Genomic DNA, 288,358 nt, shown 5'->3' with positions numbered 1-288,358 from the left:
TGGTAACATCAGCACTCTGCAGCATATGCAAAGGAACGTTCATTTGGTTGGGGCGTCCATCCACGTCCTACATTTAGGTATGTAAATAAGCATCCCACCTGCTGTACCCTACAAATAGACAGCATCGTACCACAATGGGCGGCGCACATGTGGCGCACTATTAGTCCGTAGAAAATTGGCAACGGTGTGCATAGTACACACACGCGCATGCGCACAATGCAGTTCGGCCAAAAAGCGCCCAGCGGACAGTCATCCAAAAGCATACATGCCAACTCTCTGTACCCAAAAATGTGTAGGGATGTTAACGTTTCAACAATCGTACCTACCATACTGATGACATAACTGGAAATGATGCCACATCAACTTCACTCGATCAAATGACTGGACATAACAACATAGGAAATGATTGCACGTCAACTTTGACCTTATGAAATCACAGCAAATGGCCTCAGTTGGCATATGGCCTTTAAGAGATCACAGTAGCAGAGTGCCTGGGGTACTCCATCCCATACCCTGCGACCCATCATGATAAAGAAAAGAACCAAATGAGTGACGTGTACATACTGTCACCAGTTTCTTCCTCAGAAGAACACAATTTCCTCTTCAAACATATAAATAACAACAATGTAATACACCATTCACTTTGGATTGTTAGAAATGTATGAAACCTAGTGACCAATGTATGAGGGCACGACACATGTACTACTTCTGTACGAATAAACCATTTCAATAGTTCTTGGTAAAACAAACAACATGTCAGTCGGTAAAGACAAGCAAGTCAAGAACGTGATAATACTGTACTCAGTAGGTAAATGCAGTAACTTTTTAAATAGCAAAGTGTACCTTCAAATCACACAGATTTTGTTCTGTAAAGGCCTAAGAAAGCGTACATTTTTAACAAAAAACACATGTACGTGGTGTTACAAACCATAATTTTTCATTTAAATAAGTAAGCATCAAATAATTGGGGCCACAATATGACCAAACATACAATAGAGGTTTCCAAAATCAGAGGAGGTGGAAGCTATGTAGATGCTACTTGTAGCCTAGAAGAGCCTGGCTAGCTTCGCACCCAACAAGTAGCAGGAGCTACATTTGACTCCCACACCCAGTACTGCCAAACAAGCACACCTAGCTCAATGTGGGACAGACTGTAATTAAGCATTATGACACATCTATATCACATTTAAAGATGAGAGTTCTTCTATAACTGATAAAATTAGGTGCTCCCTTCTTTTGTGGAAGCTATATTTGCAGAACCACATTCACTACCTCTTTGTTGGCCACTGTTACCTCCTACTCACTGGTGAATGCTGGGTAACAAGGAGCTGGTTTCAGCTCTTGCTTCTCCAATCTTTCTTTCAAGGCCTGTCATACTTATTGCGTATTACAGTACAGCCCATAGTGGACGTACTAATTGCAAAATTTGCACATTTTGCTACGTATGAATCTGAGGAGGGGACATGAACAGTGAGACAAAGTATAGGCATGAAACAGTGCCAATTGACCACAGGGTCCACTCTGTGAAAGGTGTATTAGAGGTGAACATAATATATCATTCAGTTTCCTACACAGGCGGTGTGATCTAACAAGGAACAGATACACTATTGGGGGTTTGCTAAAGGTGCATAGAGGCTCAAAGAACACATCACTAACTTTCCTACACAGTCACTCAGATTTCACAAGATACACATACACTGGTGGGGGTCTGTACAAAGGGCATTAGCGACTTCAGTAAGATATCACTCACTTTCCTACACAATCGGTCAGACTGCACACAGTACACAAACACTGCAGGGGCGTGTGAATGTTTTTGAGCAGTGTGTCACAAAGCCATGTGGCAGGCCTTGATAGGCTGGGGTAAAAGAGTATGTTTTGAAACCATTTGTTTAAGAAAATGGGTGTATTTCACTTTTAGCAATGGTGAAATGTCCAAATGTGCTCTGCTACAGTGCGTCTGCCACTACCAGTAACCATTTCACTCTGCTGAGTACGCACAGTAGTGGAAAAAATTATGAACGTCCCTTCCTGTCACCCAGACCCACAGCAGCAACAGTCCCCATTGTCCCAATATCATAGGTAGCGTGCAGAAAAAGGGAGTATATGCATGTGCGTTTACACAAGGATGGAGACGGCCTTGCGCGGATGAAGGTGAAATTTTACTTCTTACCTTTGCAGTGTCTTCTTTGTAGCAGAGCGACATTGCCTACTCATAAAAAGTTACACACGCTTCCACCAATAACATTGAAGAGCTCTCCATATCACAGTATTCCTTGTTTACAACAGGCCTCTGCATACACACCGCGGCCACAAACGTATTTGCGCAATCCCTGTGGCTGTACAGTCCCATTTCCATAGACACCCTCCTGAAAGTCCGCCGATGTGGCTTTCAAGCTGCGCGATGACAGCAGTACCAACGTGACCAGCAGATCACACTGACGGTGCGCGTGGGCCCTCATTTCGAGGACAGGTGCCAGACTCTCCGACAGCAGCAAAGCATAGGGTTGAGCAATGTATGCAGTATTCTTTGGAAAGGGCTGGCTTACAAACACATTGTTATGTCCCATTGCACATGCATGCATGTTTATGAACAATGTACAGCCACTTTCCAGGTGAAAAATGTCCACAACAATCTGCCCAAGGCACACCGTAGAAGTGCTGTGTAATGTGTTTGCGCCTTTTCTGAGCAGCGGAGTATGACACATAGGGCCTCATTACGACCTTCGCGGAACGGGTTAATGGGCTCCGCTAATGGAGGCGGACCCGTTAAAACCGTTCCGCGAAATTACGAGGTCCCCTCGCGGGACCCGGTAAGGACGCCTGGTAAAACCAGGCATCGTTACCGGGTCCCGCGAGGGGAAGAGGGAGCTAACAACGGGCCGGTCGTAATCGGCCCATTGTTAGCTCCCTCTCCCATTCCCATTGAGCCTTATGGGGGCTCAAATTGGAATGGTAAGGTCAAGTCCCGGGTTCCCTGAGGGAGGAATTACCGAGCCCTCTGAACTCAGAATGGCCCGCTAATTCCCCATTCAGGGAACCCAGTAAAGGAGCCCGGTTTGGTGGATGCCATGGAGCTAATAGCTCCATGGCTGCCGCCAAACTCGTAATGAGGCCCATAGGTTTGCCCTGCAGGTAATTGTGCACCACTTCTGCTCACCCTAAGTGCATCTGCAACTAATACCGGTAGATTCCCACAACTAATGAGGTCATTGTTGCAGAAGAACATTCCAAAACCGGACTCAAAAGTCTACATGCTTCTGTTAATGAGACACCTTCCTGCCTCGGGCTCCGAACAACATCCAGGAGCAATCTCCCATACTCTACGAAGAGTTATGGATGGGGAAAGCAGCTTTGCAGTGGGAAAAAGCGACTTCACTAGATGTACCAACCTCCTCAGGCGACAAAACGAGCCTTCACAATGCACATAACCCATATGCATGCCACTGTAGTGGATGATGACTACATCTGCTCTACCAAAAGTGGCCACATCTTTGCAAAGTGCATGCACATCGACGAAACTGTGCTCGTACGCAGTGTTTCACAATGCATCCAATCCTTCCAAGCCGAAATTGTCAGCACGGTTTCTTTCCAGGACATACTTGTGCAGATCTATCCTGAAGGCATCTCTGAAAGTCCACACAATGGCCCTCATTACGACCCTGGCGTAAATCGAAAAACGATGGCGGAAATGCAATACCGCCATCGAATAGCGCTCGGTGCAACTATGACCCGTCACCGCAAAGTACGATGCCATTAGCGACACCGTAGTGAACGCCAACGCTAACTGCACCAAGTACGCGCGCGCGCGCCATGCCAAACCGTAAATACCACCATGGCGCAAGGGTACGCGAATTCCGACCCTAGCGGACATGTACCTAACGCCATCAAGCACGGCGGAAAGTACCATTCCGCCATGGCGAGAAGTACGGCATCGCGAATCAACCGTAAACGGCCCAACTGAGTGCCTGTACACCGCTCCCTGCCCACATAGTACAACTCCCCGTAGGTGCAATGAAGTCACAATGCAACCAGTGAAATGTACAAGTCACCCATGCATGCCAACGAACAAAAGAATCACAAGAGGGGCCAATGGGAGCTGCAGGGCACAGATGGCACGAATACAGAAGCCATTCCAATGGACATGACCACAGTCCCCCACCAAGAAACGCACGCAAACACAGGCACCTGTGACCAGCAATATTTCGAAAATCACATCATTCCACCAGTCCACCTGGCTGACCGGCATCTGTTACACAAAACCTAATCCCCGCCCCTGAGCATGACATCATTCAAACAGTCATATTGGCAGCCCTCATCCCTGACCTCACTGGGCTTCGTAGGCAAACGCGCCCAGCACAGTACCACGCAACTATACTCCGAAGCTGGAACCCAATGCAGATCTCCTCACAATACATCGCTCCCCAAATAGGAATATGCCACATCACTTGCAAAGAAGAACGCTACACGGCCCATATCAGAATAGAAATTTAATGCACAACAAAATCACCAAGCCCATACAGCCATTAGGCCATGAACTCCAAAACACATTCCACCATTGTGGGCTGCATCCGCAAGAAATGACCAGCTACTTCTTGTGTGACGCCCTGTTCCATCATGGTACACAGAGCCACATTCACGTACGAAAAGGCAACATGGAAGCGCACAGAACCGCAGGGCCGTCCCAATGGGGAGGCACTAGTCCAGCTGAAAGGCCGAAATGTTGCTCCGAGCCACTAGTACTGCGTAAGGGCATGTGGCCCATAGGCGATCGTCCCATAAGATCGTAATGCTGCTCCACTGATTAACACGAAGCAGCAGGTGTCGGGAGTAAAAGCCATCTGCAGGAGTGGCATACAGATGGCAGTGGCAAAAGGGGAGGAGATACCTGTCAACCAAAAGAAAAGAAAAAGAACAGAATGGCCATCAGAACTACATTCGAACAACTCACTTCAATGATCACACTAAATCCACAGCCATATGCATGCTAGCCCACTCCAAAGGATCATCACCACCCCAAAACCACTTGCGACTCATAACTATCTATATCGAGGTGTAAAAACCATCACACACGAGTGTACATGTGCATGCGTCTGTGAAAACAGAATCCATCAGATGGGATTGGTAACGTGCATGGACACAAGTGTCTGAGGGCGCGTCGAGACAGGGAGGGCTCAACAAGGCCAGATAGACGATGGTCCCACTATGGCAGCCCTGCATCACATAGCGCAGGGGAGGCGGACAGATTCCAAGAAGCCCTGTACATGGCAAACTCTGTATCAAATCATCTGTCCATGCATCCATTCATCATTCCCTCATCCCGGGATAAAAACGCCTGAATATTTACTCACATAACATTAGAAATATCCATTGAGTCTGTGCGTTATGCAGCCTGCAAAATCCACAGTGCCCCAGCCCGTAATTCCAGTGTAGTGAAGTAACATGTATTTGGGAACGTCCGGCCTCATCGCCCACGTCGCTATTGCGCATCCCAAACTATTCATATCAATCATTGCATCCTCGCCATGGCCCCTGTCTCAAGGACATTGAACAATAGAACGTTATATTTGCAGTCAGACCTGTGGGCATCTCCTCGCTGCTAGCTGATAACCGAAAGCGCCGCCCTTCGAATTCCTCATTTGCAACATCACGTCGAAAAGGCATCTGTGGCCGCTTGAAATCACAAATTAATCCATCTAGTGCGGCTGTGTGTGAAAATGGCAACTGCCTTCACTCACAAATGGGACGCCCCGCCCGTCGTTGCAACTCGGTACAGTGATGCATGAGGGCCCACCGTTACTCGAGTACTATGTTCCACTGACCCCTCACAAGTCTGTTCGCGACTGCAAAGATTGCATGTGAAACAATGGGACCATAGCCGAATGAACATATCAACCAATGTTACACGGCCATCGGGTACAAATACATGATTGCAATAGCAAGATGCCATGCGTCGAAGTGCAGCGTTGTGTGCGGGACGTGCTCGGCCAAAGGGGAGAGCAGCTTGCACAGGTGGAATGAATCACCACAGGTGGAGGCCATACAGCCTGAAAACACATAAATTGCACACCCAGTCTCCTCCCACAACCACACCCACTCCGAAATGCTACCGGCAGGACTCGCGATGTTGGCCCTGGGGGACCTGATAGCACTGCAAGTACTCCAACTCCAAGAAGAAGACGAACACCAACTACAACCGGCCGCACGGAGGAGACGCAGGAGGAGGAGGAGGGCAAGGCAGGGCCAGCAAGGGCCGCCAGCACAGCCACTACCACCACGCAGGCAGCCCGCAATCCCACGCCTCCGAGCACATCCGTTCAACCTCACTGATGAGCAGATCCACACCCTCTACCCTTTGGACCGGGACACCATAGCCGCCATCGTGGACATGACACAGGCTGACCTTGTCAGCATGATAGATAGCCCAACCGCCATCCCACCCCTACTGAAGGTGGTGTCTGTACTCCACTTCCTGGCCACAGGCACCTACCAGCACACAGTCGGACAGTTGCATGGCATTTCTCAGCCACTGTTCTCATGGACACTATTGCAAGTGCTCGATGCCCTCCTGCAGCACGCAGACGACTACATCTCTCTACCACGCTCGGAGCAGGAAATTACGAACACAAAAGTGAGATTCCATGCACTTGCCGGCATACCGGGTTGCCTTGGTGCCATCGACTGCACCCATGTGGAATTGGTCGTCCCACATGCCATGGAGGCCCAGTACCGCAACCGAAAACAATATCATTCTCTGAATGTACAAATGGTGTGTGACTCCAACAGGATCATTACACATTGTTGTGCCCGATTCCCTGGATCAACCCATGATTCTATGGTCTTGAGGAACTCTACAATACCACGCTACATGGAGCGACACGCAGGGAACAGATCCTGGCTACTCGGTGAGTCTCATTTCATGCATGATGATGTGGGGTATGTGATTCGGCAATGACCTGGCAGGAAGGGGGGGGTGTGTGTGTGCGTACGTAGCAATGGCATTCCACATTATACGTTTATCGTCCACATACAGGTGATGCTGGATATCCACTGAAGAGATGGCTCCTCACACCAGTCCGGAACCCACGGGACCAGCATGAGGAGGACTACAACCATGCCCACTCACGTACCCGTGTAGTCATAGAACAGGCATTCGGCCTACTGAAGACTCGTTTCCGCTGCCTCAGCAGGTCTGGCGGGGCACTCCTGTACCGCCATGAGAAGGTTGCAAAGATGGTGATGGCATGTGTCATGCTCCACAACATGTGCGTACGTAGAAATGTGCCCATGCCCCCTGACGCAGAACTGCAAGCACCTGAGGATGGTCATGATGAGGGTGGGGATGTGGCAGCACCTCAAGGAGTCTGCGAGGCACAGGAGGGCCGTGACATTCGTCAGCATCTCATTGATGCATGCTTCTAGCACTCACGCCTGGTGGCTGATACATGGACACGGTACTCGTGGCACTGTGTGTGTCTGGTACATGCACAATATGGACTGTACGCCTATGATGGCCTAGTACACAAAGATCATTGTCCACACATCTCATTGGTTGATCGTGCATTGTTTATGGCATATGTGATATCATGTTAAACACCCTATTGACCCGCCACCCAAGTGAGCCCAACACACCCCCTCCACCCTCCTACCTCCCCTCCGAACACCAGTGTCCAAAGATGCTCATTGTCAGTGGGCAGTCGCTATTGCAAGCCCCCTCTGCGGGTATCAGGGGCACCCCTGCCTGTGGAGCGCAGGTTCCTCCCAGATCTACGTTGGGGGCTGCCCTGGACGGAACTTGCAACGGATGATGTCTCTGCCTGCTCACGTCCATGCATGTCCCTAAGGGTTTGTGAGAGCTCAGTGAGCACACGGCGCACTGCGGCAAGTTCGGCACATACGTCTTTGGACGTCGCATGCAGTTCCCCCCTCAGGCTCTCGGTGCTTCTCTCCATTTGGACTCTCAGGCTCTCGGTGCTACTCTCCATTTGTACTCTCAGGCACTCGGTGCTACTCTCCATTTGTGCCCTTAGTGTCTCTGTACTTCTCTCCATTTCTGCCCTAAGTGTCTCAGTTGATGTTTCTATGTCTGCCTTAGTGCCCCCACATTCATCGGCATGGTCCTTGAGGAGCGTGGCCAGTTGCTGCTGTTGCACGATTAACTGGTCGAGGGACTGTTGCCTCTGCTGGGCCATGGCCATTTGCGGTGGTGTCACAGAGGGGCTGTTCGCCTCATGTTGCCCTGCCACAGGGCTTGTGGGGGATGGCCAGTCGTCGTCTTGTGGGTGCCCCTGCGTGGTATCCTCATGTTGTACGGGATGGGACAGACAGGGGGATTGGGACAGGTCATGGATGGATCTGACTTCGACATCCCCGTCTTCTGTGTCGGAGCATGCTGCCATCAATGGGGTGTCACCTATGGTGCTGCTGCCACCAGAGGCAGTGCCTTCTGTGGCATCCATTGGGGGGACCTGTGGTGCTGCTGTTGTGGGCATGCTGGCTGCTGGGGTGCCTGTTGATGTTCCCTCCTCTGTGCTGCCACCTGATTTGTGCTGCTGCCGTGTCTTGATGCGTGCAGCTGAGGTGGAGGGTCTTTGGCCGTTGGTCTTGGCCCTCTTTGCAGGTGTGCTGGTAGGGGTGTCCTGAAGCTCGTCGTTTGCATCGGACCCTGTGGTGGAGTAAAGGAGGGCGAGGCTTATTAATGGGTCTGTGGGAATTGGAATAGCATTGTATCACATGCATTGGGGTGGTACCTGAGGGTGATTTGGGTCGTGGCCTTGGAGGTGGTTTCATTTGTGTGTGGAGTGAGGGTGCAGTTGTTTGGCAGCCTGCAGTTAGGGTGTGCCTGCTGCACGTGTAGTGGGTGTTTTTGGGGTTTTTAATTATTTATGTATTTATTGTGTGTTTTAAAGTGCGCTATCAGGCCAATGTGTGTGGACGTCCTCCTGGCCATGTGTTTCTGTTGCACTATGTGGACACATGGTACTTCACATGATTGGACATTGTGGATTTGGCATTGTTTTATTTGGGCCACCTACCTGATTCTTCGGATGTCTGCACTCCTTTCTCCATCCCTCCGACTCCCTCTATACTCTCCATTCCAATGGTGGAGGCACAGATTTCTTCCCAGGGGGTCAACTTGATGGGTGATTCCGATCCTCCCCCGGTGGCTGTGGCAATGTTGCGGTTGGCAGAAAGTATGCTACGGACGCGTATCCGCAGGTCGTCCCATCGCTTTCTGCATTGCTGTGGGTTGCGGGGTGCGGTCCCCACCGCACTTACCCGCTGTGCCACCAGAGCCCATATGGCCTTCTTGTTCGCAAGTGCTGTCCTGGTCATTTGCGTGGAGAAGACGGCGGCGGCATTCTCCTGGAGGGTCTCTGTTAGCACGGTGAGTTCCTCACGGGAGAAGTGGACCTGCCGCTTGCGGTCGCACGCTTTCTTCGCTACTTTTCCCATTTTTCTTGGTTTCGCTAGGGTGGATGACGGGTTGGGGTGTGTCTCAGGGTAGTGTTTTTAGTGGTTGTGTGGATTTTGTGGTTTTATAGGTGTACGGCGGGATGTTTCCCGTTCCGGGCCCATGTTTTTACTTCCGTTTCCGTATATTTACGGTCACCGTACTTTCCGGTTGGCGCTCACTGCGGTGTCCGCTAAGATGGGTGGCGGTATTGCACCTAGGGCGCCGTACGGCGGCGGTGTGGGCCGTTTTGGGGTCATTTCCGCCATCGCGGACTTTGCACTTCCGCCATGCCGTGGTGCTCGTGCCCGATGGGTCGGAATGGGCCGCACTTTGCTCCATCGTGCAATGGCGGAAACGCTATTTACGCTGTGGCGGTCCGGTCAGTCACTTTCCGCCAGGGTCGTAATGAGGGCCAATGCGTTTTGCCATGTCAGCCATCCTCACTACGCACTGTAAAATGTACCACATTTTCACCGCTCGTTCCTGTGAGCCACACCCACAGTACCTCATTGGGTAATCCCGACAGTCCCATGGCTATTGGCCAGCATGGTGAGAAGGACAGATTGTGGCACGTGCAGTGCGCAAAAGACCGCAAGGGCCACACCCCAGTAAAGTAGGAGCAATACATCTTCCCTTTTCACTAGCTTTTCTCTGCTGCTACCTCATTGGATACAAGTAAATAGGCACATACGATTCCGCCAATGCCATGGAAGAAGTTAGCATCTAACACTGTTTGTTGTACACAACACTTCGTTGGTATCGTTACAAAATGAGCCTGCTACTGTGCTGTTAGTGCACAGCATATGCAGTACAAAAGTTAGTGAAAAATTGCAAGATTAGTGCATCTACATTCACCCACATAAGCTCCCAGCACCACAAAATGAATGTACGGAAACTTTTGCTGCATTACATTCACTAGTGTACTACAAGTGCCTCGGCGCACAGTATGTGCCGCACATCCACCATTACATCATTTACAAGCATTCTGCTTTCTTTTCCATCCCCTACCATCAAATGGCACTTCAGAGACATGTGCGTGCAACCTTCTCATTATCCCATATCATACCTTGTAATACCGAAACAGAATATCTCTGTGTTCCTGTCCAGAATTGCACAAAATGTTTTCCCCACTAACCCATCGCCTACAGATATCGTCCAAATGTGCCACCTACAGCAGCATGGAATGTATGGTTCCAAGAAATAACAACTGTACAAAAGATCATTATCTACACATCTGTACTTATTTGTAGGTTGCACTAATGCAACACTCTCTTTTGAAATCTGCCACCTTGACTCTCCGCCCTCTACAACGCATGCAGAACAGTAGTGCCTGAGTTCGAATGCTATCTCTCCTACACTCAAATATCGCTAATACCTCCCAGTGCCTACAAGGCATAAAGTTAAAAGATTCTGCATTATGCACAAGGCCTTTTGGTCCCTGGGAACTTAATACCTTGAACTTTAACTTTCTATACATGTCCGTGTGCGAGCTCTTTCCGCATCCGCCTCCAACTCCCTCAGGGTCAGTCGCTTTTGCAAGAACGCAGTTGGTGGTACATGTTTATATTTGCCCGAGACCTCCCTCTGCAACAGCCTTCCTTCCTCCCTCAAACTGGAGGATAAGCATTGCCGGTTCCGAAAGCATCGCCAAGGCTTGCTCTTACTGTCTGCTGTTTGTGCTCCTCGCCCCAGCTGCCTGCCTACCATACACTGATTGTGCACTGGTCACTTGCCCACTCTGACATGTTGGCCCATGTGACCTCCCCCCGCCAGGTGAACCCCTGCACTGCCTTTGTAGCAAACCCTGCACTTGGCGAGTGTTCTCTGTATCCCTAACAGCTCCTCCACCACCTCATGTGTCCACTTATCTGGGGACTTGGCGCAAGCGGCCTGTATTTTCACTTACTATTCATTCTTGTTCATCCCATGTACTGTACCTTCCTCTCCCTCGACCCATACACTTGGGCGATGTACGTCACACCTGCCATTTTAGGGTCATACTCTCTGTCTGTCCTCTGTTTCCCCCACTTTGCTTTGTGCTTTCGTTAACATCTACAAATGCCATACCATACAATTCCACATCATACCATAGCATACACACAATTAATGTACAATAGTACGATGGCTGCCACTTACCATGTAGTCTGCAAAGTTCTTCCATGTTTTCCGCAGTACCCCATTAAGTGCATACTTTCCAAAAACATTGCTAAAAGCAACAGTGCTTCCATGTTACGCCCTACAAACAAATGCATACCGTGCATGCATACCCCCCGATATCTACCCCTTAGTTTCCACCCTTCCACCATACCCTTCTGCACTTCTTTGTACAAACAAACATGCTGCCACAGTGTTTCAGTACACACCAGACCCACTAACCTTTACAGCACTGTCTGTTCTTCCAAACTTCCATTTCCATGCCTCCCATCCAAAAAATTGCTGCATATGGCACGTGCAATCATTAAAGTACAAGCACAATCCACTCAGTGTTCGTACTAGCGAAGGGGTAAGGGGGGTGGGAAAGAATGTGAAACAGGGTAGGGGTTTGGGTCTGCAGTACTGTCTCAGAAAGCACTTGTTTTTTTCATTTTTTTTCCTCTTGTCCTATTTTTGTTATGTACGCACTTGCATACATTTTTTTGTTCTTTTGCCTTTTCCAATGAGTGTCCGTTTCCTTCTCCTCCTGACATTTGTAAGTACTGAACGTGAACACTTACCTTACACTCATACAGGATTGTCTGCAAGGCTTCCTGCAGAGTACCAAACAAATCAGCCTTCCCAATGGAGGTCAAAAACATGGCATTTCCTTGAAACCACTGCAAATCTTGCTCGTTGATGATGTCATAGTCGGTGCAGAACATCGCAGAACTACACATAAACTCACACATCCTTCTGTTTATAAAACACCTCTCAATCTCTGGCTGTGGCCAAATAACACTGGCATGGTCCCATGCATCTTTTGGTGGGATGCAGGAGAAAATAACCTTGGCTGTGGGAAAATTGTGCATCACTGCTCTCATCTACTTCTTCAGGTGCCGGAGCAAACATGAGAAGAATATTTACCCCAAATGTAGTCATCCATAATGCATGACCACAACATGCACAGTACCGATGGAGGCCACACATGTACAAAGGAAAACCATGGCACTGAAACCCCACTCATAGACTGTGCCCCAAAAAGCCTCTGCACCTTGCAAGTAAAAGTTACAATCAGAGCCTCTTTCCACAGCATACCTGTGTAAATCTTGCACAAAGGTGTCTCCCACGATGAACAGTCTGCTCTGTCCATATCTGTGAACGTGACTGCATTGACCTTTGGTGAAATATATCACTGGCCCTTCCTCTGAACCACACCGTGCACACCTGATTGCACAATCCCCACTTTTCCACATGCAAAAGCTCCAAGCAGAAAAGGGCACATTGCAGCACGTGCTCCTTCCAAGTTACAGCAATGCCCACACCCCACTCACGTACACCCACTCCTTCTTCCATTTCCACTACTGTATATGCTACACTCTCGCATTATGGCTGTATGCAAAGCTCACCCACGGATGTACCATTCACATCAAAGCCTTCCCCACCGAACACTATAATTTCTGCACTGCACACATACCTTTGCGCACTCACAGTACATGTTGTCTGTCATGAGAAAGCACCTCCAGATTACAGATCACCAAACCCATCCACCCTTTCAGCATCCACATTCACCCAGAGTGGCACCCACCACCACCAACTGCAGGTACCAATACTTTTTCTCCTCCCAGCACTCCACCCACTCCAGATATATAATACTGTAAAGTGCACTACACTAGTTAGTAATCTGCGCAATGCACACCACTCAAGTACATACACTATGCGGTTGAACCCTATGCAATACTACACACACACTTTCTCATCGCAACACTCAGTGGACACACTATATAACTGTGCACTCCATAAGCTTCCGCCATACACTGCAACATGTACCATGTGCGAACACTCATCATACCCATGGACCTAACAATACATGCACAACTCACAAACCACACATGAAACGCAACCATTTAAGCAGCAGTTACACACAACCCGAAAAGCTATTGTTTTACTCCTCCTGTCATGTTTTATGCACTCCCCATGTACAATTAGGCCTGCAAACCTTTTACCCTGGCCCCATCTGCACATGCATGGCTGCATGACGTTGTGCTGCCTGTGTGAAACAGTATATGAGTGCCTGTGTACATTGTGTATATTGCACTTCCTGCTGCTCATCCCTTCCACATTCCAACTCTGTCATGCTGGTGACTTCCTTTCAAGGGCCAATCTGTTTAAACACTTTGGAAGCAAGGCTCTTACAGTAGCCTACCCATTGGAAACAGAATTACTGAGATGTGGCTCCCTATTGTTCAACGGGGGCAATGATCAACACCATATGGTAATGTACGCATAGCAGCTCACTTCTGCTGTTCATCCAAGTGTACAATGTCCTCCACAACCATTCTGGGCACCTCACGTACTTCTAATGCATACAGACTGACAGCTGCATGGCTACATTATGTTGTGCTGGCTGTGCTGAAGGCCTAGGCTGCTGGGTACATGGCCTATGGCCTAAGCCCTTCGGCCATGCACCCAACAGTGCAGTCCTTGGCCACGCCCATCAGAACTAAACAGAGCCATGCAGGTCACCATGTACGCATGTGCCAGAAATATCAAAGGCAACATAGCCACTAGCACTTCCACCCAACCGCTGCACCATAAGGCAGCCATACAACAACACCTGTTCCACTTTCCATAACGCACAAACATATCACAGTCTTTGGCACCCCTACCCACTTGCAATCACAAAGCATTGTAAGCATGGCAACCGAGGAGCACATTCTACACAACATTGGGCCTGCTCTCAACACATGACTACATGCCTAGAAGCAATGCTCTGTTCTGAACTGCAGCGCTTACTAATCTCCACAATGAACACTACACAAGCACATATAAGAAGTACTCGCACCATTATCTCATCCATATGTACAGTATTCCATTACTACCCACAGTGGACACACTGCAGAACTGGTCACTGGAACATCTCCACCCACACACCTACAACTGTAGGTTGTTGTTCCAATGTGCACAATGCAGCCCAACCACACATACAAACCAACAATGTGCCACCTGCTTTGAACCAGTACACATAACTTTGCATGCATGGCTCCATGACGTTCCGTTGCCTACACTAAACGGTATGTGCATGGCTCTGTACATTGTCCATATAGCAACTTTCCAGTCCCGATAACTTCCTTTCATGCTGCTATATGTTACAAGAGTTCCTCTAGCAAGAGTCTTCTAAAGGGCATCCCATAGAAAATGGAAATGCTAACTTATAGCTCCCTACTGTGCCACACATACAATAACCTACTGCATGTGCTCCTTAACGTATACCAGTTCCTCTAGCAAGAGTCTTCTGAAGGGCATCCTATAGGAAATGGAAATGCTAACTTATAGCTCCCTACTGTGCCACACGTACAATAACCTATCACATGTGCTCCTTAACGCATACCACCTCACTTTGGTAGTTCCACCAATTCTAAAATGCTATCTGCACCCATTATTCTAAAGTCACCATCTGCAGAGAGATGCAGTGGCTAATGTGCATGGCCGCATTGTGGTGCACTGGGTGTTGGCAAAGGATGTGGTCTTGGATGAAGGGCCAACAGCCTCTGGCCTTTGCCCATGCACTCAATAGTGTTTGTCTTCCCCACACCCAGCACAACACTACAGACGCATACAGGTTAACAAATGGCCAGCTGCACGCCAGTCACTCCTACCAACTTCTAAGCGTCCACTACTTCACCACTACATTGGCAGGACACACTACAGAAGTACTGACTCCATGAGGTAGCCATGCACTGCACAGTGTACACATTTCAACCAATCCCCACAACTATGAAACCAACATGTTATACAATCATCACAAACCACACACCCAAGCCAACAATGTGAAGCTACTTCACCTGGGTGCACAGATTTCACGGTGCACGGTGGGCACCCATTCATCGAAGGGCCTACAGCCTTAGAGCAGGCATCACAGTCTACTGCACTGTGCATTTCAACTTCATCTGCTCTTTATACTACTCCCCTTCTACCATTGCTCTGCCCTCACTGAAAACTAGCCCATCACCACACATAGCACACCCTAGCGCACCCCATGTTTCACTCCTCCTATCATGTCTAATGGACTGCACATCTGCAATGGGCCCTGCCAACTTTCATCCTGGCCCCATCAGCACATGCATGGCTCCATAATGAACACCATATGGCCATGAAGGCATACTACCTCACTTCAGCTGTTCACCCAAGAGTACAATATCCTCTGCAACCATTCTGTCCACCTCAACTACTGCAAATGCATGCCGAGTGACAATTACATGGCTACTTTATGTTTTGCTGGCTGTGAGGAAGTCCTAGACTGCTGGGTACATAGCCGAAGGCCTATGCCACACCCACCACAACTTAACCGACCCATTCAGGCCACCATGTACGCATGTGTCAGAAATGAGAAAGCCAACATAGCCTCCAACACTTCCATCCAACGCTGCACCACAATGCAGAGATACAAGTACACATGTACCACTTACCGTAACGTACAAACATATTGCTGTAGTTTGCACTGCCAACCACTTGCTATCACAATGCATTGTAAGTATGGCACCTTTGGAACACATTCTGCTCGATATTGGGCCTGCTCTCAAACCCTGTACTACGTGCATACAAGCAATGCTGCGTTGCGAACTGCAGCACCTACTAATCTGCGCTAAGCCCACTACGGAACCACATATAAAAAGCAGTAGCACCATAACATCATCCATAGCACACCATAGTGTACGCTATGTTCAAATGGTATTGTCTTGCGCAATCCACTCCCCTTTTCCATATGTGTCTGCCACCACTCATCACATTGAACCATTGCCCCTGCAGCTGCCATGCCATACCTAAGGCTCCCTGCAATCACCACACAAGTTTGTTGCCTCTACAGGTATCCAACAAAACACTGCTGTACTGTGCGCCGACACAGCTGGCAAACCACCCTCTCATAACATTTCTCACATGAAGCGCTTCTCACTCAGGCCCCCTTTCCATACCTTCTTCCCACCACCTGCTGCCTTGCACTATGTTCTTCAGGCCCTTTCACCACCGCATTGTCCTCCCATACAACATGGCGCTGACATAGCAAACCTTTCTAACACATCCTGCCAGCGCCCACTGCAGTACACTCAAAATGTCGACCGCGCAGTTACCAGCAGAAATGGGATGCCGGAGCAGAGCCATATAGTACTACAATTGTAGTGGGCACAATGCTACATACAAGAGGCCCAGCTGCGCACGCTATCTCTTCTGACCTTGCCACGCACACCACAACACTAACCTCTGATACACAATGGTGGCCTCTCCCTACAACTTTGACGCACAGCACGCTTCACTCCAGCAAACCACGGGCCGCGTCCACTGTTCACCGACATCACACCACACCTTGCGCCAATCACACTGCGGTCCGCGGAGCGAACAGGGAAAACTTTTTGAGCCATACATTTCAGTTATTTGCAACAAAACTACTGCTCGGATTTACACCAAACACACAAAAGCACGTTTTATGACCCAATCCCCTGCTCTTGCCGCAAATTTGGTGAAAATCCGTCTAGCCGATTGGCCTGTAGCCGCGCGCAAAGTTTTTGCCCATTCAGTCAATGGCAAAAAAGAAAATGTTGGGACCCCCCTATAACTTTGCCCCCCCTGCATGAAACCTCACCCGACTTGGCAAAAAAGTTCAGAGACACTCATATACTTTTTTTTGCAAAGTTTGGTGAAGATTCGTCCAGGGGGAGCCAAGTTATAAGCTGCTGAAAAAGTGCTCTTCCTATGAGTATAGCAACTTAACCATAACTACATGGCCGCTACTGGGGGCCGTGTAATTTATATATATATATATATATCAGTTAAAAAAAACGTTGTTAAAGGGACGTTATGGTTAAGTTGCTCTACTAAAAACCTATGAAATTCACTAAAAAAAACTTTGTTAACGGGATGTAATGGTTCGAAGTAAAACCGAAAAACCCTTGAAATTCACCAGTTATGGTAAGCTAAGCAACCATAACTCGCGCCACCACTGGGCACTGCTAACACTAACACCCAGGATATCAAATATGACATCAGAAATGTCATTGACGACATCACTGATGACATCACATGTACATTTACCCCTGGACCAAACATCACCAAAATTTGCAAAAAGATTTATAGTTGCCCATACACTTTTTTTTTGCAAAATTTGGTGTGGATTCGTCCGGGGGAGGGGGCAGAGTTATAAGCCGCCCAAAAAGTGCTCTTCCTATGGAAACAGCAACTTAACCATAACTACACGTGGCCGAGTTTTGACCGGCCCATAAAAGCAAGAACGGAACAACAGAATCCCCAAATGGCACAAAACAAAGCATCTGTAGAGGATCCTAGCAGTTCAGAGGTTGACCTTTCAGATTCAGAAGGAGCACAATCAACAAAAAAGTTGAATTTTTTAGACGAGTTCAAGCTGCTCCAGATGGACAGCAGAATGGACAAGAGAGGACGAGGCCAATCAGCCGGTCGAGGAAGAGGATTCAGAGGAAAGACGGGAAGACGGCAACTAGGTGGGGCAGCCGAGCTAAGCGAGGAAGATCAAATTGGAAGGGCAACAAGATCTGGAAACAACAAAAGGCAAGTCCACGAACAGTTAAAAATATTTAACATTTCAGCGAGAAGCCTCACCCAGATGGAAACATCAGTGCTATCATTAGGACCATAGTATAGCCCAATCTATGCTTATGATTACAAGTCTGCCAGAATAGATCTCTTTAAATTTACGCTAAAACTGAAGCTCACCAAATTTTTCTCAACTCAAGTTGGGCATAAAACAAAGAAGAAAGATTCAGACAAAGAAATTGCCTCCATTCTATCAGAAAAAGATCTAGCTGCCTTATTCTGTATAGATGAATTGTACTCTAATCCCAATTCTGTGAATACACACACAGAGGCTATAGATGACAATATGTTGGCAGAACGATATGGTATTAACACCAACATGAGCTGTTTCAGCAAATTCAAGCCCAAATTAACCTTCTGCCCCAACATTGAATGCAGCCCCATCGACATTTTTGAAAAACTGGTGATGAGAGATCTTAAAGGCCTATCAAGTTCCATCAACATGGGATCTAAAAACCTCAATTCCACACAAATATGCGCGCTGGACACATTGAAAAAAGACCATAACATAGTCATTTGACCCTCAGATAAGGGAGGGAGTATAGTCGTCTTGGACAGTACCAGCTATCTTAAAGAAGCCAAAAGACAACTTGATGACACATCATGTTATGAACCAGCAGACAAATCGATCTTAGGAATCACCAACAACGAATATTATGAACTATTGTTCCATTGGTGTGAAGAAGATTTGTTAAATGAGGATGAATATCACTTTTTAAAGAATGCTCACCCCATTACTCCGTTGATCTACTTCAATCCAAAGATTCACAAGACTCTAATAGACCCTCCAAAACGTCCTATTGTATCTTCATAGGTAGTCTCTTGGTAAATACTTCTACATTTTTGGATCATTTCCTCCTGCCATTTGTGTTAAGCCTAAACTCATACATTCGAGATACATCAGATCTCCTACTGAAACTGAATGAAGCCAACTGAGAGCCTAATTATTTTATCGCCTCCCTAGACGTGGTGTCCCTGTACACGTCCATACAGCACCAACATGGATTGAATGCATGCCGTCACTTTCTAGACAGCAGATCAGTGAGCTATCGTCAGCATAATAAGATGTTGCTAGAAATTCTAAAATTCTGCCTGGAACACAATTTTTTTCTGTACAATGATGTAATATACAGACAAACCCAGGGCACAGCAATGGAGTCGTGCATGGCGCCCACCTACGCTAACCTCTATATGGGATGGTGGGAAACGACAGTGGCATGGAGTGAGGAGCTGGAAGCATTTACTAAACATATAGTAATGTGACATCGATTTATTGATGACCTGCTTCTAATGGGATGGAACTGAGAAAGAATTAGAGAATTACATTACCATTTTAAATTCTAATGCATTGAATCTAAAGTTAACTAGTACCATTAGCAAAAAAGCATTGGTATTCTTGGATATTTCGCTATGCATCAATCAGAATGAATTAACAACTACCTTGTATAGAAAAGAAACCAGCTCGAACTCCACGCTCCATGCTCGCAGCCACCATCCTACGGCTCTCAAAAAATCTATACCCAATGGAGAATTCCTTAGGGCAAAAAGAGTGCGTATCAAAGAGGCAGACTTTCAAAAAGAAGCAAAAAATATTGCAAACAGATTTGTTGACAGAGGATATTTGAAAAGCACAGTGACAGAAATGCTTCAATAAGGCTGATAAATGATCTAGGAGGTATCTGTTTAAATCGAATCCTAAACCAAAAAATGAAACGATAAGATTCATAACAGGCTATAACCAGCAAGCCAAACATATCAGAGCAATTATACATAGACTCTGGAATATATTAACAACCGACAGAGATTTATGCAAAGTATTGGAGTTGAAACATAGTGTGACTTTTCGCAAAGCTCCAACGTTGAAAAATATTTTGGCACCAAGCACTGTGATAACCAACGTGACATCACCTAGTTGGTTTCCAGACAATCGTGAACTTGTGGGTTTCAAGAAATGTGGCAAATGTAAGATGTGCAAACATGTCTCCAAAGACTCTCCAATTAGTGCCAATGGTATACATTGGAAATATAAGCAGAAAATAACATGTCTTACGAAGTTTGTAGTTTATGCAATTAAATGCAGTTGTGGGTTATACTACATAGGATCCACCATAGGTCCACTCAAAACGCGTATTCTGCAACACTACAGAGCTATTAAGAATGGAGATCCGACATACCCATTGGCGGTACACTTTGGTGAGAAGCACAACAAGAATGTAGCATAAATGAGTTTTGTGGGTTTAGCACATATACCACTACACAAAAGGCTGGGTAACAGAGAACTTAAGTTACGCCAACTAGAAGCAAAGCTTATTTGTAAATTTGATGCTCTAAAACCCAATGGCCTGAATGTGGATTCAGAGTTATATGTCTTTTTATATGACTAACTATGTACCATTAGCCAACCACATCAGTCATTTTTCTTCTCTTTCTGATTTTTTGACTCTTAACCTTTGCCATTGAAGTCATATGTGCCATTTACATACTTTAAATCTAAGAAACAAATGTCTGTTATCATTATGCACTAGATGTCAAGCGTCTTTAAGACAATTCTGGATGTATATGCTAAATTTATATACCTTTTAGAGCAACTTTATGCTAGCCTAAATGCACTGATTTTGTATACATACATTTTATAATCTCTTTTTTATGTATTTTTTTATACATTATATACATGTATCATCTTGCACTTTAAGAATGAACTAACCAATTGTGACACTTCACATGTTAGGTTAGACGTTCATTGGAACCTATTGCCTATAGAATTGATGATCCAGGATCATGCTGCTTAGTTTTAGTGAGCCTGTCGCACAGTGTTGGGAGATATTCAGGACACTTGTCCAAAGAGGCCATTCAGGCCATTTTAATGTTGCATTAGCACTTTATATATGCACTGAGATTGTGATGATCATTAGTACTGTATTATCCCACAAGGGACGATATGCATTTGCACTTTATCTCCATTTCTTTCCTCCCTTTCTACACATTGTGCAGGCGGACATTACGGACATTGCTGAAATTGAGCTGTGGCAGCTGCAGCCGTTTTTGTGCACTCACTACATCATGCGGATTGTTTGCCTCACCGTGGAGAATGTTTCTCTCAATGTGAGGTAACAAATATAATTGCGCACTGGCTTGAAATCTCATTATGATGTTGGTATACTTTATCGTCGCACTGGCTTGTGGTTGGACTCCTTTCATACCTACTGCATGCGTAATAGCTAATTATCCAGTTGGCTTTTGAGTATTTGAATTCCACAACAAATACACCCATGCTCCATTCAATAATGGACACTTCAAGATGGTGGATTTACCACCACACTGAACCATAGAGTTTGTTTCCAGTTAATTCAATCTGGTGATCATGTGATGCGTGAATGGCAGCTGGGAGGAGCCCACCACACAGCCTGCGAGGCTATTTATAAACGAGAAAACATTAGTTGGGAACAACTACAAGCCTGAGGAAGCTCGCGAGTCGAGCGGAACACGTGGCATCTTTTCCACCCGTTGGGGTGAGTGCTGCTTCATGCCTGGTCTGACCAGGTACTGTCATGTATGCTTTTTACTGAATATTTGCACTACTTGTGATTAATAAAGGAACAATATAATTTTTTTAAAACTCAGTAATTAGTCGTGAGTGCTTGGGCAAAGTTTTGGCTAAAGTTGGAGGTACTGTGTATCTGCCATCCTGCATCTTTCCTTGACATTCTTTTGAATATATATATATACACATATATATATATATATATATATATATATACATACATTTTTTTTATTTATTACAGGGCCTGCGGTAGCGGCACTGTAGTTATGGTTAAGTTGCTCAAACCATAGGAAGAGCACCTTTTGGGTGGCTTATAACTTTGCCCCCGCTGCACGAAACCTCACCCGACTTGGCAAAAGTTCAAAAGTTCAGAGCCGCTCATATACTTTTTTTTACAAAGTTTGGTGAAGATTCGTCCAGGGGGAGCCAAGTTATAAGCTGCCGAAAAAGAGCTCTTCCTATGAGTTTAGCAACTTAACCATAACTACATGGCCACTACTGCGGGCCGTGTAATATATATATATATATATATATATATATATATATATATATATATATATTTTTTATTATTTCTTTTATTTATTTTTATTTATTTCAGGGCCTCCGGTAGCAGCCCTGTAGTTATGGTTAAGTTGCTCAAACCATAGGAAGAGCACCTTTTGGGTGGCTTATAACTCCGCACCCTCTGAACGAATCCTCACAAACCTTTGCATATAAAGTATATGGCCCTATCGTATCGATCCTGCGAAGTTTGGTGAGGTTTTGTTAAGGGGGCGGGCAAAGTTATAGGGGGTCCCACAATGTGTGGTTTTTCCCATAGATGCAATGGAAAAGAACAATATGCTCACGCCAACAGCCCAAAGGACTGGATGGATTTTTACCACATTTGGGGCAGGAGCTGTGGCTTGGTCCCAAAAGCATGGTTTTGTAAATTTGGTGTAAACCCGCCCAGTAGTTTTTTATTTTAAAAGACTAAAAGTAGGTAAAAAAAAAGAATTAGTGATATCTGTGTTCGGTCCGCGGACTCACTTCCCTTTTCGGTATGCGGACGGGTCTCCGATTGGTCCAGAGGGCAGCGTGAGGTCCGTGGACATTGGACGTGTCTTCTGATTGAATGGTGAAAAGCGTGAGGTGCGTCAGATTTTTTTAAACACCTGCCATGTTGGATTCTCGGACAGTCGCCAGTGTCCACGAACATCGCGGTAAACGCATATAGAAAAGCACAACATTGCACTTGTCAAATTTATTAAACAATCTTTGGGGAGCTGAGGGGTGATGAGGGTGGGATGGCGTATGGCTTTACAAAAAGCCAAAAACCTGGCGTTTTTCTTCTCCAATGTCCGCAAACGGTTCGGGGACAGCTCTGTAATGTTTGTGAACATCTCAGATGATGGGGGCATCTATGATTATTACTTCATTGCAGGGTTGGTGAAAAGCAGTTTTTGGATGGCTCAAAACTTAATGAAACTGCATGACATTTGGGAATTTCATTCTAGACATGATTCTGAATGGTTTTGGAAAGTGTGGTGCAGTTTTGTCAAGAGGGAACAAAATTAGAGGAGGGTGCCAAAATATTGTAAATGCTTATAAATGTGGTGCCATTTGACGAATCTGCACAAATGTTTCAAAAAGATATTAGATGTAGATATACATTATTTTGCAAAGTTTGGTGGGTTTTTGTCAAGAGGGGCAAAATTAGAGAGAGGGTCTCAAAATATTGCAAATACTTATACATGTGGTGCCATTTGATGAATTTGCACACAAGTTTGCAAAAGGTTTTAGATCTAGATATGAATGTTGCAAAGTTTGGTGGGATTTTGTCAAGAGCAGGTGAAATTAGAGGGGAGGTCTCACCATATTTGGATGATTTATACTTTGTTGCCATTTTATGAATGTGGAAAAACGTTTTCCACATTCATAAAAACCAACCTTGAATGTTTGTGTAAAGTCTGAATGGATTTTGTTGAGTCGGGCTAAGTTATATGACTGTTGTATGTACATAGATTTTGACACTTTTGAAAAAATAAAACAAGGGGGATATCCAACAAACTCGTGTAAGGAGTATTGGCAAGGACCCGAATACATGATTTTGCAAATGTGTCTGTGTTTTATTTTTGACAAGTGTCATAATGTAGGTACAAAAAATAGTGATGTACCTTTGGTGACTGAGGTGTAGCCTGTGGCCATGGGCAGTGGCCAGATTGTCCGGGTCATGGCATAAGGTCATGACCTGACAATCTGACTACTGGCCATGACCACGTGGAACGACCAATGAGCCATGTCCAACAGGGACCGGCTATGTGGTAAATATTTCAACATAGGGATAGGTTTAAGAATGGGAAAAGAAATGAGCTTGTGGTAATATGGTCATAGGGTTCTCTTTTCGCCTTTGGCAGGCTGCCACGGAAAGGGAAGAGGGGCTCTGTACGGGGTCTCACCTTCCCTTTCCATGTTGGCCATCTTAGAAAAGGATTTTCCTCCATACAGTGGGATGCCACGCTCATCCCAGTGTAGGAAGAAAAATCCTTTTTTTTAGCACCCTGAGTTACCGCTTTGGCGACCCGGGGGGCTAATGCCCATCACCCCCATTCCAGGTGTCGGACTGGGTGATAATGACCCAGAGCCCTCGTTATACGCCCTTGCTTCGCTTGGGCCGATACCTTGGGCTGGTGGGCCGTTATCCCCTGTTCCAGTCCCTGGAATGGGGGGTGAACGCCACATTATTTCCATTAGCATAACACAAAATGCTAATGGAAATGTTGGAAAATGTTATTGAGTCTCTGTACTTTACTGAGGAATGTAAAGTAGATGGAGTCTATATGTTTTTTTGTTCTATTTTTTAACTGTGAAAGGTTCTTCCTAAAGGAACCTTTTTTTGTTGTTTTTTGATTTTTTGTTTTTGTTTTGCAGGAGAGGCTACAACGTAAGGTGGGGAGGGAAATGAGGGAAGATGCCCCAAGCACTAATATGGAGGGGCAGGTGGACAGGGAAGATGTTGCATGTGCAAGGTAGGGGCCAGTGTTTCTCATGTTCCTTGATTACAGCTTCAAAAGCACTTTGAAAATGCTACACCTGCAGAGTGGTGTGTTGCAGTATATACAGAGGACTGTTGTCTTCGAAAGATATGAATCAACAGCCTATTTTATTGCTTGCAAGGTAGCTGGTGGGATTCTGTGTGCCACAGAGGTAGGCTGTGTGGTTACAGTATTGGTTGAGGAAGATGAGGTGGAGGAAGACAGCCTACTATTTGCTAAGAAAGGAACAGCCTATCTGAGAGCATTGCAGGGCTTGGATTGGGTGTGGTGGCGCATGGAGGTGGTCCTGTAGGAGTAATGTCCTGGTAGTCCGTGACTGAGTACAAAGTTGCACTCAGTGCATTTCACTTTGGTAGCTTTAGCCTTTGGTATATTCCCAACAGTGGTAAAGAACTGCCACACCCATGATTCTTTTTGGGTACAAGAGATTGGCACTTCCTCTACCTCTCCTTCTTGGTCCTCTTCATTGTCTTTGGAAGTACTGGGATTTTTTTGTTTTGTAGGTCCTCTTGCTGGTGCTGGGGGTGGCTCTTGGGGAGGAGGGATGGCAATAACTCATGCCATTTTTAAGATAAATAGCAGTTTTGCTAATATTCTTCCAAGTATGTGCTCTGTACTAGATTTTTAATGGATAATGAGTAAGAATAGGTGTAGGAGCTGTGCAAGGGGAGAATTATGAGCTTGAAAGTTCATAGATCAGTAGAAAGTGCAGTTCCGAACTGTTTGCGAAGCACAGCCCCATTCTTGAAGTGTGGACACGTTCGCGAACACGTCATAATGTCGTACGCGCATGCATGCGGGCAGTCATATGACAATGTCCAAAAAGTCTGCGATGACGTCAGATGTTCGCGAATGTCGACGGACACAAAAATATTGGAAAAAGTTGCAAAAAGTGTATAGAAGTGTTAAAAATTATGCTAGAAGGTGTGAAATGGCACAGTTTTAAGGTGAAACTTTGTAAACTGGACAAAAATGTTGCTATATTGGGGTATGTATGATATTAGTAAGTTGTAGGAAATTAGCATGCACTGGTAAAAACCCATCAAATTCACTGAAAAACTTTGTTAAAGGGATGTTAGGGTTAAGTTGCACTAATAAAAACCTATGAAATTTACTGAAAATACTTTTTTAAAGGGACGTTATGGTTACAAGTAATAGTGAAAAACCTCAGAAATTCGCCAGTTATGGTCAGCTAAGCAACCATAACTCGTGCAACCACCATGCACTGCTAAGACTAAGACATAGGACATCAAAGATGACATCACACAGAACATACAAAATACTCAACGCAATCATCCAACACAGAGTAAAGATGATGTAGCAAAGAATGGATAAATATGCGTACAGAAATATTCTTAACAACCGTGGAAAAAATCACAGCACAAAATTGAAAAACAGACATGGTGTTCATTGTCCACATTGTGTCCATGGGGCTGCAATGTATCAAAAAGGATAATGAGTTGGCATTCTAGCTGGCGTAACTTCAGCTCTCTATTGCCGTTTCTCTTAACCTCTGATACATGAGTCAGTCCTAAGAATGTCAGCTTTTCTGGATCACTATTGTGTTTCTCAAAAAAATGTTTGGCATTATCCCAGTTCTTTATAGCCTGGTAGTGTTATAGTATCTTAATTTTCAAACTACAAATATTTGAACCAATATATGCTTGTTTACAAGGACAAAATATTAGATGTACAGCAAACTTGGTCAAGCACGTAATTTCATGCTTGATTTTCCATTTCAATTTTTCATTATATTTGAATTTAGTAGTGCAAATAGACAGTTTGCAAAGTTTATATTTACCACACCTATAAAAGCCAGGCGATCTGTATTGTCGTGTGAGCCAATTAGGTTTATTCAAAGGGAGAATCTTGATCATAATGGGAGCCACTATATTCTTAATGTTCATTCCTTTAGAAAAGGTCACCGGAGGATGGGACCCCACCACATTAGTAATGTCTTTATCAGATTGTAATATCGCCCAATGCTTACGAAGTATCTTTTTAACATTGGCTGCTTGTGTGGTATATTTCATTATGAACCTGATATGCTCATCATTTACCTTTCTCAGTGGTTTGTTGCGCTTCTTATTCTTAAGCAAATCAGTTCAACTAAGTTTTTGTGCTTTGTCAAAAGCCTGAGTAACAGCTAATTTGGAGTATCCTCTGCTATTAAAATGAGTACTCAATTTTCTGGCTTCTTGCAGAAAATCTATTTCCCTTCAGCACCTACCTCTTCCTCTAATGAACTCTCCAAATGGTACACTGTTGATGAGAGATTTGGGATGGAAGCTATTACCATGGAGTATGCTGTTTACATGGTGGGCTTTCTAAATAGTCGACTTTCTAATTGTCCCTCTATAATTTCAAAGCAAACATCAAGAAATTCTAGCTTGTTCGAGCTCATGCTACTGTTAGTTCCGAATTCAGGTCATTATGGTTCAGGATAGATACATATTCCAAAATGTTTGCTGACTCTCCTCCCCAAATTAAAAACAGGCCATCAACATATCTGACCCACACAACACAAAACCACATCTTCGATGTATTTGGCACATTCCAATGACCAATCTATACATTCCTCCTACCAACCTAAATACAGATTTGCATAGATCGTGTCTACACATGAGCCCATTGCGGTACCTCTTTTCCGTCAGTACAACTTGTCTTCAAAGAGGAACATATTTAAGCAATATGCCCCACGTGGCAGGGGTATTACCGATTTAGGTAATGCCCCGGGGCCTTACCGGACTAGGTTATTCCCCCGCCGCAAGGGGCATATTGCTATTGTACCCCGGCACGCAAGACTGAATTACTAAAAGCATGTTTTTCTGCCCAAAACGCTGCAGCGTTTCGAGACAGAAAAAAAAAATTATAACGAAAATGGCTGACGGGAAGGGAAAACAGAGTCAGTTTTCCCTTTCCTTCGGGAGCGGATGCGCTGGGAAAAGAAGTGTTCCCAGCGCATTCGCTCCTGGAAAAGGAGAAATCAGAAGGCAAGTGGGGTTGGGAGAGTGGGGAGGGAGGAGAGGGGGGAGGAAAGGGAAAAAAAAACATACCTGAGTCCCCGGCAGGGGGTGATGGCAGCTTCTCAGCTGTGTGGAGGCTCAGAGCGGGGATAGCCCCGCTTCGATCCTCCTCATTGGTTGAGGATCTGCCACGCCCCACACTGGGAACAATGGCCGTGGAATCCCAGCCGAGGGATAACCGGCCGGGTAACGACCCGGCGAGAGCCAATCAGAATGTGTTTTAAATTCTGGCTGACTCTCGCCGGGCACTAATATTGTTTAAACAAAAAGTGAGAAGTTCAATAATTACTTTGTTCTGTTGTTTATAGCTTATGGACCTCTGTTTTAAAAAAGATTCACAGGCCTGTATCCCCACTGCGTGGTTAATACTGGTATACAGTAAAACCACGCCCAGGGACACAAGACTTAAAGAGATTCCCATTGAAAACTACCCAATTTGTTTAAAAGATCAGAAGTGTCCTGAAGATATGATTTTAAATCAAGAACAAACGGAAATAGTATCTGATCCAGATACTTGTATGCTGATTCTAACAGGGAACCCATGGAAGAAACAATAGGACATCCTGGTGATTCTATAAGACTCTTATGCATTTTGGGGAGCAGATATAAAATAGCTGTCACTGGAAACTCACATTTCAAAAAGGAAATGTCATTATCATCAAACAACTTCTGTTCAGACCACTGTGTCAATTTGAGATTAAACTGATTGTAAGCATGTGATGGTGTTTCCAAAGTAATCACCTCTAAACATTCAGTGTCTCCTAATTGTCTCAATGCTTCTTTTAAATAAGAAGACTTTTTTCACCCCACAATCCCCCCCTTGTCAGCAGGTCTGATAACTATGTTGTTGCCATTTTGTAAACTGACCAGGGCCAGAGACTGAGAATTGCTCAAATTAGACTTCCAATTTTTCTGTCCAGAAAAAAGTCTTGAGATCTTTCAAGACCAAATCTTCAAAATTGTCTATAGCACTTGGTTCCATAGCTGGATAGAATTTTGATTTGGCATGTAGAATCATAGTGGTAGTACGTTCAGTAGGAATATCAAAGTGGGCAGATATTTCAACATCAGTGAGCTGATGCCCCAAATTAATACCACTTTGCAAGGGAGGAAACATCATTCACACTAAATTTCTCTTTCATCCCTATTGTCATTATTTGCCCTTGTTGTCACTTTGGTATTGTAGAATTTGGTGAGTTTCAATATATGTATACATTTGAACATTTCTATATGTGTGTCCACATAGTTGAAGGTACTCACTGGACAAAAAGAGAGGCTCAATTTTAATACTGATTCCTCATCAGCTGTGAGGACTCTATCTGGGATATTATAAATTGTTAGATTCTCTTGCTCAGTCATCCTCTCCCTCTCCCTCTTCGTCCTCTTGCAGAGCGCGTGGCTCAAAAGGTCAACATACGTGTTCCTTGATCTCCGACCCCTCCTTGTGCATCTTCTTCTCTTATTCTTCCTCAACTTAGATGTTGTTGTTTTCCCCTTCTTTCCTGTTTGTTTTCTAAATGTAAAAGTCTGAACTCCTCTAAAAAAATCATTCTAGAGGTGGTGCTCGCTTCTTGATCTGAAGAATGGACTTCCGAACTCGTGGTCTCCACCAGTACTGTTGGTTTGTTGGAAATTGTCTTGGATTTGAAGACTTTGATGAATTGGTCGGATTTCCTCAGAAAGGTATAGATACGTCCAGACTCATAGTCTAATTTGTCTTATTCAAATGTTGTTTGTTTCTTTAGGCGTATTTCACCCTCATATCTTTCGAAAAATTCTCCTCCCTGCAAGATATTCTTATTTAACACTCGTCAACATCTGGAGGATTAAAGAGCTCTTCTTCGAGAGCTTCAATATCCTTAATGAGTTTAAGGCAATCCAATTTGGCAAATTTAATCAGAGTCTCCATCATTTTAAAAGAGAACATGTTTGTGTGTTCCGTCCATTCAGTAATCAGCAGTGGATCAATTATTTCGTAGGTCGGTATGGTAAGAATATGCAGACCCCTCATGATTTGTTTCACTTCTAAATACATTTGTAGGGTCATGACTTCCCACCACTTAATTTTTTCCTTCCTTTTTAGTTTCTCCACATTATCCATCCTCTGCTGAATTAAATATGTATTACTGGCTGTGTAGTTATGGTTAAGTTGCTCAACCCATAGGAAGAGCTCTTTTTGAATGGCTTATAACTTTGCCCCACGCTAGATGAATCCTCACCAAACTTTGCAGAAACAGCATATGACCACCTCGGAATGATTCTGCGAGGTTTGGTGAGGTTTCGTCCAGGCGGGGCAGAGTTATAGGGGGGTCCCTAAATTAGTGGTTTTCCTCATAGATGCAATGCAAAAGAATTATTGCTCACACCTACAGCCCAACCCGTTGGACAGATTTTCACCAGATTTGCGCAAGGAGTGGCGGCATGCTCCCAAAAGTGTGCTTTTGTGAATTTCATGTAAATCCATTCAGTAATCTTTTAATAAACAGCCAAAAAAGTGGGTCACAACAAATTAGTGATATCTGGGTTTGGTCCACAGACTCACTTCCCTATTTGCTCCGTGGACAGGCCTCTGAGCCAATCAGTGGGCGTTGTGATGTCTGCAGACAATAGACATGCCCACTGATTGGATGGTGGAAAGTGTGAGGTGCGTCATATTTTTTTAAACGCCCACCATGTTGGATCTGCGGACAGCTGCCAGTATGCACTAATAGTGCAGAGGGGGAAACGTCTAGAAAACACATTTTGCGTTATTTGGTGTCCGAAAGAGGGCCTGGAAAGGGTGGTGTAGTGGAATAAAGATGATATGGGGCTGTTATCAATGGCAGGGGGCTCAGGGCGAGTTTTGTTATTTGAAGGTGTATTGTATGTACTTGTTATATGGTTTAATTATATTGTGGTGGTTGTGGCCAGTGGCCAGATTCTTGGGGGCATGGGCGTAGTCCACAACCATTATAGTAATAGGTGTATAGTAATTATAGATACTGTGGGGGAGTAGAAAATATGTAGTATTTATTATTGTAGTACAATTGCAGATAGTGCTTATTGAATATGCATTTTTATTTATCACCTGGTACGGTTACTTAGTTGTATACAATAGTAAAGCTGGCATCTCTGATTTGTTTTCTGTTTGAAAAAAAACCAGTATAATTTGTTAAACAGGATAGTTGAAAAGCTTTAATTGCATACGATTTTACATATACATTTACTTTTTTTGACCCTCATAAAAAGTACATTCTACGTACTATGTTTGGTACAACATAAGTGCATGCTACAATGTTGTACTGACTTGAATCTTGACTTGTGTCTGTGTAAGTGTGATAGTATATTTGTTTGAGGTGTGTTGTTATTAGGGGAATGTTTAAAGTGTTTAGATACCTGTTGGCGTATTCTGACTACATTAGACTTTATAAGAAGTTTTGTAGTAACATGAATATTTGAAGTGTATTGCAATGAAGGATATTTTTAAGTAGTTAGATACCTGTTGGTGCATTCTAACTATCTTGACTTTTAAAAGTAGTATTGTAGTATTATGGATGTAGTTGGATACCTGATGGCATATTGTGCTACAGTTTAGTGAGTAAATTTGGGTTGAAGGAATATTAAGTAGGTATTTGTTAGATTTGCTGGTAACCTATGTTTTGGAGTAACAGAGGTGTGGTTACAATCATACCAACCACTTATTTTTTGACATATGCAGTATAGTGCCCTGAAGTGGCTGTGGCGCCAGTGTGGTATATTATCCCGACTGTTGTGAAGGGATTTTTTCCCCAAGAGATACTTGGCTGTTTGTAATGTTCTACATTTGTTTAGAAAAATGTTAACAGTGCTGCTATAAATGCACATATACATTTTTTAACTTTCATGAAAGTGTTCCTAAAAAGACATATTTCTAAATGCACAGCATTGTAAATATTTACTACTTGATGTGAGGAGGTGCTAAATGCTGCAATGAATGTCAATTGCTAGATTGGTTAAAAAGAGGATATGCTTATTGAGAAGCTTATTACAGGATCAGTAGCAGGAACCCTGTGTAATACATATTTGTAAAAGAGCAAAAGAGTTGAAGAAAATATTTTTCAAATTATAAGCATACCTCTACTATTTCTTGTTAGATGCAAATGTTGAATCTGCAAATAGACATATTTATGAGTTTTATAGTAGTTTTTGGTGCAGATGGCTGTGGTTAACAGGAGATATGCACTCTCAGAGTTCAAGTGTACATCTGAAGTGTTGAACTGAGTTGACACGGTTACATGTAGAGTTGTTGGATTTGATTGGTGGGTGGATGTGTGACTGTTTGAAAGCACGCAATGCGGGAGTGTTACAAACATAAAAGTAAAAAGGGTAAAAGGGCTGCCTGTGCTAATTGAGTGTTAACCTCCTCACCCCCTTCAATTGGACGTGCTGTCCAGGGAAACTGCAGTAGTCTCCGGGTAACACATGCCACATTCGGGTCTTTTGAGGATGCCTGCCATGGAAAGGGGACTGTAGACACAGCGGGCAATCGGAGATGTCTGCCGACATCGGGGATCAGACAATCTGGTTTTCTGGGTGTGGTGTACAGGAAGAGAGGGTAGCAGGAGTTTTGTTTAGTGAGAGCACTGAAGATGTGTATGGCTATCTCTTTGAGGAGGCAGAGTGTATGGATTTTGGGAGATCCTTCAATACAGTCATTGTAGGTGTATGCTGATAATCAATGCATCTGTGAAAGTATTGGATTGCAAAAAGTGGAGATTTTGTGACATGCAGACATTATAATTGTGCATTTTGGAGGGAATGGTTTGGGGTATGTGACTGCAATGTATTTGCAATTTGCCCTGAAGGATTTTTTCAAAAGTCTAATGGAACTCTTTTCTGCTACAAAGATTATTTTTTCTCAAATAAATAAGAGGCAAACATGGAGATGTTTAAACTTTTTCAGTGTACAAATGGAGGAATTGTGGCACCTGGTGAATAAAGCTGAATCTGCTTTTTTATATGCTGTAGGAATTTTATTTTTTAAGAATGTCAAAATAAGGTCTGATGGTGTGAATCTTTTTCGTGAAGATTGAGTTCATTTCACAGATGTCGGAAATGCAATTATCCTTTACAATGTTTAGAATGCATTGAAACAGTTCCTGTAAGAAAATTGTAAGGGAGGATGTAGAGGGTACAGTACTACACTACACTGCACTAGCACGTGCCATCCGGGTCTTTTAAGGATGTCTGGCATGGAAAGGGGCCTGCAGAGACCGCTGACAGGCGTGTGTGTGCATGGACATCGGGGGATCAGCCAATCCATTTTCCTGGGTGTGGTGTACAGGAAGAGAGGGTAGCAGGAGTTTTTGTTTGGTGAGAGCACTGAAGATGGCTATGTGTTTGATGAGGAAGAGTTAATGGGTTTGGGGGGACTTTTGGATCCATTGGCTGAAGGTCTATTCTGTGCACTGTGTATTGGTTGAACATCTTGGATTCCATGTATTTGAAGTGTCATAGTATGGAGTGCAAGGAATGAAGTGGGCTGACTTGCCCCCGTTTTGTAACCGAAAAACCCCATAGATGTGCCAGTTAACACAACAAACTTGCATGACAAGCATCAGCAAGGACCTAAAGAAGGTTTTGGAAATCTGTCTTGTGTTTTATTTTTCCAAAGTGTCAGAATGTAAGTGGAAAAACTAGTGACATAAATTTGGTGTCTTGGTAGTGGGCCTGGCCCTCGGCAAATGCAAATGTGTACTCTGATTTGCTTATTGGGGAATGCGGCATGGCCGAAGGACATGCCCCATGGATTTGGAGAATGGTCATGGCTGCAAACCATGAGCACTGCTCATTGGTCACATTATTAGGGGTATTGTGGACACCAAGCTAAGATGCATGGTAGGTGCAGTGAATAATAGGGGTAGTTTGGTGGAGCTGGGGTCATGATTGAGCCTTATGCCATTGGAATTGTCGTGATAATTTGCATCCGTAGCATGCGCTGATGATACAATTGACATAAGTGTGAGTTGCTAAAAAATATGCTTGTTAAAGGAGGTGTATAGTTGTTTCATGTATATTAAATAGGAATTATTAACAACATATATACAGTGATGTAATAACATGAAACAGTTTCACTTATAAAAACCTATGAAATTGACATGAAAAAACCTTGCTGAAGAAACGTTGCAGTTAAGATGCACCCCGCCCTTGGGACTGCTCTGCCCCAGCAGTTAGCCAGTGGCCTCCCACCTTGGCATCCCTTGCCACTTCCCTCCTGGGCTCCCATGAACACTTGCCCATCTGTACTGCCCTTTCTATTCATGCACCTCTCTTACTGCACAATGCATATGTGCATTTGTTAAGTGGCAGTTGGTGTATGGAAGTTTAATATGTTGATAGGGTTATATATAGCATTTTTTGAAGGGATTGGCAGATGGATGTGTGACTGTTTGAATGTGGGCAATGAGGGAGTGTTACAAATATAAAAGTAAAAAGGTAAGAAGGGCTATGGTGTGCTGGTGCCATCCAGGTTTTTCAATGACGCATGGACTGGAAAGGGGACTGTAGATACCGTGGATAGTTATAAAGGTACATGGATTATGGTCCTCATTGTATGCTAGTGAAAAGTATTTGGGATAGAAAATTGTGGCTGTTGTTTACCATTTTTTCATAGTACACAATTGTCCATTATTCCCATTAGCATAATACAAAATACTAATGAAAATGTTTGAGAATCTTATTGAGAATAACTACTTTACTGAGAAATGTAAAGTATATGGAGTGTATAAGATTATATAATTTAGTTCTATTTTGTAATTGTGAAAGGTGGTTCCTAAATTAACATTTTTGGGTATTTCTTTTTGATTTTGCATTTAGTTGAGTGTTTTATTATTGCATTTTTTGTAGGAGAGGTCAGGAAGTAAAGTGCGGGTGGGAAGTGAGGGAAGGAGCACCAACCACAGATAAGGATAGGCAGGTACATAGGTCAATATGTTGGGTGTGCCTTAAATGTAAGGTAGGGGCAGTGTTTCTCATGCTCCTTGATTACAGTCTCAAAAGCACTTCAGAACTGTTCCCCCCTGCAGAGTGGTGGGTTGCATTATATAGAGTACTGTTGTCTTGGAAAGATAAGGATCAACAGCCTCTTTTATTGCTTGCAAGGCAGCTGGTCAGAAGTTCTACCCCACAGAAGTGGGCTGTGTATGGCAGTAGCGGTTGAGGAAGATGAGATAGAGGAAGAGAGCCTATTACTTACTGTGAAAGGAACTTCCTTTCTAAGTGTATCCCAGTGGTTGGATTTGATGTGGTGACTCATGGAGGTGGTTCCGTAGGAGTACTGCCCAGGTTGTTCGTGACTTAGTGCAATGTTGCACTCAGTGCATCAAACTTTGTAGCCTTAGCCTTCGGTACATCCCCAATGGTGGTAAAAAAACACCACACCCATGATTCTCTCTGAGTGCTACAGGTAGGCATTTCCTCTGTCTCATGTTCCTGGTCCTGTTGATTGTTTTGTGCATGATTGCGCTTTTTCCATTGTAGGGGCACTCCAGATGCTGGTGATGGTGGCACCTGGGGAGGGGGGATGGCACTGGCTGATGCCATTATTGAAGTTAAATAGTAGTTGTGCTAATATTGTTCCTAGCATATGCTTACTACTGGATTGCAGATGGAAAATCAGTAAGAATAGGTTGTGGAGCTGTGCACGGGTATATTTTCAACTGGAAACTGAACTGTTCGTGAAGCACGGACTCATTCCCAAAGTGCTGATCTGTTCGCAAACACGTCATTACACCGCGAGCATGTACGAACAGTTTGCCGTGACGTCAGACGCCTGCGAACGTAGGTGAACAGGAAACAGTGCTAAATAGTTACAAAAAGTGAATAGAAGTGTTATAAATGTTGCTCAAGGTGAGGAATTGCACAGTGTTTACTTGAAACTTTTGAGATTGGCTTAAAATGCTGATATATTGGGGTAAGTGTGATATAAGGAAGTTGTAGCACATTCGGGTGCACTGGTAACAACCTATGAAATTTACAGAAAAAGCATTGTTAAAGGGATGTTATGGTTAAGTTGCACTAATAAAAACCCATAGAATTCAGTGAAAAAACTTTGTTAAAGGGACTTTATGGTTTCAAGTGAAAACGAAAAACCCCAGAAATTCACCAGTTATAGTAAACTAAGCAACACAAACTCGTGCCACCACCTTGCACTGCTTAGACTAACACCCAGGACATCAAAGATTACATCACAAATGTCATTGATGACATCACTGATGACATCAAATATCTAGGGCACTTGTTTTTGTTCACTGACATATCTAGACTAGATGTTTTTGTTCACTAACAGTTATAACAGTCATAACAGTCATAGGTCAAAGTTTAGACATTAACCTTGTCGTAAATTCTTAAAGTACTTTCCATAGGGTTTGGTGTTAGCTCATGGTGCACATACACAGGGCAATAAGCAGACCTCAAACACACAATTCATTTGTATACATGAATTTTAATGTAATTGACATTTTCTGGTGCTCTTGTTTCTTTCTTCTTTACTTTAGTTTCCCTGCATGTCCCTTTACTTTGTAGGCATTGTGGGTCTTCATACGCATTGTTTGCACTAGCACAAATGTGTACTAATTCTTCATTTCTTAGCTATTTATTCAATGTTTAACATTACTGAAAACTCTGATAAAGCCGTATTCATTATTTTGCTATATATATATATATATATATATATATATATATAGTAAGTTTCCCAAGTAGCCCCAGCATCTTAATACCAACATTATAAACACAACCCCTTGTATGGACTTTTCATCGAAAGTACCTTCATATGTGATGTCCTCAGTAATGTCATTAATGACATTTGTGATGTCATCTTTGATGTCCTGGGTGTTAGCCTTAGCAGTGCATGGTGGTGGCACAAATTATGGTTGCTTAGCTTACGATAATTGGTGAATTTTTGTGGGTTTTTGGTTTTACTTGTAACCATACCGTCCCTTTAACAATGTTTTGTCACTGAATATATATATATATATATATATATATATATATATATATATATATATATATATATATATATATGTAAAAAAAGGACTGGAAACCAATCCGAGTTACATCGGCACTCCGGCTATGATAAAAGCGAAAGGCTGGATGTCTCCAACAAATCCACACACAGGCTTGTGTACCGTGCAGTCAAAGTGTCCTTTATTATTTGAAATACATGGACAAAGGAGGCAGCAACGGTCTTGGATGCAAGAAAGGAACGACGCGTTTCACCCTACTCGGGCTTCGTCTGGTATGTGACATAGAGAGAGGACTGTAGTATTATAGAGAAAAGTATATGAGTCCTTTTTCAATGTTTTGCACTTAAGTAAGGTAACAAGTGGTAGACAAGAATGCAGCCATGTTGGAAACTGCATGACCACCCATTTCAGTGCATTCATGAGAGACACAGTGTTTTTATAAGCACTGTAGTAATTCGAAACATTTTTGTCTAATCAAACCAATTATCCCATGTGGGTTGGGGATGGACAAAATGCCTGAAATTACTGATATAAAATGATGTATTTTCATCCTAGTGTTTGCCAATGCCAATGAAATTAGGAGAAACGATCGTGCATCGTCTTCTATTGTACTAGGTTTGTTTAATTCAGCCCTAGTGGGCCGACACAGTGTCTCAGCATGAACTGAAATGTGGTGTCAAAAAAGTTTACAAAATACATGTTGCAGACATCAAAATTGAAATATGCAGATGTTTCATAAGTAATAAAGTGCTGTGTGCTATGTAAACATTGAAGGACTATTAATTGACAAAGTGCTGAGTGCTATCAATAGAGTGCATAATATAAAGTGCATATTGCAAAATCGCAAGTGGTTGGTAATTTGATCTAGGGGCTGTATGTAACCCTTGCGGGTGCCTCTATGGTATGTTCTATCCTACTCCGATCTCATCAACTCCATAGAAATTTATTGAAAAACGCTAAAAGGCGCTAAAAACCGCTAAAAAACGCAGGAAGGGGTAAGGAAAGGGGGGGAGAGAAAGGAGGGGCATAACACTGTCATTAATATATATCATAAGTATCAAAAATATTTATATTAAAACACATAAATTGATCTAATACAGCACAAATGGGCAGTGTGTTACCCTCGCGGGCGCCCATATGCTATGACTTGAGGCTTTATGTAACCCTTGCGGGTGCCTCTATAGTGTGTCTCTGTCATATATCGGTCGATTCCTCTGTACATAACTATACTAAGATAAAACATGCGGTCCATAATATATATTGTGAATATTCATAATAAAACACACAGGTTGGTCTAATATAGACACATAGGCAGTGTGTTTCCCTTGCGGGTGCCTATATATTGTAACTGTGCCAACCTGTATATTTGGCAATGAAGTAAAAAGTAATTAATGCAATGCAAGAATAAATGTTGCCTTTTCAAATTGTTATAAGGACATATTTTGAAAGAAGTTAAGGTGCTTGATGTTGTGTGTTAAAATTACACCTTATAATTCAAGTACAAACAATTTAAAATATACTAAAATCCACAATGTATGAAAAAATGGAACCTACAACTTAAGATTAAGGTGCATAGTACTAGATGTCACATTCATGTGTCAGTGTTTTATGCCTAAAGTTTTTAGTGGATATGGGACATAATATTTTTAACATTCAAATTATTACCCTCTCCCAAACTTCAATCCCATCGGTTACATTTAAAGCAATCCTGCAGTTGATACACGTTGTTAAGAGGAGACTTGCGATGCGATTGACAACTAATTGATAAATGCACTTTACATATTGATAAAAACAGCACTCGGTAAAGCTAAAGATAAAACATCCTCTCCCTTGGCTAAATTACTAATTTAAAATGATTTGTGATGTAAAAGAACACACAATCAAAGTAAAAAGTGCTTGCAGGGAAAACCGTGTAAGGATGCATAGGCGTCCGAGTTAACCTTAATTTCCTAAAAACCTTATTTCATTGTGCATACACACCAAATAAACAAAATATACAAAAATACAAAAAATATATACAAAAATTACAAAAATGCAGAATATTTGGAAAAGTTGGGAAAGGCTCAGGTCTATCAATAATTGGAATTTTGGAGTCTTAGAATGTTTAGGATCCCAAAAATGCATATAATTCTTCGTCACGATTGTGACCTCCAGGATACTTGGTATTAAAATCTACTATATATCTAGATTCCATTTGTCTGAGTATTCGCAGTCTGTCCCCTCCTCTTGGGTGATATATAAAAAATGTGATGCTGGAGATCACCATTAAGAACTATTGAGAATGTCCTCCTTAACAATCTGTAAAGCTGACTTATGGTCAATCAATCCATACTTATACATGTGAAAGACTGTGGCATCAATATGCTGTATTTCTGTTAGTTCTAACTATAAACATGCATAATAGCAACGTTCAGTATATTAAACTTAATACCCACAAACTAAATGCTTGCAATATTCATATAGCAACAGATACAAAATTCAATCAAATCCCAAAAAACAAACGTTCCTGAGTGAAAAGCAAAATATACATTTTTAAATAATTCCCACTAATGTTCTTGCAAGTACTTGAAACACCACCTATCGCAAACAAATAATAGATTGGAAAACTGTGAAGGTGACTCACGCTCAGACTCTGATCTTCATGAGACAAAAAATGCTGTGAGTAATTATAACTTCTGACGAATCAGTCCATAATGGTGAAATTTTATTTTTGTGATAAACAGCCGACACATGTTTTGACCACCTGGTCATTCTCAAGGCTGTAAATAGTGGTGATCAAAATATCGAACATGGAAATTAACAACCAATTAGATGACAGTTTAAATCAAATCATGTACACAGAAAAAAATAGAATGTAGTATTGTCAAAATGATAAAAAAGAAAATATGTACGATACCAGACGTGCCACATTTCTTATCAGAGACGGGGATTGGAGTCAAATAGTCGAAGTTAAAAGAAAATACAAAATCAAAATACAAAGTCAAATATGAACAGTCAATACATTCAGTGGTTCCTATACATCTAATTCATGAAGATATTAATCCCTCAACCAAACTTTACAAAATTATTGATATTGATCAAATGATGTGAGGCCATGTGACTTGCCCACCTTTTGATGGCCATGGTGACTATTGGAATATGGTGAGCCCATGAGGGGTTAATGAAAGTAAATCACCCATGCACGTGAGAAGTAATTATGGTAAGTCAGTGTACTATTGATATGATGGAGAATTAGAGATTCGAGTTGTGGTATTCAGAAATAAGAGATAAAGTTATAGTTGGTCTAATGTGAAATAATATTGAAAATGAAGCTTACCCAATTGAAAAGGGAAACATTTCTGTTCGCCTGTGGTTGTAACAAGGATATTAATGGTTAATTTTGATCTGAAGAGATTGAGAAGTTATGTCAAATTCATTCAAAGTACCCCATTGGTAGGAATCAAACCTGGCAAGAACGTGCGAATGTAAGAAAGTAGGAATCTTCTTGCAGTCAGTATCAAACTGTTAAACAGGTCCCAAGGTTCCAATAGTTCCTCATCTGCAATACAACCATTGGGTGTGATCAAGATCAAGTACAATTAGTATATGTATTATGGTTTGATCTGATGAAATATGAAGAATTGTATCCTATTCCATTGCAAGAGTACCATATAAGTGGAATAACATACCTGGGAATAAATTCGGTATTCATAAATTAATGAGATTGGTCCCGGGCAATCTAAATCGAATCGCTAATGCGTTCCAAAGTTCAGATAATGTCTCATCTGCAAGACAACAAAAATTGTGTACTTAGAATTGAATATGGTGAAAAAGTGATGGATAGTCCTGACCTAATATTGTCAACTGTGTATAAAACCCCTACCTGAGGTTTGATTACAACACAGAGATGGAGCCTTTCTTAAAGTGTCCCGATGATTGAGTGCAAGGAAATAATGTCTAAACGTTCTATATGACCTGAAAAAATGAATATAATGATGCTTCAGTTGAGGGCTATCCAGGAATTATACAGGTTGAAATAACTCATCAACCCAATCAGACCCAAACATTAATACCTTTTCTCACAAATGAATTATAATGTACAACTATTCCACCATTGGTGTTGCAAATCAAATGGATAAACATTAGCATTATCTTCAATTCATAGCCCGCTATAACCACAAAAATATTTGTGAGAATTAAGTTAAGTACCAATCATACAATACATAAAAAAGGTCACTCAAATTGTTCCACAATATCCTGACCTGTAATAGGTAATGCATCCAGCATGGGATCAGTCCCTGAATCAATAATGGTGTGGCCGAGCCGTGCAAGGTCCTATAAGAAAACATAATATCTTGCGCGCGTGCAGGCCTGCAATGACGTATACACGTGATGACGTCATTGTTAGGTAGAATTCTCTCATAAGGCTAATTTCCCAAACCTAGTGAGTCCCCCAGCAGCTTTGCTGGGTTTTTGGGTTCTGTTTTTTTCTCCTGCTAAGAGTGAGACTCTTTTACTCCCACTCTTAGGCATGATTTGAGGTGTGTTTTTGACTTGTTATGTGCTTATGGGCTATGGGGTTTCTTTTTACTCCATAGGGTATCATCTGTTTTTCTGTATGTGTGGTACACAGCACCCTCAGTGCAGTACCAGAGGGGTGTCACAGTGACCCCCAAACATAGACTCCATACCCCGGAACTGACTACTGTCTCCCAGGGCATGTAAAGTCACCATTGGCTTTACTAGTCCAAAATTGTGAACAGAACCAGCACAAACCATCATATTGTGGAAGTACTGGTAAGGGGTAATTCGATTGCCCCTGGGTCTGTTTTCGAGGGGGCACTGTCCCATCCCCCCTCGTCTAGCTTCTGGCTGGTGGCAGTGGTTACCACGCGAAATATTCCACCGGAATATTCTCTATGGGATTTTCCCATTCATTTTAAACGCAACACTTTTTGGTGCAATGTTAAAGATACCGCCGGTTTATTTATTTAATATTAAATCCCCGGTTGGGTCTTTTGCCAGAACTCGATTCTAAAATGGCGTTTGTTTCCGTCTCTGTAACTATGACCAAGGTCGAGCCCTTTGTTCCACTATTTTGGTGGGCTTCTCCACAGAATCCCTCCAAATGGTGCCACTCTGTCTGGGTTCCACAGGAAGGGTGCAGGGGGAATTGGAACCCTGGACTGCGTTGCCTTAGCAACCCAAGTCACACTCTACTCCGATTGGCCCAGTGGTGAGCCGCCCGGCTCACCACTTAGCATGTGTGATTGACAGCTAGGCTGGTGAATGGGGGTTTTTCTACATAAAAGCAGGGCCTTTGGGACTGGAACTTCAGAAGTCGCCACAGGACCTAAGAATCCGAAGAGGGACGAAGCTGAGCCATCTGCAATGACGACACCACCGGCGAAGCCCTGCTGCAGCTACCTCACCACCTTCCCGACGACAAGAGAAGATCTTCTGCTGGACGAGTCTTCTTCCTCTGAGCTGGTGGGACCAACCAGATCACCTTTTACGCCTTCTAAAGACAGCCCTTGGTTGAATCACCCGTGCCAAGCACCCCGGCGGCCGGATAGCCAAGCTCACCACTTTTGACCGCGAATAAAAGGACTGCACCTTTTAATAGGGAACTCCGCGGCTGGTTTCATCGCTGTGCAGTGCAACGACTCGAAGTTTCCTCCTCAACGAGATCCTCTCTTCGCCTGGTCGGAAAGATGAACTGCAACCACTGCCAGGAACAACTGCCCCCGCTGGAGATTCCTTTCTCTTTAAGGTACTGTGTCCTGCCTGGCCTCCCCTTTCTACAGATTGCTAAAGGTGACCCTTAAATCCTTGGCTTCTATACTGGGTTGGCTCCAGACCTCTAACTATATCTTTTGAACCACCCCAACCTCTTTTGAACACTCTGCAAAGACTTTCAGTGCACTTTAAACCGTGTGATCCTGGGCACATTTCTCTTTGCTCCACTTAAAGTGGGCCTGGCCTATAAACTTTGGCTCTACAGTATAACCTGCCTTTCTCCCCTTGCTCTGAACTATTAAAAGTGTTGGGAACTGTTTTATTTTATGCTCTGCGTTTTCCCTCCCTTTTTAACCTAAACTATTAGAGTGCCATCTAGGTTAAGCGCTCACTCCTGTTTTAACAAATAGTTGCGCTTTAACCCTTACTTGTCTGATAGTTATCAAGGGAGGTGTATATACTTACCTGACTGTGTTTTAGATTACTTTACATTGAGAGTGCTAGTGTATTACATAAAGTGTGATTTAAATAAATAACTATATACTTTTTATACAAAGCTTTGGTCAGTGTTTGTTTGCTCTACTGTGTTTTGGCCCTGTTGTGTATACTCTGCATACTGCCCTACTCTTCTTGAGCGAAGTCTGACTACTCAGCCACAGCTACCAGGTAAATCTGGGTTGTGCAGACTGCTACCAATTGGGTTTACTGCTGCTCCTGTAGTCTTAATCTTTTTGCAGTGTTCCCCAAGGGGACTGCACTGGATTCTGTCTAACAGTCATGCGTAAAATAACGCATGACATCATTTGTAAACAAGCACCCGCAAAAAAATGTTGTTGAAGTGATTGCATCCGAAAAAAGAATGGTAGTGAGTTCATGATAATGACTGAAGAATTAGAAATTATTAATTATTTCATCATACAATAGAAATACAAAACATAGCATCCATTCAAATTAATTTTTGGTTTCTAACTACTACTGAATGATGTTGACAGCTTAGGCCAAATATGCCACTGCTGAAATAGATCTCATAAAACACATAGATGTACTAAATCGAATTAGTAAGAATTGTTAGGAAGTATCAATTAAGAATGTTGATGAAAATGTCCATTAGCAAAGTGATCCAAATTATAATTGAGGTGAATATCTTGAATAAATACGGAGTATTGGACTAGAATGATCCATTTAAAACACACCACAATAGTGAATTGGATTATCGTGATTAATAAAAAATATAGTACACTGATTGGTAATATCAAATGATGAAGGGCAATAATCATAGTTAATGGACTATGAAGAAATATAGGGATTGGTGGCAAGTCAGAGAGGCCTGACGTTTGCAGGCAAATTAAAGATGTTATAACAAGTGTGACAATCCTATATTATATCAAAAGATATGACATCATGAATACAAAGTATGCTCATAAGAAGACATTCATCTCATGGTCACTGTTCAGTCCATTGATGGTGCATCTAAGAAAACAAATTACTTTACATTCCAATTGCCTCAATTTGAGTCAAATATACCCACCTCTTTTTCCCCTTTTTACTTTCATCAACCCAATAAAACGTAGGTCTCCTTTATTGTCACACTGGGGTTGTTCTTTCCAGTGTATGGCTAATGGTGATTTAGGATCAGTATCCTCAGACTTGCTCGGTACTCCCTAATACGCACCCTCAACTGTCTGATGGTACTGCCAACATACAGCTTGCCGCAAAACATATTATGACATATACTACATAGCAAGTTTTACAGTTTATGAACTCATGAATCTTAATCTTATTACCAGATCCATCCTTGAAAACTTGACAATTGTCCTGAGCATATTTAAAAAGATTACAGTTGCCACATTTAAAAAAAAAAAAAAACATTAGCTGAGCTGAGCCAAGGTTTGTTAGATCCTGGTTCCGTATTATTAAGAAAAGAGGGGCTCAGTTTTTGTTTGATTGTATTTGCTTCAGTAAATGTAAATATGGGCTTGTCCGAAAGGAAAGGTGACAGATCCTTATCCAGTCTAAGAATGTGCCAGTGTTTTAAAGCCAATTGATGTAGACGAGAGGAATCCTTGGAATACTGTGTGATAATAGCAATGTGTTGTTGTTCAGTGTTTTGCTTTGATCAACTATAAGTTCTGATTGTTTGGTTTTGGCATATTTATTTGAGGCTTTGTTGATGACATTCTGTTAGTAATCCCCGTTCAAAAAACTCTGGGGAGTATATCGCATACTTTAGCATAGTCTGTGTCCCGACTACAATTCAATCAGAAATGACACATATGGCTCAGGCATTCCACTAAGAGTGCCTGTACAATAGCACAAAGATGAGAACAAGTAGTGGGCAGGTTAGGAGGGTGTACAAAATTAGTCATATATCAGGGACAAAACTAAACAAAAAGAAACAGAATGCATATAAGAAAACTTGTGACTTAAAAAGGTAAGCTTAACCTAAGGGGCAAGTGCTTGAGTAAAATATAAATGTTTTAAAATGACATTATTAAGCATCACTAGAGGGACCTTTGGGGCCAGGCATCTTTAACAAGTAAGCAAATCTTCAATGCAGCCTGTACAAATGTACTTAGTGGCCAGGCTTGTAACAGGAAATATGCCGATGGGAGAAAAAATAAACCTGGACAGCACTGCCTGAGGATTGCATCATGTATTTCTGGATTTAGAAAGGTTTTCGTTACATCTTCATGTTTGCCACAAAAAAATAATGTGCAATTTAGACTCTTCTATGCACTGGTCCCACGATGTACACAGTCGGAAGACAGATACAAAATGATCAAACAATGGGGGTCGGAGGGACACAGGTGAGCTGAGTGTGGATTCCAAAAGCGATATCACCAAGGGACAGCCAAGGAATGCACTGATGCCATTAGTCCCTGTACCTGCAGGCTGCAATTGCAACGGGGCGGGGGAATGCACTGGTGCCATTAGGCCCTGTAACTGAAGCCTACTGAAGTGTAGTTATAAAAACAGAGTTGGGCTCGAGGGAAATCCCTTCATGCTCAAAAACAGAAGAGTCCAGAAATTTGACAAATTGCTGCTTTTATTAGTCTAACAGGGATACACACACGGATTCCAGAGTTCCAAATTCACATTCAGCTCATTACAGGCGGGCATTGAGTTTTTAAGCTGCCGTGACTTCACAACCAAAAGATACATGCTTTGCTCTTAGGCAAAATGGGATTGGGTAAACAGTATAGGCATAATTACAGTCTATAGGGGACAGATAATTTCTTTGGTCTGGCTAGATCTGGTAGCTCCACCAGGCATCACCCCCAGGTCAGTGCAAGCCCTGTCAGTTTAGGATGTTTACCACCATCTGAGCAAAAATGATAGGTGGGGAAAGTGAGCTCAGAGCACCGACTGCTTCCCACTATTGTTTCATCCCTCTGACTTCCCGGACCTTGAGCAATGACACTCCATACTCCATCTTCATGTTGTGTTGCATTTTATTTTCATCTTCTCTCTTCAATTTCATGGGAACAACCTCATCTGTCTGAATGGGCTTTGTTCCCCAGCTCCAGGTCACATGTTCAGGGACCGTAAAAATGATTTTCTCTGCTGTCATTCATGAGGGATTTCAGCCTTTTTGTCCTTGCAGGTGCTGTATCTTTTCAGCTGACTCAAGCCCTCTTCCCCAGTGTCCTTGGTAGGGCTGCACATGCTGCCAGGCCTGTTTTGCATCTCTCAGACAAGTCAGTGTATCATGCCTTAGCCCTGTGTTTTGAGCTTTCCCAATTCTTATCAATGCAACTGTGGCTTCCATTTTGCTGATAATTGCTTTTTCGGTGTCAGCAAGCAGTTGATGTATGTTGTTTTGCACCTGGCTAATGTCTCTGCGGGTGTGTTCAGTCATGTCGCCTTTTCATGATTACTTTGGTGATGTCATCAGGGTATGGTCTGTGGGGCTGCTTCAGTGGGTGGAATCTGTCATCTTGGGGATATGCTGGGGGGGTTGTAGACCCCCCTCAACACTACAACAAGCTGGATGTCAGCAAGTATCAACATATGCAAACACAGAGAACACACAGCTCATGATGACACTACTCGCTGGCATCGAGGGCACTGATTGTGAGGGCTGGTGGTGAACTGAAAATGCTGATGCACACCACATACCTTCACCACATGGCATGAGAGATCAGGGGGGGGCACTACTTGGAACAATGCTGAAACACCATCAATGTCCACCCGCACCATACTAACTACTCCACTTCACACACATAATGCTGTACTGCAACATACCCACACACTGCGGACAATCCCTCTCCCTATATTTGAGCCTCCAACATCCCTCCACCCAACATGACAGGCCATGACCAACACAGCACAAGTGTGAACATCAGTGTACCATGATTACCTGACATAGAACACCACCCCAGATGACCTGTTGTAAAGCACCACGATACGTCCACCAGCAGATTTCAACAGGACACTTGCATGAACCACAAGGAATGGCACATCACCCCACAATGCCTTTTTGACCCAGCACCCCTGCATAGCCACTGAGCATGCACACGAAATAAGCTGCAAGTAATCAAATTTACCCAAGAGCACCAGCATGAGCAGCAACCACCATGTACAACATGTAGACATGTTCATGGTGCCAGGGGCGACTCGACATTTTATTGCAAATCACACAGATCACATCACAGAGGAAGAACGGGTGTGTGGGTCACCATGCATAGCACTGCATGGGGCAAATAAGACCATACATGTCACTGTGCATAATCAATAAAGAGTTGCAAAAGGTTAGGTGAATAGCAATCACCTTTTGGAAAAAATCAATTTCCTGGTACAAATATACAGCAACAGTGACAGACAGCAACAATGTATGTAGGGACAACGAGAGGGAAGGCACAGTAAGAAGTCAAAATGAGACGTGAGACCCCATCCCTCCCCCACAGCTTGCAACAAGACACATGCATGGAGCTAGGCTAGCAAAGAAATGTGCTTACATTAGAACTAGACAGGGCAGGACTGGCCCACCGGGACACCGGGACTTCCCCCAGTAGGCCTTGGGGGAATAGGGCCTCTTTTATTGCTTCCGCCCTTGGGCGGAAGGATATATAAATCATTACATGAGAACCAACACCCAGGCCAGCCTTGGTTGGGAATCTATCACCCTGGCTGGTGCATTTCTCTTTTCTCCCTGGGGCCGACAGCCGGGTTGCACCTGCGCATTTGTGAGGGGCACAGGCCGGAGAACTGCAGGTGCCCTGTAGTTCAGCGCAGCCCGGGCAACCTGAATGCTGCTGCTGTGTGCTGCAGTGTGCTAAGGCCGCTGAAACCTTAGTTACTGCGGTTTCGTGTCTTCTGGATGGATTCCCGGGGAGTTAATGCCCGCTCACAGAGGACCGTTATGACCCTGCCACTTTCGCTGATGCTTTGGGGTAAGTTTTACTTTTTCTCTGACGATTATTCGTCGATGTGTCCGTACATTTGTGATCAAGGACTCACAGCCCAGAGCAGTCCAATTTGAAAGCACCTGTTTTGGGTAGTGGCCGACCCTTATAACCCCAACTGCACAGAAAGAGTTGAAACCCGTGTTCCAGCTTATACATCCGAAATAATGCCCTTTTCAAATGAGGCGGCCATATACTTTGGCGAAAGGTCCCAATGTTCCTTCAAATCCTGGAAATGTTCTTCACCCGTTCCGCAACATTTAAAGTATGCAAGTGTCATGTTGTATTTCAAGTGTGTGTAAGAGAAAGTACAACTTGTGTATTCTCCACTGTATCATCCACTTTAAAAATGTGCTTCACTGCAGCCCTGGCTTGGATTTTGCAGAGAGATACATCAGGAGATGTTAGACGCTATACATGCAAGTAGATATACACACCTTCATGTTTTCCGTTTGGGGTGTGGGCGGGCCATTTATTCTGTGCTGCTATGAGGGGGCTTTTTTGGCTGAGTGAGTATTTCAGAACTCTCGAAGAGGTGGGTAAAGTTGATGGTCAGATGTATTTCTGCACAGGGTAAGTAATTATGTGTTGTCCCTGGAGACTTTTCTTTTTAATGCCCTCCAGAACCTGGTCAGAATGTCCCTGAAACACACCTTGGTGTAAGAAGCTCACTGCTTCCCGTCAAACCTCATTTCCTATTGGTTATTCGTTCTTTTGTGATCAAAAGAGCATTGTTCCGCCTGTAAGTAGGTAAATAAATAAATAAATATGTCACCGGAACCCGTGGGTTGTATTATAAAGAACATACAACGTGCGTGCTCCTTTATGTCAGTGTTTGAAATGGAATGAAAATGTGTTTTATCATGTGATGTCATTTATATGTGGATGTAAAATAGTGTGTATATTGTATGCTCCGGTGAATCCAAACCTGTGACCTGCAGGTTACCCAATTTTTCGACAGCAGGTAATCAACCCACTAAGCCATCTCCCATTGAGAAGCATCGCTCACCCAAATGGTCAGCAGGCTGAGGCTCTGCTCTGTCAGGAGAAAGAGTGCCGTGGTCTACGATTCCAGTGCCCTCTTAACCGTGAGAGCAGCCAGTGTACAGAGCGTGATGCACACGAAAGGTGTGCATGTTACGTGCAGTTCAGGGTCCATCAGGGCATATGCACTGTGCCACTCAGAGGGCCCCTGCCACAGAGGTCTCAAGGTGTCTCGTGTCACTTATGAAAAGTTCTTTCACTGGTGGTAGTTGTTATTTTCCTCTTTACACTCTTGAACTTGTAATTTTGCTTTTTCCATTTTACAATCTGAACTTCATTCACCAGAATGCAACGCGAGATAACTCGCATTGGCAGATGAGGGCCTGAGATCTCTGCACTCAGATTTCTCAAAGTTCTCCATCACTCAAACATGCCAGGCTCAAAAAGGAATTTATATAAATCAAGAAATAGTTCCTTAATGACAAGATGCAGGGCGTGATGTGCATCAGAAATGAGATCCAAATAGCACCTTAACCACTAACTATACATGATAGCGAGCTGCAACGGCCATCACATTGTGTCCCATTTGCCTTCCATCCGAAGGGGGTGTTTGGTGGGGGAGGTAGGATCTAAATAATCATGGGCAGCCGACCAAGCCCATCCAGTTTCCCCACTTACATTTGCATGCTTTTTGTATCGAACGGTCCTTAGCTCTGTCTTTGCTCTCCACTTTGATTGCTCCAAGACATCTACCCACGTGTTCGTGAAGCTGCCCCAGGACCAGCCCCCAAGAGGATCGCCCCATTTAGTACCTTGTATATATTTTCAAATAAAAGCATGTCAATCAAGGTTCTATAAAAAGATATACTTTCTTTAAACAAATATATCATAGAAATATTAAAAACACTGTCAAACACCCACCCCTGTAAAGGAAGACAGAACATGCAGAACAGCAATGCGTAAGCACTTTGAAACTTTGTCAGGAGGGAGGACTTGGGCAGGAAATGCAACTATGTTATTCAAAAAGATGTGTCTTGGGAAGAGCATCTTTGTGATCCTGTTCTGTCCCTCCCCCCAGCACTCCTCACACTACCCCTTGTTTGTAAGGTGCTGGTGAGCGCCAGCTCATTAGCTCATTAGAAATTTTCACCAGTTCAGCATTTTGGAATCCGTGTTCCTGGCGCTGCTACACTCACAGTTGTCTTCAAACTGTGGCGGTGGCTCCTTAAGGGGGTTTGGGGGGGCAAAGGATTTCCCGGGGCAGGGGGATGAGCCTTGAGGCAATTAAAAAAAAGAATTGTGGTGAATGCGTCTAATAGAAAATATAGGCACAAATAGAAAAGATAAGCCGTTCTAGCTGGTGGGGGCTTGAGCAGGGCTGGAATGGCCTATAGGGAACTCTGGAGATTTCCTGGTAGGCCTCTACCAGGAAATTGGGCTTGTTGAAAATGTGTAATATGGGGCCACTGTGAACATTATTTCCAGGGCCTCCTTTGGTTCCCAGTCCACCCCTGGATCATCTAGATGTCCCGAAGGATAGACTTGTATCGACATCCTTGTCCTGTACACGGGTCCCACGCTGGCCCTGTAACATATACAGCCATATGCTGATCCAAGGGCTCACAATGCACACACGTGACCATCGCGGGACACACGGGTACATGCATACTCACAAAGTACTCACCTGTGCTCCGAATGTACCCTGAAACAGAACAGCCTGATGTCAATGGAACACCCCTTCCAGAATCTCTCTGTGCCAAACACTAGCAGGATCGAACAGGGCGCCCATATTCATATTCATCCAGCGAAGGACTCATGACCACCACCAATTTCTAATAAGCCTTTGGATGTATTTCTCCCTCTTCACTAATCAGTTGAGGTAGGCTGCAATAAACAGTGTGTCCTTCACTGATGTAGAAGAATCTTTCAACCCACAACCCACAAGGTTGCCGTGAACATGTCTGCATTCACCTTATCGACATAACAGGCTCAGGAATGTATGGCACCTACAACCTTCTGTCCAAACACCCCTCACACACCCTATTGGACTACCATGCGCATGACCCTTCTATGCGGGAACCTGCCGTTGCTGCATGTACTGTCTCGCCAATGCGATAACATGACACAAGAGGATGTTGACCGATGTATGCACACATTCATGGGTAGACCACCTCTATGGCTGCAAACCCCACTCCCAGCAGATGCATGACCTGATGTTCACATCATCGCTAGAGTGGACACACTGCCTCTGTCGCAGGTCTACTCACCTGACATACATGCAGATGTACAGGCGCATCATGACACATTCCCACGGACACTGCCGTTCCACATAACACTCTTGTCTGGACCATGTGAAGGATCATGCTCCACATCCTTCCATCCACCACAGCCTACATGGTCACAAAGTACACACATGACAAAATGTACAGGAGTCATGGATGGCACACGGAAAAAAAAGTATATTCAAAAATACATCACGGTGTGGAAAGCAATGTGGAAAATGGTGCACACAAACATGGCCAGGGAATAACCAAATGGGTGAGTGCAGGAAAATGGAACATACACAGTGGAGGTGAAATCCGTAGAGGGAGCCAGTGGTACAAGTGGGCCACACAAGCACTGAACAAACAAAACACAGGGCACACTGTGCAAGTAGAGTGAAATGGGAAGGACACAATAGGGAATATGAACAGCTGACACTGGTCGCCCTCTGGCCTCTCATATTCACTGTCCCCTACGACTACCGCTTCTTCCTTCACCTCATCAGGCAGGGGCCACTGGGTTGGTGGGATGGAGGAAAAGGAGAAGGAGATGCCTGGTCTGTGTGTCCTCGCTGGCCACTGCTGGGTGTATGAGGTGTCGAAGTGGGCAATAGTGCAAAGGACATGTGAGGTGAATGGGCTGTCTGTGTCAGCGACAGATGTTGGTGGATAACACATATAGCATCTTTGGTTGCCCTTAATTCCCCTCTTTCTGCCCGCAATTCTTCTCTCAGCCCTGCTATCTCCTCTCACAATGACCTCCGTTTCTGGTACTGACGCTTCCCTGTTTCCCTCATCTCTCTTGTCACCTCTTGCAAGGTCACCCTGATGCCCTGCAGGATCCCCAGCAATTGTTCATTAAAGCCCACACTGCCACATCCATGTGTGAGGACCTGAACCATGGTGACATCCAGTTGGACCCCTGAAGCTGTAGTAGCAGCGGTCATTGGGGCGGGCACAGTTGTCTCTATAGTTGGGCGAGCTGCAGCCAGCACAGAAAGTCCAGCTAGTTTTGTGGGTGTTGTGGCACCCACTCCTGCAGGTGTTGCAGGACACGGACGTGCCTGATGCATGGTGGCTGGAGAGGTACACTCACTGCCCACTCATGCTGGCCCAAGCTCCGGAAGACGGGCAGGTGTCACGGGGAACATGGGCATGAGACAGTCTAGGAAGGAGAGTTGGCCTCAGCCAAGTGGTTGGGGGACAAATGGACATGGAGTGGGGCGATATATGGCACACGAGCCACAGCACACAGGGCTACAGTAGTACCTAGGGGCCTATGTGGCCCTGCATAACCTACCTGCTGCTGATCCTGTGACTCCTCATGCCACACCTGGGCCCCCACCTCTGACAACTTCACCTCTGCCATACTCTTCCCTGTGTGCGTCCTGTGGGTGGGTCACAGCTCTGACACATTGGCGTTGTCCTGGGTCATGTGGTTACTGGTAATGGGGGCTGCAAGAGAGGAGAAAGGGACACATGAGACAAGGCACACACCGAGGACCATACATTACATACATGTGGTGCACACATTACGCCTATGCGGGCAACAGACTCCAGACCCATTTGTACATGCCAACACCTAGCCAACGCTACCTTGCATTGGGTGTTGTGAGGACAAGCATGTTGCACACTTGCCTGGGCAATGATAGGTATGTCACAAGATTCATCGACAGGTCGTAGTGGCTGATAATGCACAGGGCACCTACTGGGCAAACGCAGGTGCGTGACGATCCGCCAGACCTGATTGTAGTCCACCTGGCAAATCTGGCATAGGACCCAGAATTCAAGCTTCCTGATACAGGCATGCAGCATGGACCAGGATGGATCATCTGGCCCTGCTGCCAGCAAATTATGTGCCTTGATCCTAGTGACATGCCCAAGGTCATCCCAGCACTTCCTCTCCTCCTTGGTGTTGCTCTGTTGTACCCCAAGCACACTGATGGGCTTTGTTATCTTTTCCCATCCCTCCTGTTGGGTGAAGTTAGGGTTTTGCAACCTAGGAGGTAGAGAGGAGTCGTCGTCCCTGGAAAGTGGAAAATCATCTGGCTGTGTTGTGGGGTGTTCAGGTGGTAGGTGCTGACTGTATGGTTGGAGAACCCATTGCTGGAAGTGAGGCAGTTGTTCCCTCTCCACTGGGCTACTCAACAGGTCCCATGTGGCTGGAGGTCCCCATCCTCCACCTCTTCTTCCTCTGAAGTTACTGGTGGTCTTGCATGGGAAATTCCATGTCCTCGGCTCGGGCATTCGGGACGTTGCGAACAACAGGGTGCAAAAGTGACGGTGGGTCGGGTGGTGTCCTGCTCTGTGGGAAAGTACATAGCAGCCTTTACAGGCTTGATCGTGACATGCAAGTTCACTGGGATGGCCAACGAGTACATAAGAGAGCTACTTGTGCTACACACAGCAGACCCCACATCCAACAGAATTTATGGCAGGCAAAAGACCTCACTTTAGAGCAAGCTATAGATATTGCAAGGATGATGGAACTTAGGAGCAAATGTATGAAAATTGTAAAGTGGGATAGTTTTGCCCAAGAAGTAAATAAGGTACAAGTAGAAACAGAAGAGGATGATAAGCATGTGTTAAAAGCACCAATTAAAAAGGGGCAGAGTTCTGCATTAAGACTCAAAACAAACTGCACTGACTAAGAGAGGGACATTAAACCGGTCAACAGCAATGCACAGGCTACACACCCACAATTTAAATGCTACGGATTCGGGCGCCCCAGACACTATAACGGAAAGAAAAAAATACCCCGCAGTAAGTGCACAGTGTTTCAAATGTGCATGATTGGACATTACAGAAGAGCAGCCTCGATATACTATTAGAGCCCTCGAAGAGATAGGGGGGCCCAGCAGCTTGCTAACTATAGTATAAGAAGGAAATGGCCCAGATGTTATTTTGACCATAAAAACTAATAGGAAGAAGGGACCCTGGAAACGGAAGGAAATCAATCACACTCCTCTAGACATGATGGTTGATACAGGGTCACCATATACAATGGTGGATGATTTCAAATTTACGGGTGAGTTAGGGGGACACATGGATGACCTGAGATCCACAGGTTATGGGAAGAGTCTTATCACAATCCAGGGATGCAAGTGGGTCCATCTGAAGTTTAAGGATGAACACACTTTTTGCAAGTTGTTTGTAACTGAAAAAGGATTGTCCATTGTTTATATTATTTATTTATTGTTAATTTATAGCATGCTTAATATCAGCGAGTGTTTTCTAAGCACGGGATCGGGATTCAAACCTATGATGGGCAGCACTCTCTTACTTCTAAGACAAACATGTTACCCCTGAGCTATCCTTCCTCCCCCATTGGCGGAACAATCAGCACTACAGATTAAAATACATAGTGGTGAAGAAAACCTGATATTGTGCATTACCACCCAAGATTTCCCATCCGGGGAGGGTCTAGTTAAAGCATTTCCAAATGTTTTCAACAACAAGATTTGAAAACTCAAGGGCTTAAAACATCATATTGTCTTAAAAAGGTGGTCCAAGGTTGTTGTGCATAAGGTGAGGAATATACCAATAGGAACTAAAGGTGCTTTCCAAGAAAAGCTGGGAAAACTGCATAAGGCAGATATTTCAGAACCCATTGAGTCCCCAATAGTGATAGTCCACAAAGCTGACAACGCCATCAGGACTTGTGTAGACCTTAGGGACTTAAATGCTAATATCTGGGTTGATAGCCAGCAACATTTTTCACTACCCTAGACTTGTCAACCTACCACCAATCACCTAGATGAATATTCAAGGCCTCTAACTTCATTTGTGGCACCAACAGGATTGTTCAGTTTTAGGTGCATGCCTTTTGGACTAGTGTCCACATCTGCAGTCTTGCAGAGGTTGATGCAACAACTGTTCGGTGGGATGGATGATGTTTACTACTTCCAAAACACCATTATCATAACTGCAATGACTGAGGTAGAGTGTTTTGCAAACAATTCATGAGAAAGGCCTCATACTCAAACTAGAAAAGTGCAAAATAAAACTTTCGGTATAGTATATTTGTGCCATGTTATCAGTTGAGAGGGGATACAACCAAAGAAGGAGCTGAAGGAGACTATTTCTGGTATACCCCCACCAAGCAACAATGACCAGTTACATTCCTTTTTGGGGATGACAAAATACTATTTGCAATTCATCCCACAATTTACTGACAAAATGCAAAACATGGGGAGTCTTATGAAGAGAAATGTGTCATTTGAATGGTTGGAACTATGCCAGTAGGAACTAGATGAAATTAAAACGGTGGTCATGACGGCACTGACCCTCAAAATGTTCTAAACCACAGAAATAGATATAATCACTGTGTGTGCCAGCAATTTGGTTCTCGGTGGGGTTCTTAATCAGATTCACGATAGTATGGAAGTCACAATTACATTTGCTTGCTCTGTTTTGCACCAATCCTTATGGAATTACTCAACCACTGAAAAAGAAGCGTTGGGGATGGGGGTGCAGTGGATCGTAAAACAATTCAGGATTCTTATTTGGGGTCCACCAATAATAGTGAAGGCAGACCACAAACTCCTAGTCCAAATCATGTGCCCACCACATACAATTTCAATGTCTCCAAGAATTCATAGTCGGTTGAATATTCTCCAACTAGCTCATGAGGACCATCTGGGAAGAAATCTCACAAAACAAGATTTTTGGGAAAGATATTAGTGGCCGGAAATGAGCAGTGATGCAGAGCAGCTAGTAAAGGAGTGTCAAGCCTGTGCGATAGTGATAAGTCCAAGAAGCCTGGTAGAACTCCTTTGCAACCAATACAAATACCAAGCTCAGTATGGAAAAAACTGGCAATGGACATTGTGGGGCCTTTTGAAATACTGGAGTCTTACAAGGTATGCATTACAGTACTCATGGGTTACACATCCTAATGGGAAGAGCGGGGCATAGTGCAAGATACGGTGACTATGAGGAAAGCAGTAACGTTTTTATAGGCAGTATTTAGCAGAGAATGCGATCATGAAGAGATCATCACAGACAACAGGGCACAATTTGTGTCTGAGGAGATAAAAGGTTTCTAAGGGACTGAGTTATTGAACACAAACACACATCTTTGTACCATCCTACGGCAAATGGCCGCTGAAGGAGACTTTGAATGCGTACAAGGTTACTCCCATTCCATCACAGATGTAAAACCTTTTTGTGACGATGAGGAGCAGAGCAGCCTGCAACCATTTAATCCCTCTTGGTCTTTGGAGAAACATGTAAAGAAAGTGGACATGGAAAAAGTGTTGAGAAGATTGAAGCACAAATAGACCAAATATAAAGAGTATTATGACAGCACCAAACAAATATCAGATACAGCACTCAGGAAGGGAGATTGGGATAAAGTGAAAAACCCTCAACGGGTTGAAAAGGGATTATACAAATATAAAGAACAAGTGGAAACTGTGGGGAAGAAGAGTGTTACCCTAGAGGGTGGAGGAAAATGGTTTTTTGATGATGTTGTACGTGTTCAAGACAATAAAAGCGCTGCCCGAGGCAGGAGATGTAGACATTCCAGATCACAGCAATAACATGAACAAGAATTGGGTGTCCAGAAGATCCAGGAGGCTCACATCTTATCTTAGAGATCATTGTGTGTATTATTAATTTACTGACAGAAGATGAGCTGTCATTTTTGTTCACAATGTCCATTGATATGCCTTTCATCTCTCCCCACTCCTTTCTTCGTTACCTTTATCTTTACTTATATTACCCATAAGGGGAGATGGTGTGATGTATATCACTCTCCTGTTCTGGAACTCACCACCTAGAGATTCAGAACAAGACAATTAAGGATTGTTACGCTTTTGTTGGAGGCCACTGGGAGGAAGCAGCAGGTGTGCTGTTTGGCTCGCGGGGATCCCAGAATAAATACACTTAGCTGAACCTCAAAGCTAGCGTGTTGTCATTGTCGTCAGCAACAACACATATCTACAAACATTATTGAGGCGCTTGAGGTGACAGCTCTGCTAATGCCATGCTTAATTTCTTTGGACAATGCCCAGCCTGGTCATGCTGCTAACACTAGTTCACTCTAGAAACGTTTGAGCACAAGATCAGGCCCATTTGTTCTTTTACATTGATGGCCTCCTGTCCTGGCCCTGCGAAATACGGGAACTCTACCTGTAAATGTTTTGAAAAAATAGGACCAGGCACACTTTGATTGACATGATTTTTACTCAAATCAGTGAAAGCACATCTGTCACTTAATTCTGAGAGAGTCAAAAGGTTTATGAGCTTTAAATCTAAATAAAACAATGTGGCCGAGGACTCCTGTGTTTAATAAATATATCAGTAAGTGCATTGAAATTTAGAGAATAGAATCTGCATACAGTAGCTCACTGTTGTGAGTTTCAAATAAAAAACTTGCCAGAGCAATGGCAATAGCAATTGAAGTAAACGATAGGCACACTAGATACAGAACAATACACTGATTCCGATGACAGCATGATGCCAAATGTTTCAGTGAGTGAGCTAGTTTAGCAACAGAGTGCTGACAGGGAGATGACTAGCTTCAGGCTTGTATCAGGATAAGTAACCCATCGCCTATTAACTGGCACACTTATCCAGCTGGTACTACTGGAGGTCTTGTAGACATCACATTTCAAAGCACATTCTCCATAGTTCAGCTGCATTGAGAACGTGTTGGTCACTATATTACAGTACATGACAGACTCCAATCTTGGTTTTGGCAGCTGTTCAAGTGGGAGAAATTCACCTTGCTGCATCTCATCTTGGAGGAAATGGTGAATAGGGAGCAATATGCAAGTTCACAGCAGGAGGAGGGGTTGGCATGGGGCATGATGATATCCCTGGCCTCAGAGGTGGCAATAGAATGTAAAGGTATGCTGGGCCTCTCAGGTGGATGCGGGGTTGGGTTGGCAAGCAATGTATTACCCCCAATGGAGGGAAAGTGTTGCTTCAAGGAATACAGCCCAGTGGCTCTTTGGATTAAATGACCTTTGACAAGAGCCAATGTCAGCTTGGAACCACTGTGAGACTTTACTTGAGCTTTGAGCTTATCCTTCCGGAGGTGAAAGGCCATTGAACACATTGACTACCAGCCGGAACGCCTTCTCGTCTAGGAGGATCAGATGATAGGACATTGAGTTGATGTACAGTCGTACCCTCCACTCCTGCCGATCCTTTTCCCTACATAGGAAAGTGCAGGCCAAGGCCCTGACATGCGTCTGTGACATCTGTTGATGCTCCCAGCAATGGCAGCGGAAAATGAACCTCCATGTCTACTCTTTGTGTGCGGTGCCAACACCACCACGAGTTCTCAGGCTTTTTTTCTTCTGCTGCTGAGAGGTTGTGGTGTCCACGCCCCCAAGAACAATGCAAAAGGTAAACTTTAATCTCCCAAATACTTTGTCATCAGTTCTGCTGCCCTGCGGGTGATGAGGCATAAATCTACTCAAGTCAAAAGACATGAGTAATCAATCCACCCAAATAAAACTACACAATAAGCTCTGTATTACCACGCGCAGCATTTGAAGAGTTTTCCCAGGCTTAGCAGTGCTGCTTCTGTAGCTGCTATTCCTACTTTAGGACCTGTGCACAGGCTTAGCATTGCAACTCTTCTCCAGGCACAATCATTTCACCCAGTTCTGCCAATCAGGAAAAAGATCCAGGGCTGGTGGGCTGTACTTGTTGGTAATGGCCTGCCAGAATGTGGGAACAGACAAGGGTAGTTGTTACCAAAAGATAAAGGCTGTTGCCAGGAAAGACATCCATCCAGCCTGGGTTTTACACCATTGGCCCCACACGCCTGCAAACTGGGTTGTAAGGAACATTTGTAAGGGTAGAAATGGGCGTCAGTGAGGCCATGACCCGTTATTACCCCAGAATAAAACACTTTCCAACATGGCCGCCATTGACATGTAAGCCGGTGCATGGGAGTGAAGAGAAACAGGCTTTGATGAGTAGGGCCAAGACGGCCAAGCAAGACCACTGGTTTGTAAAATTCAAAATGAAGATGGGTGAATGCACCTTACACCTGTCCTTCAGCACCTTCTACTTACTATTACCTCTCCACAGCTCTGCTAATGCACCTTAAAACTGTCCTGCAGCACATCCTAATTACGCATACCCCCTACATAGCTCTGGTGATGCTCCTTACAGCAGCACCACAAAACCTTCTACTTACTGGCACCCCTTGCCCAGCTCTGATCTGATAATGCACACTGGCCTTGCAGCACCTTGTACTTACAATTACCCTCCACAGCTCTTCTAATGCACCTTGCACCGGCTGTTCAACACCTTCTACTTAATACTACGCCTACACAGCTCTGCTAATGCACCTTACACTTATCCTGTGGCACATCCTAATTATGAGCACCCGTTGCACAGCTCGGGCAATGCACCTTACAGCAGCACTGCAACACCTTCTACTTACTGGCACCCCATTTTTCAGTTCTGCTATTGCACTTTACACTGCCTCTACAGCAGTTTGTACTTACAAGTACCCCTCCACAGCTCTGATAATACACCTTACACCTGTCCTTCACCACCATCTAGGTACTATTACCCCCCACCGCTCTGCTAATGCACCATACACCTGTCCTTCAGCAACTTCTAATTACTTCTACCACACCAACTCTCGGCTAATGCACATTACACCTGGCCTCCAGCACCTTCTACTTACTATTACCACGCCACAGCTCTGCTAATGCATCTTACACCTGCCCTTCAGCTACCTCTACTTACTATTACCTCTCCACAGCTCTGCTAATGCACCATACACCTGTCCTTCAGCACATCCTAATTACGAGTACCCCCTACACAGCTCTGGCAATGGACCTTACAGCAGCACAACAGCGCCTTCTACTTACTGGCACCCCTTGTCCAGCTCTGCTAATGCACTTTATACTGTCCCTACAGCAACTTGTACTTATTACCCTTTCACAATTCTACTAATGCACCGTACACCTGTCCTTCAGAACCCTCTACTATTACCCCTACACAGCTCTGGCAATGCACCTTACAGGAGCACCACTACACCTTCTACTTACTGACACTACTTGCCCAGCTCTGATCTGATAATGCACTTAATACTGTCCCTGCAGCACCTTGTATTTACTATTTCCCCCCACAGCTCTGCTAATGTTGTGTTATGTTAAAGGTTCTTATACCACACGCCGTTGCCACGTGCATAGTTTCTTGTATGCTAATGCCCATTACAGCTGCCTAACACACATTCTACTTACAGGTAATCCCTCAGCAGGACTTCTAATGCACTTTATGCCTGAGTTTAAGCACCTTCTAATTACTGGTACTACTTGCCTAAGGTCTAATAAAGCACTTAACACTGCCCCTTAGCACCTTGTACTCACTGTTACCCCTCAACAGCTGTGCTAATGCCCATTACAGCTGCCTAACACACATTCTACTTACAGGTAATCCCTCAGCAGGACTTCTAATGCACTTTATGCCTGAGTTTAAGCACCTTCTAATTACTGGTACTACTTGCCTAAGGTCTAATAAAGCACTTAACACTGCCCCTTAGCACCTTGTACTCACTGTTACCCCTCAACAGCTGTGCTAATGCCCATTACACCTGCCTACCACACATTCTACTTACAGGTAATCCCTCAGCAGGACTTCTAATGCACTTTATGCCTGAGTTTAAGCACCTTCTAATTACTGGTACTACTTGCCTAAGGTCTAATAAAGCACTTAACACTGCCCCTTAGCACCTTGTACTCACTGTTACCCCTCAACAGCTGTGCTAATGCCCATTACACCTGCCTACCACACATTCTACTTACAGGCAATCCCTCAGCAGGTCTTCTGATGCACTTCATGCCTGAGCTTAAGCACTTTCTACTTTTTAGTACCCCTCCACAGCTCTGCTAATGCACCTTCCTGATGAATAGCGGCACTTCGTACTTACTAGTGAGCTTTTTGCATCTCTTCCAAGGCACCTTACAAAAGACAGGAAGTCCTCCCACTTACTGCACAGTAGTGCCCAGTTCTTTAAGTGGGGTAAGAACTTGGAGGGGGTGGGGGCTGTAACAAGGGGAGTGGCTTAGTGGTAGGCCTGGCATGAAGAGGGCTGGGTGATACCTAAAAGGGAGGGGTGTAGGTGGCCTAGGCTCCAAAAATCCATCATGGCAGCCTGAAGCCGTGTTTTTTTGGGTCACTTGTTTTGGTTTCTGGTTGTCTTATTTGCCCCCGATCTGCATCTTGCAAATAAATCTCTGTCTGGGAGGGTTTGTAAATTAACTGCTGTCTATAAATAAATCACCCTCACTTAGTATAGAAACACTTCCCCCAGTGAGTAAAACGCCCTGATTCTGTAGATACATCTATTGAGGGGGCGGGCGATCAGCAAGTGGTCTCCTCTCTCCGTTGCATAAAATGAAAGAGCATGCCGGGAACATAAGAAAGAGCACATTTTTAGATTTGGCAAATGTGTGCGCATGAGACCATGAACAAGTCAGCAGTGCACTATTTAAAACCCAATAACATGGAAAACAGGAATGCTGGACCTGCAAGAGCACGAGGCTGTGGTCCGGCCTGGCTCCATCCTAGAAGAAATCAGAGGAACCTCTGCCCTGGGATGCTGGGGAAGGTTATCGGACCTGAACACTGCACACCACCCTAATCTCACCACACAGCTCTGAATACAGAGGCACTATCTACTACACGTGTGCACGTGGGGGCTGTGGAAAGTCTCTAAGTCCAAAGGGGTTACAACTAGCAGACAGTCCCTCTACTGAAGGACAGAGCGCACAAGACCCGGCTACATGATATGATATGTTATTTATAACGCATTTAATACCGAGAGGTTTCTAAGCGCGGACACGGGAATCGAACCTGTGTTGCTTCATGTAGTCTTTCTTCCAAGGTGATCACGTTGCCTCAGAGCTATCCTCCCGTACATGGATGTTGGTAAAATTCCCAAACCACAACATCCCTAGGGACTCCCTGTGTAGGAAGCTGCAGCCACCAGTAGCGGACCCCACATGCACGCCTCTTTTGGCTGAGCAATCCAAGCCTGCAGGGCTTCTTGGCGCTTTCTCTGGCACTAAGATGTCTATTCATGATGTTGTTAGTTATTTGCGGTAGAGAGGGCTTAAAGTAAGTTCATTTTCCCCAGAACAGTCTCTCAGCTTCACTTCGTCTGCAGCCAGGGGGCGTGTTTGGCCATGAAAGACACAAGCCAGCAGCACCCCTCCTTTTACAGGTACTGTATGCCAAGCATCTACAGGTCCCAGCTCATAGTGGTCCCTATACAGAAATAGCACTCCATACCCGAGTGGGGTTTCCAAGCACAGATCTGGGATTCAAACCTCTGTTGCTCTGCGTGGTCTTGCTTCCAAGACCGCGCGTTGCACCTGTGCTGTCCTCCGTTCACACACTACAGTTCTTCACTAGGATACCAGTCACGTCCATTCGAACCCGACAGTCAGATGATGCTAAAAGTCGCAATAGTGCAGTAAACTAATGAAGTACTCTGACGGGGGGTGAGCTCTAATGGCTTAAATACTGGAATGTGTGACCAAGAGCGCAGGTTCACATGCTGCCCACCTGCCCAAAAGCTGCCTCGCTCTCTCTGTCTCTCTCATCTCTCTTGCAATCTGGGGTCATTTGGAAACAGGTTTAACACAAGAACCTAGAGCTGTGAAGGTGTCTATATAACTTCAGTGCTCCTATTGGCTGTTTTAACAAACGGCAACAGTTCCCTATAACCCACTTAAATTACGGGGCCGTTTTTTGTTTCATGACATCAAAAGAAAGGTCGCCACGCTTTAAAGTTACTTTTTACAATGTAAAAGTACGCGGAGGTGAACATGCGAGTTATGAATGCAGCCTTAACAGGCTACAAATAATTAGGTTTCGCTTTACCCCCAGCAACAGAGTTTTGAGAAACCGGAATGGGAATTAAATAGCAAGCGACCTGTATTCAATAAAAAGCAATCGACCTGTATTCAATAAATAGCAAGCGACCTGTATTCAATGAATAGCAAGCGATCTGTATTCAATGAATAGCAAGCGACAAGCGACCTGTATTCAATAAATAGCAAGTGACCTGTATTCAATAAAAAGCAATCGACCTGTATTCAATAAATCGCAAGCGACCTGTATTCAATAAAAAGCAATCGACCTGTATTTAATAAATAGCAAGCGACAAGCGACCTGTATTCAATAAATAGCAAGTGACCTGTATTCAATAAAAAGCAATCGACCTGTAGTTAATAAATAGCAAGCGACCTGTATTCAATAAATAGCAAGCGACCTGTATTCAATAAAAAGCAATCGACCTGTAGTTAATAAATAGCAAGCGACAAGCGACCTGTATTCAATAAATAGCAAGCGATCTATATTCTTCTTCATGTATCTAACAACTGAGGGGAAAGGACACGATTGCAGCCCCGTTTTCTTCACACACTGCAAATCACTACTGGAACCATACAACACCAAAACACGTTGACACTTTTGGCCTCATTACCAGTTGGGCGGTACTCCAGTGGTAAATCCTCTGGAATACTGCCCAATGGAATTACCGATACTGCCACTTGGTCTGGCGGAATTACGGCCAGAAAACAAGTGGCAGTGGCAGACTTAATGCCCATTTTTTGAGAGTACATTGAACTCTATGGGGCATCTTTGGCAGAATTACCACTGAGGTAATTCCACTGATTCTGCTGACTTTCAGAGGAAAGTGGGAGGATTTACCTCCAGCATGATGCTGCAGCTAAATCCACCACTCCAGAGCCATACGTCTAGTATGGCAGTGCGGGAAAAGTGGCAGTGATTATGTTACCACCAATTATTTCCCACACTGCCAGTTGGTGCTAGGTCTCTTTCTTCGGCTGGGGCCTCCCTCTGGAACAGCCTCCCTGAAACTAGAGGAGACCCAACTCCGGTTCCAGAAGCACCTCAAAACCTTCCTCGTAGCTTCTGCCGCCTCCATCCTCTCCCCTGCTGAACTCCTGGCTGAAACTGAAACTGCACTGGTTACCTGGCTACCCTCTGATGTCGGGCCCAGGTCCCCTCCCCCACCAGCTGCACACCTGCACTGCAGCCCTGTCCACCCCCGCACTCGGGGACTGTTTTCTGTATCCCTACAGTCTGCTACCAGCACTTCACACCTGATGTCTGCACTTACCCTTGCACTTGCCACCAGCTGGCTGTACTTTTGACTGATTGCTTTTATTGATTCTATTTATCCCTTGAACTGTACTGTCCCTGCCCCTTTCCCCCTGCACTTTTCTCCTTCCCCATTTTCCCCTGCACTTTTCCCCTTCCCCTTCGCCCGTCCCCTGCACTTGCACGATCTGAATGACTCCTGGCCTAGTAGGATCGTTGTCTCTGTCTTCCCTCTGTTCCCCCTCCCTTACCTCGTTGCGCCTTGAAACACTTGTGTGCGTTATAAAGGCAATATCATAACATATCATATCATATCTTATCATATCATACTTGTAATGGATCCCATTCATGTGGCTGAAAAGTATTGGGGCACTACTCACAGAAAGCCCACTGGTTCTCCCTATATGAGCTTTACATTGGGAATCCTTCTTCCTGCAGGAGCAATAGTCTGTCCGCGCCGCATCGCGAGCCTTGTCGGAGCTTCTCCTAAGTGGATAGTGCTGGAGTGGCATAATAAAGGTGCAGGGCTGGCAGCCAGCAAACTAAAATAATGATAGGTGCAGAGGCGAGAAACGGGAGGTGTGGTGGGGCGGGGGGTTCTAGGACCTTCCTGAAGACAATTAAAGAATCAATGCAGCAGAAAAAACATACAGTCACCTGCGTCTTGTTCCACACAGCATGCTGCTTGCACCGCTCCTATTGTGGTCACACAGCATTCTCCGCATGAATTCAACGAAAATGGCTATTTAGAGGTGTCACAGTGGCTAAAAAATTATATTAAGAGGATGGAAGTCGAGACTGTCTCCGAAGTGAATGTTTGGATGGACAAAATGTTAAAATTGGCTTTCATGAAAAGATTGATTTATCGTCAGAAGAAGTCAATGGTCTTTTTTGAGAAGATATGGGGTAGATCCCTGGACATGTACTAGCTTTGTTTATACTTCTCTTTATGGGGGTGGGAGGAGTGGGCTTATAAAGACATGTTGACTGTATATTGTATCTGTAGAGTGTTGTAAAAATGCAAACATTACTAATCAATTCAATGCTATGTTAGCAGCCATCAAGAACTAATTGCATGTAAACAGAGCCGTAGCTTCCTTTGCCCTAGACAGGGGTCAAGTCCTAAAAAAAAAGTGGGGAACTCATTAACATACGTGAGGGAATGTGAAGGGATGTGACGTCACCAGAAATTAGCAAATCAAGGTGAAATGTGCAAATGTCTTTCAAAGAACAAATTGTCAATTGTCAATTGCCCTTAGTAAAATCAACACACACACAAAAACAGAGAGGATACTTTCTCATGATAGGCTATGGTAATGTTAAAAAGTGTGCACGTTTTAAAACGCAAACATCAATGTCAATGTTTTCCCTGCAGAGTACAGTCCCGAAATGTTACATTTCACCTTTAGTTGTTTGTTGCGTTTCACCAAGTTGTATAGTGTAGCGGTGAAGTGCCTGCTCTGTAAACCTGACGCCTGTGGTTTGAATTCGCAGGTCAATTTTGAAAAAGGCAGCCCAAGGTCTGGTTTTACACACAACCTCTAAAATACCCTGGGGCACACCGTCTACCCTCTGAGAACGGGGGGGGGGTGCTGTCCAACTGCACGTACCCTCAACTTGAGCCCTGTATGGGCTAACTCGCAATATGCAGGGCTTTCTGTGTGTGGCACCACTTCTCTCTGGACATTACATCAGGCATCTGGACTCCTAAGGCCCAGGAATTCTACTCCTCCAGAGTCCTAGGGTTTGAATAAAATGAGACTCACATGTCAGCCAATGTAGAGAGGACCTAGAGCATACTTAGGGATGCACTTAAATGGCAAAAAAGCCACACCAGTGTGGGAAAAGACGAAGGCCTGCATGACGAACAGAAGATGATAACTAGGGTGTGAAAAAGGTTTACTATTCAGCCAGAAACCCAGAGAATGAGCTGGCTAGACCAATCCTGGTGAGCTCCTACGCCTGCACAAGATTGGCAGCTGGGCTGCTAAGAAGTGCTCTATTTGCCAGAGGGGACCACAAGGCACTCGGATTTGTCTGAATTTCATTTTAGTTTAGGAGCCAGTATCCAGACCTTGATCCACCCAAGACGCCCAACTATTTATTTAAGTCTTTTTTCGCGCTTAATACCATACCTGAGTTCGGTTTCTAAGCGCAGATCCGGGAATCAAACCTATGTTGCTCTGCGTGGTCTTGCTTCCAAGAACAGCACGTTGCCCCTGTGCTCTCCTATGTTCATGCAGCAGACGTCCTGTAGAGATGACACCTGAAAGTATCATTGGCCATCATTGGTGAATTGGATGAATGCTGACACTGGCTCAGGCAGGCTGCCCCCCTATCAGTTCCATATTTACATTGAATAACACAGGGGAGATGATAGACCCTTGAGGCAGGCACATCATAATGCATGGGCAAAGTAGGGGACTGAAAATATCCTAACTGGTCTGTTGTCTGCCATGTTGGAAAGTTCCAATCCAATTCAGGACTTGTCCTTCCGGGTCTATGCATGCAGAAAGAAATGTGAGGAGTGCCTCGTGGTCAACTGCCTTGAAACACTACTAGAGGTTAAGATGCACAAGTAATCAGGAGTCATACTCATCAGTCAGCCTGAAGTGATCAGTGTTGGAGCTGTACTGAGCCCAAAATGCTGATTGTTCCATATGGCCAAACAATTTCAAGGAAACAACCTTTTTCCCATTGTTCCCAAGGAATGGAAAACTTATAATGATACAGTAATTACTTAAAATAGTTTGGTCTACAGACGCATGCATGATTACAGGTAAAGGAGCACCCATCTTCAACAGAAAAAGGAAACATGCTTGTGCAAGAGATACATTAAACATTTAAAATCAGAAATAAGAGTACACATAAATGTGTGAGGGTCTCATTCAAACAGTGATTGAAGTGTGCGGGAACGGTCAGGAGCGGTGTTCCACTACTTTTATTTATTTCTGTTTAACATTCCTCTACTTTTTATGAACATATTCACCATTCTATAAAGAGGATTTGTCCATTCATGTCCTTGTGCAAGTGTAAAGTTGTAATAGGAGCCTTAGTTACTAGTCACTTAGACTATTGCAAAGCCCCAGCCGCAACAACTTGTCACATGTTACACTTTGCTTCCACCTACCCTCTCCCCGGCCAAGACCACAGTTCCACTACTTTTTTGATACACTTCTACCACTGCATTCAAACCTAGTGGGATAACATAATATATACAAACAATGGGCTTGAAAAAAGCTTGACTACATTCAGGCTCTGGCATAGAGACTGTCTAATGTTTGCCCAAGTCAAATTACTCTAGGGCAGTGGTCGAAGTTGGCAGGAGAGGTTGGTAGTGGGGCTCCTCTACTTTTTTAAATTGTGTTTTGCAGTTCCTATACTTTTATTCAAAAAAGAAAGTGTTCTGGAATGGTTTCATTTTAAAATGAAAGTGCATGAAGAAGTCGAAACTTGCACGTAAGTGCACTGCATCCCTTAAAGTGCAGGTGGGTTTGTTTCTTTTCAGTGGTCTGCTCGGGACAAACCCCATTCCCATGCTCCATCATAGCCCTGCTCCCGCAGTAATGAGGTTTCTTTGTGTGCATTTAATACACTTAATGTGAAAATACTGCAGGCACAGCTGTGTGTGCAGGTAATGGATAGGTTGGAGGGTTATCATGCCTCTTAAGAGGTGTGAATGATGGGTGATTAGAAAGGGGAGTGTGTGTAAAGCTGCATGCTGTGGGGGGCAATGAATAAAGGTAATGGGTCATTAAAAATGCATTTTGGATTTTCTTTCACTGTGTTCTGTTACACACTGGTGGAGTGGAATCGGGGAAAGGCGGGACCCAGGTATGGGATTTTTACTGAGCATGGTGGGGTGTGGCGATTGGGGTTGTGGGTTGTGGGGATGGGCCAGCAGCAGGTAAGATAGTTCCACTACTTCTTTGCGTCCATGTCGACCACTGCTCTAGGGCTGAAATTGAGGACAGATTCGGATTGAGTTTTGACAACTAAAGTTTCTTTGGATCAGACCTGTCTTTCCAATGGAAAATAATGCAAAATATATTGGTGGTACTTATCACTTGAGGAAATAATCATTTGAGATGGAATACAATTTTGACACCCCCCAGTCATAAAAAGAGCCTTTCAGAGGATGGAGCCAGACATGCCATTTGGAAATGGCTAGCATCTAAAGTCATCCAGAACGTAGGCATATTGATAGACCAGCTTACGCTGTAAAACCAAGTCAACACAATAGTCAAAAAGAGCTGCTTTCATCTCTGCTCACTCTGATGAATTATGCCTTAGCTCTCCTTTGCAAACAGTGGACTGGCGGTCATCTCCCTGATTCTTTCAAGAATTGACTATGCATATATGACTATGACTACACAGAAAATGGACTATGCAAACAGCATTTACCTAGGTATGCTGGATCGCCTCACAAAACAATTCCAAAGGTTCAAAAACACATCAGTCTGGCTCTTACTCAGACTCAACAGGAGGGAACACATAAAACCAGTTCTCAGAGCACCCCACTGGTCACCAATCTAAAAAGCTGTTCCAATATAAGGCCCTCTGCATCGCCCAGAGAACACTTTAAGGTCAAGGAGCAGAAATCTTCTAAAACAAAATGTCACTCCACCAGCGACCTAAGATCGAGAAATAACCTACTTTTAGAAACAAGAATATTTTGCAGAGAAAGACACGGGTGCCTGGCTTTGCCACCATGTGGCCAAGCATCGATCTGCTGTCAAGCGAAATCCTGAAAGATCACCTGAAATTCAGGAAAAGTCTGACTGGCTCTGCAATGCTTAAAAGATTCACTTATGAAGCAGCACAAACGTCACTTCTCAAAGTTCGACTTTCATTCAGAGACACAAACTAAGGGAACATCATACTGGCCCGACCTTCTGACAAGAACACATTGCATGGCACTCAGGAAACTGAAACAACTAGAAAACATCACATCGTTGCACTGCCAAAGCCAAAAGATAACGCCTTCCCTGACTCCCCGAATGTCTAAACTTCAACAGAGGGCATCTTTACACATCAACCATTAAAGCAAAACACCTCGCACCATAATGCAACTGACAGCGAGCGAAACCAATAATTTGGAAGCCCTACGTAAACCCAGAGAACACTCCCACCTTTTGACTATCCCTCAATTCCTCTACAGCTTATTCACAACACACAAATGGAAACCAGCCACTTACACGCGGCTTTCAACAAAAAAAAGACCCTCCACCCACATTATTAACATCATAAACATATACCTCTAACTACAAATGAGATACTCAGCCCCTCGTCAGCGCACGTCCACACTATAGGAACAAGGCCACTCCTCTGGACAGAATGACACCAACGCCTCCTGCACTTCACACCTTGAAAGCTTACAAAGTGCTCGGGATACTTCAGATCTGCAACCTCAACACAAAAGCACAACCATCTTGCCTTGCCCTCTCCTTCCAGCTAACCAACCTCCCCTTCTCGTCCTTGTCTGCAAGAGCACCTGGAGTCCATGCAGATGGCAGCGTGGCATGGTTCAAATCCAAAGAACATAACAATAACATAGCCTGGGGTGAATGATAAATTAATGTTCCTTTGCAACTAATGCCTTACATTGTTGGCAAGCAGATTTCCGAGTAAAAAGGGCAGCTTCAGATTTTTCCATTTTGCATAATTTATTTGTCTATACTTTTAGATTTTGATTATGCTAGGAGCTATTCTACATTTTTAAATCTTGTTCACAGTATTAAGGGCAGAGTCAGAGATGCACCGTCTATACTTACCCAATACTGTATTAAAATCGTGGTCGCTTTCTCCTATCTTGGTAGCCTACAGATGCAAGACTCCACATGGATTGATATCCGTGAGGTCAAATTAGAAACAGATAATACAAATATGCATCTTCCCCTCGGATACTCTCCTCTTCACACCCTGGAGAATGTCTGCTATGCGTGTTGTCAAGGCTATTATTAATGCTTGATTAGAGGTAAGCATTAGCCTAACCATAGGTTTTTGGTCAAGACCAGGGCGGCCAAATGTAAATAACCCCCACATGACAAATTCTCTGGTCCAAAAAGAAAGGGCACTCTAATACCAGGTAGAACAATGATTCCAGTTAGACTAAGCTGCACAACTGGCACCCGCGCATTTCTCTGCATATGCCCAGTGTTGGCCCCATTGCTTCCAGGTTAGGTAAGGCATTAAGGTGAAATGTATGATGAATATTAAAAATGTGATAATATTCCACGCAAAAAAAAGAGTAGTATGAATGATCAAATCTACAAGAATGTAATGCACCTTGTACGCTTTAGAAATCTGGGATGAAAGGTCACAAAATACATCTAAATAATTTGATTTTTTGTTGTTTTTGACACAATGATAAGCTCGATGCAGGGTATACAACACATTGGCGGACAAAGAAAGAGGAAAAGAAGCATGAAAGCAGCAGATGGTAGAGCCTTGGTGGTAAAGGGAGCTCTAAAATGCATGTTAAGACCCTCTTTTCTTAGCTCATAAGATAACATGCACACACCAAATATTTTATTGGTACTATTCTCCATTATTATTATTATTATTATTATTATTATTATGTAATTCTTATAACGCGTAACTCGCCCTCAGGCCTCAGCACGCACCCAAAACAAGACAGGACAACCAGGAAAGGGGAGCTAGTGGCAGGCCAAATTTCAGAACACAAAGATCAGGAAGATGGCAGGGAGGCGTCACGAAACTCCTCTCATTTAATTTAACAGGTGTGCATTGTCCTGCACACTGTACACTTTGCTCCTTCCTAAACAATTCTACTCAATTGCAAATTCTCATTCCAGGCTCATGTAGACAAAAAAAAAAAGAAAACTACCAATTTTAAGCATTCCGTTGTCTGACACATGCTGTCATTCCGTCCTGTAGCTTCTTTCAGAACTGTTGCATAGTGCCTTGTAATATTCCATATGGATGGAGGCGCCTTGATACCGTCCTCTTTGCTCACTTAAAGCGGTCTTGCTCTCCGCAGCACAATAGTTTTTCTCTGGTAGAAAATATGATCATACAACTTCCAACCTTCAAGAACTCCATGGCCGTCTTTTCAAAAATCTGGAACAGATTCGAAATATCCTTTCTGATTTTAAAGGCCTTTCATTTTCCTAAACCTTTTTCACCTGGATGACATGTTATCCCATTTAGTAGTCATGTGTGCCAAACTTAGTATTCCATTGACACCTCTCACAATTCCTCGAGTGGAAAAAGCCCTGACATCTAAACAGACATGTACTGTTGCTGCCCAACAACTTTGGAACGCTCTGCTATTCCCCTCTGCCTGACACCATCCCCCTTAGTTTTTGGAAATAATTGAGAATGCTACCTTAGAAAACATCTTTCCAATATATGTTCTAATCTTTTACTTGCCCTACCTTGACATTTTTTATATTAATTATTTATTATTTGATGTTTTACATTATATTGGAACTCTTTACGAGTGTGGTTAATTCGGCAGTAAATCCGCCGGATTACCACCAAACTAAATTACTGTTGGTTACCACCACTTGGTCTTGCAGAGTAAGCACAGAACTACAAGCGGTGGTAGGGGGTGTAGTCCCCTATTTTGGAGTCCATTGGATGCCTTAGGGATTTTTGGTGCATTTACCGCTGTTGTAATTACTGTGTGGTAAATCCACTGATTTTTACAGGTAAAATGGAGGATTTATCTCCATCAACAAGCTGAAGGTGAATCTGCCACTAATTCCGCAGGCGGTAAATCCACCAAAACCTGTGATTTGGCTGTGCTGGAGAAATGGTGGTAAGTGCATTGCCACCAAAAGAAGTGGCATTATGGAATTGTTGCCACTTTTTTCCCACACCGCCAAACTTGTAATGAGGCCCATTTAGTTTGTTGTTCTTCTGATTTCCTCTACTGCTTTTCCACACTACTTTGTACTACACTGTGGTTGCCATTGTCAAGGTTTGCGCTATATTTAAAACTTTTAATAAAATATTTACCAAAAATGATCCGTTCTGAATAGAATTCAAATACTTAGTCCTCCTCAAAACCGGCATTGTCATTTTGTTCCAATATGGGACTTCCCATTGTCACTGCTTGCACAATGGATTGCAACTTGGACTGTCTCTTGTATTGAAAAGTTACTCATTGAAGTTGGGTTGTCGTGACAGAACCCAGAGCAATGCCAGGGCTTATGATTTCTTCAAAGCCTTCTAGCCATCCACATTCAGGTTTGGAAATATCACCCCATTTATGATGGGTATGCGGGTCCTAAGCCTGCTGTGCCCAGACACCAGAGCTGCACATCACTGGCCATGCCCATTGCAACTGGGACATGTCTGGGAGCTCGCAGCTCTAGCTGGACATCCCCTTTTAGAGTGGGACCACCTCAGATTTGCATATGGTCTTTCCCTTTTTCTAATGGCATGGCAGGTTGAGAGACAATGGTCTCGAGGTTTATCCAGAGCAATTTCAAAAGTTATTATTAATTTGAAACCTTCCAGTCTTCAATCTTTACCTGTAGGCTGGGTTACTATGCAGATGGTGTATTGGTTTCACTTCCAGCTTCGGCACTGCTATGTGGTGAAGCCTTGCTCAGTTCTACCTGGCTCGATTAAACACAGAGGTGATATCTGCTGAATTCTCTAGCCAGGAAACCATAGAGGTTCAGGAAAGTTTTAATGTAGCTTTGAGGGCCTAGCTGGGAAGCAGACTGAGGTAGTATGTGACTGCTGGTATGAGCCTATGAAGGCTCCAAATTGGTGTCCGCTGCTCCACTGAGGTACTGACTGCTATCAGCAGCCGCCCTGGATGACAATATCCCTTTCTTTAAAAAAAAAAAGAAAAAAAAAGAAAATGTGTCTGCAACAAATTCGAGAAAAAAAGAAAAAGGATGGCTGCCGCATAATAACAAAAAAGGCCCTGAGGCCCTTTTCTATGTTACTGGTTCTCATGACAGGGGAATTTAGCCAATCTACATGTAAGGATGTGTTATTGTCGTTAAGTGTCTCATTTCAGAAGTGAGAGTCTAGGTAGGGTTCATTGTTCGATTCTTGGCTGCCTGTTGTTAATTTATGTATATGTGTTTTCTTTCTTAAACACACAGGGGGGAGGGTGTCCGCCCTCTCAAAGAAGTGGGTGTACGCTATCCAGCCACATGGTCCCTTGACTTGAGCCCCACCTAGAAACACAAAGAGCAAAAACAGGTCAGCAGCATCCGCAGTAATTAATCTTACACCCAGCGCTCAAGCAGTCCTTGAGGCAGTCGCCCTACAGGCTGTTTCAGGACATCCTGGGCACCCGCGTCTGCTTACCAAGTGTCACATTTTTCTGTAAGTGGTAGGCGACAGAGTAGAGCCCCTGCAGTGCCCCGGCTCTGCAGATGGTTTTGGAGACTGCATGGGCTCTGCTCCACCTAGCCCCACCCCACTTAAAGCCCTGGTAGTACCTACCTACTGCATGCCTTGACTACAAATACTTCAACACCACCCTTCTAATGAATGTGCCTGCTGCATTACCCAGGGCTTTAAGTGGTCCAGGGATAGCCAGAGCAGAGCCCTGGCAGGATTCAAAAATTGTGTTTGAGACAGAGCCCTACTGGGGCCTCTGAAGTTCCCGGCTATCCCCAGCCCACTGGGCATAGTAAGCAAGTCTTTTTTTGTAAAGTATGAAGCTCTCATGTGTAGGCAAGAGCTTCTAGGCTTTAGAAAACAAGCTGTAGAGGATCAGCCAACTGCCCCTACAGGATGTCCCACCCCCCACCTACCCAGATGCTTGCACCCTGATATTGTGCCATGCTTAACACTAGCAGTTGTGACTATTCCGCATCGAGTCTTTAAGAAAAGGTATCCACTAAGAAAACCCTATCGGATGTATCCCAGAAGAGATGAAAATCTCTTGGAGGAGATCCCCGAAGGAATATGAAAAAGGAGAAGGAAAAGTTGGTGATGTCACAAGAAACTAGCATGACACGCAAAGAAGACTGGCTGAAGAAGAGAATGCAAGGACGTTATAGAAACTGATGATGAAGTAAAGAATTGAGTGAGCTTTCTGAAGGCAGACAAGACGGGTTATCTATTCTTGAAGGCAGAGAACGTGAGAAGCTGAATTAACCCTTGTTAAGGTGCAAGAACACCATGAGTGTCAAGTTCTATTAATTCAAGACAATTAAATGCTGCAAAATGGGCCGAATTGCTGTCTCCTGTCATGTGAGCCCAGGATGGAAATACAGTTGGGCACACAGTTCTAGAACTATGATAAGCGTATGCTCATACTCCCTTGTATTCCCAGGGAGGAGAATACATTGCAAGGCCAAGTTCAAAGACAATCTTCATGGCAGAAGGCATGGGTGATAAGAGATGATGGGCTAATTGGGTGGGGAGGTAAAGTCCAGGCTACCCCCTGGCACCTGTGTCTGAGCTTGCATACTGCTAAGTGAACCGAATGTTCCAAAAGGGCACAAGTGTGCCAACCAATTGTAGAGGGCCATATAACAAAGTACCTTTTTAAGTTTGAGAGCCAATGGAGTACTGTGTTTCTAATAACTGTTAAAGATGACTTGCACTAGGGGTGGGCATGAGTTGTCCACCTGACTGTAGAGACCTAATCGCAACCCGACCCCTTATAGAAAGTATACTTAGATGTTCCCCTTGAGCCCACCACAATCCCCCGTGGGTTTTTTCTAATTTGCCACAAATTATGACATCATGTCTGACAGGTTTTTACTATAAAAGTGTTGTTTTTTATGAAATGCTTTAAGAGAACACTGTGCAACATCCTTTGATGTCTGTTGTAACTCCCTGTATAAGATAATTGATAATAAAACAGTGAAAAGACTGCCATCTTCCTGAGTTGGTCTGATTATTGGTGTACAGAGTTATTCTGTTTCCTATCCACTTGCATGACACGCTACCTAACTAAGCGCCCTAAGCTCAATGCCTTGCCTTATAATTGTGTCACTGACTTCGCTCTATCTCTAATGAAAGGGGTGTCTAGCAGGAGGTCAGCGACAATCAAAAGGCAGGGCTTTTTTTGTAAAACCTGAAGCGGTCGCGTGCAAATCAGAACCTCAGTTTTTACACACAAAGAAAAGCCTAGCTTTTAATTGTGGCCCTGACCCCTGCCAGGCACCTCTTTCATTAGAGATGCAGGGATCATCACTCTCGTTGAGAGGGTGATGATCCCCGCATCTCCAGAGAAAGGGGTGACTGGCAGGGTGTCCTCAGCACAATTAAAAGACAAGGAAAAATTCACCTGACCTGAATGATACCGGTTAGGGTACGGCCCCTGCCCTTTTCCAAAATCGAACGGCATAATTCAGGTTGGGTAAGTGTTGCCTCCTAATTGCGGCAGCGAACCTGTGCCATGCCATGCCACGCCACCTAAGAGCCCCGCTTCGAGTGTTCACGCAACTTAAAGCACTTGCACTACCCCTATTCACTGCTTGCATCCGTCACAATACCAGAGTACCTTTGCTAATCGACCTTCTTCTTATCGCTGCTACCTCTGGCATCTAAAGTACTTACCTACAGAAGATGATAGTTTCTGGTGCCGGTAAGTACACACAGTTCACATTAGACATTTACTTATTGACCTGCACTGCCTCTACTTAAGGGTAGCCCCTCTAGGGCTCTGATTAGGCCACTTAAAATATGTCTGTATAGCATGTGTGAAGCAATGAATGCCAGCAAACCACATAGGCGCAACTGCACACACGTACACTCTCTTTAGGATTCCAAGAAACAGCTCTGAAGTGGCACTAAGGAGACAGGTCAAACTACGACTTTAACCCGGTGGTATATCTCAAACCAGCTCTATGAGTTATGCAGTTAGCAATTTCGACAGCTTCAGCATTTCCTTGTATTCTTTTTTTTTTTTTTATAAAGGGCTTGGGCGTTGTTCGGTAGGGCTTTCTAGGTGTGTCAGGGAACACAAAAGCATCAGCTGGCAGCGCCCCAGTAATGTAATTCCAGATGAGGCATGGCGGCTCTGCAGGTGTGGTCAGCTCCAGGAGGAATGCTGTCTAAACAAAAGCGCGGGCTAGCTGGCTTCTCGCAGCGCCATCTTGCGGCGAGCTCTGGGTAGTGAAGCTCATTGCAATGAGTCCTGCATGATTGTGCGTTTACGAAAACGACTTCTCTCCGGGGTAAATATATTCACCGAACTTTCCCAGATTGAGTGATCAAAGCGAGCCCCTCTCCATGTCTACGTGTCTTCAACCAGTGTTTCTTGGAAGCTGTGCCCACTAAATACCCGCCTGCCACTGTAAGAACACACTTGCATACGGCCTTGGACAAATATGTTCTAATATTGCCACCATAAAGACATAGGCATTCCTCCTTTGCCCAATGTACGCCAACAATCACATGTAAAAACACATTCTTGTGCATGCTGTGCCCACTATGCAATACTTGTTATCCACATTGCAATATCAGCTACATTATATACGCTCTTTGCCTAAAGGAAGAACAACTGCAACATGCCACACTCTTCATGGTATGGTACTGGGTAAAAACTGCACCGCCCAATGTGCAAGACGTCTGTCATTTCCAACATGTGACATTATCCACTGGGCCTCATTACGGGTCCGGTGGTGACCCTGCCGGTGCTACCGGCGGGTTGCAGCCAGACCTGTAAATATTTTTCGGTTCCTTCAGGAGTTTACAACGGTGCTAACGGTGCCGGTGCTTGCGTGACCGGTCTGCTTACCGCGGCCACTGTACCCGGCAGGGTCGGACCTATCGGGGCACAGTGGCTCCGGCAGGCAGACTTGCTGGTCCAGAAACAACGGTGCCAGTAAGCTTACCGGCACAGCTGTTTCCAGACCAGCAGGGACAGAATGAGGCCCTCTGTCTTGAAGAGTAGATATTTAGGTTCTCATTTCGGAATTGACAGTGCAGTAAAAAAAAAGTGATTTGTAATTCTGTTACTAAATTACAAGATCAGCAAATTGGTGGTAATCCCGCCGGCAAAATGAACGTCATAGAAATCGCCACTATAATAAACAGGGATAATTCCTCCAGTGCTAATTACGCCTGAGGAAATACTGTTGGCAATGGTAATTCCACGGTTCTACAAGGTAATATACAGGCAAAATGCCGCCAGAAAACAGCACAGTGCATGCAGGTGATGAAAATAAGTCACAGATGCAGCCAATTGCACCCAAAAGAGTATTTAAGGCCGATACCTTTCACAAACCCACTTTGAAGCAACAAGCAGCCCACAGCGGACATGGATTATTGGCTCCATAATTTCCTGTTGTACTTTTGCGCTGCAGAGTCATGCAGTGTGGCAGCAGCCAAGGAGACTGGCTATGCCAAGGCAGAGGAGACGTGCCCTGAGGAGGCCATCCATACCCCTGGTCAGACCCTCACCATGGGCAATGATGGATGAACAGATTCCCACACTGTACAGTCTGAACAGGGACCCCATAGCCAAGCTACTCACTCTAAAACAGTTAGACCTTCAGAGTGGGATCAGCAACAGGACTACCACCCCATTCCCCCATTCCTCCTGAAGCTGGTGGCTGTCCTGCACTTCCTAGCTACGGGCACATTTCTGCACACCATTGGGGTGCTACGTGGCATGTCGCAAACAACCTTTTCAAAATGTTTTGCACCGGTACTTGGTGCACTAATGCAATATGCACCTGCTCACATCACTATCCCCACTAACTTAAACCAGGTGCATGCGACCAAGGCATGTTTCTATGCCACAGCTAGCTTCATCAATGTGATTGGTGCATTGGACTGTATGCATGTAGCATTGGTACCGCCCCAGGCTCCGGAGCAAATCTACCGTAACGGGAAGAAGTACCATTCCATAAACGTTCAAATGACATGCAAGGCTGATCTGTCATTGAGCCACTGCTGTGCCCGATTCCCGGGTTCCAGCCATGATGCAATGGTGCTGAGGAACGGCACCCTGCCAGATCACATGAACTCCCACAGAGACCATCATACATGAATATTGGGTAAATAGCAACAGTAAGACTGCAATGCAGATGTGGACCGAAGAATATGAAGGGGTAATGGGAGAACTGGCATACACATATAAAAGACTTTTCAAAACATGATGCATGTGAGTGAAAGAATGCAACATGGGGCACAATGCTCTACACTCCAGAGTGAACAGCCCAGTACCAACATCACCCCCTGCCTCAGGCACAGTGTGACATGAGTGGCCATGGTAGTAGGTTTCTAATGATGCACTAAGCTACGTCCCACGATTCCCGACACGAACCACCTCACACCAACTAACAGAAAGGCATACAAATGACAGCACTGCCCAACAATGCCTTGCACATGTACCATTCAAAAGTGGCAGAACACCAGTAATATTGAATAGAGTAAGGGTGATGTTGCACTTGTGCCAAGGTGGACAAAAAGACGGCAAAGGCCTTCACCATGCATCTGCATTATCAGTACTCCTTCGCCATCTGTCATTTCAAGCTCCAGACACCCCTAATGTCATGAAGAGAGCCTGCATGGATACCCGACGATGTTCCTGATGAAAGAAAGCCATGCTGCAATGATGAATGAGGACTGTGTACACAATAAACACTCCCATCATTAAACACGTCTACTTTGCAGATGGCTCAGGCTATTCACTGCTGCCATGGCTGATGACCACCATCAGAAGCCCTGAAAAACCACAAGAGTTGGCATGGACGGGGCACATGCACGGAACAGGGTGTACATGGAGCACACATTTGGACTGCTCAAGGGAAGATTCAGGTGCCTCCACTGGCCCGATGGGTCCCTCATGTGCAGCCCTGGTGGGGAGGATGGTGGTGGCCTGCGCAATGCTGCAAAACCTGTGTATTCAGAGGAATGTCCCTATGCCCCCAAAGGATGCCAGGTGGCACCCTTACTCAAAGGGTGCAGGTAATCAGAGGCCTCCTCTAGGTGCACGTGAGGATGCAAGGACGGATGCATCATCCATCAAGAGCTCATTCAGAACCGTTTAAAATACATTTAAATGCACATTTCACTATAGCATAACTTCACTAAAAGCACCATCAGCATGGTCTCATTACTGGAGGATATCAACTCTGCTAACTCCTGCACCTTTTGGGCCACTCCTGTGACAGCTGCAGTGGCATCTGCCACTCTCCTGCTCTGCCTCTCAACTGCAAAGACCACCCTCCTTGATGCCCCCTGAATGGCATCACGCCTTGCCCGAGAGTGCCACAATTGTTACTGTGCCATGGCTTCCATGCGCTCCTGCCTATGCTCCATCTGGCTGAGTCTCTACCAGATCATGTCCATTGTGTGTTTCTGGACATGAGAGGAAATCCTCCCAATCTCCGATTCACAATGCCTGCCATCTGCAGTGTCATCATCATCATCAGGAGTGGAATCACTACCCTGATCATGATGCCACAGCGGAGCGTGGCTAGTGGATAAGGGTGATAACATGGTGGCAAGAGGGGAGAGGGAGGGAAGTGGGGGAGAATCCAGCTGGTGTGGCACATCCCTTGTGATGACAGGAGTGTGTGGGATGGGGTCCTGGAATTCCACAGGCACCCTTGTTCCAGGAGCTGCAGTTGTCACAGTGGTGATCGTAGCCTCAGGGACTGTAATGATGGTGGCACATGTGGCAGAGGTGGCGGTGATGGTGGTGGCCACTCATGTTACAGCTGCTGCAAGTTGCGATGGCACTGGTGATCACTGTGCTGACAGCCTCACCTGATAGAGCAGTAGGGTCTTCTGGCACAGTGATGGTTGATGCAGACTTGCATTTGCTTTTCCCCACTGCCTGCACTCTGGCCCTGGGTATGTTGGAGTAACTAGTGCACACATTTCAATTGTGTACCAATTTCAGCAACGCCACTGACTTCAATAGAGGTAGTGTGCACCATTTTAAAATGATGCTAATGTTTTGCCTTGTGTGGCAGGTGTGGTTTAGTGCCGATGTGTGGCATTGAGGGTAATGCAAAGAGGGGGTTGATCTGGAGCATAGTATAGCATAGTAGCATAGTGTAGTGTAGGGTGCTAATGATCTTAACATTACTGAATACTAGCACCACTAATAATAACTAATCATAATCCTACTGACATTAGTATCTGGACTGGGGACTGCAAGTGCATACTGCAGTTTGATATGAACATTGATATGAACATTGAAAGCTGCACAACAGTGCACTTTGCAGATGTTAGATTCAGAACAAAATGTGGCAGCAGAATGTGTTTTGCAAAAAAAACAGCTCCTTTGTGCAAACAGGAAAGCCAGAAAGGATGTCAGGATGCCATGTTGCACATATCACCTGGGCTGGAGAAGAGTGGCAGAAAAAGACCGGACGGGTGAGCGCTAACGCTAATAAAGATGGGCGTTATCCCAGCCGGGATACCGCCCAAGTAATGCTCAGGCCCACAGTCATACAAGGCACTAGCCAGGGATCCTTGGATAAAAACATAGCAGGAAGTCAGTCGCAAGTAACAAGCTTAGAAAGAAGCTTATACATGTGTTTACAGAGAAGCACATATTCCTGCACATGGTGAGAGTGGCCTAGATATATTTCCCTAAAGGTAGATGCTGAAGTGCCAGATGTTCCTTCTGCGCTGGTGCCTTCTTGTTCTTGGCTACCATGGCTCCTTGTAATGAAATGAATGCCATGCTATTGAAGGCCGCCTGCAAAAGGGATTTGTTGTGCATTGCATTACAGGATTTCTTTAGGCCAACCAATATGGTTATTATCAGAAAGGATGTGGATATTTCACACGGGACACCTGGGACTTGATAGTTTGGTTTCAGGAAACTGGGGAATGCCTCTTGGTTACAAGCATGCAGTGCAGTGGCCCCAGGGGGCGATCAGAGTGATATGGCTTGGTGTGATGTGTCATGTGGTGGACCTTCACTGATGGCTGGATCATTGACACAGGTCTTTATAGTAGTTGCTGGTGCATGGATAGGTGACATATGCCTTGCATATGTCTGTGTGGGCCATTGCATGTCATACTTGTGGATACCTCTGTGTGTGAGGGTAATGGGTGATGCTGCATGACTATGGACTGGAGAGTAGGTGGGTCATTTGGGATAAAGAGGTACCTCTAATATTACACTAATGGCACTTTATAGTGTCCTCTCACTGCACATCATGTGTTCTATGGTGTGACTTGCCAGGTTACCTGTCCATTGCTTTACACCATTGTGTATGTATTTTCCTAGAACCACAGTCAGCAGGTTGATGAGCAGAGGAGGCATTGCATTTCTGTAGTGTTTCCCATAATACACAATGCACTATCATGTGCTTACTAGGTTCAGGTTGGCTGTCAGCTCTGCACCTGGCGGATACAACCCCATCCAGCCCTGCCAGGTGGAGGATGGTGCTGACCGTCCGCTGCCAGGGGTCATGGTCAGTGGCCCCACCGTGCCTCTTCTTGTGGCAGCAGTCTTCCTGTGATGGTGTGCCAGGAGACGTGGTCACCTGTTCAGGTAGTTCCAGCTCTTTTTCATATCATCAATGTCCCTGGGTACTGTCCCCACTGTCACCATCTTTTCACGAGCCTCTGCCCAGAAGGTGGACTTGCACTGTGGTGTAGTCTTGTGAAAGATGACCCCACACAGCTGGTCTGCATGTGCCATGATCTCTATTTGAGTGCAATGAACTCTGCTTCTGTGAATTTGGCCTTCTTCAGCCTCATTTCTGGGATTTTGGATTTGACCCCCATATGTTTAGGCTTACATTTGGGACTGGATGTCTACTACAGACGGTGGCTCTTAATGGATTCAAATGTTCAAAATGGCCGCCCTTTAGCTTCCCGTTTTCAGGTTGACACTTTTTCCCCTGCAGTAATTATGCCAATTTTTGGCGCAGTTGCTGTTCCGTAATTTTCCATATCCAACTGGCTGTAACATTAATTCGACAGAAAATTGACAGAATTATCCCTTAGAAGTGGATGTTGGTGGGGTAATTCTGACAGGCGGAAATATCATTACCACCAGGTAGGTTTTTCAATGGCCATGGGCACGTAATATTATCATTGAGTTGATAACTATGAACGATTATCATTTTCTTTAGTCTTGTCGATTAACTTGCTTGGGCTGTGTAAAGTTGAATCGTCAGCAATGTATTGGTCCCTTTGTTAAATGGCTGAAAGTAATACAAATGATGAGGCTTCAACACTAGAGCCCTCATTATGAGTTTGTGGGTAAGTGGTAAAATTGGTGGTTAATCCGTTACTGCCTGTTTTTCCATTCACCGAATTACAGGACACCAAAAACGGACGTTAATTCTGCTGGTGGAATTACAACAATTGACGGAATTACCCCGAGCTGAATTACCACTAGCAGAATTACTGCCAGAAACACAAATGCTAATTTCACCAAATTTTAGGTGAAACTACCACCAAACTACCATTGACAAATGGTGATAATTCCGACAAAAATTCAGTGCAGTCACCTCCACCCAAAAGGTGGAAGTAAAAGCATCCAGTTGATGGGAACCAAGCACAGGCAGAACAGATACGGTGTATTTAAGGCCCACAATCTCCCGTAACACACTTTCAAGCAACATGGAGCCACAACCAAAAGTGAATTACGGCATCCACAACCTGCTGCTGTTTATTGAGCTCCAGCAGCATGCAGGGCAACCACATGGAAGGATACAAACTGCACAAAAACGGAGGAGACGTGTGTTGCAGAGGTCACCCATACCACATGTCTGTTCTTCTCCCTGGGCTCTGCCTTATGGCTAATTGGTCTCGCTGTATCAATTGGTCAAGAACAGCATTGGATAGCTGCTCACCCTCATAGAATCAGATCTCCAGAGTACCATACACATCAACACTAAAAACCCACCACTGCATAAGCTGTTGTCTGTCCTCAATTTATGTGACATGGGTGCATTTCAGCGGACTGTGAGGATTCTGCATGGCATGTCCCAGTCAACATTCTTAATAGTGTTGGCATAAGTGTTGGATGCGCTCATGAGGTATACCAATTGACGCATCTCAATGCCCACCACCCAGGCCCAGGCGCAGCAAAGAAAAGTTTCTATGCCATTGCCCATTTCCCAAATGCCATAGGAGCACTTGACTGCACATATTTGGCCTTGGTGCCCCCCTCAGGCAGCATAGCCTGCATACAGGAATCATAAACAGTATCATTCCTTTTACATCCAGATGACCTGTGATGCGGATGTGACCATCAGCTACTAATGCAGACGATTACCAAGTTCCACACATGATTGCATGTTCCTGAGGAACAACACCCCCACTGCATATATGTACACACACCGAGAACAGCCGAACTGGCTCTTGGGTAAGTATGATATCTGATGATGATGCACAACAGAGGCACACGTGGAAACAGGCATGACATCACATGTGAGGAAACATGTCCCATGAACCATATCCCATGTGTCACTCAGTGGGCCATGGTCCTAAATCCAACAAAAGCTTGGCACAGAGACACCTGAGAACATACTGCATACTCCCTTTTGTGTTCACACACATCCACTACACCCCTCCAACCCATGTGCAACAGAGGGAGTTATCCGTACATGCATTTCAGCACGCAAAGGCCGCCAGGACAAAAGTGAATGAAATCAGCATGCAGAAGCAAAATTGAAATGCTCTTCCCCCTACCTGCTTTAGGTGATTTAGGATATCCAATGCAACGGTGGTTATTGACACCGGTGAAGAACACCGGTACACTGCAGGAGACAGCCTACAATGAGGCACACAAAAGGACCAAAACATGCATAGAACACACGTTTGGACTACTCAAGGGAAGCTTCGGGTACCTCCACCAGGCAGGTGAGGCACAAAGGTAAACTCCTGAAAAGGTGAGTAAGATTGTTGTCACTTGCGCTATGCTATCAACATGCGCATGCAGCGGAACATACCCATGCCTCCAGATGAGGACATTGCATGCCCTGACACAGATGGTGAAGAAGGTGCAGGTGATAATAGGGCACCTCACAATAGACGTGAGGAATTAAGGGAAGGATGTGTTGTCCAGCAGGGCATCATTGATAACTATTTCTGAAAGCACATCTAGACACCTGTCACTGTACATTTAACATCAACTGTATTCACAGGCATCACTCTAATGAAATGGACACTGGATCCACTGGTTGTAATTCAAAATGATTTGTTGTAGAACTGTGCACCTTCTCTCAATAACATGACCCTCTCCACACCCTCCTCCATTACCATCCCCCTCACCACACTATCACCCCCAACACCATTCCGCTCCCCACATCCCTGTGGTCTCCAGTCTTTCCCATTAAATTGCCCACTCCACCTCTTTTCTGTGTAGGCATAGTTACATGACTTGTGCGGACCTGGGAATGCCTCGGTGGCGTGCTTGCCACTGATGCCTCATTAGGAGAGGCCAACACAGAACTTGCAGGTACGCTGTCCCATTGGTGCTGCATCGTAAGGGTTGTGGCCCTGGCCATTGTCTCATGTGAGGCAGACCTTTGCTCAGCCAACTCCTGTACCCTTTGACTCATTAGGGTGTTGCTGACAACGTATTCTGCTGCATGCCAACCCAGATGGTGCAGGGAAGTGGCCACCTGCCTGCAGACACCCAGTACTGCATCACACATTGCCTGGGAGTGTCCCAATCGCTCGTGGGCTATCTGATGCATTGCCTCCTGGCACTGCTCGATCTGGTGAACCTTTCCCTCAATTCCGGAGGGGAGGGGGAGGACTGCATGTGCAACGTGCTGCGACGGGGGCATTAATATGAGGACATCTGCCTCACAGGGGAAGCTGCCTAGGTTGAGGCAGTGATGACAGGCTCTGATGCAGCAGTGTCAGCGGGTGCAGTGGCCTGGTCCTGTGCCTGCACATTGTCAACACTTTGGTGGGTGGGTTGGTCTTCACACTCCCCAGCAGTGGTCGGAGGTGGCTCAGTGGTGAGAGGTCCTGCAGCCTCCGTCATGCCAGAGTTGGTGCCATGATTGTATCAGGTGTGTCTGTGCCACCAGAGGTGGAAGTAGCTGTGCCCTTGGACAGGAGTGTTTTTCTTGTGGGCACTCCCCCTCCTGGGTGCAGCATGTCATGTGCGCTTTTTGCCACTTCCTGGGAAAAGTGTGCCAGAGGGGCTGCTTCCTTGAATCGGGTCCTGGGTGTCTGCTGTGCCTGTTAGTAGATAGGAAATAGTGCAACAATACCTTTCTGGACTTTAGTAGGGTGTATTCTCATGTAGTGTTCTATGTACTATGGGGCCACAGGGTGCTACGGACTCATGGGTCCCTATGTCATGTGGCAGACAGTATGATGGTTTACTGGCTTGATGGTTGCTTGTGCATATGGACAGTTGAGAATGTGTGCCTTGCTTGGAATGTGCTGTTATGTGCTTCATAGTTGTGCAAGCACTCACGTTCCCATGTGAGACTACTGTCTCTACATTTGTACTCGGCATAATAGCAAGGGATGGTGGCAATGTGACATGTGATTGGGTAACTGTCCATGATACTTGCTGATCCATGGTAGTTGTATGTGTCCTACATCATGCCCTCTTCATTCTACAAGTTGAGTATTTAAGGGGGGTCACACCTTCCATGCCAACTGATATAGAGTCTTGCAGAGTCACATTTATTGATTGTGCATTGTCTGGGTTACTCTCAGCTGGATGCATGGAAGTATGTGATTATCAACATGCTATTGGTGGTCTTTTGCAATGTGCCCGTTATTCACCCATGTACTCACTGGGGTATTACTGAATGCTGGCTCTGACCTCTGCCAAACCCACACCCTCTAGGCCCGCCAGGTGGAGGATTCTGTTCACTATCTCCTACGAATCCTACACCATTGACTGCTGTCTCCCAACGGTGGGTGGAGATAAGGGTGCAGACTCAGGCTTTGAGGTCTTCCCACCTCTTCCGCATGACCTCACTTTTCCATGGGACATGTCCTACGCCACCACCTGGTCCATAATCTCAGCCCAGATGGCGTATTAGCACTACTGGGATATATTGGGGTTTTGAGACGCACACAGCTCCTATGCAGGGGCCACCACCTACTCCTCAAGAAAACTGAGCTCCTGCTCAGTGAACCTCTGCTTGCGTTGCCGCATTTGAGCTACTTTTCCAGTGCTTTTGCCTCTTGACATGTTCTTGTGCCTTCTGAAAGTTGGTTGGCACTTTCTTAATGGTGATTCAGAGTGGAATGAGTTTTAAAGATGGCTGGCGGAGTACTTCCCACTCGCATCATGACATCATGACGACTTCCCGTTCGGCGGTAATGCTGGCTGGCAGAAATTATTGTTTGTTATTTCGTCAATATATGGCCGTAATAGTAACTCCACTGTAAATTGGCGGAATTACTATTGGTGTTTTGTTTTTTGGCAGTAATTCCGATGTTGGAAATTACTGTTACCACTGATGGGTGGTGCATGCCCCTGAACACTCATGAAGCGGCGCACATTCTGTCCGGATACTTCACGGTAACAGCATTTTTGCCTGATGGAATAACCGCCATTCTTATTGCCAACCTTGTAAAGAGGTCCTATGATTTTTGTCTACACGCTTTTAACAGGGTATGTGATCCAACCTTTAGGTCAAACATGCTTTAGCTATGACGTATGTGCATCCATGCCTGAGATTGGTAAACCACTATGCATTGTGGACAGGGGACTGTCCACGATCCTACAGCTACAGGCCCATATTGAATGCTGCGACTGACAAGTAGACACTGAGTAGGGCAGTGATACACACTATATCACAGAGCTGTCTCTGCCACCTTAACAAAAATAATTTGGATGGGAGGCTTTCATGGCAATATGTTGATGAGATGGTCAATCCAAGCAATACAAAAGAACAATATTTACAAATGTTGCTCTCCCGCACAGTATGCGAATATTGTCACTTTAAAAAATATGTTCATGCTACCTCTTTTCGATATTTGAAAACATTTCAGTGTAAGAACACATTTTGAGCTTTGGTGCACCTATTATGCTAGTATTGTCAGTTCAAGATCAGATGTTCATGCTACTTGTATGCATTATATGCCAGGCCCCTCTGCAAGAGCACACTTGCATGCTGGCTATGTCCAAGATATGCCTTTACTGCCAAAGTAAATCATTTTTCTTTGGCCTTGCCCAATAAATGCCTCCATGTCACAGTTTAACACATTTACGAAAAACCTGTAATGCTGGTTGGGACCAACAAATCTCAGCACTGACTTTGTAAACACTTTCATACTAGCTGATTGAAATGCATGCCACCATTCAACAATATAAACCTAACACATGCTTGCTGTTGCCAATATATAATCAAATACCACTTTAAAAACACATGTCGTCTTGCTTGGCCCAATATATGGCATTATTGCCACTGTAGACCATATTTATTCTGGGTCTACTGTTTATATTTACCTGCATGCCACTAGAATAAAATATGTTGAAGCTTTCTGTGCCTAATAAGAGCCAGATCATCACTGTAAAAGAACATTTTATACTGGCTCTGCCAAATATTTGCTAGCACTGCCACTGTAAAATAAATGTACGGTTCCTGCCCAATACAGGTTAGCTTGCCACTATAAAACACAATGTTTAAGCTGGCTGTCCCAAGTGTGCCAGTACTGCCTGTGCCTAAAATATGTTAAATTCCCATCAAAATGACTCATGTGTTATATGTTGGCTGTGGCCACTATATGCCAGCATTGCCAGTGTATACCATGCTCATGCTGGGTGTACCAAATATAACAGATCATGCCATTGCAAAAATAAAATTCATACTGGCTGCACCTAATATATGCCAGTGATATAATAAAGAAATATTTTACTTTGGTTCTGCCACATATATATGCCAGCATACCATCATAAAAGCATATTTCATTCTTCCTGTGCCAATGTATACTAGGATACCACAGTACAATATACCTTTTCATGCTGGATGTAACCACCACATGCAAACATGCATCTCCAAAATATATTTTCATGCCCAATATTTGCCAGCATACCACAGTCGAGTCATTGGGCCCCATTACAAGGTCGGTGGTAAAACCCGCCATTTGGTGGCAGGCTACTGCCGACCCGTAACACTGTTTCTGCCACCTGACATCCCGGTGTTACCGGGATATCATGGGTGGAGGCAGAATGGTAAATGCCCATTCCTGTGGTGTCCTGTAGGACTCCATGGGAATAGGGAAATTCAAGCAATGACACCGTTGCTAACGGTGTCAGTGCTTCAGTGAAAACAATTCCGTTGAGCTACTGAACAAGGTCAAGCCAGCGGATATGAAACTAAGTTCACTTAGGAAAACATGGTTCCAACAAAGACATGAAAGCAGTAACCCTAGGTCAACTCCACCGATCACCCCATACAGACCACAGAAAAAGCTTTAAAAAAAATAAATTTGTATTATTTTAGTCAAATTTCATTTAAGAGGATATTAAATAGTTAGGAATACACACAGGAATAAACATACAGAGATATAAAGTGCAATGTGTGTTAAAAAAAGTGCTGGTCACGGAGGGAGGCAATAAACAATTCAATGCCAATAAACAATTCAGGGGAAGAATGACAGTGATCCCTCAAATAGCTTTTCAGTTGCCAAGGCCACCATCTCCATCGGAGAAAAAATGATCTCTCCAGCGAGAGGAGCCCGGTCAACTGGACACTGATGAATATAACAATTTGATTCAATTAATACGTTGATTAGTTGATAAAATCAACCTATCACATAGGCAAATGAAGAAAAAGGAACAATAAATTGATCCCAAATAGGGCAGTCCAATGGTATGTTAGCACTGCAAAGCCTCACAATTCTGAAGCCATACACTAAATATCTGACATAGGATGCTATACGTCAACTACTAAGGTGATATGCCGAAATTCACATAAATACATACACACAATGTAATAAGCATGACACCAAAAAAGAGTAGTTTCGATGGAAGAAACATCTAACTGGATTACAGATGATGTCCATCTTCATCAGGATGTGGCATTCCCATACACGTATTCTTGAGGATTCGTCTATAATTTGTTTTAGGTGACGAATGCATCAATTGGTGAATGATAAAAATAACCTTTAAGCTAAAGGTAATATCACATAGATAATGGTTCTACCTGAAATAAAAAGAGAGAGAGAAAAAAACAAGCATGTAAGCAATACAAATGGTCTGTACACATAAAGTAAGGTGATCCGGGGGTTAAACCAGGGGAACCGCTCCCATATTCATAGAGTCAGCCGTGTCAAGTAACTAAGGGGGAGAAAATCTAATTACCATAATCTCAACCACTGGAGGGGCAAAGGCTCGGGAAGCCTGTCTAGAAAGTCCAGGAAATCACAGTCCGGCCATGCCAACAATAGATCACAAATGCATTAGATCTGGAATGAAAAGATAATAATTTTGCAAAAAATTAAGAGCTAAAAGCTAAAAAATGACCACAGAAGGGTCAATAAGCTTTTCTGAATTCAAAGAATTAGTGAAAAAATAGGGGAGCACCTGAAACCAAGTCAAAACTAAACTTAAAACAAAAATACCAATCAAAATGAAGCCAAAATCAACAGAAAGGAAAACAAAAAAGAAGAATAACACTAGTTCAACACGGTGATGGAAAGAAGGAAAGAAAGACTAATAATTAAAATTAAAATTAAACAGTCCACAACAAGAGACACCCGAAAAGATGTTAAGTGTGCTGAACCTAAGGAAAGTGCCTAATCAAAGTTAATGAAGCCAATGAGGCTCACCTGGAAACTGGATGAGGTGGAATGTATCCTGGTTTGCCGAAGGCAGCACGAAAGTCTGTCCTTGGTTTAAACTGTGGACTCTGGTTGGATCAAAGTTCTAAGTCTCCAAGCGACTCCCAGTGTTATGTCCAAAATGAGTCAATAAGTCCAGAACGTGAGCTGGTAAAAACGAAATAAAAAATGCAATGTATAAGTGTGGTGTCCAGGTTGGACAAACAGACTGCCGGCAAGTGAAAAGCGTCCTGCAGCTCGCTGTTTAAAGTTCTTACGGTTAGAGAAACAACAACAGTGACTTTGGAGCAGCGTGAATCCGCCCACAAGGGCGGCTCGTGTCGGCTCGAAATTATATGTAGGCAGGGTGAATTTTTGTAGCCCGCACGAGAGAGTCTTGTGTGTTCCCCAATAAGGCGCAAACTCTCTAGCAATGCATAGAGAGCCCAAGGGCAGCATGTTAAGGCTCAAGCGGCTTACCTGAGTCGACCGTCTGGAGCCGGGCTGTGAGGCGAAACTGGTCAGACGCAACCGAACGTTCGCCATGCAAATGCGGCTCCATTTAAGTCAGCTGGGGGGCGTGACTAAGTGGAGCGTAACGTACAGTCCGAAGCCGAGAGCGTGTCTGACCTAACGTCACCTGTTTGGAGAGTCAGCTGAAAAAATAAACTAGAACGAAAAGCGCACATGAGGACGCGTGGAAAGAATGGACCAAGTAAAGGAGAAAAGATACTTCAAAGTGTGACAGAAACTCTAACCCATATTACATCCATGGGCACCGGAAATTAAATGAAGAAAAGTAAGGGGGGCTAGAGTAAGACCTACTGCACCCCTAGAAAAATGATATATGTGTGGAAAAAAGTACACACCTGTCGTTGGGGCATGAACTCCTGGGAGGTCAGGCCTGCTGGGAGTTCTGTGCCCCTACAGGGCAAACTCTCACTTTGGCTGTCTGAAAATGGCGCTGGTATTTTGCTACCGGCACCCTTATTTCCAGTCCGCCAAACTTTGTAACTAGGCCCATTGTCATACTGCCATCACAGAGTTGCCCTGTAAAAATATATTCAATGCTTGCTGTTCATCCTGCTAGCATTGGCATTATAAAAACGTGTTCATGTTGCCTACACATAATATAGGGCAATGATGACATTGTAAAAACATTTCAACACTTACTGTGCCAAATATAGGTATTGCCCAATGCAGCCTGTGCTCAAGACATTTACCCGATGAGGTCACTAGAGTTGTCCACTCTATGAAGGTCTCCTCCAAACAGGTCTATCCCTGTTCTTCCAGAACTATTAAGGACAACATCGGCTCCCTTGCCCCTGCACTTGATGATTTCTGAAACCACCCTCTTGCTACTGGGTCTTTCCCCTCTGCCCTCAAGCACTCTCTTGTGCGCCACCTCCTAAAAAGACCTTCCGCCGACCCGTCGTTTCCGGCTGACCCCTTCCTAGGGAAACTCTTGGAGAAGCTTGTCTTCCCCCAACTGACCGATCATACAGATCTTGTTGGTTGCCTACATCACCATCAATCTGGATTTCGGGCATCCAGAGGCACGGAAACTGCTCTCCTGAACAACTGTGAAGAACTGTTAGCATATTTTGATTCTAACTCTTCAGCTGTTCTCGTTCTACTTAATCTCTCCTCTGCAATTGCTAAAGTCAGCCACTCCTCATAAAACGGCTCCACAATACCCTTGGTATCTCGGAGCTGGCACTGGACTGGCACTCACTGACCATCCCTCCCAAGTTATCCTGGGCTTTTTCTCCTCTCCAACCTCTATCTCCACCTGTGGTGTTCCCCAGAGCTCCAACCTTGGCCCGGCCCTTTAACATCTATCTTACTCCACTTGCACACTTAATTTCCACTTTCTCCCCTTACTTCCAGTGCTATGCAGGTGACACATAACTGTTCTTCAGACTTCCCTCTGATCCACTCCTTACTTCCTCCATCATTCCTGACTGCCTAGCTGCCATCCAGTCCTGGTGTGCCTCCAATGATCGCCGCCTCAACAACAGCAAGACTGAGATCCTTCCTATTGGGACCCCTGCTCCCTCTTTCTTCCCTTCACTCTGGCCACCCTCCATGGGCTCTCCCCCTTCTCCTTCATCTGAAGCCAGAAACCTTGGAGTCATCTTCGGCTACTCTCTTTTCTTCCTCAGCTGAGGTTGATAAATGAGTACCAACACAGGTTGGGTGATATTGTATCTATATTTGTTCTATATGAAGCGCTTAAGTGTAAGTGCTATATAATAAAACATCATTATCGTTTGGTCTTGAACGTCTGCTTGCATTCGCAGTAATTGGGTAATATGGGCCTATACGCACTGATATTAACAATACATATGGTGATGCATTCTTGTATGAAATGTATATCACTTTACAGTAATATCGTAACCATATTATTCGTGGTGTACTTAAAAACAATGGTATGTGATGCCACTTCCTGTTTTATCAAAGGGTGAAAGGTCGTGTGCCATCACTTCTCATGATGTCAGGTCGGTGTAGGGTCAAAAGACATCACGTCCTGTGATGTCATTCGAGGTCAATGGTCATGTGATGTTACTTCCGCTACCCCTGGCATTTTGGTGAAATGGCGTCCCTCTCCTTCGTCCCTCACATCCAGGACCTTGCCAAGAAGGCCCACTTTCAACTCCACATTCTGAAAGGAATACTTTCTTTGCTTACTTTCCCCCATAAGATCAATGCCTCTAGAGCTCTGATTCTCTCTAGGTTGGACTACTGCATCGGCCTCTTCCTTGCTCTACCCCCCCCCTTCAGCTTATCCAGAATAGGGCTGCAAGTTTTATTCATGGCCTCAAGCCCAGGCTCTGCATCTCCCCAGCCCTAAAATCTCTCCACTGGCTCCATGTTAATGCAAGGATTAAATTCAAATCCCTCTGCATCATCCATAAGGCTGTCTGGAGCCGGGGATCATGCTAACTACAACTGGCCCGCACCAAATACTTTCCCTCCAGATCTTTACACTCCTCCAGTGCCAACTCTCTGCGTGTCAAACCCTTCTCTAAACAGCGAGCTGGGGGCCGATCTCTTTCCTCAGTCTTCCCCTTCCTCTTCGTCTAGACCTGGGTCTCCTCAGATTCCAGAAGCTGCACCAGACTTTCCTTTTCACCTCTTCCTGCCCCCTCTCGCTCCCTTGCTAAACCTCACTGTCGATGAGATTGGTGACGAGCCTTTTTGTGTCCTTCAGAGTCCTGGCCTTTCCCTCCCAATCGCCTTCAGCCTCCGCCCACCTCCCAGCACTTGCCTTTGAGCTCCCACTGGCCTGTGCTTCTCAAAGGCCAGCACTTATTGTATTGGCAGTTGACCATTCTTACGAAGTGATCTCTGCCAGGCACTTAATAGCGGCTTGCAACTTACCCGCTAGCACATCCCCCAGTTGAACTCCTAGCACTTACCTCCTCCTTTGTGCCTTTTCTATCTCTGCACTTGCACATTCTGACTGCTCACAAGGCCTAGTAGGACCACCTCCTTCTTTCTCTTCCTTGTTATTATATTTGTGTTTCGTTCCCATGTTCCCTCCCCATTACCCTGTGGGCGCTTTGAAACACAATTTACATGATGTATAAGCGCCTTACAAATGCACAATAAATAAATAATAAAATAACAATATTACACTGCAAAAAAAATTCTTTGCTGCAGGTGCTCCTACTAGCTCCATCTCCCTATGAAGATGTCCCTGTTACGGTCTAAAGGAAAGGGGAAATTAGAGAGTGGGGGCACCAGCAGACCCCCAACCTGCCCACCCACACACCACACACTCACACACCATGCACATTCACTCATGAATACACATAATAACACACAAACACACACACACACATAGGCAAGCATTCACACACACACACGCATGCGCACACACACACACACACACACACACACACACACACACACACACATACACACACACACACACACTCTTTATTCATCATTGTTTTATTTGTGTGTGTCTGTCACTGTGGGCGGTCTTCTAGTTACGAAGTGAAGAGCCAGGAGTTTTCTGAATAATAAGTGATTCTTGTGTTGCGTATGTTCTTTTTTAGTTCGTTCCAAGTTATCGGTGCCTGGTGAGAGAAAGAAGATCTTCCAAGTTTTCTTTTATTGAGGACCCTATTATGAGTCATGAGGGCCCTATTCTGAGTCTCTTAGGTTTCTATGTGCAAATGCCATATTATGCTGTTCAAAATTACTGTGTTAATTAATATCGCATCCAGTAATGCTTTTGTGTGGACAAAATTACCTCCACACGAAAGGCAGTTGTTAGGAAGGGTTTTAGTTTTGAAACTTACAATTTAACCGAGTGGTGAAACATCCTGTTGACCAAAATGCATTATGATTTAACTTGTAATGAGATCCATAGTATTTCTGCAGAAGTGCAAACCAGGGCTACTAATGGCTTGTATGGGACTAGCACATATCTTTTCTAGTTGTTTTGGCATAAAGGTCTGGATAGGATAGAATTTAGAATCCTCAGTTGGGTTTTAGTGCATTACATGAAAATACACACTTAATGTATCCACCTCATAATAATTAAGGCTGTTGCAGCCAGATAAGCCACGTTTCATCTGCATTACAATTTGTTTTAATGTCAGCAACTTATCCGTTGAACGACTTCACCAGATCCTGAAGGAAACACGTTTTATTTTAGAATGCACTGCACCGCCTAATGATGCAATACCACCATCTATTGAAAGTAAACCTGCCACACTCATTTCAGTCTGTTGTATAAAGAAGCCCAGCAGATTTCAACAACTTGCCTTCCTATAGTTTGCAGTTGCACAAACACACAGAAGCCAGACTGCATATGTGAACGTTGGGTTTCGTCGTTTAGCCCTTAAAACTCTGGTTAACCTGCATCTTGTAGACCCTCTGGAGTCGAAGAAATTCCATGGAACAGGATATTTGACCCATGTTTGTTCTCAGTAGAGGGACTCCCACACTCCTTTGTGACTTTGTAAAACTTGGGGTTTCAGCCTAAGTAACCCAGGGTGATCCAGACGTGGACCCCTTGCTCACTGTCGGGGTAATTCATAGAATCCGGTGCACAGGTGGTGCATGCGGCTGGCGCACAGTGTGCGCGTGCGGCCGTCTGAGAAAGCCACGTGCGCCAAAACCCATTTTAGCGCACAGCGTATTCATGGATTTTAACATCCATAACCAGCCGTGGCTCAGAGTGGCGCAGCGACGCTGCAGCTGCGGCAGTTACACACCCAACCCTGCCCCGTGTGCCAAAAACATCGCACAAATCCAGTACATGGCGCAAAGGCCAGTGGACCAGCATACAGCCCCCCAACCACGAAAACGCGTGAAAACTCCCCGCGCACCCCTCGGAATACATGTACCCCGCTCGCGCTAGCGTATACCCGTGTTAAAGTGCCCGCGCACCCCTCGGAATACACGTACCCCTCTCGCGCTAGCGAAAATGCTTTTAAAACTGCCCGCACACCTCTCGGAATACACAAACCCCGCTCCCACCAGCCAAATTGCGTGGAATATGTTCATCCTGTGGTGTGGGCTGCCTGTGGGGCATGTCCAGGGTGGATGGTCTGCCTCTGGGGCATGGGGAGGGTGGATGGGCAGCCTGCGCGAATTTCAGGGGTGCGCGGGAAGTTCCACACGTGACAGGCCCTGTGCGAGCGGGGTACGTGTATTTGGGGGTACACGTGGAGTTTTTCACACGCAACAGGCCTTGTGCGAGAGGGGTACGTGTATTCTGAGGGGTGCGCGGCCAGTTTTACATGCGTTTTCGCTAGCACGAGCGGGGTATGTGTATTCCGAGGGGTGCGCGGGGAGTTTCACACGCATTTTCACTAGCGTGAGAAGGCTACGTGTATTCGGAGGGGTGCGCGGGCATTTTCACACGCGATACTCCATGCGAGAGCAGGGTACATGTATTACTGGGGTGCGCGGGGAGTTTCACACGCATTTTTGCTAGCGCAAGAGGGGTACGTGTATTCTGAGGGGTGCGCAGGCAGTTTCACACGCGATACTCCATGAGAGAGCGGGGTACGTGTATTACTGGGGTGCGCGGGCAGTTTCACACGCGATACTCCATGCGAGAGCGGGGTACGTGTATTACTGGGGTGTGCAGGGAGTTTTACAAGAGTTTTCACTAGTGCGAGAGGGGTACGTGTATTCTGAGCGGTGCGCGGGCAGTTTCACATGCGTTTTAGCAGTGAGAGCCCTCCCTGGTGTGTCCCTACCCCCCTCCCCATGCCCTGCAGGCGACCCTCACAACAGGAAGGCACCCTACACCCCTGGGTATGCCCCGCAGACAGCCCATCACCCCAGGGCATGCCCGACAGGAAGTCCATCACCCCTGGCCATGCCCCGCAGGCTGCCCGCATGGCACCATGCACCTGGGAGCCTTGACACATGTTCCCCACCCCCAGTGACGGGTACCTGCCAGCAGGCCCCGACTCATGTCCCCCCACCCCCAGTGATGGGTACCTGCCAGAAGGCCCCTATACGTGGCCCACCAAACACCATGTTCTCTCAAAACAGACCCATGGGTCTAATGCCTACACAAATCCTCCCTGCCCCCCAGTCCAAGCACGCAAGCATCCACTGCCCCCACTCACAAATTACACATGCAAGCCTCAAAAGAACCACCATGGGCATGCATCAATGTACAACAGAGCCAGAAAGTGGCAACACATGACAGAGGCAATGCTCATTGAGCAATGCCCAAAACCAATGAGAGTACACAACACCAATAATGAAGAAATATGATGTGTATTAAAATACGGAATTAAAAAACACAAAGAAAAATCAAACTAGTAAATGAAGAAAAGACAAAATCAAAAAATGATGATGAATCCAATGTAAACCAAAAAAATACAAGAGGAAAAAAGGGAAGTGGTCCATTTCAAATGTCCAAATAAAGTACTTGACATTTAAAAAAAAAAAAACATTGATTAATGGGATGACAGAATAACCAAAGTATGTACAAGTCTTGAATTATATACACTGAAAGTTTGAAGGGTCCATTATGGCCAAACAAAAGGAAACCTACCAAAAATCCTATAAAATAAAGTGGAGCAAAGTCCATGAACTCCAAAATAAAAAAAAAACAAAGGAAACCTAACACTAATGAACTATATACAATGGCGGCGGGCAAGTCCTATGGCTCACTAGTTGATTTCCGGGGCCAGGGCATCATCGAACTCCCGTACAACGCCCTGGTGGCGGGCCTGTGCCCTGGCCCCGAGGTCTCGCAGGGATAAAGCCATGTCCACCTCCAACTCCCTGCGAATTCCCTCGAGGCAATCAGCCTGCCTCAGTGCCCTGCGCATGGAGTTCTCCACCCTGACCGTGGTGAGCCGTGCCTCCTCCGACTGCCGCCGCTCTGCATCTATCCGCTGGCCCAACCGCTGCGACACGGAAGATAATCCCATTCAAGGGTCCTCCTGCCATCCGGCCGATGCCTGCCCCTCTGATGTTGATGGCCCCGAGCCATGATGCCTCCCACGTTGAACCCGCCACTGCCTCCGATGCAACGGCCTCTGCCAGCACACCAGCATCCAGGCTGACGGAATACACCGGCACCGTCATGAACTTGCCCTGCCCGATGACGCCGGCACATCCTCCATCTGCTGGGTCCAGTTGCTGGGGTGTCCACCCCTGCTGGACCTCCGACCCCCGACTGTGGGAGGGATGGGATCTCCACCGAGCTGGCTGCGTTGGTCGGGGCAGGCCCACAGGGGGACCTGGTGGCATCTGGGCCGGAAGACCGGAAGACGGCATGGAGAATGACTGGCGCATAGTCTGCACAGAGGAGGAGAGGGCCGCCAAAGTGCCCGACACATGTAGGAAACCTCCGACCATGGACCCTCCCAACTGGGCCACGTTGGCATGCAGCTCTTCATGATGACGTGCGTGCTCCTCCCAGGAAGCACGCACGTCATCACGAATGTCACGTTTGCGCATCGGACACCAATCAGACCGGTCTCCATATGGTCACAGGTCCCCTCGTCTGCAGGTAGAGGAGTGTCAGATGACGTGGACCTCCCCCCTACCTGCGGACGGGACTGGGATAGGGCATCCCTGCTGGTGCATGTTGGTGCAGTCACAGCTTCTGGACGTGTTTCATGTCACGGGGTGCCACCCCCTCCGCGTTGATGGCACCCACTACATCCGTCCACATCCTCATTCGTCCTTCCTTGTCGGCGCGCGATGGTGTGAAGAGGGCATCATACTGCCCCAGGACTTGCTCCACCAGGATGCCAACTTCATAGGAAGTGAAGCTGGCAGCCCGCTACCTCTCTGGCTGGGTGTTGCCACTGGTGCCGGAAGGTGTTGTGTCAGACATGGCAACCCCCGAGGCAGGTGTGGGTGGGCAACTGGGTCCTGGGGCTGGGCTGTGGAGTGATGGAACACCAGTCAGGAGTCTTCTGTTCTAGCAGGGGTGGTCACTGCAACTGGACCCCTGGAGATGGCAGATGTGCAGGCACCAAATGGCAGGGCACGGTGGAAGCAGGCAGGCAGGCAGCAGCAGATGGCTCGTGGGAGGCTGCTCGGGGTTCTGGGGGGCAGGAAAATGGCCTTCTGGGCAGGAGCGTGGTCTTCCGTGTGTTGTTGCGTGACCAGCTTGATACAGAGTTATTTGGCATATGAAAAAACTGCACGTCAGCATGTAATTCGAGGAAAGGCCCTTGGCGTGTAAGCGCATCTGTGACGTTACGCACGCGGGCGTTTCCCTCGTGACGGGTGCATAGTGAATCAGCATGTGAAAAAACTGCACGTCCCTGTGTTAATGCGTGTAATCTGAGGAAAGGGCCTAAGCGCGTAAGTGACGTGGTGAATGCGGGCGTTTCCCTCAGCACGGGTTAAAGGTGAGCGGGGCCAGCAGTTCGCTGTACGTGCCTTTTGTAGAGACCGACGTGTGTGTTGCTACTTGGTGTTGTTTCGCGCACCATCTCTACTTCACAGCGGATCAAGGACGTAGCTCTTCTTTTGGTGGGGTATTGGCTACGCATGTTTTTCATTATTACGCTAGTCAGACGGTGAGTCGCGCATGCTATTTTTCCCACTGCACGCCCCCCTGTGTATTGCGTACCATTTTCGAGGTCATAGTAGCCTGCGTGTCCCACATGTACACGTTTCTCGTGTTCCTGGGTGCCACTGCGTACTGTGGGAGGTTAATTCCCCACATGTGAGCTACCGGGGGTTGCGTGCACGGTTTTACAGCAGTTTTGGGGTGCATGAGCATTGCGTGGCCCGTCACTTAATCACTGGGGTCACATACAGCCTTGTAGGTGCAGGGGTGCTGTTAACATCTTGTATCCCACCCCCTTCACCCCAATTGCCCAGGACAATTGGCATGTACACCTCCCATTGGTACTACTACATCTGTGCCGGCACTACTCCATCTGTGCCATGACTGGGAGGCCAGGAAAGGTGAGGGGCGCCTCAGCTGGGTGTACTCCCCGTGGCGGGCATGGTCAGGAACGTGGGCGGGCCGACCAGGGAGTAGGGGGACTCCAGGGTGTCCAGGGTAGCTGCAGAGGGGGAAGAGGCAGGGTTGCACCAGCTCAGCAAAATGTTGTGCCACGTGTTGGTGCAGTTCCTGCATCTGGCACTGGCACCCATGTGACCCGGCAGTCCGTTTCATCGACTGCCACAGGCCCAAGGGTAGTGGTAGCTGCAGGTGCAGCTGTGGACACCACCACCCAGGCTCAGGGTCTGCCAGCGCAGGCTGCGTTGGCACTTGAAAGTCCATGGAAGATTTCCAGGCGGTCAGGAGGCAAACCGTAGGTGCACGCAGGGCTGCCCTGATATGATATGATATGATATGGTATTTATAACGCGCCTATACACAGGTGTTTCAAGGCGCGAGCCACGTGTCCCTGGGGCAGTAATGTCATCTGCTGCCCCGACCAGCCCGGTGTTGGCAAGTGCATGGGCAGATGCAGCCGACATGAGCCCGGTTGCGAGTCTACCATCCAGGACAGTCCCGGTCAATGACCCTGGCACAGAGGATGTTGCTGCGAAGGGTCCATTCCAGGGCACCCAGCAGCCACTGACGCAAGTCAGGGCTTCCGTCCTTGTTCCACCTGCCACTCCCTTGGTTCAATCCACCAGCGCCACTGCCCATACTCATCAGGGCGGCATTTGCCAGCCAGGGTCTGCACCACTGTCCAAGAGGAGGAAAGTTGCACCTGCAGTAGAGGCTGGGACCCCAGACATAGCTCCGGTCTCCGGCACGTCGAGGAAGAAGCCTTTCTGCAAGCAGGAACTGGACTTCCTTGTGGACTACGTGCAGGACCACAACCGTGATATGCTAGTGGGGCCCAATTGTCAAACTATGGCTGCCCATCGTATGTCCCTATGGAAGCAAGTTGCGGATCATGTGAGTGCATTCGGTCATGAGGTGCGTACAACTCAAGAGTGCAAAAAGCGTTGGGATGACCTCAAACGCAGTACTAAGACGAAGCGTGCCTCTAATTACAACATGACTCTGGTGACGGGCAGTGGGCTACCACTTGAGGAGGAAGACCTCACTCCGCACGAGTCTGTCACTGCAGAGTTCATACTAGCAGGAATGGTCGGAGGAGTGGGAGAGATGCTGGACTTTGATGCCCCGTCCAGTGAGTGTTGTAGCGTCTTTGTCGAGGACATGTGTGGTTTGCTTGTGTGATGTGTTGTGCTTGACTGCCACTACATATCATGTGTACATGGTTCCCATGAGCAAGTCATGCAATGCTTCAATGATGCGTGCCTGCTGTGCAGGATGCTGGAAATGTTGAGCAGACGGGGACTGTCGTCATGTTCACACTTGCACCCTACTCACATGCTACTCACCCGGCTGCTCCTCCGGTCCATGTTCCAGCTCACTGGCCATTCTGCATGTAGCCTGCGGTCACTTTCCTCTCAGAACTGGGACTATATGATTGCATGACTGATGTGCATGTGTCTTTGGCCTGCATGTGGGTACTCCACGTAGGCATGCTCCCCTGCCCCTCTACCCCCCTGCACCACAATTTCACCATGGCACTGGTGTGCATCATGTTGGCATACTGCAATGGCCTGTTGAAGGCTCCTGTCTCCATGCAAACTTCCACCAGCCAACCTGCCAGACACATGCAGTGGGGTACATCCTTTGTCCTTGATGCAGGGTGTCTCACTTGGATTGTGCAGATGGCAGATGCTCCACAGGGACATGAGTGCCCATTCATGCTCCCTGTGCATTCCATGCATGCCCCTATGTGTCCTTGACAGGATGATCACAGTAGTAGGTGTCCAGACTGACCTACATTTCCTGGCATTTGATCATCAATTCCATGCCAACTCTGTCTCAGGCCGGCATCACACACAGTTTTAGGGTGTCACAGTTTGTGTGGGGCACGGGCCTCACCCTGTTTCTGGCCCACTGACTCTGTTCAACTGGTGTAGTGGCTTCTGCACACATGGGTGTACTACTGAGGGTTCATCATGGGTCCTGCTTACTGTCCCATTATCATCTGCTGTGTTGTCAGTTGAGTCAGATGATGCAATTGACGCTACTCAACACTGTCTGGCAATACACAGGTCTCAGATCACCCTTTTGCTGCCATGCAATGCCTCCCTGCATTTTCAGTTAGGGGGTGTGGGGGGTTTGCTTGTAGCCATGCAACACATTGCATGCACATTGCACGTGAAGCCTGAACTTGCCCTTGCACTGCCTTCACGTCTATTGGTGTACTTCATGATGTACTTGTTCATGTAGATAGTGGCTCACATACACATGTCCTGCACTGCATCAACCCAAGTCTGAGTCGGGTTTCACCCTTCCACATTAGTACTCACTGATGCATTGTCAAAGTCACCTGGCATGTATGGACTCTTTTTCATCCCTTCTCTATCATGTATGCGACGGGCACAGGTGCATCCTGTGACACATGTACACAGTATTTGGACTCCCTAGTGGTTGTTTATATGGGTGTATTGGTCAATGTGCGGCCTATACCAACTTGCGTAGGGCAGTGATTGGGTGTAGCCTGCCAATCGGGTTGTGATGACTGTGCAGCATCCTTCACGTGTGTATGTGTGCAGTTCCACATACATCAAAGCAAGCAGCTTAATGGCTGCTTGCTTTGGTGTATTGGATGCTGGTCATGTTCACAATACAGGTGTAAGGAGAAATGGGTGTATATGAACACTTTCACATGTACATATGCAGGCAGCTTCAACGTTGTGTGGTGCAACATTGCAAGTACTCACTTATGTGTTCGTGAAAGTGTCCATTTACACATGTGTCTTCTATAGCTTTCTTGTTGATTGACTAATACGTAGTTGATAGACGTTTATGCTGTAGACATTTATGCATTGCACATGTTATGTGGAAGTGGCAGTATCCGAAAAGTTCACTGTTGTGCAGTATGTGTATGGCCAGGCCCACTTAGCTACTATGGTGCCTTTTGGCCGTGAACATTCCCAGAAGAAATGATGTAATAGGCACATTCATTGACCAATGTGCACAATCAGGCCCTGAGGGGTGTTGTGGAGGCCTCATGTCCTGCAGCTCCGATGGTAAAGGGCGTTATGGTCCCTCATGCCTGGTTGCAGGCCCTTGCTTTGCTTGTGACATTCACTACTTCTACATGGCCCATGCCACCCGGTATGGGGCGAGCTGCAGGTGGATGTGGCTATATTGATGATGATGCTTCAGTGATGCATGGCTACATGCATGTTACCTGTGTCATTGTGTGTTTGTATTCACTTGCAGCAGTGGTCAATTTGCAGTCCAGGCATGGGTATGGTGTGTTGCATCTCTTAGTTGCCATCTGTCTTTTCTGCCTGTGACATGTGCCGGACAGAGGTGGTGTCTGATGGAGATCATATACTACATTTTGTTATACTGTAGGCTTTGCTATTTACACACATCCATTTCTGCTTTTGGCATGTGCATGCATATCATGGCCACTGGATGCATGCCAGGTTCTCCTTTGTGTGTGACATGTCTGCTTCATGTGTTGGCTGTGTATATGATGTCTATGTGTGTGTGTTTAATGTGTTTATGACATGTGCAGTAATGTTCATCTTTTCTTCCATTACCAGATGATGATGCAATGGAGCCAGAGGATGGTGTTGTCATTCCAGACACAGGGTTGCTATCACACCAGCAATCCAGCACAAGTGGGGGTCGTGGGGTGGTAGGCCACGAGAACCCACTTGTGTTACAGACCATCTTGTCTAGGTCTGGCAATGAGTCTAGCTCAGATGATCACTCTGATGACAATGTTGAGTTGGATGTGCATCGGGTCCATTCGTCAGGGTGAGTGATTCTGATGTGGACGCTGCTCTGTCCGTCACACCTGCACTGAGGGGCCAGACAGTGGTGGGACCTCCGCCTGTGGTGGATCAGGACGCAAGGTCACCCTCCACTCAAGTTGCTGATGTGCCTGGGGCATCAGGTCAACGGAGGAATGTAGTCCTGAAGCCGTGGGCAGTGCCAACCCAACAAGGACCTCAGCGCCTTGGGTCCCGCAGGTGTCAAGCCCAGAATTCCTGTGCGCCACTGGGATATACTGAGTGGGAGCAAGCCATGGTTGCCAATTCAGAACACCAGGGGGCAGCAATTGATAACATCACTGAGAGCATGGAACGTGTGGCCCAATCCGTGCTACCCCCTGCTAGGCAGGTGGAACTCCAGCAGCGGGTTGCACAGTCCGGGGCCCGCACTCGCTCAGGCTGGGCATGGCGGCCTCAGACAGGGCACGCCGGCTGAAATGATGTCTTTGCGTCAAGCAATTGCTGCTCACGCAATGGCACACATGGTGGCCATGCGGGTTGAGTATGAATCCCTCAGATCTACTCTGGGTGTGCTCTTGATGTCCCAGAGGCAGCAGTCAGAGGAGAGGTTGGAGCAGCTAGAGAGTACCATCTCAGCTGAGCTACGTGCTTACCGGGAGGTATACCAGTTGTCCAGCCAGGCTATGCAGGAAAAACTCTGTGTTACACGTGCTACCTTGCAAGAGGAAGCACGCGTATCACGCGAAGTTCTAGATGCTGACCTACGTGTCACCGCCGCACAGAACCAGGCTCACCCATCCCGCAGACTTGCTGCCGACAAGGGGCAGGCTACGCCTAGGTATGGTCATGGTACTGTGCCATGTCAACCTTTTCAGCCAGAGGGTGACTCGGATGACAAGATATTTCCCACACAGGTCGGGCTGTGCAGGCGTTGAGCACATGGAGTTTTTTTTTTCTCTCAACATCATTGCATGTGGGTGTTGAGGTGCACTCTGTACCTCCCCCATCCTGGCTGCCTCCCCACACCCCGGGTCATATGTGGCCATTTTTGATTTTTCATTTTAGTTTAGTTAGTTAAAATTTGTTTTTGATAGTTACTTTAATTAGGTAATGTAGGTTTTTTATAGTTAGTTTAATTAGTTAATATAGTTTAAAATTGCTTGTCTATTGTGCATTCATGTGATGGTGTGGTGCTTTGTGGCTTTTGAAAGCATCCACTGTCTGTTCCAGCTGGGCCCTTCAAGCTTGTCTCGTGTATGTGTTTGCAGCTTGGGGTCCTGACTCACATAGGCCACTCCTTCCCTTATCCATGGGCTCGCAAGGATGGTTCGGTGTTACAGTCATTTACACAAAGGCTTTGGACTGTCATATCTGTGGCCTGTCTGCTGCTGTACTACTTGTGGTAACACCCCCAGTGGGGATTGTGGGGGTATTATCCACGGCATGTCTGTATTAGATTTGGGGGGGTCATGATTGATGTGTCCATTAATTGATATACATTGTGATGTATGTTTCTTTTCTTTGCTGTACATGTGCTTGATGCACTTCATGATGTAGACAGTGGCCTGCACCCTTTGCCTGTCAAAGTCACACTGATGTTGGGAGGAATTCTGATGTAGGTCTCTAACATGGCCCAGTCACAGCCAGCATGAAGAGACACACAAAGGGAACTTTCCAGCATTAATTATATGTTTTGTGCCCTTTCTGCAGGAGAATGAGCCTCCAGAGCACCTTTGCCAGCAGACATGGGGCATAGTACTGCAGACAGCTGGCCAGGTTTGGTGGGGCAGACATGCGCATGTGTGCACAAGCAGTGGCACAGGGCTTGTGCTCAGACGTCCAACAGAAGCAGACGTGTTCCCAGGAGCTCCAAGCAAGGTGAGCAGCACAAGGGGGCCACACCGCAGCCAACCTTCCACCAGGCCACTTGCAAATGCATGCTAAGTAGCGCCACTGATGGGTTTCTTGGACAGATATTATTGTAGAAGCATACAGTACAGCTAAGATTCGTTGGGGGACAAATGGCAAGTTGCTTTCCAAGTTGTCAGGGGCACACGCAGGGGGTGTTGCACATATCCTCCGGTCCCCCCTGCTCCATAGAAGCAGAGTTATTAGCGCAGTAGCGTTCCTAGCCAGATACTTATACAGTGCACAGGGACACCCAGTGAGGCACAGACTTGTGTGCATTGCTTATCATTTGCATGTGCTAATTGCAACTTGCACTGCATATTGTAATCCACGGCTGGCAGGAAACAACTTGTACTGAAGTTGCACCTCGCTATACGCGTCTAGCAGCTCACCCAGGGACCATTCTATCATGTGTGAATCTTGAGGCATTGCTCTTCCATTTTACACTTGGCCACGTGCGCCGCCCTTACTGCATTGACAGTGTATGAACCATCACGATGGCAAGCTAACGTTTACGTACATAGCACCAGACAAGAGTGTTTGTTTGTGTAGAAGTCAGTGACTTTGGGGCATTGATGGTGTTGTGTGTGTGTGTTGTAAACACACACGGATTAGTGACTCTCGCTCTCTTTGCAGCATGGACTGATCCTGTTACCGGACCTGGGAGTGTGCAGGCAGGAGGCCAGCACTCACCCCAGAGATAAGTCTCTCTTTGTCTTGCATTTAACTCATTTAGTACAATGTGCATGTAGAACTTGGATTCTCTGATTAAGTATGTTATTGTGAATTGTGGTATTTTGTTTTTTTCCTACTTTCCCTTGCCAATCCAACTCCCCTCTCCTGCCCCTCTTTCCGGTTATCCTGAATACCAATGCCTGTCCAACCAACGGATCTCTGACCCTCTTTCCCCGCCGGGGTCTCAGCAGCCTGTGTAAGTTTTAACTTTCAGGCGCCCAGACCACGGAGGGGGTGGTTGGTTAGTGCCACTCCTGCACCAGAAGACCAGAGCTCTGACACTACCCATCAGTTGTTGCATCCTCATTGGATGTGGTTTCCAGAAAAAGGTACCCATCCTGTTGGCCCATTTTTCAACTCTGCTACCTTGGTAGTTGTATCATTGTGCTTGTACATGTGCCAGATCTTAATTTTGCACTTCAAGTTATCTACTGGACACTCTTCCAGGGTTTTCTGGTGCCTAGAGCCTCTTCCTATGTGTTTGGGCATGTGATGTGTACAGGACACTGAGGGTCACTTTATTTCACATGCATATATTGAGTGCATGTCCCTACTGACACACACAGTTGCACAATGCTCAACCACACGTGCAACCACCCTTCCATGTCCACAGGTGCACACATATTGCCTTCTTGGGCACGCTGTGTCCCTCCAGCGCATGATGAATTGCCATTTGGGGATCCTGTACATGCGTCAATAGTTTTTTTTTTACCTTAGTCCTTTTCATGTGGTGCTGAAGGTGTATCCCCAACACAATGGCTGCTCACTGTGCTGTGTGCTGAGCAGTGTGTAGCAGGAGAGGCACACAGCACATGGGTTGGGGAGTAGCGATGTTGCCTTGCCGAATGTGCATGTGAACAGGCATTCAGTGCTGTGTTGAAGCTACCACTGGTGCAAGGCATTTGTGTATGACTTGGTATGTGTGGGAGGTTGTTGGTCAGTCATTTCATTTGATTCCATGTCAGGCATCATTGTCTCGGCCCACTTTCCATTTCTCACATGTCACTCCGTAGCTTATTGGTCATGTGTTTGGCTTTTGCTGTTGCATGCCATATCATGGTGTGGCAGACAAGGGTGATGTGGTTTGGGAGGGTTTGGGTGACATACCAGAGATTGTCATGGCCTGTTTTGCGGGTGGTGTGATACAAAGCTTACATGTGTTCCTTTCGGTCACACGGGATTGGTCATGTTTAAGTAGCTAGGAATGCACACAATGTAGCATTTTTATGGCAACATCCTCAGGCTGGTAAGGTTGTGACAGTTGACTGTCTCTTTGTCATCATCAGTTGTCACCTGGTATGTGCCAGCCCTGTGTGCACTCCGCAGGGGTGGGAATTTAGGTGAAAAATGTCGCCACAAGTTGGGTCCGGGCTGCATTGCCACTTGCCCTTTCCCCTCCCATGGGCAGCACCGGTGCATGTGGTTGGGGATGTGGGGGCACCACCATGTCCATCGGTACACTCTGCCGTGTTGCAACATTGTGCAGGACACATGCTTCCCCAATGATCCTGCACATTACTGGGGGTGCATTTAATAGCTGTCCACCAGAGCGGTAAAGGGTGCGGAAGCGTGACTTGAGCACTCCGAATGTGCACTCCACTATGGCCCTGGTTGCAATATGGGCAGTGTTGTATCTTACATGGGGTGGTGTTGTCGGGTTCCGGGTTGGCGTCATCATGTGGTTGCTCAGAGGGTAGGCACTGTCCCCTGGGGAAGTGAGGATGGTTGTGATTGGCTGGGTTTGTGTATTTGTCTATGTGTGACATGCATGCATGTGCACAGGCATGTATACTCACCTAGGAACCATGTTTCGCCATGCTTCCCAGCTTCCAGGGCCCAGCTCAGGATGGACATTCTGTATATGAAACTGTCATGGGTTGAACCAGGGTAGTTTGCATAGACAGAGGTGATGATTCCCTTTGCATCACATACAACCTGCACGTTGATGGAATGCCAGTGCTTGCAGTTTCGATAGATGTTCTCAGTGGCCCTAGGTGGACGTAGGGCCACAAGGGTGCAATCTATGGCACCAAGCACTCTGGGGAAGTGTGCCACCCTTTAGAAGTCTTGGACCACGGCCTGCCTTTCTGTGGGTGTTCTGGGCATGTATATGTGCCTGCGGACTGAGGGGCGCGCAGTCATGATTGCCAACACCCGGTGTAGGCAGCATGACTGCGTGGCCTGTGAGACCCCCCCCACTATGGCAGTTTTCCGCTGAAAGACCCAGTGGCCAAAAAATGCAGGACATTGAGCGCCTTCTCCAAGGGGCTCAATGCTTGGGAGCACAGGGTGGGGGATGTAAGGTCATCTTCCCACTTCCTGACAAGGTCTAGGATGATACGAGGTGGAAACCTAATCCTGCCATAGACCTGGTCGTCAAGCATCCCAAAAAGGCTGGTCCGGGGCAAAAAAATGCAGCACCTGGCTATTCTCCTCCTCCTGCGGTGTCCCACGATCAGCGCTGCAACAAATGGGGCATTCATCATAGCTGTGTATATGTGTCTGTTGTTGCGCGCACTTTTATACTGTGCGCGGGGACGCTTCCGCCTGCCTTCCTGTGGCAGACGTGTTGACGCCTGTGTGCGTCTATTAGCGTGCGCGTGTTTCCCATATTCGATTCCATGAATACGTGTTGTTCGCGTGAGTGTGGGCGTTCCGTGTATTTCCCTGCAGTACTTCCCCAGTTACGCCTTCTTTTTCACGGGTTGGTCCCCATTCCGCATGTTATGCCCTGTGACCCGCCCCCTTTTTGGTGTGTGCGCCGACGCTGTGTGCATCGCGCACAGCGTTCAGGATGTTGGAATGATGCGTGCGCCCGTGTGCACCACGCAAGGATTTGGCGCACATCCCGCAGTAAACACGTGCAGGCCCTTCCATGAATCGCACTAGTGCGCATGCGCTTGCTTTTTCACGCTTGCGCCAAGATTTTCGGCGCGCATTTGTTCCATGAATCGGCCTCTGTGTCTTAGAGAGGGTCGGCTTCACCTCACTGATGAGCCCCGACTAGGCCGAAACACGTGTGTGCTGATGGTACTCTTGTTCGGAGGAGAATTGCCTAGCATTTCAGTGCTGGACTGCCCTTGTGGGTGGGACAAAGATTGATATGCAAATGGATATTTATCCTCTGTGAAGGGAGCAGTGAGCTAAAATGTGGTTTTAGACCCTCCTGAGTGGAAAAAATTCCATTGATCAGGGTATTTGACCCATGTTCGTTCTCATTGGAGGGGCTCCCACACTCCTTTGTAAGCCTGCATCATATCACTTCACATTTTGGCTAATAAAAGAAATGAGCAACATTCTCACCAAGCAGTAATTACAAAAGACATTGGGCCTCGTTGGAAGTTTGGCAGTGCGAAAAAAAGTGGTAGTAATTCTGTTACCGCCACTTTTTGTGCCAGTAACAGAATTACCTTTGTTCTTACCGAGTTTGGAGGACTTCACCTCCAGCAAAGCCTGCACTTTTCCTCCAAAAATCAGTGGAATTACCACGTTGCAATTATTGGGGCTGAATTACCACTCACAGTAATTCTGCCGAAATCCTCATGGATTGCTAGAACTCCAGAAATGGGGATTTATGCTACCCTTCAACCACTCGTAATCCTGTAGTAGTCCCATGGGATGGAGTGATACTAACAGTGAACAAATTCAGCAGATTGACCACTGAATCCGTCAAATTCGTAATGTGGCCCATTGTATTTGACGCAGGGCCAGGGAAAATGGAAGTAGCAACAAATGAACTCCTAACAAGCAATCCAATGTGCTGGTCCTCGTATCAGGGCTGCTGTGAAAGTATATATGGAGGGCTGTAGTTGTTATGCAAACATTTTAGCAACATCGAACATGGACAAATGTAATAATCACAGCCCTTTCGAACCTTCACCTTTCTATCTCTGACACTCTGGATATCCGCGACCCTGTTATGAGGATCTGGCTGAAACCTGCCACCAAGTGCAATACTTGGTATGATTCTGATCTGGCTGCTTTGAATTGCAAGTGCAGAGTAGCTGAACAGATGTGGGGTGCTTCGGGTGCTCCCTCTTACAAACTGGGCTGCCCCCTTCTCCAAAGGCAATAGAGACTCTCCATCTTCTCTAAGAAGAGGGTATATATTCAAGCCAGCATCTCTGCGGCCTCTAACAACACGGCCACACTTTTCAAAATCTGTAAGGAGCTGGCTAATCCTACTGCAGTATCTACCTCTTCTATACCTACCCATACCCTCTGCACGGCTCTGGCCTTTCATTTCACCACTAAAAACCAGGACATCCTGTCCGCACTCTCCTCCTCTTCTTTTCTTGCTCCCTCAACCTCTCACAGGCTCTCCTTGGCTGTCCCATCTCTCCTTCTCTCCTCCTTCTCTCCAGTAACACCTGAAGATGTTTCCAGACAAGTTCGGTCTATGAATGTCTCATCCAAACAGGTTACCCCCTGCTCCTCCAGAACCATTAAGGACAATATTGGTTTTCTTGCTCCCGCCTTGGCTGATTTCTGTAATCACTCCTTCACCACTGGATCTTTCACCTCTCTTCTTAATCTCCCTTGTGAACCCCTAAAATAAAGCCTCTTGCTGACCCCTCCATTCCGGCAAACTATTGCCCGATCTCTATCACTCTTTTGCTGGGCAAAATCCTGGAGAAGTTGGCTATCTCCCAGCTAACCCTCCACAATTAATCTGTTGGTTGTCTCCATGACCATCAGTCTGGCTTCAGAGCAGCCAGAGGCACTGAATCTTCACTCCTGAACACCCATGATGATCTGCTCTCTAATCTTTACTCTAGCTCTCTCTCTGTCCTCATTATCCTTGACATTTCCTCTGCATTTGAAACGTTTAACCACGATATCCTGAATACTAATCTCTGCAAGACACTTCGTATCCCAGATCAGGCTCTGGCATGGCTGACCTCCTTCCTCCTGGACTGACCTTTCCAGGTTCAGCTTGGTTCTTTTCTCTAACCTTCTCTCTTTCTACATGTGGTGTTTCCCAGGAATCTATCCTCTCCCCCAGGCTCTTCAATGTCTATCCAGCCCCTTTGACCCACCTCATCTCTTCCTTTTTGTCTAACTGTCAGTGTTATGCAGATGAAATGCAGCTTTCTTTCAGGCTGCCCTCATCCTCCTCCTCCTCCTGGCTCATCCCTGACTGTCTATCCGCTATTCAGGAATGGTGTGCCGCTAACGATCTCTGCCTTAGCACCAGTAAGACTGAGATCCTTCTCATAGGCACCCCTGCTCCTTCGTTTCCTCCCTCAGTCTGGCTACCCTCCTTGGGCCCTCTGCCCTCACCGTTTTATGAGGTAGAAAACCTTGGGGTCATCTTCGACTGCACTCTCTCCTTGTCTCTACACATCACAGACCTTGCCAAGAAGGGCCATTTCCAGCGGTTCCTCCTCAGATGTATTCTCTCTTTTCTCACCTTCCGCCAGAAACTCAGTGTCTCCAGATCCATGGTTCCCTTTAGGCTGGACTACTGCAACACCCTCGTTCTCAATCTGCCTATCTCTACTCTTCGCCCTCTTCAACTCATCCCAAACAGGACCACAAGACTTATCCTTGGCCTCGAGCCCAGGGACTGCATCTCTCCAGTCCTGAAATCCCCCCAATGGCTCTTAGTGGCTGCAAGGATCAGGTTTAAGACCCTCTGCATCATCCACAAGGCTTTCTGGGGCCGTGGTCCTAACTACCTTAAATTTTCTCTCCCTAAGTACCTTCCCCTAGAGCCCTTCACTCGTCTACTTCTAACTCTTTGCAGGTGAGTCGCTTCTCCAAGCAGAGAATGGGGAGTAGATCTCTCTCTTCTGCAGTTGCCTCCCTCCGGAATGGTCTCTCTACCACTCTCAGGCTTGTGTGGGATCTCCTTAAATTCTGGAAGCTCCTCAAGACTTTACTTTTCTCCTCTTCTTTCTCACTCCCTCTCCCCTGCTAACCTTCCTTTGCTCCTGCTCCGTCTGCTGACTGGCTACTTGGTGTCCTCTGAGTCTATCAGGACACCAGACCCCCACTGACCAGTCCCCCTGCACTTTCCGCCTGGCCCACTTGCACTGCCGCCTGGATAACCTTGCACTACCTGGCTGGGATTGCTCCCTGTAGTCCCCGCCTTCCTTGTACTTAACTCAGGGCCCTGATGCTCTAGATGTACTGCTCCCTGTACCCTCTCCCCTGCACTTCTTGTTGCGCACTTGTGCGATATCAATGACACAAGGACTAGTAAGATCACTTTCTTGTCCCCCCTTTGTTCCCCCTCCTTTGTCTTGTTGCGCTTTGAAACACTTGAGTATAGGCGCATAATAAATAACAAATCAATCAATCAATAAATTTAACAAGCATTTGCAAGCCGATAATTTTTGGCTGTAGGATATATGTTCCTCAATGCAAATATGGTTATCATTACACCTTCTATATAGTACAATGTTCAACAGATTTTCTCAGTCAAATTGATAACAAGGTACTACTTGTCTTTATATTTAGTCTACAAAAGAAAACAATAATAATATGTTAAATAAGGGACGACATTTCTTGGATGGATTTTCTTGGATGGCATTATTCCTCACTCTAGTATATGTAAGGGAGTTTTCTTTTTAAATAGTTGGCCATGTGTTATGTCATTTAATGATTTAGACAATTTTCAACGTTCAATAATTCTGAAAAACTCCCTTTTCTAGTTTTAAATAGAACACTCTTTTTCCCAACCCTAATGTTAAGCATCAATTAAATTAGTGAGCCTTTAAAGTATGGTAGCACAGGAGTGAGCCTACCCGTGTTTCAAGCACTTTATTTTATTACTTTATTTCAGGGCTATGTATGGGATGCTATCTTGCTCACAACTCAAATTGTGGGATGTTCACTTGCCTAACAAGTTGTATTACACCAGAAGCTGCTTGTCAGCCTCAATTAACCCATCATGTTTCCGGTGGATGCTTTTGAAAGCGGAAATGATTGTATTAAACCATGCACATCTTACAAGAATATAAATAACACAGACAATAGACTTTTGGTCATGATCTTCGAGTTTATGTATCCCTCTACACATACAAGAAAATACTGTCAACCTCACACACTATTTGTATTGCTATGTTATATTATATGGCATTTATATGGACTCAGAGTGCATAGGCTTGTCGGGGGGGGTGGCATATTGTGCCCCACCTGGAGATTCGACACTAGTAGCAATCATTTTTACACGACGGAAATGATGTAGGCAGGACATGCTTGAGCACCAAGGGAACTGCTGATTGCGCCCGTCTCCCAACATGATCTGAAAATGTTGAAACAAGAAGTCAGGAATACCGGGATCCAGAGAGCTGCCTAGTCCATGTATCGATTAGTGAACAAGGACTTGATAATCCACAGCAGGGATCAACATGGAACATAGCACTGCTGCATTGCAAGATGGTAGAGAACATGCAGAGCGGAACTTGGCAAGACTAGCCTGGGTCACGACTAGATGAGTACAGAAAGAGGGCTGTGCGACATAGGGAGTATGTATATTAGGATTAGCCAGACTGCCCCACTTGTCAAGAACATTCCCTAAAGTCAGTAGCTGCAACATAACCCTCAAATAAGAAATCAGGTAGCCTGGCAGATGGAGCTGCAGCTCAGATATGATCATTGAAGACAAGTGCAAGTCTCCTCTCATGCATCCAAGAGACACCTCAGAGAGCTAACAAGGAAGGGTGAAGAGGAATGTAACAAACGGAACAGGTGATGTACAAAACCTTCACTGTAGGCCAGGTGGACAAAATCACGAAGAACCAAAGTGCAGATGCAGGGCGAAGCGATCCAGCTCCGATGGATCAACACTTGATCTTTGGGGACCATTGCAGACTGGGGTAAGTGCGAAACGAGAATGTGAGGAGCAATATCGTTTCAGATCTTTTGGGATCATTTGGGATCCCAGGAATCTTAGTTGTGGAACACAATCCCGAAAAATCTGGCATTCTGCCAGCCTTTCAGGAAGCCTTAAAAACCACCTGTTCTTCAGTAACATCCAAAATATGTTATACTTTGCCAGAGATCTCTGCTATCGACCAACCTAGATTTCAGGTAGGTTGGTCAGTAGCAGAGAATGTTGGCAGTACGTTTGGGAAGGTCCTCAGAAACAGGTTGGTTTTCAGGGCTTCCTGAAATCCTGGTGGAATGCCAGGGGTTCTCCATAAGACACAGATGTTTCGGGATGTTGTTCCACAGTTAAGATTCCTGGATAGATCAACTTTTCCACCTTTTCAGACTTTGGGCCTCATCACAAATTGGGTGGTATTCCGGCAGTAAATCTGCCAGGATATCACCCAACGCAAATAGCATTTTCGCAACTCGGTCCGGCGCTAGTTGCGCTGTACCCCAAGTTGCGGCAAAGCTGTAAATCCCCTTTTTTTTCAGAGTCCACAGTACTCTATGGGGCTTTTTTTCGGCGCATTTACTGCAGTGCCAATTGCGATAAGGTAAATGCACCAAAAATGGGCGGAAAGTCAGCAGATTTATGTCTGCTCAAAGCTGGAGGTGAATCTCCTAACTTTCCGCCCAACTCATAGTTGGGCCGAGTGTAATGAGGTGGTAATATTACTGCTGCATTTTTACCACTTGGCCCAACTTGTGATGAGGCCCGTTGGTTATTGATATCCTGATGTTTGTTGACTTGAGTTTTTCTGAGAGTTGCAGGGTTGGATTTCATTGGCTGGATAGTTTAGACTTTGGTTCCACAAGACAAGCTGCTTGAGGCATAGCAGTTTGTACTAAACTCTGAATTTGACGAAGAGTCAATGGAAGGCTTTCATCCTAATTAGGATGTAGTCCGTTATTTTTACATCTAACACAAGTCTTACCACTCTGTTTTGGACAAGCTGAAATGCTTCAAGAAATGAATTAGGCATGGGATAACGAAGGTGCCATTAGAGGAAGCATCCACTCGTGACCTTTGACCATTATGACATCACAGGAAGTTCTTTTATATGAACGGTGGCACTTGTCATTACAAGAAGTGATATCACATATGTAAATAAAATTAATTAGTGTAACATTAATGATATACTAAATCAGACAAAAGGTTGTTTAACTGTCAACCGTATGTTAACTTCAATTCTACCTCAATATGGCAATGATATGTGAAGTCAGGATATCTCAGGGGAATGCCACGCAGAACCATCTCAGTCCAGAACACGGCCTTCATATTCCAGTGCATCATTTAAGAACAGTTATGTTAACTCCATCCTCACTACAGCCATCTTATACCAGGTAAAGGAGCAGCCTCACAAGCCCAAATACAGACAAAGTTATCCAAGTGTAGCGGCAATCACCCAATTAGTTCCTCATTATGTTATGTTATGTTAATATGCCTTTGTACTGTGCCAAATCACCAGCGTATTAGTTTCAAAGCCCAATCCTTGCTGGTGGTGTGTTTTGCGCCTGCCCGTGGAAACCAGACCTTAGTCTGAAGGGAAGGGGAGCCAGCCCAAGTAGAGGGTGGGAAGTGGGGAAGCAGTCTTCAGATGCAGAGAGGGAGTCAGGGAGGGGCAAATGTTTCATATTAGTGTAATGCAGGTCTATTTAATGTAGCCCACAGAGTTGCCATGCCAATAGGCCAGAGTTGGGACCACAGACCAGTCTGCCCAATCCCAGATATGTTGAATGTGTTGGGGTTTACAAAACCGTAAAGCGGTTGCCCATCCACAGAAAACATGAAGCCCCACCCAGTCCACCTTAAGCAGCAAGCCCACACATTCACACCACGTTTAAATTCACACCACTTTTAAAGGTCTGTGAACTCCAAACAGGGAATTTCTCCTCTAGTTTAACCCCTTCTTATCCAGACATTATCAATATGCCACACTAGGTGCAGGAATAAAACCGACATTACCTGGTAATACCCCACACCATTGGCCAAAAGCATGGTATCGGGAAAAAAAGACTCAAACAAAAAACATTTAAAGCATAGATTCCTTTCACTCAGTTCCCCTATATCAGTGTGGGGGTGTGAATGTATTGGCTATGTGCAGGTCTTTTAAATGTTATGCAATGGCCAGCTTATACTTTTAGCTCCTGCAGCTACTGGATTAAGAACATAATGCTCTCACAGATTTTTCACTCTACTCTGAACATACATCTTTGCAGTCCTCTCAAAATATGTATGTGCAGCTTTCAGAGAATATGTGCAGATAACATTCAAAGAGTGTGTGTGTGTGTGTATTGCTTCAAATACACCTGTGTGTGCAGCCTTAAATTAACATGTATGTGTGTGCACTGCTTACAATCTATCCCTATTGAGGGTTCTTTCAGGTCAGCACATTTTGGGTGGTGATGTAATCTTACCGTGTAAAATATACAATGTTAAGCCATCCTTTCCGTGCCACATTACTCATAGGACCTTCTGTGCATTCAAAATATAAGGTACTGCAAGGGTTTAACACTTTGCACTATTTTGTAAGACTACAATAGATTATAATAATAATAATTTAGCATTTATATAATGCTACGAAACCTCAGGCATCTGAGTGCTGCTTATTATTACCCACAGTGTGTGGTGCTCATTTATCGACCTCAGAAGGATGAAAGGCTGAACTTGGCGCTGCAGAGATTCAAACCTGTGTCAGCAGGTTCTGCACAGATATCAAAGCAAGCGCTCTACTCACTGTGTTATCGGACCGGCTATCATGTCTGACTAGACTGACCGAGGCATGCAAAGTTTGCATGATCTCTCTTAAAGCTATATCACATTGATCTGTGTCTGCATGAGCCATGGGTTCTATTTAGTGGTGCATTTTTTTTACAAAAACAGTCTACATTTTAGTTACACCAAAATGCATTCGTTTTCAAATCTCACCTCTCACCTCTCAATACAAAATACATTGTGCTGTAAGGAAATTACATTTCACTTTATATTCAATGTAAATAGGAGACACAGAGAATTATATCTGACAGTGACCTTAGGTATTTGTCACATTAAAATGTTGTGGACAACCAGTCAGTCTGGAATAACTCCCTCAGCAAGCTGTCATTTCTACTAGCAATATGGAAAATGGAAACCAGCTAATTTCCTAGCTGGGCTGATCATTCCTCTCTCATTGGCCTCTCTCTCTCTCTCTCTCTCTCTCTCTCTCTCTCTCTCTCTCTCTCCCTCCTCTCTCTCTCTCTCTCTCTCTTTCTCTCTCGTCATCCAGATTAATTCAGCTCTCTCTCTAACCACCCCTCTAGATGTTACCCAGATCCTTCAAGATTCATGTCCCTATATTAATCTACAATAATACACCCTTCCTGTGTGCCTGCAATTATATATATTTGACTCCTCCTCTGAGGTTGTGACATTTGTTTGACTTCCCCAGTTCCTTGATCTGCAAAGAGAGGGTGAGTCCACTCCAAATGTAAAGATGGCAATTTCATTTTTATGTCTTGCCTTCTGATGTGAATGTGTGAGATTCGTAAAATCCATATCACTGTAACATGTAGATCAGTGGGCACAATTTCAAGGACTCCCTCTCTCTGTGCAATGCATGCATCAGAAATACTCTATTTTAACATTTATCTCCACATTTTTCCATTACACCCCAGGTCAGTTTACGATAATTGTAAAGACATATTTTTTACCTATCATTTGCAATTTGTGCCACATTGGTAGGTTCTTCGATCACAGACTTAAGATTATATGAATTCATTAAATATTGGATTTAAAATTGCACAAATTACACTCTGTTCCTTTTGCAAGTGAGTAATGTATGACTTGGACCACTAGAGGTTTCTGTTGATACAGCCCCTGCATCTTCTCCTTCTCAATATTAAAACATTTTCCATGAAATGTTTATTTTGCTGTGTTCAGCATTTCAAACAAAAATCTGGTGAATTTTAGCAAATGGACTTTGTGAAGCTTAGGCTATGGTATATTTAACAGGTCACTTTGAAGTTTCTCCTTGAAGCCAGTGACCTGGCAGCATCCACAAGCTTAATGGAAAAAAACAGCTTACATGTGTGATTCAATAGTACTCTGTTCCTGCATTCCTGAACAAGGGCTAGGCCTTAGAAATGTTTATCTTCAAACAGTTTCATGTTATCTCTAAGCTACATGTTGAATAGTAATATATTCAAGCACATTTTTGACGTATATAGATCACAGCCTTATTCGAAGTGAATTAAAAACATTGAAAAGACACTGTGGTACTTCACACAAATTAGTGCATCTCTTTTGTATAAGTCAGAATCAATGTTCTTGATGCATTTCCTTTGCATTCCTCTCCTTGTCCTGGTATATTTATCAGGAAACATTTGAATAGATACAGTACTGGCACTTACGCATGAGTTCACCTTTGAAATGAAAGGAAAAGATTTTTTCATAATATACAACTGCACTCCAACGTTGTGCCCCTTTCCTTTTTATATGTGACACAGTTCGACCTTCTCTGCATTTTTGTGCATGTTCATAGCATCACAAAACCAGTCTATGAATTCAATGCAAAGGCCTTGGAAACAATTGTACATTTTTACACTGTTGACAAATGTTCTTAAGCGTGTATGCAGTCGTGTTTCTCAGAGGCATGTTTTTCAACATGACAGCAATCAAGAGGGAGAAATTTCCAACAAAAGACATAATTTGCAAATGGTGTGTCTCTCGCTATTTCAGAAAGGCCCTTGTCAGTTCAGTTTATTTTTGGCCATTATCTGTTGCTGTATTTTCCCTTACAAATGTCATTTCTGTGATTAAATGCAGTGTCTGATGCACGCCTACCTAATCACGGAAAATTCCAAATTACTTAGACATTCATCCCAAACTTAAATTCTACATGTTATTTCAAAGTTTTGAAAATGCAGTCATAATATGGTAAACGCTACTTCATGAATTTCATAACGTTTAACAAAGATCTATTTTTCTTTAAAACTGTAATACATAGATTTTGAATATTTAAAAAAAATATGTAGTGGCCACAATTTATATCTGGATTACACATCATGATAATTCAAAATTTCTATAAAGGTGTTTTTGTCTGAAATGGATTGAGATTTGTTGGCTAAAACTATGAACTTTTTCTCCCTGCATATTCATCTATTAGATCAAGCTAAGCATTAAGATCCTTAGGAAAATGTCCCCAACTTTGAAACACATTCAACTGAATGTTACTTCAAATAACTCATTTAACTTTCAAAACATTTCTGAATTGTTAAAGGGAAATGTGCAATAATGCCTTTGCCTTGCTTCTTTACAAGGTAATCCTACACACAGAAGAGAGTTTACAGGATCTTGTATTTTACTATATATTTGGAAAGATTCCTGGGTAAATGCAAGGTACTGCAACTAACGATAAATGTAGTGGAAACAAAGACTTTGGTCTTTAGACCTAAATAGTCTAAATGCCGGGAGCTAGATATTAGTGTGTGTGGCTGTGGGGGCGTGGCTAAGCGCCGATGAGAATGGCCGCCTAGTTCCCAGGCTCCCGCTCTGGTGGTGTAGCTTAGTGTAACAAACATTCATTTATAAGCCTAAGCCTGCAATATAATGAGGTGTGTACCTGTTTCGTTCCTGGTGGTCGGTAGTGCTTTCCCTGGCTGAATTTGGGTGAGGAGGCTCCTTTCAGCTGCTCCATAAGTCAGGCCCACAGCAGTGTCATCCCATAGCAAAGGTGCCAGAGTTTCCTGTCAGCTGCTCGGGTTGGAAGCAACACTCTACAATAAGGTATCACGTTTTCACCACAACACAATGCATTTTATGAACCCTACCATTATTTTATGGGCCAAAGAAGCTGAGGCCTTATATTCAGTGGTATTAGAAGACTAGTCGCCTGCAACCTGTGGAATCTTAATCAATTCTATTCTATATAACACTGCATATTTAACATAGTAGCAAGCAGCTTCTTAGACTATTTTCCTGTGAAATGATTTCTACTTAAGTAAGTCCGCAGCATAGGCACAGAGTCTTTTACCACAGACGGACAAGCCAGGCCACGGTAGCTGCATCTCATATTTCAACCTAATATGGCATCGAAAAAAGGTCAAATTAAAGATGCTCCTTGATCTCATCCCACACCCTTAAATGGCAGAAAAGTGAGTCTCCTATGCCGAAGGAAGAATCACTTGACCCAACCATGCAGGTTATCCCCACTAAAATTAGGGACTTGGGACCATTTATGGAAGCCACAAATACCAAATTGCAAATTCTTGACGACAATTGGTCTTCCTTTGAAACGAGGATAACAGAAGTTGAAAGAAGAGTTAGTGACTCAGAAGATGGTATAAGTAAAGTACAAATACTTGACAATACAGTTAAATATCTTCAAAAACAAAAGGAACATTTGGAAAACTGCAATAGAAGAAATAACCTGCACGTTGTGGGTCTTTCTCAGGGTTATGAGGGAGATAATGCAATTCTATTCCTCAACAACATGCATATCCAAAGAGCCCACTGTGTGGATCCAATCAACTTGGCTCATATTTCGAGTTATTCTTCCAGAACCCTCATATTTGCATTACTGGACTACTCTCCTGTTATGCTTATCTTGGAAAAAGCAAAACTTATTAAGGACACTTTCTGGAATGGCAAAAAGATCTTTATCACTCAAGATGTCTCTAACATCACAGCTGCAAGAAGAAAAGAACTGCTGGCACTCAGACCAGCCCTGAAGCAGATGAACGCAAGATAGGGTTTGGATCAGCCAGCAACACTTAAAGTGACCCTTCATGGTCATACCACTGCCTTTCAAAATCTAATGAACCTAAAACACTTCATTCAAAACCAAAAGAAGGAAGAAATGGATGCGTCTAGACCTCCAATCTGACACATATGAAATTTTTATGATAAATTGGCTGTATTAGATTTGTCTTGTTCTTTTATCCACTGCAGTGGGATCCGGGGTAGCCGTCTTTTTGTGGTGCTGTAACCTCAATTGTTCGTGTTGCTCAACATAGATTCATGTGGCTGTATCCTGTTAGCCACAACTATTTTTGATAGCCTTTATTTGTTGGGTTATATATCGTCCATGTTGACTTTGTTTGTCTCCCCACCTTCCTCTTGTGCTTCCTTCCTTCTGTTCTTTCCATACGCGTTTGTGTATCCAATTTCTCATGCAAGAGGGCTATCTATTAGGATATCTATATCTTTCTATTGTAAATAATGACTTTCAATGTTACTTCTTGGAATGTTAAAGGACTACATAACCCTGTTAAGAGACAGAAAACATTATCACACCTCAACAACTAAACAGGACTAAGCCATTAATTGCCTGTATCCAGGAAACACACCTCTCACAAGTAGAGGTTGCTAAGCTCACACGTCATTGGGTAGGTCATGTTTCTTCTAGAGCAGCTAATGGGAAAAAGAATGGAGTTATTACTTTGATCAACAAGAGTTTCAACTGTAAGGTAATAGCAAACGGATCTGATGACATTGGTCGATGGGTTTCAGTTACAATATTAGTTGACTCTATAGAATATACCATCTTAAATGTTTATGGTCCAACTTTGCTTGATCCCGCATTCTGGTCCAATCCTAATAACCTCTTCATATGTGGTGATTGTAATGTCATTATGGACCCGTTATGATATAACGTGCCTATACACAAGTTTTTCAAGGTGCGACGAGGCAATGAAAAAGGGGACAGGAGAGGGGCAGTGCTGTACATGGGATCAAAACAATAACAATAAGTGCAGTCAGTAGGTGGCAGGTGCAAGGGTAAGTGCAGACAGCAGGTGTCACACAGTGCAGGTAGGGGGACTATAGGGTTACAGATACAGACCCAAGTGCAAGGCTTGCCATGAGGCAGTGTGGGTGTGCAACTGGGCGGGCAGTGACCTGGGCCCGATATCAGAGGGTAGCCAGGTGACCAGTGCAATATCAGACAGGAAATCAGCAGGACAGAGGAAGAGAGAAGGCAGACACAAAGAGGAAGGTCTTGAGGTGCATCCGGAACCGGAAATGGTTCTCCTCAAGTTTCAGAGAGGCAGGGAGGGTATAGCAGAGGGAGGCCCCAGCCGAAGAAAGAGATTGTACACCAACTCGTAGCTTGGAGAAGTGATTGACCCTGAGGGAGTTGGAGGTGGAGGAGCAAAGAGCTTGAGTAGGAAGGTATTTAGGAAGAGACAGTTGGAGGTATTGAGGACCCAGCCCCTGAAGGCCTTGTGAACAGTGCAGAGGGTTGTGAACTTAATTGTTGCAGCCACTGAGAGTGGATGGAGAGATTTCAGTGCTGGAGAGATACGATCCCTGGGTTTGAGGCCAAGAACAAGTCTCATAGTCCTGTTCTGGATGAGTTGCAGATGGTGGAGAGTAGAATCAGGCAGATTTAGAAACAGGCTGTTGCAGTAGTCAAGCCTAGAGAGAACCAGAGCTCTAGAGACAGTGAGCTTCTGGGGGAAGGAGAGGAAATGAGGAATACCTCTGAGGATGTGCAGTTTGTAGTTTGGCTTCTTAGAGACGTCAGAGATGTGAGGAGAAAAGGAGAGTGTTGAGTCGAAGATGACCGTGTGGTTCTTAGCCTCACAGGTGTGAGCAGGAAGAGGGCCATGGGAGGCCGGCCAGAGAGTGACAGGAAAGGAAGGTGTAGCTGTGCTAATGAGGAGAATCTCCATTTTACTGGCATTAAGGCAGAGATTGTTGGCGGCAAACCACTCCTGTATAGCAGGCAGACAGTCAGAGATGAGAGAAGGAGAAGAGGTGGCAGAGGGGAGCCTGAAATGAGCTGAGTGTCATACTCATAGCACTGAAAGTTGGAGCAGAAAACGGCAATGCGGTGGGCGTGAGGTGCTAGGTATTGTTTGAACAGCCAGGGAGAGAGGTTGGACCCCTGGGGAACACCACAGGCAGAGAGTTAGATAGTGGAAAGGAAGGACCCAAGTTGGATCTGGGAGGGTCGATCAGAGAGGAATGAGGTCAGCAAGGCCAGGGCCTGATTGGTGATACCCAGGTTATCACAGAGACGATTGAGCAGGATGGCATGGTTGACTGTGTCAAAGGCAGAAGAGAGATCGAGTAAGATGAGGACAAAGGGGTGATTAAAAACAATGTTGAAGAGCAGGTCTTCATTCATTCTTAGATAGGGAATCCTCTGTCCAATTCAAAAACACCAAATCTAATTTTCAATTTATGAACTGCATCTCATAGTTTAGTTTAGTTGATGCCTGGTGTTTTACACACCCTTCTGATCTGGAATATGCTTTCTTTTCTAATACTCAAAGTCTCAATCAAGATTAGATTATATATTCATGCTAAAATCCTTAATTAGCTCTCTCATAGATGCCACAATTAAGTGCATATCATTATCTGATCATGCTCCAGTGCACATCCGATTAGCTATCTTGCAAGATACATGCAAGTCCAATAGATGGAGATTCTAATCAGCTCTCTTGAGAAAGATTAATTATTTACACCTTTCATTACCCAACAGCATCACAACTTCTTTCAAGTCAAGATACATCATTCACTTACAAATGGGATATGTATAAAGCGTTCCTGAGAGGTTGTATTATATCCTTTGCTGCGAATAAAAGGAAGCAACTTAAGCAAGAATCGGATAATATTCTTAAACAACTTAAGATCCTAGAGTCTCAATATACACGCACCAACTCAGAAATAACTCTGAATAATATTATGAAACTCAGACTACAAAATAATAAGCTGGTTACACAATACTCCTGTGTTAATCTCTTAAAATACAAAGCAAACATCTTATCAATTCTCCAATAGGACAAGCAAGCCTCTAGCATCATATTTGAAGTGTAAAAGGGAAAAAACAGCATTGCAGTTATCTAAGAACAAGTCGGCAAATAGAGTCTTTTCAGATAAAGAAATTATTGAGGTCTTCTGTCACTTTTACCAGGAGTTATACATGTCTGAATCTCCTCCTAATAATGCACATATTCAGAAATGTCTTCATAATATATCCCATAATTTGTACCCTTGTTTACCTTACAAACTCTTAATGCCCCTATTTCTTCTAGCGAAATCCATAAAGCAGGTTCTTTTTCTGAAGCCATGCTCATAGTTTTTCCTTACACCTCAAAGCTATAGACTTATATCCATGATGAATACAGACTGCAACGGTTTTGCTAAAAACTTAGCCAATAGACTACAGATGTACTACCCAAGTTAACAAACCAGACCAACTAGGCTATATCAAAGGCAGACTATTTTCCTCAAATATAAGACTAGTTTTGAATATGCTGGATAAGATACATGGCTTCACAGATCCTTATATCGCAGCAGCTTTAGATGCTGAAAAAGCCTTTGATCGGGTTGAATGGAACTATATGTTTGAGGCTCTGAAGTGGCATGGCTTTGAAGCCCCCTTTCGCTCCATGATTAAAATACTCTATTCAAATCCTAAAACGGGTGTCTTTATTAATGGCCAAATGTCTTCATACTTCACCCTAATTAGGGGCACTCATCAAGGATGGCCCCTATCCACACTCCTTTTCATATTAGCTTTTGAACCCCTCCTTGAAGGAATTAGACAAAATAAGTACATAAATGGTACATAGTGTGGTACCACACAGATTAACTCTGAAGCATACGCAGATGATGTGTTATTATTCCTCAAAGATCCGGACAAGTCCTTGCCACATGTTTGAAACCCCATTTCCCAATTCTCCTTAGCGCCAGGATATAAACCTAACACAGACAAATCAGAAATCCTACCTCTTAATGTACACTGCACCATACATCATATTCCGTCCTCTGGCATGACCTAGTGTCCTAATGGCATCAAATATCTTGGCAACCATATCACCACTTCTCTCATAAATATTACCAAATGTAACACTGAATATATACTATCTAAAATGAATGAACATATGAACTCCTGGTCCCCCCTTTACTTGTCCTGGTGGGATAGACACAAATCTATTAAAATGATGATCCCCCAATCATTCTATACTCTATTTCTATACTACCAATTCCCCATTTTAAATCTATAGATTCCTGTCTGACAAAATTCCTCTGGGGGAAAAAGAGATGCTGAATAGCTCTATGCAAACTCAAGAAAACGTGGGTTTCTGGGGGTATTATCATATGGCTTTTACTCTTAAACAGGTACAGATGTGGTTCTCTTATGAATGATATAATGATGTGCCCCACTGGTTGTGTCTGCGGAGAGACGTGGTTCACTCCTTAAATCTTGCTGATAGCTACCTAATCAAGACGACAAACAGATTTATCAAATGTACCACTACCATCGTATCTGCTCAATATCTTAGAAAATATTTGTTTGCAAACACCCTTAAATCCTCACAGTATATCTCATAATAAATATGGTTTAACCCGTTAATTAAAAAAAGGTCAATTTTTTGGAAACCATGCCTCTCTCTTGGCATTAAGTATGTAAATCAATTATTGGCATAAGGCATTCCTATTTCTTTTGATAATTGTTCAACCCTTTTCGTGCTCCGATTTCCTTTTTGTACCAATTTGTATCCATCATTGACACAATTATGGAAAATTATAATGTCTTAATCAGTACAGATACCATCCCTAATTCTGTTAGGTTACAATCATTGCAAAATTCTAATATATCCACTTCAATATTTTATACATTCTTTGTCAAAACTCCTGTATGGAAAATATGGCAAGTGGCTACATGGCGTGGCAGCAAGACTGCGCTCTCCTAGACAATCCCCTACAATGGCCTAAAGTATGGTATTGTTTATCCAAAGTGACCACTTCAGCAAGTCTTCTACAAAACCTATACTTCTTCCATCATAGGGTCCATGTTACTGCCTTGTTACTATTTAAATGTGGCCTTATACAAAATGATAACTGCTGGAGCTGCCTGCAACCTTCAGGATCATTTAAGCATATTGTTCTAGAATGTAAATGTGTTCACTCCTTTTGGCTTGGCATATGGAAGATTCTGAAAGATATCACTTTGGAGACTCTCACCCTAACACACAGAGACCTTATCCAGAGACATCTCATCACATCCCCAAAGAACTTGCCATGTCAACATACTACGCATCCCAGCCATCAAAAGAGCCAAAGAAGGCAGGATTGGCTTCCAACACCTAGCCCCCAAACTGTGGAACACCTTACCCAACTCACTCAGAACCGAGACTTCCCTCTCAGACTTTCGGAAAAAGCTCAAAACAACACTATTTAACTAACACTCCCCCTCCCATTTTTTTTTCTCTCTCTCTCTTCCTCCCCTACTGTGTCTGAAACTAAGTATGTACTGTACCATCTTCTGTAACTCATGTAATTGTTCACGCTCATGATTTTTGTCTATAATAGCGCCACGATGCCCATCGGCTGATGCCCGGTTTAAAAATGCTAATTAATAAATAAATAAATACATCTTCAAATTACAACATGAATTTCAACCACATGTTCTTATTTTGGGAACTGTTTCTCTTCAAGATGAAATAAACGTGAAAGACTGCTACTTGTTTGATCTATTTCTGTTAATTGCATCAAAACCATAACATCTAACTGGAAGAACTTGGATAAGTTGAATCACATAATGTGGTGGAACTCCATTTGTAACATTCATAGAGTGGAGAGATTTAACGCCACAATCCTGTCTCTATTATCCAAACATGAACTCAAATGGAAACAGTTCATTAAAATTCTTAACATATTCAACTCCTGTATGATTGCCTTCTTGCTACACCAATTTTTGCATTAGGATTTAGACAAAAGCTTGCTACAATTTGGAAAAATAAAGTGGAGCAGTCAAACGCTTTTTCCATAGACACGATAGAGGAGCTGTCACAGCAGGCCTCAAAATGTATTTTGCGCAGGCCAAAGCATCAGCTCTGTAAGGTGTAGATTTACAGGGCCACGCAACTGCTCAGGCCTTATTAATAGTTGAAAACAAACTCTTCAAAATGTACTCTCCCTACCGCAGGGCTCAATGCCTTTACTGATATGCACCTCATTAGGAATGAGGTATCTATTAGGTAGCTATGTATTGGATAAGGTTGTAGGGCACTTCGGGCCTCAAGAGGTATAGGGAAGCAGTGGTACATATTCTTGAACTAGGGGGGGAAAGTTCTTCCCTCAGTAGTGCATGTATAGAGAATTTGTGTTGCTTTGGATTTGGGCAGTTTGTGGCCTAACCCACTTTCCATTACAAATAAACTGCAGTCTGCATAAAACTGCTACCTACAAAGCAAACCTGACTTCAGCTTTGAAAGGTTTCTGGATATTATTACCCCACCATATGAATGGGCACTGTATCTTGAGTTTAGGATGAACACATTGAGTGTGGCCAAATATACTAGCTCCTGGTTTGGAAAGAACACTAGCACCTGCCCACTTTGTGGTCACTGTGAGGAAACAATTATACATTTTATTTTAATTTTGGACACATTCGTAATGCCATTGAGCCAATTAACTATTGTACATCTACAATGATATGAATGTTGCTCATTATGTGGCAGAATATATCCACTGCACTTGGGTACGTAGAATTAAGATAACAAACAAATTATTAAAATTGGCACCATGGCTAGCCCTGCTCTAGTAAGATAATGTTTTATTAGGCCAGATTTGTCTTCGTGTGAGATACGTTTTATGAATTCTACCTCGTTGTGTCATTTATTAAAGGATTTTATAACTCTTTTTCATAACCTTATTTATCACTTTTATAAGCCTTTCAAATTATTTTTCATGGCATGTTTTAATATGTATATTTACGATGTGTTTTGATTTGCCCAAAAGACCTATGTCGAATAAAGGTAATTTTGACTGACTGACTATATATATATTTACTTTATTTGGGAAGACTGAATTTACCAATTATATCCTTAATTTCAAATAGGAATAAGATCCATTTCTAATCTTCATTTTTTGCATCCTTCAATGAGAGGTTTGCCCATATATATCTCACATTTCTGATCCTCAGTATACCTTCTAGATGTTTGTTAGCAGAGAATTGGATCCACACTGTATATGCAAAATTTTTTTTGACTTTCTTCAATATACTTCTGAGTTAGAAGTTATGCAATAACTGATTTTTAATCTTACTTTTAGAAACATATGCTTTGGACATACAATGGCTTGAAACAGAAATAGTCACATTATGATAATCCTTGTTCTTAGGTTCATATGCCCCATCAACACTAAGTGCTGGGACTACAATATTTTAACCCAATTTTTCATTATTTTTCCAAATCAATTCTTGTCTTGTTATGTATATAAAGCTGCAGTTCTCTACTTTATCAAACAATTATTGTTTTAAAAGGACAAGTCTTTGCCTCCCTCTCTATGATTCACTGAATGAGACTTCTGATTTAGTCCAAGATTCTGTTATACAGTTTAGTTTTTCTTGTTTATTGATTTCAAACTTCAGCATAAAAAAAACATCATAACTAGTGAATAATCCAATTTTGGATTCTTCAAGACAAATCCTTAAACCCCTAATATTAGCATCCAATTTACTCTTATGGCTCAAATGTTTTATGATTGAATTGGTGACAAACAACAATATCTTGAAGCCTTTATCGCCCCAAACATGTCATGCATCAGAATTAAGAATAACACCTATTGTAGGTTTTGTTGATGTAAAGTAACCCAACCTAATCAAACCCAATTTAATATAATCTAATCCAATAAATCCCAAATTAATCCCATTCAACCATGTCCACTGTTACCCAATCTGATCCCAGCCAATCGACTCAATAGGTTTCATAGGAAGACCCTGTTTTATTGATGCAGCAAATATATATCCTATTTTACAAGGTTGATGGACTTTTCTGTTCATGTGGTATGTGACAGCCAATTCCATTTTTAATTGTCTTTGCCCATTAGAGCCCCTTGATTTCCTGTCTGCGTGTTTGTGCAGCCTAACTTCCATGTAGGAGTCTGTTAAAAATGTATTCAACAATTTAGACAATCATTTTAGGAAGGTTTCTACTTGTATGATGGCATAATGGGCTGAATGCATATGCAGAGCCCTATAGGTTAGAGACTTGAAGTCTGGTGGGGTTGATTTAGTTTATGATTCTTTGAGATCAGTATAAACAGTAGCATTGAGCTGGAAAACAGTCAAATATACCTTTGAAGTACAATACACCAATTAGTATGTGACATATGTTAAACAAATAGACACATGTGTTTCACAAGGAGGACTGCCTTTGTACATTTTGGTGTTTCATGTCTTCTGGAAGGTGGGCAGCTCTCTGATAAGTCTGATGTAGAGAGACTGGGTGATCCATAAGTGAGGTACGAACACTCTGAATGCCTATCCTATTGAGTCAGTTTGCCTCTACCCTTGGATTGTTGCCATCACTATTATGCAGAAAGAAGGAATGTAATCCTGGTTGGAGGTGATTAGAGTGAATGGGAGATAAGAGAGCATTGTATGTGGGGTGATTATGCTGCATAATGATATATTTATATTAGATTTAAGAGCAAATGAATAAGACACAGTGCTGATGGGTAATGGAGAGATGTAATCTCAGTTGATGAGACCGAGTACTACGCTGCTTATGACATTGTGCACTAGTTGCTGTGGGTAGTAAATAAGGGTTTCTGAGACCAAGAGTCATGGAATAACAATAGTTGAGTCTGGAAGGACTAAAGATTGACTGTAAGTATGAAATTGTTTGATGCAGTAGAGTTTTAAATGAGCAATAAGCCATGGCTAGTTACTTTTATGATGTGAGAGTGGTATGTGCTAACTTGTGGCTAATATGTACTGCAAGGGTTACTGCTTGGAGTGTAATTTCTGTTGGTTTGGGAGGCAAGCAGCTAGTCATTGGGTTGATTTTCTTAACGTACTATTACAATATTCCACGCAAATGCTTTAGCTCATCCTAGAGATCGGCATTTGAATCTATTCTAAGAACTTTTTGGGAGACTACAGCAAGAATCCAGTGAACAAATTGGGAATTCTACCTGACCTTGAGACTCTTGATTAAAGACATCATTATCTAGCTGGTTTAGAATCTACAAGGACTAAATGAAGATGTCTATTAGCACAAGTTGAAAGTGACTAACTAAATGACTAAGTGTTCAACAATTGTGTTCAGTTGTTCTTGATGAGACATGAAAGGAATGATGAAAAACGTGTAGAGGATAATTTATTGAGGACTTTTCAATAATGAACATTTATTAAACTATTTGACAATTAGATCACATTGGGTCTCTTTGGAAATGTTTTCTTTCTATTGTGAGAAACCTATCAGTGCCTCTCTGACTAGTACTCGGGGATCAGCCATCCAGTTGGCCAGAACATGGCCATCGCTATTGTATCCAGTTCCTGGGGTCGGCCAGTGGACCAATGAGGGAGTATCGCCTGGATGGGGGGGTCCGTGATGGGTGAGACGCTGTACCCCCCCCTTCTTATAACACCTTTTCCCCATCGTACCCCATAGGATATACAAACACCCCCCTCCTTTGCAACTCTAGCAATTGTGCACATCATGAAAGATGATGGACAAACACCAGAGCCATTTACCTAACGTGTCCCAACAGAAGGGTCAGGCAAAGTCAGACAATTGACCGTAATCACACACACCTGACGGCCCTTTCCCTTCCCCACGGGGATAAATGGTGGAGCATGAGAGCACCATACGAGTAAGGCAGATTGCACGACGAGGCAGCTATCCAGGCACGGCAGTTCAAGGGTAGTGAAAAGACAGGACAAACCGAGAAGGTGACAAGGAAGGTAGTGACCTTGCCCTTTCTGACCAATGCCCATGAAACCTCAGTGGAAGGAAACGTAATACTGCGAACAAGAGCCCAGGTGTGCTGCAGCAGATGTCAACGGTACATTGAGTGTGCCTACGCTGATAAGCAGGACAGAGGGAGGCGCCTGCTACCGTGGTACCGGTCCTAACTCCCGATACGGTAAGAAAAACAGATGTTCATTACAGCCAGTGAGTTGGGGGGAGAACCAATAACAAAATCGAACTGTGTTAAACAAAAGTAGCAAATGGATGATTGCTAAATATACAAAGACTGTTATTGTGAAAGGTGAAAGCCAGCTGCAGATGATGCAGACACCACATGGGTGATCACTGGAGAAACTCTTTATGATTACCCGTTTGTTGAAACTACTAGTACCAGAAGTCCTTGGGAAAGGCGAGAGGAGAGTCAAAGTGGTCATACGGGGGTCTAGTAAAATCCTCTGTGCAGTCAAAAGTCTTTAACTAGCAGATGATCGTGATAAAGGGAAGGGAATCCCATATCGCAAGAAAGTAGAAGGAACTGTGAGATTGGCAAGAGTGAACCCGAAGGAGGGATGCTGATGGAAAGGGGCAAATTCTAAAGTCCCAAAGAACAGTGTGTTGACAAGAGTGAACCCGGCAGAGGGTTGTCCACCTTGAACTGTTTAAAAAGACGTTAAGATTTGTGAATACCACAGAGGGTATCCAGGGGTGAATAAGCATCACCCAACGTGCAAGACAAAAGGAACTTTTGTTATTATTTTGAATACATCAGGTCCTCGAAGGCAAGAGACTTTTTACAGAACAAGAGACTTGTCCATCGAAGATCCTGATAGCTGAAAACGGAACTGTCATCTCATGCTGGAAAAGCTCAAGTGTGTGCTGTGCTCTAGAGTCCCGCCTTGTCCCATGCTCAAAACCTGGGGAAGGGAGACCACGACTACCACATCCTGATTTATTATTTGTGAACACTTATTTATTTCTTGTGATCCCTATCCCACACTCTTTTGTATTTAGCGTAAGGCATGGCAATAGTTTTATTTTTTAGTATAGGCCCTTTTATTTGACAAGATGCCACTGGGACTGCCTTATTTTGATTTGATGGTCGTAGCCTAACCCCATCTTAGGTTCAGTTTTAGATTAGGCATTTTTCCACCCAACCTGGTTTGAAGCTAACCCCTGAAAGACTGTCTCATGAACTATCTAACAGATTAGGTAATCTGTGCAATTTCGACAACTCAACTAATTTGTCAGAACACCTCACAAACACTCTAGACTCTATTATAGAGGAACTCGCCCCTCTGAGTACTAGATTTGTCAAACCTGAAACCCTTAATAAACACTGGCTTAGTAATGAAATCCTCTCACTCAGACATCTACGACGCTCTGCTGAACGTGCATGGAGAAAACTTCCTTCTCCGGAGTCACTTGCCTTTTATAAAAGCGCTGTTAAAACATTCAAATCTGCTGTTATTAAGGCAAAAGCCATCTATTATAACAATTGCATACAACAAGCCAAATCGAGATCCAAGGAACTTTTTTCCATCCTTCAAGAATTTAATGCAAACACTCACACAGCAGGGCAGGCTCTACAGGATGATGCCTGGTGTCAAACTATCCATGACGCCTTTAATGCCAAAATTGCCTCACATCTTGAAGCTAGTACCTCTACTTCACTTAATGCTTCTTTGAGGGCTTCTTCTCTGCTTTCTGATCCTACACCCGCTTTCTCATCCGAACAGTCTCTCTATGCTCAAACCACCCATGACTACTTACCCAGTAGTTTACCTAGTGACTCTCTCCTTCACTCCCCCCCTGAGACACATCCCACTTCCAATACCACTATACCTTCTTTTCTTTCACCCCTTGTACGGTATCCGAAGTAACCGCCATCATCCTTAAAATGAAGCCCACCTCCTGTAAAGGTGATGCCTGTCCTTCCAGGTTGCTGGTACAATGCCTTGTCAACATTAGTCCTTAGATCACTAAGCTGATCAATCAGTCTTTTGCAGAGGGTCAAGTACCAACCAATCTCAAGGAGGCCTGGATCACGCCCCTGCTCAAGAAAGCTAATCTTGATTCCCTCCTGGCTAAACATGATCATCCTAACACCTTCTGAAGGTCATGGACCGAGTCGCCTATCTTCAGTTACAGAAATTTATTGATGATAATACCATTCTTGGGCCTCGTCAGTCAGGTTATCGTGCCTTTCACGGCACTGAAACGGCTATGTTGGATTTAAAATCAAATCTTGCTTCCATCATCGATCGGGGTCATCCTGTACTCCTGATGTTGTTGGATCTCTCCGCGGCGTTCGACTTAGTTGACCACTCACTCTTGGCATATAGGCTACAATCCCTTGTGGGCTGCTCTAATCTCTCCACACAATGGCTAGTCTCTTTTCTTGGACCTCGAAATGCTTGGGTCGTCATTCAAAATGCCTCCTCTGTACCCTCTTTGCTCAAACGTGGTGTTCCCCAGGGTTCATCCCTATCCTCGACCTTGTTCAACATCTATATTCTCCCCCTGCTTCGCATGCTCGACGATCTGGGTGTCCTTTATACCAACTACGCGGACGACACCCAGGTCGTCCTTGAGTTGTCTGGTTCCTACCCTACAGATTCCAACGCCATCTCTGCTATCTACTCTGTCATCCATTCATGGATGAGTAGGAATTGTATGGCTCTCAATGCCGATAAAACTGAGCTTCTCATAGCAGGTTCAAGCCACATGTTAAAAAACCTTTCTAAGGAATACGACTCATTTGCCATTGCCAATGTATCCATTCCAGTGGCACGCAGCGTTAAGACTCTGGGCGTCACTATTGATGCCGAGCTCTCAATGCGCCAACATTTCGCTAAAACCAGGGCATCCTGTTGCTGGATTAACAAGCAACTCTTTGCATTGCAGCCATTTCTCTCTGTCAGCAATATGTCTTTTCTAGCAACGGCCCTTGTTAATTCTAGTTTAGACTATTGTAACAGTCTCCTAGCAAATACTTCTGCTGCTAATATCACTGCTCTCCAGACAACCCAAAACCGCGCAGTCTGAGCCGTGCTAGGTCTGGACAGGCACTCTTCTATTATTGATGCCAGGAAGAAATTGCACTGCTGCCCATCAAGCATAGAGTATCCTTTAAGATACTCACTCTTACCTTCAAATGTCTGATTGGTTCTGCACCCATCTACCTGACCCAGTGTATTCATCGCTACATCCCCGGCCGTTCACTTAGGTCCACTGAGCAAGCCATGCTCACTCAGCCCGGTTTTCGAACTGCCAAGTTCAACAAAACTATCTTCAGTGTCTCAGCCCCTACTCTCTGGAACACTCTTCCTCTCCATTTTAAGAGCTCCTCCTCACTGACTCAGTTCAAGAAAAATGTCAAGTCCCATCTCTTCAATGCTCCTTAAATCTTCATTTCATAGTTCCCCCTGAGATGTCCGCTTTTCAACTGTCTGTTTAGTATTGTCTTTTTTGTTTTGTGTGCGCCGTGAGGCCTTTGGGCGATTTGGCGCGTTATCAAGAATTAAAATAAATAAATAAATAAACCTATACAGTTTAATAAACACCCTTCAACTGTGATCACTTGTGTCTGTCTATTCTTGATACCATGCCTTCCTCACAGTATGCAGTAAGCCACAACTCCCACTAAACTACCCCAAGACTTAGCTAGCTGGCACAGTTATTCAATGAGGTATGGTTATTGTTATATTATGACGGAATCTAATTTCCTTGCATTTGAGGAGGACCTAGTAGAATCAATTCTAGCGGCCCCCTCCTTGAAAGGAAATGCGTCGGTACCCCAAGTGGATACTAATGGTGATTCCTGGAATGAACTCGAGGGCCTCCAAAAAAAGCTAATTAGAACGGAGCTTCACGGCCTTATCATGACCGAATATTTGCGCGCACAGACAGCACCAGATGGTCTTGTCATCCGAATTGAAGCGAGAATCTTCTTAGACCAGGTCCAATTTCGTCGGGACTGGAGTTTCATAGCTAATAAATGCACACGAGATTGGCTTATTCTAATAATCAATACAGCCAAAACGGTCTCAATTAAACTCATGGCAGAGATCGAATCAAAAATTGACCTGCTCAAATCTTCAGAGGTCCTTGAGAACTTCAAGAAAAAACTAGAAGAACTAGATAGTTTGATTAAAGACTTTAAAGAATTCAATTTGAACAAATAAAAATTGAAACTAAAGAAAGACATCTCGGTCTTCTCGCATGAAAAGATCTATCCGTATGTAGTGGATAGTTATTATGATGACCCACAGCCGACGTTGGGACAAAAACAACCTTACCAGAATAAGAAAAACTGGTACCCCAGACAAAATAACAGCAGGAATAAGAAACAGAATACACCCGCACAGTGGACCTTCTCAAGTGGTAGTTCTGATGAAGATAGCAGACCAGGCACCTCGAGAGGTGGTACCCACCAACGGAGCTCCTCCCGCAATCGCGATCAATCTAGCGATAGAAGGGTTCAGTTCCAGGGCAACCAAAATCAAAGAGGACAGAATACAAATAGAAGGGCTTTTTTATACCAAGGCCAGAGAGGAGGCAGAGGAAGAGGACAAGACCCAGGCTCCCAAATAGTGACAAGGAGCAGAGGGAGAGGCCTCCCCCAGCCCGAGAATTATTAGTAATTAACCTCTCTACTCATGTCCTAACTAATATGGAACAACAAGTCCTACAAAAAGGTCTTAGTTTTGTTCCCGCAGTAACACATGATGACTTTCAAACGTGAATCGAATTTGCTAGGCTTATGCGTAACATTAGATTGAGACAACACTTTGGCGCGATAGGCCAGGTACCAACAGATGAGAGAGAAACTGATGCCACGGGTTTACATCCTAGATCCACCTTCTATCCACCTATTGCTTCCGCAGAATCTCTAACATTTGAGAAGGCCATAATGAAAAACTTGGAGGAAATTGAGAAGCAAGAAAAGAGCTCCTTTCAGAATATTACCTTTCAAGAACGTAAGGCTTTACGTGATCTTAGTACTAACAAAACCATCATAATTAAGCAGGCGGACAAGGGTGGGGCCACGGTTGTTATGGACCTGGCTGACTATGATGCCATGGTCATAGCGCTCCTAAACAATGAAGAACATTATAAGATCCTTATTGGTGACCCTACTGAAAATCTCTGTGTAGCCATCTCCAATATTGTGGAAGAAGCCGCATGTGAAGGTCACATTAGTAACAAAGAAGCAGCTTTTCTTATGCCAAAATTTCCAGTATTCTATGCTTTGCCGAAAGTCCACAAGGGCTTAACTCCTCCCCCAGGGAGACCCATTGTTGTAGGTATCGACTCTATCTTGGAGCCCCTCTCGCAGTTCGTGGATTTCTTCCTGAGGCCACTTATTCCAAAAATGCGCTCATATACAAAAGATACTATGAGTATACTGAACACACTTCAAGGCCAGACATTTGACCCTACCACCCAATACTTAGTTTCACTCGATATAGAAGCACTATATACGAATATTCCGCAGACAGCGACACTGGAGATAGTGGAAAAGGTACTTAGAGATCTAGTAATTCCCCCTGAGGTTCCCATTGACCTCATAATGCATCTAGCAGAACTAGCACTCACTAAGAATTTCTTTCTCTACAAAGAGTCCTTCTATGAGCAACGCTCAGGGACGGCTATGGGCGCTACATTTGCGCCCTCGTTGGCAAACTTGTATGTAGCTGAATTTGAGGAGACCCACATATATCAGCCTTCCAATCCTTTTCGGACACATGTCACCCTGTGGTCACGATATATCGATGACGTCCTGGCCATCTTTACAGGAACTTTAGACCAATTTAAAGAATTCTTGTCTTGGCTAAATTCTAGAGATAGATATCTTAAGTTTACACATTGTATCTCAAAAGAGATTATACATTTTCTCGATGTAGAAATTAAACCAAGTATGGGTGCTCTAGCTACCACTATCTTTCGAAAATCCACTGATCGCAACTCGCTTCTGGACTACACCAGCTTCCATCCGAAATGCCTTTGTGAAAACGTACCCTTCGGGCAGTTTTTACGTTATAGGCGTAATTGTTCTACCACTCAGGAGTATAACCTACAGGCACAGGGACTTACAGATCACCTCTTAGAACATGGTTACCCTAAAAGAAACTGTGAGAATGGCAAGGAAACGAGCCAAAAACATCCCATGGGATCTAAATTTACAACAAAAAACACGACCGGTGGGAGATCACAGCAGTCTTCAGTTATTCCAATAAAATCAATTTGATTAAAAGGGAAATCATTAAGTTATGGCTCATACTCAATGTCGGGCAGGTTAATTTGCCATTACCCCGATTTGCCATGAAAAAAAGAAAAAATCTGAGGGACACCCTTATACATTCTTATACACCAGCCCAGGAGACGACAGGGCAAACTACCCTGTGGAACAACACCTCCCCACAAGGACATACACCATGTGCCACTGCAATGTATGTAGTCTTACAAAACGCACCAAAACACTAGACCTTGGTCTAAAGTATATTGGCATGACTACAAGGCCAATTAAAAAATGCATCCAGGAACACCTATCATGTCTTAGAACTCACCGGGAGAATGCCCCCATGGCGGACCACTTTCAGAGGCTCAAACACCTGGCCTCTGAAATTGAGTGGACCATTATAGAAAAGGTAAAATGTCCCAGAAGAGGAGGGGATATGAGTCTCCTTTTACTAAAGCGGGAACAAAAATGGGTTTTCCATTTAAAAACTGACAAAGTGGGTCTCAATGAAAATATACCCTGGCATTCCTTGGCCATGATGCCGTGAGCCATTTATGTAAACATCTGTGAGCAACGATTGATATCTAAAGTCACCCTGTAGATGCTCTGGTTGTGTGTCAAGACTCATAGGATGTTAGATTGTGTGTTCCCTGTGAATGTACATTTCGCCCAACCCGTCTCCAATGTACTTCAATATGTACCCTTTTTTCTTTCCCTCGAGGTGGTACTTTGGGGAGGAGGTTCCCTTTGGGTTGACTGTGGCTGTGTGCAGCCTGAGCACGTGAGCGGCCCAGTGCTAGGGTCTTATATGTGGTGCCTGACTGGGTCCGGGCACCCCCCTCCTACTTGTAGCGCATGCGGAGTGGTACATGCACCGGAGGGGGCATTTTCCCAGCCGTGTGTGAGATGCCTGGCTAGGCTCCGCCTGACCTTGGCGTGTGAAGATGTGCGCGCGCGTTGCTGGGGGCTTTGCCGGCCCTGAGTGGGTTAAAGAATTAAATTATATAAAAAATCTTTGGAGGCAGATGCGTTGGCGCGCGCTGGTGCGCGTCATTGGTGCTTCCGTGAGAACGGGCCGGCCATTACGGAGGCGGGCGCGTGTGCGCGTGACACGTGGATGTCACGTGACATATCAATGGAAACCAATGATGTGCTGATGCGCGTCATTGGTGCTTCCGTGAGAACGGGCCGGCCATTACGGAGGCGGCGCGTGTGCGTGTGACATGTGGATGTCACGTGACATATCAATGGACACGAGTTGGCCAATATAGAGACAGAGGCATGCACACGTGACACGCGAATGCGAGTCACGTGATGTGCAAAGGAAAGGCTGCCGCCCCCTCTTTTCCTACTTAACACATGGAGATTAGAGCCATAGGGGATAGACGCGCCTATGCAGAGCGCCTCGCCTTGACCAAAAAGGCACCCGTGTTATGCATTTTTCATGTAAGTACATGTGAAGACTCTTGACTGCAGGGATGTTTGAATGCTCTATCTTGCCCTTGGGATAATTTAGTAGTTGTATTTATCCCTTTCCCTTGACTGCAGATTTTACCAATACAAAGCAAGCTTGCCTTTGTCGGCTGGGACATTATGATTCTCTGTTCCCCCTTATATCTTTGCCCTAAAATAATTGCCCAAGTGGTATAAATTGTGGTAGCTCTAAATTGAGAGCTTCTGAAATCCAGTCTGTTTGAATATCATTATAAATCTTGTAATTATTCACAGATGTATTACACGTGGACTGGACAGTAAAAGTTGGGCACTAATCTGTGGCATACCATTTTTTAGAACAAAAGGGAGTGAACATCAAGGGTGAGTTGAGATCCCTCTGTTGTTAATACAATTTCAGGAGTTGTTTAAGAGCATTCCATACCATCGTTAGAATTATCACACATGTTGTGGTTACTTTTCTCAATAACATTGTGGCTAATAAATACAGGCGGCATTCTTTGACACCAAAGAGATGAGACCTTGATATTGAGATTGGGAAATGAGGTGGTGTTGTGCGATAGCCATGGTGCTGTGTTTGTTTTGGTTGGCAAACCAGTGTTGTGCCATCCTAAATCCAATAGGTGGAATTTAGCAGCTTCCTAGTAACTGTGGTTCATTTTGTTGATCCCACAGGTTCCTTCCCAGACTGTTCCAGTTCCATGACACCTACTGCAGGGTGGTAATGTACTATGCCATCTACTGTTTTTAACCATTTTCGTCATTAAACTGGTTGTTGTACAATAAAATGCACCAACTCGTGAGGAGCTTAGACTGTCCTGAAGAATGTGGCGTCACTAAACCTAAGCCACTGAAACCGGTCGACGGTGTTTGTATCATCTAAAAGGGCTCCAACTTGCCCCCATTTTAGTTTTGAGCACATTTTTTTACATTGTCCCACTTTCCATGAGCAAAAAGTTGATTCCACATGGGAAGTGGTGATTGTATTGTCTTTGTGTGTGTTTTTGGGATTGGGAATTTATCCTATTTCCCTAAGTTGTGTCATTTTTACATTTGAGTACCCCAGGAGCAGTGTGACAATCAATGGGCTATTAAAAATTGTCAATCCCATTAGATGCCACATGGTTCGGTTTGAAGAGAAAAATTGACTCTCTTCACTTTCCTGGGTTGACTCTCCTTTCCTTTCCCTGGTTTTATTGGTAGTCTCTTCCGATTTAAGCCAATCGGGAAGAGAGTGGGTTGGGACTCTCAAGGTTGAATGTATTACATATTATAGAAGTGGCAATTTTACTCTTATTCTGTCACTAATAGACAGGCGTTGTAACACCGCAACCTAGTCAAGAGTGCACTTCAGGCAGGGATAGCACCCTTGTTTCGCTCTATCCTTCTGTCTTCAGCCACAACCTTGTTCTATTCTCCTTATGAATAGGTTCGAGTCCACCCCACAGTAAAATAAATAAAACCTTCTCTTTGGGTTTGGTTTTACGATCTGGACCTAGCCTTGCGTTTTCAGGTGGTTGCTAGTAGCTTTTACACAGTTGTGTGTTGCCTAACATTTTGTGTGAATATTATTTATCTAAGGGCAATACCCTGTCAATTTATAGAAATTGCCCCATTGTTTGCTAATAATGGTTATTGTGCCGACACAAAAGAGGGGCCGCACTAGCGACAGCAAGACCCTTATAAAACTACGACCAGTTTATTTTTTTTTTTGCCAGATGTCTGATTTATGTCTGCAATCTTTTAGACTTATTAACTCATAAGCTAGCTAAAATGTTGCAGGAGTTCTATAATAATCATATACAATCAGAAGCCCAGACAAGGTCCTTTACATTAGGTATTGTTTCCATCTCTCAGTGTTCCCCCATTAAATTAGTTTGAGAAGGTTGCACTCCTAATGCATTCAAGTTTTTATTTACATCACATTAAGAACAATATGTCGACAAATAATTTGGGAACAAAATAACAGTGAGCAAATAGAGGAAGTACAGCATGCACAGGCTGAGGGGGCAGAATGGTGGGGAGGGATGATCAAAAAGCAGGGGGCAGCTGTTCATTCATGCTCCGGGAGCAAGAGCACACAATTTGTGCTTTGCTGTTAGGTCTTCTTGGCAGAGGTGGAATGGATCACAGGATAATGATGTGATTTCTGGGCAGGTTATTAACTCAGAAAATCATTGAAATATATTTGCTGATGTTTGAGCAGCTCAGGTCTCTTTGAAAATCTCCATAGATCCCAGATAATGTAGAGCTGCCTGGCTTGAGCCCGGTGAAGCCCTTGGCACCTCACTTCCAGCGGCCTCCAACAATGCCTTTTCCACCACGTGCAGTTTTGGAACTAGAAGACAGATAAAAAGATGGATCTGTTTGTGCAAACTGATTTTTTCATTAAGGTCATGAGAACTACAGTTTTTATCAATGATCCACAAACCTTGACACATATTTGCACACCTTCCCAAAAACACAGTTTGAGATTAACAGGGATGGGAGGGTTAAGAATGGAGCACACCCTTTTTCAAAATGTTTTCTTGAATTCCATATATAAATTAAAGACACAGTACTGCATGACCTGGGATCTAATCCAATCTTCATTACTTGATCAGAATGCTGTGATCCTGGGCAAATCTTTGTATCTCATTTGGCCTCAGTACCTTTATCTGTATGAATATAGCATGGCATAGAAAAACTCTAATGCTGCTGTCAGGGTGATATGGGACTGTTAAATTAAACAAGATTCAATGAGCTGTAAAAAAAATATTGCAAGTTGGTGGCTATGCTGGGAATGTCGCCAGGAAGAAATTTCTTAAATGTTATATTACTTCGAGTTTCCCGCCAAAAGTGTAAATGCTAGAGGTTCATGAAGAATAGCCAAAGATGGACTGCACCAAAAGTAACAGTGATTCGAGAAAACTACAAGCACATTAGCACCTGTTCAGTGGGAACAATGCAATGTGGAGGTGTAGGATGTCAGAGTGTCGGGATATTGTGGGAGCCCCATTGAGGAAAAGCAATAAAAGGAGAGCATTCTGGTCCGAGACATATAGCCAAGGATATTTACATTGCACATATTCCCTCCCCTGCCTGTGTTTAGGATCACAGTGAGCCTCATTACGAGAATGGCGGAATGGGTTAACGGGTGCCGCAAAAGGATGCGGACCCGTTAACACCATTCCACCACATTACAAGGTCCCCTCGCAGGACCTGTTTTACCAGACGTGCAGAGCGGGTCCCGTGAGGGGAAGAGGGAGTTAACAACGGGCCGGTCGTAATCCGCCCGTTGTTAGCTCCCTGCTCCATTCCCATTCAGCCCTATAGGGGCTGAAATGGGAATGGGGAAGGTCCGAGCCCGGGTTCCTGGAGGGAGGAATTACCGGGCCCTCTAAACTTGGAATGGCCCGGTATTTCCCCATTCTGGGAACCCGGACCCAATTTTGGTGGCAGCCGTGCTGCCAATAGCGGCATGGCTACCGCCAAAATCGTAAAGGGCCAGTGTCTTGTTTGAAATAGACAGAAACATGTCAAAGGATAGTTGAAGGGTTGAAGTCTCGAGCCACTCCAGAATGTGCACTATTCACGACTTACTGCATATCAGGGGTGTGACCCTGCACCTTCTTATTCTGTAGTGCCTGTTGCCGCCACAGAGTTTACCTGATGGTTCATTGAACCCTAATGAAATGTGCAATGAGTTAGCGAAGGCTGGTGTGCTCCAAGAATATGTTGTGTGTGGATACTAGGCAGCAAATAGGCAAGTGGGAGGGGAGTGGCCGCCATGTTCAATTGTTTCCGTGCCTATGACACTCTTCCGCTGGAACTGAGACAGACGGAAAATCGCTTGCATTTCCGCTGCCTTCTCAAAACTGTGCTTTTCTGCTGAGCCTTGGGATTGCTGTAGCTTTACTGTGTGTACCCTCGCTCCAATACGTCTCCGGGTGAACGTGCGCATTTTAAATTCTCATAACACATGACAAGAATGGGTCTGCATTCTCGCCTCTTTGCATGCGCAAAAACCAGCCACCACGTAACTAAGAAAGCACAGTGGCCGAAACACGGCTACAGGCAGGAGCCATTGCAGAGGCACTGAATGAAGAAGGTAAGCACAAGGAAGCAAGACCCATCACTGCTATGAAGCCCAGGGAGGAGGACACCCATCCAGTGAAAGAGCTAAAGCACCCAGAGATAGGTCCCTGCAGCCCTGACAGTCCTGCCCCCAAACCTTTGCCACTTAGGCGGCCAAATGATGAGTGACCCAGAGAATGATGGTGTTATTGCCCTCGCAGGCATTACTTGGGCACCTTTCCCTGGAGCTACCCATAATCCCAGCCTGTCCACCAGACCAGATGAATGATAGAAAGAGGTCTTTAAAGAGATCCTGAGCTCAACAGGGACAAATGGAGAGATGTGAACAGTGTGATCTAATCATGTAGATTGACATAGATGTCTGCACCAATCAGGAGGTAAATAGCCATTATTCCACAGAATCAAGTTACAATAGAGGTGCCTACACCTGCAAATTCAGGTTTTTCTTATCGGCAGCTTGTCTACTGTCTTCTATGATGCTTTAAAGAGCTAGGAATGTGTTGTTATCCTAATGAACTGGGAATATGTCAGTGTCCTGATGAGCTGGGAATAGGTCATTGGGCCTCATTACAATTCAGGCGGTCCGGAAATAACGGTGGCGGTAAACGCGCGCCACCATTGTTTACGGACCGCCTGATCCCAACTCCTGCAGGCGGGAGGTGATGTTCCCGCCAGGTCTGACCTGGCGGGTTTAACACCGCCCGCCTGCATGAGATGGTGCCGGTGTTTCCACTTCCCCATTCCCATTGAGTCCTATAGGACTCAATGGGAATGGGGATTTACCGAATTCTGCCTCCGGAATTCCCGGGACACCAGGGTCGTAATGCCCTGGTATTTCCGGGAGTCACAGAGGCGGAATGGTAATACGAGTCCAGCGGTAACCAGGCGGTTTTACCGCCTCAGTTACCGCCGGACTCGTAATGAGGCAAATTGTCCTAATGAGCTGGGAATGGGTCATGGGCCTGTTGAGCTGAGAATAGGACATTATCCCAAGGAACTAGGAATGGGTAATGTTCCTTCTTGGCTGGGAATGTATCCTTGGCCCAATTGGGGGGGGGAATGGGACATTATCCTGATGAGCAGGGAATGGGTAATAGTCCTGATGAGATGGGAATGGGTCATGGACCTGTTGAGCTGAGAATAGGACATTATCCCAAGGAACTGGGAATGGGTAATGTTCCTTCTTGGCTGGGAATGTATCATTGGTCCAATGGGGGGTGGGGGATGGGACATTATCCTGATGAGCAGGGAATGGGTAATAGTCCTGATGAGATGGGAATGGGTGATCGTCTTTGACAAATTTGTCTTATTAGTGCAAACCTCAAGTGACAGGAACTGCCAGAAAGCAGGTATCTGTGAACAGCTACCCAGCAGCACCGCCATCACTGACATGTTATTCTGACTGTCTCGCCCAGTGTCAATTTGAATGATTATCTGAGATCTGGCAGCACCTCAGAACTGTTGCAACAGCCCATGATTAATTGTGAACCCTTGACAGTTTATGCCTGTGCTCTCTGCCAGAAGAATTGAATATGCAGTAGAGGATTTGGTTTCCTGTTTTTCAATTAAATATGGAGGTGTTTCCCTGTCATGTAATTCAACAAGAGCTAATTAATCAATAGAGACTCTGCAGTATGGTTTGTGAAAATCAGAAACTGAACAGGCACCTTCCTGCAAAACAGTCAGGTCCTGAAGAAGGCGGACATCAGTTCTAACTTTGTTCCAGATGGTTTTCTGTCGAAACTAGAATAAATGAAGTTGATTATTGAATATGGAGGAGTTGTCTGCTCCTCTTAACAACCTTTAGTAGACGACTGTAAAGAATGGTGGTTTTACATTTTGAAATGTTATATTTTAATAGGTATTATTGATAGGGATGTGGGCAATAACAAAATATTGTGTTTTGAAATGTGTCTAAAAAATAATGCAGCAGTGTCCACAGCAATTAAGTGAGCGGGTTTGCACATATATGCGTATTTGCACTTTCTTTGGAGGTTTTTGCACAACATTTGATTTATGTATTATTGTTGATGAATTTTATGAAATGTTTATTGTCCATTTTTCCGATTATAAAGAATGAATAAACAAAAAATATTGAAAGATTTACCTGTGTGGATCAATTGTCACTTTTTGAGTTTTTTTATGCTCGTGAAACACCACGCATGATAGAATTTGTGAGTGATACTGGGCGAGTCCTTTTATTTCACTGTGCTGAAAGTGGCTCACCAGTCATGGATTTCTGTAGTTGGGGGTAGAAAGGTAACATGGCAGATATGATTCTTCTGTTGTGGGGTATGGGGGACTGGGGAGTCAGGTATTGTTTTTTTCCCCACTCAGCTGATATTTGGCACTTAGAGACCACCCCGACTGCCTGCCTCCCCATGCTCAGCTATTGCTTAGCTCTTGTGTATAGGCGCTATATAAATAAACTATCATATCATTTCCTATCATATCATATCATACCCATGAAATATCCGGCTCTCCCACCTCTTTTTCTGTGAACTAGTTCTGCCTGCTCCCACTCACCAATAAGCAACCACAGACCAAGCAACCACGGTATGCAGTGATAAAATTGCGGTAAAAATGTCGCCTGTGCAAAAAATCGTGGCAAAAATGCTGTGATTTGACCCGTTAAAGATGTACCCCATTACACCATTTTAGGGGAGCAGGGGTTTCCCCCGTACCCTTTAAATGGGATAATGGGCCCGGGGATGTGCAGGGGCGTCCCCCGCTTCCTTTAAATGGATTGCGGCACAAAAACCACAGCCTTTTCCTGCAATATTTTGTGTCCAAGGCCATTTTTGCCGTGATTTTAACACATGGAACTGCAACCACAAAGAGCTTTTCCACCCCTTTGAATGGAAATAGCTTGGTTTGCTATTGGCGGATGAGTGAGTGTTGAGTGTATGTATCTTGACCTTCTCAAAGAATCAACTTCTTGTACACTATTCTTCTGCATTAGTGGCCTCGTTATGAGTTCGACAGAATAAGAAAATTAGCAATAAATTGGAAGGAATCCAATGGCCAATGAGGGTGTGTTGGGTGTTGCACACCTGCTTCTAAATTTGTTAGAGAATCAACTTCTTGTATATTTTCTTTTACAGTTGGGTCCTCATTATGCGCTTGGTACTGTGTAAAAGGTGGCCGTAAAGTGCTGATAATGGATTAACTGCTACTTTACCACTTCATTCTCCGCAACGCCGAATTCCAATTGTGGTGGTGAAGTGGAGGAGAAACCTCTAGCATATGGTTCATCCCCTGCAGGTTACCACTACAAAATTAAATGAAAAGCACCATCCCTCCTGATAATTCCTCTGGGCGGGTTTACCATCGATGATAATTCCTCCGGGAGGGTTTACCACCTGTGCTAATTCCTCCAAATCCACCACAGGGCCATCGCACTCCAAGAATGGGGATCCGCACTGTCATTCGGTGACTCGTTTTCAGGCACATTGTGGGTGGCAGAATCGTTAAACGAGTTATGCAGTATATCCTTGTAGAATTCCACGACACTCATAATGAGGAGCTACATAATTGGCCAGAATTATGGGGGCTCTACTATGATCAAACACAACGTATTTTGTTTGTAGAGAGAATGCAACAAAAGCAAAGGAGTTGAGCAGTCCCGGATTGAGACTAATAGTCGATAAAGGCACAGACTGAATAGGTCAGCAACTCAGCTTTGTCCATAAGTTTGATCTGCAGCCCACATCATGGAACCAAGCACAGACAGAAATGAAAACCTCCAAGCATTGAAAAATGCTCACCTTTTCCTGCAACGGCACAGGAGATGGGGAGGGGAGAGAAAAAACAAGAGTCGTGAGCAGTCTAGAATGCGCAGAGACAATGGCTTACACGCGGCTTGATGACACCGATGCACTGACCTTTCTAACGACAGGAGTTGTATGGAGGAGCGGAATCCACCCGAGAAAAATAAGCATGCAGATTCCCCCCTCTGTATACCACCTCTAGTGTATTTACATTTCAAGGAAGAGTATTAATAGAGGATCAGAGGACACACGCTTATGCTTTATGTTGAGGGACGGTCTAAGCTACATATGAGCATCAGTTGAATTGAGCATCACAATTGACATGATTGGTCTATGCTATGTCGGGAGGAAATTGAGACCTAACCTAGGGTTAAGAGGAAAGGGTGTCCAACCCCTGCACATATCACCTTATCCAGACCACCCCATTAGACCTCGGTCAAGGGAGTTGTTAGAATATCATGGCGTATGCTGACCACATGTTAGGCAACAATTGTCCATGGGTTATAAGAAAGTGTGTCGGATTGTGGCCGAGCCAGTGCCGACCATGCACCCAAAAGCCACCCAGGCGCCCAACAATACTTACACCTTCTGATGGTCGCTGACCCGGTTTCTTAGGACATTGATCTGCAAGAGAACAATGGTGGCCATTTTAGGATTGCGATAAGGTGTCCAAATGTACACAGTGTATGCCAGGACGCATGTGCGGGCACACACAAATGCAAACACCCACATAATCCACATACAAACACTTGCACCACACACGCACATACACACACACACACAAACACACACACACAGATCTCTGATTCTCATGTGCAAAGGGTCAGTACATTTTCCATGCCCGTCCATGGCATCTGCTTGTAAATAACTCGAGGTTTGATGGATTGTGTGAGCTACTGCATGCTAACACAAACTAACAAGAGAAAAGCTGGGACTAAACAAATGCATTGCACAAACTTTAGGCCCCTCTTCCAATGCTATAAATGAGTGGACAGTGGTTGTAAATAGATTTCTACCGTTTTACATTACATGCATGCCTTTTGCATGTTCATGCTATGCTCACTGCAACATGAAAACATCCCTTAACACTCCTTCTACTCTCTCTTTAATAAGACAGTCCTAGGAAGGAAAAATGGTCTAACTGGTCTTTACAAATTAATTTTTCAGCTGGGTCCAGAGCATCCAGATCAAGGGCATGACACAGTCATTCGACAACATGCACTTCACAGGTTCCATGTCTGATAAATTGAGCATATTTGGCAGGGCCGGCATTAGGCATGGGTGACTTCGGCAGTCGCCTAGGCTCCAAAGTAATATCATTTACAACGTACGCCATATCCACCGCTATGTCAGCCTTTGAACGACATTGGGTGGGGTACCAGAATGGGGGAGGATATTTTAATTAAAATGTGACGCTGCCAGTCCAGTGCCACCACGCCAACTCGAGGAAGCTTTTGCGAAGGCTCCCCCATGCTGGCATGCTAGTGGTGCCCAGTGTAACTAAAAAGCTCCTCCCACAAAGGGAGATGTTCACTTAAGTAGGGCGCTTCTGTAGCCCCAGGATGGGGGAGCCTTTAAAAGGCTTCCCAGAGCTGGCATGGTGGGTGCCCTATTGAAGTGAAAATCTCCCCATTATTGTGCTGGAGCGGGCAGCTTTTCACTTTAGTAGGGTGTCGCTGCCACTCGAGCTCAGAGGACCCTTTGAAAAGCGATGCGGTGGTGAATGCAGACTCGAGATTAATTTTTGGGATGGAGGGGTGGCTGAATGATAAATTTAAAAGCTGCTCATTATAGGGTATATTGATATTGTATATCAATTCTTTATTTGACTATAGAGTCATCAAGGCACAACTTACATACCATAATGCAATACATAACATGTATTCATGACTCCATTGGATTACATTATTAGCCATATCTCCAGAGAATTCAAATATTAGATACATAACATTGCAAAACATTAGAATACTTGGGCAATTCACCTGCTGCAATAGGCAGTTATAAAAATAGGTTAGCATTGGGACTAAAATTACATACAAAGAAAGAAAAAGAACTGAAATCCATATGAATGAAATTCGATTTAAAACGCTACCAAAAGACGTCTTCTTAGCCGTGCTCGATATATAGAGTTAGCCACATAATAGATGATGTCCATATCAAAAGAGCTTTTAACAAATTGATTGGCCCTCTTGAAAGTGCTTTCAAAAGTGCACACTTTTTGCAATAAAAACAACGATTTAAGATATTTGATCCTTAGATCATTCAACCCGTTGCAAATAAACAAAATGCATGCTATCTCCTTTCATAGCACCACACGGTAAATAATGACTACAAGTCGAGTTTTCCACTTGCCCATTTAAGCCTGTACCCTCAAATATCTGGTTCTGTACTCGATGTAAAGACCTTAGGCATAATTCGAACAATCATGTATAGGTAAGGCTCATAACCAAATGATTGTTTGGAGAGCAAATAGTCCGTGCCCAGAGGTAAACCCAGACATGCTCTTTCCATGTTACTGGCCCTTAACTGTGCCCAGGTCTTTATTACCCCAATTGGCATAGTTTTAGAAATCAAACTTGGGGTCAGTCAATGGCAGGAGGGATCTAATGTGTATTGATGTTGTCTGTGCAGGCTTTAGTCCTCTGCCACTGTGTATGCCTGCTCCTCCCGCCATATTAACGATTGTTTAGAGGTAAATAGTCGGCTTTCCCAGGTAGGAAAGGTGACAGGCTCTTGGTTGCACCCCTTTCCCATTAGAGCCAATGCTTAACACTCAGACATCAAGGCAGATTGCTGCTTTCTGCCTGCAACCTCCTCAAAGTGGGAGGCTTAAGCCCTCGCAAGCTATGGGCTGGCGCCGCCATATTTAAGCGAACAGCTCCCAACTCCTGTGCTGGACCGGCGCCACCCGGGGCGCTGCCAGAGCTAAGGCCGGCCCTCATATTTGGATTCAATAATATCAATGGATGCACTACTAAGAAGTATGAGGAATCCTGCCTTAAGCGCGATATAAAAAACTGATATTATGCATAGCTGGTAGGGCACTACTCAGTTTGTAAAGCCTAGAATCCCAGAATTTCATGTGAGTGAATTGCACACCTCGGGCAGCAATGAACACGTGTCAACCGGAGCCTTTGGTTCTTTTTGGAATTTAATGGAGTTGAAAACCAGATGAAGCCGGAAGTGATACATTGAAAAAATGGAACACTAGGGGCAGGCAGGCTATGCTCAACAGTGATTGGTTGAGTTACTGTTCTGATCATTACTCATGAAGCCGGGAAGCAGAAATGTTTTAGATTTGGGGCACTCACATTTGAAGGCTTACACCATCAACCTGCCTTTTCAATTTCCATGTTGAGTGACCAGATGAGTTCACGTGGTAGAAAATGATGTTTCCAGTTTAAACCACTCAATAGACCAGATTGCATTTGAGTATACGCAGTCTTTCTTCACAAGAAATCGAAGAGGAGCACAAGTGCCAGATAACATGGAGCCATTCGGTATCCCTACCATTGCATGTGTTCTGTGCAGAGGGGACTAGTCCTAGCAGTTCGTGATGGTGTAGGGCTATTAGTCATAGGTCCAAGACTGATTTGCCTATAGTGGGTGTCCTTCAACAAGGGCAGAGGCTAGCTAATAAATGATGGTGACGAAGGCTATCAAGAACAGGGTCTGTGGTTATGATTTATTCAATGGTTCAAAGCCATACATTTTTGGTTTGCAAGTGCACCTGTGAAACTTTTCTCAGAAGATTGATATATTGACGAACACTACAGGGGCCAAACAAACCTTCAAACTCCTTCCGATTCCCGGCTCACATTTTCTAGTCCCAAGGAGCACATATTCGACACCATCAACATGGAATGCTTTACCAATTATGCAGTGTTATGCCAGCTGGAAACTACCAGGTGAGGCAAGTTTCATAGATTGCTTAAACATGTTTTGTGGCTATTATAAGATGTTATCCCAACATGTCTCAGGGATGCAAGCATTCAAGAACATTTTGGGGACTAGAAAACAATTTAGTGTTCCTAATAATAAGCGTTATAATGTTTAGAACTGCTTTAAATGTGATGAATTATTCCCTGAAATATTTCACTTAAATTATGTAACCCTTGAGAACAGGATGCCTTGCACTTGGCTTGTAGAAGGGGATAAATATCTGCACACTTGTTTGAGTGAGTTCAGTCGTATTTAATTAGAAGAAGACATATAGTCTTTAGTGGTCAGCCAACACGTGTTTCGACCTCTAGGGTCTTTATCAAGGCTATCATGTATTCTGTTCCAATGAAGAACAGAATACGTACAGACGAGGACACTCAGACTAACGGCAACAACCAATCCAAGACTGGAATTTAACAGACCTCATCCGTAACCTATACAGGAACCATCATCCACGGACATCGGGGCCCTATTACCTACATGATAGCCTTGAGAAAGACCCAAGAAGTCAAAACACGTGTCGGCTGACCGCTAAAGATTATATGTCTTCTTCTCGATAAATACCACCTGACCACTAAAGACTATGGGCCTCATTACGACCCTGGCGGAAATCGAAAAACGATGGCGGAAATGCAATACCGCCATCGAATAGCGCTCGGTGCGACTATGACCCGTCACCGCAAAGTACGATGCCATTAGCGACACCGTAGTGAACGCCAACGCTAACTGCACCAAGTACGCGCACGCGCGCGCCGTGCCAAACCGTAAATACCACCATGGCGCAACGGTACGCGAATTCCGACCCTAGCGGACATGTACCTAACGCCATCAAGCACGGCGGAAAGTACCATTCCGCCATGGTGAGAAGTACGGCATCGCGAATCAACCGTAAACGGCCCAACTGAGTGCCTGTTCACCGCTCCCTGCCCACATAGTACAACTCCCCGTAGGTGCAATGAAGTCACAATGCAACCAGTGAAATGTACAAGTCACCCATGCATGCCAACGAACAAAAGAATCACAAGAGGGGCCAATGGGAGCTGCAGGGCACAGATGGCACGAATACAGAAGCCATTCCAATGGACATGACCACAGTCCCCCACCAAGAAACGCACGCAAACACAGGCACCTGTGACCAGCAATATTCCGAAAATCACATCATTCCACCAGTCCACCTGGCTGACCGGCATCTGTTACACAAAACCCAATCCCCCGCCCCTGAGCATGACAACATTCAAACAGTCATATTGGCAGCCCCCATCCCTGACCTCACTGGGCTCCGTAGGCAAACGCGCCCAGCACAGTACCACGCAACTAAACTCCGAAGCTGGAACCCAATGCAGATCTCCTCACAATACATCGCTCCCCAAATAGGAATATGCCACATCACTTGCAAAGAAGAACGCTACACGGCCCATATCAGAATAGAAATTTAATGCACAACAAAATCACCAAGCCCATACAGCCTTTAGGCCATGAACTCCAAAACACATTTCACCATTGTGGGCTGCATCCGCAAGAAATGACCAGCTACTTCTTGTGTGACGCCCTGTTCCATCATGGTACACAGAGCCACATTCACGTACGAAAAGGCAACATGGAAGCGCACAGAACCGCAGGGCCGTCCCAATGGGGAGGCACTAGTCCAGCTGAAAGGCCGAAATGTTGCTCCGAGCCACTAGTACTGCGTAAGGGCATGTGGCCCATTGGCGATCGTCCCATAAGATCGTAATGCTGCTCCACTGATTAACACGAAGCAGCAGGTGTCGGGAGTAAAAGCCATCTGCAGGAGTGGCATACAGATGGCAGTGGCAAAAGGGGAGGAGATACCTGTCAACCAAAAGAAAAGAAAAAGAACAGAATGGCCATCAGAACTACATTCGAACAACTCACTTCAATGATCACACTAAATCCACAGCCATATGCATGCTAGCCCACTCCAAAGGATCATCACCACCCCAAAACCACTTGCGACTCATAACCATCTATATCGAGGTGTAAACACCATCACAAACGAGTGTACCTGTGCATGTGTCTGTGAAAACAGAATCCATCTGATGGGAATGTTAACGTGCATGGACACAAGTGTCTGAAGGCGCGTCGAGACAGGGAGGGCTCAACAAGGCCAGATAGACGATGGTCCCACTATGGCAGCCCTGCATCACATAGCGCAGGGGAGGCGGACAGATTCCAAGAAGCCCTGTACATGGCAAACTCTGTATCAAATCATCTGCCCATGCATCCATTCATCATTCCCTCATCCCGGTATAAAAACGCCTGAATATTTACTCACATAACATTAGAAATATCCATTGAGTCTGTGCGTTATGCAGCCTGCAAAATCCACAGTGCCCCAGCCCGTAATTCCAGTATTGTGAAGTAACATGTATTTGGGAACGTCCGGCCTCATCGCCCACGTCGCTATTGCGCATCCCAAACTATTCATATCAATCATTGCATCCTCGCCATGGCCCCTGTCTCAAGGACATTGAACAATAGAACGTTATATTTGCAGTCAGACCTGTGGGCATCTCCTCGCCGCTAGCTGAAAACCGAAAGCGCCGCCCTTCGAATTCCTCATTTGCAACATCACGTCGAAAAGGCATCTGTGGCCGCTTGAAATCACAAATTAATCCATCTAGTGCGGCTGTGTGTGAAAAAGGCAACTGCCTTCACCCACAAATGGGACGCCCCGCCCGTCGGTGCAACTCGGTACAGTGATGCATGAGGGCCCACCGTTACTCGAGTACTACGTTCCACTGACCCTTCACAAGTCTGTTCGCGACTGCAAAGATTGTATGTGAAACAATGGGACCATAGCCGAATGTACATATCAACCAATGTTACACGGCCATCGGGTACAAATACATGATTGCAATAGCAAGATGCCATTACTAGAATTGCAGCGTTGTGTGCGGGACGTGCTCGGCCAAAGGGGAGAGCAGCTTGCACAGGTGGAATGAATCACCACAGGTGGAGGCCATACAGCCTGAAAACACATAAATTGCACACCCAGTCTCCTCCCACAACCACACCCACTCCGAAATGCTACCGGCAGGACTCGCGATGTTGGCCCTGGGGGACCTGATAGCACTGCAAGTACTCCAACTCCAAGAAGAAGACGAACACCAACTACAACCGGCCGCACGGAGGAGATGCAGGAGGAGGAGGAGGGCAAGGCAGGGCCAGCAAGGGCCGCCAGCACAGCCACTACCACCACGCAGGCAGCCCGCAATCCCACGCCTCCGAGCACATCCGTTCAACCTCACTGATGAGCAGATCCACACCCTCTACCGTTTGGACCGGGACACCATAGCCGCCATTGTGGACATGACACAGGCTGACCTTGTCAGCATGATAGATAGCCCAACCGCCATCCCACCCTTACTGAAGGTGGTGTCTGTACTACACTTCCTGGCCACAGGCACCTACCAGCACACAGTCGGACAGTTGCATGGCATTTCTCAGCCACTGTTCTCACGGACACTATTGCAAGTGCTCGATGCCCTCCTGCAGCACGCAGACGACTACATCTCTCTACCACGCTCGGAGCAGGAAATTACCAACACAAAAGTGGGATTCCATGCACTTGCCGGCATACCGGGTTGCATTGGTGCCATCGACTGCACCCATGTGGAATTGGTCGTCCCACATGCCATGGAGGCCCAGTACCGCAACCGAAAACAATTTCATTCCCTGAATGTACAAATGGTGTGTGACTCCAACAGGATCATTACACATTGTTGTGCCCGATTCCCTGGATCAACCCATGATTCTATGGTCTTGAGGAACTCTACAATACCACGCTACATGGAGCGACACGCAGGGAACAGATCCTGGCTACTTGGTGAGTCTCATTTCATGCATGATGATGTGGGGTATGTGATTCGGCAATGACCTGGCAGGAAGGGGGGGGGTTTGCGTACGTAGCAATGGCATTCCACATCATACGTTTATCGTCCACATACAGGTGATGCTGGATATCCACTGAAGAGATGGCTCCTCACACCAGTCCGTAACCCACGGGACCAGCATGAGGAGGACTACAACCATGCCCACTCACGTACCCGTGTAGTCATTGAACAGGCATTCGGCCTACTGAAGACTCGTTTCCGCTGCCTCAGCAGGTCTGGCGGGGCACTCCTGTACCGCCATGAGAAGGTTGCAAAGATGGTCATGGCATGTGTCATGCTCCACAACATGTGCGTACGTAGAAATGTGCCCATGCCCCCTGACGCAGAACTGCAAGCACCTGAAGATGGTCATGATGAGGGTGGGGATGTGGCAGCACCTCAAGGAGTCTGCGAGGCACCGGAGGGCCGTGACATTCGTCAGCATCTCATTGATGCATGCTTCTAGCACTCACGCCTGGTGGCTGATACATGGACACGGTACTCGTGGCACTGTGTGTGTCTGGTACATGCACAATATGGACTGTACGCCTATGATGGCCTAGTACACAAAGATCATTGTCCACACATCTCATTGGTTGATCGTGCATTGTTTATGGCATATGTGATATCATGTTGAACACCCTATCGACCCGCCACCCAAGTGAGCCCAAAACACCCCCTCCACCCTCCTACCCCCCCCGTACACCAGTGTCCAAAGATGCTCATTGTCAGTGGGCAGTCGCTATTGCAAGCCCCCTCTGCGGGTATCAGGGGCACCCCTGCCTGTGGAGCGCAGGTTCCTCCCAGATCTACGTTGGGGGCTGCCCTGGACGGAACTTGCAACGGACGATGTCTCTGCCTGCTCACGTCCATGCATGTCCCTAAGGGTTTGTGAGAGCTCAGTGAGCACACGGCGCACTGCGGCAAGTTCGGCACATACGTCTTTGGACGTCGCATGCAGTTCCCCCCTCAGGCTCTCGGTGCTTCTCTCCATTTGGACTCTCAGGCTCTCGGTGCTACTCTCCATTTGTACTCTCAGGCTCTCGGTGCTACTCTCCATTTGTACTCTTAGGCTCTCGGTGCTACTCTCCATTTGTGCCCTTAGTGTCTCTGTACTTCTCTCCATTTCTGCCCTCAGTGTCTCAGTTGATGTTTCTATGTCTGCCTTAGTGCCCCCACATTCATCGGCATGGTCCTTGAGGAGCGTGGCCAGTTGCTGCTGTTGCACGATTAACTAGTCGAGGGACTGTTGCCTCTGCTGGGCCATGGCCATTTGCGGTGGTGTCACAGAGGGGCTGGTGACCTCATGTTGCCTTGCCACAGGGCTTGTGGGGGATGGCCAGTCGTCGTCTTGTGGGTGCCCCTGCGTGGTATCCTCATGTTGTACGGGATGGGACAGACAGGGGGATTGGGACAGGTCATGGATGGATCTGACTTCGACATCCCCGTCTTCTGTGTCGGAGCATGCTGCCATCAATGGGGTGTCACATATGGTGCTGCTGCCACCAGAGGCAGTGCCTTCTGTGGCATCCATTGGGGGGACCTGTGGTGGTGGTGTTGTGGGCATGCTGGCTGCTGGGGTGCCTGTTGATGTTCCCTCCTCTGTGCTGCCACCTGATTTGTGCTGCTGCCGTGTCTTGATGCGTGCAGCTGAGGTGGAGGGTCTTTGGCCGTTGGTCTTGGCCCTCTTTGCAGGTGTGCTGGTAGGGGTCCTGATGCTCGTCGTTTGGATCGGACCCTGTGGTGGAGTAAAGGAGGGCGAGGGTTATTAATGGGTCTGTGGGAATTGGAATGGCATTGTATCACATGCATTGGGGTGGTACCTGAGGGTGATTTGGGTCGGGGTCTTGGAGGTGCTTTGATTTGTGTGTGGAGTGAGGGTGCAGTTGTTTGGCAGCCTGCAGTTAGGGTGTGCCTGCTGCACGTGTAGTGCGTGTATTAGGGGTTTTTAATTATTTATGTATTTATTGTGGGTTTTGACGTGCGCTTTCAGGCCGATGTGTGTGGACGTTCTCCTGGACATGTGTTTCTGTTGCACTATGTGGACGCATGGTACTTCACATGGTTGGACTTTGTGGATTTGGCGTTGTTTTATCTGGCCCACCTACCTGAATCTTCGGATGTCTGCACTCCTTTCTCCATCCCTCCGACTCCCTCTATGCTCTCCATTCCGATGGTGGAGGCACAGATTTCTTCCCAGGGGGTCAACTTGATGGGTGATTCAGGACCTCCCCCGGTGGCTGTGGCAATGTTGCGGTTGGCAGAGAGTATGCTGCGGACGCGTATCCGCAGGTCGTCCCATCGCTTGCGGCATTGCTGTGGGTGCGGGGTGCGGTCCCCACCGCACTTACCCGCTGTGCCACCAGAGCCCATATGGCCTTCTTGTTTGCAAGTGCCGTCCTGGTCATTTGCGTGGAGAAGACGACGGCTGCATTCTCCTGGAGGGTCTCTGTTAGCACGGTGAGTTCCTCACGGGAGAAGTGGACCTGCCGCTTGCGGTCGCACGCTTTCTTCGCTACTTTTCCCATTTTTCGTGGTTTCGCTAGGGTGGTTGACGGGTTGGGGTGTGTTTCAGGGTAGTGATTTTAGTGGTTGTGTGGTTTTGGTGTTTTTATAGGTGTACGCCGGGATGTTTCCCGTTCCGGGCCCATGTTTTAACTTCCGTTTCCGTATATTTCCGGGCACCGTACTTTCCGGTAGGCGCACACTGCGGTGACCGCTAAGTGGGGTGGCGGTATTGCACCTAGGGCGCCGTACGGCGGCGGTGTGGGCCGTTTTGGGGTCATTTCCGCCATCGCGGACTTTGCACTTCCGCCGTGGCGTGGTGCTCGTGCCCGATGGGTCGGAATGGGCCGCACTTTGCTCCTTCGTACAATGGCGGAAACGCTATTTACGCTGTGGCGCTCCGGTCAGTCGCTTTCCGCAAGGGTCGTAATGAGGGCCAATGTGTGTGGACGTTCTCCTGGACATGTGTTCCTGTTGCACTATGGGGACACATGGTACTTCACATGATTGGAAATTGTGGATTTAGCATTGTTTTATTTGGGGCACCTACCTGATTCTTCGGATGTCTGCACTCCTTTCTCCATCCCTCCGACTCCCTCTATGCTCTCCATTCCAATGGTGGAGGCACAGATTTCTTCCCAGGGGGTCAACTTGATGGGTGATTCAGGACCTCCCCCGGTGGCTGTGGCAATGTTGCGGTTGGCAGAAAGTATGCTACGGACGCGTATCCGCAGGTCGTCCCATCGCTTCCTGCATTGCTGTGGGTTGTGGGGTGCGGTCCCCACCGCACTTACCCGCTGTGCCACCAGAGCCCATATGGCCTTCTTGTTCGCAAGTGCCGTCCTGGTCATTTGCGTGGAGAAGACGACGGCAGCATTCTCCTGGAGGGTCTCTGTTAGCACGGTGAGTTCCTCACGGGAGAAGTGGACCTGCCGCTTGCGGTCGCACGCTTTCTTCGCTACTTTTCCCATTTTTCTTGGTTTCGCTAGGGTGGATGACGGGTTGGGGTGTGTTTCAGGGTAGTGTTTTTAGTGGTTGTGTGGATTTTGTGGTTTTATAGGTGTACGGCGGGATGTTTCCCGTTCCGGGCCCATGTTTTTACTTCCGTTTCCGTATATTTACGGTCACCGTACTTTCCGGTTGGCGCTCACTGCGGTGTCCGCTGAGATGGGTGGCGGTATTGCACCTAGGGCGCCGTACGGCGGCGGTGTGGGCCGTTTTGGGGTCATTTCCGCCATCGCGGACTTTGCACTTCCGCCATGCCGTGGTGCTCGTGCCCGATGGGACGGAATGGGCCGCACTTTGCTCCATCGTGCAATGGCGGAAACGCTATTTACGCTGTGGCGGTCCGGTCAGTCACTTTCCGCCAGGGTCGTAATGAGGGCCTATGGGCCTGATTCATGGAACGTTTTCCTATGGGATTGTGCCATTATAAAACCCTTCCATGTCTTCTTCTAAATAAATACCACTGAACTCACTCAAACAAGTGTGCAGATATTTACCCCTTCTACAAGCCAAGTGCGAAGTATATGTTCTCAGTCGCTACTGAAGGAGGTGTGGTCACCTCCTCCGACTACCCGTGACCTTGTAGCTATTTAACCAACTAAACCTATCTCATGGCGAAGCGCCGGAAGTGTTCCAATACTAGGGCCCACCCCCATCTTCCGTTAAGTTATGTAATCACTTGTCTCCACATGCTTTGCGCTGGGCCAAAGATCCGTTCCCGCACTAGGCAAAGTGGCATAATGCCTCTACCATTCTGGAATGGCCCGGCAAGTGCGGCCATAGACAGCACTCTTGTTTTGCTTCACCAGGGATTTGCACCTTTGTAATATCCATCCCGCCTTTTAATTGTTGGGTCATTGTGAGGCGCGCCGTGTGCGGTTTTGGGTCATAGAATTGTGTGATTGTTCTCACCTCGTATTTCTGCCGCTTGAATTGTTCCTGCAGGTCAAACTTCTCCGCCTGCAGCTCCTTCATCCATTGCCACATCTCCTTGGCTTTCTCCCTGTATGGAGAGACGTAGAGTACTATTAGAGCTGTGGGGGCGGGGGGTGGTCAGGGGGAGGCAGGGTCAGGAAATTCATGGGTAAGGCCGAGCCGGATCCGAGCCAGGGGTTCTGGTCTGCCATCAAAAGGGCCAAGCACAAGCCAATATTGGACAACGGATGCTTAAATCTTTAATATTTAGAAATTTACGTGAATAATAGGACCACAAATGCCATGTAATGCCTCAAAAGAATGCTATAATCAAGTATTAAGGCACAGTCTCCCATGTCAATCATCAGAGCCCCAAATTCCAAAGGACATACATTTGAAATTAAGTAAAACACCGCAAAATCTATTATGATAAGTGCAATACAGACAAGCAAGCAGTCTGTCGGTGTGTGTCCCCTTCTACATAATTACCTTTGAGTAAAATAAGTTCCTTACATTGCTCAAAAACAATGGGAGAGGCGCACAACATTAGCTTCAAAACAGAAATCGGAGGACTCTTTACTGAAAAACTACACATGATGCCACATCACAACTGCTCACATCTCTCGCAGAAAATGTCTTGCCACGCTTGCACCAACTCCCCCCCCTGCAGCATCTCGACCTCAATATCACACCCTCAGGCAGTCCACACCCCCCCGTGATCTATGACTGCAAACACAAATGATTCCTTGACACAATTTATTGAAAGTGAGCTTCACAATTAGTCTCCCTCTGAAATGAGATGACAGAATGATAGCCAAAAAGAACCCCACACTTACTGTGATTTGACTAAGTGAATAAATGACATCTATTGACTGTGGCTGTCCCACTCAAACATGCCGCCACAACGAATAATAAGGTGCGAAAGTAATTTGGCAATTCATACACATTATACTATGTGACCAAGACCTAGAAACCTCTGTATACTGCTGCTTTTAATTTAAATTACAGACAACATTGAGAAGGCTGCTAGTAATGTGACCAGACCTTGCCACTTAACTGTCATAACCACCACCTGTTGCATCACTACTGCTGAGGCGACCTCATCAGCAACACCCTCAACAAAGGACGGACGAAGATAAGGTCCTTGTGTTGAGGTGAATCTTCCCTGTGTTATTTATTGTGCCACATTTACATTATAATACGTTTCAGCAAAAAGAGTAACATTGTGATGTCATGTAATTCTATTTAGAGTGTTTAGTTTCACTGTGTATTCTAAGGTTGGTCAGTTGGAGCCTGCCTCTTGAAGGGGTACCTGCTGTCCTTGAATTATACTTAATAAAGGACTTCAATATACATATATCCCTGCCTGGACCCAGATTTAACATTGGCGACGAGGATCGGCACTTCATGTTGCCTGGGGCCACCTGATGTCCTCTGGTCTCCGGTCTTTTCCACACCGACAGCTCTCAGGATCCCCTCCTCCGAGAGGGACAGCAGGCGAGAGGCGGGCAGGAGGTGGAGCTGAAGCCCTGCATTCAGGCAAGTTGGGGAAAGCTCCTTATGAGCGTCGGTGCAGCGGCTGCTGTTTGGGGAGTCCTGCGCGAGCCCCGAGGCAAGGAGGGGCGTTGCGCGGATCCAGAGCGAGCCGCAGCCCGGCATTCAGGAAAGCTTGGAAAGGTTTCACTTGAGCGTTGGTGCAGTGGCTGCTGCTTTGGGAGTCCCGCACGAGCCCCGAGTTGAGGAGGGGCGTTGCGCAGATCCAGCGCGACCCGAAGCTCGAGCCGCAGCGCGGACCCGGGAGCGAGCGCTCGCTGCTCGCGTGTCTTGTTTAGCCATGCCCACCTCATGACGTGTTGGCCTCCAGAAGCCCCGGTCCTCCCATTGTGACATCATGTCTCCTAGCAACGTCCTTCACAAGCCCGGCAACAGAGGATAGAACGCGGAAGTACTTTGTTACAGAGACCCTAGCAGATTGCTAATGGTGGACTGCAATTCTTGCAATTTATTTATTTAAAAAAAAAAAACAAAAAAAAAAGGATTTTTTTTCTTTTTAAGAAAGGAAAAAAAAGAGAAGTTTTTTTTGCTTACATTTATCCTCTCACTTTATGCAACAGTTTCTTTGGACCAATTGTGTGCTGTGTATGCACCATTAATAAAAAACAAAAAAAAAAAAGATCCACATTAAGAATATCGTCCTGTTTGAGTACGAACCATGGCCGCCTCCATTCCACCTCCCCTGCCCTTTCTGAGTGAACCAGGCCGAGCTCTGATTACATGGGACAGGTGGAGGGACATGTTTGAGAACTACCTGGTGGCGATGGGCGGGGAGAGATTTCCTCCTGCGCGCAAGAGGGCCTTACTCCTACACAACCTTGGTATAGAAGGACGCAGAATTTTTGATGGACTTTCCAGACACCATGCCCCAGAGGCAGGTGACATGGATGAATATATGTTTGCCCTTAACCAACTTCGGGACCACTTTGAACCGAAAAAGAATATCAGTTTTGAGAGACACAAATTTTTCCAGAGGGCCTAAGAGAAGTCGGAGTCTGTGGAGTCCTACATTGCTTGCCTCAGATCCCTGAGTTACACTTGCGAGTTTGAACATTTGACTGATTCCCTAATCAGAGACCAGCTGGTTAGATGCACTAATAATGTGAGAGTCCAGGAGAAACTTCTTGCAAAGGATATGAAATTGGATGAGGCAGTAGAATTGGCAAGAATCATCAAGTAGACTTCAGAGTATGTCAAAGAACTTAGGATTGACAAATCCAATCCTCCATCGTCTTCGGTTTGTGTCGTTAATCAAAAGAAAAAAGTTGGCTTTTCCACAGTCAAGAGAGGAGGAGGAAATGCAAGAAATGTATGTTCTTGTTGCGGCAGTTCAAGACATGGTATGAACTATCCTTCCTGCCCTGCAAAATATGCGGAATGTTTCAAGTGCAAGAATAAAGGGCATTTTGCCAATGTCTGCAAGGGTAACGCTGTCAATAGTATCGAGTTCAGGCCAGTGGACAATAATGAAGACGGCATCGGAAAGGGGTACAACATCCAAGAAGTGTCCGGCACTCAAGAATTCACCCCAAGACACATATTCGAGATTTCAGAGATGTCTGGGATGACCAAAGGTCCTGTGGACAAGTTTCAAGTGGATGGAATTGAGCTCAAAATGAAAGTTGATACTTGTTCCCCTTGGACCATTATATCCCAAGACACATTGACAAACATTCTGGGGAAGAGCAGTACTATTATACGGCCTACCAATGTCAGGGTGTGTGGATATGCAGACTCTGATATAAATATCCTGGGTGAATTTCTTGCAGAAATAATATACAAGGAAAGAATATGCCAAGCCACGTTCCTTGTGGCGGAAAAAGGGACCTCTCTGCTAGGCTGGGAGGAGCAGAGGAAGCTGGGTTTAAGGGTACAGGCCAGTGCACCGGATCCTGTCACCATTGCCGAGTTGGGGGACTCTTGGACCAAAGAATTTCCATAGGTGTTTTCTGAGAGTCTGGGAAGGCTTAAAGAGTCTGAACATCACATCAGACTTAAGAACAATGCCCAACCAGTGGTACACAAGGTACGCCAGGTACCACTGAAGATGAGGGCACAACTTAAAGAGGAGCTAAATAGCTTGGTTGACAAAGGGGTGATTGAACCAGTTGTAGCTACGGAATGGTTGTCTCCAGTTGTTTTGGTTACTAAGGCCAATGGTAAAATGAGATTGTGTGTCGACCTACGTAGCCTCAATCAGAACATAGTGGTCGAGAGACACCCATTACCGGATATCTCAGAAGTTTTTTCCACACTAGGAGAACCTAAGTTATTTTCCATAATCGATCTCTCTGCTGCCTATCATCAGGTTCCGTTGTCTAAAGAGTGCCAACACTTGACTGCATTTATCACTCCTGAGGGTGTTTTCAAGTATAACCGGATGCCCTTTGGTTTGGCCTCTGCGGCATCCGTATTTCAGAGAGTGATGGAAACGGTACTGAAAGGCCTTGAGAAAGTGACAGTATTTCAAGATGACATTCTGATATTTGCAAATGATGGTCCTGAACATGATACGATACTTAGGTCAGTGTTAGTCAGACTCAGAGAAGCGGGTCTGACTGTACAGAGGGAGAAATGCAAAATTGCTGTTACGGAAGTGGATTACTTGGGGCATAAAATCTCCTGCAATGGTATTGCTCCCAGGAAGTCTTTAGTGGATAGCATTGTGAGTGCTCCCCAACCTCTTGACAAGGAGCAACTACGCTCGTTCATGGGATTGGCGGAGTACTATCACAAGTTTGTTGATGGCTTCTCTGCAATGTCGTCTCCTTTGAGAGATCTATTGAAAAAGGGCACCAAATATGTGTGGTCGGAAGAATGTCAAAATGCCTTTAGTAAGATTAAAGATAGCATTGTGAAGGCACCTTCATTAGGAGGGTTTGTTTCTGGCAGACGAACTGTGCAGGCTGTAGATGCAAGCACGTTAGGTCTGGGTGCCGCTCTTTTTCAATATGATGGCAACATTGAACATGTCATAGCTTTTGCCTCCCGACCTCTGAGGGGGGCGGAGAGCAATTATTCCGTGGTGGAGAGAGAGGCCCTAGCTATATCATGGGCTGTTGCTCATTTTAAATTTTTTCTATGGGGTCAGTTGTTTGTTGTAAAGACTGATCACAAGCCATTAGTTCAGCTACTGGGCAGTGCGGAATGGGCTAAAGGTTCACCTAGGATATCTCGTTGGATGATTGACTTGCTAGCATATGACTTTAGAATGGTGTATATACCTGGGGGAGAAAATGTGATTGCTGATTGTCTTTCTAGACTGCCTGCACAGAACGAGAGTTTCAAGGATGTGAGTGCAAAGGGTACTGTGGGTATTTGTGCATTGGTACACAATGCCATAAGCAAAGAGGAGTGGCAGTCTGCTGATGTTAAGGATGAGGTCTTGGGGCAAGTCAAATTGTGAACCAAAACAGGTTGGCCCAGAAAAGATCTCATTGAAAAGAAATATGATGTTTATTACTGTATTAAAGAGGAGTTGAGCATGTCAGAGGATGGGTCTCAACTCAGAAAAGGAATGAAAATAGTACCTCCATGTGACATCAGGCCCAAATTAGTGGACATAGCTCACCAAGGCCAACTAGGCATGGGAGGTTCTAAAAGGCATATCAGGCAATTCTTTTGGTGGCCAGGGATTGACGGTCAGGTAGAGAAGTGTGTGAGGAGCTGTAAAGAATGTGAAAGAAGTGACAAGAGTAAGATTATTAAGGAAGCTCCCTTAAGACCTGTGAGTGTTCCAAGAGAGCCATGGAAGAAATTGGCAGTGGATTTAATGGGGCCCATACAGGAACTAGGAGAGGATTTTAAATACCTTATTGTCCTGGTGGATTATCATTCAAAATGGGTTGAGTGGAAAGCCATTAGAGAAGCAACCACTTCACAAATTATTAATTTTTTTGAGGAAGTTTTTTACAGGGAGGGATTCCCCTCAGAACTTGTTTCAGATAATGGGGTACAATTCTGTTCGGATAGGATGGTGGAGTTTCTTAAGAGGTTTGGTATCAAGCACTACAGGACAGCACTGTACCAGCCCAGAGCGAATGGTCTTGTCGAGAGAGCAAATAGATTCCTAAAGGGAGGATTGCAGTTAGCCATGGCTTCAGGTTTAAGGTGGCAGACAGTTCTCAGGGAGATGGTCTGGAACTATTGCGTGACTCCACACACTTTTACCAGCATTTCACCTTTCATGTCCCTCAAAAGCAGACAACCAGGGACAAAGTTGTGTCCGGGCTGGTTGGATTTAGCGAGGAGTGTACATGTCAACAGGGAAAGGATCATGGATCTCATTAGAGAGGCTCAAGATGAATACAAAGAGAGGTTTGACACAAAAAGGGGTGCCAAGGAGATGCAATGGTCAGTGGGGGACTGGGTTTATGTTAAGAATCCCAGGGCCTCTCCCAAATGTATTGCGAGCAAGTTCATTGGACCCAAGAAAATTGCTGTGATCAGGGGGAATGTTGTCATCATGGAGGGTGGAGAATGTTGGTCGATGGCCAAACTGGTTAAGTGCAATATGGTGGACAGTGAAGTTGGTGAGGGAACCAGAGAGGAGCAAGTTTCATTTGGGAATGAAGAGGAAGAACATATGTTTGAACCAAATTTGAGTACAGCCTCCAGTAACAGCTTGAATGCGAACAGGGTCAGGAACAAACCGGTCAGGTTGAATGATTATTACCTGGGTTAAATCTGCCACAAAATGAAGGGAGGAGATGTGTTGAGGTGAATCTTCCCTGTGTTATTTATTGTGCCATATTTACATTATAATACGTTTCAGCAAAAAGAGTAACATTGTGATGTCATGTAATTCTATTTAGAGTGTTTAGTTTCACTGTGTATTCTAAGGTTGGTCAGTTGGAGCCTGCCTCTTGAAGGGGTACCTGCTGTCCTTGAATTATACTTAATAAAGGACTTTAATATACATATATCCCTGCCTGGACCCAGATTTAACACCTTGTCTGTTTGCCTTGAGCCTGTGCTGGCCTGATTGGGCCAAGGGCCAGTTACTCTGCCCATCACATCCCAGGTAGACATGAACATGTGTCTTCTGCCACCACAGCCCATACCTATACTCTCTTACGTTTGCAGAGTCAAGCAGCAATGGCTGCCTGGTACAGCTACCTTGACAAACCTTGCCAACATCCCTGTGCACTCCTACAACATGCACTAATTATGCCACTCGTCCCCCTTATTCTGATTAACGCCTGCTCAAGCCACTGAAATCACTGACCTCATATGATACAATGATCTCTGTGATCACAGAAACCTGATTCACACTCACATCGTCCCACACATTTGACATCTTCCTACCTCAGGGTTACAGTATTCAACATACTGACTGCACAGAGAAATCTGGAGGCGGAGTGGCAATCATCCATAAAATTGCCAGACCCTGTGTGATAATGCAGACAGCTAGTTCTCCATACACTAATAAGGGTTTTCCTCGAGCCGAATATGCCAAATCCAGCTGCATTATGCAACATTAGATTTCTTCTCACTAATGAGTCAAACGATTGACTCCGGCAGCGGCATGCTACATAGAACAACATATACACTTTCAGTGAAACTATAAGACTACCAACACATCGCCACCAGCAACTCACTGCACATCCACTTTAAATATAAATTACCATACTGGCATAGGATTATCCAATACAAAATCAGCCTCAATAAAGACTTTCTGGGGTCAAAACATGTGTTGGCAACAACAGCACAAGATTACATTATTTTGCAACCTCCAATGGCATTTGTTTTTAATAATTGGCTCAAGTGGAGATTGTATATGTAAAGATCTAAGAAGGACTTTGCCTGAGCTCTACGCAGTTACTCACTCCAAGATTCGTTCCCCATAATGCACAACCATTCATTCACCTTCTACCTCATCTAAAGCCCACCTCAGAGGATTGATGATGGTATCAATGACTTCTCTAACCTACTCTGCTCTGTAACGCTTTCCTACTCCAATAGCATCTTTCCCAGAGACATCATTGTTTCCCAGTCCCAACCAGCAATACACCTGCATGACTCTCTACTCTCCTGGACTAACTTAATGGACCTCAAACAAACCGTACCCTCCTCCACACATGTCAAAGGCCTCATTCTCAAACTCATCATTGACTCCTCCTTACTCATTTCCTGCATGGACCCAGGCCCTTTTCACAAGAGTAACCACGTCACAACCCCTCTGCATTTATCACACGCATCAATGCCACATAAAGGCGCGGGGGAATGCCCTGTGGTTGTACACCGCTCTTTCTAGAACTTCCCATTAGACACCCCAGAGGTAACCTTTACAACAATCCCCATCACAGGGGAAACTGTAGGTTGTTTGGAATCATTCAATCACTCCATCAAGGAGTTATTTGATTCTCACAGGCACCTAAAGTATAGCCGTGCCAAAGTCAAACAATCCGCGCAGTGTCACACACCCGAGCTTGCCTCCAATAAATGCCCAATTAGACCTTTGGAAAAGCTGTGGTGCATAAAATGTATCTGCGAGGGTCTCAGACCTCTCAAATCACTACACACCCAACACAGATACATGGTGGCTGATTCATGGAATTTGTGTGCTAAAAAACAGGGATTTGTGCGCCATTCTGCCCACAAATCTCCATTTGTTAAACAGGGATTTGCGGGCAGAATGGCGCACAAATCCCCGTTTTTCGGTGCACAGATTCCATGAATCAAGCCCCATGATCTCTAAGCTGCAAATACTTACTTAGCATTACTGTTGTGGAAGCAGTTTGCAGGAGAAAAGCCTTATTTGAAGTTGTCAAGCACTGTGCAAAGCCCCCACTAAACTCTGAGGTGGTGGTTTCACAAATAAAATGTTACAGAAGCAATTTCTTCTTCATAAAAAAATATTAACAAAATCAGAATTCTCCAAGTTGGGCAAAAGTCCACTTTCCATCCCCTACCTCAATTTCCAAAAGTATATTGACTACAAAAAGAGCATCACGATATGAGGTAATTATTTCAAACCCAGTGATTAAAATGTGTAGATGTAGAAAAATTAATCCAGCAACGTTGATAGCAGAACTAGTAAGGAAGGAAGACTATGCACATGACTGCACAAAGTATACTGAATTCTATGATGATATTCCCCATGTTTGAGAAAATGCTCTCGGAGGGGAGAAACCCTGTTTATTGATGGTTCTTCGGAAACTGACCAAACAACGGCAGAAAGGCATACAGGAATGGCAGCAGTGAAGCTAAACAAAAGAGGTGAATTTGAAGTGGTGACTAGTGCGAGACTGCTTTCACATTGTTTCGCATAGGGTGCAGTATTAGCGGCGCTTATCGCCACACTGCAGAAATATGAGGATGAGGAAGTAATAGTGTACTCTGACTCCGCCTATGTGACATCAACCGTACACGTAAGATTGTCATGTTGGAAAAGGAGGGGCTTTCTCTGCGAAGACAGTACACCAGTGCAGCATGTGTCTCTATTGGGTAAAGTCATTCAGGCACTAAAGCTCCCATTGGCTAGCACCGTGGTGAAGTGCGCAGCCCATACTAAGAGGGCAGACATGATTTCTCAGGGTAAAAAAAACACAGATGTTCAAGCCAAAAGGGTGGCATATTTTTCAAACATTTCTGATTTTGAAGTTGAAAGTGTTAAACAAATGTCAGGACAATGTATGATCGTACAGGAAGGTTTTAATATTATATCCATTGTACAGTTAATTGACTTACAAGGTCACGCACCACCAGTAAAGCAGGACTTATGGAATCGACTGGGGTGTTCTTTATCCCCCACTGAGGCTTTATGGAGACAGGACAGCACTGGAAAGCAAGTTATGCATCTAACATAAGTGAAGGTGGCGCTGGAGCAGCTTCACTACCCTGAGACCACAGCTAGCAAGAATCTTGCTGCCACAATTGGTTGTCACCAAATTTATTAGAACACATGACATAGTTTATTGTGAACTGAAATGTGTGCCAGAGGTTCAAAGTTGGGCACACTTTGAGAACAGTGAGAGGAGCAATCCGCAGACCTAATGGTCCTTTTCAGCTTCTACATGTAGATTATGAGGATGTGTTACCAACATGTAACGGATTTTGGTATATTTTAGTAGTAGTATGTCCCTTTTCTAGATGGATTGAGGCAGGTTCATGTCCGCACCCCGACACCACATGTGCTGCCAAGTTTATCATACGTGAGGTGCTTCCTAGATGGGTTGTGTGCAAAGTCCTGCAGTCTGATAATGGGCTGAATTTAGTAAATTAGCCATTTGAAACTGTTTTATTAGGTATAAATCATAGGTTTTCATCTGCCTAACATCCATGGGCAAATGTTACATGCAAGAGATTAAATGAGCTTCTTAAATAAAGGATAGCCAACATCAAGATGACTTTGAAAAAGGGATGGCTCCATTGCCTACACCTCGCATTATTTGCACACAGAAATCAGCCTGGCTTAGATCACCAATTGACTCCTCATGACTTGGTCACTGGATGCCGCATGAGAGTACCTCTTGCTCTTCCCACTTGATTAGAAACCGATGGCCACAGTATAGCAAAAACATTAGGTGATGAGATGCAGGATTATTTAACAAATATGACCACTAGTGTTTCTTTTATTTCTCAACAGATCACAAATCGGAGGGAAGGGTCAAAGAAGATTGTTGAAGACAGCCAAACAGTTGATCCAAGTGAATGGCTAAAACAGCCTGGCTTATATCAGGGGACCAAGTGCTTGTGAAAAGCTTTGTGCGCACTTGGAACAGGTCCTGCTTTGAAGTACCATACCTAGTAGAGGGAGTGACTTCCACTGCAGTACAACTTGTAGGAAGAAGAGCCTGGCTACATTAAACAACATAAAGCTGTATAAAGGTGAGACCCCCTACTCCTCCAGCACCCATTGACAGTGAAGGAAGAGAAGAAGCCTACAGATGTTGATGATATCGGCTACCAAGGGACAAAATACAGACTTACCAAAATAAAGACACCTTAAAGGTTTAGAAAAACTCCCAAGTCTAAGGAAAAAGAGCAACACACTTTTGCAGCAGTTTTAGAACTATTCTAGAAAGGCAGCAGAAACAATGAGTTGGTGACACTTTATGCTAGCTATTACAATAATGTTTAACACATTCTTGTATGTTGTTTTCAATAACATATTGCAGTCTTACCCAGCTTTAATAACATGACATGTTGATGTTATAACATTCTTTGGAAATCCTAAAAACAGTCCTATCATTGCCAGGATAATCATTGCTATCTTTTTACAATTTTGGATATAAAAACTGTGATTATAAAAGTGACAAATAATTACACATTGAATTAAAGAATGCGAGTTTTCCAAGGTATAAGAGAATCACTGCCAGCAAGAAGATCAATGAGCTTCTCTGGAATACTTTGTGTAACTTCATTTTGTAGATTGATTTGTCTTTTCTTCCTTATTGTCATGGTATTTCACCATATACTTATTAATAATGCAGATGAAGTGTAGAGCAATGAGACATCCCCTTTAATTCCTAATAAAAGCACAAGTAATATTTTCCCTGATATTTCCATACACATTATCCAACTCAAGAGAGATGCTGGAGAAGATCATGAGGATATAAAAACATATCTTGATAATTCAGCCCATTTAAAGAATAACATGTGGCATCAACAAATGAAGGAGGTGGGAAGGAGGTCGTCAGATGAAAGCTGCTGCATGTGTTCTCTCAACCCTTATGCCATGAGCACAGCCAGAACATTTATTTCAAGATGAATATCTATGCATGATGTAAAGTGCCTCAGCAATCTAGCAGCATGCACCACAAGAGGACAATTTGAAAGAAAATGGGCAACCCTAAGATGGAGGTTGAAGACCACATTTCCATATGAAGATGAATACATAAAAATGCAGCAAATGGAAAATGACTCAGCCTGGATGAGTCGGATACTCATGTATTCCCTCAGTGGCATGCCTGGAGACCAGATAAGGATTGTTGAATAGAAGAGACTGGGCTGTTCAGATGCACGGGAAACAATATGATTACCAGGATGCTGTAAAAGACCTCACCTATTAGTATATGGACGAGTAGCAACCAGCACAAGATGGGAAGACAGAATGCTAGCCTGTAGCGAACACTTGATTACAGCACCAGTACGGATAGTGCAAATGGTGAATGATGAATGCCAAGTTATTAACATGTGTCAAACATGAAGCATGACCTGTATACTGCCAATGAAGAATGCCACAGTGTGCTTCAGGAACAGGGATTTGGCCAAGGTTGCAGAAAACAAGGATTGTAAACAGATTATTGATGTACCAAGAATGAATGAAGGAACTGCCATGCTGATGGACCATTATTGCGACTGTGGATCCAGAGCTTATATGCAGTTGCCTAAGAATTGAGGAGGAATATGCTCTATACTAGTCATTCATGTTCTGGCATTGGTGATACTACAAAGCGATCTCCATATTGAAGGATTTCCAAAGATGGATGCCCAACAGAAAGAAGAGGTTGCTTGACCTCCTTCAGCTGAAGAGAGATAACTATTTCTAACCAAAATCAATAGCAGCTTATGATGGCATTCAAGCTGGGCTCAACTATTCAGTAAGATGGCAGTGATCTTTACTGCAATATTCATGCCAGGAATTCAGACTTCAGTAAATGCCAAAAGGTTACAAATAACCAGATGGGAGCTGTTACAAAAAATAAAGGATTTTTTGTTTTTCCAGGCGAAATGAGGGCCATCAAACGTATGACCCTCCAGAACAGGTATGTGTTGGTCTTGATCACAGCACTAGACGAAAGCGTGTGTGCCAAGATCGGGCCTTCCTGTTGCACATACACATTGGCACATGATGGAGAACATTGAACCCTGATACAGGCAATAACTATGCTGTCAACCCTGCATATGAAGATGGAAGAAGAGGTAGACAAGACTGAAGAAGACGACTGGTTCTGATCCCTGTTTTCGTGGGTTCCAACCTGATTGGAAAATGCTTTCAATTTGCATAGAGCAATACTAGTGTTAGTATTCCTGGGATTCTGTCTTGTAAGAACAATTATAGGACAATGTAATAAGACAGCAAAGAAAGCTATTGGGAGGAAGATACTGATCAATGTAAATGCTGAGACTGGTGAGCACCACCCCAGAGAGCCTGAAAGGAAGTCCCCTGGCTCACCAGGAGCAAAGATTTATCACCCCAGGGATCATAATAACTAAGTAGGATGTTTGTCTTTCTGCCAACCAACTGGGGAGTGTTGCCATATGACCTGGTTTTAGGATGAGCACATAAAGAATTCAGGTGACCTGAGGGGGGTGATGAAGATATGGATTCCGAAAGAAAGCAAAGTATGAAGAAAAGATACAGAAGATTGAGGTGGTGGTCGAGGACTCAACCAGAGGGGAAATGGAGAGAGGCAGATGTGCATGTCATCTCTAGAGCCCGCCCCCTCACCTCCATTGTACAGAAAGAACAGTAGGGACCACTATGTTTGACACTAGGTAATGTTCCATCATCGCATGGAAGATATGAGAGATGTTATGCACTGAGACAACTGTATCAAATGTACCCTAACACTGACATGGTGGAAGTATGTCTGCATATACCTCTGAATATAGAAGAGCTGTAAGTGAAATCAGATCAGAGCAAAGTAAAGTCATGACGAGAAGACACCTAGACGCACTGAAACAATATTTGAGTACTTAAAGAATGATGATGTAACTGAAGTAATAAGAGACACATGTATGCAGAGATGAAGAAATCATATACACTAAGAAGATAAGTGAGAAGCAAATGTATATACACAGAAACGCAAGGTAGATGAGACATATAGAAGCTTGCTGCAAGAGAAAATATGAGGCGGGTAAAGCGGCCACAATGGAAAGATGGACGTCGGTTTCATATAATAGTGAGCCAAAAAGCCTTGAAGGGAGAGACTTGAACTGCAGAGCTGACAGGCACTGGAAAACAGCTTTGTGCAAGGAATAAAGAACATTTGTTTGGCTTGGGATCAAGGATGCCAAATCAAGAGGAAACTGGAAGGCACAAAGGGAGGCGAAGACGATAAGCTACATACGCAGGCCATATTTCTCTTAGATTAAGAAAATGAGAACAAATGTGCAAGAGCCAAGTATTGGATAATTAAAAATGCAGAAAGCATATGTAAGACGGAGCAACCGAGTCTCCAGAGGCCAAGAGGAGTAATAGCATCCAGTACAATTGAATTAAATAGCATTAAATAAAAGTTGAAATGCACAAAATGATAGTCTCGTCATACGTGGTGCAAGACTCAAAAACAAGGCCTATTCATTAAGCTCGAACTGAAGATGGTGATGTGCCTACACTCCCTTAATAGTCCCAAGGAAAAGACCAATCAGCAAGGTAAACTAAAAAGACGAGGCCTTGGCTTAGGGCCTAAACGATGAGAGATGGTATACTAATTGACCAAAGTGGGCAGTGGTCTGACGTTGTGCCTGTAACCTGGGATTCATTTTGCTAACGTGCTTCTAACGAGTTGAATATCCAAGTTTGGGAGAGAATGCTAACCAATCGACAGGTCCTATGAAGCAGTGTGCCATACATTGTTGCAGGGGCCTATCCGTTGCTGTTATTCTGCTATTATTCTGTATTCTATGTAATAAGAGGTAGTTCAAGGTGTGCCTACCTGATAGGGAGCAGCCAATTATGTTACTAATACGTAAATAAAAATATATGTTCCGTTAACCAATCCCTCCTTTCAGTAGGTTTTACTGTTTGCCACGTAGGAGGATGTCATAGCTGACATACAGCGAGGTATAAAGCCTTTGTATAATTGAAATGTAGTTGATAGTGTGTAAGCTACAATCTGTTTTTTCACCAGGTTTCCCTACTTTATTTGAGCTGATAATAAAGTAGTACTTTGCTATATTCTTTGAGTCTGTCTGGTTATTTGGATCTGAGATCGCTCATTGGTAATTCCATCTGGCACTTGGAATGCTCCAAGTGCTACCACACACTCCTTCTTCAGTGCCAAAGTCAGACAGCCTTCCCACTTTCGAAACGCATCCTCTTTGACAGCACCGTTTGAAGGATTGGTGAATAGGGTCAGGGCGGCCAGCCAGCAAGGCTCATGGTCAGGCCCTCGTCTGGTGCACCCAACTCTAAGTACTATTAAGTAAATGATCAGAACTCACAGAACCAATTATGTTCCTCCTTGTAATATGGCAGTGAGTGTCTAGAGGATGGTTTTGCATACATTGAATACAACATTTTCTAAGTAGCCTTGGGCAGATCTTTTGAGATGTTACTGCTTACGTACCCCCAGAAGGGACTGGAGTCCTTTTTCCACCTTCTTGTTTTCACTGCTTACCGCTTGGCCTTCTGTCAAATATGCTCCTTTCCCACTTGCTGTTCTACCACCTTTTTGGATCAGGGTTCTCTTCATGAGGGACACTCTATACTCTATACATACCTGTAAACTCATACCCTTTTGGCACGTGTGAACCCAACTAGTAATCAGCGGACTCACCTGCCAAGCCCTCTACATACCAAAATACACTTAAATGGGCTCGTGGTACAACTGTCCGCCAAACCTTTTCTTCCACAGCGCTTTCATTTAGTGTGCAGATAGGGTCTGCCCTGGAAGGAAGCCACCCTGACCATTGGGTGAGTGGTCCGTGGGGCCCCTCTTTCAGATGTGGGATGTTTTTACCCATGCATCCAAGCCCTACCATAAAACTGTGCAGTACTGGCATGGAAAACATCATGATGGCAAGAACTCCCCAGAGAGTACACAGGGAAAACATGAAGAATAGGCTGCCACCCATTTTTGCCTATGTTGTGAGCACAGGAGGGCACTGCCTAAAACCACCATTGGGCTACACACACAGTAGCCTGAAACCATTGGGAATGGCAATGCTGATTGCCAAAAAGCAACTCAGAACTGTGGGGAATTCATTTTCTTAATCCCAAAAATGGTTGCATTACCAGTACTCACCACTATCAGAAAGCCGGCGTTTTAAAACCACCAGACTTTTGTGTAAAACTGAACAAATGAAACAAAACCAGACCAAGGAAATACTTGCTAAGAGGTGGATACAATGTAAAACTATATTCTGAAATGACTTGAAAGAAGTAATTATTTAATGTATAGGTAAAAATTGTCAGTTTGATTTGAATATAGAAAACTGGGAACAAAAAGTGACATTTAGCTGAAACCTGGCTTAATTAAACTGAATTCTGCCTGACAACTACCCCCGACAGGAGTTGAAACTGGATCAACAGCCACTCTTCCCAGGCCTAGCTGCATCCTGCTGCCCCTTGACAAAAGGAGTTGACACCTCTCTGATTAGATTAGGGGTGGATCACCTGGGAACTGGAAGGGACCGAACAATGCAACTTCCTTGACTCAGGCAAATGTTATATTGGGGGCGTCGTAAAATAGCTTCCTCTTGGGAGAAACTGGGGGGCAGCTGTGCCTCTGTGAACAAGCTGGCTTGGGGGAAGTGGATAAACCAGTTATTCCACCATGTGATGTGGGAAGCCACACCCCTTTTTGACCAGGGCATAATTTTAAAAAAGATGGATAATTCATAGTACGGACATGTCAGAATTATATAAGTAATACCATTATTCTTGTGATTTTTCGGTGCACATTTTAAGAGGCGTTAGGACCCTGTGGTGTATTCTGAGGGGTTGCTAGCGGAAAATAGGGTCTTACTCCAAATGTCTGCATGTTAAAAATCTGACATTTCATCAATTAATGTCCATACTCCTTGCGCACATGTGTGTAATTTTGGGTAAATGTCCGATATTGCAAAACCAGTTAAAAAGCGTAAAATGTTGTCATTTTTGAATGCAAGCCCCCAGGAAGATCAGAGGCGGACAAGCATGGACCATAAGGAATATATAATGTGTACATGTAATTTCAACAAATTGTATATCTGGGAAAGATGTATTTGAATCAAATATAGATTTGTGGGCAAACTGACCAGGGGAGGATCCTCTGACCCATAAACAGACCTCATCATGATGACAATCCATTTCCTTCCCCCAATCATGGGAGAGGGGAGAATTGGGCCAATGACAAGTAGAGAGGGGCAGGCTTAGCTAGGCCCAGGCACACACCCATTTTCAAAACACATAAAAAGAGACTGCTGGGACAGGTAGAGACATTCAATTCCATTTGCTGTGGAGCGTGCTGACCGACGACTTTACATCCAGAGATCCAGACTTCAAATCCATCAATCTCCAGAACCTGTAGGAGAAATTAACTCCAGAATTTGTAGCAGAGCGGCCTGAATCCACCAGCTGAATCCTCTTCAGCAGGCCTCAAAACTAACCAAACTATTCAACAGCCGGGCGAGCTGTTCGAAGTTTTGCCGAGAATTTTTGCAAGAACCTGTAGCAGTACCCAGAAAGCAGCGTTACATCCAGAATCCAGAGAGGCTAGACCAGCAGAGCAGAGATGACCCAGATCGCTGTGAGCAGAACTGGTGCCTGATTGACCCGCCGAGCAGACAGAACCACAGCCAGACGTGTTGACCAGATCTGTGACGAGGCCTAGTTCAAATTTATATTGTGAGTGCCTAGCAGAACTGTGCAGAACCAATCTCTTAGTTAAAATAATCTAATCCAAACTATTTTAACCTAAGTAGAACTGCCTCCTAGAAATCGTGTCATCTGTCATTTTTAAAGCTGCACAACTGTCACCTGTCAATTCTGCAGCTGCAAGCTGTCACCTGTCATTTTGAGTTTACTTTAAATCCGAAAAATTACCTTTATTTAATCGTCCGTATCCCTGGGACCGTTTGGGCTAGGAACGAAACCTAGAACCGACTTCCTCCTCCCTATACGAAATTTACCGCGATTTGCGATTTGGCCCAATTTCTTCATCTGTAGAAATCAGCAGCTTTTTGCTTCTCTTTGCTAAAATTCGTTTGCAATCTGCTAATCATTCATAGAGTATTGTTAAAGTGAGCCTGAACTAATATAAAGTAGCCATCACCTACCCTGAACCTCTTGAGGGAATTAAAAGCAATTTTAGCACCTTTTCACTTCCTTGCAAACCACATTAAAGTAATTCGCCTGTGTTTAAAACTCATCCCTGTTTTCCCTAAGCTTGCTGGGAGAACTGGAACTGTGTATTGCATTATAAAGTGTGAGTTGTTGGGATTCTTGAAGACTGTGTGCTCTCCTTCCATTTCTTGTATTGCATAGGGGGGGAGTGAATTGTCAAAAGAAAAAGTGATCATATTACCTTTTGCTAAAATCATAGCAAGTTATTTCTGTACTGCATTTTATTCCACCTTGCATTTCCTTGAAACCATCAAGCATTTTCAGCTACCTCATCCTCTACACTACTCCTAAGTAACCAAATCAGTGTACCCCTGTAACATTATCCATTGTTGATTACGGTCATATTCTGAAGTGTGATATCAGTTATCAATTTATTTATAAGGTGTGATAGATATATATTGTTGAATTGTCCAAATAAACCTTTTAATTTGCAAAACACACCTACTTCTTGGCTCAGTGGGGTCAGGGGGATTCTAAGAGGGGGGTGTTATACAAGGGTTGTCATCCAGAGTACTGAACTGGATATAAAAAAACATCAATAAGGGTTTTCCTCAGCATCCCAGACTAGGCATTGACATAGCTGTATTGTTGATTGAATATCGCTTACAAAAGTGGGGGCTCGGAGCCGGGATATTCTGGGTTAGATTTACTACTTGTGCAGATTAATACAGTGTGCCAACTGACCAGATACACATATCCGGTTAGATCACCATGCTGTTTTACACTGTGAAAGCATCCCTCAAAGGAACGCTCTAAGGAAATGGTCTGTTTTGCAAAATAAAATACAAACTTCTGTAAGTCAGGAAGGAACTCAAATTCCAGAATGACGACCTTGGTAGATATGAAAATTGCCAGAGAGCACTTCTTACATAAGCTATTTGTGAGAGGTGAGTGGACTCATCAGGACCAAACGGTCTGGTTGCAGGCAATCGCGCAACAGGTCACTGAAACAGGGTCAGATATATGGGGAGATCAGGATCCCCTACATGTGGCCCTGAGTGAAATATATGTGGCCCCTAAAGCCAAAGATGAACATAATAAGATTGCCAGGATAGCGGCATATTTGTATCTATATATGGGAGCCATGCAGGACAAATGTGCTGAAGGCCAAGATCTGGCAAATAGGCAACAGATGGCGTTAGAGACGGCCCAATCTGATCTGGACTCTTCTGAGCAGAGGCTGCTCAGGAGCCAGGAGTCAGAAAAGGACAGCAGACAGTACATCACTAAAATAAAGGAGGATATGGATGTGCTGCAACAGGAAAAGGCGGACCAGGATACCAGATTTCTTGCCTTGCAGAAGGAGTACCAAGAAGGTTTGGACTCCCTACTGCAGAGCCAGAAAAAGCTGGAGCAACAATTAGATTTCAATAGGGCATGTGCCAAGCAGGTAGTCACCCTGCAAAGCCACCTAGATAGGGAGAAGGCAGAGAGCAATAAACTGATTTTGAAAGACCTGGATACCAGGCAGAGTTTGACCAGGAGCGCCAGAAATCTGGTGCCTTCCAAAGGCAAAGGGACGACCTGGCGGCACAGATGCAGGCTCTTAGTCAGGAAAGGGATACCTTAGGCCAGGAAGTCTGCCACTTAAAAAGGAAAATGGAAGAAAATCACCTGGCCCTCCAGGGACTGGGTGACCTCCAAAAAGAACACCAGAACTTGTTAGAGCACACCAGGAGGGTGGAGGATGCTCTGGCAAGAAAGGAGCAGGCCAATAGGGACACAGCTCAGGAGGTAACCCTCCTGCAGCAGAGACTGGCCCAGTACTCCAGGACCAATCAGGAGGCACAGAGAGAAAATGAGGCTCTCTGTCAGCACAATGATAGGCTCCAGCAACAGGTAGCGATGCAGGAGAGACTGATAGAGTCTAGTAAGGCCTTAACTGAGGAACTGAAAGCGCAGGCTCTTGCATTGCAACAGGGAGCAGGGGCTGATAGAGACGAGGTGCGCTGGGAAAGGGAAACGCCTGAGCATAACCTCAGGAGCCCTGGTACCAGAGGCCTTCATCTCTCCCAGTCCCTGGACTCTGCCACCCCCATGTCCCCTCGCGCACATGAGCCCAGGGCCACGGAGATGGCAGATTACTATCCAGCTAGAAGTATGGGGCTCATAGGCCAGTACCTCCCAGGAATGGATGGGCGGGCATCCGGGTATGGGCACCCAAGCACAGTGCAATTTAGTGGGGAGGAGAGTAGGCCCATTAAGGGCATCCTGAAAACCTCTGCCCAGTTAGGTCAGTGGGGGGGTACCCATCAAATCCTGGCAGCAAGGAGGGGTCTGAAGACTCTTCTGAGCATTACAGGACACAGGAGACCAGGTCCCCACATTCTGCCAGCCATTCCCAGGCTCGCAGAATCCGGGAAAACCGGGAAGATCAGACGGGCACCTCTGGGAGCAGCGCTTCTGAGTCGGAGGATGAATGGACCAGGGTTACCCACACCAAAAAGGCCATTAAGGCAAAAAGGGCCTTGCTTAAGGACCCATTGAAACAAATAAAGGCAATAAGGAGTGTCATCACGCCTTATCATAAGAACGCCAAGTATTCTGTTTGGGAACACTTGGAGCTCTATGAGCAAATGATGGAGACTTTCCATTTGAAGGACAGCCAAAGCTGTATTCAATATGTAAAGTGGACCTTCTCACCAGAATACTCCATTTTCTTTGCGGGGCTGGAGGATCAAAACCATTCAAGGTGGTCCACATACAGGGCGGCCATCTTGAAACATTTTTCTGTGCACAGAAATCCTCAAGAGGCTCGCAAGCCAGCCTACAATTTGCAATGTGGGGAGGATCAGGCCCCACAAGAGTGTGTGCAAGAATTAAAGCGTGCTTTTGCGCAGACCACCAGAAGGGTGCACACGGATAGCAGAGAATTTATCAATATGTTTTTCCATGCCTTACCCAAATACATAATGACCCAGCTCGTGAGAGATTTTCATGAGAAAAGTTCTTTAGACTGGGTCATTGAACAGGCTACCCGGATCTATGAGGTGCAGAAGCCTATCGAAAATAAAAATAACGCGCCGAAAAACCCCAAAACCAACAGCACCCCTACTGCTGCCAAGGTGGCAGAGGTAAAGGTTGCCCCCGTTTTAGATTAGGAGATGGGAGGCCTAAAAACCTGCCTGCACCAAATAATTCACAGCCCAGAAGGCCCTCGGGCCAGTCACAGACAGTGAGTCGAGGAGGTAGTCCCACAAATGGGGTCCCCCGCTCCCCTGTCTATGTAAGTCCCCGCTACAAGGGAAACCGACCAATCCTGGGTTATGTGTGGACTCCTCCAGCCCAAGGGGGGATCCAGCCAAGCACCTAACCCAGGGAACTTCCCTCCCAACTTCCCACAGGAGGGCAGAAATTCTCCAAATCCTGGGCAGAACTTTTTCCCCAGGTATCCACCCAATTTCCAGCCCTAAAATTATCCATCCTTCTTTCTCCAATTCCCTGAGCCCAGACAACCTAATCCGGGAGAGGGGAGGCCAAGGGTGGAGGGGTACCAAAATCTTCCCAACCAGGGGTACTACCAGAGAAGGGATAGCTACCCTTCCCGGGATCAGCCCAGGGGAGAAAATAGAGCCCCGTATCAGCCTGAGCGGGTTTCACAACTTGAGCGCCAGGTCCAAAATATGGCACGGGATCTGGGTCACATACTGAGGGCTCAACAGAACCTTCAGATGAGCATGCAACCGCAGAATGCCCCAAACTCTGGACCTGGTGCTCCAAAACAATGACGGGGGCAGCACCCCGATAACCCACCGGTTCCCAGGGAGGAGGCACAAGGGGAAGGGGGGTGTAAAGCCTTGGAGGAAGCTTCCTTCCCAACTTGTAAACAGCCCCTGGAAAACCAGGAACCGGAAACAAAATCTCCTGCCCCTGAAAGCCTGCCTCCCAAGGAGCAGAGGGGGGGGTAGGAGAAACAAAGGACCCAAACAGACCCACTTTGTGGAGGAGGTACAGGTCTTCCAATTTGAGCGAGAGGGATCCTCAGAAGATCCTGGGAAAAGGATCTTCTCCTTCAGAGATGGGGGAACTCCTCCCAAGGAAAACTGGGGAGATGTGGAGACTGAGCTACCGCCGCCCATCATCTCATCCCAGAACCGACAATACCAAAATCCCAAGGGTCAAACCCATCCTGATGACTGCCTCCAAAAAGGGCGGGGCGGCCCAGAACCGGAACCAGGGGAACCCACAATGGCTCTGATCTCCAGTTGCCAACTTTTTCTTTCAGATTCCCAAGGCTCTCCACAGAATTCTGCCCAAATCTCTTCGCTAGAAATGTCCAAACCAGAAAGTTAGCCCACCAGTTGTCCAAAAATGTGCATTATCTGTGCCCCCTTGAGGAGAAGGAGGGAATATACTATGCCCCAGTACAAGTACAGGGGCAGGGTACAATTTTGGCACTGGTAGACACTGGATCCCAAGCTACCTTTCTGTCCAAAAGGGCCTTTGAGGAACTAAATGCAGGAAGGGGGGAGAATTACCGTATTCCTCTCACCTCTCTTCCTGGACAACTGCAGAACTTTGACGGGAAGGAAATTCCTGTCGAGTGGACTGCATATTTGGACATCAAAATTGGGCGACACAAGGTGAAACACCCGGTCATAGTAGTGACTCCAGTGGGCACCCCTTGTTTACTAGGGAATGACCTCCTGAGAAGGTTGTCACCCCTAATAGATTGCGTAAACAAGGTCCTCTGGACCCAGACTAGCCGACCAATAAAATTAAAACAGAGTGTCAACCATGTTAGTTTAAACGGCACCTGCCACATGGTTGAACAAAAATCTGACCAAGTAGAATTTCACTTCCAGACAACCAGATTCCAGACGTGACAGTAATAGCAGTAGGACAACAGACTGGTGATGGGGGGTCCTCTCTATTTCTGAAAATCAACCTTCCTTCCAGTTTAAGGTGGTATTCCACACTGGAAGGAAACACTCTGAAATTCTTCACCAATCCACAATCATACACTCCCACTCCTATAGTCCAGAAAGATGTGAAATCAGCTCAGAGCCTGGCTGATATTCAGCAAATTGGAGATCAGTTGTTCATCACTGTTCAGTTAAATGATGGGAAGGACTCTGTTCTCGCTCGAGTGTGTGTGAACAACGGTAAGAGCTTCATCAGCGAAGCCATTTTCTGCCAACTCCCAAAAGATCCAGCCATTCCCACATTCAAACTGATAGACAAATGGGAAATGGACCTGGAAGCACCTAATTCCAAACATCTCCTGCCAAGCAGGTGTATGCTCAAAATCTCCATTGGCAACAAGAGCATAGTCCATAATTGTTGGGTCGTGCGAGACGTCACTGCCGCCTTTTACTTAGGCAGTGACATTCTCAATCGCTTTGCCATTAGTTTGGACCTAGTAAACTTCAAAGCTTGGTCCCGATTAGCGGAGAATCCCATGGGCTTTGATGATCCAGAAAAAGCATTTAGGTCAGCTCAATTGCTACCTTATGCAGTTGAAATTCAGATCAAAGAGGAAGTCACCATCCCAGAAAGGACCCGACAATTCTCCCTGGAAGTGAAAGTTAAAAGAGGACAAAAATTGAAAAACCCTGATGCTTATATCCATCTAAATGCTTCTCTCCAACAGCAAGGGTTAGGGGTAAACCCAACACCATTAGTCAACATAGAACATGACACCATTCCAATAGAGGTGGATAACAGCGACTTAAATAGTATTACTCTAGCCGCAGGCACCATTATTGGAATGGTGATTGATGACCGACATTTCTCCATTGATTTAGGAAATTAACTGTTAGGACCAATCCCCAAGGACTGTTTTGACAGTGACAGTGAGGACAATACAACACCAGACAGGATTTTCACCCGGCATGGGGGGAACTTCCTGGTGTACACGCCTTGCCCTTATGGTAAGGAAGATGTGACTTGTGACTTCAGGAGGGATGAGGTGATTTTCCAGGTCCATGAGGGCTGCCTTTCCCACCTGAAGCCTCCAGTCCAAATCAGCACTCTGACCAGGGACTTCTCCACCCAGCTGGAGGAGGCCGCTGAGATAGCCAAACTAGAAGTCTTTGCAGGCTTCAGGCAGATGGTGGAAGAGAGAGTCAACCTAGCTGATGCCTGTGTGACTCTGGAACAGAAGCAAAAGTTGAAACAAGTTTTCTTGGATTTCGAAGATCTCTTTGCGGTAGACTCATATGACTGTAGTCGCACCGACATCCACACCACAACAATTCCCACAGACCCTGGAATGACTCCAGTGTTTGTGAAGCAATATCGCTTGCCTCTCGCATCCATGGAGTCCCTTACTGAAATAATTAAGAACCTTGAGTCCCGGGGAATAATCCGTCCAGTCCACAGCACTTTCAATAATCCGGTGCTGGGAATATTGAAGCCAAACGGCCAGTGGAGACTCTGCGCCGACCTTAGGGAGCTCAACAAACGGGTCCATACTTCCCGATGGCCTCTGCCCTACATTGACCAAGGGCTGGCCCAGATTCAGGGGTCACAGGTATTCACAGCAATAGACCTGACCAATGGATACTGGACCGTGCCTGTCAGTAGGGAGGACCAATACAAACTGGCTTTTACCTTTGGGGGCCAGCAGTACACATGGACCCGGACTCCCTTCGGATACCTCAACTCCGGCAATGAATTCAACATTTTCCTACATAAGGCCATGCCCGACCTGGGTGCGAGGGGTAACCTGGCTTATGTAGAATATGTCCTCATCAAAAGTTCATCTGTGGAGGAACACATAGCGGAGATCCGTTATGTTCTGACACAGTTGAGGGCCGCCGGAGCAAAACTTTCCTTTCAGAAAGCACAGTGGTGTAGAACCCGTGTTAATTTCTTGGGGCATGAGATTACTCCTCAGGGTCTCTGTCCCCAGGAAAAGAAAGTGGAAGCACTTCAGAAACTGAAAGACCCCACAACTCTGCGGGAACTAAGGAGCCTCCTTGGACTGACTAATTACAGCAGAAAGTTCATTGAGGGCTACGCAGAGATCACCAGACCCCTGATTCATCTCCTGAAGGGGGGGGTCAAGTGGGAATGGGGTCCAGAACAAGCCGAGGCAGTAAAACAACTCAAAAGAAGCCTCTCACAAGCGCCTTGCCTAGCTTACCCTGTCAGAAACAAGGAGTTCTTCCTGGAGACGGGGTTCTCTAATACGTGCTTGACGGCAGTATTATATCAAAAGCATGACAAGGTCAATAAAGTAATCTCCTATGCGAGCAAAACTTTATCCTCTGTGGAGGAAAAATTCAACGATTGTGAGAAGGCACTCCTGGCAACGGTGTGGGCATTGAAGAATTACCGCCCGTTTATCCAGGGGGAACACATCATAGTGGAGACTCCACACCAGCCTCTGCAATATCTCCAAAGTGACAGAATCCGGGCCGGAAATGTGAGTAATTCCCGAATTACTTCCTGGATTCTGTCAATGCAAGGCTTTCCTGTGGAGGTCAGATATGGCCAAAACAAGAAGAGTCCCCTCACGCAAGGTCTGGCTGACTTGCATGATTGTGCCAGAGAAAACTGTCTCGAGGACGAAAGTCTAAAAATCAAGGACAACATGGAAGCTTACCTTAATTCCCCACACAAAGTCTTTGAAGAAGACAAGTGTGAGGGAATGCCCACTGTCTATGTGGATGGATGCTCTTACCATGTTGATAACAACGGGGAGAAAGAACTGGTGGCCGGCATAGGGAATGCATGGGTGAAGGAGTTTCCAGAACCCTCCGCTGGATACAAAATTTGTCCCCGAAGTAGTCAGGTGGCAGAATTGATGGCTGTGCATCAGGCCATCCTCACTGCTGTCCAACATCAACTCCATGAACTGGTCATAATCACAGATTCGGATTATGTATGGAACGGGTTCGTGGAGCACCTGGTTAACTGGAAAACCAGAGGCATGTTATGTGCTAATAACAAACCCTTGAAACATGGGAAGTTAATTCAAAACATTGATGATCTGGTCACATCGAATGGGATGACCATCTACTGGAAAAAGATCAAGGGTCATTCCAAAGTAGAGGGACCAACAAAACTGGAAATGACTTAGCTGATCAGCTGGCCAAAACCGGGGACATCCAAGGGGATCTAATAGAAATAGAGTCCCTGTTGGGGGAAATCCAGGTCACTGCTATCACTAGGTCCCAGACAAATGCTCACAATGATCTTTCAACTGCACAATGGAGTAAGGAGACCCCTGATGCTGATTTAATTACATCTCAGAAGGGGGATCCAATTATTGGTAAGTTTTACCAACACCTTGAGGACCCTGCGAACTTTCCCCTGACGGATACCGATTACATTGGGAAAGAGGACCTAAGAGTGTTGATGAAATGTCCAAAAATGTTCCGAATCCAAGACGGTTTGTTGGTAAGGAAATCCCAAGCTGGCCATGATCAGTGGGTGGTTCCTACCTCATTCCGAAGCCTGATGTTAAGTCACACCCATGATGCGGCCACCGCCAGTCATAGGGGGTTACACACAACACTGGAAATCTTAAGAGAGGTTGCATACTGGCCACACATGGGGCAGGACCTCGACCAATACTTGAAGGGGTGTCTTGTGTGTGCACAATTTCAGCCATCACATTGCTTACAGGCCAGCTTCTTCTGGAGCATTGGAGAGATATAACCGAACCATTGTGAGCATCTTAAAAAAGTTTGTGGCAGATTCTGGGCCAAGTTAGGATATCCGATTACCTCTGGTCCTAATGGCCATCAGATCTACCCCTTCATCTGCAACCAAAATGTCACCATTTGAGTTGATGACTGGACGCAAGATGGTGCTTCCCCAGCATTTGCTCTACAGAACCCAAGAGCAAACGTTGATAAATGCCTCCACAACTCATGAGTATGTGGAGAATTTAATGAAACACCTTCAGCATGCTTTTGCCTATGCTCAGCGGAATCTAGAAAGATCAGCCGAGAGCATGAAGACCCACTATGATTTAAAAACTACCCGAAAGGAATATAAGGTGGGTGATCGGGTCTATCTATACAATTTCCAAAGGAACCAGGCCAAACAGCGAAAATTCTTGCCTACATGGAAGGGACCGTTTGAAATTATAGACAAAATCTCCCCTGTGGCCTACAAGATCCGCATCCGCAAAGGCGGTTTGGCGGAAGGGGAAGAAAAGTGGGTACATATAAATCAGCTAAAGTGTTGCCATCCCAGGCACACTCTGCAACAACTGGAGGAATCCACTGGAATCCCAAAGGGGGTCGCTCCAGAGTTATTCAGTTCCAACCCTAAAATATTCCACATATAGCATATAAAAATTCTGTGATCCTTGTATATATATATGTTCTTGTCTCCTAATTTAAAAAAGAAAATGTATATGTTCATATCTTCTGATTCATAAAATGTATATGTTCGCCACACCATTAATAGTGGTGAAGAAATGTCTACGAATAGGTATTGCCGCTTTGCTTTATCATCCTAGGAGAGATGAAACCATGGAGACTGACCAAGGAGGACGACCGGGGACCGGGAGCAGAGACCGGAGGGGCCTGGGGTACCGCCCAATCCTCCCATCAGGACCAGCAAGGAGAACTGATTGATCGACTGGAGGGAGGAAAAGATGCTGAACTGTGCCATCCATGGAATTGGAAGAAGAGGAGGTGAACATCCCAGATCTTGCGAGTTCCATCAGCGAAAGGACAGAATGGCCATCGCAAGAGGGGGGGCTTGTGGGATGTTTTTACCCATGCATCCAAGCATTACCATAAAACTGTGCAGTACTGGCATGGAAAACATCATGATGGCCAGAACTCCGCAGAGAGTGCACAGGGAAAACATGAAGAATAGGCTGCCACCCATTTTTTCCTATGTTGTGAGCACAGGAGGGCACTGCCTAAAACCACCATTGGGCTACACACACAGTAGCCTGAAACCATTGGTAATGGCAATGCTGATTGCCAAAAAGCAACTCAGAACTGTGGGGAATTCATTTTCTTAATCCCAAAAATGGTTGCATTACCAGTACTCACCACTATCAGAAAGCCGGCGTTTTAAAACCACCAGACTTTTGTGTAAAACTGAACAAATTAAACAAAACCAGACCAAGGAAAGACTTGCTAAGAGGTGGATACAATGTAAAACTATATTCTGAAATGACTTGAAGGAAGTAATTATTTAATGTATAGGTAAAAATTGTCAGTTTGATTTGAATGTAGAAAACTGGGAACAAAAAGTGACATTTAGCTGAAACCTGGCTTAATTAAACTGAATTCTGCCTGACAACTACCCCCGACAGGAGTTGAAACTGGATCAACAGCCACTCTTCCCAGGCCTAGCTGCATCCTGCCGCCCCTTGCCAAAAGGAGTTGACACCTCTCTGATTAGATTAGGGGCGGAGCACCTGGGAACTGGAAGGGACCGAACAATGCAACTTCCTTGACTCAGGCAAATGTTATATTGGGGGCGTCGTAAAATAGCTTCCTCTTGGGAGAAACTGGGGGGCAGCTGTGCCTCTGTGAACAAGCTGGCTTGGGGGAAGTGGATAAACCAGTTATTCCACCATGTGATGTGGGAAGCCACATCCCTTTTTGACCATGGCATAATTTAAAAAAAGACGGATAATTCATAGTACAGACTTGTCAGAATTATATAAGTAATACCATTATTCTTGTGATTTTTCGGTGCACATTTTAAGAGGCGTTAGGACCCTGTGGTGTATTCTGGGGGGTTGCTAGCGGAAAATAGGGTCTTACTCCAAATGTCTGCATGTTAAAAATCTGACACTTCATCAATTAATGTCCATACTCCTTGCGCACATGTGTGTAATTTTGGGTAAATGCGAAACCAGTTAAAAAGCGCAAAATGTTGTCATTTTTGAATGCAAGCCCCCAGGAAGATCAGAGGCGGACAAGCATGGACCATAAGGAATATATAATGTGTACATGTAATTTCAACAAATTGTATATCTGGGAAAGATGTATTTGAATCAAATATAGATTTGTGGGCAGACTGACCAGTGGAGGATCCTCTGACCCATAAACAGACCTCATCATGATGACAATCCATTTCCTTCCCCCAATCATGGGAGAGGGGAGAATTGGGCCAATGACAAGTAGAGAGGGGCAGGCTTAGCTAGGCCCAGGCACACACCCATTTTCAAAACACATAAAAAGAGACTGCTGGGACAGGTAGAGACATTCAATTCCATTTGCTGCGGAGAATGCTGACCGACGACTTCACATCCAGAGATCCAGACTTCAAATCCATCAATCTCCAGAACCTGTAGCAGAAATTAACTCCAGAATTTGTAGCAGAGCGGCCTGAATCCACCAGCTGAATCCTCTTCAACAGGCCTCAAAACTAACCAAACTATTCAACAGCCGGGTGAGCTGTTTGAAGTTTTGCCGAGAATTTTTGCAAGAACCTGTAGCAGTACTGAGAAAGCAGTGTTACATCCAGCATCCAGAGAGGCTAGACCAGCAGAGCAGAGATGACCCAGATCGCTGTGAGCAGAACCGGTGCCTGATTGACCCGCCAAGCAGACAGAACCGCAGCCGGATGTGTTGACCAGATCCGTGATGAGGCCTAGTTCAAATTTATATTGTGAGTACCTAGCAGAACTGTGCAGAACCAATCTCTTGTTAAAATAATCTAATCCAAACTATTTTAACCTAAGTAGAACTGCCTCCTAGAAATCGTGTCATCTGTCATTTTTAAAGCTGCACAACTGTCACCTGTCAATTCTGCAGCTGCAAGCTGTCACCTGTCATTTTGAGTTTACTTTAAATCCAAAAAACTACCTTTATTTAATCGTCCGTATCTCTCGAACCATTTGGGCAGGAACGAAATTAGAAGAATCTAGGCTTTCCAACGAACCTAGAACCGACTTCCTCCTCCCTATACTTTTCCCGTAATCGCGAGACACGCACTCGCGAAATTTACCGCGATTTGCGATTTGGCCCGATTTCTTCATCTGTAGAAATCAGCAGCTTTTTGCTTCTCTTTGCTAAAATTCATTTGCAATCTGCTAATCATTCATAGAGTATTGTTAAAGTGGGCCTGAACTAATATAAAGAAGCCATCACCTACCCTGAACCTCTTGAGGGAATTAAAAGCAATTTTAGCACCTTTTCACTTCCTTGCAAACCACATTAAAGTTATTCACCTGTGTTTAAAACTCATCCCTGTTTTCCCTAAGCTTGCTGGGAGAACTGGAACTGTGTATTGCATTATAAAGTGTGAGTTGTTGGGATTCTTGAAGACTGTGTGCTCTCCTTCCATTTCTTGTATTGCATAGGGGGGGGAGTGAATTGTCAAAAGAAAAAGTGATCATATTACCTTTTGCTAAAATCATAACAACTTATTTCTGTACTGCATTTTATTCCACCTTGCATTTCCTTGAAACCATCAAGCATTTTCATCTACCTCATCCTCTACACTACTCATAAGTAACCAAATCAGTGTACCTCTGTAACATTATCCATTGTTGATCACGGTCATATTCTGAAGTGTGATATCAGTTATCAATTTATTTATAAAGTGTGATAGATATATATTGTTGAATTGTCCAAATAAACCTTTTAATTTGCAAAACAAACCTACTTCTTGGCTCAGTGGGGTCAGGGGGATTCTAAGAGGGGGGTGTGATACAAGGGTTGTCATCCAGAGTACTGAACTGGATATAAAAATACATCAATAAGGGTTTTCCTCAGCATCCCAGACTAGGCATTGACTTAGCTGTATTGTTGATTGAATATCGCTTACACAGAACAAACTAATTTAGGGGAAAAAGCTGTTAGGCACAAAAAAAACCTATCCAGGCAGAGGCTGCGGTGCTCCCAAGAAACTGTAGTGTCTCGGTGACACTGCCGATGGAAGGCCACAGTAATGCAAGTGCAATGCCGGAATAAAGCTGGGTACTGACCAAAGAAGCACCTATACTAAGTCTGGACCAAAAGCACCAGAGAAAACAGAGCAGGAAGGAGAGTTTAGGTGTAAAAGGAAGGAAACTAGGGAAAACTTCTGTAAGTAACACTGGGGAAAAAAGGACAGAGGGAAAATAAAGGAAGGTACTGGGAAGGAGGGAGGAGCACGGAGTAAGCAGAGGATAAGGAATTAATAGCACAAACGTGCACGGAGAGAAAACTGGCAGTGTACCAACCCGAAAGCCTAATGCGAGTAGGTTGCAATGCATAGGTTTACGGGTTGGTGTGACAGAAAAGGCTTCCGACGGCGGCAAGCCGCGGAAAGACTAGACCGTCACTGAAAGATACGTGAGAGCGCGACGGGGAAGTCAATGGCCTCCAAAGTGCCATTGACTCTACACACGCCACTTTCCACAGCGTGTGACAGTATTCAGGGGAGGTGGTGCAGTGCAGCAGGGCTTCCCCCCGCCTCTGGTGAAGAGGAAGAGGATTTTGTTTAGGGCCCCTACATTTTCACTCGTTCGAGAACCCGCTGCTAAATCAGACTGAGCATGATGATAAGGCTCCTTCTGATTATCAGCCTGTCAATCACCTTGAGGTCACAGAGAATCTTTTAACTCCTAGAGTGTATCTGAAAGCAAACCAGTCTCCAATTACCGCCCACTCCATCCTGGCAGTGTTGCAGGATCAACCTCCAGAACAAGGAAAAGTGTATCAGACTCAGAACAAATTGATCATATTTGACCAGAACCATCATTTGTGATGGACCTCTTAGAAGCCCTGCTTGGTGCCGCCAATTTAAAGCTGCAAGTCACTGAACCACAGGTTATCTTATTCAGTGTCTTAGCCCATGGATACAGGTTGTTTACGTTCGCTTACCTGTCTGAAAGCCTTTGTTGCCCTGAAGAAGGCTGGGCCACCGTTTATGATGATGGCCAGGTAGCAGCCGAAACTCGAGTTAGCAATTGTCTATGAACATCTTTTATTAGTCAAGAAGTGCCTTTCTTTGCAGTTTGTGTAATGTGTATGAACAGTTTAGCATTGATTGCTTATATGTGACACAACCTCACATAGAAGTTATGTCAGTTTGCACACCTTCTGTTTGCTGTGGGTGCAGGAGCTGATGTGCTAGTACAGCTTGAGGGAATATACGCGGAATCTGTACTGTATGTTATCAGTATTACCACAGTACTATATGTTCATTTGTGTACAATACTGTCATTATTGTATATATATGTATTTATGCCACTATTTTCCTTTAAAAAAAGGTCCTAAATATTAAATGTGAAATTAGATTCTTTCGCCATTTACATTGTTTCTTTCGTACTTCACAAATAGAGCTTGATCTCTTAACTTGCTTTAACTTCCAGTACTGAATATTTTCACACACAATTGGCAGCAATCCCCCGCCCCTTCTTTTTCTTAATTGAGAGTGCGTCGGGAATCCGGGAAGGAGAGTGGTAATTGGTGGGAGGCAAGGCCACGCAGTGCTTGTTCTTCTTCTTGCTGATAGATTTTTATCCATCAGCTGTGATTTTTGGATACTGAGCCTCATTACTCCATCTTTTCGGGTTGAGTATGTAGTCGTGGGTTTGTATTCTTCTTGGTCTCGGTCTTCGAGGACAGGTGACAGGGACACCTGAAATGGACAGGAGGAGTGGGGGGAGTGGGTGGGGAGACATTAGAACGACCTGGCCGGTGCCTGATGCTGTGTGCCTTCACAACACTGGTCTTATGTATGCAGCCTTCGGAACTACAACCGAATGCTAGCTTTGCAATTTAGAACACTCACTAAATATTTATTCATGTCTCGGTATGTTGCCTATCATAGTCCATGACCACTAGGTGGCAGTAGAGTGAAGTCATGTCTACATTCATTTAAATTACTTGGTTATGGAAGGTACCCCATTCATGTGCAGCATCTCAGAGGGATTAGCAGTGAGGTTTGCAGTTACTATTTGATGGGGGCTTTTTCTGGTGAGGTTGATTTCTTGAAGAATTGTTAAGTGAGCAAAAGGGTATCACTTCAAAACATCGAGGATAAATACTGCAAGTCCCAAAACAACACATCTTTTTAATTGCCTTTTTGCCCATTTCATAAATATTAAATAGGGGGTTGGGTTGTTGTATTAATTAAGGTGGGGATGTGGGAGGGGTTTCTGGGGGGCGGGAGGGTCTCCCTGCATTTATTTTCGTTGAAATGTGCAAAAAATCAAAAAAGAAAAAAGAAAGTGTGGTATTTTAGGATTCTGTACACAATAATCAGGGGTCATATCCTAAAAATTAAAGTGGGGTGACTCATAAACAAACACAATGAGATGTGACGTCACCAGACATTAGCATATCAAGGTGAAATATGCACATTTCATTAAACTGGGTTTTCATAACCACCCAAATTGCACAGGACGAACGGCATTTGCCTTTCATAAAATGAACACACACACAAAACCAAGAGAGGATATTTAATTCTTATAGGGTGTTTGAAAACTTTAAAAGGTGTGCATGTTTTAAACTCCAATAACCAATACAAATGTTTTCTACTGGGACTTGCAGTACCAAAATGGGACATTTCACCTTTAGTTGTTTGTTATTTTTTATCAAGTTATATAGTGCAGTGGTGAAGTGTCCGTCGTACAAACCTGACGACTGCGGTTTGATCCCTGAGGGCAGCTTTAATTCATAAATTCAAAGAAGACATTCACTGTTTCTCATTTTAGCTGGGGGGACTGAGTCCACCCTCTGAATAAAGTGGGTGGACTCTGTCCCATCGCACGTACCCTTGACTTGAGCCCTGAAAATAATCCATATTTTAACATAGTTCCAGCAAAAGCGCACACCTTCACTGAACACTCTGGCGCAGCCTAGTACAGGGTTTTCCAATCCCAGGCCATTTAGGATTTTCCAGATACCCCTCATCAATACTCATGGGATACATTTGCATACAATGATTCTACAATATTTGCAATGTTTTTCTCATAAATATTAATCCTGGAATCTGGAATCCTGATGGGTTTTCAGGATGAATATCCTGAAAACCCATCAGGATTCCAGCTTTCCAGGCCCAGAGTTGGACAACCCTACCCTAGAACGACATACTACTCACGTTTTCTAAAGTTAAACCAGATGTTTCCATTTGCGGAAATTTGTGAGTGAGACTGCATTACTTTCAGTTGACACCGAGGGAGTTTCCTGAACATTTACCCATCTGCTGACTGGGCCATTCTTATGGGTGTTGCCTCGGAATCCTGATTTGTGCTACTGGGAAAAGGGATCCCCTGCCTGTAAGCGGTGATTCACAGGAATAAGCCCTTTCCGTGGCTCACAGCATGCAAGATGTGGCTGCATTTTTCCTCTGCTGGCATACTGCAGGTGGCATGACCACAGCATAGAGAAATAGCGGCAAATGCCCATCTCTACTATTGTGCGCAATATGCCTGTGTACTATTTTAAGGGTGAGGGCAGGTTTGGGCAGATCAGTCTTTCACGGGGGCCACTGTGACTGTGACACTATCAGTGGAATCACTATATGCGCCCCCATAAGGAGAACAGCAGTAATTCTGTGGTTTTTCTGGTGAGCTGCCATCTAACACATTTGCCGTGACCTACACTCGGTCCAGAGGATTTACTGCAGGATTGCCAGTGGTGGGTAGGCGGTGTTAATCCCCATTTCTGGAGACTTTAGGACTAATGGGGTATTTTTATGGATTTGTCATGAGCGGTAGCGCTGCATGGTCATGTTGAGGATTTACTTTGCACTGCAAGCTGGAGGTAAATCCTATACCCCACCTCCGATCTTGGAGTTACGATATATGATATGATATGATGGGTTATTCATAACAAGCTTAATACCCAGAGGTTTCTAAGCGCGGACCCAGGGATCGAACCTGTGGTGCTCAGTGTCGTCTTGCTTCCAAGGCGAGCACGTTGCCCTGAGCTATCCTCCCGAGTTCAAAGGTGTCGTTAAATTGGACATCATTCCGTTTCCGCTCAAAAAAGTGGCAGTCACAGAGAAGGTGAGCGGGCACAGCACTAGATAATGGTCATAATGCCAACTGAATATGGAATCCTGTTTCTGTTGAACGATACATGTAACTCAGGAGGAATGAATGCTACCGTTACTGGTCGCAACTAGTTTTATAAGAAAATGTTTATATGAGAAACGTATGTACGAAAATTCAATAAAAAATATGATCACAAAAAAAGTGTTGGAGATGGAATTACCAGACATATCTACTGCACCGCCAGACTTGTAATGAGGCCCATATATTCTAATACGTTGTTCCTCTTTGCCTTCAGCATTGTATGGCCACGTGGGCCTACCACACGCAGAGCTTTTTACAAATGAAAGAATATGCAGATCCAGAGGAAAACCAATGGAAGGGTTTATCCCCCTTTGTCCAAGGACGGACTGGGCCAAAACATTGTCTCGGGCAACAATGAAAAAGTGGCCCACCCATGTAAATGGCAATTCATTCCTTTTGTGACACTGTTTGAATCGTACTCAAGGGGGATTTTTTTTTATAACATGTGATGCAAATTGTGTATTTTAAAGAATATTTATTCAGCAACACTGGTCAAACCTATTAGCAGCACAGTGAAGTAGCTCATCAAACTGGGCGGCCCACATTGGCCAAAAAAGTGGCCCACTTTGATGAAAGAAACTGGCCCACAACAGCCTTTTGTTTTTTTGGTCCGGCCACAGGCTTATTGCCCTATAGGGCACTCCGAGCCTGCCTTTGTCCCAGTGTTAGTCCGCAATGTCGAGCACGAGATTGACAGTTTCAAGGTTCATTGAGGGACTTAAGTCTAGTCCACAACCCCAGTGCCCCCACCTGGTGCATACAACAATAAAAAGCCTGTCTTACTTCAGCTCGTCCTCCCTCAGGACCTCGACGTTGAGAGACTTCCGGCGTTCGGTCAGAATCTTCTTCTTCTTCTCCCGTTCGGTCTGCTTCTTCCCGCCTCTGCCAGTCTAGGAACGACAGCACGTGGTTATTCAATTATAGGTTAACAAAGAAGTCAGTTATGTGATCTCTGCACACATTGTAGGGTGGACAGAGAGGTCACTGCTCACATATTAGTGAAACACCAAGGCCCCTGTTTCACCAGTGCCTGGACATGGAACTCACTTTCTCCTTTTTTACTTTTAAAACCTTTCTTATCCGTTATCCCATTTCCGCATGCACACATTGTTGTAACTTTATAAGAGTAAATATGTAACAGCCTATTCATATTTTTCTAATTTTGTTTATATCTGCCTATTGAATATCTTGCAATTCTTCTGGAATCATTGACTACAATAATGGTGGTCATAATAGGATGTCCTCTCTGCAGACATACGTAAAGTGTACGCATCTCATTGTAAATACTTCCACAATCATTTATCAGTCTAATATGTTGGCATGGGAGGAGTCGTGCCACAGTTGGCCTCATTACAAGTATGGCGGTGCAGGAAAAAAGTGGCGGTAATTCCGTGACCGCTCTTTCCTGCACTGCCGAACTACAAGAGGTGGGGGGTAACTCAGGCTCTCACTGGCAAAGAACTGCTGGTATTACCCGCACCAGTATTACCAGTGTCATTAATACTGGCAATCCCCCCATGGAGCCCTATGGATTCCATGGAATGGGAATTTACCTACCGTTGCTGGCAACTGTAATATTCCGGTAATTCTGGCAATATCAGGAGCGGGTAACGGTAGATCCATTTGCTGTTATCTCACCGGAATTCACAGCGGGATACCGGCAAACTAATAATGAGGCCCATGTCTATTTAATGTAATGTAACTGGGACATGTATAGTGTGCCTTCTGCCATTTTAGCATCCTCTTGACACTAGGTACAGTAAGAGAGAGAGGGAATCGCTGGAGTTAGTGAGGAACAAGAGAGAAGCAACACTTCAAACCTGAGGTCTTGATGCATGCATCAAGGAAGCAGCTGTGTCTGTGTTCTAGTTACATTCTAGGTGAGTTGGCTTATGGCATAATGGGTTTATGTGGCATATGGTACAACCAGGCTAGGTTGCCTGCTAACAAGTGTCACCATATCAGCATGGGTAGGTCTGTAGGGGCTGTGCTGTTGTGTTGTGTCCGCGATGGATGAGTGGTATGGCGTTAGAAGGTGGACAATTGCCTGAGTGCAGAGCTGCTGCTGTGTGCTCATTTATTGGCTGGGTAGGGTGGAAAGATGGAACATGAGTGTGTTAGTGAGGAGGAGACTGGTTATTGCAGCCTATCTTCAGGCGCTTGCTTACTTATACGCTTTTTCAGGAAACTCTAGCACAGGCGTTCTCTTGCTTTGCTGTAATATGGGATTCTGTAGTACAGGCTTGCATAGCATTATGCAATGCAAGCCATGGAATGCTGGAGTAGCCTGGAACCCTGTGTTCCCTCAGAGTTCCAGGAATTACAGTTAGGGGTTTCAGGATGGGAGATGCTGGGAGAAGGATGCTTACATTATGGCTCTCCCCATGTATTCTGGCTTATACCCTATAACATAAATAAAGCACATGTGCTGACAAGGCAATGCTTATGTGATATTCTGTAACCGTAAAAAGGCAATTTCAAGTAGACACCAGTTGCCACTACAGTGGCACCTTGCTTCTGGCACCCCAAAGACTTGCACCAGCCCAGAGTTCTCCCGACTGGTCCTTACTCTTCAGTAAAGACTTCCCATGTTTGAAGAGCTTACCTACCGATTGGATCACTACCTCATCCCTACGTGACTTTCATGTTAAAATTCCCCAAGAAGGCAATGATACCTAATCAAGAGGTGGAGTCAGATATTTTAGAGGGTCTTAACTCAAGCTGGAAGCCCCCATGACAATTTAAAAGACTAGTTTTTACAACTTCTGGAATTTGACTCTTGAGGGACGGCACAACCCAATGAAGATCCTGTCTTCCACAGCAACCTGCTCGTGGACCCCAAAAGTTGCCTTTCTTTATCTCAATTTTTCCTTTCCCCTCCCTTTCAGCACTCCCATGTCTCCCGCTTCATGTCCTCTCTGCCCCTCTTTCCTATGTCCCCTCTGTATATTCATCTCTCATCTGTACCCCATCTCTCTCCTATTCCTTTCATTCCCTCTTTTCTCTTCTTTTCTTTACTCTCCTCTCACTCCTCTCTCCTCTATTCAATTTCTCAATCACCTGTCCTCTCCCTTCTCCTCTCTCTCTCTCTCTCTCTCTCTCTCTCTCTCTCTCTCTATCTCTCTCTCTCTCGCCTACCATGTCCATCCACTTCTCTCTGATCATCCTTCTCCTCTCTTCACTTCATCTTCCTCCTCCTCTTCGCTCTTCTCATGTATCTCCTTTACTCGTCTCCTCTCCTCCCCTCTTCTTTGTCTTCACCCTCCTCTCACCTCTTCTCTCTATCAACTCCTCTCCAGTGTAATTCATCTCTTACTGTACTTACCAGGCAATGTTATTCCTGCCCATGTGATGTTTCACTTTATCATGTAGTGCTCAGAATACTGTTTACCTTATTTGCATGCAATATAAATGTAGAGTAAATTATGTAGTTGCAGAGCCCACAACTGCAACCAGTTGCTTCTGGACAGCTAATCACATATAAACATGCCACTAACTCCACCCCACGAGCACTGCCATAATAGCCAGCTATAATATCTTGTTGAGTCTCACAACCATATTTGACTGTAATACAAGCAAGAACGTATTCACCAACATAGCAAAACGCATAGCACTTGCACCCGTCATGTAATACTGCTACCAAAAAGTGATTGTCATCTGGGCAAAATGGGCCTCATTATAGGCTTAGCAGGATCCTGCCGGTAAGTCTCGTGGGATACCGGCAAACCGTGATACTGTTACCAGCATCTGGCCTGCCAGAATAACCAGCAGATTATAGGTGCCGGCAATGGTGGTAATTCCCCATTCCAGGGAGATCCATAGGACTTTATGGGGTAATTTGCCAGTATTAATGACAACGGTATTGTCGTGCCAGCAATACCTGCAATTCTTTGCCGGTAGGGGTCGGATTTTCCTCCAGCTCTTATCTGGGGATAAATCCTCCATCCCTACCGGCAAACTTGTATTTGGCTCTGTAGGAAAGGTGGCACTAACAAATGTTTTCACGCCCCGCCAAACTTGTAATGAGGCAGATTGTCATTTTCGACCAGGTAACGTATAGTTTATCTCGTAAAGTATTTTTTCCTGCAAAGTAGTGTCTTGTTTTACCATAAAATGAACAGACAAACACCCATCAAATTGACATGCAAAACAATGTAAAGTTTATAATGCAATTTTTTGGGCCATTACATACAATCAGTTGCTTTGGAACAGATAGGTGTATCTCACAGTGCTGCACAATTTAGTGCCATGTCCCCAAAATAGTCGGCTGAGGTCTACAACCAAATTTGGTTCTCATACCACCAATCAATAACTAACATCGACAGCACACAACCACACACAGCCAACACATAAAAACTGCTAATTGCCGTGCAGTGCTCTACCAATGTTGCATAACCTCACATAAATGCTGAATTCCCTATCAAAATTCTTGCCTCCACCCCCACTCAGCTTTTCACCTCCCACAATACTACTAAAGTATCAGAGGGCAAGGCCGCCGTAGATACCTAAAGTCCTAAAAGCCCTGGTGTTCTAGAACATGAGCATTTCTGATGCTTGCAGAGCGAGATGTGACATTCTTTCTGGCAGCAGGGTGGCAATCTGAGCTGGCCTCTCACCTTCTGCAGGTATCCACCAAAATGCATAGAGATGTTTGAGAAAGCCTTCATCTTCTTGGCATCGTCCTCAGCTCGCTTCCGGTTCTCCTCGTCCTCTTTTCTTGCTTTTTCTTCCTGTTGACAACAGATCATGACATTTTGACTACTGTCCGTCCATGTTTGAGATCTTATGCTAAATACTGAAGCTCCTATTCACAAACAAGTTACCAGACATAACCAGGAGTTATTTATTTACTTGATTTATTGAACATTTGTTATGCGCCTATACAACAAGATGGTGGCTCCAGGATCCACAAGGCAAGTGGGGAGTGGACTGCGGAGTAATAATAATGACAAAAGAAAAACAGTAAATAAACATTTGTGGTCCTACTAGGTCTTGTGGCATTCGGATGTGAAAGTGCTGCGAAGGAAGTGCAGGAGATGGGAGAGGGAGAGGGGAGAGCAGGCTTTGGGTAAGTGCTGGTGAGAGCCCGGGATGGAAGTGCTGGCGGGAGCCAAGGGAGGAGGCCACTGGCTAAGTCCTAGGGCGAAGGGATCCCAAGGGTGGGATGCACAGGTGCCAGGCAGGGACCCACAAGAGCAGTGCTGGGTGAGGGGGTTCTGCTGTCGACTAGGCAGAGGCCTGGTACCTGTGGGGTTTATGAAGGTCCAGACCACCAGTATCAGTGGCAGCGCAGTGATTAGTAGGGAAGGGGAAGAGAGAAAGAGGTAGCAAAAAAGCAGAGCTATGAGAAGTTTGCAGAATTTAAGGAGGTCCGATTTGAGTCTGAGAGGGGAAGGGAGGCTGTTCCAAAGAGAGACAGCAGCCGAAGAGAGAGCCCTGCCCCCAACACTCTGCTTGGAGAAGCGTTTGACGAGCAGAAAACTTGAGCAAAACTATTTGATTCAAAAAGAAATTACTGGCATTAACTTTGACCCACTCCCGACTTACTCTTCTTTTCTAAGGTGTAAGCCAGAAGTAAGGTACAGTTTCTCTTTGGGGTTTCTTTGTGAAATGAATAGTCCACCAGAAGGGCCATTCAAGAATAGCTCAGAGTTAGTACCAGTAACGAATTTTATGAATCAGCCCCTATATGGATAGGAACCATCATTCGGCAAAGAGAAGAGAACTATTCACAAGGCCCGCAAACTGCTCCTGACTACCCATCAACTTCTTGTGCGTTGTAAAATTCAATGTGAGGCCAATTACTGAAGGGGAAGGAACCTTCATGTACACAATGAGTTCATTTCCAATGCAGTGAGTCTGTTTTAGCTTCTACCCACAACCCTCAGCAAGTTATTAGGCTTCTGGAGAGAATAAGAAGCGATTCAATCAGATTTCTGAACTTTTCTCCCAGCCCTCGGAGTTGGGCTGGGAGAGCGCTGTTGAAGGGCTGACTGTTTCACTCTGGGAGTGGGGCTAATAGCTTTTCTTTAAACCAATCGGTTGTCTCGTTTCTGCGATAAATTGCAACCCTGTTCATTTCAAGCGAACCCCTAACTTTTAACGTGAAACACACCGATAGTTCACAATTTTCTTGATAAGCTCTTATCATTTTTCACAGCCCCTTGACCATGAGTGGCTATTCAGTGCACTTGCATCCCACTTCCAAATGATAAAATGATTTTCCTGAAGAAGATATGAGCAGAAACTCTTTGTACTTTCTGCAATTCCACTACCAAGTGGCTAGGGGCACTGTGGCTCAACTTTATGAAAATGTGCTACGCAATGAAAGACTGCTTGCCCCAATGTGTTGCCCAATGAGAAGGCTACCTCTGGCTGTTGTAAGCAAACCAATGTCTAGCCACGAAGGGAAGGGCTCAACCGGTGGATAAAGGAACATGTCCATGCCAGACGGCACACGCCTGCCACTTACTGCCATGCGTGCCTGGCGCTCCTTCTCTTTCGTGGTCCGAATCCTCAGCTGCTCGGCCCTCTCTGACCGACGCTTCTCCTGCGGGGAATCGAACCAGAAAAGGACACTGTCAGATCACACGCCAGGGAACAGTTGAAAAATCTCACCTGGGTCTGTTTAAGTTACTTTACAACACACATGTACACGTATCTCACTGTTGATAAGCCAAATTCCAAATTCAAACTACTGAATTAGTAGATTTGGTGAAGCACTGGAGGAACCACTCCCTGGATACAGGTTGGGAAGGAAATGATAAAATCCCATGTTTATGGGGCTTTGGAACTAACAAAATAATATGGCTTTATAGGCTAATTTGGGGAAGGGTCATTACTCTAAGCGTCTACAAGGCTATTACTACATGGTGGTAGTATGGCAGAGTTTGGGTGGTGAAGTAAAAAATGTTACTTCAAAAGTGAGTAAATTAAATAGACAATCTGATTTAGTAAATGTAACATCGTTTTATTTTTCAGTATTTAAATAACGGTTATCTTCATAAGATAAGCATGTTAATTGCAACTTAGTTGAACTGCATGAGGTACAATACAAAAGTAAATGGTTTCTCAGTTAAAGCAATGTCTCATGTTTTATCTTTCTCTCTCGTGTGCTAAATAGCATGTTGCAGCCAAAAAAGCTGCTCCCAGAGAGGAAGCGTCTTGTTGAAAATAATTTGGCCCGGTAATTGCATTGTTATTTCTCTGTCTGCTTCTGAAGACAGGATATTGAGAATACAGTCACTACCAGTAGTTATTGACTACTGTCTGAACATTCTGATTGGCTGAGGGGCAGGTCAATAAGAATCTCCATGTGCTAATATACAGTGTTGTGCTGCTTTTGAAATTATTCAATCTTCATCAGGAGACCAGAAGGGGGGGATTTTTCGGCTTATGTGGTGCAGTATCAGGCTCCAACTGCCCGGCAAATGTCACAACATGCCATTGTGTGCCTGGTGCTGCAGGGATTACGATTATTAGTAAATCTACCTTCATGCTCCTCCCCCTCAGCATCTGGCGGATGCGATAGCTGTGATGGGGATGGTAGCTGACAATGTCATAGCGCTCGCCCAGCTATTTTGAACAAGTCAAATCGTCCAGACACCGGGGAGTGTTGGGAGAGGCACCGGGAGCAGCATGGCGGTGAGCTTGTGCCATACTTATACGATTAATGACTTTTCAGCTATTTCAATCGAATAATTGGAATAGACACTTTCTCTGAATGAATTCATCTGACTGGCCGCCTTTCGTGAAAGATGGCCAGTCAAGTTCAGCACACGCTCAAATGAGTGCATTAATCAAGGCAACATGGGAGTGATGGTGGCGTGTACAGGCTCGGACTGGCCTATAGAGCAATAGGCCCATGGCAGAACCAAAAACGCAAAATGCTGATGTAGGCCCATTTTTTGGGTCAAAGTGGGCCACTTTTTTGGCCAATGTGGGCCAGCTTGATGAGTAACTTCACTATGCGGCTAATCATTTCTGACCAGTGTTGCTAAATTAATTATCTTTCAAATGCACAAATTCCATCACATTTTATCAAAAAACTCCCCCATCGGTCTTATTCAAACAGTGTCACAAAAGGAATGAATAGTCATTTGCAACTCTGGTCCACTTTTTCCTTGGTGTCCCAGCCAATTGTATGACCCAGTCCATCCCTGGGCCGGCTGATAAGGTAAGGAGCTGGCCAACGGTTGAGGTCAGCGGTGTAGAAAAGGTTGAGTTTCCATGTGGGGCCAGGAGGGTGGGGGGCATGGGGTAGAGCGCTGTGTCATGGGAGTGTAAGGGGGAGTCTTTGGGGGATCCCGCAGCTTGCAGGAGTGTCCCCCGCACACAATTTGGGATATGGTTGAGTGGAAGAGTGGTGGGAAGCCAGTGGGGGTTGCACGGCATCCTCCTCCTAAAAGGAGGTTCAGAGGGGGAGTGGGTCTGTGAAAGGCTTCCCTGCAGCTCCAGAGTTACATCCAGAAAACTGGCTGGCTCCCTCAAAAATGGCCTGTTGGAAATTCACATGGAACCGAATAGTCCGTCATCATTTGAGTGAAACGCTGGAATAGTGATAAGGCGCTAGAAATGAGGTGCACTCGAGCATGTCATCCCTTAAGAGTATGCCCATTTCACCAAGAGTATCTAAATGTGCGCATCACAGACGCCATTTTGCAACCACTGCACGTGGGCGTGAGGGGGCATTTTTGTGCATTTCAATGTGCACCCCGAATTCATAACTGCGATATGCTTCAACATACGCAGAAGGGAAACACCTTCCCTGCCCTGTTCCAAACAGGCCCAGGGAGATGCGTATCACAGGCCAAAGTCTTTCCTGACCCTCTCATGCCTTTTATTTTTTTTAAGTGAAACAGCCTTGGTGAGAACCACTGCTGTCCCCTTTTCATTTCCATCGATCAAGCAGGGATAGGAATATGGTTAATCGCCTTATTTACATTTCACAATATCGGGACATTTAAGGGTCGCTCACTGTGATATGCGCTGCGGTGCCAGGACCCCCCGGGTGCTGAGAGTCTGTGGCCCATCAGTGTCGGGCTGGCGCTCCTGATGTGTGCAAGGGGTTGGCCAGTGCATCACTTTCACTACTGCCCGACACTTCTCCTGCGGGGAATCGCATTAATGCGCAAGTTCCCTGCACCAATAAGGTTGCCTGCGCATTTCACACACTAGCGTAAATAAGGAACCCCCCTTGTCTATAATCTGGCCATCTACAATCAGTGATCGAAGTGAACGGGAACGGTCGGGAGCGGTGTTCCACTACGTTTATTTTTTTCTGTTTACCACTCCTCTACTTTTTACAACCATATTCACCATTCTTTATGGAGGATTTGTCCAATCATGTCCCTGTGTAAGTGTAAAGTTGTAATGGGAGATATAATGATGGGTACTCCCAAATTTTTGTTTTCGGGGGGTCAAGTCTGTAAACAGGGAGAAAGAAGGGAGGAAAGAGAAATAACAGACTGACTACCCCTCTCTCTAAGGTCTTGCGACACAACAGATACAGGTGCTGGAGTGCTGATATGTAAATCTACGGCGGTTACCTTATGGGAGAGACAGTTATTGAGCAGAAACCGTTCAAAGTATATAAATCACTTTAATAGTTAATAATAAAATTACATGTTTTGTAGAGAACTATGCAATAATAGGCTTTTTCATATCTCACTCATACCATTCATACCAATTCACTCATTCTGTGACATCCGGGTTCAGCAATTTAACATTTTCTTCGAACATATTAGTTGTTGGTAATATGTATGACATTTAGAAAAAACAAAAATGGATTTTCTGTAGGTCGACATATGTTTCGGCCCCTTTCAGTAGTCCCATCGTTGTCTACGGTGGTCTAAATAGTCAATGTTGGGCCATCTTCAGGACAGTGATGATTTAGTAAAAGCTTACAGTCTTCACCCTTATTCGTATGAAAAGCCAAAGATGTGGCCGGAACAATTGTTGTGGACCACGGAGATAAGATTGTGGGGTATCTTCTGTATTCCCCTTATCTATAGCCCCCTTGGAGGTGGGTGGAGCTTCAGATTTCTGTAACTCAGTATCGCATTGTGAGATATCTTCAAAATGAGACTGATTGCATCGGCACTTAAACACTTTGTGTCTGTGTTGTTCGTTAGAGCGATGCAGCGGTGTTGCTCGGACGGCGTCTCCTGGCGTGTGAATAAATCGATTTGTTTACGTGTTTAAGTGTTTAAGTGCCGATGCAATCAGTCTCATCTTGAAGATATCTCACGATGCGATACTGAGTTACAGAAATCTGAAGCTCCACCCACCTCCAAGGGGGCTATAGATAAGATATATAGATAAGGGGAATACAGAAGATACCCCACAATCTTATCTCCGTGGTCCACAACAATTTTTCCGGCCACAGCTTTGGCTTTTCATACAAATAATGGTGAAGACTGTAAGCTTTTACTAAATCATCACTGTCCTGAAGATGGCCCAACATTGACTATTTAGACCACCGTAGACAACGATGGGACTACTGAAAGGGGCCGAAACATATGTCGACCTACAGAAAATCCATTTTTGTTTTTTCTAAATGTCATACATATTACCAACAACTAATATGTTCGAAGAAAATGTTAAATTGCTGAACCCGGATGTCACAGAATGAGTGAATTGGTATGAATGGTATGAGTGAGATATGAAAAAGCCTATTATTGCATAGTTCTCTACAAAACATGTAATTTTATTATTAACTATTAAAGTGATTTATATACTTTGAATGGTTTCTGCTCAATAACTGTCTCTCCCATAAGGTAACCGCTGTAGATTTACATATCAGCACTCCAGCACCTGTATCTGTTGTGTCGCAAGACCTTAGAGAGAGGGATAGTCAGTCTGTTATTTTTCTTTCCTCCCTTCATTCAAGTTGTAATGGGAGCCTTTGTTGCTAGTCACTTACACCAGTGGAATACCCCATGTGCAACACTTGTCACATGTTGCACTAGGCTTCCGTCTACCCTCTCCTGTGCCGAGACACCAGTTCCACTACTTTTTTCGGTACACTTCTACCACTGTCTACAATCTGGCAAATTATACAGCAGCGCAGTGACTCCCTTAACGTGGTTAATCACTGGAGTTTCTTCAATGACAAAGCCAAGCAGATTGATTGCAAGTACAGTCAATAATGCATTAAACTAATTTAAATGGAAGTCTGTCATTTCATGCTACAACACAGCAGACCTATTTAAAAAAAATAAAAAAAATAAACACTTCATAGAAAACAATCATGTTCAGAAAGAGGTTGTGGCAGCTCCCTTATCTTCAAATAAGTCAAGGGTATGGATGCCTAAATTCTATTTTGTCTTTATTATCCAATACTTAAGCATTCACGCCCGCTTTGGGGGGCGTACAGGGCTGGTAACGGCACACCAGCCGGAGCCAAGGTGGGCCCGGGCATAGCCTAGCTTGTCTCCTTCTCTTCTAAGCTGATATTTGCGATGCCCAGTGAGCAAGAGGCCAACTATGACCCCCTGAGATTAGCCATTGTATGTCATGTGTCCCCCTTGAGCTTCCATCAGTGGCAGCAGCTAGTGTCCTATATGTGAGAGGCAGACGTTAGACCGCCTTCTGGGCATCATCCAATCAGTGCCGGCCCCAGGTCTGCCAGCGCTCTGTGCAGTATATGTGCGTCCCCCACCCACTGCTCCATCCACAACAAATACAGAACAGCGAGGGGCTTTGTTCTGTTGTTCGACTGATACTGATCAGCCGAACAACACAACTGAGCTCCCTTCTGCTCTTGTAAAGTGTGTTTAATGGCGACTTGCCTCCAGGTCAGTGTCATGTAAACAGCGCCTATTAAAGAATCACTGCGCCCTTTACTTGCTGCAGCGTGGGGCGCCCTTGTGCAACCGCACCTTCTGAGGGCACCTTGAACCGGCGCTGCATCCAATAACATCCAATTAACAGGTCACTTGGGGCCTCATTACGACCCAGGCGGTAAGTTACCGCCTGGGCCGTGACTTTACCACCATGGCGTAAACTACGTTTACGCCATGGTGGTTGGCGGACTTACCGCCCCATTCCGACCTTGGCGCGGCGGTAAGTCCCCAATCCCCATTTACCCTTCCCCATTCCCATTTTTGCCCCATAGGGCATAATGGGAGTGGGGAAGGCGTTAATTACGCCACCGTAAATTACGGTGGCGTAATTAACTCCATGGTCCCTTAGCGCCATGGATTTTAACACCTGCTAAAAGCAGGTGTTAAATCCGCCATGGCGCTAAGGGACCTCGTACTCAGGCGGTAAGGGTCGGCGCTGTTTACGCCGGCGTAAACCCCTTACCGCCTGAGTCGTAATGAGGCCCTTGGTATCATAGCGCCCCCTGTGAGAAACAGGAAGTCTGCAGTTCCTTTCCTGGCTGGCAATCCATGCTTTTCAGCGGCAGGGACATTGCTGTACCACTTTCTTTCCTTTGCACATGTGTGATGATGTGCAGCCTTCTGCAGGCTCGAGCAAACAGGGTCTCTTATCTAATAAAGGGAGCCCTGAAAAATCCTCCCATTTACTAAATAATTGTCTTACAATTCTGTCAGTAAGCTCAATGAGCTCCTCTTCTTCCTTCTTCCGGTTCACAAAGTGCGCCTCGATCAGCGTCTGCAGCTCATTCAAGTCTTTCTCCATACGCTTGCGGTGAATGTCCTACGGGGCAACAGGACAATATTAGAGATCATCCATCCATCCATCCATCCATCCATCCATCCATCCATCCATCCATCCATCCATCCACTCATTCATATCATCTGCTATTCTGGTGTTACTGGATGGCTGCGCCGTAAGTGGAGTACTGGGGGGTATGTGGCTCCTATATAGACTTGTACCAATCCGTGAAGTTACTAGACCTGCCTCTATCCATTATCAGCACCCAAACACTTCCCAGCAAGCAGATGCTTAAAGGTCAATTGAATTCCCTTCTACTTTTCAGCATCATCTAAATCACTCATCCCCCACCCCCTTGCCAGTCTTCATGTATTTTGCGTAGCAATTGGCCAACATTGAAATCCTTAGTGTAGTAATGATATAATGTGCTGGCATGCTCTGGACTTAGGTAGGCACCTGGAAATGTATCCTCACCGACACACAACCTAGACTGCAGGATTGGCTTTGTGATTTAACCTTTTGCCATTATCCGTTCCACTAGTTTTTGGTAAAGGGACAATTCTGGGTCAAAGCCTAAACAGTAAATTAGCCTGTAGCTGGAATCCCAACAGGATAGAAGAAGCCCCTTTTATCCTGACAGCAGCTCTCCTATGTTCCCAACCCAACTCTGCAGCCAGGACATTTGCCATTCATTCAGTTGCTCCGAGGGGATAAGAACCTCAGAACTTACATCAAAGTCCACCTTCTCTCCATCTGGGATCTTCAGCGGCACCAGGTTTGGCATAAACAACCTGAAATGTGAAACATGCAAAGTTCAAAATAGTTGAGGACAATTAACATGGCAGGATTGGTGGATGAGAATAGTAAAGCGGTTCTACACTATCCTTGTCGCCCCCGTAGGCCGTGTGTATTTGCACAGGTCCTAGAACTTTCATATTTGTTGAACATGTTTGATTTCTTTGTGCAACACTTGGATGGCTGTTAATGTTAATTTCTGTTTAGACCATCTTGGAATGTGCAGAAACCTTGCACTGAGTTGCTAGAACCCCAACCGTCCTGGTCTGTGCTCATAAAACTATCAACAATACCTAAGAAATGGTTCTTTCAAATATCCTATTAAATGTACCTCTCGCAGAGTTGAGACATCTGTTCCTGTAGGTACTGAAGAGACATGCTGTGCTGCTCTGATGCTTGACATAAGGGTGGTAACTGGCAGAGTGCATGGGCCTGGTGAGCCTCCACTACCATCAAATCCTAGAGCATATGTCAATGGTACCCGACTTTCCCATAAGAGATGCCAGGATGCCTCATGATCTCCCTACTGTTTGTTTCTGTATCTTGGCCCTCGTCTGAGCTTCCTATTTCTCGCTGCCTTCTGTCCTGAGCACACTGCACTGGTGCTGCTGCATTAGAATGCACTCTTTGTTTATTTACTTACCAAGGGGGGGGGGCACAGCCCTCATTTTTATCTGCATACAGTACGTTTGTTTGATTTCCTCACCTTCCACCAGAAACTCAATGTCTCCAGAGCTCTTGTCCTTTCCAGGCTGGATTACTGCAAAAACCTTTTCCTTTTTCTGCCTAACTCCTCCCTTCGCCCATCTTCAACTAATCATGAACAGGGCTGCAAGACTTATCCTCGGCCTCAAGCCCAAGGCCTGAATATCTCTGGCCCTAAAATCTCTCCACTGGCTCCCGGTTGCTGTGAAGATCAAGTTCAAGACCCTCTGCATCATCCACAAGGCTTTCTGAGGCCTGCAACCCATAAAACTCTCTCCCTAAATACCTCCCTGTAGAGCCCTTCGGTCATCGAGCTGTAACTCTCTGCATATCTGATGCTTTTCCAAGCAGAGAGTGCGGGGTAGATCTCCTTCCTCCGCAGTTGCCTCCCTCTGGAATGGCCACATTGCCCCTCCTTAAATTCCAAAGGCTTCTCAAGACCTTTCTTTTCTCTTCTTCCTTCCCTCTCCCACTCCCTTGCTAATGTCCCTGTCTGCATCTTGACTGGCTGCCTGGTTCCTTCAGAGTTCCCCTGGGCACCAGGACCCCACACATTGCAGTTTACCCCTGCACTTGGTCTCCCCGGACCTCGCTTCCAACCTGCATTTGCCCTTCTTGGCTCCCCCCCACACTTGCCTGGCTGGGCCTGCTTCCGTGTAGCCATTCCAGCCCCTTACCTCACACTTATCTCACAGACCTTACTTCCCCTGCACTCTCTGCTTTCCATGTGTTCAGCTGGCCTCCCCTGGCACTCATTTTCCTCACTGGCATTTCTGCCCTGACCGGTATCCCCCTTCCCATCCCCCACACTTCTCTTACTGTACTTCCACATTCTGAATGTCAAAAGCCTAGTTGGATCATTTTGTGTTTAGTCCTCCCTGTTCCCCCTCCCTCTTGCCTTGTTGCGCCTTGAAACAAATGATGTATAGGCGCATTATAAATACCCAATAGATAAGTGCTCTTGTGGTAACTTGACCCATAGACAATGGGATTAAAGCTGGCCAGCGTGGAATTCTTAATATGTGTGAAGATACTGTCTGTATAGCCCCTCCTCCTGTATGCTCGCGTGGCCACCATGTGCAGCAGCATGCAGCAATCACCACACACCTCAGCGTCCCCCACATCATCCACCATTCCCCCTGCCCCTCCACTGTCTGGTTGCACACCTGCTTCTTTGAACCTTCTCTACACCATAACCCCCATGGTGCTTGGTGCATGGTAAGGAAAGCCATGAGCTGGAGTCTACAACCAACATTCCCGTCCAATCACGCCATGCGTTGACCGCGGACCTCTGCAACATCTCCACCATTCACAGTCAATTTGAGGGGATGGTGTAGATGATTGGGAGGTTCAGTGCCCAGCAAGTCCTGACACAATAATTCCTTTGCACTTGCTGGGGGATGGGTGGGGGTATGGGGGCCTCACAGCTGGTGCCACATACACTGACCTGAGTCAGTCCCTAAGTGCCAGTGATAGAAGTGTACCAAAAAAGTAGTGGAACTGTGACTCCGGCGGGGGACAGAGTACGAAGTAAAGGAGCAACGTGCAACACATATTTCAAAGGTTGCAGCCATGCTGATTGACAGCCAATTGAGTTGAAATAGATTTCAGTTTAGCTGAAACTGATGTCCTCTTGTAAAATGGAGAAATGTGCTTTACCTTCAGCATAAAGAACAGTGCTGGGATGGTGAAAAAGGCAGCAGAAAGTAGTGGAGCTGTTAACAGTATAAAAATAAAAGTAGTGGAACTCTGCTCCCGACCGTTCATGCTTACTTCGTCCACCGCATAACTCCCTGAATTGTACCCCAGTTACCCTTCCAGCATTCCTCTTTATGCCTGCATCCCTTGCTGCAGGCCTCGATGGACATTTCTTCATCACATCCCACTTTTCTTCCTCAACCTACTCCCCCGTCAGAACCCATGGCCATGTTGCAGCCGCACCACGCCTGACGCACTGCATGCATCCTCTGTGAACACGCCACTCTGCAGTTTGCTTTTAAAGCTGTAGTTTTCCACTGTGCATACATATCAGTGGGGATAACCAAGCATTGGATGTGGCATGTCCCCCAATTACTCCTCCAGAAATATGGGCTCCAGGATTTGAAATGTGAAATGTTAGAACGTGTACCGGTTAGGTATACCCTGTTCCCTCTGTGCCTCTAGCCTGGTATTTTCCCTCGGGCCCCACACGTCTATTCTCCCTCTGCCCCGATTCTACTGCTCAGTCTGTCCGTCATGCCCCACCTATCACTGTCTTAGGCACCTGTACCTATTTTGTGGTAGTGTCTCCGGACATACTGCCAAATGGAGTTGCTGTTACAGCTTGTGGTAAGCATGCAGTAACTTAAAGGGTCGGCATGGTTCAGTGCAAGATTTCTTTATTCCCAAATATGGCACGGAGGCATGCCATATAGCCACAAGTGGCCCTAGCACATGTCATGATATTGCATCTGTTAATTCAACATCATGAGCAGGAAATTGAAGAATTTCAGTATTTAAATTTGGAATTTGGTAGAGTGGTAAAACATGGCGTAGTCAGAAATACTGCAGAGCTCATGTTGAACCAGGTGGAGCATCCAATGCATGTGTGCACATTTTGCACATGCATTTTATGACACACCCCTTTTTTCATTTACTTTGCATGGAGGAGAGGGTGCACGTTACGAGATATTTGTTTCCACCACCATCCACTCCACCATTCGCATGCACCAGCCAAAAACAGGCAGATTGCATAGTAATCATTTGTAAATGCTGCCTCCCATGCTTAGATGGCAGGCTGGGTTTATGCAATTTGCACAGCGGAATGCAAAAGGGTGACATAGAGGTGAATTGCCCTGTTTTTTACACCTGCCTCCTGCACTTCATAGTGCAAAGCACAAACATGTCACAGAGTTGAGCCATAGACGGTCGAATCCATGAAATATACAGGGACTTGGAAAAACCACCCCTAAATGTTTTACCATTACCTTGAATTTTGTTCAAACGATTTGCTACCATATATAAAAAATATAGAAGCATGCATATGGCGTAAGGTATTGAGACACTTACCAAAATGCCTTCCTATAGAAATGATTCGCTATGAACTAGGTTTGACATCTCTGAAAAGTATAGTATATCGCAAAAAACTAACGCTACTGCGCAGGTGTCTTCTTGGTGAAACAAATACTTTGTACCAAAGTATGGGAAAGGACCTAGATGGAGCTTTTATGAAAGATCTAAAAAAGCTATGCAATAAGAAATTATTGGATCTTGGTCTTACTAATGAGACCTTAATAGTAAACCCACGGAAAGTCAATGAACTGATAAAAGCATATGACTGGCTCGAGAACTTTGTGGTGATTTTAAATTCGTCTATATATAGACAGTTAATCAACTTTTGGAAATGGTATGCTGTACCAGAGAAATATATAGTGAAATATCCATCGAGGTCCTTTCGAAATTCAACAATGACATTCTGGTTTAATGTTTTGAACACTTATGAGTTACAAAGCATTCGTGCCAAAAACGTGATGGCTTATAAAATTTGCAGACATTGCAATATACCTGATACAAAAGAATCACTATTACATCTGCGATTGATTTGTCCAAGTCTGATGAAGCAAAGGATTGAATATTTCTCCAAATTTGTTAATGGTGTATCTAATGTAAATCGAGAAAATATTTGGTACAAGATGCTTCATGGTAATTCAACGATATTGAAAGTAAGAGTTAATGAATTCTTGAGGATAATATGTGATGTAACATGAACTATTGGAATACGTACTACGAATTGAAGGATTATAAATTATAAGTTGTGAATTAATTTTACAAATTCTGATATAATGATGAAGTTTGATGAAGTTTTAAGTGTTTTAATGTGATGTAATATGTTTTTTTAATGACTTCTAATTTTAAGAAAGGTTGATCGTATTAACAAAATGAATTATTATCTTAAGGTAAATATTTTAGGTTTTATAGGATTGTAATGAGTATGTTTAATCGATTGTATTGGTTTAATTTGTGTAGCTTAAAAGTTTTGTAAAAATAATTTTCTTGAATAACTTTGTAAAGGTTTATAAAAACCAAAAAAATAAAGATAATAATAATAATTTACCATTACCACCAAACTCAAAATCTGTCCATTAGTTGCCGCTCGTAATACCCTATTTGTTTAATTTTACAGACCCACATGCAGAGGGTGGAAACCAGGATTCAGTGTCCACGCTGGCACCTTATTGGTCCACATCCTTCTCCCATGAGGCCCATCCTGGAGGACCCATGCACAGTAGACCTTCGGTATTAGTTGTGTAGAAGACTGCAAAGACTCTCAGTAAATGCAAACCAGCAGCAGAACAGATCACAACCTCAGTGTCAAACAGGAAGTTTAAACCAGCCAACTCCAATGCGTGTCCATCAATGCACCTAAAGGGCATGGAAAATAAGTGGCCAGACTTTGCCGAAAATTAAGAGCGTCATACTCCCCGAACATGTCCTGGGAGATCCTGGTACTTGTAGTGCTGGCTTTATAATTGCAAAGCAAAACTACAAGTACCAGAATGCAAACAATTGGAAAAAACTGGTCTCGCTGACAATTCACAGCTGATGTGGAATAACGTGAGATCATTCGCAGTTAATGGTGCACAAGTGCAAATTGCTAGTGCCGTGAAAGCCACCGGTGAGATCATTAAACACTTTTATGTGTCCGGTGTTATCCTGCTGCCAGGATGCAAATTTGGTGGCTCTGTTGATCAGGAGGCGGAGCAAGGCATTTTTATGCAGTGAAGGAAGTGGGTGGGAGCACATCTGGCTGAGAAATCACTGGAGGAGGCAAGAACACCCCTAAACACTGAGGGGGATCTCACTACTTCTTTACACGACCACTGCCTGACACCAATCACACTGCTCCCTATTTTTGGCCTCAACGCTCTCTTACTCCTATTCCTGAAGCTAGGTTTCTAACTTTGACTGGACACTGATTAGAAACCAGGACCTAAATACTGTGACAGACGCTGATGATAATGTTAATGTTATGGGGTCTGGTATCGGGCACTCTTCCCACTTGTGTGGTCTCTTGGCGCTCTGGTGGCTGTGCAATGGAAGGAGGGTTGGGGGTATGTTAGTAAGATCAAGAGGGAGAAGAGCAAGAGAGTTTTGATGTGCTGTTGGCAGCTTCGCTTCAGAGAAATAGGTCACTGAGCGTAGGTGCGTTTTCGGTTGGTAGCCGCCATGTGGTGTTGAGGTATGCTTGTGCATGGTATGGTTTCTTGCTGAGTGTTGTGAAGTGCGTGCGGTTTGTGGTGTGGTTGAGGTATGATTGTGTTTAGTTCAGAGGTTGAGGGCGAGTATGCAGAATGGTGCGTTTTTAGTACGGTTAGTTTGGAGCAATAACCAAATAAAGTTATCCAGGGGGATGGCTTCCTCCTCCAGGTTCTTTATAGGGATCAAAACAAGTTTTTATGACCCAAAAGGGTAAGTTCAAAGTGGACCAGGAGAGTGACTTTCTTTTCCTGATATCACTAGCCTTCGGCAGCGTTGATAGTTCCAGATAACAATGGTGTTTCAATCTTGTGATTGAATCGGATGAATGACAACCCCTTCGCCAGATATCACAACTTTCACCAACATCAAATACCGACCTGCATATAGCCCAACTGTGTAAACTGTCCGGGTTCTGTGCATGGCCTATGTAAATTGGTCAGGCTTTCGTTTGCACTTAGCCTATTTGTTCACGTTAGCCATGTTTTGCATTTTGGTCTAACTGTATAGGTCAGCCATATGCTCCCTGTTGTGCCCTGAGATGGGATTTGTGTAACATCTGTATTGGGGGGTTCTGCTCCATGAGAAGGCCTGTTGGGGCAGGAAATGTATCACACTTAGATGAATTGTTGGGGGAGGAAATGTGCAACACTTAACTGGACTGATGCGGGGAAGGAATTGTATCACGCTTAGATGGATTGTTGGGGGTAGGAATGTATCACACTTAGATGGATGCTGGGGCAGAAAATGCATGAGATGGATTGTGGGGTGTATGAAATGTATCGAATTTAGTTGGATTGCTGAGGGCAGGAAATATATCATACTTAGATGGATTGTTGGCGGCAGGAAATATATCGGACTTAGGTGGATTGTTGGGGGCAGGAAATGTGATACCATTAACAGGGTTGTTGGGGGCAGGAAATTTATCACACAGATACATTGCTAGGGGTAGGAAAAGCATCACACTTCGGTGGATTGCTGAGGATAGGGAATGTATCACTTAGATGGATTATTGGGGTAGGAAATGTATTGCACTTAGATGTACTGCTGGAGGAAGGAAATGCATTGCACTTAGATGGATAGTTGGGGGTATGAGATGTGTCACACTTAGATGGATTGTTGGGGGTAGGACATGTATCATACTTCGATAGATTGTTGGGGGCAGGAAATATATTGCAATTAGATGGATTGTTGGGGGCAGGAAATGTGTTACACTTAGATGGCTTGGTGGGGGCAGGAAATATATCACTTAGATGGATTGTTGGGGGTAGGAAATGTATCACACTTAGATAAATTGCTGGGGGTTCGAATGCATAACACTTTGATGGATTGCTGAGGGTAGGAAATGTATTGCACTTAGATGGCTTGATGGGGCAGGAAATGTATCAAGTGGATGGATTGTTGGGGGTAGGAAATGCATTGCAGTTAGATATGATATGATATTTTATTTGTATTGCGCTCATACACAAGTGTTTAAGAGTGCAACGAGGCAAGAGAAGGGAACAAGGGAGGACAAAACAACTATCGTACTAGGCCCAGTGACAAGGGAGAGGGGAGAAGTGGAAAGTGCTGAGCAAGGGATAAAACAACTAAAATTGGTAGTGCAGCCAGCAAGGTGGCAAGTGCAAGGTTAAGGCGCAGACACGGGTGTCTGATAAGTACAGGGAAGGGGACTGTAGGGTTATAGATACAGACCCAAGTGCAAGGGCTGCCAGGAGGCAGTGCAGGTGTGTGGCTGGGTGTCAGGGACCTGGGCCTGAAATCAGAGGGTAGCCAGGTGCACAGTGCCGAAGCAGACAGATCAGCTGGAAGCAAAGAGGAAGGTCTTGAGGTGCTTCCGGAACCGGAGATGGTTCTCCTCAAGTTTCAGAGTGGCAGGGAGGCTGTTCCAGAGGGAGGCCCCAGCCAAGGAAAGAGATCTATCTCCAACTAGTTGCTTGGATAAGTAATTGACCCTGAGGGTGTTGGAGGTGGAGGAGTGAAGAGCTCGAGTGGGAAGTTATTTAAGGAGGGAGAGTTGAAAGTATTTTGGACCCAGTCCCAGAAAGCCTTGTGGACAATGCAAAGGGTCTTGAATTTAATCCTTGCAGCCACTGGGAGCCAATGGTGAGATTTCAGGGCTGGAGAGATACTATCCCAGGGCTTGAGGCCAAGGACAAGTCTTGCAGATGGATTGCGGGTGGCAGGAAATGTATCACCCTTCGATGGATTGTTGGGGCAGGAATGTATTGCACTTAGATGGATTGTTGGGGGCAGGAAATGTATCACACTTAGAAAGATTGCTGGGGGCAGGAAATATATCGCACTTAGGTGGATTGTTGGGGGCAGGAAATGTGCAACACTTAATTGGGTTTTTGGGGTCAGGAATTGTATCACACTTAGATGGATTGTTGGGGCAGAAAATGCATCACATTTAGTTGGATTGTTGGGGCAGTAAATGTATCACACTTAGATGGATTGTTGGGGGCAGGAAATGTATTGCACTTAGATGGATTGTTGTGGGGCAGGAAATGTATCACACTTAGATGATTGCTGGGGGAGGAAATGCTTTGCCGTTAGATGGATTGTTGGGGGCAAAAATTTTGTTTCACTTAGATGGATTTTTGGGGCAGGAAATGTATTGCACTTAGATGTATTTCTGTGGGTAGGATATGTATAACACTTAGATGGATTCTTAGGGGTAGGAAATGCATAACACTTAGATGGATTGCTGTGGGTCAGAAATGTATCACACTTAAAGGGGCAAAAAATGATTCACACTTAGATGGATTGCAGGGGGTAGGAAATGTATCGCACTTTGATGGATTGCTGTGGCAGGAAATGTTTTGCACGTAGATGGATTGCTGGTGGCAGGAAATGTATCGCATGTAGATGAATTATTGGGGGCAGGAAATGTATCGCACTTAGATGGATTGTTGGGGGCAGGAAATGTATCATACTTACATCGATTGTTGGGGCAGGAAATGGATCACAGTTAGATGTGCTGCTGGGCGCAGGATATGCATCACACACATGGATTGTTGGGGGTAGGAAATGCATCACACTTAGATGGATTGTTGTGGGTAGGAAATGTATACCACTTAGATGGATTGTTGGGGTAGGAAATGTGCTACACTTAACTGTATTGTTGGGGTCATGAATGGTATCGCACTTAGATGGATTGTTGGGGCAGGAAATGGATCACAGTTAGATGTGCTGCTGGGCGCAGGATATGCATCACACACATGGATTGTTGGGGGTAGGAAATGCATCACACTTAGATGGATTGTTGTGGGTAGGAAATGTATACCACTTGTTGGGAGCAGGAAATCTATCACACTTAGATGGATTGTTGGAGGTAGGAAATGTATTGCACTTAGATGGATTATTGGGGTAGGAAATGTGCTACACTTAACTGTATTGTTGGGGTCATGAATGGTATCGCACTTAGATGGATTGTTGGGGGTGGGAAATGTATCACACTTAGATGGATTTTTGGGGCAGGAAATGTATCGCAGTTGGATGGATTGTTGGGGGCAAAAAATGTACTACACTTAACTGGATTGTTGGGGTTAAGAATTGTATCGCACTTAGACAGATTATTGGGGGCAGGAAATGTATTGCACTTGGATGGATTATTGGGGGCAGAAATGTATCGCATTTGGATGGATTGTTGGGGGCAAGAAATGTATCATACTTAGATATATTGCTGGCGGTAGAATATGTATCGCACTTAGATGGATTGTTGGTGTAGGAAATGCTTCGCACTTAGATGGATTATTGGGGTAGGAAATGTATCACACTTGTTAGGGGCAGGAAATGTATCACACTTAGATAGATTGTTGGAGGTAGAAAATGTATCACACTTAGATGGAGTGTTGGGGCAGGAAATGTGCTATACTTCAATGGATTGTTGGGGTCAGGAATGGTATCGCACTTAGATGGATTGTTGGGGTAGGAAATGCATCGCACTTAGATGGATTGTTGGGGGTAGGACATGTTATCACACTTGTTGGGGCAGGAAATGTATCACACTTGGGCTGTTGGGGGTAGGAAATGTTTGACACTTAGATGGACTGTTGGGGAAGGAAATGTGTCACACCTAGATGGATTGTTGGGGGTTGGAAATGTATTGCACTTAGATAGATTACCATTAGCTGCCTATAGTCTCTGGGATTGGGAACTGAAACTGGAGCTTTGCACTTAGCTATGGATGCAGAGAGCGGATGCAGAGGGAATGCTTTGCTCCGTCTATCCTCGCGACTGGCTGGCAACTGAAACGCAAGCCGGCTAAAGATGCAAATTTAGTTTGCACGCACAATGCTGCCAGTGCAGGTCAACAATGGTGTTCTAGATTAGGATATGTATGTGGAACTCGATAATAGAAGGTACTCGTGAACCACCTATCGCTAAGGTCGGTGTTGACAAAGATTGCTTTAACCTGATTGAGCAAGCAGACCAGGATTTGTGCGTGAGTTGACAGCTATTGAGACCAAACTCCCCCTCTGCAAGAAGCTGTGTTCCATGTCCCTGATGAATGCAGATGTTTTGTGAAATGATAGGGTTTGGTAGTATACAGTTTGCGTGAACATGTATTGCTTGTCTTATTATTCTGTTTAAATATTTCGATGTACATTCACAGCCTTTGCATAAAATAAATCCTTTTACATACTGCCTGTGGCCAATATATGAATGTATTGGATTGTTATCCATGGGACCCTCTATTTGTTGGCTATTGGTTGATCCCCATTGGTCCCTTGCACTTGGAAAATTCAGCTTGGGGAGACCACGTGCTCGTGTTATCTGTGTCAGGGACTGGAAGCTCCTGCAACAACAAACAACACCACAGCTCCTTCGTCAAAACAGCCCGCTACCCTCGTTCCTCTTTGATGGTCTGTGTAGACACTTGCATAGCAAGAATCGTTCCTTTTATAAAAATTGTTTCCTTTTGGCATTCCCATTGCTTCTTTTTAATAAGAGAAACTCTTTGGGCCTCATCACGAGTCTGGCAGTAACCCTTAAATGCGGCGGTAGCACTATTACTGCCGCATTTAAGGGTCCACCAGATCATGGCCTTGGCGGATTTCCACCCAGCTCTGACCTGGGGGGAAATCCGCCGGCGGTAATAGCGCAAACTTTCCCCATTGGGCCCAATGGGGAATGAGGAATTCCACAATGGGCCCAATGGGGAATGGGCAAAAACCGTTCTGCCAAACCCGTGATCACATGCTAATAGCGCCGGGGGTTTGGCGGTAGGGCTAATAGCACCAGCGGTAATAGCGCCGGCATTACCGCCCAACTCGTGATGAGGCCCCATGTGCTCTAAGTAGGTTATAGTCTGAGCAGAAATTTCCTGCAAACACCCCCCCCTACCCCTCCTCATGAAAGCTCACTGGTCCCTAAGGCCTGCATGGTACTGGTCTCTTATTCTGCAGTAGAGGATTATAATGTCATTAAAGCTCCAAAGCCCATGTAAAAGTGTAAAAGGCCTTACTCCGTGCAGGCCTTAAATTGAGTATCTGGGCCTCCAAGGACGAGCATGCTTGTGCCTTTAGCATAGACTTGAATAATAGCCTGGCAGATAAGGGGTTAAAGCCCATGAAAGCCCATTGCAGCGGACATTCAATCTATTAAAAATCTACTGATGATTCGTCATTCTTTTGGGGTGTCAACTTTTTAAGGGGACGCCAGAGCATCTGGAAATGGGGGATTGACAAGAGGAATAATACTCTTCGGTAGCACAGTAGGGTGTGCGTTACATCCAGAACGGGGGCCCCAAGATCAATCAATTACAAATCGACGCTGAGACCGGGTTAATCCCTTGGGCTTGATAGGACCAGAGAGGGGGGCAGTGGTGTTGCTCCAATAGTGTGGTCTGTTTGTGGGTAGCTTGTTGCCGAGTGTGTGAGTAATGTAAGGTAGTCAGAAATGGTATATACAAACCTTTGTTGCATCTTAGAGCTAGGTTTGTACTTCAAAAAAACCTTTTAAAGAACTTAAAAACACAGGGATCAAATATATTATTGCGCATTTCCATTTTATTCTTGACGCACTGTCTGACCTTTTATATAATTTCTGTTTCTTTTTACATTGTGTAGGTATTCTATCTCTGTTTCTGCAATTTTTCTATTTCTGTTTTTCTCATATTTTCTATCTTGCTATATTCCTTTCTTTTAAGTTCTTTCTCTCTACTCTTTGCACATATTGTTTGCAATCCACCAACACCACTATCGTTGAAGTTCTTCTCTCCCTCCCTTTGCATTTTTTGTTTGCATTACTTGATTTCTTTATCAGCTCGTCGCTCCCTCCGTTTTCTCCATCTCCTTGCGTTTATGTTGTCCGTTTTCGATTGCTTGTGCTTCTGATGATCTTTTCCACTTGTTTCATGTTCAGTACATTTCCTTCTTTTCTGTTTTTGGGGCTCACTTCTTTCCCTTGCATTCCTCATGTCAATGTATTTTTTAACAGGGCCAGAAATGATTCACTTTGGGGGACCCGAGTTCAAGTTATGAGGATCTACAGACTAGGCACTCCTGTGTGTTCTCACCTCAACACCCTCAAAAGGAACTCTGCAGACCCTATAAGTCTGTCTCCAGCCTTCCTTACATAATTTTCACACATCTGGAAATCTGATATCAATGCATCCGCTGCCACACACCATTAAATCATGCTCAGCTGTGAGTTTTAGTCACCATGTGAAGCTCCCATCCTTCGCCAGCACGATCCTTATTGGCTAGCCAGACATGCATGCCTAGACGTATAGGTACATATTTCATTCAGCCATCTGTTCACACAAACCATTTCATTTTCCTATAAACACCCTTACTATCTGTCCACCTATCGGACCATGCAAGTATCTATTTTGCTATTAATAGCTTTGCCTATTCAAGCTTTGATCACTCTCCCAATTATATAGCAATGCAACCATCCATTACATCTGAATTCAGAACCCCTCATCTAGCATGACCACTCAACCATGTGTCATCTTGCCAAACACTTAGAACACCCTATATTCAATTACCATTGACCCATCAATCATCCATCAAATGTTTCAAAGTCCCATCTGTTTTAAAGTGCCTGCAATCAAATTCCCATCCAATCATCTATTATTCTATCACCCTCTCCCTTCACCAAATTGCCATATGTCCAGTGATTTATCCATCCATCCAGTATTCAACATTCATATATGTGTAAAAGCACCAATTTAAATAGAGCCAAACTCAACCCTGCTAACAATTTATTCATCTGACAGTCAACACCCAGCAAAGCCACTGAAGCTGTCTATCCAACATATAACCCTTATCAATTTATATATCCTTCCATCCAGCCATCTTTGAGCTCGACAATCACTTGCTAAAAACTAAAACATTTGTATTTAGTCTGTCTTTCTCTATTGAGTACATCAAAATAAATATTCAATTTCAAATCATAATACAAGTACGTGATGTGGGACTTACTTTGGTTTGGGTTTCGATCCTTCTGTGATCAATCAAATGCACCCAAAAAAAAAAGAAAATGAAAATATGTCAGGGAAAGCGGTTTTGGCCGACAATACCAAAGTCATGCCAACTCTAAGCCTATGAGAAGTTACATAGCCCACATTCATGTTAGTTACATGCCCAGTTTCACATTGCCCATAAAAAATGGAGCGTGTCAGTCTTTCATTGCTACCCAAATAGTATCCTCGAGCAGTTTCATATTGCGTCCATAAAATGTCATGCAGATTTCAACAGTGCCATGCCAGTTTCTCGTTGCCATCACTAAATGATCCCATGTAAGTGTCACATTGCTTCCAGCAAAGCATCATGCCAGCTTCAACAGTGCCATGCCAGTTTCTCGTTGCCATCACTAAATGATGCCATGTAAGTGTCACATTGCTTCCAGCAAAGCATCATGCCAGCTTCAACAGTGCCATGCCAGTTTCTCGTTGCCATCACTAAATGATCCCATGTAAGTGTCACATTGCTTCCAGCAAAGCATCATGCCAGCTTCAACAGTGCCATGCCAGTTTCAGATTGTCCCAGATCTGCCCATTCAAACGGCTGCGTAATCCCATAAGGAATCCCATGCCAGTGTATCATTAACCCAGAAAGTGGTTCTATGTCAGTGTCACATGTTCTCCCCCAAAATACTGCCAATGTCAACAGTGGTGTGCCAGATTCACCAGGCTAAAGCTGGGCGTGCTGCCGTGCCACGTCATTGTACTAAGCAAATGATCAAAGAAGTGTGCCATGGCTATTTCACTGTGCCTCGGAAGATTGGCACACCCGTTTAGCATTCCATAAGAAATTCGCCCATGCTAGTTTCACATTGCCACAAGAAAATCAAAATTCCAGCTTCTCGTTGCCCAGAGACTCCCATGAAATGTTCACATTGATCCCAGAGAAGTGCCCCACCCTACCACATGGCATCAGCTCTCGCCACCACCTCTTCATCACAAACACGCACGGTACCTGTCATGTGGGTTTGGGTGGCATCTATGGGTATGATTAACCCCTCCACTAGATCTGCACACCGACACCCCCACACACATACACACAGCACCCACACAAAAAACATATATGCACATAGTATATGTACACACAGATTGACTGTCTCACACACAGATTCGCTCTGCTTTCCCCTGGGGATCCTGACCACCAATGCCTCTCGGGCACCCTGCACTGGTGCAGACACAGATTGATGGCAATGCCCTCTTTGACAGCAGTGTTGCCACCTGTGTCTTGGGCGTAGTCTGTGCATTTTGAGTGACTCCCTTCACTCTCCCCTTTCCCAGCATTTTTTCAATTGGGAATCAAGCCCATTGAATCAATGTACAAACCACTTCTGAAGATTTCTAAGCATTGGAAACAAAATAGTTTGTAGATGGCATCAAGTGCTCTCTATACCTTCTCTATATTGTCTGTATGCTTTTAACAGACTTGTCCATCAATCTTAAGGGGAAGGATTTAGGCCCAAACACATAAATGACTACACATTTATATGCTAAATAACCCTTGCACCCCAGAATTCCACCACCCCACCTATGGTTGGGGAGCTTTTTTTGGGCAGTGACAGGCTCCCTTGGGAACATTCGCCCAACTAACATCCAATGCTGATGGCAATCTTTAACACTTCAGGTAGGATCAACACCCCAGAGTTCTCTTCAATACTATAATTTTGACTGTTCTAGTTAGAGGTCCATGTATTGAACCCAGAGGGAATTTTCTGGCAGATGACTGCTACCCAAATAGCTAACACCACCTAGTTAGGCTGTTTTTCTATCACTCATCTTCTGTAGCAACCCTGCCAGTTCTGGGGAGGTTGGTGAGGAGGGATGGCAGTGTCAGGCACCTCCATCAGGCAATGAGATGAAAGAATTGAAACCCGGGACAGATTTAAATGACCTCCACCTTGTTCTTGCTCGCCTTCGCCACCGCCTGCATGGGAAACAAACAGTTGTGTAAATCCATGAAAACAGACACACCGATGAATGGACAGTATCATTGGTTTGTTATGGGTGCTATGGGTCATATGATATGATATGATTGGGTATTTATAACACGCTTAATACCCGTAATTTCCTGCCACCACATGCTCACTTATGTGATATTTCTCAGCACTGTTTATTAATATATTGTAATGTAATGCACAGCAATGTAACTAAGCTGAACAATCCTCTTTATGCTTTCTGCGCCCTAAAACCCTTGGGTCTGGTGCGCGTTATAAATAAATAAACAAACAAACAAACCCAGAGGTTTCTAAGCACGGACCCGGGGATCGAACCCGTGGTGCTCCATGTCGTCTTGCTTCCAAGACGAGCACGTTGCCCAAGTGCTTGACTCAGATTGTGGTTTGAATAATTTAAATAATGTTTCAAATCAGTCGATCCCCTTAAAGGCTGAGACTGGATGATAATGAATGAAAGCACTGGCACTTGATTTGGCTCATTTCGGGGTTCAATAGATTCAACCCAGTTTCAACTATAGGCCCACATTGGTTTGAATCAAGTCCAAATCGATTTGATGAGAAATATGTCTTAACACTGCATGAAACAGAAACAATGTTATACATATTTGAGCTGGCTGGAGTCAACAAGGGCTCCTATCTCTCCCAGCTGCTCAGATCCAGGTTCATATCTTTCATATCATTTTGAGTTTCAGTTCAAAATAGTTCTAATCACTCAAACAGATTCAAGCCCTCATTTTTTAAATACTTTCAAAACGGACTACTGCTTGCTTAGGGTTCCATGTCATTTCGCCAACCCCCTTTTTTCCGTCGCAGGAGTTTTGCTGAAAAACTTAATCGGAATTCTTTTTTAAATTACTTTTTGGGGTTTTCCCCCAAGCCCCGCTTAATTGTTTTAAAATTTACCTCCCCCCCAACCCTTTATTTACCCTTTCCCACAACCCCCAAAAAAATGTAGATGAGAATTTTTGGCAAAACTCCAGCGGCAAGGCAAAACACACAATCAGAAAAATGGGTGTCGGCAAAAGGACGTGATACGTTGTTTAGCCACCCCGTGTTCAAAAACATAAGAGCAGAAGCAAATTAATCTCAAACAGAATTAATTTCTTACCTTCTTCGCGCTCACGAGCCTCATCATCACGATCTGCTTTCCGGAAGCAAAAAAGACGAGTATCAAGTCAGTACCTGTGTTAAATGTTTCAAGAATCTTCAAACACCAGCCATCACCAAAGGAGCCAAAGGGACTGCTTGGCGAGGAACCAAGTGCTAACAATTATTAACACACAACAAGCAAAGATTTCTAACAATCTAAAGTAGGGCAAGCCAATCCGACATCGGTCGAGCCTTGACATTTGTGACTTTCTTTAACTTGGTGGTAGTGGCAAATTGTTTTAAACAAGGCACGCACAGAATGTTCACCATTCAGCCAATCACAATTCCAGAAACATACACGTCTTGGATGTCATGTCATACCCATTGGACACTTACCAATAGCTATACCAATCGGTTTTACTCCACTGTGAGCCAAATCCTAAAAAGCATTGGCAAAGCCAACAGTTTTGACTTTTGTGTACGCATGTGATATATGATATGATATTTTATTTATATCGCGCTCATACACAAGTGTTTCAGAGCGTGACCAGGCAAAGGGAGGGGAACAGGCGAGAACAAAAACAACGATCTTACTAGGCCCAGTGACATTAAGAACGCGCAATTGCATGGGGAAGGGAAAAGGTGGGAAAGTGCGGAACAGAGGAGAGAACTGAATACATAATAATAAGTTAAATAAATAAAGTCGATAAACCATGATGGCGCAGCCAGCAAGTGGCAAAGTGCTAGGTTAGTCATATAGGGTGTGTCTGATAAGTGCAGAATAAAAGTGGGTGGGGGGCTGTATGGGTGCAGGTACAGACCCCAGTGCAAGGGGAGGCCCGGAGGCAGTGCAGGAGGGTGCACGGTGAGCAGGTATCTGGGCCCGAAAGACAGAGGGTGGCCAGGTGCACGGTGCCGAGAGAGAAAGCAGATCAGCAGGGGAGAAGAGGGGGAAAAGGCAGAAGCGAAGAGGAAAGCCTTGAGCTGCTCCCGTAACCGGAGATGATTCTCCTCAAGTTTCAAGGTGGCAGGGAGGTTGTTCCAAAGGGAGGCCCCAGCCGAAGACAGAGATATGCCCCAGAGCGTTTCTCTGAAAAACGACTGACCCTGATGGAGTTAGATGTGGAGTAGCGAAGGGCTCGGGAGGGGAGATGCAGAGGTGTGAACGGAAGTTGCCAGACACTGCCGTAACGGTACTTACTGGCCATGCAACGCAACAGATGTTAAAAGGTGAAAGTATCTGGGCTTTTGAAGTCAGTGCCTGACAGAAGTCTAGGTAATATCTATACACATTTCAAAACTGGTAGCTTTGCCAGTACCTTTTTTAACAGGACCTTAGGTAAATGGCTCAGTGTGAGTACACATATATTGCTTACAAATGAAGTGGTTGAAGGCACACTTGATTAAGACATTTGTATTCCACCAGTAGCCCATTACAGCAGCATTTAAACCATCAACTCTTAGAAGCCTCAATAGAAATAACATTGGCAGGCCTTATACAGCACACAATTTGATGTTACAGAATGGGAGAGATAGCTTAAAAGATCCCAGGAGGATTTTTTTTGAGTGAGGAGGGGCAGGTTGTGGGTGCCAATGGTCATAGGGATGATCATGGCCATGGACAGTCAATTGGTGGGTAAAGAACAAATGCAAATGTATAAAGCTGACATCCACATTGCTAATAAAAACACTTTTAGCAGTAAGCCGTCTCGAGGAGCTGAGGGACTAGCAGAGCTCGCAAGCTCACTCGGCATCTATTGTGAATAGCCAAATAAGTAATTTTTCCTTCAGTGCACACTGGTACTTGTAGTGTTTTTGTAGATTGGGAAAGCGCACAACTACAACTTCCACAATACAAACAAATTAAATGTTATATGAGCTATTCTAACCTAACTGGCACCATATAATCTATGCAATATGGCATTATCAAGACAACAAAAATATCTACAACACAAACCTCAACACCAAAACCTACTATAACAATCTACTTGACATAGAGGTCTCCAACATGTGGCTCTCTAAATGTTCTGGGCCACGACTCCCATGGTTCCTAATCATAGGCTATGCTGGCTATGGATGATCAGAGTTGTGGTTCAAAACATCTTGAGAGACAAACAGCCTGATTCATGGAATTATTAGCGCCGAAATCGTAGATTTGCGCGCCTTTCTGCCCGAAAATCCCTGTTTAAAGTTTGGGGATTTTCGGGCAGAAAGGTGCGCAAATCTGCGATTTCGGTGCTAATAATTCCATGAATCAGGCTGTAAGGTTGCAGACACCAAGATCAACATTTTCACATGTCAACAACTTGAAACTCTACAGCACTGGGTGCAGCGTATTTATGAGCAAGTGCTTGATTGATAGATAAGCCAACATTTCTCATATTCACGTTTTGAAGACGGACAGTGATCGCTTGCTAAATATAGTATCTTCAATCATTTTAATGTCAAGATTTTTAGGGAAGCTGAAAGCAACCACTCTAATTGCACTGCTCTTTTAAGCTATTTTTGGAAAAGAGCTTATCAGGGGGTCTTTGAAAAGTTGGTTGGGTGGTCAACGCGCAGGGCATAGGTGGATAGGCGATGACAGGCATGAAGGCCAGTGTAAGGGTGCAGAAGGGGGAGACTGACACACAGGTGGCATGCTTGTTGGCTTACACCTTTATTACAGGATAAATAAAAGAGAAAACCTACCTTTCCCTAACTCTAAGAGGGGTTTCCCAACCTCAACCAAAAATTCTAAGGATTCAGTCAGGATGTCCAAGTAAACTAAGAGTCCACCGTCCTGTGTCAAAACCCTGCTCCTGTCCCCTGCACTTGTAAATAAACTATAGAGGTTAATGGATCTTCTTGGCCCAGAAGAATGACTCCCTTCTCCTGGACAACGGATCCAGGTTCCAGCTGCAGGTGGGACCCTCACCTGAGGGAATGACTCCCTTCCCCAGGTCGCACTCACTTTCCCTAATACAAAAATAAATGTACCAGGTTGAGGTATCGTCCATGTTAAGGTTCTCAGTTCAACTCAATGGGTAAAGGTCCAGTGCAAACAACAATATTACTTCTTGCCCACAGCTGTTTCTATACTATAGGTTTTTCTGGAGAGTTCCTCGCTTCGGCAGGTATCTTGCAGGTTCAACTACCAGAAAATGACTTAATTTTTTCTTCCAGGCACACCGTCAGGGGGAATGACTCCTTTCCCCTGGATTTTCTCTTCACCTGGTTTCACACTATAACAGTGCTAGAGGGAATGTCTCCTTCCTCTGGCCTTTCTCAGACTTCCTATTTCTGTTCACAATAGTTGGGGGAATGTCTCCCTTCCAGTGGCCTTTCTCAGACTTCCTATTGCAGTTCACAATAGTTGGGGGAATGTTTTGCGTCCCCTGGCCTTTCTCAGACTTTCTATTGCAGTTCACAATAGTTGGGTGAATGTTTCCCGTCCCCTGGCCTTTCTCAGACTTTCTATTGCAGTTCACAATAGTTGGGGGAATGTCTCCCTTCACATGTCTTTCTGATGATTCCTATTGCAGTTCACAATATTTGGAGGAATGTCACCCTTCCCCTGGTCTTTCTCAGACTTCGTATTGCAGTTCACAATAGTTGGGGGAATGTCTCCCTTCCCCTGGTCTTTCTCAGACTTCCTATTGCAGTTCACAATAGTTGGGGGAATGTTTCCCTTCCCCCTGGCCTTTTACCAGACTTCTTATTGCAGTTCACAATAGTTTGGGGAATGTCTCCCTTCACATGTCTTTCTTATACTTCCTATTGCAGTTCACAATAGTTGGGGGAATGTCTCCCTTCCCATGCCTTTCTCATGCTTCTTATTGCAGTTCACAATAGTTGAGGGAATGTCTCCCTTCCCCTGGTCTTTCTCAGACTTCCTATTGCAGTTCACAATAGTTGGGGGAATGTTTCCCTTCCCCCTGGCCTTTTACCAGACTTCTTATTGCAGTTCACAATAGTTGGGGGAATGTCTCCCTTCACATGTCTTTCTTATACTTCCTATTGCAGTTCACAATAGTTGGGGGAATGTCTCCCTTCCCATGCCTTTCTCATGCTTCTTATTGCAGTTCACAATAGTTGGGGGAATGTCTCCCTTCCCCTGGTCTTTCTCAGACTTCCTATTGCAGTTCACAATAGTTGGGGGAAAATCTCTCTTCCCCTGGCCTTTCTTATACTTCCTATTGCAGTTCACAATAGTTGGGGGAATGTCACCCTTCCCATGTCTTTCTCATGCTTCTTATTGCAGTTCACAATAGTTGGGGGAATGTCTCCCTTCCCCTGGTCTTTCTCAGGCTTCTTATTGCAGTTCACAACAGTTGGGGGGGAATGTCTACTTTCTCCTGGCTGATCTTTTTGGGAGCAAAGCCAGACCTGTATTGGCAGACCTGGTTTACTTCCTTGCCAGGTACTGCGATGAGGAAGAGTGCTTATGATGCTCTCTCTGTGAGGGTGCCTGTCCCAGACCCGTGTTAGCAGACCTGGGGTCGTTTCTGGCCAGGCACTGCGATGAGGAAGAGTGATTATGATGCTCTTCCTATGAGGATGCGGGTCCAAGATCCATCTTTCGTGGTTTTCAAACCCTTCTAAAGCCCCAGTAGGCGTCCCGGCAACCCTGGTACCTGTTCGGGGCTTGCTAATGCTCTCCAGTTGGTACGCGGCTTGTTTGGGTCTCAACTTGTGCCCTTCTAGGCTTTGCTCTCTTTTCAGTATGTCACGTTGGCTCTGTAACCCATTGCCTCCTTTTGGCAGCATGTTGGTCCCTGCCTGCACCTGCCAGCACCCTTTGTGTTCTCGAGGCGTCTCCCGTAGCTTTACGGCTAGTCTGCTCTTGGCGATCGGAGTGGGAGCTCCTAAGCAGGCCAGTAAGTGTCCTAGCTGCAGTTTTCCAGCTCTCACGTCCACGGTTCTTCCATGTCGGGTTTCTCTCTCAGCTTGGTTTTCCCTCATCCATTTTGTATTGGCTTTGGCCAATAAGTATTTCTGAAACACTAGACTGCTCCATAGTGTTTTGAGGATCGCTCTTCATACCACAGCACCTCCTCATCCCAGTATTTCCCTGAGAGCTCTGCCTAAGGTAGATCTGACTCTTCTTACACTTAGTACCTTTACCGTAGATCTCTCTTGGGCCAACTTTGGTTGCACATTGTCCACATTGACTAGCATGCTGATTTGGGTTCCACAGGTAGTTCTGCATTGCTCTGGCTCTCTTTTTTGTCTTGGTACTGATGTTACAAATCTCTAGTGGATCAATTGCCTTCTTCTTTGTCCCAGTCTTTGAGAAGATGTTAAATGAGTATTCCCTATTCTTACTTCCCTTAGTAATGGGCAAAGGGATTGCATGTTGTACCCTACACACTCATGGGAGTAGGCATTGCTGCAGTCCTGGTACAGAAAACGAGGGTGAGGGAGGGTGTGGTAGAGTCTGGGAATACCACGTTCTCACTGTATAGTCATCCCTAGACCCACAGGGGGGTCCCTCGCCATGAGATCCTCCTGCTGACTACCACCTCAGGAAGACTATCGGGAAGCGGCCTCACCTCCCTGTCCTCATGGGAAGGGGGTCACCCTCGGGCAGAAGTGACATCTACGGATTCGTCACACCAGGGAACAAGATAGTTTCAGCCTTTTATGAAGCTGTGTCTCCATAAGCCTATCTTTGAAAACTCCGGGTGAATAATACAGTTGACCTCGATAAAACATGACTTCTAAACTATCCTTTTGTCTCCTAAATGTTCGGACGAAGTAGGAATGCATTCTCCAACCTCACTAGATAAGGGTCGAACTGGTTGGAATTATCTGTTTCTTATTGCTTTACATAGTATGCCCAACCCGCAAATATATGTCATGATCATCCATATCAGCATAAAGGAGAAAACTCTCGTTATGAGGCCACAACGAAGATATTTTTATTAAATGCAGTGTGGTGTTTTATATTCGGAAATCTATAATTTATGTATCCAATGGGTTCCTTTTCTTTCTGAAAATCTCCTCCTGGTCTTGGAAAAATCCCACTCCGCCTTTTGCACAATGCCTCTATGTTTACTTTCTCTTAATATCTCCTTGGTATTTAGACTTATTCATTATTCTGATCGTCTCCTCCCTTGTGCTTGATATTTCCTTCATGTCTATTTTGTAGCCTGTCTCTCAGCCTTTGGTTCCCAATGGACATGTTTTTGGGTTTCCTTACGCTCAAGCCCTGTGTCTTTTGTAATCCATGAATATTTATATTTTTGAGAGTCTAGATAACTCAGAGCAACCGGTTGATGCTTCTATTTCTGCAGACCTTGCCTCACTAAACCAATGTTCTTTGCAATTTGATCTTGAGGTCAGGCTTACTTTTCCTGCCTCCGGACTTTAACTGATGTTTCTTAGCCATTCTTCAATGTATTAGTTCAATAATTCACTCCTTTAGTCTTTGGCTAGGCTTGAAATGCAGAGTAGATTCACTCTCACAGTAACCCATGGTCAGAGTACCTCCAGTAATTCTTAAGCTTGACTTTGGAAAACGCATCAGCTTTGTACTAGATCTGGTTCTTGACTAACTAATTTCTCTGTATCTCTCTCTTTGCACTTTTCCATGCACCATGAGACTTAGATGGACTTCGTTTCCAAGCACCAATTGCATTCTATTCTCTATGATAATGTCAGTAATGTGACCTTGTCACAAGGGGATACAAACTCCTTCTCAGCCTGGGGTGGCAGGCCTAAAGGTTTGGGAGCCAGATCCAGTCCTACCCCAAAGGGGGACAGTGGTAGTTGAGAGGGCCGCATGGCCAGCCCCCCCCCCCACTCCCCCAAGGTACCCACTTAATATTTGCTTATATATGTGCAGTACCAACTTGCAGCATTAAATAATTCTTAAAGAAAGTGCTAGTCAAGCTTTTTCTTTCTTTACTATAGCCACTAGTGAGGCAGAAACAGTACTGAGAGACCACTGCAGGACCTTTATGTAAGGTTGTCAATGCCCTTCTCCACCCTGTTAGCCAACACACTGCCACCTACCCCAAAGTGAAATCCTCTGTCATTCAACTGTTTGATGGGAGGGCTTTTAACCCAGTGCATGAGGTCCTTGTTACTATGAACACACAGGCACTGCACACCAATTTCCCCTAAGAGGAGGCTATCCAAAGTGCCCAGGAATTCTTGTTACGTGAAAACCTTCAGCAACAAGTCACCACAGAATTTATCCTTGAAATACTGGCCATTGCTTTGCATGAAAACCTCTTTAAGTTCAACAATCAATTCTACATGCAGATATGCGGCACAGCTATGGGTGCTGCATTCGCACTGAGCATAGCTATTGATTCATGGTAGCGTTTGAAGACCAGCACATACTTTCTGTATACAACCCCTTTTTTCCAAGAATCTCTTTATGGGATCGTTACATAGACAATATCATATTTGTTCGGTCGGGATCACTTGAAATGCTTGATAATTTTCTTGTCTGGCTTAACCAGTGCCACCCGAACATTCCATTCACCATGACCGCCAGCAAGAATGAGATCAGATTTTTTGATCTGTTTATCAAAAATCATCAAGATACATTCATATGTTCTCTGTATAAAAAAATAACTGACTGGAATAATATTTTGGCAGTTTCCACCCAAGAAGCCGAAAGGAAAATCTACCTTACCGCCAATTTTTGAGACTATAGAGAAATTGCATCTTTACATCTGATTACCAGCTCCATGCCCATAATCTGGCAGAGAGGCTAAAATCGAAAAGATACCCTAAGAAATTGGTCTCCCACTCTCTTCGCAGAGCAAGATTCACACCTAGGGACACCCTCTTTGTCCCCAAAGTAGATAAGCCCCAAGACAAGTTGGTCTGTGCCCTCGCGTATAGCATACACACTTTAGGTATAAAAAAAGGTATACAACAATTCTGGCCACTAGTCCGATTGAACATCGCGGATGAACCAATCCCACTGCTTGCCCGGAAATGCCAAAAAAACTTAAGAGATCACTTGACGCACTCAAAGTTTAAGGAAATCTGGGCTACTGGCACAGGGTGGGACTTAAGACTACCTGTGGGACATTTCCCCACAAGCGAGCATTTCAGTGTGCAAGTTCTCAAAAAATGGAAAGCCTTTGACATAGGAGGCAAACAGTGGCAGCTTCGGAACCATACAAACTGCATGATGCCTAATGCCATTTACTGTAAAGAATGTCTGTGCAGACTTAAATACGTTGGGCAAACCACCATGCCAGTACATGTCTGCATAACGGAGCACAGGTCATGTTTTCCTTGTAATATCGTGACCCCATGGTTGCCCACTATACAGAATTTAGACACTCAGCAGATGACTTATCCTGGTAGGTGTGTGAGAACATCAAGAATGCTCCAAATATCTCACGTGCACTGGCCGGGAGGGAGTCCCGTGGGATCCATTGCCTCAATACACTAGACCAAGGCCTTAACGATATTCTACCAACAAGTGGATACAATGAAAATGTGTTGGTGTAATATGCATTCTCTTTGCACATTAATATCTCTTCCATGCATTGCTTCAGCTGATTATGGTGTGAGGTTTGATTATTTTTAGCAGCCTGACAACTTCTTTTTCATACCTGCCAAGCCCCTAGTGGTGTTTCTTAATGAGATCTCTTTTCACTGTTGGCATGGCACGCTCCTGCTCTGCGTCCCCGTTCTGGGAGTAACGTGAATCACGTGGAACATCAAGTAGGCAGAGGGTGATGATTACTTCCCCCAATAGTGGTCCGCTGTTAGCAGCTAGCTTCCTGTATCATTTGGCCATTGTGAGTTACATCACTTGGAGACTGTTTGTGAAGCAGCGGGTAAGTTATTGGTTACCCCCCATGGCCCGCCTCATTCTTTTGTTTGTCCTTTCATTCGCCTATTTGAGGCACTTAAGTTTTCCCTTATTTGTCTTGTGTCTGCAGGTAGCCCAGGGTCTAAATTGCGTCCCGTGTTGGCCAGGACAGTTATACTTGCTGCATCGATTTTTTTTCCTGGGCAGCGAAGGTACGTCTATGCCTACCTTCTATTGACATGATGATCACGTCATGTGGCAATAAGCACTTTCCATTGAATCTCGCACTTACCAGCATTTTTGTTACTTGTCTTGTGTCTTTTCCAGCTCTGAATTTCAGACAGTTTTAGCCGTGCCCACTGTGCCGGCCTTAGCGGCAGCAACACCCCAGACAGTCTAAGAAAAATGTGGTGCCAATGTTCTTTTAACTCCCAGGTCCGCCGCCTGAGCAGGGAGTAAATCACTAGAATAGAGCGCTCATGCTAATTCATGAGCACTCTATTCTAATGAAAACTACCTTGCTCCAATGCCAGAGTGGGGAGATAATCATCTCAATAGCATCAGCACCCTATTGTTATTAAATGCGGCCCGCCACCACAGGGGAATTTAATAACAAAAGGGCACCTGCTGTGCCTTCTCCCACTGCGCCAGCTCGGGGAAGCCCTTGAAAGACTCTGGCGTGGCGGGAGCTAATGGTGCCCTGGGCAGTGCCCCAGCCTGCCCTGCTCTAAGCCTGGCCCTGAGTGGCCTGTCTCATTAGTTGTCTTTCGTGTTCTTCATTGTTCTTTGAGGTTTGCCAATCATGCCGTTTCTTGAGATATATGTATTTTTTGTTGTGGTTTTCTGTATTTCTGGGTCTGCTCCGTGAGGTTTTCCCGTATTTCACAAGTATATTCTTGGCTTCCCCAGCCAGGTTCTCTAAGAGACCTTGATGTAACCCTCTGAAATTCGCTTTGGTCTCCGTCACTTTAAGGAGGAATATGAATTCAGCCATCCCTCTGCTCCCAGACTTAACATTTGATACTCTGGGGAGTGATCCTCTAGAGCTTAGCTTTTAATGACGTAGCAATTGGTTCTTAGGCTTCACTTGTAGCTTTATGACTTACTAACCCTTGGGTTCTTGGAGTCAGCACTTATAGTGTTAGGGTAAGGGGGTGTTGAGCAGGGGCGTTGTTAGGGGGGGACCAAGGGGGCTATAGCCCCTGATCTTTTGGTTGTAGCCCCGGATAGAATCTCAGGAGCTACAGCCAAAAGACTAGCTAGCCCCCAGTCCCAACAGTTCCGACATCAGCTTAGCCCCGGGTCTTTTCCAGACCTAGCAACTCCCCTGGTGTTGAGCACTTCTTCAAACTCAGTGAAGTTGTGCATAAGCACGGGTGTCTGGTTATGGCTAATGCTAGGTTTTGAGGCAATATTTTGCTTATTACTATTTCCTTGGTGATTCGTGTTTTCTGCATCTACAGGGTTGCATACCGTTCGGCCCTGATGAAGGCGGAATGTAATTGCCAAACTGCCAAACCGCACACACTGTGCCCTACATGCCTCAAAATATATATTCAAATTGTTAAATGTGTTCGGATGTGTGGCCATTCTTAGAGTATGTAGACCCTTGATGTACTTTGCCCCCCTCAGGCTAGACTTACAACAGACTGTCCTTGCCCTTTGCTACTTGCATAAGGTCAATTATGCTGGGAAGGGGGTGTATGTTGAAACCATGAGTGGTCCCTGTTTTTTGTATTTATATTTAACTGATCATTTGTTTGCATTTACATTTTTTTTCTTCACTCTGTGTTTATTTATATTTGTGTTTTATGTTTCTGTATTGCAATGTATTGTTCAATATTCAAGTATGCTGATTCAGGGCAGAGATTATACATTTTTATAACTGCACCATTGCAGTGACCTAAGCTGTCTTGGCTGGGTTCTTGCAAAGAACAACATATTGGTTCTCATTAGCAAAGTTGCCTAAACAAGTGATGATGCTTTGACCCGGCTCATTAAATAAACTGTGTGGATTTATAAATAATTCCTGATGGGAACAACTTTCTTGTATGCTTGTTAGACCACTGCAGGACAGTAACCCTGCAACGCTGCATGCGACCTGCCCACAGCTACCTGAGCCACAGAGCCAAGGAGGAGAGACGACACGAGCGAAGGAAGAACCAGGGATATTAATTGGCTTTCCCAGTCACCGTACACCGCACCCAAGCACCATTGCATGCAGAAGCCAAACCGCTGCAGCCAACCTAGACTACCAAGGACTTACAACAGAGCGAAATGTGTCAGTGCTATTTCACTTATCATAGGGGTGACAGCATCATGGCCCCCTAACATCTACTTTGATACTTTGCATTGTGGGACAAAGTTGTTACTGCACAGTGACCACACACAGATAAAAGGAGCAGGGCTTCACCCCCTATTTGCAACTTTCCATGAATGTGACACCTCCTGGGTGGGCAAGAGAGAGCCCGATTGGTCAGGGCCAATAATCTAATGGGATAATGAGGGCAAGGATGAAAGCGGCAAAAGGAAGTTGTGGGTTCTTCGGGTGAGGTCAGAGGAGTAGACTGGGCAGTGGTTTGGAGCAAGGAGGCAAATCAGAGAAAAGCCAGGTAATACTATAAGGTGAGTTTTCATGCATGAAAATTGAGCAAGAGTTTGTTAGTTTGTTTGTTTAGTTATTATTTATAAAGCGCACCTCACCCTGAGGTACCTGGGTGCATTACAAGACAGCTTAGTATGAGAAAGAAACATACATGAATACATGGATACATAATAATGAGGGTACAAAGATACATATATACATGCATCATATCATCATCATGATGGACAGTAGGCAATGAAATATGGTGTAGGCTTTTCGGAAACCTACAAATACACAAAAAACATTCCATCTAATCCATGTTGGCAACAGGACCACATAATAGGTGCAGGATAATGGAGCGAGGAGTAGCTAGGTAAGGGTACTCGCGCAAATTAGGTGGTGGAGTCCTTTGTGAGGAGACACTTTTTAGTGTTAAACCTAAAGCTATTGAAAGTTTGAATAGTGCGTAGGTTAAGCGGGAGCGCATTCCAAGCTAGGGATGCTTGTACAGGGAAGCTGGTGCCTCCAACTCTTTTTAAGTTAAAGTGTGGGGGTTGTAATGCAAAAGGAGTTTAGTTTCTTGATCTCGTAGGATTTGGCACAGTTTTTAAGATGATTTTGTCTTTCAGGTACTTAGGAGCGGCGTTGTTAAGACATTTGTGGGAGATGGAGACTAGTTTGAAGTAGATTCTGTCTTGGATTGAGAGCCATTTATAGTTCGTACTTGTTTCAGAAATGTGGTCTCTCCTTGGAATGCTCAAGGCTGTTCTCAGTGCATTATTTTGTAAAGTTTGGAGTTGTTAAAGGGAGTGTAGGAAGTGAGTCGAAAGTGGTTGTGAGAGTAAAAGGAGTTTGACTGGGGAGAAGGTGGGGATGAGTGGTGGTAGTGTGGAGTAATTAGTAGTAGTGTAGAGGAGGGGGTGGCATTGTGGAGAAGGCAGAGGAAGTGTGGAGGAGGGAGTAATAACATCAAAGTGTGGGTGCAGCACAGAGGGATCGGAGAGACAGAGAAGGAAGACGTAGGGATCAGATGGAGAGACAGGAGGTGCAGTAGGAGGGAGGCGAGAAGAGCTGATGAAGACGAATGATAGAAAGAGGTAGGGAGATTAATATATGGGCGTGAGAGGAAGAATCATGATTGATAGCATAGGGCCCGTCTTGGAAGTCTCTGTGGGAGCTTCTTCAGATAAGGCATTTGTCTTTAGGACCTCATTATATTGAAAAGTCACAACTTAGTAGGGAGAACCAATCAGTAGGTGTTGATCTGGGACGCAGGGATGCCTGAATTAGGGAAGCACTGGTGCCTTCTAGATGAGCTAGAGAGGGTAACACCAGCACCCTGCCGAATAACTTAATACAATTCTTTGACCCATGTCTGGGAGTTGGGGTGTTCCTTGAGCCATATGTGGCATCTGTCAATGAACATTATACTTAGGATGGGAAAAGGAGTACGCAATTGTTTTCCCCCAGTGATGATCTAACATTTTCTGGACTTTAATTCACAGAATTTCCAATGTTAGATACTATGTATTCCAGCATCTGTTTTTTTTTCTCACATAGATTTTTAGTGCTGGCTCAGATTTTAGTTCCGAGCATGCCCCTTTACTTTGGTACATACGGCATCGTGCCCCAGCAGACATCAATTCTCTCACCCTTAAGGTGTTTTACACTTGCCTGGGCCTTTTAGGTGCCAACATTTCAAATCTTTAATCCCTTCACTTTAGAGCTCAGGACTTCATGTCAAAGCGTGTATTAATTATCTTGCTCCCAAGGTTTGCATATTCTTAGCCAGACCTTTAGTTTCCAGTCTTTCAAATGTTTGACTCCCTTCACTTTAGGGCATAGGACTGGAAGTCCCACCTTACGTCAAATGCCTCTCTCTGAATGTGTATTCGACTTCTCCCGGCATTTATTTTTCAATGTTTTCTATGTTCAAGTCCCATTACTTCAGGACATAGGACTACATGTCCCAGCATGCATCAATGCTCTAACTCTTAAGGTTTGTTTATAGTTGCCATGGACTTTAGGTCCTGGCGTTTCAAGTATGAGAGTATTTGAGGACAAAGAACGCTCCATCCCAGGATTCCCTCAATTCTCCCACTCTAAGTAATTCCTATTCATGTTCCTGTGGCATGAAGAAGTTGGATACTGTTTTGTTTTTACTTCACAGTTTTAATCAGGCTCAGCTCAAATTGTTGTCCGGATTTGTTCCTTACTTTGTCTCTCGATTCTTACGCCTCAGCAACGCCATTGCCATCACTCTTCATCAATAGATAGGCCTGTTGCTCCATGGGCTTGGTCATGTGGTGACCAAAAACACATTGGGCCTCATTCCGAGTAGGGCGCAAAGGGATACCGGGCACCGTTAAGGACATTGGTGCCGGTAATCCCTTTGCGCCCTATTACGAGGTACCTTTGCGGCCCTGTCCTTAACGCCTGCTTTTACCAGGCGTTATGGACGGGATCCACAAAGGGACTTCAGAGCAAATAACGGTACCTTAATTTACGGTACCGTTATTAGCACCCTCGCCATTCCCATTGAGCGCTATGGGTGCTCAAATGGGAATGGGGATTGACATTTTCAATGGGGATTTACGGTCCCGCAAAGGTCGCATTAGACAGGTAAGTCCCAATAGAACGAGAGCGAACACAGTACCGGTAATGGTGCTAGTCATGGGCTAATAGCGCCATGCAGGGGAGTTGCTATGTCTGGAAAAGACCCGGGGCTACGCTGATGTCGGAACTGTTGGGACTGGGGGCTAGCTAGTCTTTTGGCTGTAGCTCCTGAGATTCTATCCGGGGCTACATCCAAAAGATCAGGGGCTATAGCCCCCTTAGCCCCCCCCCCCCTAGCAATGAGTAGCACCAACCTCGGAATGAGGCCCATTTTAAATTTCACTTACACTCTTTCCTGTGGTGTGGCGACACATCACATGTGATAATGTTTAAGTCGAAGGAGCGTATTTCTTCTTTTAACCGAACTGACCGCCTGGTAAAAATTGCTTGTTGGGTTCGGACCCCAATTCAGAGATTTAGTTGTGAAACTGGTGTGCGGAGAAGACATTGGCCCTCATTGCCTGTTTGCCGATCTGGAATTAATAGTGCTGGTAAAACATACCAGCACTGTTTTCCAGACAGGCAAACTACGCGTTCTGCGGGCACCCGCCTGCAGAGATGCACGACATGGTGCTGGTGTTTCAGCGGTCCCCATTCCCATGGAGTCCTATGGGGATTAACATAATTGCCAGCGCTGGCTTTACCGACACTGTAATGCCTCTGTAGATCCGGCAAGTCCAGTGCCAGTAATTCACTATGGGTCTGGCGGCAGCCTGCCGGTTTTACTGGCACGGTTACTGCCGGACTCGCATTGAGGGCCATTGTCTTTCTTCCCGAGTGTGCATAAAATTACTACTTGCAGAAAGATGCTCAAAGCACCTAATACTCAGTGGCCAAGAAACATTTGTGGTCTACGAATGGTCGATTTTGGTAGTGACATATCCATTTTCAGCAGATACATTATTTTATTTAGAAAGGGGAATTATGAAGGGCTCCATGTAATTTCAATGAATTGAATTGTTTTGATGTAATTTACTTAGTTGAAATACTTAGAAAAAATACTTATATTTTTTTTGGGTGAGGGTTGGGAGGGGGATCCCCCCCTGAACTACCTCCCACTTCACTACTACCCCACCCCACCCAAGTTGCCCCACCCCTTTTTATCCCCTACCCCACCTGATGCTGAATTGTCAAAAAACTGTCCATCTGCTCTTTGGAGAAGCTACACTCAGGGAAGAGGAGACGTGGTGGCGGCACTTAATAGCAGGAGAAAAAAACAGATGGTCAATAGCAACAGTCAAGATCCTAGAAGCTGCAATGAAAATGACTGTAGCGACACAAACGACTGACTAAAAGATTGAGATCCAATCCGTCGAACATAGTTCCGCCTAAGTAAATACAAACTGTTTCTTCTTTTTCTTTCTTTCTACAAGACACTACATCTATGTTCTAACCTATTGGACTTTGCAGAAACTTTAAACCTTGTAAAAATCTTTTTTATGATTATAAACAAGTAAATAAAAAATAAAAATATATATATATATATATATATATACACAGTCAATCATGCTCCCGATAGTGTTGATGAAAGCCACATTAAATGGACAGTTTGGTGGATAATTAGAATGCCTGGGTGCATAAAGATGCATGGTATTCATAATACCTTTTATTTCACTGTGTTTCAGTTACAGAAAATGCAGGACTCAATACTTTTTATTAGACTCACTTAATGTATTATGCAGGGATGCAGGAATGCATGAGCTCTTGAAGTCCCATAGACTTTATCATTAGACGGCGCAGGATAAAATGGTACCGTGTTGTTTAACCGACAGGTGTTTATTTGAAGTAATTTTCATCGAACAAAAATACATAGGGTGTACGGTGTTGACAGGAGTGGGGAGGGGGTAGGGATAATAGTATAGGGAAGGGAGGGGCTTGGGAGGGACCCCCAACATAAAATAAAAATAAAAAACAAAACGTTTTTTCTAAGTAAGTTCTTTGAAATAAATTACTTTGAAACACATTTTGGCAAAGGGACATGGAACTCCAACCGTGCCCCAATTTCAACAGAGCCACTGATCTCAATATGGAAGGTAAACACCAATGTAAAAGGGAACCCTGGGTGTAGCTTGTGTGTGATTTGGGGCTGATGTGAGGCACTGATGAGAACCACCCGAGAGAAAAGAAGGGGTCATTTGGGGATTGGCAAGGCACAGTGTACTGCAGTGAAGGGGCCAACAATTAACATGACTAATTATTAACCCACTTAGTAATAACCTTAACAAACTAAACTATTAGTAATTGGAATGGGGTTGCTTAGGACACAGCCCAACTGCAGGATGGGGTGCATGAACTTGCATTGCAACGTTGGTTTAGAAAATAAATGCACATATTAAAAGATGTTTTGCTGCGTGCTGAACATGAGGCTCAGAGCAATGGGTCAGCGTAATGTGCAATGTAATGCACAACTCTTTGTTTTGAGCAGGAAGCTGCAGGAAGTTGAAATGAAAATGTTGCAGATTCATCCGGTTTAAGAAAGAGTGGAAACAAAAAGGGTTCTGAAAAGTTACGAGGGGTTGGCTGAACAGGGAGGTTTGATTGATGGATGACCTCACAGGAATGGGTGGTGAAATCATATGATTTCTTTATGAAGATATATGCAAGCAAAATGGAAGAGAAGTGAGGTCATCTATGAAAACGTCACATCCTTCGGGTGAGGAGAATCTTAACAAACCATATCTAAAGTTGCGTAACCGAGGCGTGGAGGGGATTGTTTTCAATTCCCAGTTCAATTTCCTCACTGACTTGTTCATAGCCCCGGGTTCACACCCTTTACCCCAATCCCTCCTTGGGATCATCTCAGACCAATCCAAGATCATACCCCCTGGATTCTGTGTCAGGAAAGCAACCTTGATCAAGATAAATACCCTCACCCGCTGCCTACCCCATCTCCACATGTTATTCCCCTCTATATGTAACACCAATACCTCGGGATGTTGAAACTGGTCCCCCTCTAAGGCTTCCAACAAAATTCTACCAAGCTGCCTAAGCCTCAGGCCCCTGGCTTCCATCCAATAACACGCAAAATCATCCTACAATCTTTTGTCCCGCCAAATCGGGTCCTCGCCACTGATCTCGAAATAAATGAATGGCCGCATATGCACGCCCCCTTTTGCACAGGCCATACTGCGGCAAGAGAAATGCAGAGTTAGTGAACAGCTCACTTAATGCTGCACCATAAGCCTAAAACCCGTCCGAATATAAAATTGGAAACACTCATACTTCCACCTCCCAATCTGCTGAATGCTTGTGGGGCAGACCAACAGATGTCACTTCAGTGGCAGCCCCTATGCTCAAGGAGTAGGAAGTGAAACCCAGTAGGCAGCCCCAATACCTGGCACCCTTTCTGCATCACCCTCGTAATCTGAAATTGCGTAAATGGCCCCCCACCAGGAGGGACCAGCAACTTCTGAGGAACCACCTCCGATCTTCCCCTCATGTAGCACTCCAGCAGGTGCCTAGAGCATCATTCCTGACCCGGGGCTGCAAATAGCATTACCCAGACCCCTGTGCCCAACGGGGCCGTCTTTGATTTAGGCAAATACAATTTTATTTGATCGGGTACGAGATGCGTGTGAGCCCACTTCATTATGATATGATATGATAGGTCATTTATAGCGCGCTTAATACCCAGATGTTTCTAAGCGCGGACCCGGGGATCGAACATGTGTTGCTACGTGTCGTCTTGCTTCCAAGGCGAGCACGTTGCCCCTGAGCTAGCCTCCCGAGACTTCATTCCACCCAGATGACTTGCTCTAGACGATGCCACCAGTTCACACACCCTGAATGCCCCGAAAAATGCCAGGCAATAGGCAGCTGAAAACAGGGCCTCCTCACAAGTAGACTCGTACACAGATGGGAGCACCCCCAAAATACTCCCGAGGTGGGGTAAGGTAATCAGTGTGCGGGAATTAGGGTGAACCAGGGCCGTCCTAGCCCAATCAAAACACATATTGATGCATTCTGCACCTCTGGTTTGTGTAAAGAATGTTTTGACAAATCTATATTGCCACTATTGTTAAAACTTGACTGTTAGCAGAATAGTGGTGTGCAGGGGGCGCGAGGGTCCTTAAGTCTAGGACTCTGGCTGTACTGATTTTCATTAGCCGGTCTAGTGCCAGGGCTGCTCCTCCCCTCCTCCCCCAGCTACCAGAATATATGTAACACGACCTGCAATCTAATATACAGTCTCAACACAGGTGTGCACTGCTAGAAAACGTGATATACATTGATATCTCATATACACAGACAGACAGTGCCCTTTCATCGACCACTCCTCTCTGAACCTTGCCCTGTTGAGAGGACAGGGGATAGGGTCCCCCATAGCGCATACGCTGATTGTAGTTACATTACCTTGTGCATGCGCCTCGGATACCTCCTCTTGTTCCTCTGCCGCTGCTTCTTCTAATGTTTCTTCTTCTCTCCCTTCTTCCTCTTCTACACCTCCTTCTTCTCCTCCGGGGAAGACAGCGTTTAGAGAGGTTAGTGTTTGCAAATATACGAGTAGACAGTGATATATGATAGGTTATTTTATAATACGCTTAATACCCAGAGGTTTCCAAGCGCGGACCCGGGGATCGAACCCGTGTTGTTCTGTGTCATCTTGCTTCCAAGGCGAGCACGTTGCCGCTGAGCTATCCTCTCGAGACACAGTGAACACTGACCTGCCCCCACTCTCCTTTGACTGCTAGTGTGATCTTACTGAGCCGCCTACCCCGTTGCGCGCTCTTAAGTCTACCTCTATGAGGGCCAACGATACAGTGCCCCATATTGAGTAGCCAAAGGGGCCAGTGTATGATGGTGCGCAGTGTGCAAAGGGGGGCAACAATACAGTGCCCCATATTGAGTAGCCAAAGGGGCCAGTGTATGATGGTGCGCAGTGTGCAAGTGGGGGCAACGATACAGTGCCCCATATTGAGTAGCCAAAGGGGCCGATGTATGATGGTGCGCAGTGTGCAAGGGGGGCAACGATACAGTGCCCCATATTGAGTAGCCAAAGGGGCCAGTGTATGATGGTGCGCAGTGTGCAAGGGGGGCAACGATACAGTGCCCCATATTGAGTAGCCAATGGGGCCGATGTATGATGGTGCGCAGTGTGCAAGGGGGGCAACAATACAGTGCCCCATATTGAGTAGCCAAAGGGGCCAGTGTATGATGGTGCGCAGTGTGCAAGGGGGCAACGATACAGTGCCCCATATTGAGTAGCCAAAGGGGCCAGTGTATGATGGTGCGCAGTGTGCAAGTGGGGGCAACGATACAGTGCTCCATATTGAGTAGCCAAAGGGGCCGATGTATGATAGTGCGCAGTGTGCAAGGGGGGCAACGATACAGTGCCCCATATTGAGTAGCCAAAGGGGCCAGTGTATGATGGTGCGCAGTGTGCAAGGGGGGCAACGATACAGTCCCCCATATTGAGTAGCCAAAGGGGCCAGTGCATGATGGTGCGCAGTGTGCAAGGGGGGCAACGATACAGTGCCCCATATTGAGTAGCCAAAGGGGCCAGTGTATGATGGTGCGCAGTGTGCAAGGGGGGCAACGATACAGTGCCCCATATTGAGTAGCCAAAGGGCCCGATGTATGATAGTGCGCAGTGTGCAAGGGGGGCAACGATACAGTGCCCCATATTGAGTAGCCAAAGGGGCCGATGTATGATGGTGCGCAGTGTGCAAGGGGCAGCAACGATACAGTGCCCCATATTGAGTAGCCAAAGGGGCCGATGTATGATAGTGCGCAGTGTGCAAGGGGGGCAACGATACAGTGCCCCATATTGAGTAGCCAAAGGGGCCGATGTATGATAGTGCGCAGTGTGCAAGGGGGGCAACGATACAGTGCCCCATATTGAGTAGTCAAAGGGGCCGATGTATGATAGTGCGCAGTGTGCAAGGGGGGCAACGATACAGTGCCCCATATTGAGTAGCCAAAGGGGCCGATGTATGATGGTGCGCAGTGTGCAAGGGGGAGCAACGATACAGTGCCCCATATTGAGTAGCCAAAGGGGCCGATGTATGATAGTGCGCAGTGTGCAAGGGGGGCAACGATACAGTGCCCCATATTGAGTAGCCAAAGGGGCCGATGTATGATGGTGCGCAGTGTGCAAGGGGGAGCAACGATACAGTGCCCCATATTGAGTAGCCAAAGGGGCCGATGTATGATAGTGCGCAGTGTGCAAGGGGGGCAACGATACAGTGCCCCATATTGAGTAGCCAAAGGGGCCAGTGTATGATGGTGCGCAGTGTGCAAGGGGGGCAACGATACAGTCCCCCATATTGAGTAGCCAAAGGGGCCAGTGCATGATGGTGCGCAGTGTGCAAGGGGGAGCAACGATACAGTGCCCCATATTGAGTAGCCAAAGGGGCCGATGTATGATGGTGCGCAGTGTGCAAGGGGGAGCAACGATACAGTGCCCCATATTGAGTAGCCAAAGGGGCCAGTGCATGATGGTGCGCAGTGTGCAAGGGGGGGCAACGCTACAGTGCCCCATATTGAGTAGCCAAAGGGGCCGATGTATGATGGTGCGCAGTGTGCAAGGGGGAGCAACGATACAGTGCCCCATATTGAGTAGCCAAAGGGGCCGATGTATGATGGTGCGCAGTGTGCAAGGGGGAGCAACGATACAGTGCCCCATATTGAGTAGCCAAAGGAGCCAGTGCATGATGGTGCCCAGTGTGCAAGCCGTTGAGCGTTGTGATTGTGTTGCACTCTGTGGCGCTGTCAATAAAGCATTGGTGCAATTTATGAAGAGGTGCACAGGGGGACAATACTCTTGACACAAGCAATGAGGAGTAACAGCAGGGATGGGTGCTTAAAGCCCCATCACCTGCGCATGTGTTTGCGTTTCACATGTGGTCGAAGTGTGCAAACAAAAAAGTAGTGCAAAGATGTTCCTCTGCCCCGCCCCCTTTTATGCCCCACCCCTTTTCCTGCTCTCTTCAAACCCCGATACTCAGTCATTCCTAACCCTCAAATAAAACCCCCTACATGAGCCCTTCCTTTCTTCCCTCCACCTCAAAAAGCTGTGATTTACAAAAGTTCTCACGACTAAAGAAAGCGCGGTGAAAGAATGTGCATTAGAATGACACCTTTACTGTGTCATTGCCTCCTCAGCGGGCAGCTTAATGGAGCCTCCCCTCCCCTCCAGCCACTATTCACACCTGTGAAGGGATACCTGTATGCAGTCACGGCCCTGCTGATGCGCCTTCACTTAGCCCCCTGATGGCCAGATTATCTAACATGTGGACCAGTCCTAAAAATGGAGCAAATGCTTACAAAATAAGGAATGGTGCAAACACATTTTTTCTCAATCCGGATTATAAAAAAAAATCGGCACTAGTGTACATTTATATCAGACTGTTTGTTGGTGCTACGCATCCTGCATAGCATAAAAAGAAAGATCTTACATAGTAAATAAAACCGCTGATTTCATTTCCCCCCTAGTCAAGACATTTTTTGAGACAAACGATGTTGGCTATTTATTTATTGTGCTCTTGTGAGGCACTTACACAACAGGTTAAACCTGCCTGCTGGATTCCATATTAACTAAGCAGCAAAATTGGTGCTGAACTCTTTTGCTCCATTTTGTTAAGCTGGCCCCTTTTATGGCCTTGTATGGCCTGCCTTTTGTAATAGTGGCAGTGGCCATTTTATATACGCCCAATGGCTTCACACGCAGCCTGGCGTACCTTTCCCTTCATCAGGCTTTATTGAGCTTTTCTGATATGACCTGATAAAGCCCCTCGAAGGCTACATGCTAATCATCACACTTGCTGCCGACATGCCTTTCTCGAGGCTGTTTCTCTCCCTCGCTCAGATATGGGTCAGACTGAATGTAGCAGAACTTGCCTATTACTATCTGCAACTCGCTTAATTCATACCGCAATTGACCACAAGGTGGCACTGCTGCACCAACAAAATGTCTAACTATATACAGTTGGTCTGAACAGACTGCAGCACTCCCGCAAAGAAGCGGTCGAGATTAGACTTTTGACATGTAAATGCTGGACGGTTCATTCCGACATCCCTACTCAGGAACGGCGTAACGGTCTTTTGACCTTTTGAATTGAAATGGGCGTCAAGCAGACCCTGAGCGGCTGTCCCCATGTTGACATTTTTATCACAAAGCAACTTACTTAAATCAAGTTAGGACATTACATGTGTGATTTGCGGCACACATATTACAGGCTGCAGTTGCTGGCGTCCTGCGGCCAGCACCTCTCTTATGCCTTGTTGTAGCCACCAGTGTTCTTATCTCCCCATTGCATGTTTACTCCATATTAGACTATACTAGTACCCTGCTGATAAAGAGTGATTCATAGCTTTTCAGTGATTTTTAAGTGGTTATTTCCAAATGAGCGGAGTGGAAAACGAAAAGCATAAAAGCAAGGCATGTTGCTTTTCCGCTTCCATGTTCTGCTCTAACTCGATATTGGACATTTCCAAGGCACTGAAGGGCAGCGAAATAGAGTGAGCATCTCCACTTTGCTTTCTTCCTACGTCTGGGCAGAGCGGCAGGTTTCACGCATGCGCAAGATTTTCATGCTGGTGTAAAACCAACGGATGCCTATGGAACACACCTTGTGCACAGACCAGGCAGATTGCAAAGGATGCATTCCAAAATGCCGCCTGCAATGCGTCATTTTCAGTAAAAGTGAAAAAGTAAGGCGATTTCACCTTAATTTCCTTTTCACAATTATACTGCGGTTTGTGAGTGTTGAACACTAAGCACAGGCGACCAGCAACACATGAGCTTAAGCATTGGTGCTCCTCTGCAAGCAAGTAGCATTCACTGTAAAATGACCCATTTAGCGCCGCAGGAATCTGCTTGCTGCCTGTCGCGTGATAACCTGCAGCTCTTAATCTGCTCCCTGGAGGCATTTCTTTAGCACCATCATAATCCATGCACCCTCTGGGGGAACTGGACTCCCACAAGCACCGGCAGGCCCTGCTCCTGTTAGAAAGCATGAAAGAAACTAAATACATTTGAGGGTTACTGTCAGAAAGTTGCGACTGAAATTGAGGGATAAAGGGCATGCAGATATGGTACTATAGACATGAGATGCCCTCTAGTGCTGAGTGTGCCAGTCCTCCTATTGCAAACTGCAGATGTGATAACTCCATGCCACCCTTATTCCATAAAACATAACACATGTGCTAAAGCTGTGTAATATGACACCAATGACGGTGCAACCAAACCCGGCCATTCTGCTTCAGGTTGTGACGCAGTGGTGCGGTTCTGTCACGTGCGTGCGGAACGTCTCTGCTTACCTTCCTCCTGCCCCCTGTAATGCAAACAGAGAAAACACTGGTCAAAAGACATCTAGAGGTGCCATGCCAGGAGAAAAGGAGTCTGGCTCTTCCAGGGCTGGGCAGGTTGCTGCTGTGTGTCATGGGCCTAGGGTATTGACATGTGTCACTGAGTGGTTCTGATGCGCTGTAATGTAATGTGAAGTGATCTCTGCAGCTCTGGCCGCCTCTTGGCTCACTGTTCTGAAGGAGAAGTGGGTGGGGCATGAGGGCTCGTGGAAGTAGAGAGAGGACGCTGCAAATTCTGAGGTTTTGTTTGTTGAAGCCTGGAAGTACACAACAACCTCAGGGGCATGAGGGTGGTGGTGCATCCAGAGGGCAGAACAGGTTCCAGCACTGGAATACACTAAGACCAGTCCATCTGGAAAAGGTAGGGTACGGGTGTTGCGGGGCCATAGAGAGGGAGCTCAGCAGTGCTCTGCAGCGGATAGTGGACACAGCACGGGGGGCACTGCACTACAGATGAGGCTGCTGCAAATGTGTCATCAGATGATAGGCCAGGCACCCATGGTAGAGGCCCATAGTCGAGGTCAAAGGTCAATTGTATCTACATAGTGTACATTGATTCGAAATGCTATTAAAGCATTCCCTGCAAGCAAAGCCCATTTCCATGTTTGTTTTAATTGCAAAATAAGCTAACATAAACTGTAAGGTATTTTCCTAATGTACTTGCTAGGTCAGGGTTAGGCAACCTTTGGATCTCGAAATGTTTTGGACTTCAACTCCCATCATCCCTAGCCAGCAAAATCAATCGTGAGGAGTCGTGGTAGGCGTAGTCCAAAACATGTGGTGAGCCACAGGTTGCAGACCCATGAGCGAGCTAATTCTGTTTTTTGAGGAAGTGTTGTTTGCTATTACAGTCAGTCTGTCATATTGGGGAAATAAAAGTTCCATCGAACAAAACAGTATAGTTGTACATTGCACAATACAAAGATAAGATAAAACTAGACAGTTGTGAATAGTTAAAATAACAGATGCTTCTTCCTAGTTTGTAATGCTTGACGAAAGTATGAGATTAGAGCCCAACCAATAAAACAAGAATTGACATTGAATACAAAACATAGAGCTACACGACGCTGTGAAAAGCCAATTCTTCTTCAAACCATGAAAATCGAACATAGGCTGGGAAAAAAATTATAAAGTGCAGTAGATCTTCAGTTGGTGCAGAACGAAGCAAACGATGATATGTTCAGTGGGCAAGCTTGATCAAACTGCTGTTACTGCATGTAATGAAATGCAAATAAAACGTGCCCTTTTTCACAATGGATCGGTCTGATAATTTGTCATTCCATAAAAAGATAATCTTGAATAATATTATCAGCATTTAAAACAAATCTACAATTAAAGGGTTTTAAAAGTCCCTCACTGTCTCTGCCATCTATAATCGGTTGTTTTAGACGCATTTTGTAATCTTTGTGAGTAGTCTGGTTTAATAAAGAGAGTGACTTCAAATGTGAAGTATCTTTGATTTTTGTTAATAGCTTGTTTTACTTTTTTCAACTGTATAATCAATGAAGAGCCATTTTTGATAACATATTCAAGATACCGAATTGGGTTAGGGTTGCCGCAGGATTGGACCCTACACATAGCCAGTGGAATACGTGTTCAGCCCACCCATTCTCCAAATAGGGCTGATTCCACTGTAAGTGTGCAGCATCATTGGAGGCAGTTCTAGGCAGATCTAGAAGTTTCTTTAAAAAAAAAAAAAACAATAGTTTGCCACGAGGCTGCATTCATGAAGCCCCATGAATTATCCCCGCATGTAGCTACTGGTATAGACTTTGGGCCCGGTTCTTTGACTTTTTTGCACGGTTCAAAGTGACTTTGCGCCTTTGAAAAAAGTGGCTTTGCACTGCCGACACAAACGCTGATTCATGGAACTGTGCAAAGTGTATATTTGCAGTGCAAAGTCATTTTGCACTGCAAAATAGACTGTGCACTGACTTTGCACTTCAAAAATACACTTTGCAGAGTTCCATGAATCAGGGTTTGTGTCGGCAGTGCAGAGTCACTTTTCAGCAGTGCAAAGTCATTTTGAACCGTGCAAAGAATTCCATGAATCGGGCCCTTTGTCTTGAAGACTTGAAGGATCATTTTTAGAGGATGGTCCAAGCACATTATAATAAAGCGTAAGACCCCACCCATTGCCTGTTTCATCGTTTGGGTGCTTTGCTTTCATATATGTCCACTTCCTGATAGATTCGTGGTGAAACTAATGCCCAAGTAATCAAACCTGTGCGATAAGACAGTTGTTGCTGAGCATTTTTATTGTTTTGATGGGGTTTCTAGCTGAATTGCAGAACCAAAATGGCAGACTTTATTCATAACTATTGGGCCTGATTCATGGAAGTGTTTTTTATGGCGCAATCCCATAGGAAAACGTTCCATGGATCAGGCCCTGGGTGTACTGTTAGATTAGCACTTACAAAGCACTTGGGGTTCGTGCCATCAGAACCTTCTTGTCGGTGTATGCTATTACAGGCAGTGCCTTATTACCAATCGTCAGTACAACTGTTCTGAGAAAGACCAGGGAGTCATACAGGCCGTTCACGCAGAACAGAAATAAAAAGGGGCGAGCACACAACCCTGTCTCCCATTTCAACATAAAAATAGGGAGCGCAATGTCTGTTCACGCCGCTGCGCACACAAGCCTTTTTCTCAGAGTGAACATTGATGAGAATGTTCAGGCTACATCCCATTGACCTGCTACAGTTGGATAGTTCAACTTTGTCAAGGGCAGTGCTCCGGTCCATGAACGCTAAATAGATGGGCTCTTTCTCCATGAATACTGGATGTGCAGCTATACATTATAGGCTTAAGGCCTGCTCACTAGTCCCTAGTCCAGGATGAACCCTTAGCTGAATCCGCCAGAATATTGTCTTCCACGGTCCGGTTGTCCAACTTTCTTAGTTAAGCCTCACCAGAAATCTTAAACCCGCTATCCGGCAAAGACATAGGTCATAGCAGTTGGACTAGCTCTATCACCTTTTTAAAAGATCAGAAAAATAACCGCTAATTTCCAAGAAGCTGGAATTCCCCCTGTTGCTGAAATCGAATTGTAAACAATGGTAAGCAAGGGCGCCGTAGATCGACAAGATTCTGGAAAAGATCAGCTGGAATTTCAACCTGGGCCAGGTGAGTGGTGGTGTTCTTGTGACATAGTAGCCTTTGTTTTGTCCTCTATGGAAAGGACTGGCGGGGCTATGCTTCACTGGTGAACAATAATTGTGTGTTTAGCAGGTACAATAACCTTCAGGATAGGTAAGAATCAGCAGCGGAACTGATGACAGAACGATTGCTGGTTTTGCAATTTGTTCACCTTATAGACCTCGGAGTGGACTATATTGACATTTAAGGTCCTAGAGGCCAAGTTAAAGGCCTCAGTGAAGGCTACAGTGCGTTTAACTCCCAGTATAATCTGTGTACCTGATTCACAGAAGCGTTTTATAATGGCGCAATCCCATTAAATAGCACTCTGTAAATCGGCCCCACAGTGAGCTGAGAGGCCGAAATAATCCCTCCGTGCAAATCCATGTTTGTGATCTGAACACACTGGGCTTAGAGAACAAAAACATTTTTTTTCATATTTTTGAATAGAAGAACCACTTTCTATTTCCAAAGTGGCAGTGAAGTGAACGAGCAGCGCAGTGGCAATGATAGGATGTGGAAAGAGTCCTGAGCAGGTAAGTACATTTTGTTTTAACAACTAGGAGATGGGCGTGGGCCGGTTATTGCCAAGATGGCTCAGAATGTGGCCAATACCTGTGTGTATGCTATATTTGTTAACACTTAAGTAAGTCCCGTGGCTGAGTTTGGCCCTGTTGTAACAATGTTTGAAAGCTTAGAGCCGCTAGACTAGAGCACGCCCCAGACGTTATGACCCACGTCTGACGCCGATTGCTTGCCACCTAGACGACAGAGGGTATTGGACACAGACATCTCAGCGGGCACTCCACGGAACAGAAGTTCTTCTTGCCGCTGTTTCTGTCAGTGACAATTTTAGTGCGGCACATCTCTAGGACCCTTGAGGTCCTACAGTGATGGTGGCCCACTGGAACCAGGTTTGGATAGGCTGGGAAAAGTTCTACTCGATTGGAGGAATTTGGAGGATAAAAACAAAAGTCACGTGGTGACCTTTTAAACTTCTTCTAAGAAATGCTTACTGTTTTCCTCGCGAGTCAAGAATACATTGATATCTAATCAATTTATTTGTAAGATTGTCTTGATAGAGTGTTTTTTTGCAAACTCAATATGTAATTTCAAAAGTGATCCATGTCAACTAATATTAGAAATTTGGAAACAACAGAGAGAATAAAGGAGGAAGAAATCTAACAGGAGGGAAAACAATTGACGAAAGGTGAGTTTGAACTCTGCGCCCAAACAGAAAAAAGTATGGTATAGGTTTTCAGTATTTGCAATCAATCAGAGCCATAGATTGAAAGTGAGAATGGGTACAATGTTTGGGATCAAAGGGGTGGAGGCTGTGTGATTAAGGGCATGGCAATTGTGGTGTGAGGTGCGGTGCAGACGCAATGGTCTGTAATTCGGGGACAACAGACAGCAGAGGTTAGGGAGGGGCGTGAATACAATTGAATAAAATAATGAAAAAACAATTATAAACAGAAAACGTAAAAGGGGGTGTCGGGAATGAGAAACAGCGAGCTTAAAGGGAAGGGCACCTACTTTTTAAAAAATAAACTGGGAAGGCGCTAGGGTACCCATTTGGAGGGACAGGAGAATGGAGAAAAAGTCTCCAAGAAGGATCAATACCTATGATTGAAGCTGCATAGAAAATGAGTAGAGGGTGGATTTTTAGGATGTTTTAGAGTAGATAGTGATGGATGTGGGAAGCGGAAGGGATTTGTGGTGCAGAATTCAAAGATGAGACAGTAAATGGATGGAGTATAAATAACTTTTAAATGGCTAACTGAACCTTTAGCTAGGGATCAAATATGCTACCATCCTATGTATCGATAGAGACCAGTTGAATCAGAACACGCTCTTGCAAACATTTGAGAAGTTCTCCCTCCCTGTAATCATCTGCTTTTTGTATGATATGATATGATGTGATATGGTATTTATAACACGCCTATACACAAGTGTTTAAAGGTGCGACGAGGCAAGGCAGGAGAAACAAGGGGAGGACAAGACAACGATCTTACTAGGCCTAGTGACATTGAGATCTCGCAAGTGCAGGGAATAATGAATAATTGACTAAAACTCACTCGTATTCCTCCATGACATCCTCGAACTCAGACATGTTCTTCTCTGGACCTGAAAAACAGCAACAACAGTGAGGGTTAGATCCTGCTTCCCACTTATAGGCTGGGTGCATTTGGCCAGTATTGTATTACTCCTCCTTCTAGCCAGAGTGGGTGCCTGTTTCCACGAAAGAGGCCAATACAACACTAGAGGCTAATATCTCCATATTGGAAACCCAGAAGCACAATAAGGGGAACACTAGAAAAAACATTCTCCGGCTATGCTCCCACACTGTGGACAAAATACTGATATGAAAGTTTGGCTTTATCTGTCCTACACTTCAGAAGTGAATGGAAGACCTGTCTTTTTAAAAGACACACTGGAGCTCATAGGTTTGCCGGTCTGGAAATTAAGTGCCAGTAATAACGTTTACCAGCAGTTTTCTGGACCGGCAAACTACACGTTTGCTGATGGGGTGGCCCGATTTCCCTCAACCAAGAGCTGGAGGTAAGTTAGGCATCCCACTGGTAAAAAACAGCAGGTAATACCGGCAATCCCTCCATGGAGTCCTGGAATGGGGATTTACCTACTGTTGCTGGCACCTGTAATTTGCCGGCATTACCGGCAGATAAATGGCTGGTAATGGTATTACCATTTGGTGGTATACTGGTGGATTTACTGCCAGGAAAACATCAAACTTGTAATGAGCCCCACCTCTAATGACATGCTATCGATGTTGACCCTCTTTTCACTAGACCGTCTCCCTCTCTTCCATGATATATTCCTCCCAACCGATGTACAGCACGCCACTGCTTTGTAGCTCGGTTTGGGTTTTAATAAAAAAAAAATCTATATAGGAACATACAAACATTGTTGTTTTCAAAGATTGTTGAAAGACTTATAGGAAAATCATAAGATCAGAAATTTGATTGTCATTTCCAACATGTTGTTTATTGTGTTTCTGCTTCAAAAATCAATGAGATCTTCAGCTACATATCTTTTTAGATTATAATCCCTCTACACGTGTTTCGCTTCAATATGCACTGCACTCTGCATCTGCTTCAGGAGGATATTTTAATTGTTTATACCTTTGGTTGTAAACTAGTCTATGCTTTCTGGTTATTATCATCCTGAGAAAATGTATTACTGTCTCACATGATTGCCTCATATAACAGCTGTTACTCTCGATCCTCGTCATAATACGTTTTTTCAGTCCATAATAGCAATAGAGAAAAATCATATTTAAAACCAAAGTCTCATTAGAAGTGAAATATATCTAAACATGTAAAAGAAAAACGGTCTATCTCATGATATTAGCAGTGACACATCTTCACAGCCATTGATTTGAGGGTATGCATTGGCATCGGTGCATTTGAGGGTATGAATTTGAGGGTATGCAGTATGCATCTGTGCATTTGATGCTATGCATTTGCATCTGTGCATTTGAGGGTATGAATGTGTAGATGCACTTTTGCATTGGTTTTGCTCATTTTTCTGGGAACATGGAGAACAGTGGCAAAAAAGGATAGCACTACCGTAAGAAAAAGGAAGAGTAGAAAATCGGCACAGGGTGCTTAGAAAACAATGATATAAATGCACTGTTGCAAAAACATGATGTACAGACCTGAAACCTTCTGATTGACGTTTGAATCACAATCACAATAAACAACATTTTGGAAAGTCCAATCAGGTTTTAGATCACGTGATGCTGCTAACAGAAGGAACTGCTAAGGCAATCTTTGAGAACAATATGTTATTAATTGAACGCCTTAATAGTAAGTCTATTAGGATTGTAATCAGCAGCAGCCTAATGCAAGAAAACAAATTCAGAAAATCACAGCAGGTGATGTTCTAAAGGTGACATAAACATCAGATGCATACATTTATACACCCACATATATATTCAATGAAAAATCTTGAGTTAGAGAGTTAAGGTGATCAGATTTATTGTATAAGAAAAACATAACAACAAGACCTTTGAAATTCAGTGAAAATACCTTTGTTAAGAGAGAGTTAAGGTGATCAGATTTAACCCAACAAAACTTTTTAAATTCAGCACTGGCATTGGAAAGAAGTCTACCTTAACTTTGTGCCGCCTGTTGCGCAGCATGTGACCACATCGATGGCCTCACAGACTTTCAAGGGTTTTGTTATACTATAGTTTCTTTGGGGCCAACTAGCTCTGGCATTCAACCTTTGCCAGTTGCCACGTTTTCAGCCTTGCCCATTGTACATGTTTCACCAATATGTTTCTTTGGGGCCCACTAGCCATGGCCTTTGGCCGTGGCCACTGCACAGGCTGTACTAATACGTTTGTTTGGGGCACGGCACAGCTGAATTACATGTTGAACCAATAGGTTTCTTTGGGGCCCACTAGCCATGGCCTTCATCTGTGAGGCCGTCTTTGTGGTCATACAGCGAGCAACAGAGGGTGCAAAATTAAGGTGGACTTGCTTAGAATGCAAGTGCTGAATTTCAAGAGTTTTGTTGCGTTAAGTCTGATCACCTTAGTTCTCTCTTAACTAAAGTTTATTCACAGAATTTCAAGGGTTTTGATATACTATTGTACTTGTTGCACCAATATGTTTCTTTGGGGCCCACTAGCCATGGCCTTTGACCGTGGCCACTGTAAATGTTGCACCAATACGTTTCTTTGGGGCCCACTAGGTTTCTTTGGGGCCCACTAGCACTAGTCGTCAGCTATTACGAGTGGCTAAGGCCTTCGGCCATGCCCACTGTACATGTCGCAACAATAGGTTTCTTTGGGACCCGCTCGATATGGCCTTCAGCTGTGGCCACTGCACAGGTTGTACAAATAGGTTTCTCTAGGCCCCACTAGCCAATGCCTTTGGCCATGGTCAATGCTACACAGACCTATTACCCCCTGCCTAATAGAATTTCCTTTTGTCACTCTCTCCCGATACCTGTGGGGTGGGATTCCCATGGGATTCCCCCTGTGTATTCCCTGATAATGACAATGAACTACACATACAGCGGCAATGAACTACTCATGCGGTATTCCCCCAGTACTTCCCCGATAATCCAAAAATGTTTGAAAATCAAAAACTATTTCCAGTCCTCTCAGGCACTCACCAAGTACCCCCTCTTTCCATGGTCTTCCCCACTCCCCTCAGCTGCCTTTTCCCTCCCTGGCCCTCTCCCATTACTCCCTTTCACTCTTTTGTTTGTGGGACACATTTTGTTTCTCTGAGTGTGTCTTCTGTTTTAGTATTAGGTATCTCGTGAGTTTCCCCCAATATTCCCCATATAATCCTAAAATGTCCAAACTCTAACTAGCTCCAAAGACCACTCCAAACTCTCCAATTCCACATAGTATCCTCTTTCCCCTCCCCACCTGTATCCTAATACAAGTGCATCCTTTTCCTCCTCTAAATTGATTTTTGAGCACTCTTTGTTATCGTATTAGCCCGTATTACCCCGGTAATCGCTTGATTCAAGCACAAAAAGAAAATGGTGGCTTCTCATTTCTAAAAAATCTCTCTGCTGCAAAGTACCAGGGGTGATATTGCTATATTTGTGTGAGGAGTGGGCATTCCCTTCCGCCGTAAAATATTTTCAAAACTACTGGATGGATAACCCTAAACCCATCCGATAAATTAAGTTAATACTTCATGCCCACGTTGTTTCTAATTTGACCAAATCCGCTGATCAGTTTTTGGCGATAAAGCTTTACCAAATCTCGACTTTTTCTCTATGGAAAATGAAAGGGAGTAGGCCAAAAACAGCTTTTAATTTGCTTTCTCAAAAACGTTTTAATTTTTTAACAAATCTTTCCAAAATTGTGTAATCTAGGGGGGCCCGTGACAAATCTTTTTTTTGCAAAATGTCATCCAAATCCATCATGCAAGTCAAAAGTTATTAGCAATAGATTTCCTATGACTCAAGGCTATCACCTTAACTATGGGGCGGCGACCACTGTCCTATAATATGTATATACACACTAAGTGTGTTACCACTGATCGTGTAAAGGGACTGGCCTGTCACACCGAGCTTCAACTGGACTGCACATACAATGACTAACTCCTAACTAGCTGTTACACTTCGGCAGAGAAAAACTTCCCTGCGGAGTATGTCCCATTCACGGGCTCCTTTGTAGAGCAGATACAGGTTGCCATGGCGCCTGTACAAGCTATGACGGGACCCATGTCAGCTGACACGTCTCGTACGTAAAGGACGTACAACAAGGCATGCCCCCCTTATGGGTTTAAAACTGCCGTCTTCCAGAGGGCTTGTTGCTGCTAATTAGTGTTTCTTACTATTTGCGGTAACGTCCGTTTTCCTTTGTTAAATCTTGTCACGAAATCCCGACTTAATCTCCTGGTTCCGACCCACGCTCGAACTTTTGGATTGTTACGTCTTCTATTCCATTGGCACTTCCTATAGACTGCTACAATATCGACCCGGACTGCCCCTGGACTGCCTTCTCTCCATCCTTATCATTGTCGCAATCTTCTGGTATTCAACGCGGAACGTTATTGAATATTCCTTCCCTGCTCCTGTTGTCTTTGCAACTCATTTTTCAGCGATTACTCGGAACACCTCAGTTGCTCCAACTCTCGTCTGGGAGCGTGTGTTTCAGGTAACCAACTGTGTTTGTTTTCTGCTATTTCTGCCAGCGCCATCTTTGACTATTGTACCTCATTTACCTGCTACTTTGTTGGTATTCCTCTCTACTGGATTTTGGGACATTCATTGAACTACAACACTCAACAAACTTATTTTCAAAGTGCATATTGACGCTCTCCTGATCCTGCACCAACCCGGCTCTAGCGCGACCCTCGTGCCGCCCGGGTTTACTTCCCAGTACTAACTTACCTGTTTATTATTTTTTCCTGTCGTTTTTTCCACTCCTGGAAATCCACTCCTGGAAATCGTTGACCTTGAGTGTCCCACAATTCAGGTCTGTTGTTTTGGCTAAAAACTCTCTATAAGAAGAATCCATTAGATTAATTCACTCATTTGGGTTTAATTCTTTACTTGTAGGTCCATCCCGGGGAAAGTTCCACTCCAAGCCCTGCCTAGGTATTTCCTGTCCCATACTGTGCGTGATTGCTTACTTGTTTCTCTCAGCACTGTTTAATATCTTTGTATTCTTTTGCAGCATTGGTATTGGCGGTGTGTGTTCTCCCCACTCTTTTATTCAACTGACACCTCTGCCTGTTCCAATAGAAACAGCAGAGAGGCACATTGTAAAGAAGAGCCCCTCTTTGAGGAAGCGTGAGTCTTGTACTCAGGGGAGCTGGAATTGGAGGCTGAATATCGATTCCTGTGTACATATCGTCTCCAAGGTCTATCTATCTTCCTGACCTGTTTACGGAGCAGTGAGTAACACCAACCCCTCCTGCCTTCTTGAGAGCACACCAACAGGGTTGCCTGCTTTTTTGCTTCCTTTCCTTGCTCTCCAGTTTCACTAACCTCTACCCCACTTAACACAGTGTACCATTTAGAACTGTGGATCGCAATGTGTGGGGGAGTTCAACATCCAATACATGCCTTTCTGAACAAGACAGCAAATCAGGTGCAGACAGGCACAGATAACAAGGTATCTGCAGGAGGGGCGCTGTAAGCTGTAATGCTGTGATGTTTTTCAAATGCTTCATTTTATCTCAGCCTGAGGAAGTGGAACCAGTCCACAAAACCTCATAAATATGCAAAATAAATGACTTTGTTAGCCTAATTAAGTTATTGACTCATTTCGTTCTGGATCAGCATTCTATATACATATATATTTACATCATACATATATTTTATTTGCGCTTATTTTATTTTATTTTACAGGTGTCTTGTATAGCACCAATTCATAAGATGAATGGTTTCACAGAGCTGAGAAGTAAGGACTCGACCCTTAAAATATAACGCTATTAGTGGATCATAGCAGTTTCAATTGAGTCTGAGGGTCTCTGTAAGGGGGAGGGGGACTTGAGCTAAGCCAGGGACCGATTGGAGGTGACTCAAGTGACGGCTTGGTCTGGATTGGCTGAATAGCTCCAGGATTTTGCTCTAGGCATGTTGGAAAGATTGCTTTGATTCTTGGATACATTTGAATCTGTGTAGTCAATTTTGTTTGCAGGTTGTTCCATCGCTTGGGAGAAAAGGTTGTAAAGGATCTCTCCAGTAGTCTTATCCTTTGCATTTGGGGTTGAGGTTTTCACTTGAGGACCTGAGGTTGCTGGCTGGTGAGTAGACTGTCAGCACAGCGCTGATGTTTACGGGACCCTTGTTATGAATGCCTTGGTGTGTCAGACATAGTACGCCCCTAAGTGGACTCTGCACTTGAACAAGGTTCTTATACCGTGCACCATTTCCTCCTGCGCGGTTTATTGGCACTCTGGCAGATCTGTAAAGCAAGGGGAAGGAGGGGAAGTTAGTAGGACTGAGCAGGAGAAAGGGCAAGAGAGCTGTGATGTGTTGGCAGCTTCAGTTCGGGTTGACACAGTTCGCTGAGAGTATGTGTGTTTTTCAGTTGGGAGCTGCCATGTTCTGTTGGGCGAGGCTATGTGTGGTTTGTTTCGTTGTGGTGTAGTCCCGCAAGTTGAGCACCAACACCTGCCTGGCAGCGAGCATTTGGACGAGTTTCACGCTTAGTCAGAGGAAGCCACATGGATCTACGAAAGGCGAGACTAAATAGGACTAAGGCTCGGGCCCGCTCCATCTTTTGCACCTCTCAAGCTATATACATAAAATGAAGATGTTGCAAACATGTCAGAAAGTGTCCTATACTAGACCCGGCTACACCACTTAAGACATTCCTTCTTCCCAGCAGTATCATAGCTTCCGGAAGTCGTGATCACATCTCAGGTCCAATCATAACATTAAGCCTAACACATCAGAAGTACAATCCAGATGTTTGACAATAAGGAGGGAGATGATAATCAGACAATTGGCAACGTTATTTTGACCTCAAACGATGCATAAAAACGTCATTATATTTGTACTCGTTCCAATAAGTGAGCTGCTCTCCTAGAAGTTTAAAATGAAGAATTATTTGAAACTGCTTGCGTTTGCCGATTTGTTATCATTCAGTAGACTCATAGATAGCACCACACAAACAAAAATCGGAGATGCTTTCTTTTGCTGAACCACAACCCCAAAAAACTGCACCTTAATATATAGCAGAAGCTATCTGCGTTCCTGCAATTAGCCCTTGAAACCCTCTGCATAGCTCTCCTTAAATGGACGGTAGAAGGCAGCTGTATCAGAGGGCCAGCCTGTGCTACTGATAAACCACTGCTGGGCTCCGAATACGGCAGCCTGTTATCTGTCCAGGAATGGGTGAGCTGGCGTGGAACGTATGTGCCTCGGGGGAGCCGGAGTGCACCTTGTCCAATTAAAGAGGGCTGCTGGCACGCCTCTATATGTGTAATACAGAGAAGGTCAGTCTCCTTCCCGGGAAAGATTAAGAACCTGCGGCCAGATTACAGAAGCTTTGGACTGGAGCAAGTGCAAAAAAGCACAGTATTAGCACTAGGGCAAAGTTTGCTATAGCGCCGAAAACATTGGGGTCATATTAGCAAAGCTTTCCACCATGACAAGTGCAAATGTGCTGGGTATTATCACTAGAGCAAAGTTTGCCGTAGTGCAAAAAACATTGGGGTCATATTACAAACCTTTCACCATGACAAGGGCAATTCCGCAGGGTATTAACACTAGGGCAAAGATATCCTTTGGGCAGAAACCTGTTCTTACAATGCATTTTTGCACCATGGCAAAGTTTGCCCCAGTGCTAATATGATATGGTATTCACACTAGGGGCAAAACTGGATTGAATGTTTTTTGCATTTGGTGGTTCCCATGTTGTAAAGATTCTCAAACGTGGCTCCAATGCTTTGGCACAATTGCAAACTTTGCCCTAGTGCTTCTCCCGTGCAACTTTGCTCTTCCTCCAGCTGTAACTTTGCCCGTGGTGTGCAGTCATGATATTCTGCCTTGTTAGTGACTTATGTAATAGGAGTCAAGAGCTTCTAGTCATTTTCTTACAGCATAGCGCTGATATATGATGTGTGTTATTGGGTTACATTACTCTGCACGTGTCTCTGTGTTATATGTATGCTTACGTCCCATTGGCCGCGTCAATAGTAATATCGAATAAAGGTGTTGAGCAGAATGAGAGCAGATAGAGAGAGACGGGTGCAGAGGATGTGATGGTGGGATGGGCACGTACGTTTTGTTTCAGTGTCTGAGTTTGGAGTGATCATTAGAGTGGGGCAGGTAAGGAACACCAGGGGTTTGCTCCCTGCACATACACGAGTCATCCCCCACACAGAGTGGGGCATGTAAGGAATGCCAGCGGTTGGCTCCCTGCACAATCACTGATCATCCCCTGACAAAGTAGGGCAGGTAAGGAAAACCAGCACATTGTCTGAGTGTTATCAGTGACTGTGCAGGGAGCAGAGTAGGGCAGGTAAGGAAAGCCGGAATATTGTTCACTACCATCATTAATTATCCTCCAGGCAGAGTGGGGCAGAGAAGGAGTGCTTTGTTTTTGCTCTCTGCACAGTCACTGGTCATCCTCCAGGCAGAGCGGGGCAGGCAAGGAGTGCTGTGTTTTTGCTCTCTGCGCAGTCCCTGATCATCCTCCAGGCAGAGCGAGCCTGGGAAGGAGTGCCGTGTTTTTCCTCTCTGTGCAGTCACTGGACATCCTCCAGGCAGAGCGGGGCAGGCAAAGAGTGCCGTGTTTTTGCTCTCTGCACAGTCACTGGTCATCCTCCAGGCAGAGCGGGGCAGGCAAGGAGTGCTGTGTTTTTGCTCTCTGCGCAGTCCCTGATCATCCTCCAGGCAGAGCGAGCCTGGGAAGGAGTGCCGTGTTTTTCCTCTCTGTGCAGTCACTGGACATCCTCCAGGCAGAGCGGGGCAGGCAAAGAGTGCCGTGTTTTTGCTCTCTGCAAAGCTACTGGTCATTCTCCAGGCAGGGCACGGCAGGCAAAGAGTTCTGTGTTTTTGCTCTCTGCGCAGTCACTAGTCATCCTCCAGGCAGAGCGGGGCAGGTAAGGAGTGCCGTGTTTTTGCTCTCTGCGCAGTCCCGGGTCATCCTCCAGGTAGAGCGGGGCAGCTAAGGAGTGCCGTGTTTTTGCTCTCTGCAAAGCCACTGGTAATCCTCCAGGCAGAGCTGGGCAGGCAAGCAGTGCTGTGTTTTTGCTCTCTGCGCAGTCAGTGGTCATCCTCCAGGCAGAGCGGGGCAGGTAAGGAGTGCCGTGTTTTTGCTCTCTGCGCAGTCCCTGGTCATCCTCCAGGCAGAGCGGGGCAGGTAAGGAGTGCCGTGTTTTTGCTCTCTGCAAAGCCACTGGTAATCCTCCAGGCAGAGCTGGGCAGGCAAGCAGTGCTGTGTTTTTGCTCTCTGCACAGCCCTGGCCATTCTCCAGGCAGGGCGGGGCAGGCGAGGAGTGCCGTGTTTTTGCTCTCTGCACAGCCCTGGTCATTCTCCAGGCAGGGCGGGGCAGGCAAGCAGTGCTGTGTTTTTGCTCTCTGCACAGCCCTGGTCATTCTCCAGGCAGGGTGGGGCAGGCAAGGAGTGCCGTGTTTTTGTTCTCTGCAAAGCCACTGGTCATCCTCCAGGCAGAGCGGGGCAGGCAAAGAGTGCCGTGTTTTGATCTCTGCAAAGCCACTGGTCATCCTCCAGGCAGAGCGGGGCAGGAAAGCAGTGCCGTGTTTTTGCTCTATGTGCAGTCCCTGGTCATCCTCCAGGCAGAGTATGGCAGACAAGGAGTGCCGTGTTTTTGCTCTCTGCGCAGTCCCTCGTCATCCTCCAGGCTTTGCGGGGCAGGCAAGGAGTGGCGTGTTTTTTTTGTCTGCGCAGTCCCTGGTCATCCTCCAGGCAGAGCGGGGCAGGGAAGCAGTGCCATGTTTTTGCTCTCTACTCAGTCCCTGGTCATCCTCCAGGCAGAGCGGGGCAGGCAAGGAGTGCTGTGTTTTTGCTCTCTGCGCAGTCACTGGTAATCATCCAGGCATGGTGGGGCAGGTAAGGAGTGCCGTGTTTTTGCTCTCTGCGCAGTCCCTGGTCATCCTCCAGGCAGAGCGGGGCAGGTAAGGAGTGCCGTGTTTTTGCTCTCTGCGCAGTCAGTGGTCATCCTCCAGGCAGAGCGGGGCAGGCAAGGAGAGCCGTGTTTTTGTTCTCTGAACAGCCCTGGTCATTCTCCAGACAGAGCGGGGCAGGAAAGCAGTGCCGTGTTTTTGCTCTCTGTGCAGTCCCTGGTTATCCTCCAGGCAGAGTGGGGCAGGCAAGGAGTGCCGTGTTTTTGCTCTCTGCGTAGTCCCTGGTCATCCTCCAGGCAGAGCGGGGCAGGTAAGGAGTGGCGTGTTTTTGCTCTCTGCGCAGTCAGTTTTCATCCTCCTGGCAGAGCGGGGCAGGCAAGGAGAGCCGTGTTTTTGTTCTCTGCACAGCCCTGGTCATTCTCCAGGCTCGCGGGGCAGGCAAGGAGTGCCGTGTTTTTGCCCTCTGCACAGTCCCTGGACATCCCCCAGGCAGAGTGGGACAGGCAAGGAGTGCCGTGTTTTTGCCCTCTGCACAGTCCCTGGACATCCTCCAGAGTGGGGCAGGCAAGGAATGCTAGAGTGTTGGTCCCACTCTCTGACAGGCATCTGACTGGTGGATGCTTAATGACAGCTTCAAAAGAGAGAAGGTGAAGGATTCGTCTCTTCCCCATAAGCTTTGTGCATCATGCACGAGACCCCAATATCAGTGCATTGGGAATAAAACCTAGGCCAGCCTGCTCCTTCGTGGAAGTTGCGAACTTGCCTCTTCAGATTTTAATATGAGCAGTGCAGTGCCGGGATTGAGCCTGCAGAGATGGCTTGTGGCACCCGGCAAGGATAGCATTGGTGACCTCGAACCTGGTCAGCACCGTTGTCGTGACCATCAACTTACAATGAGCTGCTGCCAGCAAAGAAGTAACGTTTCTTGATGGAAGGAGGTTAGAAAGAAAGAGAGCACCGATGCCAGAAAAAGCTGATCTATTTATTTAATTGTTTTTGAAAACGCGCTTAATACCTGAGTTTGCGTATCTGGGATTGGAACCTCTGTTGCTCTGTGTGGTCTTGCTTCCAAGACCAGCAGGATGCCCCTGTGCTATCCTCCGTTGCATGTTGAAACCAGAATATCTCAGCGCCTGATGACCATCACCACGAGGTCTTAATGGCAACGGGCCGGAGTATTAATGGCAACGGGCCGGAGTACTTGGCAGAAACTCTGAAGGGAAAGCCAGTGCTGATGCGATCCAATGATACTAATCTACTGGTGGTGCCAAGGTCTAAACTGACTATGGTCAGTAAAGGTGTGTTTTTTACAGCGGCATCTAAGCCATGGAATCCCATCCCGCTGGACCTGAGAAGTATTAGATCTCAGGAAATGTTCAAATAGAAGTTAAATACGTACTTTTATAGTTCAAAAAAAGGTAGCAGGCGCTCCTCTCCAGAAAGAACAAGGCATGATAACCTGTTCTGAGGTGAGAGTTTGCAGCACACGTTTTTTGCTCACTGTACCTTTCACAGATGGGAAATATCCATTTGCATATCAGTCTTTGTCCCGCCCACATTGGCAGTCCAGCACCGAAATGCTATGGCAATTCCTCTCTGAACAAGAGTACCACCAGCAACCCCATACACGTGTTTCAGCCTTGTTGGGCATCATCAGTGAGGTGAAGCTGTGCCTCTCTAAGCACAGTGAGCAGGGAGTCCACGTCTGGTTGCCCCCAGGTAACTCAGGGTGACCAACCCCAAGTTCCTTGAAAATATTTCAAAAAAAGGTAGCAGGCGCTCCTCTCCAGAAAGAACAAGGCATGATAACCTGTTCTGAGGTGAGAGTTTGCAGCACATGCTTTTTGCTCACTGTACCTTTCACAGATGGGAAATATCCATTTGCATATCAGTCTTTGTCCCGCCCACATGGGCAGTCCAGCACCGAAATGCTATGGCAATTCCTCTCTGAACAAGAGTACCACCAGCAACCCCATACATGGGTTTCAGCCTTGTTGGGCATCATCAGTGAGGTGAAGCTGTGCCTCTCTAAGTACAGTGAGCAGGGAGTCCACGTCTGGTTGCCCCCAGGTAACTTAGAGTGACCAACCCCAAGTTGCTGCAAACTCTCATCTCAGAACAGGTTATCATGCCATGTTCTTTCTGGAGAGGAGCACCTGCTACCTTCTTTGAATGTTTGCAAGGAACTTGGGGTTGGTCACCCTGAGTTACCTGGGGGCAACCAGACGTGGACTCCCTGCTCACTGTGCTCAGAGAGACAAAGCTTCACCTCACTGATGAGGCCCAACAAGGTTGAAAAACGTGTATGGGGTTGCTTTTGGTACTCTTGTTCAGAGAGGAATTGCCATAGCATTTTGGTGCTGGAATGTCCATGTGGGCGGGACAAAGACTGATATGCAAATGGTATTTCCCATCTGTGAAAGGTACAGTGAGCAAAAAGCGTGTTTGTTTGTTTGTTTGTTTGTTTGTTTATTTGGTAATGCGCTCCGAGCCCGTGGGCATCTGGGCGTAGCAATACAAGAGGACTCGAAACTTAGTTACAATGCCTGACACAGGCTATTACAGAAAAACAATGGTTGCTTACAATGGGTGATACAGATACAGTACATATAAAATAACATAGGTTAAGCGCGTAAGAGTAACACCTTAACAGGTTGTAGCATTTCCGCTAGGATGAGGATCGTTGCATGTCGTTGTTGTGCAGCCATTTGAGGGCGTAAGATCTGAATCTTGTGTAGGGTAGAGGGCGTCTCAAGTCGGATGGGAGTGTGTTCCATGATTGTGCTGCAAACTCTCATCTCAGAACAGGTTATCATGCCATGTTCTTTCTGGAGAGGAGCGCCTGCTACCTTCTTTGAACGTACTTTTATAGGTAGGGCCTGCCAGTGTTTGGACGGGATAGTTTGAGGGCTGGTGTTGTGTTAGTCAGTATTGTGTATAGGTAGGGCCTGCCGGGGTTTTGGACAGGATAGTTTGAGGGCTGCTGTTGTGTTAGTCAGTATTTGTATAGGTAGGGCCTGCCAGTGTTTGGACAGGATAGTTTGAGGGCTGGTGTTGTGTTAGTCAGTATTTGTATAGGGAGGGCCTACCGGTGTTTGGACGGGATAGTTTGAGGGACGCTGGTGTTGTGTTAGTCAGTATTTCTATAGGTAAGGCTTGCCGGTGTTGTACGGGATAGTTTGAGGGATGATGGTGTTGTGTTAGTGAGTATTTGTATAGGTAGGGTTTGCCTGTGTTTGGATGGGATAGTTTGAGGGCTTGTGTTGTGCTAGTCAGTATTTGTATAGGTAGGGCTTGCCGGTGTTTGGACGCGATAGTTTGAGGGCTGGTGTTGTCTTAGTCAGTATTTGTTTACGTAGGGCTTGGCTGTGTTTGGATGGTATAGTTTGAGGGCTGATGGTGTTGTGTTAGTCAGTATTTGTATAGGTAGGGCCTGTCGGTGTTTGGACGGGATAGTATGAGGGCTTTTGTTGTGTTAGTCAGTAGTGGTATAGGTAGGGCTTGTCGGTGTTTGGACGGGATAGTTTAAGGGCCGGTGTTGTGTTGGTCAGTAGTTGTATAGGTAGGCCCTGCCGGTGGTTGGACGGCATGGTTTGAGGGCTGCTGGTGTTGTGTTAGTCAGGAACCAGGACTCATGTCTGGCAGAGAGTCTCCCAGGACCCCCCTTTTTATTTGCATATTTCAAGTAACTTTGGGTCTCACCCTAATTTACTAGGGGAATCCAGACGTGGACCCCTTGCTCGCTATTCTTAGAGAGGCACAGCTCCTCCCTACTGATGAGGTCCAACCAGACCGAAACACGTGTCTGGGGTTGCTGTTGGTACTCTTGTTCAGAGGAGAATTGCCTAGCATTTCGGTGCTGGACTGCCCCAGGGCAGGACAAAGACTGATATGTGTAGGATATTTCTCCTCTGTGAAAGATAGTGAGCTAAAGACTCTGGGTAAGGTTCTTGTAACCAGGACTCATGTCTGGCAGAGAGTCTCCCAGGACCCCCCTTGTTACTTGCCTGTGTTTGGACAGGATAGTTTGAGGGCTGCTGGTGTTGTGTTAGTCAGCATTTGTATAGGTAGGGCTTGCCTGTGTTTGGGCGGGATAGTTTGAGGTCTGGTTTTGTGTCAGTCAGTATTTGTATAGGTAGGGCTTGCCTGTGTTTGGGCGGGATAGTTTGAGTGCTGCTTGTGTTGAGTTAAGTAAGTATTATGTATAGGGGTAGGGCCTGCCGGTGTTTGGACAGGATAGTTTGAGAGCCGGTGTTGTGCTAGTCAGTATTGTATAGGTAGGGCTTGCCGGTGTTTGGATGGGGTAGTTTGAGGGCCAGTGTTTTGTTAGTCAGTAGTTGTATAGGTAGGGCCTGCCGGTAGTTGGACAGCATGGTTTGAGAGCTGCTGGTGTTGTGTTAGTCAGTAGTGTATAGGTAGGGCCTGCCGGTGGTTGGACGGCATGGTTTGAGAGCTGCTGGTGTTGTGTTAGTCAGTAGTGAATAGGTAGGGCTTGCCGGTGTTTGGACGGGATAGTTTGAAGGCTGGTGATATGTGTTAGAGAGTATTTATATGATGTGTTTAAGATCTGGTAGGGGCAGAGCGCCCGTTTAGCTCCCGGCCTCTTGGTGCGCGATACAAATAAATGAACATAACATAACGTGACCAACAGTGGGCTCAAAGGACAGGTCGTTGGTCAGCAATGTGGACGCTCAGATTCCTTGCTTCTGAGCCCCCCACGGCTGCTGACTCTGGTAGGTAATGGCATGTGGAAGGGATGCTGATGGGGTGGCACAGCAGCGGGAAACCCGTCACTCTCCAAATGTTTTCGCTTTCAACTCCAATCAGCTCTATAATGGCCCTCCCGCCATTGTTGACGAGAATGAAGCCCTTAACACACCCACACGCTAGAAATCACACTCGTACAGTGTCATTCACCTTCTTTTCACTACACACATGGACAATGTGTAAAGTGCACACCAGAAGCTGCGCTGCGTCTTGGCCCCTTCAATAACAGTTGTTTGGATAGGCCCACACTAGCTTGTGTTTGAGCAACACTGAATACACCTTCTCAGGGCTTGAGCCTGTGACAGGCAGGCAAACTCAGAGCACAGCAGCAGGTCATCATCTCACTGAGCTATCTTGGACACTCTCATCGATGGGCAGACTCAACGGTCCTGTAGGATAAGAATATGCTATCTGTGCGAGTATGTTGTTTTGGTGACACACCTGCACTTTTCACACCGTGAAATGATGGGCCTTGAGACCAACGCACATCAGTGGTGCTTCTGCACCATGAATTAGGTGCATGTCGTCAGAGTGTTGCACAGTGCACAGTTGACAGGGATGTGACTTCCCACCGATGGATCCTTGCCACAAAACACATTTATGCACAGTTCAGTTATCTGGTGGCTTGGAGTCTAGGACCTGGATGGATGGTACATTGAATGCCTGTTTCCTGCAGCTGGTGACTCAAACATGTAGGGTGTGGTACAAGTATTGCTCCATACTGGCTCTGCAAGTTAATAATTGTCTCTGGTTTGCACTGACATAGGCTGTGAGGTGAGTAGTGTCCAGTTGGCCATTGCAGGGCGGGTCATGCCTTGGGTATTGTGTTCCTCTTGAATGCATGCGTGAGAGCTGGAGGTGCCTGGATTTCGGTGCACCTGCGTCTTTGGGTAGCAGCGGTGATGGCAGAGATCTGTCCTCTGCATGGCACGGTGCATTAATGCCATGCATTAGAGACGTGATTGGTGTGAGTGGGAACTTGTGTAGCACTTACAGAGAGTAAAAGCTAATGTGAAAGGCACAGTGAGCTAAAAGCGATGGCTGCGGACTCTCAAAGTGGGAAAAAACAAAGAACAGGTTATCATGCCATGAGCTTGCACCTGCTACCTTTTTTGTATTTTACAAGGAATTTAGGGTTGGTCACACTAAGTTACCAGGGGGATCCACCTTGTTCACTGTGCTCAGAGAAGCACAGCTCCACCTCACTGATGAGGCCCAACAAGGCTGAAACACATGCCTGGCGTTTCTGTTGGTACTCTTGTCCAAAGGAGGTTTGCTGCCATTTCGGTGCTGAACTGGCCTTGTGGGTGGGACATAGACTGATATGCAAATGGATATTCCTCCTTTGTGAAAGGTACAATGAGTTAAAAGCGATGGCTGCAGACTCTCAAAGCAGGAGAAAACCACAGAACAGGTTATCATGCCATGTTCTTTCTAGAGAGGGCGCCTGCTACCTTTTTTGTATTTTGCAAGAAGCTTAGGGTTTGTCACCCTAAGTTACTAGGGGGAACCAAGACATGGACCCCTTGCTCACTGTGCACAGAGAAGCAGTTCTTAGAAGTAGTTTGTAAAAAGAAGAATCATATGTTGGGTCACGAGCTGATTAGGCTTCTGAGTTGCAAAAGTTTCAAGCACTTTCACAGTGAGAGGTAAGTTCTCTCAGTCTTGTTTTCACAGTACCTTACAATGAAGACAAAGATGCAGCTGATGACTTATGTTCCTGGCAGTTCCTGCAGATCTCACTGTTCTTGGGCCTCAGTCGTTGGGACAAGAGGGAGGACGTTGGGGGATTCCTGCACTGTACTGGGACTGGTCAAAGCCCGCAACTGGCAAACTTCAATTTCAGTGGCTGTTTTGCATTTCAGCTACCGCACTGGTAACAGCGCTGGTCCTGGCTGTCAAGGTGGACTGACCTTGCTTCTGAGGTCCTGCACTCGGCTGAGGAGGGTCAGGCTTGGCCCGTCCGTCGTCGGGGGAGTCCCGGAGGATCTTCCAACTGCTTTCGGCCAGCTTACAAGTAATGCACACAATCTGTTGTCCCTCTCCCTGGCTCTACGGTTTCCTGCAGCACTCTGAGCAATTGCAACCAGCTTCAAGATCGGTGTCCAGGTGGCTTACTTGGGAGTTGATTGGTCCTACCAATTCAAAGGGAGAAATTGTCCTTAGCAGGGCTTCTCTGTCGATGTAAACTTGGCGATTTGGACTTGCAGCAAGGCTTCACTGGGCAAACCAATGGTCCACGAGTTGCAGCAGCCATCCTCTTCAAGCTCTTCTTCAGTTCCTTCGTTCCAGTGGTCGACTCTGCCTTTCAAACCAAGAGACTGGCCTTTTATTCAGTTTTCTCCCATACATTCCAGCCTAGCTGCCACTCACGCAGCAGGGTAGCTGTCCTTTCAGGACAGTCAGCCAGCCAATCAGCACAGATTGCATTTGGGTCTTCAAGGAGACTAAGCACAGGGGGTTTTCGGGCGCCTCCCTCACTTCCTGCCTACCCCAGGCACTCTGGAGCCAGAGGCGGGTTTCATTCCTGAAGCCCACCAAAGGCGAATGAACAAAGAGACCAAACCTGGTTTGGCGCGCACAGAAAAACTCTAGAAGGACCTTTCCACAAACAAATGGTGAAAAAAGAAGACAGGAACCTGTTTTTAGCAACGATGGTTGGGCACCATCTTGAAAAACATGGCTCACGCGATTTAACGTTACGTTAGAATAGTTTGCAGTTGGGAAAAATCATGGTAGTTTGTTGTAAAACCACTGTCACCAGCCATTCTGAGAGGAAAGGTTAACATGTGACTGTTACATGAGTAACTACACATAGGGGATACTAAGTAACCCCTCAGGCACTCTATTTCAATCCACTGTTCTGGGAAACAGTAGTTGATCCAAGAGAAGATATTTAAACCTTGGGAAATCTGAAAGACTTCCCTGTGTCAGTGCACTGAAGGTGCTTTGTGACACAATTGTAAAAGATGATGCCTATGGAGTTGGTTAGACTCCATAACCAAAGAAAACACAAGGGTAAAACACACATCAAAATACATGAGAGAGTGGGAAAAAGGCTCACACTCTCTCCAGGTAAAAAAAATGAAGTCCTCGAAATCCTGCAAAGTTGCTGGGGGTCTCTAAAGTGAAGGGAATTAGCACATTTTTGAGAATTCTCCCTAACACTCGCCCCCCACAGACTAAGGGTCAGGAGGATTTAATCCACCCCTGGATTAATCTCCTTACTCCAGTCAGTCATACATTCGGGAGAGAGCATCAGCAACATGGGGGTTACGCCCTGACCTGTTTTCAAGGGTAAAATCAAGCCACTGTAGGCTGATTGAGCATTTTAACAATTTAGGATTTTCCCCCTTCATCTGCATTAATCATCTCAAGGGTTGGTGGTCAGTCTGAATCACAAAGGTAGATCCATACAAGTATGGCCTAAACTTCTTCAGTGCCCACACAATAGCAAAACACTCACATTCCACCTTGTCTCCGGTTCCTTCAGTTTCATACTGATGAAGCATATAGGGTGTTCTCTGCCTTTCTCATCCAGCTGACTCAGAACTGCACCCATACCTCCTGTATTGGAAGCATCTGTCTGCACAATTAAGGTTTGGCTGTAGTCAGGAGCTCTTAAGACTGGAGCTTGACAAAGGGATTTCTTAAATTCTTCAAATACCTTAGTGCACTCCTCATTCCACCTGACCTTCTTGGGGAATTTGGGTGAGGAGACCACATTCAAGGGAGAATCTATGGTCCCATAGTTCTCTATGAAGTTCCTATAATAATCAGTGAGACCTAAAAAGGCTCTGACTTGGGTTTGAGTAGTAGGGGTGGCCCATTCTAGTACAGCTTGTGCTTTGCTAGGCAATGGCCTTATTTCACCTCCTCCTACCTCATGTCCAAGGTAAACCACTTTGCTCTGACTGATTTGACATTTACTTGCCTTTATGGTCAGATGGGCCTGCTCAAGAGCCTGCAATACATATCTTAAGTGGTCAACATGTTCTTTCCAAGTAGGGCAGAACACTGCAATGTCATCCAGGTATACCATGCAGAAGTCCTCCATCTCATTCAGAACTTGATTCACCATCCTTTGGAACGTAGCAGGTGCATTTTTGAATCCAAAAGAATTACCTTAAACTGGTAGAGGCCTCCAGGGGTTGAAAATGTAGTTTTCCCCTTGGCATGGTCTGTCAGAGCAATTTTCCAATAGCCTGAGGTTAGCTCTAATTTACTGGGGTACTTGCCTGAACCAAGTTTGTCCACCAGTTCATCTGTCCTAGTTAAAGGATGGGCATTTAGGGCTCTATAGTCTACACAGAATCTCGACTCTTTGGATCCTGCCTTTGGCACTAGCACAACTGGTCTAGACCAAGGACTTGTAGATGGCTCTATTACCCCGAGATCAAGCATCTTGTCAACCTCCTCCTTTATGTGGGTTCTTACATGGTCTGACATTCTGTAATCTCTGCTTTTAACAGGTAAACAGTCATCAGTGAGAATATAATGCTGGCCGCAAGGGGTCAAGCCTGGTGATAGTGAAAACAGGGAAGCAAATTGATTTAACACAGATTTGCACTCCCCCTGTTGTTCCAGTGTCAGATTAGAAGAGATATTAACTCCTTCTATCTTCCCATCTAAAGGTTATGCCCTGAGGAGGTCAGGTAGAGGTTCACTCTCCGCCTCCTCCTGAGCAGAGGCTAGAAGCAAAGCTCCCAGTTCTCGTCTAGAGACATAGACTTTTAGACGGTTGGTATGAAAGACCCTGGGGGCCTCCTTAGGATTGCCTAAATCCACCAAATAATTGACCTCTCCAAGTTTTCCCACAACCTTGAAGGGTCCAATCCATTTGTTCTGTAAGGCCCTCTGCCTTGTAGGTACCATAACTATAACTAGCTGGTCTTGAGTAAACTCAACCATGTTGGCCTTCTGTTCTTGCCAATGCTTCCCCAGAGCCTGACCTGCTTTCAAGTTAACGGAAGCCTCTGTCATCATGTGTCATTCTCCTTCAGAGACCTAAGACATAGTCAGTGACTCTCACTGGCTTGGGGGAAGGAGCACTCTCCAACCCCTCCTTAATTAGGGCCAATGGACCTCTAACATGATGACCATAGAGGAGTTCACAGGGACTAAATCCAACTCCCTCCTGGGGGACTTCTCTATAAGCAGAGAGAAGGCATTCCAGTAGAAGGACCCACTTTCCTCTAAAAGGTTCTGCTAAAGCATCTATCATGCTCTTCATAGTTCGGTTAAACCTCTCGGGTAAGGCGCTTCTGCTATGCAACATGGGCTAATATTCCAGAATACTGACCCCACATTGAGGCCGTTATTCACTAAGGAGCAAGCACCTTACCAGAACTATTACATGGTGACATCAAAAGACTTGGTATCACATGAGGGTATTCATTGACTGTAGTTGTTAGCCCTGAAGACGGAGTCCACTCCGAAATGCATTGGCTTTTGCAATGCATAGTGCATTTTTTGAAAAATAAGATGAAATTAATATGTACTGAGTTTTTTTACCCATCAGAATTGTGTTAAGTAATATGTTGTTGAACTGAGTAATGAAGCAAATCATTGCAAACCTGAAGACAGTTTATTAACTTACATGCTGTGAGCAACAGATCGGACAGGGTTGTTCCCTGATTCTTTTTCTAGTATAGTTTTGTCCAGGTGCTATGGATTATTCTCCTGTTTCGCTCCAGAAATATACTTGCAAACAATACTAAAGACTTCTCGTAACTGTATACAATTAGTGGTGCCCATCTTCACTCCATTTTCACATAATCAGAACCTCCCACATACTGATCAAGCCCTTTAATTTAGGCACACTAGACTTTACTCACAGCTAGCCTAGTCTCTTTCACACCACGAAGCATCACTACCACTTCTCCAGTTTACCACTGCCACTGTATCATCATCATGACACCGACGGGTATGCTAGAGTCGATCCTGCACACTTTGTGGGCTCTAGGAGCTTTTAGCTGGTTTCAGATGGCAAGCAGTGATCTGTGGCTCTAAATTTCTCAGCGGGCTTACCACGAATGGCAAACAAGGTCGTGCAGCAGAAACGTATGAGTCGTGAACCCAGCCAATCAACAGTCAACATTGGTGAAGTTTGCGTGCACCAGTGTCGGGATATTCTGGATAAGGATATCCCTCTTCAAGCAAGCCTTCAAATAATGTTACAGCTTATTTTGTTCTTACTCTACATTTAATAATGAAACAATACATTAAGACTCACTTCCAGTGTTCAAGGCCGTTCTGATAACCTTTGGCAAAGACAATCTATGAAAAGTGGGCAAAATTCACCAGACACATCTTAATTAGTTAATACCACACCACTTGTCGGTACATAATACCGCAGTTGTGGTCTCAATACTGAGCGTGCAAAATGCTTTGTATGAGTTCTCCAGAACGACTGTGCAAAATACACCTATGACACCACATTAATGCAAAGATACAACACTCTCTATGGGAATTTTAATGTTGGAAGTCTTATTACAAATTCTGGATAATGAGGTAAAAATGTAGCCACTGTATCACACCCAAGATATGTCCCCATCATCTCTTGCCAATCGACAAGAGTATTCGGCAACATTTGGAGTGATTCGATTATTGAAATTCTTGTTGTATTCCGCAAAACTAGTAATAGAGCAGCGCTGTCTGCCATTTTGTATAGAACCATTTATTACACAGAACAGGTACTTTTAGACTAACATGTATGGAGTCGCCTCCATGCTATGTTAATGGTCTGCAAGTGTTCTGTGATTCATGCATGAAAATCCAGGTGGTTCTCAGTTTCTGTTCACGTCTACAGATAAAAACATGAAACGATCTGTTTAAAGCCGTGTGTGTGGCTCAGTAGACTAATGCATCCACTACAGGAACCTGTGTTTAACCTCATGGTCACAGGTTCGAATCCTGGCAGGTCCACTCAGCCCTTATGGTATCTGTCAGATTCCTCTCCTGGACACGCTCTTTATGATCCAGGCCCTTCTCCGTGTTGCAAATCAATTAAAGTCACACAGTGATTAGACCCATACTGTGTATACACAATACTCAGTTACCAGATAACTCCTGGGGCACGCCACTCCAGTCCTGTGTTTGCTTTTGATCTGGTTTCACAGAAGTCTGTTGTATTCAGTTGAAGTGACTCAAGACTATAATTCCCAGAATGCTATTGGTACATACACGAAAGCTTAACCCAAGACATGCTGCCTGGGGTTGCATTGACACATCTGTTAAACTTACAATGCTGTGTGTAAAGTCTCACTAACGATTGGCACATCACGGAAGGGGAGCTCGCATTAGCAAGTGGGCACAATGGTGCAAGTAAGTCCTTCGTCCTGGCAAGGATGTCAATTAGAGGTCACAAGGGGTCCCAACTGCGACCCATGGGGTCTCCCTTGCAACCCTTAAAAAATGTAAAACGTCTTTTTCTTTTTTGACTGCAAGCTCCAGGGCTGTGTCCAGTGCCATGTGGCTCTTTGCTTCTGGTGTGACTGGGGTCAAATGACATGACTTCCTGTGATGTCATCAGAGGTCAAGGGTCGTGTGATGTCACTTTCGCTACCCCTGGCATTTTGGTGAAATGAAGTTCCTGCGTCCTGGGGGACACAACACAGCCTTACATTGATCAGACCCTGTGCTTGAGAAAGATGAGGCCTCGCATATGATTGCCAGGATAGTCTCTGTGACGTCTCTCTAATGAGAGACCACAGACCATTAGGTGGGGACTGCTATTCAGTGCCTAGAATATTCCTTGGCAGGAGACATATCTTAGTTTTCATTTTGGGGATTCTTTAAAAAAATATATATATTTAGTATCTAGCGAGCTAAATGAATAAGTCTTAACACAATTCAATACATAAAACAGTACATAATAAACAAATGTAAATAACACAACACATAAAATCCATTTAAAAATCAAATTTTCGAATAAAAGTATACAAAGAAATCCATAATGGTTTTGAGCAGTTGTCCCAGAGCTGTAATCTAAGACCCTCTTCACATTTTGCAAAAATTACCTTTCTAAGACAGGTCAAACCTGGGCATTCACAGACTGAACCAGTCCTGAATTAAGGTGCCGGTAACAATGTTGCCAGCACCTTATCGCACCGGCTGTGGACAACCGGTAGGCCTGACCTGCCAGTAGTTCAGGCCCCTACCAGCAGATAAACCACTGAAGCACCGGCACCGTTAACAGCTGTGCTGAAGCTTCAGTGACCCCATTCCCATGGATGGAATGGGAACTTACCGTACTGCCACCGCCTGTAATACCCTTCTATTACCGGGATATCGGGTGGCAGAAACGAAAAGCTAAGGTTGCCGATAGGCTGCCGGTACTAACGGCGGCCTACAAGCAACCTTGTTATGAGTGCCAAGGTGTTTTAAATTTTCCACAGAGTTTGAAGGACTGCAGATAGCATCCTCTACCCCCTCAGCTTTCCAACAACATTTATTCTCCCTTGTCGGCAGCAAATTTATTTAGAAAGCCTAGCAGGGTTCTAGCAAAACCCAAGATGCATACTGGGCTCTAGCACTTTGAAGCGTATCATGTGCTAGGTGGAATTACCAATAACGATCTTGGAGCCAAATAACCAGACAAACTGAAAAAATATGGAAAGTACTACTTTATTATCAGCATCAAATAAAGTAGGCCAATCTGGCGAACAACAAGATGTAGGCCACACAATTACACCAAAATGTCATTATATATACAAAGGTTTTATACCTCAATATGCGTCATTTATGACACCATATACATGGCAAACTGTGAAACCTAATGAAGGGAGGGGTTGGTTAAGGGAACATATATATATAAACCTATATATATATAGATATGTATATATCATGTAAGTATTAACAATATTATTGGATGCCCTTTATCTGTTAAGCATGCCTTGAAACACTTCTAAATACATATAATAGTCCCTTCTCTCCTTTCCATGGCAGCCATTTTTTTTTTATCCCAATCGATAAGGACCCCTCCCAAGGTCTATAAGGCTATTAGCACATGAAGGTGCTAGCAATGCATGTTTTAGAGTGTCGAGATGAGATAAAAAATTTTACTTTAAGAATGAGTAAAGTAAATAGACAAGCTGAGTTTGTAAAATTAAATGTGGTTGTATTTTGTAGTATGTAAATGACATGGTTGCCTTCAGAAGTTAAACATTATATTTGCAACTTGGTTTACTGGAACAGGCATACAATGGGCGTGCATTAGGTGACATGTACAAATAAACGGTTTCTCCACAATGAAATGAAGTTTTAGCTTTCTCTTTGTTATGTTAAAAAGGATCTTGCAGCAAAAAACGGTCGTTCCAGAGAAGAAGTGTCTTGCTGAAAGAAAATCTTGCCTAGAAAATGCATTGTTCTTTCCTTGTCTGCTTCTGAAGACAAAGGGCAGGATTCACAGAAACGTTTTATAATTGTGCAATCCAATCGGAAAATGCTCTGTGGATCAGACCCTGGATGTTCAGAATGAAGTCAATACTAGTAGTTATTGACTGCACTCTAAACATTGTGATTGGTTGAGAGGAGGTCAATAACAATCTCCATGTGCTAATAGAACAGAAGTTACCTTTGTGCGTCCGGAACACTCTATACAGCCCTGCTCATTTTGTGACTGTGGACCTTCTCTCTGGAGGCTGTTGTGGAGCCACGAATGAAGGTTTTGATGAACTTAACACCACAGCGGAAATATTTGACTTTATGGAAAATAGGCGCACACAGTTGTAATCACCTCCACACAACTCCGGTGGTCCTTTTAGACGGATTATTATATTGGAGAAAGTGTAGGCCAGCGTTCATAAAACTCTTTCCCAAGTCCTAGTGCGCGAGGGTAAATATTAGACTGGAAACCGTACTTATGCCCTCTCTCTCCGTTCTTGTCCCTTCTTGGTAATGTGGGCCATTATTCGACTTGCACATCTTGAATCAAATGAGATCCATATCCAGATGCTGGAAAAATCCTTGTAATTTTGCAGTAATCCTCAGACGAGAACTTTTTCCCCTTAAGTGAATTTCATGTTTTTTATGTATTGTTTTGTCTCATTTAAAGAGCAAATGTCATTGTCTATTTAGCCATAAACATTTGACAGCGGAATGTAACGATGTCAAGCGTTGAAAGCGCATTGCGCAAGGTTTATGTGTAACTCTAGGTATGGCCTGAAGGCATGGTCTAAAAAGCTATTATGACCCGTGCAAATGTGTGGTGGAGGTGGGGTAGAAAAAAAGCCAAAGTAGAAATCTGATGGGAAGGGATGTGTGGGATGCAGCCTGGCAAAGAAATGCAGGTGGTCTGCGGGATTGGGTGGGGCGGGGGTGTAGCCGGGTCCCGTTTAAAATAAGGAGCGGAGGGTTGGGGGTGGGGGATTTCTAGTGCACGGTCTGCATCTGTCCAGGTGAGAAAAGGAGTAGTGCAGGTGGAGGGGCTGTCAGCACGACACCCCTGCAATGAGAGGGAGCGGCATGCTGAGAGCCTTGCCAGCGGAGGTTACTGGGGCAGTCACACAGCTCCCCCTCTCATTGGCCAATGTACGGCCTTTTATTGGATTTCCTAGCCAGACTGGCGCGTATGGCAAGGAAATGGGCCAATGGGAGAGCCACACCACCCTCCCAGGTTATAATATGACCTATCGCAAGTCACATCCTCTTCCCCAAGTCCTTGGTCTTTGTCTTAGTTTTGGTGCTGGACAGGTCTCCACAAGAACCAAAATATGCCTGAGGGGGACAAACAGGACCTTGGGGGATCCCCCCCCACCCCAAACCATTTTCATCCGCCAGATCAGGAAACCTTCCGAAGTTTGATTGCAAGCATTTTGTTTGTTTGATGTACGTTTATATGGATGTTGAACTAATTAATATAAATATTACACCCATGATTCTGAGCGAGATCCTGAGGTCCGTCATGGGTAAGCACAGCAGTGCTGTCCTTACACAACGTCTACCATAACATCTCACGCTTAACCTGAATTCACAGGCACACATAAAGCTTGATGGACCTCCAGCCGCCATTGAGGAGCCTGCTCGTAGTTGTTCTTGCTGAAGCTAATCGATCGTCTATACCTCAGACCTGCATCCATTTCTATGTCTCTTTGGTTGGACCATCCAGCAAAGATGCTTAACATTGAGTTAGTCTACTGAAGGACCTCACTACCGAACATGACCAGGACTAAGAGGTGGTTCCTCATTCTTGCCACTTCTCATGCTGAGACTAGGTTGAGCTATTGCACACCCTCTGTTCTTACTGCGCTCAAGCCATGGAAACCGACAAGTAATTTGGACATTGGAAGATGGAACTTAGAAAGGCACAGTCCCGAACCCTATGGTGTTGTGAAGAGTGCCTCCTCCAATACTGATAGTTTACATGGGTTCAATGCAAAGATCAAGTCAATTTGAGCCTTAATCCAAAATACGTTTCTTGCATAATCGTGGTCAGCGCCATGAGCTGGAACTTTGGTTCCTCCGTCCCTCAAAGACTGAACTTCGTAGGCAGACCTCCTATTTCTAGGCTAAACCTTTAGCTGCAAACTTGACAGCCAGTTATGGTAACATCAAGCCTATTCTAATGTGAGAGACAAATTATAGTGCTGTTTTACACCGTACTAACAGCAATTTGTACACATCTTACGTCTTGCTCTGCTTTGAATTTTGGCATGGTTTTTGAGTATATATATTTTTTTCAATTGTGCGTGACTTAGCTAGAATATTATTATTTTATTGTTTTATCATAGGTGCCAGCCTGACTGTTCAGCCTCGCTACTGATTGCTGAACAGCAGTGCGTGGAGGTCCTGGTTAGAAATGAGATTAATGGCATCTTTTTTATATGTTCAACATGAGCTCGGCCCCAGTTGCCTGAGAGGGAGACATCTCAGGAAACCCACTGCCTGGGGGCAATGAATACCACAATACACAAACAGGTGGAGAAACCTGGGTGGGGGCAACCACATTTATATTGATAGGGAGTAGACGACAGGAGATGCAATACCACCAAAAAAATCAATTGTAAAAATAATCTTGTTTAATCAATGATAAATAACAAGGATAAAAAACATCACAACAATTTCACAAAATCAAAAAAAATAAAACAATGTACACAGACCCAACATAATTATCCCAAGTGCAAACTATTTGCACCTGGAAACCACTCTCAAATCTGAATGGTCCGTATGACCACACCTAATGACCTCACAAAACAATGTTGATCGAATCCCCTAGTTGCATTAACCTAAACCTACATGTTTCAGTCCCAAGTCCTGTAGAGGCAGGACCTTCCTCAGGGGTATCAGAAGACAAAGTAACGTGGAGATGAACACTCGTGCATTCAACACACCAAACGTCACGGACTCCAATGGATCGAAGAGCTCGGGTCTGAATTTTTCCAACACAATATAGCCTCGATGCCATGATCTTCAATCGTAGTTCACACCACAATCAGTCATTCATGTCTGGAAATGCCAGTATCACATATCACTAATGATAGGCTCCACAAAAAGGCTTCACAAAAAAAAAAGTAAGCAATCAGCAGGTCGATAACATACGGTAGGCACGTTATTTGGCTGTTGGCAAAAACAGGAAAGAACCAGGAAGAAGAGTCAGAAAATGCACGATAAACAAGCAACCAAAACCCTTCACTATCCACAATGAAAAGATACGTTCAAAGCACGACACTGGTGTGTTGAAAGTAATGCAGCATCACGTATCTGGCAATGGATGAACAGGATACCACTTTTCCGAGTGGAATCTTATTATTATTCTGTATCCAGTCATGGTAGGTAAACAGGTGTATTTATTTTGGGTGTTTTTTGTTCTTGCCAATTTCTCAAACTTTTCTTGAAATGCAGCTGCAAAGATTAAAAGATCATGCAGCAGGGGAGGCGGACCATAGAACCTTAATTGTAGATTTCAATTACAGAGACGATGGCCCATATGACTCAGTGTTGGCCAAATCTGGTGCTTGGCGGACAATCTTAGAAAGAATCGGCATGACCCACACGTATTACAAATGGCTCCTGTTGCAGAAATGTCCAGGTCTAGGCCCTACGTGGTGTGAGTCGCTGGCAACCCATTGTGGGGACTGGGCTTTCGCGCGCTGGCGGACACATTCCCGGAGCGGAACTTTCTTGCACTCTCAGACTGGTTCCGGATCACAGGCAACACTGCACTGAGCCTGATGCAATACTATAGAGTCCGGGCAGATGTAGCAGCTCGGTGGAAGGATTATCCTTCCGACCCCACTGAATGTGTGGAGCTTGCGCTCATGGCTAATTCTGCCGGCTGTTGAAAATCACTTTCTACATTGTATAAACTAGTACTGAGTAAGGGGCAATACCCTGTTCCTAAGACTAGGACAGAATGGGCGGACAATTTGGGTATGCTGCTATCCGATCACAAATGGAAGAAAATGTGCCTCCACGCCAAAAAAGTATCATTAAATGCTAGATAAAACTCATGCAGTTCAAACTACTGAACAGATTGTAGTACACGCCTGATAGATTGTGTACAATGCATCATAATGATTCCTATGTATGTCCAAGGTGTCGGTACCTAAATGCGGACTATATATATATGTTTTGGAGCTGCGCCAAATTGGTATGCTTTTGGGAAGAGGTCCTCTAGATCATGTCAGAAGTGGTGGAATTCCAAGTAGAGCATTCGCCAGCGGGTGCATTATTTGGGCTATGGACGGTACCGCCCAACAGACGTCTCACGTCCATTGTATATATGGGTGTATGATAGCTAATCGTTGCGTACTCCTTAGGTGGAAGGACAGGAAATCCTCCCCCTGGCTCCCCACCCACTTCCGAAGGCCCAGAACTGCGAGGAAACGTAGTTCGTTACCCTGTACGGATGGACCCAAAGACATATGGCTGGAATTAACAGTATATTTAGCTAGACAATCCCCAGGCTAAGTTTCGGCTATGATAATGGGTGCTCTATAAGGGATGTATGTATGCTACCTTTAACTGTGACCACCCTGCCCCCCTTCCAAACTCCACTCAGAACTCTTGGTCTGCACGTCCCCAGAGCATTGCAATAATGTCCCGTAATGATTGCAATACATTTGTAATGTATGGCGATATGATTGTCTTGTGGTGTCTTGTTGGATGAGCCAAACTAAAGTTTAAAAAAGAAAGAAATGCAGTTGCAAACAGGAGTCCCGGGGATAAAATCAGGGTCTTTCAAGAGAGGACAGTGTTCTGATATCCTCTACAGTGTCAAAGTACTTGATCTATTAACCTATTGTGGCCTGGTAGTCCCTTTCAAGAAATTGTGACATGTTACACTTTTTTCCCAGTGCCTCTGTGCTGTAAACAAAAGACAATGTTTACATAATTTGTGGGGGCTGGAAAGGTGGGGAAGCTATGGAGAACAGTTATGGGGTTGAAGTGTGTGATGGATGTTTGCAACCCCAGATGTGACCAACAAATATTCATAGGTCACAGAAACTTTGATTCTGTGACCCGGAAGAATTTAAAATACATTTGGAGGCACATCCAAAGGTCTTAATTTATTTATTTATTGATTTTATATAAGGTGTGCTACCCTGAGGGGATTTAGAACTGGTCACCGACACCCACGAAAAGAAGAGAGTTTTTAGTTTGGATCTAAAGAGAGACAAAGATACTGTACACTGGTCACTAGAGCAACAAAGCAATGCCGAGAGTACAGGCCTAAAATGCTACTGTGAGACCAATTTTTGTTGTCAAAATGGGCCAGTTTTTGGACAAAGCGGCCGCTTCGATGAATTACTTCACGGTGCAGATAGTTGTTTTGACCAGTGCTTCTAGCACATTTTCTTAGCAATAGACGATTTGCAAAACATTTTAATCAAAAAAATCCCCCTTGTCTACTAGGAAAACAATCTGGCACAAAATGAACTCTGAGCCACTTTTTCATTGGTGGCCGAGACTATGTTATGCTCCAGTCCATCCATAGTCTGCTCAGCAAGGGTAAGCACTTCGTTATAGGAGAGTGTGAATGATGGAACTGAGAGAAAGGAGCCCCAGCCGGATACAGGCGTAAGAAATGTATGCAGCATTAGCATCTAGTGGTTAGTTAAAGTATGACATGAGTGGCAAGGAGTGAATATGCACCAAATGGCAAGGTTTGAGCGGGGAGGAGAATAAAAGTGGAGAGAAAGGAGAATGAAACATGATTAATGAACATTGGTCTTGTAGCATAGCTCTGTTAATATGGTTGCCTCAATAAGGTATTATAGCTAGACCAATTGCACCAAAGTGCCAGTCTAGCCATATAATAACGCTTATCATTCTTGCTTTTCTTAGATGTCAAGTAAAAAATAGTCTAAAGTAAGGAATGGCTAAACTGGTGGCACCAAAATGCCAGCCTAGCTACATAATACCACTCACCATGCTTGCTTTATCGAAAATGCTCGGTAAAAAAAATATTATGCCACAGTACTAAATGGCTAGACTGGCTGCACCAAAAGGGGAGTCGAAAAATGTTGTTCCACAGTAAGAACTAGCTAGAGTGGATTCAATAAAATGCCAATCTAGCCACACAGTAACACTTATCATGATTGCTTTATCATAACCAGTAAAACATAGCAAGCCTAAGTAGGAAATGGCTAAATTGGCTGCACCAAAATGCCAGTCTAGCCACTTAATAGCACTTATCATGCTTCTTTTTATCATAGATGTGCATTAAAAGCTGACCCCCCAAATCAGTTCTGGACCCACACAAACCATACACAAGCACATGCACTTGCTGATTCAAACACACATTCACACAGGATTCACTCACTCATTCACATGCACATCTATACACTCATGCATTCACATGCACACCCAAACACCCATTCATAATACATTTGCGTATTCTCACACTCATTCTTACACACATAACATACACATTCATACATACAAAATTCTTCAGTCTCCACCTACCTTTAATCGTAGTCTGAATTCTGAAGCTCGCCACGATGCCGCCTCTCATAACACATGCTATCCGGCACCAGCACACAAAAACAGGAACCACAGAGCGCGGCTAGGTTCCTGCACAAGCGCAGTGGTGCCAAAGCTTTCATTTGAAACATCCCAGGTGGTCAGAATGTGCAAGGGAGGCGCAGGAGCACCCAGGGGTGGACTGGCCTTTAGGGAACTCTGGAGAATCCCCGGTAGGCCTCTGTACCCTGAGCCTCTTTTGTGTGGTATTTCCAAATGTTCCCATAGGAAAAGGGTTGGGCTGGCTGAAAATGTGCAATATGGGGCCACTTTGAAAAGTATTTCCAGGGCCTCGTTTGGTTCCCGGTCCACACCTGGAAGCACCCCCTACTCACATTCAGACGTGCAGCTTGCCAGCCTGCATCCCAAATGCATCATGCAAGGCCGGGGAGGAAAAACGCCCGCAGCCTTGCATGGTCCAGTAGAAATGCACGCTGTGGAACCTTTCCCTATGGCAATTTAATCCACTACTCATCTATACTGGGCGAGGGTACTGGCGAGTTGGAAGCCCCTCGCACATTATTGGACAAGCCGCTGCTGGCTAACAGGAATTTACTTCATAAGTCCTGCCCTGAACATGCCCTTCTGTACTATTTGAGTTGTGATTGTTAACGCCTTTAACACATGCCGCACGATGTGTCGAATTAAAATAAATTAAAGCTGCAATTAACATACGCATTATTCACAAATCCCTGTCAGTACTTGATTTCGAACTCACTGTCATGCCCTAATAAGTGCCAGGCTGTTATGCAAGTCTATGCAAAAAGGACAAGCATACTCGTCCTTGGCACTCAGGGGGTTAATTTGGCAACCCCATCAATATGTTTCCATTCTCACCCCCAGCCTTATGAATCTCCTTGCAAAAGCCATGCCTTGAAATGATTACGTTGTGGTGTGTGCACTCCAGTCATCCCCTGTAACATGAAAGCGCATGGCATGTACACAAAAAATACACGACATGCCAAAACTAAGCACAGGACAATAAAGACACAGTAGCGCACCTTAACGCAATATTACACTACACAACAACCTACAAAACACAACGCAACCGCATTGTAGTGAAATGACTTGCACCCGCTAGTAACACTGCATTGTGGAGGAGCTGTTGAAATGTCGCTCTTCAAATGGTTGTGTCGGTCTCTGATCCTTCTAGAAAATGAAGACCTAAAACCAGGGTCAGACTGGGCCAGAACATTGTCTCGGGCACCAATGAAAAAGTGACCCACAGGAGCAAATGTCTATTCATTGCTTTTGTAACACTTTTTGAATAGTAACCAAGGTTTTTGATAAAGTGTGATTCAAATTGTGCATTTTAAAGAATATTTGTTCAGCAACACTGGTCGAAACTACTAGCCACAGAGTGAATTAATTCATCAAACTGGCCCCCATTGGCAAAAAATGTGGCACACTGTCACCCAAAAAACGGGCCCACACCAGCATTTTGTGTTTTTGTTCGGCCATGGGCCTCTTGCCATATAGGCCAGTCCGAGCGTGCCTAAGACAGAGGGCCACCCGAAAAAAGGAACAATTACTATCGTGCATTAAATCAAGCACCTGCACGACTTCCTTCCTTTCCCCTCATGGACCCTTAGGACTGGGATGCTGTGTTGCATGAAAGAGCCCTAGAGCTCAGACGTATTTCAGGGGTGCCGAGATGCAAAGGTGCTGCGCCTCTGCTGCCCTGAGGAGAAGGACCTGTACTGTCCGGGAGACGGCACCACACCTGCTGCTGCCCTTTTGAGAAGGGCACATACGGGTACATTAAGATAATTAAAGCTGTGCCGTAAAGGCCCTTTCTATGTACCATGACATGTTTAGCAGTCCTCCAGCGAAGGACACACAGTGCTCGGTTCAGGGAATTTTTTGCACGGTTCAAAGTGACTTTGCACTGCTGAAAAGGGACTTTGCACGGCCGACACAAACCCTGATTCATGGAGCACTGCAAAGTCTACTTTTGTAGTGCAGAGCATTTTGCACTGCAAAAATACACTTTGTACTGAGTTTGCACTGCAAAAATACACTTTGCACAGTTCCATGAATCAGGGTTTGTGTCGGCAGTGCAAAGTCACTGTTCAGCAGTGCAAAGAATTCCATGAATCGAGACCACAGTGTTTCATTAAAAGAGAAAAGGCGGTGGTGTAAAGGCCATTAAAGGTATTGCAGCCCTTCCGAGAAGGGTGCAAAATGCTTAATTACAAGAGTTAGTTAAGGCTGCGGTGTAAAGGGGACTTCTTGTACCACTGAAGGTAAAGCAACTTTTCTGAGAAGGGCAAATACTGTTCATTAAAAGAATTAAATCTGCGGTTTAAAGGCACTTTTCGTTTAACGTAACGCAGCCCTGTGCAGACATGCCTATACTGACTCATTCAAAGAATTAATGAGGGTAAAATGAGGAGGGTAAAGGTAACCGACAGAAGCCCCCTTGGGAAGGGACCGCACTGTCTCGCTCAAATAATTAATGAGGAGAGAAAAGGCATTTTACATTTAACCCACACAAGCCCGCTTGGGAAGGGGCTGGGCTGTCTCATTCAAAGGATTAATGAGGAGGGTAAAGGCACTTTACATGTAACCCACAGAAGCCCCCTGGGAAGGGACTGTGCTGTCTCGTTCAAAGAATTAATTAGGAGGGTAAAGGCACTTTACATTTAACCCACAGAGGTTCCCTGGGAAGGGACTGTGCTGTCTCGTTCAAATAATTGATGAGGAGAGTAAAGGCACTTTACATTTAACCTACAGAAGCCCCCTGTGAAGGGACTGTGCTGTCTCATTCACAGAATTGATGAGGAGGGTAAATACACTTTACATTTAACCCACAGAAGCTCCCTGGGAAGGGACTGTGCTGTCTCATTCAAATAATTAATGAGGAAAGTAAAGGCACTTTACATTTAACCCACAGATCAAATAATTACAGTTCAGCTGAGAAATCCCTTTCGTTAGTAGCCCTTGTGCCAAGTGTCCATACATCAAATTGCACAATATCTGCCCTAACTGACAGGGCCATTATAGGCCTATTAAACCACCATGCCTGTGCCGAGATGGCACGTTCCCGTCCCATTACCACGTACACTGGTCCAGAGGTAAGTTGCCTTGCCCGTCAGAGGTAAAGCAGGAGACCCTCTAGAGGAGAAGGACCAGCACTTTCTCACTAAAAGTGCAGTCACTCAACCCAGAAGACCTACAAACGCATGGAAGCGTTCCAGGCAATGGCCGCTTCTGTTCCATGAAACATACTGAGAATGTTCCGATAGGGACAGGTTCTGTGGAGTAAACATGTTTGAGTCGTGACGCCATCGCCCTGCACTGCTCACTTGCATCTTCTAAACCCCCACCCTAGGTTTGTATGGTGGACTGCAACCCAAAACAGGAGTAAAAAGGGGACATGTGGAATGCCTGTCCTTATTTCCTGAGAAAAAGGGGCATAGAAAGGGGACATTACAGGAAGTACTTTCACATTGTAGAACACCTCTGACGAGAAGTTCGCTTACACATCTTCGGGGAAGTGCTGGTTCTGTCCTCCTATAGCTAACAGAAGGGATTACGTATTCAGCCAGCAATATATATATATATATATATATATATATATATATATATATATATATATATATATATATATATATATATATATATATATATATATATATATATATATATATATAATTTACAGGACATGTGTACCAGGCCTGCCAAGAAGGGCTTGCGTACTTCCATTAAACATACCTCAGTGCTGCTCAGAAATTATGCTACAGTCGCACAGGACACATGGCAGTGGGGATTAAGGGCCTACTTCGGTATGACAGAAAGCGCAGTCCTGCCTCAAAGGGCCTGTACTTTTACATCAAACGTACCGTCCCTTAAAACGTCTCAGGAAAAGCGTAGCTGTCTCTCCAGTGAGGAGCTCTACTGCCCTATTAAGCATATACCTCCCCCCCTCCTCCCCATGTAAATGAGGCATCCAGTCTGGGAGTACAGCTTCCCACACCCGCAATTAAAAGTAGTGCCCAACATGCTGAGCCATTCATGAGGCCGTCTTCAGGCAGGCGGCAGAGAGGGGCGCCACGGCTCCTGGGCCTCATGGCGGCCCGTGGCTCTGGTCTCACCTGCAGCTGGAGAGAGAGAGGAGAGGAGGCCTGCAGATCCAGGAAGGGACAACGAGAGAGTGCGGCGGCCAACACTCTGAATTCCGAGGTTCATCTCAAACCTAGCCCAAGCCCACCCCCAGCTGGGCATCCACGCTTGGGGATTGGATGGATGTAAGAATGGGGGCGGTGCTGGCTGGTGTAGGAGATAAGATCGGAATGCCAACAAGTGCATTGTAGCTGTGTTGGCACTGTGCCCCAGAAGGGCTTTTAACAAAGTCCCTAGATGTTCACGTGGCATTGTGTGCGCCTGGCGAGAGGGGCTATTTTAAAGCTAAGACAAGAGGCAGGCAGGAGATTGCCCGGGCAGGCAGCTGTCACCAGGAGTGGCTGCCGGGGGAGAGATGGCAGAAGCCTGACGGCCCCACTCCGTATATGCACTCCGATGGAGGTCCCCTTTTGCCATAACTTGCTCACTTTCGCTACGCGAGCCCTTTCCTGGTCAGTGCTAGGCCCTGATCGCTCTATACTGGCACTACAGTCAAACACACACAGTCCCCAATGCCCCAGATACGATTGTGACGAGGGAGTATTTTACTCCCTCTTTTTTAAAAGTTGGGAGTAACATAATTTTTTGCCCAGTAAAAAAGCAAGTCTGAATCCCAATGGGAGTATTTTATAAGCGAGTAACTATTGTTGTAACTGGAAAACGGAATGTTTTGTAATAATACATATTTCTTTGTACCTAGTGATTCATGGACATTAAAAGAGGCCTGTTACTAGTAGTTTATTTTCTGGGGAACTGTGTACCCTACTCGACTAATAAATACATTGAGCTGTGTGGATGTAAACAGCTCTTTCTTATTTTTTGCTGGGAGTATTTTTACTCCCTGTTTTTATTTTTTGGGGGTATTTGCCTATTTTTATGGAGTACAAGTGGCTGATACACCCCTTATCTGCAGGGCTGACAGTCCCCAACCCAAACTTTCACCCCCTCCTCACCATGCCTTCACAATCCGTGCTGTTCCTTAAACTGATCATTCTGCTCTCCTGATACCCCTTCCTTCCCTCTGATGACTAAAGTTTGGATATCCCGGGCGGAACACAATATACCACTATCGTGGAAAGTGGTGTACTATAACAACCTCCTAGCATAATATAACCCTAGAATACCTACATTTATGGCACTCGAGCGTCTGTATCATATCATGTATGAAACTTTGAAAAAGATGTGTATTCTGTCACATGAAAGCTCTTACGGATCCCAGAAGGTGCCAACTGATGGCTCGGAAAGGGTCAATGTTGTCCCTCCTACCCCAAGGATTCCTGTGTGTCTCCCTCTCTTTCTCTCTCTCTCTCTCTCTCTCTCTCTCTCTCTCTCTCTCGACACCCGTCATTAATATTCATGAGATAAATCTGCATACAATTATTCTAAATGTATGTAGATTTATTCTCATGAACATTAATGAGGAAATCCTGGAAAACGGTCAGGATTACGGACCTCGAGGCCTGGAGATGGACAACCCTCTTCTACCCAAATCAGACACTCCCTTAATTGTTTTGACCCTCCCCATAAACCCCTAGTGGCAGAAGAGAATTGTTTGCATGGGCGCGGCACATTTCACAAAACATTCACACATTATCAAACAACCAACACGTGCTCCATTCTTGGGCCACCAACTGTCTCCACCTTCAGCTTACCCTGGCCATGCATCCCTCTACCTGACTGTGGTGGCCATGATCTGTCCCTTTAACCCAATTCTCGTAAATCTTCGTGTTGGGTCCTGGGATGGCCCATTTTAGATTTACTGGTTGTGTTGGGGAGGGGGCATGGGGGCTCAGACACAACCTTCAATCCAGTTTATTTCATAGGAAATGTCTTCATCTGAAGTGTCACGTGCATGACACACTTCCTAAACTTCCTGTTTATAAAAAAACACTACTCCCACCTCCACATGTACACATTTTAAATGCACCAACTCACATCTGCTTTAGACACCATTAAAAGGTCACCCCATAAAATGGATAACTTGAATATAATTGGTAGGCTATCTCCCTGGTTTGACACAAGTTCAAAAGAAACCTAAGCAGGGGCTGGAGAGAAGTTTGCAATCTGCATGAACCAGGAACATATTTTCTCCTCCTGAAGAGGATCAAATTAGTAACACAACACCTTAGATCATGATCGCCTTTTAGGAGTGTAGGGGTAATGGCAAGCTAGAGCTGATAATAGGCTTAGGTGACTCCCCATTTTCTGTATCAGGCACCCAGGGGAGCAGCAGGTGGCATGCCCATTTTATTTAATTTATTTATTTATTACAGGCCATAGCCCGCAGGAATCAGGGTGCACAAAAACACATAAGCCACAAGACAGAAGGATGTATGATCGTGAACATGGAAGATTAGTTAAACAAAAGGGGGTTTTAAGCACTTCCAAAAAGAGTGACACATTTTTTACCTGGCATAAAACAATGGTAAGGAGTTATATGCAGAAGCGGCTAGGACAGGGAAAGATCTGCTCTTTCCATTCACAC

The 288,358-nt window shown here is 45.1% G+C and overlaps 1 protein-coding gene and 1 long non-coding RNA gene across 2 annotated transcripts; both read right to left on the bottom strand.

The window, feature by feature from the left end:
* Positions 1-139,956: 139,956 nt before the first annotated feature.
* On the bottom strand, positions 139,957-241,042 carry TNNT2 (troponin T2, cardiac type; the record flags this gene model as incomplete). The annotated part of the gene is made up of 12 exons (XM_069633636.1): positions 139,957-140,408; positions 146,501-146,541; positions 158,175-158,265; positions 193,460-193,566; positions 197,293-197,406; positions 199,149-199,226; positions 205,226-205,342; positions 206,031-206,091; positions 219,472-219,493; positions 221,407-221,433; positions 222,573-222,605; positions 240,877-241,042. Coding segments are annotated over 12 exons (909 nt in total), but the record flags the coding sequence as incomplete, so codon positions are not given.
* Positions 241,043-245,775: 4,733 nt separating this feature from the next.
* Positions 245,776-285,944, bottom strand: LOC138521080 (uncharacterized). Its single transcript, XR_011282929.1, has 3 exons — positions 285,846-285,944; positions 251,049-251,097; positions 245,776-245,798 (listed from the first exon to the last, which is right to left on the bottom strand). It is a non-coding gene; the product is annotated as an uncharacterized lncRNA (long non-coding RNA).
* Between the last annotated feature and the right edge of the window lie 2,414 nt (positions 285,945-288,358).

The sequence above is a fragment of the Ambystoma mexicanum genome, chromosome 13 (genome assembly GCF_040938575.1).
Source record: "Ambystoma mexicanum isolate Mex_15411 chromosome 13, UKY_AmexF1_1, whole genome shotgun sequence".
In the NCBI taxonomy this organism is placed as follows: Eukaryota; Metazoa; Chordata; class Amphibia; order Caudata; family Ambystomatidae; genus Ambystoma; species Ambystoma mexicanum.
This window is presented reverse-complemented; position numbering and strand designations above follow the sequence as displayed.